General features: G+C 42.1%; 3 protein-coding genes and 3 long non-coding RNA genes across 6 annotated transcripts; 4 read left to right on the plus strand and 2 right to left on the minus strand.

Moving 5' to 3' along the window:
• Window positions 1-29,994: 29,994 nt before the first annotated feature.
• On the plus strand, window positions 29,995-212,882 carry LOC134615614 (NLR family CARD domain-containing protein 3-like). The gene is made up of 8 exons (XM_063460173.2): window positions 29,995-30,245; window positions 105,466-105,481; window positions 116,490-116,503; window positions 205,715-207,527; window positions 209,671-209,844; window positions 211,208-211,381; window positions 212,587-212,633; window positions 212,809-212,882. The coding sequence occupies exons 1-8, from the start codon at window positions 30,032-30,034 to the stop codon at window positions 212,880-212,882; spliced, it is 2,526 nt and encodes an 841-aa protein (XP_063316243.2). The 5' UTR covers window positions 29,995-30,031.
• On the plus strand, window positions 40,616-54,833 carry LOC135932460 (protein NLRC3-like). The gene is made up of 10 exons (XM_065469945.1): window positions 40,616-40,704; window positions 47,828-47,935; window positions 49,088-49,234; window positions 50,118-50,178; window positions 50,330-50,531; window positions 50,781-52,584; window positions 52,672-52,845; window positions 53,601-53,774; window positions 53,917-53,963; window positions 54,292-54,833. Exons 1-10 carry the CDS (start codon window positions 40,616-40,618, stop codon window positions 54,831-54,833), a joined length of 3,348 nt encoding a protein of 1,115 aa, XP_065326017.1.
• Window positions 186,400-187,278, minus strand: LOC134624152 (uncharacterized). Its single transcript, XR_010093459.1, has 3 exons — window positions 187,222-187,278; window positions 186,940-187,014; window positions 186,400-186,544 (listed from the first exon to the last, which is right to left on the minus strand). It is a non-coding gene; the product is annotated as an uncharacterized LOC134624152 (long non-coding RNA).
• Window positions 212,883-216,841: 3,959 nt separating the features above from the next.
• On the minus strand, window positions 216,842-225,443 carry LOC134624148 (interferon-induced protein 44-like). The gene is made up of 8 exons (XM_063469127.1): window positions 225,378-225,443; window positions 225,259-225,300; window positions 225,128-225,161; window positions 224,795-224,990; window positions 222,094-222,246; window positions 221,783-221,954; window positions 217,253-217,353; window positions 216,842-217,105 (listed from the first exon to the last, which is right to left on the minus strand). The coding sequence occupies exons 2-8, from the start codon at window positions 225,296-225,298 to the stop codon at window positions 216,929-216,931; spliced, it is 873 nt and encodes a 290-aa protein (XP_063325197.1). The 5' UTR covers window positions 225,299-225,300; window positions 225,378-225,443; the 3' UTR covers window positions 216,842-216,928.
• Window positions 225,444-264,673: 39,230 nt separating this feature from the next.
• LOC134615631 (uncharacterized) lies at window positions 264,674-265,413 on the plus strand. Its single transcript, XR_010573577.1, has 3 exons — window positions 264,674-264,758; window positions 264,935-265,070; window positions 265,345-265,413. It is a non-coding gene; the product is annotated as an uncharacterized LOC134615631 (long non-coding RNA).
• Window positions 265,414-265,585: 172 nt separating this feature from the next.
• LOC134624153 (uncharacterized) lies at window positions 265,586-266,174 on the plus strand. The gene is made up of 3 exons (XR_010093460.1): window positions 265,586-265,654; window positions 265,860-265,915; window positions 266,022-266,174. It is a non-coding gene; the product is annotated as an uncharacterized LOC134624153 (long non-coding RNA).
• Window positions 266,175-288,358: the final 22,184 nt, after the last annotated feature.

The following is a 288,358-nucleotide window of genomic DNA, read 5'->3' on the forward strand; positions in this document are numbered from 1 at the left end:
TTTTCACATACTGCTGTTTAGTATTTGGTTTGATCTGAATAAATAGCCATCTATTTTCTTCACAGTGAACCGAGGATGTTTACACCAGCTGTCAGTGACCAAAAAAAACAGGGTACATCAAGGACAGGTTGACAGCCCATAACAGAGACATCATTGCATACAATTTATGACTGCCAGTTAGTTTAACAAGACTCAAACTCTTGACCTTCGTGGTGTTTGGTGATGATGCCAAATCTCCACCACCATGCCAACTGACAGAAAACGATGCTGCAATATTTTGATATTCAATATTCATTTTAGGTCTTAGAGTGTGTATTAGTTAGTGCTGTATGAGTCAGGGTGCTGGAAAGGAGAGTCCGTCCACTAGTCGAGCCCATTGCTATGGATTATTAGATCCTCATAAAACCATTACAAGACCTTGGTCCGCATAGCTGGTAATAATTGGAACTCGTTCCCAGTGGGTGTTGGACTCTGCCAGGGCTGCCCTTTGTCACAGATTCTGTTCATTGGTTTGGGCATCTGACAAGGATGCCTCCAGAGCATCTCCTGGGTGAGGTGTGCCTGGCATGTCCAAATCTCACCCACTTTACTACTGTTTTCATTGTATCTCCTGCCACTTGGTGTGATTTTCTGAAATCATATGCTGATGATTGCCAGCTTTATCTACTTTTCAATCACTCTGATAGCTCATCGATTGGACTCCTGCTTGATTGTCTTAGCAAAGTTAAATCATGGATGGCTCAAAATGTTTTACATTTTTATGAACAAAAAGTGGAAGCAATTTTATTCAGTCCCAATCGTTCTTCTGGTATCCCAAATGTTCACGTTGCTGCTCTGACCCCTCTCTTGAAGAGCTCTGTTACTAATCTTGGGGTAAAAATCGACACTGCACTTAGTTTTGATGGCACCCTGATCTCAGATATCTGTCGAAGCTAAAGCCTTTGCTGTCCAGGCATGAACTTGGAAAACTGTCATCCATGCTTTGTGACCTCACGCTTCGAATACTGCAACTCCCTTTTAATGGGGGTTGGCCACGCCACTCTCTCATGCCTTCAACTGGTACAGCAGGTTTTTTACCTCATTTAGTTCAGAATATATTGAGAAATGTACCAACACACATACAATATGGCTCAGTTAACCAGAGATGGAACTAAAGTGTGTCAATAAAAATAACCTCTGTGGCTATAAATGTTTCGACAGTTAGTATTAAAGACCATAAAAACATAAAATCTTTAAATCATCAGTTATAACTGTCAAAAATGTGTATGTGTCATCAGCATAGGAGTGGAAGAGCTTTGTTTAAGAACTTTTTCTAATAATACTTTTAAAGACCATTAAAAATGTAAAATCAGTACAATCAGTACATAGTTTTGAGGCACAGGCAGATTTTAAAGGACCACACATGCCTCTGACACATCGTCAGATATTCATATTCTGAGTTTGAGTCAATGCTTAATGTAAATGAAATAACTATTTTTTTTATTTGGACTGTCTTTTGCAATTATTGTGCAAATGTATTCTAAATCAGCAAAGAATCAGTCTGCAGGAAATTTTGTTTGTGGAGCACAACTTATCTGTGACATTAACTCTTAGTCCTGTTAGCTAACTAGCATTCATGCCAAAAAGAAAAGTTATTTTTTCAGTAACTGAAATTTAAACTTGAAGTTTAAATGTCTAATAGCTTAATTATTTTTTAAAAATAAATATAAAACTTAAAAAGGCCAAACAAAAACAGATTTGATGAAGCCGCACTTCCATCTACTCACCTGCAGAAACAGTCGGTGTAGACAGCAGCAGCACACACACACCTGCAACAGGAGGTCAGAGGTCACTGAGGGTTAGAGGTCACAGAGCATCAGAGGTCAGTGACTGACACAGCCTGAGTGTATCATGGTGAAGAACAGTTCCTGTTCCATCAGTCAAATACAGTAAAGAGAGACGACTGAGCTGATTGTAACAGCTGTCTGCTGTTATTCTGTGTTCCTGAGAAGCATCACAGCAGAAGCTGTTCTGTGGACACAAACATCTACAGACAGCTCAAAGTAAGACGATGGTCCCGGTTCCTGTGTGCAAACACACACAAACAGGACTACTACCTTCAGCTCTCACTAGAACTATGAAAAAGAGTTGGTGCAGTCCAAAAGCACCAATCACAGATGTTCTACCTTTACGAAGTGACAGGACGTAAGTGATGGTCACTGAGTGTGACACAGTGTCCTCGTCCTGTCATGATGAAATACTCCCACACGGACTGAAACCATCAGCTGGCTCATGTTATCCACATAAACTCTGACATTACATCCTTTATGATGACTGACTCGCTCTGAATCACATATTTGGATCAAGCAGCTGCTATAAACAGGACGATGTGACAGTCAAAGGTCAAAGGTCAGACTCTGCTGCAGTGAGAGTGAAAGAATGAAGGTGGGACTCACCGAGCAGGAGGAGAGAGGCAGCTGCAGCCTTCATGATGTCTGGATGCTGACTGACTGTGTCAGACGCTTTCAGCTTCCCTTTCATCACATCGGGTATCCCTGTGTGCTGTTGGTGGAGCCTCACAGTACTGCATGTATCAGAGAGTTTGTCAAAGGCTGGATCATTGCAGAGGTTTGTTTTCAGCCTGACAGGAACACAAACCTGACTCTGTGACTCTTTGTGTGTTTGCTCAGTGTCAATCTTTCTTTTTTTTAATTTATTTTAATCACTTTATATTTTTATATTCTTGGTTTTCCCCATTTTATGATGATTTTCATGAATAAATGCTTGTCACAGAGTTCCTCGGGGTTCTGTGCTGGGACCAGTACCTTTTCACATTGTACATACTTCCTTCAGAGGCAGCATTATTAGAAAACACTGCATTTGTTCATTGCTATGCAGATGATACCCAGCTTTACTGATCCAAAAGCCAGATGACACAAATCCACTAGTTCATATAAAGACCTGGTTTGTGATTCATTTCTTTCTTAATAAATTCATGAAATATTAAAAAGTCATCATTATCTGAAACTGTTCAAAGGTTCCTGATCAACAGTTCCTGCAGCAGTTTCAGATCCTCTCTCTGCTCACAGGAGAATCAAACCACTGAAGGAGATGGCTGAAATTTGACCTCTGACTCCTCTCAGCATGTTTGCTCTGCACCTTATAAATGATGATATAATAAAATATGTTATTATAATAATGTCAGATGTTTGTGTTGTTGACGTTAAAGCTCCAGTTATAGAACATGAGAGCAGAAGTGGTGTGTTCAGGTATGACGGAGCTGTTTTCCTAAGATTTAAATAGAAGTGAGCGTCCAGCCAATGAGATTAGTTCTGCTCTGTGTGCTCTCTCCTGGTTGGTCTGTGGATGTTTCAATGCTGTTGCTATTTTAGTGTGTCATGAGTGCAGTTTCCTGATGATGTTCCCCTTTAGTTCTGTGCAGCTCGTCTCAATCACACGTTTTTGATGTTTGAATCTTTTATTGTGGTTGGATCCAGTTAAAGCACAAAAACATCACAGAAACAAACAGTGTGAATATAAATTAGTCGATTCATGTTTTTACACTTTGATTCAATACTTCAGAAATCAATTTGACAGCTTATTGATTGATCAGTGAACAGAGTTTACAGCTTTGGACACTTTCAGATTCCTCAGAGGATCTATCAGCTTAGAAGACGTGCTCAGTGGTGACATCAGCAACAATGTCATCATACTCCAGGTCACGCAGGGGCGTCTCCATGGAGACAGCATGTTTGTTACCTGTGGGCAGAGCGGAGAAATCAGGACGGTGTTGATGTGATCAAAGTGTTTATGTGAGAATCTGCTTGAGTTTGTACCTGAGCTCCTGCTGCAGCAGATGGACAGGAGCAGGATGGTGCAGATGCAGTACGGGCAGAAGGCCAACAGGTGGCAGATGACTCTGATCCAAGACACAGAGGGTGAAGAAGGGGAGGAGGAGTTGTTTGGAAGAAGCAAAGTGGAAAGGGAAGAATTGGACTCAGAAGAGACGGATGTTTTAAGAGACGTTATAGGAGACCCTGCAGGAGAAATGATGAAACAGGTAAATGAGTTAGCTGAGCAGCCCAGGTCTTTAAACAGGAAGTGATGTCATTGTACTGACCTCTGACCCTCAGAAAGCTCTGAGGAGATTCTCCAAACGTATCAGTAGCACACCAGTAGAGACCTTCGTCAGAGTACTGGGCTCTTCTGATGTTGTACTCCGATGTAGATCCAGGTCCAACCAGACGTCCATTCATGAAGAAATAAGATGGAACTGTTTCACCGTTCTTCTTCTTGCATTGCAGAATGACACCAGTTCCTGGTCTCACAGGAAGTACAGGGATCTCCATGATCACACCTTTTTCTGAATAACAATAAAACAGAGTAATGTTTGAGACACAGTTCAGAGCAGAGTCACACAGAGACAGAAACACAGCTGGAACATCTCACTTTCTGTACTGGACACGCTGATGGTAACTTCATCACTTTTCTCTCCAGATAAGCTTTCACACCAGAAGTTTCCACTGTAGGACGAGTTACGATCCAGAAGACACAAACTGTCAATCATCACAAAGTCTTCAGCTGCTCCACAGTCCTCAGTGAGTCCTCCTCTGGTCCTCCTCACTGTCCATCCGTCAACTTCCTGTCCATCGTCATCATCAACGCAGCCCAAAGACACAGACGTGGGTCCACTGAAGAACTGCTGAAAGTTTGGACTGGCAGACAGATAAACTGGAGGACAGAAAGAGGAAATTGTTAGAACAAAGGTCGCCAGCAACACATGGAGTTACAACTGTAAAGGAGGAGAAAGCAGATTCAGGGTGGGCATTAATCATGAGACCTTCAGGACCAGAAACCAGGACTAGAATCCTGATGGGGCCCAAGCTAACCTCTGCTAATAAAATACAAAAATATGAAAAGTCTGCTTAAGAGTCCAATTTCAGATCCTTGGGCAATAGGGCTCATGTGGACATAGTGCTTTGATTGGGAGAAACATTTTAAGAGAATCAATGTCTTTACCTGAATAATTTAACAAGCATTAAAACATTCATCAAAAGTGGTTTCCTTCTTGACAACCTCACTCTTTCTAAAACCCACCGTCAAAATAAAAATAACATTGCTTCAGATTTTATTCATTATTTTTTTAAGCAAAACTGAGTTTCTGTTACTTGTTTTAAAAGTAAAATGTAAAGCAGCGCCTTTAGCTTTCAGGCCTCCAAGTGGTCTGGGAAACACGAAGGTGCTCCCAGACCAGCCGAGATATAGAATCTCTGCAGCATGTCCTTGGTCTTCCCTGAGACCTCTTTCAGTGGGACATGCCCAAAACACCTAGCTCCAGTAGGCTTCTTTAACAGACATCCTCAACTGGTTAATTTGACATGGAGGAATAGCAGCTCTACCAGATGGATGAATAGCAGATTGCAGATAGCAGACTCCTCATCCTATGGCTAACTCTGACAGCCACACCTTGGAGAAAACTCACTTCCGTCGTTTGCATCCACAATCTTATTCTTTCGGTCAAAGCCAGAGTTTGTGAGAATGGGTGAGGGTAGGGATGCAGATCGACTGATAAATCAACGGCTCTCTCTTCACCATGACGGACCGGCATCCGTCAGCATCTGCATCACTGCAGTCGCACTAATTCATACAGGAAAGTTGAATGAAAAAAGGATTTTCTTTATTTTTGTGTCTGAGAATTTTATGTTTATGTTTCATGTACAGTACAATTCAGGAACTGTCACTATGTGTCTTTGCAATGTGATATTTTTATAAAGTATCTTGAAAAGTATTTTATATATATGAAGTTAAAAATCATTATATAAGGTCCGTGTTATGTGACATGGAATGACTGACCGTCCTTTTCACAATTATTACTGTTTATGTCATAATAAAAGACCCGTGCCTGCGTAAAATTATTAACAAAATGTTTGCTTATTTTAATCATCTCTGTCTTAACACTGTTGATATTTATAAATTTGGACTTTTTCCTTCGAACCATTTATTATACGTACATCATAATACAAAAAGTAAAAGCGAGGATGTTTTATGCTTAACCCTTATTACCAAAAATATCAGATTATATTGTGAATAAGGGTGGATGTGTTGTTCTTTAATGCATCTGTGAACCATCCTGATATGTGGAAACAAGGGTGATGACAGACGGATATTTGCTCCGGTAAATTATACTCTCTACAAAATCTACAACTTACTGCAAGTCTGTGACTAGAGGGTCAATGAAGGACCTCTTTAAAGGGCTTTCCTTAAGATTAAGACCGGCGAACAGCAATTCGATTATTGTAAAGACTGTAAGGCAGTAAAAATGTATTAATGGAAAAAGTACAGCTGGTGGAGAACATTGTCCATTCACAACCAATTAAAAAGGCCATATTTAAAAAGATTTATAACTTATATGAAGAACCAGAATTTTAGGACACTTCCAAAAGAATGAATAACTCCGTGAAAATAAGTAAACATGTAACTGTATTGTCCAGTAGAGTGGGATTACTACTGTCAGACAAACATTTAGAAGTAAGTATTGGCTCAGTGTATATAAAACGCACTCTGTTCTGTCACAGAGACCCGGAATGACTGCAGACTGTCTCTGCACCTGAAATCATAAATATAAACTTAGAAAAGACTCACCTGCAGAAACAGTCAGTGCAGACAGCAGCAGCACACACACGCCTGCAACAGGAGGACAGAGGTCACTAAAGGTCAGAGGTCACTGAGGGTCAGAGGTCAATGAAAGGTCAGTTAGGGTTCAGAAATGATGCTGTTTTAGGATTTTTATGTTCCTCGACTGAAGGAAAACCAGAACCAAGAACCTCATCCCGACTCTGAGCAGAACGGGTACATGATCTGAGCTCATGTACCTGCAGGCTGCAGATACTCAGGTGATACATCAGTGGAAGCATCACTGATGCACTCATGCAGACGTGCTGTCTGAGCGCGTGTTGGATGAAGCTGTAAGGAATACATGTTCACTCACCCCAGAGCAGACAGACGGACGCAGTCTTCATGTCTGAGTGACGACTGAGAGTCTGAAGCCTGAGCAGCAGAGACGCTTTCAGCTTCATCACTTCCCTGTTACACGTTCAACACGTCCCTCTGCTCCAACACTTTCACTACCCGTCTGACTGAGCTCAGTCAAAATGCGCCTGTTACTGCAGAAATCAGTCATCAAGTGAAGAATCCCTCTGTTACACCAACATCACAAGTTCATTATTAAATGATCTTTTTTCCATGTAATCCTGCATCTTAATCATAACAAGTGACCTCCTCCTGGTGTGTGGGTGCAGATCCTGTTCTGCCAAACAGAGACATTATTTCACTCTTAGCTCAGAAATCAATTCAATTCAGCTTTATTTACACAGCACCGAATTACAACAACAGTCACCTCAAGGTGCTTTATATTGTAAGGTAGCTCCTACAATAATACATACAGAGAAAAACTCCCATGAGCAAGCACGTTGGTGACAGTGGGAAGAAAAAACTTCCTTTTAACAGGAAGAAACTTCCAGCAGAACCAGGCTCAGGGAGGGGCGGCCACGACCGGTTGGGGTGAGATCACATTTTAAAGTGTCCATCATAAAACTTGCTGACAGTGTTTTAAGTCACAGATCTGAAGAGAAACCTACAAAACAGCAGCATATCCATGTGGCCTCACCTGTGCTTCATTATAGTCACAGAGAGAACGACAGGATCACTGAATCAGCAGAAATGTCTGGAAACTCACCTTAATCACTCCAGAACCTTTCCACCTTTAACTTCACCATCGCCCTGAACTGGGCTGGAACAATAAAGGAGATAAAATAAAAACCTACAATAACCTGGTTGCATTCAGGTGAAGACCCCTAAAGGTGCTTCTCAAACTCTGTAGAAGTACCTTTAGATTTTAGGCCATGTTGTTTGCAGGAACATTGCAGCTCTATGAGCGCCCTCATCAGGTCACCCCACAGATTTCAGATGGATCCATCTAAAACTTTCACCTGCTTTTGTTGATCTGGATGTCTGCTCTGGGTCACAGTTGGACTGACAGGTTAGCTGAAGGTTTGTAGTATTTGGACATGTTCAGATAGTCGGTGTGGATTTAAATATATGTCCATTTGCTCTGCAGCGTCAGATTTTGGTCCTGCACAGCGCTGCGACTCTCAGTTTGCATTTGTATCCTGCACGTCTCTACATGATGCTCCTGAAACTGTTTCCGTTTCTTTTCCTACTTCGTCTTTTTCCTTAAAAGGTGTCGGGATGGCGAGCCGTGACTTATGATGGGAACTGATGAACTTTCAGTCTGTGTTGGTCGGGTCTGATTTAGAGGCGGGTGGGTTGATCCAGATATAGATCGAGGTCGATCAATGCTTTGTTTCTGTGTTCAGTATGTTTGGTTGGGGGGAACATGAAGTATGTAAAATGTGAATGTTTGTGTGCTGAGTATCACGTCTCTTTTGTTCATAGCCTGTTACACATTTAAGCAGAAAGCTTACTGGTGTGTTTGACTGTGTTATTCATTACTGTGGAAAGTCACAGTCACAGTGGGTCAGTGGCCATTAAAGGTTTCACACAGAGCCTCAGGCTGTGAACAGTAAATGACTCTGACATCTTCATTTTTATTCTTCAAGCACAGACACATTTTCTTTGGTTTCTCTCATAGAAAAAAAAAAAAAAAATCAAAGCATAAATGAACATAAAACATCAAAACGCTCATTTTTATCAAAGGTAGTTCTTGTAAAATGCTCCTTGTGAGCTGTGTGACAAACAACAGCAATTGTGTCTCAGTTAGGGAGGCCTGTGCCCACAGGGAGCTGTGAATCTGTGGTGTGTGATGGGTATGTGGGCTCCAGACCCCTTAAAGGGGGGCTGTCATACAATCAGTGCTGGGAGGTGTTGTGTAAATGCAGACTGTGCTGGATGTTATTTTTAACATGATGAAGATGAGGTTCATTGTTTTGGCTGTGTTTTGCCAGCAGCTCACAGCTGGTGCTTCTGTAAAAGTCTGAGGATGAGGGTGGATGTGGGTGTGGACATATGCCGACAGGACTCTCGGATATGAAATCAAAAAGAAGAAAAAATGTTACTTTTTCCTGCGGCAGCTGTTTTTAAATAATCAGTGGTGTTTGACGGGTCTAAATATATTTAGTTAGAAAACCTTGGGAATCATCTTTGTAATCATGTGACCTGGTTACAGATGTAAACAGCACTGCAGTAGTGTGTGTCAGTGATTCAGCAATGAATGTGGGCACACCCAGAAAACTGGAATTACTTCAGTTTGGTTCACTTCATACCAGCCGGTCCTGAATGAATAAATGAGTTAGTGCTTCATGTGTGCTGAAGATGAAGATTTATTTGTGGAGGTGTTTTCCAACACTGAGCCGATGCAGAGGATTACACCGCTAACATGTATGTGCTCCAAACAGGCAAAAGCTCCTTGGGACGGTTGTGTAGGTTGACTGGTTGAGCACAGGCCACCATGCAGAGGGAGAGGTGTTAAAAACATCGCCCCCTGGTGACTGTGAGCAGCTACAACATGTATGTGAGTGTCTGCACATCAGTCCACAGGCTGTATGTAGAATCCCTGTGAACCATCTTACACTCAGTCAGTCATTTCAACAGAATGGGCTTAAAAGCAAACTCATGTCTTCTTCCTGCACCTGTACAGGTGTGCAGTTGTCCAGTAACACACACACACACTCAAAGCAGAAAGGCTCAGCATTGGCTGATAACCTCAGTGATAATATGAATTATCTCTGCCTGATGTTTTAAGTTCTGTCACAGCAGCTAATCTAAAAACAGTGTGAGTCAGCAGGTTGAAGAGGACTGAGCACATATCCCATAATCTCTGAAGCAGGATGAGCGTGGCCTCTTTTTACAAGTTAGCTTTAAGGATGTGTGCCGTTTGTCAGTGGGCAGGGTCAAAAACAGCTTTATTAAGGACAACACTGAGTTTTTGTAGCTGACCTCACGGCTGGAGGACAGCATCTCACCACCTGTGTGTGCAGTCCCACCCCCAACAACAAAGCTCATTCATTACATCACTGTGTGTTTTCTCAGTGTGATTGGAGGACACACAAAGACTGTGCACGTTTCCAAACTGTGAGATGAGACTGACCCACAGCTTGGTCTGAGTGACAGTGGGAGCTCTGTGGATGTTAATGCAGTTGTCACACATTAATGAGAATCATTAATGAGCACCGATAAGTGGGTGAGCTGCAGTTTAAAGTAAAGCGCTATACAAATACAGGCCATTTACCATTTAAAGTGGTTTCTCAAACCAGTCTGAATGTTTCAGACAGATTCATGCTGGCATGATGAAATACAGTCAGCAAACGATGGTTTGAACTTTGAACCCTGCAGATCAGCGTTACAGTGTCTAACATCACAGCTCCATCACATTTCTTCAAGGTTTGATCCACATGTGGATCCTGTCAAGTTACAGCGTCATTCAAGGTAACCATGGTCACTGACTCAATCCAGTTGCCATGGTAAACCCTGGTGTCCACTGATGATAGCTTACGTTCGTCAGCTCAGGGTGCTGCACAGAGTGCTGTGGGTGGTTGTGCAGGTGTGAGCGACATTCACCATGAAATGTGTCCACTGCTGTGTGCAACAAAAATAAAGTGTATTAGTGTTTTATTTCATTGACTGCCTTTAGCATTAGCTGTAGCATCGTTTCGGTAAGCTGTGCATCAAGTCTTCTTCCAAATGTTCTCTGTGGGGTTCGGGTCTGTAGTGGTGAATCTCCCTGACCCACACTTTCACAGTTCGAGTGAGATGAAGCCTGGTGATGGCATCTTGGAATAGCCTGGATCACCAGAAAAGCAGAAATCCTCACATGGAACAAAACATTCATGTATTCAGGTGATCAGCTGACCTGCTTAAGAAATGAAAAGCCACTCACTGCATCAGTTGGGGTTTTATATATATATATAAGAAAAAAAAAAAAAACCACCCATCTCGCCCCTGCGGGCGGTTTATCCTTCAAGCTCGGGTCCTCTACCAGAGGCCTGGGAGCTTGAGGGTCCTGCGCAGTATCTTAGCTGTTCCCAGGACTGCGCTCTTCTGGACAGAGATGTCCGATGTTGTTCCTGGGATCTGCTGGAGCCACTCGCCTAGCTTGGGAGTCACCGCACCTAGTGCTCCGATTACCATGGGGACCACCGTTACCTTCACCCTCCACATCCTCTTGAGCTCTTCTCTGAGCCCTTGGTATTTCTCCAGCTTCTCGTGTTCCTTCTTCCTGATATTGCTGTCATTCGGGACGGCTACATCGATCACTACGGCCGTCTTCTTCTGTTTGTCTACCACCACTATGTCCGGTTGGTTAACGACCACCATTTTGTCCGTCTGTATCTGGAAGTCCCACAGGATCTTAGCTCGGTCATTCTCCATCACCCTTGGGGGCATCTCCCATTTTGACCTCGGGACTTCCAGGTTATACTCGGCACAGATGTTCCTGTACACTATGCCGGCCACTTGGTTATGGCGTTCCATGTATGCCTTGCCTGCTAGCATCTTGCACCCTGCTGTTATGTGCTGGATTGTCTCAGGGGCATCTTTACACAGCCTGCACCTGGGGTCTTGCCTGGTGTGATAGACCCCAGCCTCTATGGATCTTGTACTCAGAGCTTGTTCTTGTGCTGCCATGATTAGTGCCTCCGTGCTGTCTTTCAGTCCAGCTTTGTCCAGCCACTGGTAGGATTTCTGGATATCAGCCACCTCCTCTATCTGCCGGTGGTACATACCGTGCAGGGGCCTGTCCTTCCATGATGGTTCCTCGCCTTCCTTCCCTTTCTTGGGTTTCTGCTACCTGAGGTATTTACTGAGCACGCTGTCAGTTGGAGCCATCTTCGTGATGTATTCGTGGATGTTTCTTGTCTCATCCTGGACTGTGGTGCTGACACTCACCAGTCCCCGGCCCCCTTCCTTCCGCTTAGCGTGCAGCCTCAGGGTGCTGGACTTGGGGTGAAACCCTCCATGCATGGTCAGGAGCTTTCTTGTCTTTATGTCAGTGGCTTCTATCTCCTCCTTTGGCCAGCCTATTACCCCAGCAGGGTACTTGATCACGGGCAGGGCGTAGGTGTTGATGGCCTGGATCTTGTTCTTACCATTCAGCCGACTCCTTGGGACTTGCCTGACCCTCTGCAGGTACTTGGTAGTTGCAGCTTTCCTAGCGGCCTCTTCATGGTTCCCATTCGCCTGTGGGATCCCCAGGTACTTGTAACTGTCCTCTATGTCTGCAATGTTGCCTTCTGGTAGTTCAATCCCCTCAGTTCTGACTACCTTACCTCTCTTTGTTACCATCCGACTACACTTCTCCAGTCCGAATGACATTCCAATGTCATTGCTGTATAGCCTGGTAGTGTGGATCAGTGAATCGATGTCTCGTTCACTCTTGGCATACAGCTTGATGTCATCCATGTACAGGAGGTGGCTGACAACCGCTCCGTTTCGTAGTCGGTATCCGTAGCTAGTCTTGTTAATGATAAGGGGGTTCAGGCCTATGCAGAACAGAACAGCAGAGAACATGCAGAACAGCAGTGGGGACAGAGCATCTCCTTGGTAGATCCCGCACTTGATGGTGACTTGTGCTATGGGCTTGGAGTTGGCCTTTAGTGTTGTACGCCACATCCCCATTGAGTTCCCGATGAAGGCTCTTAGGGTCCTGTTGATCTTGTACAATTCTAGGCATTCCAGTATCCAGCTGTGCGGCATTGAGTCATAGGCCTTCTTGTAATCAATCCAGGCTGTTCACAGGTTGGTCAGTCTGGTCTTGCAGTCTTGGTTGACTGTTCTGTCTACCAGCAGCTGGTGTTTTGCGCCTCTGGTATTCTTGCCAATCCCTTTCTGTGCCCCGCTCATGTATTGACCTGTTCATCTTAGCCGATATGATGTAGTACTGAGGCAGGTTATTGGTCGGTAGTTGGATGGGACCGGTCCCTTCTTGGGGTCCTTGGGGATCAGGACTGTCCGACCTTCGGTTATCCATTCCAGGTGTCTCTCGTTAACTAGCAGCTGGTTCATTTGTGCTGCCAGATGCTCGTGGAGTGCAGTCAGCTTCTTCAGCCAGTAGGCGTGAACCATGTCGGGCCTTGGTGCTGTCCAACTCTTCATACTGGAGACCCTTTCTTGGATGTCTGCCACTGTGATGGTTACTGGACCCTGTTCAGGGAGGTCGCTGTGGTCTGCCTGGACCTGGAGTTCAGGATTTAGCTGTCATGACTTAAGAGTGCTTCAGGTGTCCTTGGGAGAGGATTGGCTTCCAGCTGGTGACGCTGCCATAAAGGTCTGGTTGGAGGGGTTGGAGGGGTGTGTGGTCGCAAATTTTGAAGCCATCCTGATAACCTTCTCCCACCAACGATGTGGAGATCCAACCCTTTTAGATCCAATTAAAACCAAGACACTCAAAAAGATGCTCTGTAAAAGAGTAGAATTCTTGGAACAGAGTTTAATACACTGAATCATATGAACAGCAGGAAAAATACATACAGACATTTAGCAATAGAATTACATAGCAGAAAGCAAGCAAAGCAAAACCCCGGGGTGTACAGCCTTAAGCACAGACAGCAGAGCAACACAGAGACGGACAGGTAGCAGCAGCAGGAGGAAAAGAGCTCTGGGGCTGTCCTCTGGTCCCCTAATATAGGGACCAGTATCCCCGCCCCCTGCTGCTGGGTAACTTTCCCATGCACCCAGGAACAGCAGGTGCAGGGTCAAATACCGGCCAGAGTTCACACCTGGCGCTGGCTGAGGGCCCGGTCCAAAGTGACACCAATAGGTTAACCCTTTGCTTTACCCTCTGACAATAGGTCACAACATGGTCAAAGGTCACACATTAGTACAGCAAATAGCATAGTTTTTGTGATAATCTTATGATATTAATGTGAATAATACTTGGCCTAACTACATAAAAATAAACACTCCAGTGTAGGTTTATAGTGATCTCATTATGTTGTTTTCAGTATCTCTGCTACCATGTAACATTTATTGTGTGTGCGTGTGTGTGTGTGTGTGTGTGTGTGTGTGTGTGTGTGTGTGTGTGTGTGTGTGTGTGTCTATATCGTATGATATTTTATTGTGATGTGTTCAGGATCTCTGTTACGATGTTACTGTTTTGGTTGTGCTGCATGAAAGACGTTGAGTGTGTATTGGAGGAGGTTAGTTACCAGAGCTGGAGAGTGAGTTATTCAGGCGAACTCTCAACAGCATTAACTGCCCTGTTAGTGTACCAACTTAATAAACCTCGATGAAGCAAAAATGTCTTGTGCTCAAGACTCTACATGAAAGTTAAAATATATATGTTCAGTGCACATAGATATATAGAGTATATAATTACATAGTTATACATATCATACAAAAATCCACTACAGGTGCTGCACTGATAGTGATGTTCTCCCAGGGTTCACAGGCTGATGACTTGGAGAGTCAAGCCTGATCCTAGTGTGCCTGCTTGTGATCTTTTTTTTAAATGGAGCCATCTAAGAGGTTGAGGTTGGGGGTGATTTTAGCCCATTTTTGGGGGTGCTTCAGCGCCCTTTCTGCCAGATCAATGGTGGCTGAGACGCAGCGGAGCAGAGGTGTAAGTGCCTGGCTTAAAACAGGACATATTACCTGCATATAACCTTCAGTTACTCTTTATAAATTTAGGTAGGAGTCAGACCATGTTTCTTTTTAGCTGAAAAACATTACACCCAGGTAACCTGCAGTGTTGGAAATGTGTTTTCCGACGATGTTTGCTACCCTACAATCCGTCCTACTCTGTAGTAAAATCAGCTACATTTCATTTTCCTGTGAAATGTATATAGCATATTTAAAATCTAAAACTTAAAATTGTCCGTAGCCTACTGTTGTTACCACTGTCCTGTTTGAAATGGAATGAGAGAAGCTGCTTATTTTGTCATATGTACATGTGCCAATATCAAACCCAGGAGCCACATTCAGGTAAAAGTGTAAAATCAAATGATCCGTCAATAAAGTATAATGTTGGATCAGTGTTTCAATATTTATATCTTTTATTAGATGTATTAGATGTGGTTTGGTTATGTGCCTTTTGGTTGAAAGTACACTGAGAGAGGACTTTTTTTCATTAGTGATCTTAATAGTATTTTTTCTTTTCATATTAATGTAATTTTTCATCCAATTGAATACAATCTATTTGTGTATGATTGTCAGTCCAAAGAGGGAGAGAGGAAAGAGGGGAACGTGATGAGAAAGTACAAGGTCAGGAAGAACCAGGTAAGAAAACAGAGAGGGAAACGTGACAGGCAAAACAGAAACTGGTAAACTGCTTGAGAGACTTGACCACCAAAAAGTGATAGACAGATTTTCCAACTTCAAGGTGAGGCGACATAGGTTAAAATAAAATAAAAAATCTGCAGAGCCATAGTAGTATCTGCAGTAAAGCTCTTTTGATACATTGTACCATAGGCAAAGTTGCCTCCATTTTTATAATGTTTTTATTAATATTTTGTACATTTGTACATTTCAAGGACTCTATTTTTGGAGTGTATTTTTATATATCTGTATTATATTATACATACACATTAAAGGTGAATCTCTGTCCAAAAAATTCACTAAGTTTACTACTCACTATGATCATCATTCATCATTTCCCCCCAGTAATTAAGGTTAGGATATGTATTTTTTAAGTCCAATCCATTCTTCGTTTGCAGCATCTAAATAAGCTTTATCAGATTTGATGGTTTTGTTACAGACTTTAGTGTTTTGCTTTTCTTTCACAACTGTGGGGATTAAATTGTGTTAAAATGTACGAAAGTCATGTGTTAGGTTTATATTATTGATTGTCATTTATGCTTAGAAATATATAATCATTTATGCTTAGAAATATATAATCATTTATGCTTAGAAATATATAATCATTTGTACAGTGAAAGAATGTCTCATCACCTTATGTAAGACATCATATGTTAATGGATCTATGCATATTCATGTAACCTCAATAAAAGAGCAGTGTTACGAGGGAGCAGATGAGAGCGACTGGGGTCAAGCGAAGGAACGGCGCTGTCACGGTTCTCTCCCTCCTGCACGAGTAACACAAAGAGCTCTGGGGACTTGCGTCTTGCTTTTGCTGTTGTAGTAAAATTGTCTCATTCCAGCAGTGGGCCTGTGCTAGACAGACCCATCATCATGTTTTGTGACGAGGACCCAGGCACAGAGAGATTTGATGAATTCAAGAATCTTATGATTTAATAAAGAAATCTGCAGACCTTCACAGAGATGGTAAAATTATGATGACTGCTAATGGAGACAGGCTGTAGGCACAGAAGAAGGGAGTGTCTGAGCTGTGACCTCACGCCTGAAATCCACATAAATTATCTATAAAACCAGAATAAAAGTGTCACAGGACACAGAAAAAAACATGAGCCACGATTCCCGCCCCCTGTTTTATTTCTGATTGATTATATGGAAATGCCCCAGCTGTGGAATGGAAAGTGAAAGTAAAGTGACACCTATGCAGCAGTCTGTGGGAGTATCTGCAGAGTCACGGGCTGCTCACAGAGCTGCAGGTTCAGTGTGGGTGAGGATCAGCTCCAGCAGGACTTGTAACCGAAGATGATGGTTATTCTGCTGCTCCTCATACCTGGTAAGAAAGTTGTTCTGATCCTGTTTGAATGCATCCTCATGTTTAAAGCTAGGCTGATGTGATGTGTGCAGTCTGCTGAGTGAACCTACCTCTCTGCAGCTCTCATGCAGGGCAAACACTACAAATAATGAAGCATCATTTTAGTTTCAGTCCATCCATCTGTTTAAAGCATCAGTATTTCAGGGTGAAGCAGGAAACTGACACTTAGACGCAGGCTCAAAGGGAAAAAAACACAATTTGTGCTTGAGACGGAGAAGGAATCAAGAATTTCTAATAACGTTTGATAACAATGTGAGCTACAGAAATCTAAAAATCTAAATAGAACCTTTGTTATCCCACGAATGAGAAATTTGGGTGTTACCACACAAAGTAGTCCTATATACATGAACAATAAACAACCAATTCAAACAAAATTCAAAAGAAGAAAAAGTGATGGAGTCGGCAACAGCTTTGGCTAGCTTTTCAAAGAACGCAAAGGTTTTCAGCTGAAAATAGAAGGCAGTAACCTCGAAGTATAATTGGCATGCTAGCGTTCAATCAAAGAATCAGACTTGGGATAAGTATACGGAAATACTCGAGCAGTTTGTCACAGCTAACGGGATCGACGATGCAGAAAAATATAGAGCGATATTAATAAGTGTCGTCGGAGCAGCGACGTACAGCTTGATGCGAAACCTTCTCAGCCCGGGAAAGCCCAAAGACAAAGCCTTCCAAGAGCTGGTGCTTCTGATGAAAAATCACTTTGATCCGAAGCCCAGTGAAATTTTGCAAAGGTATAAATTCGAATAAAGCTGAATGAAACCATCATGGAATATGTTGCGCAGCTGCATCATCTCGCAAAGGATTGTAACTATGGCAACACGTTACAACAGATGTTGAGAGATAGGATCGTCTTCGGAATTAGGGATGACTGCACTCAGAGGCATCTCTTGTCAGAAATAGACCTTACTTTTGACAAGGCCCTGCCAATTGCAGTAGCCATGGAGACTACAAATAAAAGTGCACAGGATCTGCAGACCTCAGGGGCGACAACAAAATTTTTCAGCCTCACCAAAGGACAACCGGAGAGTCGTACCTTTAATGGAGAAAGCAAAGACTGTTATTGTTGCAAAGGAACCAAGCACACAGCGGCAGACTGTACGTACAATCAAGGAAAATGTCATGCTTGTGGTGAAGTGGGACACATAGCCAGAGCTTGTGGAAGCAAGACTAAACTGGACCAGAAATAGTACGGATCAACATATGTAAAGAAAGACAAAAAGCAGAGTTCACACTACAGCACTCACAATGTGGGTGAGAAAGCAGATAACAGCAAAACTGATAGCTCTGAAGATGACTCTTTCACTTTGAACTGTGTCAAGGGCACAAAAGAAAACTCTTCAAGTTAGGGCGTGGCAGCGTGGTACACTTGAGAAAAGTAGATCCCTACGCTGTGGATATGCAAACTGATGGGAAAAAGGTGAACTTTGAAATAGACACTGGATGTTGCCTAACAGTCATGAACGAAGCGACATTCAGAGAAACAAGCAAAGACACCAAGCCCTCCAGCCTACAGCCCATCAAAATCAAACTTGGAACTTATACAGGGGATCCTGTTAAGGTGATAAGGTCAAATATAAGCAGCAGGAAAAATATCTGCCCCCGGTGGTCGAAGGGGATGACCCCAGCTTGCTAGGTCGAGCTTGGCTCGAGGAAATTAAATTGGACTGGAGTGAAGTGAAAAACCATCGTAACAATAGAAAGCTGCACCAGGTCAAAGCAACTGAAAAAACACTACAGCAAGTGTTAAGTAAACATGAGGATGTATTCAAAAAGGAGTTGGGCACCCTGAAAGGTATGAAAGCTGCTATTCATGTGAAAAGTGTTGCCACCGCACGCTTCTTGCGTCCATGTTCTGTCCCCTTTGCTATGCGAGCAAAAGTCAATGAGGAAATAAAAGAAGGCATCATCTCGCCAGTGAAATATGCTGAATGGGCAGCACCAGTAATGCCACTTCTGAAGCCCACAGGGACCATAAGACTGTGTGCGGATTACAAGCTTACTGTAAATACAGTGGCTTCACTGGAGCGGTATCCAATACCCAGAATGGAGGACCTGTTTGCCACACTATCTGGGGGTAAGCAGTTCTCAAAAGTAGACATGAGCCACGCTTACCAGCAAATCCTCTTGGATGACGAATCGAAAAAGTATATCACAGTAAACACATCCAGGGGGCTGTTCACGTATAACAGACTGCCTTTTGGAGTGGCCTCTGCTCCAGCAATATTCCAGAGGACCACGGAAAGCCTTTTGAAGGGGATACCTCAGGTAGCCGTGTATTTAGATGACATCTTGGTGACTGGGGTGGATGAGGTAAGCCATCTACAGAACCTGGATGAGGTGCTGACCCGGTTGGAGGAGGCCGGGTTGAGGTTAAAGAGGTGCAAGTGTGCCTTCATGCAAGAGAAAGGGGCACATAGTGGATGCCCAGGGGCTCCACCCAGTGGAAAAGAAAGTTAAAGCAATCATGGACGCACCTACCCCCACAAATGTCACTGAATCAAAAGGATACTTAGGGTTGCTAAATGACTACAACAAGTTCCTTCCAAACCTGGCAACCCTGTTGGCACCCCTACATGAACGTTTGAGACATGAGGTACGCTGGACATGGCAAAAGAGACAAGAGGAAGCATTCCAGAAATCCAAGAACCTGTTGAACTCAGCAGAGGTGTTAGTTCATTATTCTGCTGACCGTGAGTTGGTTCTCTCATGTGATGCATCCCCATACGGCGTAGGCACCGTATTGTCACATAAGATGGAGGATGGTAGCGAGAGACCTTTGGGGTTCATGTCACGCACACTCTCTCCTGCTGAGAAAAAGTATTCTCAGTTTGACAAAGAAGGCTTAGCTGTGATATTTGGCATCGAGAAATCTCACAAATACTTGTATGGCCGAGTTTTCACGATTTACACAGATCATAAACCTCCGATCTCACTGTTCAATGAAAAGAAGCCTATACCTCAGATGGGCTCACCAAGAGTACAAAGATGGGCCGTGACATTGAGTGCTTACGAGTACAACATCAGGTACAAGCCAGGAAAACACCATGAAAACGCGGATGCACTCAGCCGTTTGCCGGCACCAGACTCATACAGGCAGATCGAAGATGAAAGGCTTGGCAAGGTCTTATGTAGGGTGGCCAGGGATGGATGAGACCATTGAAAGAGAAGTGCAGGCATGTGAGGAATGTCATAAACACCACAAGTCACCACCCACAGCACCATTACACCCGTGGGAGTGGCCGAAGTCACCATGGTCCAGGATCCATGTGGACTATGCGGGGCCTTTCCTTGGGAAGATGTTTCTAATCATTGTGGATGCTCATTCCAAGTGGATGGACGTTTACCCTGTGAAATTCTCTACATCACAGGTGACTATAGAGAAACTGCGACAGAGTTTCAGTGTGTTTGGACTACCTAAAATGCTAGTTTCAGACAATGGAACATGTTTCACAAGTGCTGAATTTGAGTCATTCATGAAGCAGAATGGAATTGACCATGTGAGGTCAGCACCTTTCCACCCTTCTTCAAATGGGCTGGCTGAGAGGGCGGTCCAGACCTTTAAGGAGGGGATGAAGAAAGTCAAAGGTGATACCTTGCAAACCAGACTGTCCAGATTCCTGTTCAGTTATCACATCACACTGCATGCCACTACTGGTTTATAACCTGCAGACTTGATGATGTCACGGAAGCTCAGATCAGTTTTGGACTTGCTCATGCCTGATGTGAAAACAAAGCACAAACAACTGAAACAGAAAGAAAATCATGACACCAAGAAAAGACTAAGAAGTTTCACACTTGGAGACAAGGTGTTCATCAGAAACTAGTCCTTTGGCCCAAAGTGGATTCCCGCAGTCATTGTGAGAGCATCGGGTCCAGTGTCTTACATTGTTACCATTGGATCAGGTCAAACTGTGAAGCGGCACGTGGATCAGGTGAGAGCAAGAGTGGCTGACACTGTTCCCAGTACACTGGACAGGGAGGTGGAGCCATTTCATGACACAGAAGCAGTTCCTGAGCGCTGCTTGCCATCAGAGTTAGACACATCGCCGCAACCGCCATCATCGCAGTTGCCTCATGCTCCGGAGACTCCCGCTCCAGGAAACTCCTCAGTGGCACTAGTGTTGTGACGTTCTCAGAGAGAGAGATGTCCACCAGAGACTTTAAAGGACTTTGTTAGATAGAGTGAGATCTTCCAGAAATAGACCAACAATGCGCTTTGATCTCACAGGAAGGACATTCCTTCCTAGTTAGCAAAAACCAAAAACAAACCCAAAACCCATTAAAACATATGTAGAGTTGTATGGCTACCCTAGTTATATGTTGATTGCTTGTTAAGCATTCTTTAGATAAGCAGTTATTTATTAGTCAAGGGAGTTGTTGACTTAAGGGGGGAGGAGATGTGGTATCGCTAGAAATTAGTTGTTTATATAAATATTATTGGCATGCATAATAGTTATTATATATAGAGATACATACATCCTAAGTTCCTGTTATTCATATCAAGAAACAGATAGAATGAGTGTGTTGTTACAATGGTAATGCCAGGAGAGGCAGTATATTATTACATTACATTAATGTTGTAAGAAAGTGGAAGAAGTGAGTGTCCTGTAGGAGGCAGTGAAACGGACACTGATGCTCTGAACATGTGCTGAAAAGAAGGTTCAGTAAACAAGTTGCAACGATACTCCTGTGTAAGGTTCACTTATTTCATTGTTATTTTTTGAAGAGGCAACAAGTACTTAGCGGCAAAACTTGTGCTGGCAAGTTTGGCTCAGATGTGTCTTGTAGCTGACAACAAGTTTTGCACACATCCATGGGGGGATTTTTTCCCACTTCTCTTTGCAGATCCTCTCCAAGTCAATAATGTTTCATGGCTGATGTTTGACCACTTGAGCCTTCAGCTCCCTCCACAGATTTTCTGTGGGATTAAGGTCTGGAGACTGACTCTGCCACTCCAAGACCTTAATATGCTTCTTTTTGAGCCAATCCTTCGTTGCCTTGGCAGTGTGTTTTGGATCACTGTAATGCAGCAATGCGCACCCATCACTCACTTTTACTTTGTGGACCAGAGAAGCAGATGATTAACTTCTGAGAGAGGAACTGTGGTACTGCATGAGGAAGTCTGTGTGGGTGGTGCAGGACATCTACGAGGACAGAGAGAGGTGTGTGGGAGGAGCGACAGGTGGTTTTAAGGTGGGGTGGGATCATATCAGTTATCTGCTCTGAGCTCCTTCTTCTCTGCAGAGGTGATGGACAGAATGACAGATGAGGTCGGGCAGGAGTCTGTGTGGACTCTGATGTTTGCAGACGACACTGTGATCTGTAGAGAGAGTAGGGAGCAGGTGGAGGAGAGCATGGAGAGGTGGAGGTATGCTGTGGAGAGAATAGGAATGAAAGTTAGTAGAAGCAAGACAAAATACATGTGTGTGGATGAGAGAGAGAGACGGGTGGGGAGGTGGTCATGAAGGAGCAGAAATACCTGAGGTTAACCATCAGAACAGAGATAAAGAAGACAGCACAGGCAGGGTGGAGTAGGTGGAGTCCATCAGAGGGACAGCTTAGACTCAGACAGGCTGACACATTTGCACATGTGCCGAGGACGTCTGCTTCTACTGAGTCGGTCACTTCTGTTGACTCAGTCGGCTCCTCTTTACCTGTTTAGTTCATCTGTGAACCATCAGGAAACACTTTGAAACTTTACCTGGTGGTGTGAAGCATTTGGGTCCCGAGTCTCTCAGCTAGTTGCAAAATCACAGCACCCACCTGCTTTATATTTTTCTCCTCAGTTTCCCAGCATGCCTCAGGTATGGAGGTGAAGGTGTATGATGGGGTGGAGTCTGTCCTGCTGCCCTGTCAGTTACCAGCTGATGTTTCCAGTGACTTCTTAGCAGCAGTGTGGGACCGTGAGGAGCTCAAGGACCCAACAGTCCACGTGCGTCTGCAGAGTGGTGATGATTTTAAAGATCAGAACGTTCGTTACACCAACCGAACATCAATGAGAGCTGACGCTCTGCAGACTGGAGACCTCAGCCTCACTCTGAGGAACCCCACAGTCTCTGACAGTGGAAACTATACCTGCAACACCCGAGTATTTAGAGGAAATCAGAGCCAGATTGATATCCAACTGAAAGTCACAGGTCAGTGTTGCAGACAGAGATCACCGTCCTCATGAATACTGTTATAATTTCAGTAAAATTTGTGTTTGTGCTACAGAACCTCCTGCAGTCTGGCCCATAGTTCTCTCAGCTGTCCAGGTTCCTGTGGTTCTCCTGGCTGCTGGCTTTGGTGTCTTCATGTATCATAGATATAAAATGATGAAGAGCAGAAAAGGTATATAAGTGTATATGACTGTGTGTGTGTTCCTCAATAAATAAAAGCAACAGCAATCGTCTCCCCATCACAACATGAACATGACACCCACAGTCACAGTGATATAGACAGAGACTTGGTTATAATAGAAACAAGTGTTGGTACCCTGGAGACTGATGCTGCTCTCTCAAGGAAACAGCACAAAGAGGAGGACCCAATACTTAAACTACTCACAGGATAGCTGTTACCCCCCATTCTAGTGCATCTACTGGTGACCATCTGTAGGTCAATATGATTGAACTATAATTTCATATAAAATACAATAAAGTTCCCTTTAGTTCCAGGCCAGTCAAGCCCTTAATCACAGGCTGCAGAAGACCTCAAAATGTATTCCTCCAGCTCAGATGGAGTTATAGAGCTAACAATGTTTGAATGCACTCCCACATGCCTTACCCACCTGATCAGTGCTATACGTTTTATACACACCAGGTCATATTAACTCATTATACAAATGAACTAACATGATGATTTGACTCCACAGCAGCTGGTAAATAAAAGAAGCTGCTCATGTAGAATCACAGATCCTCATCAAAACCAGCTCCCACTCCCATTCAGGGGAAACATGAGTCTGTCCAGCTGTTTCCAGCTGTGTCAGAGTGAATGCTGCACACACGCAGTTCAGCTCCAAGTCAGAGACACACTGAAAACTGATGGTTACACAGCAGAGGAGATGATGGAGGATCTCACTCACTGATGTCATGTTCTGCTCTGTTCTTCTCTCAGTCTATCCAGTGGAGATGGTTGAGGTGAAACAGGGGGAGGAGTCTGTCCAGCTGTCCTTTCAGATCACAGAAGAAAAAAATGTTCCTCTGGACGTCAAAGTGGAGTGGAGACATCAAAACACGATGGTCCATGTGTATAAGAATGGTGGTAATCAGTCTCTATTAAAGGACCAGAATCACAGAGACCGCACAGAGATGAATGAAGACCCTCTGAGAATTAAAGACTTCAGTCTGAAACTGAAAGACCCCCAACTTAGTGATCGTGGAGTCTACACCTGCACTGTCTATGACAGAAATGCAGACATCCTGCTACAGAAAGTAGTGACTCTTAGTGTCAGAGGTGAGTGTAACAGCTGTTTGTCCACAGTGTTAATCCCAGATGTGTAAACCTTTGAGTGTGTCCAGCTGTTTCCAGCCATGTGAGAATAAAAGCTGTACATCTGTTTGTGCAGCCTCACACATCAGCACACAAGCAGTTCAGCTCCAAGTCAGAGAAACACTGAAAACAGGAGCTGCTGGTTACACAGCAGAGGAGATGATGGAGGATCAACCTCACTGATGTCTGTTTGTCTGTAAACCTCTGTTCTCCTCTTAGTTCCCGAGGTGGTGGAAGTAGTTAAAGGGATGCAGTCTGTCATTCTGCCATTTACAACTGAAGTCCTGAAGCTTCAGGATGTCACCGTGGAGTGGAAACACGAAGACAAGAAAGTCCATGTGCGTCAGAATGGCCAAAACCAGTCTCACGATCAGGAGGTGAATCAAGAGCCACTGACAAATGGAAACCTGCAACACACTGATGATGGTACCTACACCTGCACTGTCTACAGTGAGGGTGAAGAAATCCTGCTACAGAAAGTCGTGTCGATCACAGTCAGAGGTGAGAATAAATGTGTCAGAGTGCAGAAAGTAGCAAAAAGTAAAGCAGCTGTTTGTGCAGCATCACGGATCAGACTCAGAATACTAATATCTAATATTTGGAGTCTTCCTACACCCCCGTTCTCTGCGGCCTGCTGGAGCAGGGGGGCTAGGAGGAGGAGTTGGCCGTCCGACTGGGGTCTGGTGTATGGGGCCTCCCTGCTGCTGCGGAGTCAGGGCGGTCTGCTTCTCCCCACCGCAGGGAAAAGGGTTACACCACCTGAGTCTGGGTGCAGTTTCCCCCTCCAGGGGCAAGGGTACCTAGACTCGGGGCTTAGAGTACGCTTGGGGAGTGTGATTGTGTGTACAGCGTCTCTCTATGTCTGTCTCCACGTTGGGTGAGTGTTGAGCAATTGTATATGAGAGCATGAGGGTGGGAATAGATGTTTGTATCTGTGTGTGCCTGTTTGTCTGTGTCTATATGTCAGGTTGGGTATCAGACGCCACCTCTCTGGGGACATCTCAGGACCTCCAAGGTTTGGAGGCCCATCTCCCCCCACCACTTCCCCTGCCGGTGGCGGACGCCCTCAGACATCGGTGCGTTGGTGGTTCTCTGTCTCCGGGGGTGGGCGCCCAGGTACCCACCGGCTCACTCCTTGGCGGCTGCTTATTGGGGCCTGGAGCCTGGGGCTCGCTCGGGCCACTTTGGGGATGGGGTGCCCTCGGCCTCACGGCCCGGGGCTCGGCCACTCAGGCACAGCTGGCTGCCGGCGGAGCTCACGGGCACGTCACTGCAACCCCCCCTGGCTTCTGCTCCGCGGCTGCTGAGTGACCCCTCATCTGGGACTCTCCTCAGCTCTTTCTGGGATAGTGGCGCAGCTGCCCCTCTGTTGGTCTTCCTTGGTCTCTTGTGTTCTGGGGGCCTCTGGATGTCTGGAGTCTTGATCTCCTCCATACCTGCTTCATGCCCTGGAGGTCGGGGCAGTGGCCCCCCACACCCTCTAGCAGATCATTACATGAAGGAACCTTTTAAAACAAGCGCGTTCATGCTCACAGGTGTACACACGGGTGATCACACACACAAATTACACCCTTTTTGGCTCCTACCTCAAAGCACACTGTGCGCTGTCGATCTCACGTGCTGCACAATAATGTTTAATATTTAGTATTTACTGTCATATTCCCATATATCATTGTGATCTTGTTTATTACTCTCGTTTTCTTCTGCTTGCTTTCTTTTTTCTTTCTCAACAGGTGATCCAGGTGATCGATATATGTATTTTTTGTCTGCTTATTCTGTTGGTTTTTGTTTTTTGCCCTTTTTCCCCGTCCCTCTTCTCAGGTTTTTTTTCTTTCCCTCTTTCTTTCTCCACATTCTCTCCTCCAGTCAAGTCTGTCCCGTATTCAGCAAGTGAAAATAAAATAAACAATAAAAAGTTGAATCAAATGGACCATTACGGCAAGGCTGGGATGGTCCATTTGGTAAAGTAAATCCGTTGGGCATCTTTCTTCGCCTTTAGACAATAATTCTGATGGCAAAAGAACCAAACGGGACAGGTTAAAAAAAAAAAAAAAAAAAAAAAAAAAAAAGAATACTAATATCCCCGTTGAAGTTACCGTATTTTGCAGATCATAAGGTGCATTAAGCAATACAAAACAGTCACTGTCAAACTTAATTCAACTCAGTCAGAGTATCTCTCAACATTGTTAACATTGCATAAAATACTGAACAATACACTAACTTTTTCAGTTCATTCCGCTTCCACAAATCCTTCAAATTCTTCATCTTCAGTGTCGGAGTTTAACAGTTGGGCGATTTTGGCATCAAGCATGCCCAGCTCACACTCATCTTTATCTGAGTTGGTCGGTTGGTGCTAAGCCCTGTGACAGACTGGTGACCTGTCCAGGGTGTACCCCGCCTCTCGCCCTCTGACAGCTGGGATAGGCTCCAGCACCCCAACGCCACTTGAGACTGATGTCTTAGCCCAAGCATCCGTGATCCATTGGTGTAACTCGCCCGTCCATCCAGCCCTTTGGGTTAGTCTTGAAGAATGCGGGGAACTTTTCTTTTGGCAAAGATTTCCTCTTGAAAATGACCATGGGTGGTAATTTTGGCCATTAGAATGGCAACCGCGAACTACAGTGAAGGATGACTTCTCCTATCTTGTGGTGAGTATAGACACCGTACTGGTCCCTGTTTTCTTGACAGTACAGTAAATGGGGATTTCAAAGGTGAGGCGACCTCATCCATGTTGGTGATGTGTTCTGGCCAGATCGTCTTTTTAGTGATCTTATTCTTGCAGTAGGTGCGAAAAATGGCCAGCTTTTCTTTGTAATCCGTAAGCAATTGTTTCGAGATGGTAGTTCTTGTGCAGATTGAGAGATTTTGCCTTTTCATAAAACAGAAGCACCAAGAAGGTCTTCCTTGAAAGACGTTGATCTATGTCACGCACTACTGTTGTTGCCTTGAGTCGAATAGAGACCGTAGAGATGCTTCTACCTGCTGTTCTTTGTTCAATAACCCACTGTTCAATTATGTCCTCTAACTGTGGCTGTCGCAACTTCTTCCCTCTAAGACTTAATTTGGTCTTCTTTATTGGAGCACGCCATCTTCTTGCTTCCTCCACTTCCGTACCATTGATTCATTGATACTGAATTCTCTCACAGCTGCTCTATTCCCATGTTCTAGAGCGTAACTTATTGTCTTGATGTTGAAATCTGCTTTGTAAGCATATCTCTTAGCAGGTGATTTTGGGCTCCTTATACACACACAATATGGTAATATTATGTTGAAGTACAGTTAATATTACTCTGCGAGGCTCCTCACTAAGGAAGCCACAATTCTACAAGAATCCATCAAGTGGTGAAGTTTTGTAGCTTATCCGTCGGAACACCAAGGCGATCCCAGGCCAGCCGAGAGATATGATCTCTCCCGCGTGTCTTGGGTCTGCCTAGGGGCCTCCTCCTGCTGGGATATGCTCAGACACCTCACCCAGGAGGCATCCTCGTCAGATGTCCAAACCACATCAACTGGTTCCTTTCGATATTGAAGAGTCCCTCTCAAATGACCGAGCTCCTCATCCTAATTCTAAAGGAGAACCCAAAGACCCTTCAAAGAAAACAAATTTCTGCCACTTGTATCCGTGACCTCATTCTTTTGGTCACCACCCAGAGGAGGGTAGGAATATCGATTAACCAGTAAATCCACAGCTTCAAGTTTACGGTCAGCTTGCTTTTCAGCACGTGTCTGTTTCACTCCAGACTTCACCCCAATCTAGCTAACAAGCTTGCCCTCCACCTTCCTCTCACTCATGATAAAGATTCTGACATATTTGAATTGCTCCACTTGGGATAGTAACTCTTCTCTGACTCAGAGTGGGCACTCAACCCTTTTCCAGCTGAGAGCCATGGTTTTGGACTTGGAAGTGTTAAATGTCATTGTTTGCCAGAACCACTAATCCTGCCAGTTTCTGTCAGCTGCATCTGAATTCTCACAAGCTAACCAAGCCCAATAAGTTTCCTTCTTAAGCCTGAAGATGGTGATCCAGCTAACCACCAGGTGATGATCAGCTTACTCAGCACCTCTCTTTAACCAAGTGTCTAAGACGCACAGCCACAGATCTGTTGATAAAATTACAAAATCAATCCTTGACGTGTGATCTAGAGTGACCTGATGCCATGTCTACTTATGAACACACTTATGCTTGAATACGGACAAGCTGTGGTTAGCAAGTCCAATAACAGAACTTCACTTGCATTCAGATCTGTTAGGCCGTTTGTCTCAATCACACACCTCCAGGTAATGTGGGTGTTGAGATGCCCCAGCAGCAGAAAAATGGAGTCCCTGGATGAGACACTTTCCAGCACCCCACTACACCCCAAGTGTGGGTACTCTGAACCGTCATTTGGGACATAGGCACAAATGACAGTCATGACCCATTTCCCAACCTAAAGGCACAGTGAGGCAATCCTCTCATTTGCCTGGGTAAACCCTCCAAAAAAGGCAGTTAACTGGGTGGGTACAATTATACCCACTCCTGCCCATCGCCTCTTATTGGAGGACAACTCCAGAGTGGAACAGAGTGCAGCCCCTCTCCAGGGGACTGGTTCCATAGCCTGAGTTATGCTGAGGTATTGGAACACCAGGACCACAGCCTCTGACTACCACCCTAGTGCAGTCAGCTTCTTTCATCTCATGGTCTGGGGTTGTCCAACTCTTTTTATTTGAGACTCTTTCATTGATGCCTGCCATTATAGACATTTAAAAACAATTCAGACTGCAGTACTTACAGTGAGCTTGCAGGGTGTGTGCTTGCCCAGCCTGACAGTTAATAAACTATGACAGTAAGAACTATGAATGGCTTTCATTGATGTCTCATTGTGTTTCTCTGTGCACCTCATGTTCTACTCTGTTCTGATCTCAGTGTACCCGGTGGAAATGGTGAATGCGACACAAGGAGAGAAGTCTATCCTGCTGCCTTTTAAAGTCACAGATCACCTTCCTCAGGATGTCAAAGTTGAGTGGAGACTCATTAACCCTGAAGACCGAATGGTCTACGTGTATCAAAGGAGTAAAAATGAGTCTCCCTCATGGGACCATGTATACAGAGGTCGTGCAGAGATAACTGAAGATCCACTGACAACTAAAGACCTCAGTCTGACCCTGAAAGACCTCCGCCTCACTGACAGTGGAGTCTACACCTGCACCGTGTATAACAAGGATGGACACATGCTGCTACAGAAAGTAGTGACTCTCAGTGTCAGAGGTGAGAGTAACAGCTGTTTGCCCACATTAACTAAAAACAGGAGTAAAGGGTTAGGGTTAGAGATGATGGAGGATCACGCTCACTCACTGATGTCTGCACACCTAATTTTGACCTCTGTTTTCATCTCAGACTATCCACTGGAGATGGTGGAAGTGACACAGGGAGAGGCGTCTGTCCTGCTGCCCTTTAAAATCACAGAAGACCTCCTTGAGGACATCAAAGTAGAGTGGAAACATCAAAATATCATCGTCCATGTGTATCAGAATAGCCAAAACCAGTCTCTCTTAATGGACGAGGATTATAAAGGCCGCACAGAGATGAATGAAGAGCCTCTGAAAAATAAAGACCTCAGCTTGACCCTGAAAGGCCTCCAACTTAGTGACCGTGGTGGCTACACCTGCACCGTCTACAACAAAGATGGCAGCATCCTGCTACAGAAAGTAGTGGCACTCAGTGTCAGAGGTGAGTGTAACAGCTGTTTGTCCACAATAACTTAAAACAGGAGTAAATAGCTGCTGGTTACACAGCAGAGGAGATGATGGATGATGATGGTCTGTCTGTCTGTTCTCCTCTCAGGATACCAGACAGAGATGGTGGAGGTGATGGAGGGAGAGAGGTCTGTCCTGCTGCCTTTTAAAATCACAGGTGACCTTCCACGTGACATCAAAGCAGAGTGGAGACTCACTCACCCTGAAGAAAAGATGGTCCATGTGTATGAGAGTGGAAACAACCTCTCAGATGAAGACGACCAGGAGCAGGTTTACAGTAGCCGCACAGAGATGAATGAAGATCCAGTGACTACTAAAGACCTCAGTCTGACCCTGAAAGACCTCCACCTCACTGACAGTGGAGTCTACACCTGCACCGTCTACAACAAGTATGGATACAAGCTGCTACAGAAATCAGTGACTCTCAGTGTCAGAGGTAAGAGTAACATCTGCTTGTCCAAAATAAGTGAGAATGAAATCACTGTTATCTGTCTTTCAGTGTGATCCTGATGTGCTCTGTTCTTTCCTCAGATAGAAAGTCTGACATTAAGGTTGAAGATGGGGGACACATCTGATACAGGTCAGTAAACACATCATAAACCCACTCAGAGTCCTGTGCAGTTTGCAGGAGTTGGGCTCCTATGACTTCCATATGTAAAAAGATCAGCAGCCCCGTGTCTGGTTATTGGCCACGCCCTGACCCCACAAATACATCATCTCTGACCACCTTATTTAGACGATAACTTGCCAGGACAGTGGACCTTCATTCTCCACCATTAGATTTTACATGATGTTACTGTGAACCAGCAAAGCCAGTAGCAATGCTGTTTCATAAGTGTCAAAGCTGCATCACACAGATTCTTCTCCTGGTTCCTTCAGACAAAGTTATATAAACTGGCTCCTGTTGTTAATCCAATGATCTGCTTTACAAACACAACTGGATCAAATTCTGATTCCTAAAGTTTTTCACATCTTTCTTTAAAAACTGTTTCCTGTTGTTTGTTTGGGGAAAATGCAGTTTGTCTCAGTGATGTCATGTAATGAGCTCCGAGTCGCAGTAACACACTTTTACCACTAGGACAGAATCACTCCATGTTCATGAAGCCTGGCAGCTCTGATCACTGTCACTGATTGGTTCTTACAGTCCTGATGATCAATATTTACAATCTTTTAGAAAAAAAACATGTTCAGAGTCACATGATATGTTCAAGTGTCTGATGTAGAAATAAGTTGATCAGGACTCTGAGCTGAGACTCAATCTGTTTGTCTGCTCCTCAGGAGAAAAAACAAGCAACCAGAGGAATCCACCATTGATCGAGCTTCCTCTGAGTCATGCCCTCTTCCTGCCTCCTTCCTCTGAGTCATGTCCTCTTCCTGCCTCCTTCCTCTGAGTCATGTCCTCTTCCTGCCTCCTTCCTCTGAGTCATGCCCTCTTCCTCCCTCCTCCTCTCTGTTCCTCTTGTTTTTCATCTGTTGTTAAAGTTGGTGTGAATTGTTCAGTGTGGAGGTGACGGACATGATGTGAATGTTACAGTATTACACTACAAATCCTTCCTAAAAGTATGATGTAAATAAACAAACTCGAGTGCATGTTTAACACAATAAGATGGAGCATAAGTAGAAGACACTATGGGTCACCACGTGCTGTTTGTATGTGTGTGTTGTTGTTACAAAACACATTTAAAAATGTCTGCAGCCCCCGTAGACTACTAAAGACACATCTCCATGACAACAGCGTGTCCACCGCAGCAGCTCTCCTCTGATAAACCCTGAGCTCCACCTGAGTCTCCATCATGAGGACCTCCTTCAGCCTCCTCATGTCGATCCGAACTAAAACAAACACATCAGTGAACCCTGAGCTGGATTCATTTATTAGAAGCAGCTGACCCAACATAATACTAACATAAATGATCCTCAAGTAATCCTGTAACAGACATTACTGCTGCAGGCTGATTATACAGAACCTCAAACACACTCTGAGCTGATCTATTTAAAATTATGAAAACTTCTTGTGGGTCAAAGGTCAAAGCTGCTGACTGTCAGGAACCATCAGAGTTTCAGAGAAGATCAGCTTTTAATAAACAGCAGAGACGAATATTATGCTCATGCATGTACTTGTTTATATCTGTGTGCTGAAGCCTGTGGTCTGAGTGTGTTGTTCCTATCAGTGTGACATGAACTGTAATCTGAATGTGTTGCAACGGTTCAGTCGAACAAACTTACTGCACATATTTATATATTTATATATTTTAGTATCAAAGTGTTGAACTGTGAGGTGAAATGAAAACTTTAACATTCCGTCCTCCTCTGTGTAAAGCTGACCTGGAAGGATGACATGTTTCTATAAATGACACTGTGATTGTTGCTGTTGTGATGTTTGGTTGTTTGACCCTCTGCAAACACAAAACCTGTTTGTGTAGATCAGTGTATCAGATTTCCACAACAATGCATTATTAGAAATAAGATGATTAGAGTTACCTCACTGTGAGGATTTATTCAAAGACATGATCACTGTGTGTGCTGCTCCACTTTACTGTCTGCTTCAACTTCACATTAAACAATAAAACTGTAGCTTCCGTGTTTTAATCTCTTCCACTGGAGTTCTTTGTGGACATAACATGAACCTGATGTCAAGAATGTAGTTTGGATCATTCAGCACCATTAATGCTGAGGCAGCCAGGAAGTGTGAAGAATGAGTTGGATCAATAAAAACATTGTTTACATTCAGAAACGTTCACCTTCTGAAACTCTGTTCATTTACACTCTCAGTACTTGGGCTCCAGTACCATGAGTTACTGCATCAGTGCAGCGTAGCATGGAGGAGATCAGCTCCTGCTGAGGAGTCACTGAGGCTCAGGTTGGTTTGACTGTGACCTTCAGCTCATTCAGTGTTTCTCATCTTCATCTTAATAATAACAGATTTTCTGAGGGGTTCAGGGTAAGGAGAGCTGGCCGACCAATTAAACACAGTAATAAGCTTTTGGTTTAGTGTGTCTATGAGCAGCTCCTGAGTCCTGTTGGGAAACGAAATGGTAAAATGGTGAATGTCCTGTATTTATATAGCGCTTTACACATCCAGTCATCCACCCATTCACACACTGGCGATGGCACGCTACATTGTAGCCACAGCCACCCTGGGGTGTACTGACAGAGGCGAGGCTGCCGGACACTGGCTCCATCAGGACCTCTGTCCACCACCAGTAGGCAACGGCCTTGGCCAAGGACACAACGACCAAGACTGTCCAAGCCGGGGCTCGAACTGGCAACCTTCCGATTACAAGGCGAACTCCCAATTCTTGAGCCACGATCGCCCATGCATCTCCATGAAGTGTGACCAGCTTCACAGCAGTGATGATGCTCACAGTATTCAGGAAACAGAGAAACATGAATGATAATTACTGAGACAAAAGCTTGATAATAGTTGTGTATAACACAGCATAACACAGCAGCTCAGAGCTCTGGGCTTTTTGTCAGCACCCAGAGCTCGTGGCCGTGGTCGAGGCCTCAGATTTGGACGTGCTAATTATTGATAGAGCTCAAGAATCGTTGCCCCAGTGTTAACTGCAGGTCATCACTCGATGATCTGCAAAGATCAGAGAGACCTCCATCCTTTCTAGTTCTCTGCTGGTGGTCGGGGTACATGCACAGGTACGAGTGGTGCTAAAGGATGGTGTCAGAGCTGAACACATGATGTGTGCTGTGATGAGCAGCAGCAGCAGCTTTTATGGATTCACATGATCAGTGTTTCTTTCTTCTTTCAGCTCAATGCTGTCATATTTTTATGTGTGTATGTCAAGCATCCATTTCATGAAGGGATGATTTTGGGTTTTATATGTTATCGGTGCTCAAATCATAAACTGGACCCATAATCTGATCCACTTATTATTCTCATACATTCTCAGTTTCGTCACTGACGAAGCTTTAGTCAGCTGTGATTGGTCAGTGAGCCCGATTGATGACCTCTGGGCTGACGCATGCACTGTTTCCCTCCTGCAGTTAGTGCAGCTGAAATGTCCGCTGTGTTGTTTTGTGTTGCAAACGCAACTCTGAATTTTCTGTGCATGACTCATTTTATTTATGATGACGGGTCCTAAATCTGAGGTATTCTCACAAAGCAAATCATTATGATGAAGGGACCAGCTCTTCACCATCACATCTGGATTTTGTGGTTGATCTGTTTTTAACGTCACTCATAAAGATGTCACGCTGCAGCAGCTGAGATTTGTGAGTGATGCTGTCTCACAGCTGTTTCTGGGTTTGAGATTCATTTAAAAACTCCACACAGACACATGTGAACACTTCAGAGAACAAAGAGTCTCTCAGACCTCAGAGTGGGTTTGAGCTCAGGACCAGGACTTGTTTACTCAGCAGCTCAACACACCTGCAGGTTGGATCAACAGGTGCGCTGATGGAGCTCAGGTCTGTAAATGTTTTACAATAAAGAGCTTAGAGATAAAGATCAGACTGTGATGCTGATTCTTTCAATAAAACAGGATGTGTATCTCTGAGGACCTTCGGTCCACAGCAGTCCACCACACTGAGGGTCTGCCCTAAAACATTACTAAACACACAGGTTCTGTTCCATGAAGAAGGTCTGTGAAAACTCTGAGTTTATACATCCTCAGATGAAGGAAATTCTGGCTTTTCTGTTATAGACATATCTGATGCTCAGTCAGTTACCATGGCAACAGATGATGGACATATCCAAACATTTAAAGTTATAATTTTTAATCTATGTTTAATTTTATTTCAAACAATATAAAGAAAGTCATTCAGGAAAAAACAGAATATGGAAGAATACGAAACAAAACCCAGAACATGTGACATCACTCTTAAACACTGACAGTCTGCAGCCTCCATCAGTGTGTGAGTGTTTTAGAGTTCAGCACAGCGTCTGTGTCCAAGTCTGAAACCTACACAGGTTTTAGACTTGGTGACAACAGGAAACTCAGAGTTACTGAACCTGCTTCCTGACCAGATGTTACTGTGTGCACAGGTGAGAGCTAACAGCTGTATTTTAAACAGATTAAAGCACAGACAGCATGAAGAAGAGGAGCAGAGGGAAGGCTGAAGGTCCATCAGGCCCAGTGTGTCCTCAGCTTCCTGTTCAGAGACAAACATGATGTCAGCTCCTCACAAACAGTCAGCCCATTTTATCTTAATGATCTTGTAGTACCATATCCAGTGTTGGGAAGGTTACTTTTAAAAATGTATTCCACTACAGATTACAGAATACATGCGCCAAAATGCATTTTGTAACGTATTCCGTTACTTTACTCCGTGAGAGTAACGTATTCTGAATACTTTGGATTACTTAATTATTAATTATTAAAAAATATTATCATGCTTTTTACAACTGCATGAATGTACTATTGCTGTGTGATTACTGAAGGCTACTCGCCATACCAATACCAACTAGATATTTAAATCTTAATATAAATGAGTAACAGTAGGTGGACATTAGGTAAGACTGCACTTTTTTGCTGTGATCTCGTATAGAAAACTATTCCGCGCGAATATAAAACAGGTTCGCGGCGCCGAACAGTAGTAAAGGGACCTCTGGCTAAAACGTCGGTTCAGTGTCGGGCTCGTAGCTGAAAACTAGCTTTACTTTGTTGTCTGGGTCAACTTTGCTAGCGAGAGACAGAGAGAGGCGTTGAAAGGCTGCTCCAACCGAACTTATTGTTTCGCTTACTTGTAACTTGTTTCGCCTCTGTCAGTGCGCCCCAGGGTGGCTGTGGCTACAATGTAGCTTGCCATCACTAGTGTGTGAATGTGTGTGTGAATGGGTGGATGACTGGATGTGTAAAGCTTAGTCCTTAGGGACTAGTAAAGCGCTATACAAATACAGGCCATTTACCATTTATTTACCATTGTTTGGGTACCTGGGTCGTTGACCCAGTGGTTTCAGTTTTGTACCTTTTATTTGTGTTTTCATCTTAGTTTATTATTGTGAAGGTTTTGATTTCTGTTTTGCATTTCTATTTTCCCCAATTCTTCTTGGTTTGGTTCCATACTCCCTCTATTCTGTGTCCAGTCAGTGTCTGTATCTGCCCTGGTACCACATCTGTTCCCTCTGTTGCAGTGCCTGCTTGTGAGTCTGTGTCTTTAAGTTCAGTCGGTGTTTCCTGTTTTACTTTGAAAGTCAGTGTCTCATGTTAATGGTTCTGGTTTTGCTTCCTTTATCTCGTCAGCCCTGATTTGCCCCAGCTGTGTTTCCCTCCTGTTTCCAATTCCCTGATTGCTCCTCTGTGTATTTAAGTCCTGTGTTTTCCTTTGTTTGTGTCACGATCACCATCATATATGCTGTGTGTTCTGGCTGCCTGTGTAAATTTATTTACACATTTAATTTATTATTTTTTTTTTTTTGCAATTCATGTAGTTACTATGTACTTAATGCATACATATTATTAGAATTTGGGCTATAACAGTTGTAAAAATATAAAGTAAGCTCCGGCGGACTTGGTTCTATGGTAGGTCTTAAAGAGTTAAATACGTAACGCTGGTACATGTATTCTGTTACTCCCCAACACTGACCATATCACCCTATTAGAGCACTTCGCTCTCGCTTTGCAGGCTTACTTGTTGTTCCTAGAGTATTTAAAAGTAGAATGGGAGGGAGAGCCTTCAGTTTTCAGGCCCCTCTTCTGTGGAACCAGCTTCCAGTTTGGATTCAGGAGACAGACACTATCTCTACTTTCAAGATTAGGCTTCAAACTTTCCTTTTTGCTAAAGCATATAGTTAGGGCTGGACCAGGTGACCCTGAATCCTCCCTTAGTTATGCTGCAATAGACGTAGGCTGCTGGGGATTCCCATGATGCATTGAGTTTTTCCTTTCCAGTCACCTTTCTCACTCACTGTGTGTTCATAGACCTCTCTGCATCGAATCATATCTGTTATTAATCTCTGTCTCTCTTCCACAGCATGTCTTTATCCTGTTTTCCTTCTCTCACCCCAACGCTGCAGATGGCCCCGCCCCTCCCTGAGCCTGGTTCTGCCGGAGGTTTCTTCCTGTTAAAAGGAAGTTTTTCCTTCCCACTGTCGCCACAGTGTTCGCTCATAGGGGGTCATATGATTGTTAGGTTTTCCTCTGTATCTATTATTGTAGGGTCTACTGTACAATATAAAGCACCTCGAGGCAAATGTTGTTGTGATTTGGAGCTATAAATAAAATTGAATTGAATTTATTTAATTGTAGTATTCATAATATTATTTGTGTGGTTATTATGTTAGAGCTGATGGGGAGTGTGAGTTTTTATAAACAGAGCTAAACATGTGCTGCACATTACCAGTGCAAACAAAAGACTACTTAATATTTTTAGTGACTTCCTTCTGTAAATAAAAAAAAGACAAAATATTAAAATACGAATGCTCTAGTGAACACAGTGGTTACAGTGGTTAACTCTTAAGTTAACCACGTGCCTTCAGCAGGATGACCAGTGGGATAAAGGAGAACAGCTGGTACACTGGAGTGACCCAATGAGGCTGGATTTGTGTTTCCTCCTAGAATCAAAGTGAGTCTCTTTTACTGGAAAGGAAATGTGTGCTGACTCTCAGAGCACAAGCTCTGGTCAGAGTTATAATCTGACACATAAAGACTTTTAGAGTTGATGTTTAATGACTTTAATGAGTTCAAGGGTCATCATGTGACTGTTAGTGCAGCTCAGTTATCACACTTCCTTGAGACAGCGCCTGGAATTGAAGAGCATAAGAGCTAACACACTTAAAAACTTTGAAGTGTGTGAGTTACATGCTTATCCTCTCTGGTCAGTCTCATAGTTGGATGAATAATTTCACTTTCTCTTATTTCCACCATCCAAAGGTAAACCTAATCTTAAGTCATTTTGGTGTGAATGGGTGTTGCTATTAAACAGCTCTCATAATAGTTGAGCTAGTAGAAATATATTGTGTTATTTTGTTGAGTCTTATTGTTATGTTCAGGTGGAATCTCTAAAATTGTTTTTGAACATTACAAAAACCAAACGAGGAGTTGTCAAATAATTAAACCATTACAGATTTTCTCTTTTTGGTGTCTTTAGTGGTTTAGTTTGTGAATGAATTCTTTTTTGTCTTATTGCTCATCTAATTCTGCAGCACTTCCTCAGATGTTTCTTTGGGGTTCAGATTTCTTGGATTTAAAAATTCTACTTTGCTTCCACTGCAGTTAGACTCCTGTTTATGTCACATTTTAGTAACGTTTTTACAAGATGTAAACCTCTGTACCTGTGGAGGTACCTGAGACCTTTTATGATCCAGCCTGCTGAGTACTTTGACGTGGAGGTGGTGACCCTACAACTGTTTTACACGTGCGTAAGTTTAGGGTGTCAATATTTTCATCAAAACATAAGTATGGGCTGATACTGGCTTTGTAAAAAGATGACAAATAGCGATACTGGCCTGTGTTTAGCTCGGTTTTGTGTCTGTGTGAATTTGCATGATTGCATTTGTGCTTTCAAGATTAACTATTTAAAACGCCTCATAAAATGAAAACTGTTTTGTTTCCCCAGAACATGAGGATGAATAACTAACAGCAAAAACAGAATTAAATAGCCACCAAAATATCAATATCAGCATCATTTAACAGCAAAAACTGTTAACTGAAACAGCCCAGGTTTTCAGTCCATCTTCAACAGGTAAATTCAGTGTGATTTGATCACATGACTCTTGTGACAATGGATTCTTTCTTGTTCCTGCTTTAAGTGGTTGTTTAAAAACAACAAAAAAAATCCACCTGATTCAATTTCAACACATCTTCACTGGCAGTGAACTTTTTGTTTTTAGTGAAGCATGTTTTGAATCAGTTTCCTGAGGAGCATCCAGGAACAGATTCATTATTTTGGGATTTACAGCTTATAAAAGATCATAAACATGTTACAGTAAGAGGTCTTTGCACAGTCTTTCAGTGTGGCAAACATCATCATTCATGTGATACTGAATAAGGATGTTTGCTGAAGAAAGTCTAATATTAATTGAAATATTTAATCTGCAAAGAAACTTCAAAATTCTACTTAGTCTCCAATCACGTTTCTCATTCTTTCAGTCCTTCAGTCTCAGCGTTCAATGTTCAGAGATCAATAATCTTTTTACTAAACCATAAAATAATTCAACTTTGTGCTAATAACATAATCAAAAAGCACAGAGTGCAATTACTTTAAACATAACACAATAAGAGCACCATGATCATGACCTTTGTGCTGCAGGAGGTCAGCTGATTTTCATTATTCATTACGAGGAAGGAAACAAGCCCCATTATGCTGTGTTTTGGTTTACAGTACTGTCCTGTAGTTTAACCTGCTTGTCTTTGTGTTAGTTTAATGTGGTTACATTTTCTATTATTTAGCCATAAAAGAAAATTCATTAATTCAGGTATTTATAATCGATTAACTTTACATGACATGACAACGTCACCTTTGTGTCCCATGGGTGGGGTAGTTCAACTTTGTTTCTCATGTTTCACTGTGAAGATTCCTCAGAAGGGGAATGAGCAGCGTATCGTGCAGGTGAAGGTAAAACGACGGTGTGACTGAATGTGGAGCTGAATTCACCTGGTGAGTCATTTCTCTTCATCAGTCTCTAAACTGTTAAAAACATATTTGGTGTTATTTCATTTGATGAGATTCAAGAAAACATTTGTTTATTGAGGGAAATGCAAAAAAACATTAAGGGTGCGATGAGATTAAAATTGTCTTTCTCGTACAAAGAGAATTTTCTTTATCTATTCCAATAAAGATGGCATTAGTAACACTCTTGGAGTTTAAAATAATCTGTCCATAAGTGTTGTGTTGACTGAGTGTGTTGCTGTGTCTGTGTGAAGGTGTGGGCTCTGCTATGGATCAGTGTTGGGGAGTAACGGAATACATGTACCGCCGTTACGTATTCAGAATACAAAATATGAGTAACTGTATTCCGTTACAGTTACCGTTTAAAAAGGTGGTATTCAGAATACAGTTACTTTGTTGAAATAAATGGATTACACGGCGGTACTTTCCTGTTTCATATTGTCGCGGGTCAGGACTGTTTGGGTTTGTTTGACAGCTGTGTTCTGTTGTTCCAGGCGGCAGCGTTACGGTTGCCATGGTTACAGGGTGACGTGCTCTCTCTCTGCGTGTTTCCTGGGTGAGAGAGCGCTTTTTTGTTGTTGTTGTTGTGCTAAGCTAAAAGGCAGAATGCTACAGGCATAGCTCTAAAGAATGTAGCATCATGGGCAGTGTAGTCCGTGCTGCAGGGAGAATGGACTGCCATACACGTTATGTGTCTGTGAGCGAGGGAGGGAGAGAAAGGAAAAGTCCGAGCTGTCATCGAGCAGAAACGGGAGCTGGAAGCATGTAAATATAATAATAACCACTGCAGCCAAGAAGAGTGCCTGACGAGCCCATTTGTAAGTAAGCTATTAAGACTCGACTGTACACTGTGTTCGTGTTTTCCTCCGGAAAAAATAAGTTCCGTTGGAGAAGCCTTTCAACGCCTCTCTCTGTCTCTGGCAAGCAAAGTTGACCCAGACAACAAAGTAAAGCTATTTTTCGGCTACCAGCCCGACACGGGGCCCACTGTATTAGCCAGAGGTCCCTTTACTAAGGTTCGGAGCCGCGGACCTTCAGTAACAGTAATAAATCACAGCAATAGTACATTCACGTAGTTGTAAACAGCATGATAATATATTAAGTAATCCAAAGTATTCAGAATACGTTACTCTCATTGAGTAACGTAACGGAATACGTTACAGAATACATTTTGGGGCATGTATTCAGTATTCTGTAGTGGAATACATTTTAAAAGTAACCTTCCCAACACTGGCTATGGATCAGTGTGAGGACAGAGAGGAGGGAGTCCCTCCCTCTAAAAGCACTCTGTGTGGGGAACATGAGAGCCAGACCAAAGCTCAGAGGTGAGATGACCATCTCTAACTGTCCATGACTCTTCTCCATGTCACAGCTCAGCACTCACTAAGCAGCCTAATTACAGCAGCACCATATTTGACAGGTGGTCTTCACAGTGGAATGCCGTGTTAACTTCAGGCCAGATTAAAAATAAAATGTTGCAGAAATATTTTCCTTCTTTTTTGTGGAGTGTCTTTTGACTGATGTTGTGTTTCTGATAACTTTTATAATCTTAATTCACATTGGCTGCAAAGGTTATGTTTTAGTTCTGTTGTGAGTCAGCTGCAATACTACCAAATTATATTTCGTACATAGACTTCCGATCTTTCCATTTTCTATATACGGACACGAATTCTTCAGAAAACTAATAATCAGCTTCTTATCTGTTCCCAAATGCTGTATGTAAACTATTAAACACATAGAAAAGAAACACCAAGAAGATTCTTTAAGCAAGCTCTGGCTTCTTCCTTCACGTATTTAACAGTTCAAGTTGTTATGGTGACATCTTTGGTAATCTTTGTATTAACCTCCTAAGACCCGAACTCTTCCACAGCATGCATTTTTAATTTCTCTTTGATATTTGGGCATAATACCCTTAAAGAGCTGCTTCTTCGGCGCTATGCCCTCTCCGACGCTGAACGAGCCGAAAAGCTCCTCAACCTGTCAGGCTTGGGTGGCGGTACCGCGCTCGAGCTCATGGAGGACATGCTATCGTTGCTCGGGCCGGATGACGGGGGATTCCTCTTCGCCCACCTCTTCCTCCGCCAGCTACCGGCCGCCGTGAGAGCTGTCCTCGCAAACTCCCCGCTTCTGCCTGCGAAGGATTATCGCTCCCTGGCTGAAGAAGCGGATCGCATTCTCCTGGCTAGCCGCACTTTCAACATTCACGCCCTGTCTACGGACTCGCCGGCGGCGCCTTCCACGCCTCCACCTGCCTCCCCCGGGGCATCCGCCCCCTTGCTGACGGCAGGGATTGCTACACGCCGGCACCGCGGAAAGAGCATCTGTTTCTACCATCAGCGTTTTGGCGACAGAGCGCGTCGCTGCCTGCCGCCTTGCGCTTTCACGGCCCAGGGAAACGGACCCGCCAGCACGCCGTAGCAGCCGCGACCGCTGGCAATACAGAAAGGCTGCTCTTCATAGAGGACTCGCGCTCCGGGAGACGTTTTCTCGTGGACTCCGGCTCCCAGAAGAGCCTCCTTCCCCCTACCGCTGCCGACAGACTAGCAGCGAACTGTGGGCCGCAGCTCCTGGCAGCTAATGGCTCTCCCATCAAAACGTTTGGGGAAAGGTTGGTGACTGTTTGTTTTCATGGCCGGGATTTCCAGTGGAACTTTGTTGTTGCCGCTAGCTCTGTACCTATTTTAGGTGCTGATTTTCTGTGCGCTCATGGACTGCTTGTCGATGTTGCTAACAGATGTTTAATTGATGCTCTCTCGTTTTCTTCGCTACCCTGTTTTACTCGAGTTGCCGAGCCCCTGATTCGGGCTAATGTAGTGACCTCCGGGGATGCTTTTCAGCGTTTGCTTTCAGAGTTTCCATCACTGTCTGTCCCTGATTTCTCTGGCACGGTAACGAAGCATGGGGTTGAGCATTATATTCCCACGGTCGGGCCCCCGGTGTTCGCGCGCGCGCGCCGCCTCGACCCCGCGAAACTGTCCGTCGCTCGGGAAGAGTTTGCAGCCATGGAGCGCCTTGGCATTGTACAGCGTTCGAACAGTGCATGGGCCTCTCCGCTTCACATGGTGCCCAAATCGGACGGTCGGTGGCGGCCATGCGGAGATTTCCGCCGTTTAAATAATGCCACGGAGAATGACCGTTACCCCATCCCCCACATTCAGGATTTTTCTGCCAATCTCGCCGGAACGTCGATTTTTTCTAAAATTGACTTGGTGCGGGGGTATCACCAAGTTCCCGTGCGCACCGAAGACATTCCTAAGACCGCTGTCATTACCCCCTTCGGCTTGTTCGAGTTTTTGCGCATGCCGTTTGGCCTGAAAGGTGCCGCCCAGACCTTTCAGCGGCTGATGGACTCAGTTTTGCGTGGGCTGCCGTTCGTTTTTGTTTATCTGGACGATATATTGGTGGCCAGCTGCTCAGCGAGCCAGCACGAGTCCCATCTGCGCTAGCTTTTCCAGCGTTTGGCAGCGCACGGCCTGATCATCAACCCTTCCAAGTGCCAGTTTGGGTTGCCTGTTCTGGATTTCCTCGGGCACCGCATTTCCGCTGGAGGTGTGGTTCCGTTGCCCGACAGAGTCCAGGCCGTTTCAGCTTTTCCGCGCCCCACGTCGGTTAAAGCATTGCAGGAGTTCTTGGGGATGATAAATTTTTACAACCGCTTTCTCCCCAGAGCTGCCCACCTGCTACAGCCACTCTATGCTGCCTTAAAAGGTAAAACAGCCAAAGATCCGGTTGACTGGCTGCCGGAATGCATCCATGCGTTTTCCGCAGCCAAGTCTGCGCTGGCTGACGCCGCCGTGCTGGCACACCCGCTTCCGTCGGCGGAGATCACGTTGACCACCGACGCGTCCAACGTGGCAGTGGGTGGGGTGTTGGAACAGCGGGTTTCAGGTCTCTGGCAACCGCTCGCCTTTTTCAGTCGTACACTCCGGGATGCCGAACGCAAGTACAGTGTTTTTGACAGGGAGTTGCTGGCCCTGCACCTCGCCACACGACATTTTCGTTTTTTCCTCGAGGGTCGCAACTTTACTGCATACGTTGACCACAAACCTTTGACGTTTGCGATGTCCAAGGTCTCTGACCCATGGAGCACACGCCAGCAGCGCCAGTTGGCGGCCATTTCAGAGTTTAGCACAGACATTCAGCACGTGGCTGGTAAGTCCAATCACGTCGCTGACTGTCTGTCACGTGTGTTGGTTTCTCCGGTGTATGTCGGCATCGACTATGCTGCCATGGCCGCCGAGCAACGTGCTGACCCAGACATCCTGGCCCTTCAGTCAACGAAAACAGGCCTCGTGCTGGAGGACACCCCGGTGTGGGACGGCGGTCCGCACCTTCTTTGCGACGTTTCCACCGGTCGTGTTTTTGACTCGGTGCATGCCCTCTCTCATCCCGGCGTCCGGGCCTCGGTCAAGCTGGTCAGCGCCAGGTTCGTTTGGCCGGGCCTTCGCAAGACGGTGAAAGAATGGGCGGCGGTTTGTATCCCATGCCAACGCTCGAAAATCCACCGGCACACACAGGCACCCCTCGAACCTTTCCGTATCCCCGGTAGGCGTTTCGATCACGTTCATGTGGACCTGGTTGGTCCCTTGCCGCAGTCACAGGGTTTCACGCACCTTTTGACTGTGGTGGACCGCACGACCAGGTGGCCGGAGGTGGTACCCCTGGCGTCCACGACAGCGGCGACGGTGGCCAGAGCATTTTTGTCGACGTGGGTTTCACGTTTCGGTCCCCCTGCTGACATTACCTCGGACAGGGGCCCCCAGTTTGTTTCTGAGCTTTGGTCTGCCATGGCTGACGGCCTGGGGGTCAAGGTCCACCGCACCACAGCATACCACCCGCAAGCTAACAGGATGTGCGAACGGTTTCACTGGTCTCTTAAGGCTGCGCTCCGGGCTTCCTTGACAGGTGGCGACTGGGTCGACCGTCTTCCGTGGGTTTTGCTGGGATTGCGTAGCGCGGTTAAAGAAGACCTCGGGGTTTCCCCGGCTGAACTGGTTCTCGGCCAGCCCCTCCAGATCCCCGGGGAATTCTTGCCTGAGAGCCCTCCCCCATGTTTTGATGCCTCTTTGTTGCCTTTTCGCCCCCCACGAGACTCATTTCCTGTTCCTGGTCCTGTGCACCACTGCCTGCCTGACACTTTTGTTCCGAGTTCGTTGGACTCTGCTCGTTTTGTTTTCGTCAGGCGCGATGCCCATAGGACTCAGCTGCGTCCCCCATATGACGGGCCATACAGGGTTCTTAAACCAGGCAACAAACATTTCATTTTGGACTTTGGCGGTCGGCAGGAGGTTGTCTCGGTTGACAGACTTAAGCCTGCACATGTTATGCATGAGGATCAGGTGGTTCCGGCCCAGGCCCCTCGCCGCGGCCGCCCACCTGCCACCGGGCTGATGGATTCTGTTTTTTCCCCCAGGAGCGACCCACAATCAACGGAGTCCGAGTCGCCTGCAGCTTTTTCTGACCGCCAGTGCCAGCCTCACTTCCGGGCTGGGTTGCCCTCTGTCAGTTCCCCACCCCCCCGGTTCAGCCGTTCCGGCCGTTTGCTTAAGCCCCGGGTCCTGGACTAGTTCTGCTTGGTGTTCGGGGGGGGGCATGTGTGGTGGACCACTAGAGGGCTCCACTCACACCCAGTGTTGAGGAAGTGTGTTCCTCTGTTTTGTGGCGGATATGAGCAGTTAATAGAGAGACGAATAAAGAAGGAGTGAGAACTGAGAGCTCTGTGTCGTTGATGCTTACCTCCACAGTGCAGTTTATATTTAAGCTACATTAATGCAGCATTTCCAAAACTAAAAAAAAAAAAAATGTCTCTTTGAAGGCTTTCAGTCATCCAGGTAATCGTAGTCTAAGTAGCTTGGAAAGAAAAAAAGTGTCCAGACTTCTTTAAGGGCTTAAATCTGGGACTCGGACACCGTTTGAGCCTAGAACTGGAGAAGCTTCTCGGATGAGAACGTCTTCAAGCAACTTAAAACAGTCCAAACGCTTTTTTCTTTCCAACCTTCTTAGACCGGGGTGATCGTGGCTCAAGAGTTGGTAGTTCGTCTTGTAATCAGAAAGTCGCTGGTTCGAGCCCCGGCTCGGACAGTTGTAACAGAGCGAAGGTGATTTTTAGCACAAATGTTATTAAAGAGAGGGAAACCCTCCTCAAAACGGACGGAGCAGTGGAGCAGCCAAGGGGAAGCACACGAATTAAAAACTGTAAGGCTAACATATAATTTAACAGTTAAAAATATAAAATGAATTGAAACAGCCCTGGCCAGGGGGCAACACAATAAAAATCAATAAAACACAACAGTAAAAGTCCAGTGGCGTCCGCCACGGTATAGAGGTCACTAAGAATTAAAAAATCCAGTGAAGCGGTGCAGAAGGGAAACCCGGCGGCGTCCTCGCCTTCCTCTCCACGTTCTGCGTCCCGGTGCGCTAAAGAAAGAAAGGCGGCGGCAGTCACTACTCTTTTAGGCAGCAATCATTCATTAAAGGGGACAAGTCAAAAGACTTACCCCGGGTGGGCAGAGCTCTTAACTCTGCCCGCCGCTTCTTTGTAACAGCCAATCGGCACCAGCCCGCCTTGCCGCCTCTAATTCCCCGCAGACACGTAATCTGGCCTCTTGTTGCTGCAGCAGTCGGACCGCTCGCTCCGCATCCCTGGTCGCTGGCGCTGTATCTTCCTGCCTCGGTCTCTCAAGCCTCCCCGAGCCTCTTATGTGTCACTGAGCACTCTGTAAATCACCGCCCGCCAACCTACACCAACACCAACAGAGGCGGTGGTTTACGACACCAACTGTCTGCCATCTATAATCCAGTTTTGAGTTCCCTCCCCAGACGCCTTAACGCCCACTCACATCCTGGGCCATCTGACCTCAGGAATTCACATGACAAGGTGGGGCCAGGTTTCACAATGAGCTCACCCGAAACCCTGGCTGATTAGGTCCCACACCTGTTTTCACACCTTGGCTCATGTGATTAGAGGATCACCAGGGGGTCCTTTGTCCCTCTTTGGGGGGATACTCCCACTGGGTTTAAATCTGGGACTCTCGGCCATTTGACCTTAGAACTGAAGAAGCTTCTCGGATGAGAGTTGAAACGTCTTCAAGCAACTTAAAGAAGTCCAGACGCTTTTCTTTGCAAACTCCTTTGACTACGATGACCTGGATGACTGAGAACCTTCACAGACACTTCACAAAAATATAACCAAAACATGCAATACAAAAAAATAAAAACACTCCACATTGGAACAGAGTAAAACTTCAAAATAAAGTCGATCCTTCCCTGGATGACACAGTCTCGGTCGTTGTGTCCTTGGGCAAGACACTTCACCTACAGCCTACTGGTGTTGGCCAGAGGGGCTGATGGCGCGATATGGCAGCCTCGCTTCTGTCAGTCTGCCTCAGGGCAGCTGTGGCTACAACTGTAGCTTGCCTCCACCAGTGTGTGAATGTGAGAGTGAATGAATAGTGGAATTGTAAAGCGCTTTGAAGGTCTCGAAAAGTGCTATATAAATGCAATCCATTATTAAAAAAAACGTACATTATTTCGTGAATGATGTTATTTTCTTTATTATATTAACAGCTCTGTGTCCGTTAAGAAGCTACAAATGATGTCTGAACAAAAGTATGCAGAGCAGTCAAAGTCTGTGAAGAGGTAAGGTTTTCAAATAGTTACAGCTTTAGTGTCATTATGACTTTATTTAGAGAACACAACGCTGGGAAAAACATTCTTGAGGTTTATTAACCTCAGTGTCAATATAGTAGGTATGTCTGTTGTTTTTATTAACATTAAGAACATTTTAATTATTACATTGAAGTGAATAATTTAATTACCCAACAAAAAGCAAAAATTACGACTAAAAAAATAAACAAGAATTTGAAATTCTAGCCAACAGAAGGACAGATTCACGACATAGGCAAAATATTTATTTCAATATAAAAGAAAAGATTTTTGATAAAACAAAATAAAGCTCAGAAAGTTATTTTTTGCCTTCCAACATTTATATTAGAAATAGTTTTGATCCGGAACTTTAATACATTTATTATGACTCTATTTAGTTTAGTCTTGTAGAGAGTATCCATTGATTATACTAAAATATCCTAAAGAAGTCTCACTATATGGTTTTTGTCCTTTTCATATGTCAAAAACTTTGAATTCAACAGTGTTAATTATTCAATTATTGGGCAGTTCTATCAGGAATCATCAGAGACCAGGATCGTCTGACACAAACTGTTTTTCCATCAAGAGTGACCGATCCATAAATGAACCCATTTATTTTGATGTTGAACATTTAAAGGCAGATCAAAGGTAAGATAAAAAGTACTCAATGAAATCCATTTCTTGAAAATGGCACTGTTGTGCATGTGGATGTTACCCTTACTAAAAAACTGATAAAATAAGCAAAGTTGAGTTTAAATGAGGTGAGATGATGCTGTTAGCAATGATCATGTTCCATGCTGTTAGGATCCAGCAGCAGAGACCAGACTCTGCTGAACTGAGCTCTGTTCCCATGGAGAGTGATGAGTCAATGTATGAACCTACTTACGCTGGACACCATTTAAAAGCAGATTGGTAAGATTATAAGACTCAGGCAAATGCATTCATTTACCAAATGAATACACCAATACAATTGCATTACAACAGTCTCACTGACAATACACCTCACAACAATCCCTAGGATTACAGCTTCATGTTTTTAATTTAAAGTGTAACTTCAAGAGAATGAATATTGTGAGTCCAATGGTGATGTTTTCTTCTAGGTCTGTTAATTATTCTCACTTATTTACATCAGACCATTTTGCTAAGGCAGACTGTAGCACCTTTTTTTGTATCTACTCTTTGGTCTAAAATCCTAATATCAAAGTTTGGCTACATCAAAATGAATAATTTTAATACTGGAAAGTAAAATTCTACTAAGATTTTGAGCTTTGTTTAACTCATAATTTTGGTTTTATCTTGTCACAGAAAATGTTATGGAGATAAGTTTCAAATGAAACACTATTTTATTTCTACAAGGATTTATCCACAGGCAGAGAACTCTCCCGAAGCCAGCTTTACAACTTTGAAGAGTGACCACTCTGTGCATCAACCTACTTATTGTGGACACGACCCAGCTTATCACAGGTAAACATTTAAAGGGGTTATAATATTGTACTATTGAGAAATCATATGGCAAGATGCCGGAAATGGCTCTGAACCCTCGTCGATAATATAATGACAATTAAGCTTTGAAACAACTCCTACTACTATACCACTCAACCCTGGTGAGGATTCTAACCAAACTGGAAAGATTTAAAATAAATCTGGGACAAAAAATGGCACCCAGTCAAAAAGAACGAAGTGTGCAGTTGCTCCTGTCAACTGTTGCTTTCGGAGAAGCTAACCCTTGATAGCCAAGAAGGTTGGAAAATAGATAAAAAAATGGCCTGTTTGCTGAGATTGCGAAGATCAGGGTGACACTGTACAGTGTTGCAGCTGATGTCACGCTGATTAAATCCAACACAACAGAACTCCAGAACTCTGAAGCTGCAATCCAAACGAGTCTGACAGAGGCTGAAAGTCGTATCTTCGACTTGGCTAAAGATAACGGCAAGCTATTTAAAAAAGTAGAGCAACTTTGGACCTGGATTGATAATCACGTAAACAATATCATGGCGCCAACTACCCCTGGCAGAGGGTTGTTGGCACTATGCCCCTCCCCTGTTTTAAATGGACCTTAAACAGCATGCATCAACACCACATATCAGTGGGTGGAGTAAGGTTTGGGGTCTTCACAACCATGTTCTCTGTTCACTGTCTGGGGCGAGGGCTGGGAGGAGGAGCTGGCCGTCTGGGACTGTCCGGGGGCAGTCTGCTCATCTCCACCCAAGAGTAAAGTGAACCATCTCCTGGGTCTGGGGGAAGATTGCCCCTTCAAGAGTGCTGGTGCCTGGACCCAGTGTTGTGAGAAACCATCCTACTCTCACAATATTCCGTATTATAATTTGCTGGTGACTTGTGACTAAACCTAACCCTACCCTCTAACTATAACCCTAACCATAACTGTAAGAACCATAACCTGGGTGAGAGAAAAATAAGTTAATTTGGGTTTGGTGTTGTGTGCATGCGCTGCGTCTGCGCCGAAACATTGGGTAGGATCTTTTTTTAGGTAAGATGGATTCCCAGAACACCGGGAGTATAGAGTTCATTGGGGAGTGTGAGCATGTGTACTCCCACCCTCATGCACACATATTCAAATAATCATGCATCATCAAACATGGAAACACATAGAAATGTACATGTTTGTGTCTGTGTGTGTGCCTGTTTGTCTATATCTATGTGTCAGCTCTTAAACTCCTCCTCTCTCAAAATTACCATTCAATGCTAAGATTTTAGAAAAGGTTGTGGCTAAGCAGCTTAAGCTGTTCAAGATAAATTCCAATCTGGCTTTCGTAGAGCTCACTCTACTGAAACTTCAGCTGAGACTGAAGAAGTCACCTGGATGAGTGACAAAAGGTTTCTCCCACTGAAAACGCTACGTCCAGATGAACAGAATCAACCTTTTGGGATTTACTTAACTGGACGATTGATGATTTTTTTTAATGCCTCACTGAGTTTTGTTTTTTGTTGAAATGTGTATTTCTTTAAATGTTTAAAAATAGTTTTAAAAAACTAACAAAAAAAACTTACTATTGAACTAATGATTTATAAAGAAATGATCATTACGAGAATTCATGACAACAGAATTACTTCTCTGTACATCTTTCATTTGCAGAATTAACCAGGACACATCAGATCAATCTGAGCACAAAAATCACCTGGACTCCGTGTTTATGGTGTGTAAAAAGAAACACACAACTGCTACACTAAATCAAGAATCATATAGTAAACAGTCATAGCACTAAAAGTGTGGCACAGTGGTAGATTCATAGTTCAGTGGTAGTGGTAGTTCATGTTCAACATAAAGTTTATATCTCTCTATTCCAGCTCCTTGAGAAAAAAATTGTCACATTTATGAAAAATGAGCTAAAGGAGTTCCAGAGGTTTCTGAGTCAGAGGCTGGATGATGATGAGACAGTGATGTATGAGGATAAAGAGAAGAGAAGCAGCAGGGAGGCATTTCTGAAGATCACACTACACTTTCTGAGGAGAATGAATGAGGAGGAGCTGGCTCACTGTCTTCAAAGCAGTAAGACTTTTTGTTTTATTGTGTAGCTTAAAGTTTGTCTATATTTACAATAGGATTTTATAAATGAAAGAAAAAAAAACTCAAATTCTTTCACTCACAAATATTTGGATATCAAGATTGCTATCACATGGGAATGAAGCAGACAGGTGTATCTCAAACAGCTATGTCTGTTTGGGTTTATTAAATTAAATATTTACATTGTAAATATACACATATAAATATATGCATACATCATTGCTCTTCATGCAGGAACTCATGCTGAAGTTGGCAAACGTAAACTAAAATCCAAGTTGAAGAAGAAGTTCCAGTGTGTGTTTGAGGGGATCGCTAAAGCAGGAAACCCAACCCTTCTGAATCAGATCTACACAGAGCTCTACATCACAGAGGGAGGGACTGCAGAGGTCAATGATGAACATGAGGTCAGACAGATTGAAACAGCAAATAGGAAACCACACAGACCAGAAACACCAATCAGACAAGAAGACATCTTTAAAGCCTCACCTGGAAGAGATGAACCAATCAGAACAGTGCTGACAAAGGGAGTGGCTGGCATTGGGAAAACAGTCTTAACACAGAAATACAGCCTGGACTGGGCTGAAGACAAAGCCAACCAGGACATCCAGTTCATATTTCCATTCACTTTCAGAGAGCTGAATGTGCTGAAAGAGGAAAAGTTCAGCTTGGTGGAACTTGTTCATCACTTCTTTACTGAAACCAAAGAAGCAGGAATCTGCAGCTTTGAAGACTTCCAGGTTGTGTTCATCTTTGATGGTCTGGATGAGTGTCGACTTCCTCTGGACTTCCACAAAACTACAATCCTAACTGACCCTAGAAAGTCCACCTCAGTGGATGTGCTGCTGATAAACCTCATCAGGGGGAAACTGCTTCCCTCTGCTCGCCTCTGGATAACCACACGACCTGCAGCAGCCAATCAGATCCCTCCTGACTGTGCTGGCATGGTGACAGAGGCCAGAGGGTTCACTGACCCACAAAAGGAGGAGTACTTCAGGAAGAGATTCACAGATAAGAAACAGGCCAGCAGGATCATCTCCCACATCAAGACATCACGAAACCTCCACATCATGTGCCACATCCCAGTCTTCTGCTGGATCACTGCTACAGTTCTGGAGGATGTGCTGAAAACCAGAGAGGGAGGACGGCTGCCCAAGACCCTGACTGAGATGTACATCCACTTCCTGGTGGTTCAAACTAAAATGGCAATTGTCAAATATGATGGAAAACGTGAAAGAGATCCAATTTGGATTAAGAAGAGCAGGGTGATGATTGAGTCTCTGGGAAAATTGGCTTTTGATCAGTTGCAGAAAGGAAACCTGATCTTCTATGAATCAGACCTGACAGAGTGTGGCATCGATATCAGAGCAGCCTCAGTGTACTCAGGAGTGTTCACACAGATTTTTAGAGAGGAGAGAGGACTGTACCAGGACAAGGTGTTCTGCTTCATCCATCTGAGTGTTCAGGAGTTTCTGGCTGCTCTTCATGTCCATCTGACCTTCATCAACTCTGGAGTCAACCTGCTGGAAGATCAACAAGCAAATTTCAACAATATCAATGTATTTAAAGACATACCTAAGCTGAAACATCTTTACCAGAGTGCTGTGGATAAGGCCTTGGAGAGTCCAAATGGACACCTGGACTTGTTTCTCCGCTTTCTCCTGGGTCTTTCACTGCAGACCAATCAGACTCTCCTACAAGGCCTTCTGACACAGACAGGAAGTAACCCATCAACCAGACATAAAACTGTTGAATTTATCACCAAGAAGATCGGAGGAAATCTGTCTACAGAGAAAAGCATCAATCTGTTCCACTGTCTGATTGAACTGAATGATCGTTCTTTAATGAAGGACATCCAAAACTCTCTGGTTTTAGGACGTCTGTCCACAGATAAACTGTCTTCTGCTCAGTGGTCAGCTCTGGTCTTCATCTTACTGTCATCAGAAAAAGATCTGGATGTGTTTGACCTGAAGAAATACTCTGCATCAGAGGAGGCTCTTCTGAGGCTGCTGCCAATGGTCAAAGCCACAAACAAAGCTCTGTGAGTCAATTAATAATGTTATTTTTAGGAAAAAAATTCCTTAATTTACTAGTAAATGGATATTGAAAGTAATGGATTGTCTTGCAGGCTGTGTGACTGTAATTTGACAGAGAACAGTTGTGAAGCTCTGTCCTCAGTTCTCAGCTCTCAGTCATGTAGGCTGAGAGAACTGGACCTGAGTAACAACAACCTAAAGGATTCTGGGGTGAAGCTGTTGGCTGCTGGAGTAAAGAGTCCACACTGCAGGCTGGAATCTCTCAGGTCAGATTAAAAAAAAAAGAAAGAAAAAAAAAAAAAAAAAAGAAGGAACTATTAGTGCAGCTTAACTTTGAGTTTTTTGACACCAGAGCCTCTTTTGAGGTCACTAGCGCAAGTTTGACGTGACAATCTTTTCTTCACCAAGACGCTGCATTATGTTTGCTGCATATTTGTAGTGTACATATTAATGCTGTATGAATTTCCAGAATTTCAAAGGTTTTCTACTCTCGACTGGAGTCTTCTGACTGGAGCCCACTGAAGTCATTTTTCATTGTTATTGCAAAATAAGATTAGATGGTGTGCTTTGTTACATAGGGTGTTGTTATTCTACTATAAATACCAGTTAGAAGATGGACAGTAGCCATAAATTGCTATAGAAGGCCAATTGCATGCCCGTTGTAGCCTCAGTTTGAAGTCTCTTTTTGCTGATACTTTTTTTTGTTTGAGTGGAATAGTTTCTGAAATCAGGGCCTAGTTAAAGCCCCTTATTAAAAATTGCTGTCTTTTCATGTTGTAATTAATGGTTATTTGAATGTCTGTTGTTGTTGCCAGCTTAAATGACTGGTTACTAGCCTGTTGTGACCTCTCTGTGCTCAGTTGTCTGTCAAACTATGCTTGTCTGAACAACAGCCAAAACCCTTTACTGTATCGAACAACTGTGTGTGTGTGTGTGTGTGTGTGTGTGTGTGTGTGTGTGTGTGTGTATGTGTGTGCGTGTGTGTGTGTGTGTGTGTGTGTGTGTGTACGCGCGCGCGCAGGCTATCAGGTTGTCTAATCACAGAGGAAGGTTGTGCTTCTCTAGCTTCAGCACTGAGCTCAAACCCCTCCTATTTGAGAGAGCTGGATCTGCGTAATAACAGCCTGCAGGACTCAGGAGTGAATTTGCTGCTTGCAGGATTGGAGGATCCATATTGGAGGCTTGATATTCTCAGGTACCCCCCTCTATTTTACCTTTAACCAGAAAATCCCTTGAAATTATAATCATGGACATAAAATTACAATTGCATAAAAACAACAAGGCCAGATAAGTCTGTTTCATTCATGATAAATAAACATTTGTGTTTCATCCTGTAGGGTGGACAGTGGTGGAGAGTGGAAGGTAACTCTTGGTCTAAGGAAATGTAAGTGGCACATGCTATATCTCCAGTATTTTCTCAAAGTTTTTGGATGAGATCTTCTGGGTGTTCTGGAAAATAAATGGTAGTCAGAATATTTGACTTGTGCAACTGATTTTATTTACTGTCAAGAAAACAGAAGTTTAATAGAATAAGGTTTAATTAATAGGTTTGACAGTGGATCTGATCTATAACTAAGGTATCAATTAACATCTTCAAATGTTTTCTGGAAACCTTTAATTAGCTACTCTGCTCATAGATCAATGTATGCTAAAGTCACCAGTTACACAAAACAATAAACAGTTTCTTCATTTTCTTCTCTTTCCTCCACCAGTTGCTTGTGAGCTAACATTGGACCTGAACACCACACACAAAAACCTAAAACTGTTTAACAACAACAGGAGGATGAAAGTACTGAAGCAGCAGCAGCAGCCTTATCCTGATCACCCAGAGAGATTTGATATGTTTTGCCAAGTGCTGTGTAAAAATGGCCTGGCTGGTCGTTGTTACTGGGAAGTTGAGTGGGAAGGAAATGTTAACATAGCAGTGACTCACAGAGGGATCCCAAGGAAAGGCAACAGCAGGGCTTCCAGGTTTGGAGGGAATGATCAGTCCTGGAGTTTGACCTGCTCTGATGACGGTTACTCTGTCTGGCACAATGATAAAGAAACATCCATCTCCTCCTCCTCTATCTCTAACAGAGTAGCAGTTTATGTGGACTGTCCTGCTGGGACTCTGTCCTTCTACAGAGTCTCTTCCGACACTCTGATCCTCCTCCACACCTTCTCCATCACATTTACTCAACTTCTCTATCCTGGGTTTACAGTCTGGGATGGTTCAGTCACTCTTTGTTCAGTGACAGAATCAGACTGCTGACTGAAAATCAAAGTTTTTAAAATCAGGCTCACCAATAAACATCCCAGTTTGACACCAAGATTAATCAGTGTTAGTTTCAAAATATGACTCCAGGGGGCCCAGGGTCAAGGGAGGGACAGCACATATACCAGTGGGCCTGAACACAATGACCTCGCCTTCAGTCTTACTTTTATTGAAATTTAAAAATTTAAGGGCATTTTTCATCAAAGACCATTTTGCTGGCTAATTTACTATCACTTGATGATGCTGTTCTGTGAAACGATGCATACGAGCCATGTGCAATTCCAAACAAAACTACTTATCATACCAGACTGTTAATAATGGTGATGAACAGATGTTTTGAGAAATCCACAGACAGGAAAGAAAAATATTGAGACTGTTAAAGACAGCAAGCTGTGATCAGTAATAAGTGTGCTTCAACAAATTTCTCCCTCTAGTAACATTTCTGTTGTTCACAACAAATCAATGTGTAAAGTAAAACATGTGTTTAATGTAATATCTACATAGGTTTACAGCATTATTTTGTTCACAGCCCTGAAACTTTTTAAGCTTTCTAGGGGTTCATATGATTAGGTTTGTTCTACACATTGTCAAGGAAAGCTAGAAGCTCATTTACCTCACAGTAGTCCACACGGAACTGTATAGACCCATCTTTCTTCACCACAAGAACTATGGGGCTAGGGATAGGGTTAGGTGTGACCATTCCACCCAAATCCCCTGGGTGAGCAGGGTAATGAGAGCTCAGTGGTTCCTGTAGAAAAACTCAATGATTTCAAACAAACTGTGCTGTTGTATCTGATAAGGATGATTGATTTTGCAGCAAAAGAATAACTCTTCTTTATACTTCTGCAATGCAGTCCTCAGGAAATGGAAGGTTGTAGTTTTAATGTTTGCTGTTTCCTGCGATTTACACAGATGTGGAGATGGAGGAGGGGTCTGTAATAAAAATGCTGAAGGGGGAGAATCAGGGGCTCCCACAATGCAATGGGTCGTGTGTTTGCAAAAAGAAGTCCATACATCCTCACTTTAATAAAAAAAATGCTTTTATCTCTCTTTGTTATCTAAGTTCAGCTACCAATCACAACCACATTCACATCCTCATGCAAAAGCTCTTCACAATAAAACAGGAAACTTGTAAAAATGATCCATACAAAATGTAAATGCTGTTTTAAACTTATGAAACACATTTTTTTCACAAGTTTAAAAAAGCAAAAGGAAAATACTTTAACAATTATTACTTTACATTCTAACATATATTTCAACATTTTTAAAGTTTAAACCCATTTGAATAAATTATATTTTTAACCTATTTGCAAATAAATATATTCATTAACTAAAATGTAAAATTTCCAAAAAAGTTACCCACATGGATTGAATAAATCAACAGGCTAACATATAATAAAGTGTGTTTCGTTATTCCGTTATGTGTCTGTGTGTGCCTGTTTGTCTGTGTCTATATGTCAGGTCGGGTCTTAGACTCCACCTCCCTGGGAACTCCCAGGCCCTCCAAAGTGTGGAGGCCTATCTCCCCTCACCACACTCCCTGCTGGTAACTGATGCCCTCAGGGGTTGGTGCATTGGTGGTTCTTGGTGTCTGGGGCTGGGTGCTCAGGTATGCACCAGCTCACTCCCGGTGGCTACTTGGCGGGGCTTGGTGCCTGTCGCTCGGTCAGGCCTCTTCCGGGGCAAAGGGGGCCCTCGGGCCTCCGGCCTCGGGGCCTGCAACTCGGTTCGCTCTGGCACAGCTGGCTGCCAGCAGAGCCGGCGGGCACGCCGGTGCAGCCCCCTCTGGCTTCTGCTCCGTGGCTACTGGGTGACCCCTCGTCTGGGGATCTCCTCAGCCCTTCCCAAGAGGGTGGCACGGATGCCCCTCCGGTGGTACTCCTTGGGCTCTCGCACTCTGGGGCCTCTGGATGTCTGGAGCCTGGATCTCCTCCATGCCTGCTTCATGCCCTGGGGGACGGGGCTATGGGCCTCCACACCCTCTAGCAGACCGTTACATGGGAAAACCTTTTGTATACAAGCGCGTTGATCAACACAGGTGTGCACACGGGTGTTCACTGTTCGTAGACATAAACTACACCTTTCTTAGCTGCTACTTCAAAGCACATTGTGCGCTGTCTGTCCGGCATGCTGCACAACAACATTCAATATTTAGTATTTACTGCTGTTCACACTTAGCTAGATTAACGTGATGGTGTTGTGTTTAGTATGTTGCTTTGTTTTTTTGTTTTTTTTGCTTGTTTTCTCTTCTTTTTCTCTCAACAGGTGATCCAGGAGATTTTATTTTTCTCTTTGTCTTTGTAAGTGCCCTTTCTCACTGTCCCTTTTCCCTTCTGTTTTTCTTTTCCTTCCTCTCTCTCTTTCTCCCTTTCCTATCCCCCAGTCATATCTGTCCCATCTGTAACAACTGAAAATAAAATAAATAATAACAACAAAGTTTGATCAAATGGACCAATACGGCAATGCCATGATGATCCATTTGGCAAAATAAATCCATTTGTTATCCTTGTTGGTCTTCAGACAACAATTCTGACGGCTAAAGAACCAAATGGGAGAGGCAAAAAAAAAAAAAAAAGTTGAAATGTGAAGAATTGGTTTTTGTATTATATGATTTATTTATTACAATTTATGTGGAGTGAATAAATAAATGTCTATTTATGGTGGCCCCTAGAGACAAAGCACGCACAAACTCCAAAACACGTAAAAACTCCAAAACAGGAAAAAACACGTAAAAACTCCCAAACACCCTCGGGCCTCCGGCCTCTGGGCCTGCGGCTCGGGTCACTCTGGCACAGCTGGCTGCTGGCAGAGCCGGCGGGCACGCCACTGCAGCCCCCTCTGGCTTCTGCTTCTACTGGGTGACCCCTCATCTGGGGGTCTCCTCAGCTCTTCCCAGGAGGGTGGCACGGATGCCCCTCCGGTGGTCCTCCTTGGGCTCTCGCACTCTGGGGCCTCTGGATGTCTGGGGCCTGGATCTCCTCCATGTGCTGCTTCATGCCCTGGGGGACGGGGCTATGGCTCTCTACATCCTCTAGTAGACCATTACATGGGGAAACCTTTTGAATACAAGCGCGCTGATCCACACAGGTGTGCACACGGGTGTTCACTGTTCATAGACATAAACTACACCTCTATTGGCTACTACTTCAAACCACATTGTGCGCTGTCGGTCCTGCTTGCTACACAACAACATTCAATATTTAGTATTTACTGCTGTTTACACTTAGCTAGATTAACGCGATGGTGTTGTGTTTAGTATGTTGCTCAGTTTTTTTTTTTTTGCTTGTTTTCTCTTCTTTTTCTCTCAACAGGTGATCCAGGAGATTTTTTTTTCTTCTTTCTCTTTGTAAGTGCCCTTTCTCACTGTCCCTCTTCCCTTCTGTTTTTCTTTTCCTTCATCTTTCTTTTCCCTTTCCTATCCCTCAGTCATGTCTGTCTGGTCTGTAACAACTGAAAATAAAATAAAATAAATAATAATAAAGGTCGATCAAATGGACCAATACGGCAAGGCCGTGATGATCCATTTGGCAAAGTAAATCCATTGGGTATCCTTGTTGGTCTTCAGACAACAATTCTGACGGCTAAAGAACCAAATGGGACAGACAAAAAAAAAAACAAGAAAACTCTCAAACATGTAAAAACACCGAAGCACGTAAAAACTCTGAAGCATGTACAAACCCAGAAGTACGTAAAAACTCCAAAACATGTAACAACTCCAAAGCACGTAAAAACTCCAAAACACATACAAAACCAAACAGAAGTGCTCCAGGATGCTAGGTGCAGTGTTGAGCTTTTGTTACCTAGAGGCTACACAAGCCAGCAAGTACCAACGACCGGTGTGTGGTAGTAACAGGTAAATGAACTTTTTTAATATAGATGAGTGCTTGTGTATAAATACACAAACAATACATATATGCTTTCAATTGTGTAATTTAAGTGATCTAGGTAGCTCTGTTTTGGAAGTTCAGTTAACGCTAGAAATGGGTTTTGGAGTTTGTATGTGTTTTGTCTCAAGGGGCCACCGCATATATTTATATATGCAGTGGAGAGTAGACTTTATCAAAGTAGATGTCTTTCTGAAAGTGCTGTAACTAAGTTTAAGAATATAATCCACCCACTGTTATCATCTTCAATGCCCTGTACCAACATAGAGCAGAGCAGCTATCTGAACGCTACTCCAACAGAGGTCGATTATCTTGTTAATAATTTGACCTCCTCACTACGTACGACTCTGGATACTGTAGCTCCTGTGAAAACTAAGGCCTCAAATCAGAAGTACCTGACTCCGTGGTATAATTCTCAAACACGTAGCCTAAAGCAGATAACTCGTAAGCTGGAGAGGAAATGGCGTGTCACAAATTTAGAGGATCATCATTTAGCCTGGAGAAATAGTTTGCTGCTTTATAAGAAAGCCCTCCGCAAAGCCAGAACATCTTACTATTTGTCACCGATTGAAGAAAATAAGAACAACCCAAGGTTTCTCTTCAGCACTGTAGCCAGGCTGACAAAAAGTCAGAGCTCTACTGAGCCAACAATCCCTTTAACGTTAACTAGTAATGACTTCATGAACTTCTTCACAAATAAAATTTTTATCATTAGAGAAAAAATTACCAATAATCATCCCACAGATGTAATATCATCTACAGCTACTTTTAGTACCATCGGTGTTAAGTTAGACTCTTTTTCTCCAATTGATCTTTCTGAGTTAACTTCAATAATTAATTCCTCCAAACCATCAACGTGTCTTTTAGACCCCGTTCCTACAAAACTGCTCAAAGAAGTCCTGCCATTAATTAATGCTTCAATCTTAAATATGATCAACCTATCTCTAATAATCGGCTATGTACCACAGGCCTTCAAGGTGGCTGTAGTTAAACCTTTACTCAAAAAGCATCTCTAGACCCAGCTGTCTTAGCTAATTATAGGCCAATCTCCAACCTTCCTTTCATATCAAAAATCCTTGAAAGAGTAATTGTCAAACAGCTAATAGATCATCTGCAGAGGAATGGCTTATTTGAAGAGTTTCGGTCAGGTTTCAGAGCTCATCACAGCACAGAAACAGCTTTAGTGAAGGTTACAAATGATCTTCTTATGGCCTCTGACAGTGGACTCATCTCTGTGCTTGTCCTGCTAGACCTTAGTGCTGCGTTTGATACTGTTGACCATAATATCCTATTAGAGCGGTTAGAACATGCTGTAGGTATTACAGGTACTGCACTGCAGTGGTTTGTATCATATCTATCTAACAGACTCCAATTTGTACATGTAAATGAAGAGTCCTCTTCAGACACTAAGGTCAATTATGGTGTTCCACAGGGTTCAGTGCTAGGACCAATTCTATTTACATTATACATGCTTCCCCTAGGCAGCATCATTAGAAGACATAGCATAAATTTTCACTGCTATGCAGATGACACGCAGCTCTATCTATCCATGAAGCCAGGTAACACACACCAATTAGTTAAACTGCAGGAATGTCTTAAAGACATAAAGACCTGGATGGCCGCTAACTTTCTGCTTCTTAATTCAGATAAAACTGAGGTTATTGTACTCGGCCCTGAAAATCTTAGAAATATGGTATCTAACCAGATTCTTACTCTGGATGGCATTACCTTGGCCTCCAGTAATGCTGTGAGGAACCTTGAAGTCATTTTTGACCAGGACATGTCCTTCAACGCACATATTAAACAAATATGTAAGACTGCTTTCTTCCATTTGCGCAACATCTCTAAAATTAGAAATATCCTGTCTCAGAGTGATGCTGAAAAACTAGTTCATGCATTCATTACTTCCAGGCTGGACTACTGTAATTCTTTATTATCAGGATGTCCTAAAAACTTGCTGAAAAGTCTTCAGCTAATCCAAAATGCTGCAGCAAGAGTACTGACAGGGACGAGAAAGAGAGAGCAGATTTCTCCTGTTTTGGCTTCCCTTCATTGGCTTCCTGTTAAATCCAGAATTGAATTCCTCACATACAAGGTCTTAAATAATCAGGCCCCATCTTATCTTAATGACCTTGTAGTACCATATCACCCTATTAGAGCACTTCGCTCTCGCTCTGCAGGCTTACTTGCTGTCCCTAGAGTATTTAAAAGTAGAATGGGAGGCAGAGCCTTCAGTTTTCAGGCCCCTCTTCTGTGGAACCAGCTTCCAGTTTGGATTCAGGAGACAGACACTATCTCTACTTTCAAGATTAGGCTTCAAACTTTCCTTTTTGCTAAAGCATATAGTTAGGGCTGGACCAGGTGACCCTGAATCCTCCCTTAGTTATGCTGCAATAGACGTAGGCTGCCGGGGATTCCCATGATGCACTGAGTTTTTCCTTTCCAGTCACCTTTCTCACTCACTATGTGTTAATAGACCTCTCTGCATCGAATCATATCTGTTATTAATCTCTGTCTCTTTTCCACAGCATGTCTTTCATCCTGTTTTCCTTCTTTCACCCCAACCGGTCGCAGCAGATGGCCCCGCCCCTCCCTGAGCCTGGTTCTGCCGGAGGTTTCTTCCTGTTAAAAGGGAGTTTTTCCTTCCCACTGTCGCCAAAGTGCTTGCTCATAGGGGGTCATATGATTGTTGGGTTTTTCTCTGTATTTATTATTGTGCTATCTACTGTACAATATAAAGCGCCTTGAGGCAACTTTTGTTGTGATTTGGCGCTATATAAATAAAATTGAATTGAATTGAATATATAAACATATATAAATAAAACCACTTTTTTTTTTACATTAGTAATTCCTTTTGTGCTTAATTTTATATTCTTGTTAATAATGAATTAATTAAAGCAACAAAACAACCTGAAGAGCCAGTTGAGCCGAAAGAGCCGGATCTTTTTAGTGATCCGAGCCGAAAGAGCAGGTTCTCTAAAAAGAGCCGGAAATCCCATCACTACTGCACTTCTTGTCCTTGCCAGCACTGAGCGATTTCTGGAAAAAGATAAAACGTACAGCTCTGCTATCACTACCAACATAAATGAAAACATAAACCTGCACAGCAGTGACATTTGTAGTGTTATTGAAGTTGGGCTAGCTGGTATATAATGCTATGTGATTGCTAGTGACACAGCTATGTTAGCGTGACATAAAGACATAAATACGAGGTTAGTCATTAATATAATATAAGATAGCCTTTATTGGTCCCACAAGTGGGAAATTTGTTTTGTTGCAGCAGAAATTGGACAGTGCAAAGTTACATAGCCAAAATTATAAGGCGTTTAATGTGCCTTATAATCCGGTGCGCCTTATGGGCCGAAAAATACGGTACTCTTATTAGCTCTCTCGCTTTATATGTCTTTTTTAGACCAGTTAGATTCTAACATTGAAACCGCAAGTTTACACATGACTTCAGGCCGGCTCAGAACACTTTACAGACACGTTATACAAAATATTTGTCAAGTTTATCAGGAACGGTAAACCCAACCAGATTGGCGCTTCTTATTATTATATGGAGACAGGCGCAGTTGCAACAGCTTGCTAGCATTACCCAGGCATACAGCCTAGCTATTACATTCCACAGAGCTAAAGTAGCTCACATTGCGACAGTGTAATAAATCACATATCACAGACCTGTCTTATGTAATGAAAGACTAAGTATCAGAGTGCCCAGCTGTGCATTTATTTATGTCTTTGACCACATTACTGACCTGTAAAACAAGAGAGAAAGTGAACACAGGAGACACGCTGCTGTTCGCCTGGTCAGTCTTGCCAGAATGGCAAGCTTACGGCAGCTATCCACCCGACTCCCCACATAGCAAAATTGGTATGGCCCAGATCTGGCCTACACTCTGCTGGCCCAGAACAGTTTCAGCTCTGGCCCCAGACGTCAGCCTAATGTGTAATCAAGCCATGTAATAATAACAATATGTGCTGGAACATAATAGTGCAAAAGTAACATGACGAGAATCTGTTCAGACAGTGAATGTTATACAGCACTTTACTACTCTCCCAGATAACTCAAAGTGCTCTATACAACATGCCACATTCACACACTTCCTCTAAGCTGAGTGCTTCCTATCTACATTCATACACATTCACACTCTTGACATGCAGACTGGAGGAGCCAGGGATTGAACCACTAACCTTCCAAACAGTAAGTGACCTGTTCTACCTTCTGAGCTACAGCCATGCAGTGGTAAACATGAGTAAACCCTCACTAGGTTTTGGATAAAGTGTAAACTCACAAACCTGTCAAACCTGCATTTGAAACGTTGGCTACCATAGCAACGTAGTATTACAACATGGCATTTGGGTCTTCTAACTAAAATAGGGAAATAGGAACATGAACAATGCCATCATTGCCAGACCTGGCCCACATCTGGTTGACATACACCCTGCCATGATACCAGTCAGTCAGAAGTGCCAGCTTGATGCCGGATCCGTGCCAGACCTGTTTTCTATGAGCCTGGGCCACATAAACCAAACCACAATCAAGCCAGATGTGGCGTGCCATCACATAAACAGTGCTATCATTGTCAGACTTGGCCAATATCTGGATGACATACCACTTACCATGCCAGAAGTCAGCCAGCAGTGCCGGCTTGACACCAGATCTTGGCCAGACCTGTCTGCTATGTGGGTCAGTTCCCAAAGCACTCTGCTTCCCCCTACTGTCCAAAGTGTTATGCACTGTCTTGGCAACAGAGAACTTACATGACTTTGTGGACTTAAATCACACCAATAAACAAGCAAAATAAAACATGCATAATAATCTCCATATATCACACCACTTAACTCGCCTCTGTCAGTGCGCCCCAGGGCAGCTGTGGCTACAATGTAGCTTGCCATCACCAGTGTGTCAATGTGTGTTTGGATGAGTGAATGACTGAATGTAGTGTAAAGCGTTTGGGGTCCTTAGGGACTAGTGTAGGCCAAACAAAGCGCTAACGATTAAGAGGAGCGAAAGAACACGAATAACATCAGCTATTGTTCGTACTTGCTGTGTGGTCGGTTGTAATGTTAGATCGCACAACCAGCAAGGGACTAAGCTTGAAAATGGGCTCTCTTTTCATTATTTCCACACCTGAAAGCAACGTGAGGGAGCTCTTATATCGGATGTTACCAAAGAAGGCGTCTAGCCTGGATAGCAGCTGTGAGACGAGCTGAAATGCCTTTAAATAGGCCATGATATAATGCTCTTGTTAAATACTCTTAAAGTCTTGTGCTGTATATGTAGTGATAAGTTTTCAAAAGAGACAGTAAATTACAGAATGCTAGTGGGTGATATTATTTAAATGCTCTCATGATTTTATGTGAACATTTTGTCATTTGTAAACTATAAATGACATTGATTCTACATTGTAACTGATGTGATGTTCTATAAAGTGGTTTTATTTTTTTTTTTAAAAAGCAAACATTGATTTGTTTCTTTATTCAACTTTTGAACAATGTCACTTAGTAAGTACATATTCAGTAAATGCAAATTATTTACATGGCAATGCACTTCAGGCATTAATCTAGACCCCCTAGAATAAAAAGTTATGGGTCATTCCCACGACCCACAGCTTTACTGTGTTCCAGCAAAGTATCCAATAGCGATGACAACTCCTCCACAGTAACAGGTGGAATTTTTCTTTTTTGAGGACGGCTTCTTTTACCTTTCACTACAGATGGTCTGTTTATGGTTTGATCAAGAGCCTTTTTTTGGGCAGCTGAAGATGAGAAGTCTATCTTATGGCCAACCTCTGACTGTATCTTGGTCATATTACCCAACAAAACCCAGCATGCAGGTTCATCTGTAACAGTCCTTGTGCCACGGATCCGCACTGTTGCGTCTACTTGAAACAGAAGAATAGTGACATGGGTGCAGGTCTCTGCGACTCCATCCATACAGGTGCAGTGGGCGGCTTCAACCGTCCCTGTGATGCTCACAGTGACCCATGGCTGCAATGCTGGTTCATTCAGTCTTTGAGAGTGCAGCACCTGAAACACACAAAGACAAAGTTATTTTAAACACAAGAACTATGAGCCAAGGCTGACACAAATGTGTTTAATCTCCTTTCAAATCCATTTATCATAAATGTAGCCATGAACATGTTTAGAAAGTTAGCACATACATGTAATTCTTCATGTTTTTATGTATCCATCTATAGAACGCTGCATGTTATATTCTAAATCTGTCTGTTCTCTTTCAGAAACCTGCCTGCAAAAAATGAACCTAAAGCATGTAATGCAAGGATGTAATCACTTTCAAGATGAAATAAGCATAAAGTTTGACTTTAAGTGTCAATTAGGGACACCTAATATGATAAGGAGATTCTGCAGGTCATTAATCAATGTATAAAACTAAAATAGAATGGATTTTAGTTACACAGGACACAAACCAGGAAGCAAGATATATAATTAGGATTATTTATAATAAATATGAATAAATCATTGCAATTTATTTAACTATAGAGAACAACTAAATTGTTATGCCTTTTGGTCAAAAGTCAGTAGTTAGTGCATAATCTGATTAAGTTACGTAACTAAGGTGATAAAAAAGTTCAAAGTTAAGAAATATTATAAGTAATTCATGCTAAAAACAGTCAAGATGTGTGTGTTTGAAATTTGCTCAAAGTGAGACATCGTTATCACAAGCGATCTTTGTATTGTATGTGCGGAAATGGAAGCGAGGGAGCGCTCTGATCATTCACCTATCCTATCTTTGACGTATTTTCTCCGTTAATGTTGTGAAAAGTGCTTCGGCAGTATTAAAACAGTGAATAAGCTCATGTACATGCTAAAAGTGCTCTACACGCTTGTACCTTGGGAAACGTTCGTCTTTGTGAGTATTAATGTGTTCAGAAATAACTTTTATATGTGTTTACCTGGAGTTAACTGTGATGCTAATGTAACGCACGTGTTAAGCTAGGCTAATCATTAAGTTTGTCATTAAGATGTGTATTAGCTAGCAATTTATTTTCATATTCTGTATGTTTCAGTTACAAATAAGAAATAGAAAGGAGAAGCCTTGAGAGAGGATAAGGCTTTAAAGGATCTTCATTAAAAGCAAGAAAAGTAAGCCTTGTGTGGAAGATCTCGTCTATTTTGTTCGCTGGCTGTCTAGCTTCACATGGTCACGTGTCGTGAGGGCAGCACATAAATCCTTCAGGACAATATCACATCAGTGCACTGAACTCACTGTTATCCACCTAACAGAGCCTCCACATGTTCTCACTGTAATTTCTCCCTCATGAATGAATTTATGCTTCCACTAATCAAGCTGAATGTTTGGTTGGAGGCGGGAAATCAAACGCATTTTACTCGCAGTGCTCAAGCTGGCTTACCTTTGTTTGAATGACGATGAACTCACAACATGGAGGCTTAAAAATAGCCAAATCTTGTACCCAACCATTGGTGAATTGGATGTGTGCCGTGATGTTCAGGACTGCAAACCGAGCAGCATCACTGACTTTCAGCTTGTTGTGTTTGTGGATATATGACTGACTTTAATTATCCATAAAATCATCACATTCTCTGTAGGATTAAGGTCAACTATTGGATGGTGTATATTTTAAAGTAAAGGCTTCAAAACCAAGCTGATGCTGAAAGTACAAACATCACTAATGTCACATAACTTTGCCAACATGTGACCAACAGTAATGTTTTAATGTTCTTCGTTATTAAACATTTGCACATAAATAAGTGACATAATATTCAGTACTTACTTTTCCAAGTTTACTCTTTGGCCGCCACCGTTTTTTTTCGGCAAAATTATCCACACCCACCGCCGCGCAATTGTGGGATATGTTGGGCCACGAAGTCTACACCACCACATCCTTAAAATTCAGGGAAATGAAGGACGCATTTGAGGGCTGCATTTCGAGCAGCCTTTGAATTGGGACAGCCTTCGTCGCGTCGCGGTGACGTAATCGGCCTTAAAATGCGGCCTTTAAGGCTGCAGACCCTGAATTGGGATACAGCCCATATGTGCAAAGCTGGTAGAGACATACCCTAAAAGACTGGCAGCTGTAATTGCAGCAAAAGGTGGTTCTACAAAGTATCGACTCAGGGGGCTGAATAATTACGCACACCCCACTTTGCAGTTATTTACTTGTGAAAAATGTTTTGATTCATGTATGATTTTTGTTCCACTTCTCACGTGTACACCACTTTGTGTTGGTCTTTCATGTGGAATTCCAATAAAATTGATTCATGTTTGTGGCTGTAATGTGACAAAATGTGGAAAAGTTCAAGGGGCCCGAAAAATTTTGCAATCCACCGTATATATAATATACATATATATGTATATATATATATATATATATATATATATATATATATATATATATATACATATATGTGTGTGTGTGTGTGTGTGTGTGTTTATCTGCTTAAATTCAGTGTGGTTCCGACTAGAGCTGGGCGATATATCGAGTTTTTTAAAAATATCGATATATTTTTATACGAGATATAAGATGTGACAATATCCTTTATATCGATATAGTCTATGTTACGTTATAATTATAGTTGCGGAGCCGCAAGTTTGCCTCTCTTTCGTCCACTTTTGTCTTTACGCAACGTTACTCGACCTCGCCTCTCCTTCACTGAACACAACTCCCCCTCCTCCCCCATCGCTTCACCTGCAGGCAGCGACAAGATGGACACGGCAAATCTCCGTTAATGAGTTACTGCGCATCGCCCCGTGCGTGGGGCTGGACGCTGTCAACGTGTTAACGAGCTAACCACGCTAACGAGCTAGCCACGCTAACGCCATGCACGGCCTGAAATCCTTTCATTTTCTCAAAAGTTGACTGCGCGCCTTTTGTATGAATTCTGGTTGTGCTTTATGACCGCAAACCGATTTTATGTGATACACGGCGCTCAGCAATCTGTCAAAAAATGTTTTAGTTCGACTTTGGTAAGCTACGGAGCTGCACCGCTTGATGGATTGTCGGAGCATTACGGCTACCGAGGAGCCTCGCGGAGTAATACGTACTGTGCTTCAACGTAATATTACCGTATTGTGTGTGTATAAAGACCATAAATGGCACCTGTTCAGAGACATGGTTACGAAGCGGATTTCAAACTCCAGGCTGTCAGTCACGCAGTAGAAGTTGGGAACAGAGCAGCTGTGAAATCTGTCTTTGTTATTATGCTCAGCGTCTGTTAGTTTATATTTTGACTGCACAATTGTGAGCTCTTTGTTATGCACAAAACAACATAGTTTTCTTTTATTTATAGAGCATCATTATTTAATAAATGCTCTTAATTTATTTTTGAGTAGTTTTTTTCATGTACATCTATGCTGTATGTTAATAAAAGTGCCTGTGTGACATCTGGGACACAGCTTTGACTAAGAACTCTCTTTTTGTTCTTACTTTATGGCTTTAAAAAAAATATTGAGATATATATCTTATATCGCCATCCAGCTAAAAAATATCGAGATATGAATTTTGGGTCATATCGCCCAGCTCTAGTTCCGACAACAGTTTTTACAATAAAATATGTTTACGTATAATCCTTAATATGTTTTATGTGTGAGTGTGGGGGGGTCCCGGGGGGGGGGGGGGGGGGGTGCCAGAGGGAGTGTTCACCCAGGGCACCAAACAGGCCAGGACTGCCCCTGAGTGTTGGAACACATCCAGAGACTCAGAGAAGAATTATCTTTGTTCTTAGTGCAGGTGTTTGGACAATAAAGACCAAACCAGAACTTCAATAAGAGAAATATGTCTTTAGCTTGAACTAAACTCAGTGTGAGCTTCACCTCAGACCTGTTGCACTGTCTGTTGGTTTATAGGAAGACTCATAGGCAGAGGTGGGTTTAGTGTTACAGACTTTAATGAGCACAGCAGCAGAAGTCTGGACCAGGCAGGAATTCATGCCTGGCACACTGGAGGGCGAACATGACAAATACTCTATATAATGAGTACTGAGCTTTGTGAGCGCCGCCCTCTTCACTGCACCAACGCTGAGGTCACACTCCACCAGCCCAGCGTCCTCCCGTCTGCGGTGAGGCTGCAGAGACATGACCGCACACAGCTCAGACTCACTGCATAACTTATCTCTGAAGGTCCAAACAGGCCAAACATCAGCTACAAACGTGTCTGGTATCCAGTGATTTTCACACTAGAAGCAGCTCTGCAAGTGGAAGCCAAAGGGTCCAAAATTTGTGTAGTGCTGGCCTACAACCCAATATCACAGTAAAGCATGATACTGGATGCAGAAGCTGCAGTATATTCAGCATCAGCAGAGGGAGATATTATATTTCAAGCCAATAGGAAAAAATTAAAAAAGACATTTACATGTAAATACACATTAGCCACCAAGCTTAATCATTTCTGGCATTGAAGGACACTGGAATGTGCTTCATACCTTCCTTGCTCACTCGCAACTTCTTGGCTTCAAATATATTATGTCCCCCTGCTGGTAATAAAACTTCTGCATGAGTGTCTATTTCACTCTTATCTGTGATATCAGGTTCCAGAGAAGAGTAGCTTACAGGAACGTAATGTGACAAACACTGTTGTACAGCAACACGTTTAACACTCGCCAACAGAAAGTCAGACATGAAATAAAAGTGAAGTAAAAATGCTGTACAGAGACAGAACATACTCCATAGTGCTTCTGGCTAATGTGGACATGCCCTGGCTTTGGAGCCTTTGGGCGAAACAGTGATAGACGGACTATTGCTGCTTCTGCTTTCGGAAAAATCCTACAGGAACAGAAGCTGGAGCTCCCTGAAGATGCTCCTTTCCTGGGTGCTGAACATCTGGGGCCTGTGCCACATGCCTTTGTGTAGGATGGCAGAAAGTTTGGGTTTTATGTGAGACTGGCAAGAGCCACAGGTGGCAGCAGACAAGACATGGAGAGAGTTCCAGCCTCTGTTGGTAAGACCAACAGTGACCACTGTTAGAAAACAGTGGTGGAAAGTGGCCAGGACCTCCTTTTGGGTGATTGGTCCAAACAACACTGTTTGCTTCAAATGAAAGAAAAGTCATTTTCATGTGACAGAGCGACGATGCAGTGGAGTCTGTTTCTGCTTCTTCTGATGGGTGAGTGATCATTTTACCAGGGCTCCTGATTGTTTCCACCTAAAATCCTTTAGTTTGATCAGGACTCATTAAACAAATGAACTCTGACTGAGAAAATCAAGGATTCACCTGTAAACTGGACAGTTTGATGGGAACATGAGTTTCCTGCTTGTATCAGCAGATATTCAGTTCAGTTCATTTTTATTTCAAACATATACATTCACCAACATTTCATAATATCATTCCATGCAATTGTTGGAAAGAGAGTAGGCAGAAGTATATACTTATTTAGCCCTACCCCGAAGTGTGCAGCCTCCCAGCCCTCCAGAGAAACATTTCTTCCTCTAACAGAGCTTGAGACTAAAGAGCAAAGCCACTCACCATGTGGGTCATCTGATATTGATTCCACCCTCGTCTTTTTCATTAGCAAAGTGAGATTCTGCATATAATCGGAGTAATGGTGGATCTCATCATCTACTGCTTCTGCTTACCTGAGACTGTGACAGACAGCAGGTGGCTCTCAGAGGACAACTTGTGAGATGAAACATGGACTTGATAAACACAGCTGTAGTTTCCTTGCTGGGCAGGCTCTGCAGCAGGAAATGGGAAGTTGGCAGAGTGATTGACAGCTGGCTGCGTGTAGTTGTTCTTGGTGTCAGAGGAGGTGAAGGTGAGGTGGAAGGAGCCTCCTGGGTACTGTGGCTGGATGGAGCAGCTGACAGTGAAGCTGGAGCCCCTGGATACCTGAAAGCCCTGCTGCTGGGCCTCGGAGACCCCGTCCATGGAGGTCAAAATAATGATTGGTTGAGCCAGTGGATCTGTAAACACACACAGATGATGAAAGGACGATGCTGTTACAGCATCAATAGTGTTGGGATGGCTGAACAAAATTCAGTTTTTTATATAGCACCAAATCACAACAACAGTTGCCTCACTTTATATTGTAAGGTAAAGACCCTTTGTGTGATCAGAAGCTCAGGTGTGTTGCAGCAGGGACACATGTAAAGGTTTCAGGACATCAGCCCTCAAGGACTGGAGTTTGACACCCCTGATAAAGACTCTTCGTGGGATCAGAAGCTCTCACTCAGTATCGTGAGGTCAGCAGGTGCCATTAAAACCCTAAAATCTCTCATTCCTCAGCACTGGGCTGTTTGATTCAGTTCCACACAATCATCTTTGAAAATCAACTAGACTACAACAATCACGGGTTTAAACTTCATCTAACATCTTTACTGTGTTCATATAGTTATTGTCCTAATAGTGTCTCCTCTGTCTGATGTGTAGTCTGTCCTGGGAAGGACCGCAGCAGGAAGCTAAGCATGCTTACAAAGTTTTGATTTTAAACTCCTAGTCTCACAGTCATTTGAGCACTTTTAACTCTCCACTCTCTGTTAGTCTGGTGATGTCAGCAATCACTGTCAGATACATGGAGCTGCAACATCTTGGAAAAAGAAGAAAGCTGATGTTTTCTGGAAACATCTCCCAGATGTTGCAGCTCCAGGGTACCTGCATAGTAACTGTCTCCTACCAACAGCCTGACATCATCAGGCTGTAACAGACAGCAGAGAGTCATCATTAAAAGAATAATCAAACAAACCAAATCAAAGCTGAAGCTCTTCTTCTACCTAAACAGGTGAGTCCAACAGCTTTGCCAGGTGAGCAGCTGCTTCTAGCTGAACCTGAGCTTCTACAGTTCAGGAGAGCCGACTCATGGCCTCCACACTGGAACTCTTTGTTCCACACTGGAGCCTCCACTTCTCTGTAGAGCGCCCCCTGGAGGACTGAAGGGGGTCCACAGCCAAGCTCCCTACAGACCACCTCTGCATCCTGCTGGTCAAAGTCAGCTTCACACACTGAGGACCAGCTCTGGTTAGACTTCACCTGCAGTCTGCCTGAACATAGACTGGAACCGTTCAGCAGCCTGACAGAGTCTGCAGAGATCAGATAGGATCGAACAGAGAGATCAGAGACACATGCATGAGTTGTGGCCTGTTACATTACACAACATATGGTGTAATAGCTGATATCACACATAGTTTTACCTGAGCAGGTTACATGCAGTACTGAGGTGGAAATCCATTTTCTTATGCAATGCCTCAGAGCAGATCCAGAGAAGCAGTCACCACTGATCCTCCACACAGATGGTAGAGGTGTTATAGATGTTACAGAGCGTTTTCTACTTCCTACAGAAACAGCAGAGCCACAGTCCAGATGTTTACAGACAGCAGCTGCTGCCTCCCGGTCCCATCGATAGTCGTTCACTGGTCTCCACTCAGAAAGATAATTAAGCTCCAAAGTCCCCTCACAGCGACTAGCTCCTCCCACCAACCTGACAAATTCTAACCACAGAAGGAATTTACTCACGACAAGGTTCAAGGCAGACTTTAGTCTGTGTTTCTCTGGTATTTGTCATTTTACCTGTTGAACGATGGGGAGCTCCTGAGGTGGACATGAGAGAAAGATCATTAGTATGAAGAAGGATTTGGACTGGAGATCAGGTGAGGAGGGAACAAACCTCTTTGGGCTAAACTTCCTGTCAGCTCAGAAACATTGTAGGAGTTTGAGATAAACACAGAGTACGAGTCCTCCGAGACTTTAGAATAGACAGTGTGACATCACTTAAGGAATGTCGGCATGTTTCACACAGGAACAGAATCACAGGCAGTAAAGTGTTAACATTAACGGAGCAACAACAGGAAGTGAAAACAGTGAAAGAAATACTTATGCATAGAACTCTGGATATTTGTGTACAACAAACAAACTTCATTTTGGTGTTGTAAGCTGCACCAAAGAGGAATAGCAAAAATGGCCTGTATTTGTATAGCGCTTTACACATCCAGTCATCCACACATTCACACACTGGTGATGGCAGCTACATTGTAGCCACAGCCACCCTGGGGCGCACTGACAGATAGTATCTGCAGATAGTATTCCTCTGATCCAAATGCATATTTCTGTCTGACACTTCTTCTTTATTATTATTATTATTATTAGTAGTAGTAGTATTATTATAATTGTTGGTGTTGTACTGGTAGTATTTAGTTTGACGATGTGTATTTTCTGGCACAGCCAGGTCTTCATCATTTGTTTGCATTCATGGCACTTCTAAATTTGCCCACAGAATATAAAATATTGAGGAATCGTACATTTGTGCATGAATTCTTCATGTGCACTTGTTACACATGTGTGACAGTGAGGCCTGATGGTTTTCTAAGAACAGAACAAAACTGTGGTAGCTGAGGCTCAGGAGCCAGAGCAGGTCATGCACTACTTGAAGGTGAGCTCTGAAAGAAAGAAACTGCTGCTGGAAACCAGCAAGCTAGAGAGCTGTGGTGCTTGTAGGCACCAGGGAAACTCTGCTCTGTCATGACTGCTGGATAGTCTGCTGCACACTTTTAGCAGGTTACATTATTATCACATATTACATCATAGATGATCTCATAAACTGTTTTACCTGAGCAGGTTATGTCCAGGGTGGTGGTAGAGCGAACATAAGGAACGGCACAGAAAGAATTCAAACGATTTAGACCCTGAACACAGGCGCCACCGATGAACAGCGTTGATGAGTTTGTGCCTCTGTGTCTTGTAGAAACAGCAGAGCCACAGTCCAGATGCTCGCAGATGATATCTGATGTCTTCGGGTTTGATGGAAAGACCCACGCTGGTTTCCACTGTCCCTCGTACAGGATCTCTAGCGCTCCTGCACAGCGACTGGCTCCTCCCACCAACCTGGCGATCACTGAACACAGAGGGAAATTATCTCTGAAAAAACAGTTACATTTAAAGTCATATGTTTCTTTATTTCCCTTTGATTTCCCAGCTTACCTGCGGAATCTGGATGATCTTCATCAGCCTGCACTCCTGAGAAGGACATGAGAGAAAGATCATGAGTATGAGGAAGGATTTGGACTAGAGATCAGGTAAGGAGGGAACAAACCTCTCCCAATGCTTTGGACTAAACTTCTTCTTGTCAGCTCAGAAACAGTCGCCTCAAGGTGCTTTATATTGTAAGGTAGACCCTACAATAATACATACAGAGGAAAAAAAACAAAACAACAATCATATGACCCCCCTATGAGCAAGCACTTTGGCGACAGTGGGAAGGAAAACTCTCATGTAACAGGAAGAAACCTCCAGCAGAACCAGGCTCAGGGAGGGGCGGGGCCATCTGCTGCAACCTGTTGAGGTGAGAGAAGGAAGACAGTGATGATATCAGAACAGGTTGTTGATGGTGAATTACATCAGCCCCGATATCAGAGCACCACTGATCTGAAACAAGAGATAGACTTAAGGGTGAAACAGTTATAAGCTACATGAGATGCCATGTTTGACTGGAGAAAGCAGCAGAGAAACACAACCTCCTACAGACAGTGGTGCATTATGGGTTGTCTGGAGACTCAGTGTGAACTACCATCATCAGGTACCATCATAAACTTCATTAACTGGCTCATAACCATTCCTGATTTAAATTTCAGCTGCTCTTCTCTCTGAGATTTATTCTTTTTCACCTTTTAAATGTTTTCTGCTCTTCTGTCTCTGGAATTGATCTCCACTTGCACTTGATTTCAGTGCAAACACTGTAACCAAACCCAGTCACACCCACTTACACCTATGCCTTAGTTAGTGATTTGTTCCTAGAAGCTGTTAGATGTTGACTGAGCTGATATGAACCATTCTTTACACTCAGGGTAAAGCTCTGTACTTAACTCATCAAATAACTTCTGGTGGTTTGAGGTCTGAAGGGTTTCTCAGGTGTCTTTACTCTTTACCTGGACTGTTTGGTTAGCAGACAATCAAATTCTAAAATTCAGGATCGAGGCATGAAACCCTACATGGAGCGCCACTCAAGAACTAATAGCGAATATAGTGCAGGTATAAGTATTACCTGCACCAGTGACTTTCAGAAGACACATAATACTGTGTGTGAAGCTTACCTGCAGGGAACAGTTAGTGCAGATAGCAGCAGCTCAGACACACATGTAACAGGAGGTCATTAAAGGTCAGAGGTCATCATGAGGACAGGCAGGTGTAGAAACATTGACTGACCTGCAGCGCTCAGCAGAAGAAGAATCAGTTTGAAGAAAACCATTCAGACTGCAGTGATTGGAATCTGTTTCTACAGTAAAAGAAACAAGAAAAGAAAAACTCCTGAACTTCTTTAAGTTTCTTGAAGATGTTTCATCTTTAAAAAAAATGTCTTCAGTTCTAAGACCAAATGATGGAGAGTCTCAGATTTCAAGCCAAGAAGGTGTTGACCCCCTATTGATCCTCTAGCTAATCACAGCCAAGGTGTGAAAGCGGGTGTGGATCACAATCAGCAAAGTTTCGGGTGAACCCATTGTGAAACCTGGCCCCACCTTAGGTGCACTAAAGAAAAGAAGACAAACTGTGAATGCACTCTACTCATCACCCCACGGTTTCCTCTGTAAAATACTGTGACAGCTTTTAAACTGTGTTTATATACGTCAGTTTCTGAGAATGGCCACTGCCAGAGCCTTCTCAGGATTTGTATATTTGATTGGCCTTTTCCATTATGTCATGCCATGGAAACAGTAAAGACTGAAGTGTAATCTCTCCAATAACTGAAAATCAGGAAGTGTCATTTTAAAATAGAAATACTTCCTGTCTATTTATACGACTTCATGAAGTCATCTTTCAGCTGAAACAAACTCTTTGGTATACTTCAGTTCACCGTCTCACCGTATGAATCAGTGACACTGTTCACACTCAGTGTCAGAGTCAGTCTTGCTGTTTACACTGTAAAAAGTTTCCATTTTATGTGAACAAAGCTCATGTAACACTAATAAAGACTTGCCCTTTGCAAGTATGTCATGAATGGAAGGCGAGCGTGAGAAGTCCGTGAGTCGTGCATTTGTTTGTTGATGCAAAATAGATTGAACCAATCGCATATCTGTGCTGTTTTGAGGAAACAAACGATTAGTTTCTTTAATTGAATTTCTGCACTGTTATTAACATATTAAGTTATTAACACATAGCTGATATTTCATAGATTACACGTCCTTCATATAAGTGTGCTTCCTAACATGTATATGTTTGAAACCTGGGCTGTTCCACCGGTGCTGATAGAACTGTTTTTTCTGAGACTTGGCTATCCAAATCTATACTGGATAAAGACATGGCAATTGATGGATTTAACATTTGGCGCTGAGACCATCCCAGAAAAGGTGGTGGTGGCGTCTTGCTGCTCAAGTCTTATTCTCTAGATCTGAATCTAAGCAATTTGAAATATTGGCCTTAATTAATAATCTGTTTGGAAATCAGCCTCCGTCTGCTTCTCCCAGTGCATTTTCGTTTGTGGATCAACTTTTATCTGAACTGCATTTTAATGAAATCATTCTGGTAAGTGATTTTAACTGGGACTGGCTTTCTTCTGTGTCTGGTGATCTTAAGGCACAGTTTTCCACACTGGCAGTTTTTGCCAACAACCAGAGTGATCACTGCATAGTTGCTTTGAGAAACACTAAAATCTCATGCTCCAAGCCCCACATCGTCACAAAAATAAATGTAAAGCTTTTCAGTGAGCAAGCTTTTGTCTATAATTTATTCAGTTTTAATTGGGGTCGTATTAAACTGATTGACAATCAATTTACCATGGGAATATTTCCAGGGGAGTTTTATCTACCTTGTGGACAAACATGGCCATTTTTGCCAGGTCAGAGTGAAAGGTCGAGACAGCCACTGGTTCAGTTCTGAACTGGCCGGTCTCCTACATGAGAGAAACCAGGCCAAATGTGACTATTTTTTTTTTTTTACTTTAACCACTGACAGTCTAAATGAATCTAGGAGTTTTTGGCAAACTTTGTCAGAAGTCTCCCTCTGCCAGCTCAGAGATATCTCCTAATTATAGACTCCACTCCTGTGTCAGACAAAACTGAAATGCTTTGTTGTTTTAACAAACCCTTTGTTGTTTCTTGTTCTTTGTTTCTCACAGAATCGGATGGTAAACTTCTTGCATAGAAATCTGCTATTAGTTCCCTGGTTACTAATACCTTTTCTTTTACAGCTGTGCAATGATGGGAATTGCGGCTCTTTTTAGAGAACCAGCTCCCTAAAAACCCTAAAACTCCCTGAAAAGCCTTCAGTTAATCCAAAATGCTGCAGCAAGAGTACTGACAGGGACTAGAAAGAGAGAGCAGATTTCCCCTGTTTTGGCTTCCCTTCACTGGCTTCCTGTTAAATCCAGAATTGAATTCAAAATCCTGCTCCTCACATGCAAGGTCTTAAATAATCAGTTCTTCATGTGGTAGAAATGTGAGGAAGCATGCTAAAATCATATATTACTATGATTGAAAGTCAAGGTAAGATGATTTTGATTAGAATTAAATAAAAAAATATGTTCTATTGTGTGTGTGGAAAATATTATAATATATACACACTCGGCAGGTAAGGATAATAATAAACGTCACCAACTGGCTAAGTAAATATTTCTAAAGGTGCTGTTGTCATTAAACTCTCACCAGATGTTGGGAACAAACGATCTAACCCACACAGAAAAAGACATGAAAGCACAGATGTCCATAACTTGAGTGTAATAGTGAGAAATAACACAGGGAAGAAGTATTGAAGATGCTCAATAAAATGTTTTATTAATACTTCTCACATAAGTGTTTGTTGGTGATGACAGCTGGTCATCCCGTCCATTTAGTGATCTGAATGTGACCCAAAGTAAAGAGTATAAAATGAGTTCTGAGCTGTTTGTACTCTGGTTGTTGTATTTTATGCAGCAGAGGCTTGAAAGAGGTGATTAGTCCAATCTGTCAAACAGGGCATTACAATAATCTAAACACAGCGCGCTGGATTTCACTGAGAAGCCAGAAATTAACATTCAACCAAAAAACTACAACTAATGTTTCTGTACATGCAAGCCCAAAATTCAATTTGTCGTATTAATTTTATAAAAGCTAATAATGTGGCTTTAATATTTTTGTTTGATTGTTTTTGTAGGTATCAAATAATTCAAAATTGATAACAACAGTACTTTTATTTTAGCCTTTAAATGATCATTAACATCATAAAGTGCTTTCACTTATACTGTTGCAGATGTAATTAGCAGAACAGTTCCTTTAGTCCAGCTGTGACATTAACCTTACATGTGTGATGGTCTAATAAATGTGACCAGCACTGATGATGTCTGTGACATCTGATAATCTGAAGTTAGAGCCCAAATGAAAGAACGAATGTTTGACTCACCGAAGAGCAGAGCGACACATGCAGTTTTCATGGTGTCTGGATGGAGACTGAACATCAGTCTGAGCAGCACAGACGCCTTTAGCTTCAACACTTTCCTGTTTTTTTTTTCACTTTCACGGCATCACTACGTACAGTACGTTACCACCCATTAACTCATTAACATTAGCTAAGAATACCTTTGGACTTTTAAAAGCAGCTCTTAAAATGTATTTAACAGTATTTGTGTAGGCAGAGTAAGTGTGACAGCGTCTTTTATGAGAAACTATGTTCTGTTTGCAATTATGACACTTTCACATAGGATGCAGCATGTGCAGAGCTGCACTCTGAAACTCCATTTTGGGTGCAGCTACACCTAGGGGTGGAAACCTCCCTCTCTCCCAACTTTTCTCTCTCACACACACACCAAACACACACCTGTGTCAGCTGTCTATCCCTTTCCTGTTACCTACTTTCATACTATTGTGACAGCATCTATCTGTGAGAGCTATTGTTTCTTTCACCTTACTCTGGTTCACAGTCTTCCATTAACAGCGCACAAACAACTCTACAGTCATGTGAATCTATCTATCTAGTGCAGCTAACTATTACAGTGATCTAAAATTAATTACAGTCCCCATTTACCAACACAGGTTTTGTAAACCCAACTTTTCTAGTCCTCACACAGGTCATCTACAAACCCAAAAAACAAAATCACATCGATTATCAGCAACTCTCTGTAGCCCTTTTTCTATTAGTGGGTAATTGGATCGACTCGGCACGGTTTGCCACTGTTTTCAGGGTGTTCGATTAGGTCATTGTACCTGGCACAAGGTAGTACAATAGCATGCTGCCAGTTGGCTGAAAACAAAAATCAAAACAGCCACTTTTCAAACCCAGCAATGTGGAAAATGGATACAAAAACAATAGCGTGATCTTCCTCTGTTGTAGAGTTCGTGTTGCATATTAATTACATCACAGGATGCTTGGACGCGTTGCTTTGACAACGACCACACACGTTAGGAGGTACTAAATTGTAATGGAAAACCAGTCGGTCCAAGTCATGGTGAGTTGATCTGAGCAGGTCCTAAATGGAAAAGATGCTTAAATCCATGCAGCGAGTTACAGTAACCTGTAAAAACCTTTGAGTAATGTTATAATAACACAGAAGACTTTACCTTTACTATTTCACACAGAGTTAAAAGGGAATGTCCACAATTTAGACTTTTTGAACATATTTCATTATAACAGTTTAGCAGATGCTAACCAAATAATAATCACATAATCAAACCACTGGGATTATACTTAAATGAATCTACTCTGGATAATGCTGATCCTGAGAGGAGTGAGAGAGAAAGGAGAGAACCGGCTCGCCACAGCCAACAACACACTCATCTCCAATCCATGCTGATATGATCCAATAAGAAGGGAGTCAAAGCGTTGGAAGTAATAATCCAAAAGAGCAAAAATGAGCAGAAAAAATACAAAAATTATGAGTCCAGTTTTTGGCATTGACAGTAGAAGAAGTAGAACATATTCTCTCTGGTTTTTATACGTGTTCCTCCTCTTTGATAGCCACGTTGTACACTATGAAATCTACATGACACTGTTTTAAGTCACACACTGTTTCTTCTCTCTGTGACATTTGACATGATTTGAAGCAAAGTTCAGCAACACTGAATTACTCATAATGACAGCGTGTGCAGGGGGAGGGGTCCTTATGTGTCCTTATGCAAAGCACTGATCACTGTCAGTCATCAGTAACTGCTGCCTCAGCCTGAACACACACTTTACTTCGGATTGTACCCGTAGTATCCCATCTGAGATTGTGGCCATGTCCACATTAATACATTGTCATTTGAAAACACATCGTTTTCTCTCTGTTTTGACCTGCATGGGCTGCTGTCGGAAACAGCAGGCAATGCAGAGAGCACAGGGAGAGGAAACAATAGCTGGCTATGACATCCAGCTGTGACAATAACACCACAAGCCCTCTTCCATCCATCTTACTCACCAACACAAACAAAACAGAAGAGCGACAATTTGTTGTGTCACAGCAGCAAGGGGACAGTGCAAAGTTACAATAGCACAAAGTTAAGAAAAACACTGGAATAGAATAAGATACAATACAAAATAGAATAAAATACAATATACAACTGAGTAAAATACAACATTGACAGAAAAAAAGAATTGCACTTGTGTGGATGTGTGTGTTTGGTCAGCTGCAAAGTCTGACAGCAGTAGGAAGGACAGCAGGATTATAAACAGTTACAGAGTCACAGTTCACTCAACGAGCAAAAATAAATAAATAAACTCAGTACCTTGTAAAACTGCAACTCCCACCAGATTAATCCAGGCAACAGGTTGTCTTCAGCTCCTTCAGAAGCACTCCACTCTGAATGCAGTAGCCAAAGATGAGGAAGGTCTGTGATCTCCACGTGCTCCACAAGCTACTTGTTTTAGCTTCCCACGTTGCCAGAAGTACTCTGACTGACGCGGGCACTCAGTGTGACTATCTGGGGTCTGTCGCTATCCAGTTTGGTAACGATCCTCTGCAGCTTTTTACGTTCCACAGCTTTAGCGAAACGCCAGTCTACAGTAGTCCTTATTAGCCAGGGGTGTCCAAACTCCGGCCCGCGGGCCAACTGTGGCCTGCGGTCCATGTTTAACTGGCCCACAAGTAATTTTATAAAGAGAATAGAATATGGCCCGCACTTCAACTTTTGCTTGAGTGTATTGCAGTTCTTAGTTTTAACACCAGGGGGTGCTGCTGTTGATCAAGGCAGTTGCTCCACCAAAAAGGGAGAAATTTACCCCCAAGTTACTAAATATGGCAGAACCAAAGAAGCGAAAGGTAGAAAGTGAGTGCAGAAAATTTCAGACACGGTGGGAGAATGAATATTTCTTCAAAGAATTCAAGGGGAAGTGTGTCTGTTTGATCTGCACTGAAACTGTGGCGGTTATGAAAGAGTATAATGTACAACGTCATTATGAAACCAAACATCAGGCCTATGCATCCTACATTGGTGCTGAATGAGAGCAGAAATTAAAGCAAAGGGTAGCTCTCCTGCAGGGCAGTATTTGTTTCGTGCTCAAATTGTCCAGGAAAAGGCTCCAACAGCAGCTATGAGGTCGCCCAACTCATCGCAAAACATGGCAAGCCTTTTTCAGATGGAGACCTCATAAAACACGGCCTCGTTAAAGTCACCGAAATAATGTGCCCGGAAAAAGTGCAGGACTTCAACAACGTCAGCATGTCCAGAAATCCAGTTGTGCGACGCACTGAACACTTGTCAGCCAACATTAAACTGCAACTGTCTGATAAAGCTGTGCTTTTGATTTTTACTCCATCGCATGCGATGAGAGCACCGATGCCACAGACACCGCACAGCTGCTAATTGTTTTTGCGGGAAGTGGACGAGAGCACGAGCACTTTAGGTGAGTAAAAAATATATTCCACAGTACCCGTGTGTTAATAAGCATGCATGTGTACCTGCACATGCTTCAAATATCAATAATGCGCATCGATTCTGTCACTACCCTGCTTTTGCGCACCACTTTCTTATATGCGTTTTTCTTGTTAACACACAGAGTACACACCGCTGTGCACAGCGCACGCACACGCAAAGTCAGCTGATCTCATCTGATGCAGATCTGCTCCTTGATCAAGTGACATTTGTCCGGCTTTTTCCCACGAGTGGCGATCAGCACCACAGCTGGATGGCCCGATTTACATACCCAGCGCAGCTGATACTCACCAGAATAATTTACTAAAATTATGCACTCCTGTTATTAAGTCCAGTTCAGTCTGTTAATGTTGATAACGGTTTCAAACAAACGTTAGTAGGTGTGTTGCTAAGCCCAATAACTTAAATAACAAGCTTGAAATGTACTCGTCCCATTTTCTCTTTTATTGTTTTTTCTCTGTGCTGTAAATCTTCTGTCTAAGAAGAAATCTGAGGCTGCTGTTCTGAGAGTGAGCTACCAAAGCTTTTTCTGAATAAATCAATAAAGATCCATTTATGTGATGAAGGCAGTTTTGTCTTTAGTTATATTCAACAATATAACACATGTGACCACTTTTAAGTGATTTTTCTCACTTTAATACACTAAAGTTAAAGTTATATACCTAATTTCTAGTAAGTGGCCCCTCCTATATTTTTATGTATGTGGCCCTCAGTGAAAAAAGTTTGGACACCCCTGTTATTAGCGAATGGCTGGGTTAGCCTCACTTTTTCTCAATGCGTGCGTAGCAGCTGGAAACAAAACACACAGTCCAGCAGACTCACGCTGAAACTTTACATGTTATGTCACTAGCTTACCGACAATGTGACTTATCTTTCCGAAAAGTCAAAACACACTTACTAGCACATAAAAACAAGCTAACTCCTCCGGATACTCCGTGTAACTCACGCACCACCGCCCTCTCTCCTCTCTTTTTCTCTTTTTTCTTCTTCACCCTGTGTTACCTTCACAGACCATATCGGAAATGACACTTTTCACAGGTAATTCACAATAAAAGAAACATAACTTACAATGCAAACATGTTTTTAATCATTTTACATGAACTTTGATCTTTTTAATATACAACAAAATGAACAAATGAATTCTACTCTTTGGTATTTATATTCTTAGACTTTACTTATCTTTTACTATTTCTGCATCTTTTTAACCCGGGTTACATATGTTTAATTTTTATTTCAAACAATATAAAGAAAGTCATTCAGGAAAAAACAGAATATGGAAGAATACGAAACAAAACGCAGAACATGTGACATCACTCTTAAACACTGACAGTCTGCAGCCTCCATCAGTGTGTGAGTGTTTTAGAGTTCAGCACAGCGTATGTGTCCAAGTCTGAAACCTACACAGGTTTTAGACTTGGTGACAACAGGAAACTCAGAGTTACTGAACCTGCTTCCTGACCAGATGTTACTGTATGCACAGGTGAGAGCTTACAGTTGTATTTTAAACAGATTAAAGCACAGACACCATGAAGAAGAGGAGCAGAGGGAAGGATGAAGGTCCATCAGGCCCAGGGTGTCCTCAGCTTCCTGTTCAGAGACAAACATGATGTCAGCTCCTCACAAACAGTCAGCCCATCTTATCTTAATGATCTTATAGTACCATATCCAGTGTTGGGAAGGTTACTTTTAAAAATGTATTCCACTACAGATTACAGAATACATGCCCCAAAATGTATTTTGTAACATATTCCGTTACGTATTCTGAATACTTTGGATTACTTAATATATCATCATGCTTTTTACAACTACATGAATGTACTGTTGTGGTGTGATTTATTACTATTACTGAAGGTTACTCACCATACCAATACCAACTAGATGTTTAAATCTTAAAATAATTGAGTAACAGTAGGGTGGGCATTAGGTAAGGCTGCACTTTTTGCAGCGATCTTGTATAGAAAAGTATTCCGCGCGTATATAAAACAGGTCCGCAGCTCCGAACCGTAGTAAAGGGACCTCTGGCTAAAACGTCGGTTCCGTGTCGGGCTCGTAGCCGAAAACTAGCTTTAGTTGCTTAGGTCAACTTTGCTAGCGAGAGACAGAGAGAGGTGTTGAAAGGCTGCTCCAACCGAACTTATTGTTCCGGAGGAAACACGAACACAGTGTACAGTCGAGTCTTAATAGCTTACTTACAACTTGTTTGGGTACCTGGGTCGTTGACCCAGTGGTTTTAGTTTTGTACCTTTTATTTTTGTTTTCATCTTAGTTTATTATTGTGAAGGTTTCGATTTCTGTTTTGCATTTCTATTTTCCCCAATTCTTCTTGGTTTGGTTCCATACTCCCTCTATTCTGTGTCCAGTCAGTGTCTGTGTCTGCCCTGGTACCCCATCTGTTCCCTCTGTTGCAGTGCCTGCTTGTGAGTCTATGTCTGTAAGTTCAGTCTGTGTTTCCTGTTTTACTTTGAAAGTCAGTCTCTCATGTTAATGTGTGTGGTTTTGCTTCCTTTGTCTCGTCAGCCCTGATTTGTCCCAGCTGTGTTTCCCTCCTGTTTCCCATTCCCTGATTGCTCCCTCTGTGTATTTAAGTCTTGTGTTTTCCTTTGTTTGCGTCACGATCACCATCATATATGCTGTGTGTTCGGGCTGCTTGTGTAAGTTTATTTTGGATTCTGAGTTTTGTTACTTTTTGAGTTTAGCATTAAAGCTGTTTTGAGTTCACGTTTTGCCTCAGAGTGTCTGCACTGCCTGCACACAGCCCTCACATGACACAACTACAGCTACACTGCCAATGAGGCTACTTTCTTTAGGGCTATGCCTGTAACACTCTGCCTATTGCCTTCATATTAAATTTTTTTTTAATACTTCATCACGTCATTATGCGAGCACCAAGTAGGGGTTTGTGGAGATCAGAAATTATTTTACTGTTACTATTCATAATCATTATCATTACTATTACATTAATCATCATTTTATCATTTTATGGATATTACATTAACCCTTTAGAGCCGAGCGTAGCGCCCCCGCTACGATTTGCGTATCTATTTTTAAATCCCTGTATCACTGCAACCACGTAAGCTAGCGCAATAATTTTTTTTGCATATGAAACCGGAGAAGTTGTACTTACATCTTATGCCATCAGCTTGTCCTAGGTCACAGTTTCCTTCCACATATAGCTTTGCAAAAACTGCATAAAAAGCGCTTGCAGCAAAAAAAACATAATATTCCAGAAACACGCTTTGCCGATCCGATCACCTGTTCATAACCCTTCCTACATTGGAATAGACGTCAGCGCGATCTTTCGCATGTCCGCCATTACCTGCCCGAAACCGGAAGTGACGTCATTTTCGCAGAAATGTAGGTTTTTTTTACTGTCAGGGCCTCAGAGCCTATACTGGTGTTTTTAAAAGTTATCTTTGACTTTATGACTTTCTGTGTCGTTTCTGGGATGCTTAGAACTCAAATTGCACTGCTGGAAATAGTTTATTTTGATGCATATGCTGCTTTTTTGCAAATTTGCACTGTAATATTTATTTTCGTTTTTCCTGCTGTATATAAAAATTGGTGTATTTCAAAAGTAAAACTATGAAGACACTTCAAATAAATTTCCTGTGGTGGGAAACTAGTTTGTGCAACTTTTTTGTATTTACAGTTTTGAGGGATAAGCCTCTTAAATTTCTCTAACTAGAAATATATGTTAAAAAAACAAAAACGATTTTGAATTTTTTTGTAGTTTATTGCACTTTTTTGCAATTTATGTAATTACTATGCACTTAATGCATACATATTATTAAAATTTGGGCTGTAATGGTTGTATTGATGTATATCAACTTGAAATGCTCCCAAAATTGGCACTACAGCATGTAAAAATATAATATAAGCTCTGGCGGACTTGGTTCTATGGTAGGTCTTAAAGGGTTAAAGTCTGTATTTCAGGTGTTGTCATAATCACATGATAATCTTTCATTGCAGGTGCAACTGTAATCATGTTATACACATTGCATTTTTGTGCTTATTAAAGAGTTGAAGCTCGGTCAGCTAATTGATGGTCTGAAGCTTCGGGCAACGCGACGTCTGGCCGATCTATTGAGTAAAGTGGCCTAGAGTTATGGAAGAATTGCATACATGCTTACAATACAATACACCACATATAATCTAGAAACTGAATAGAGGCCTGTGTGTGTTCAGCAACCTGCTGCATTGGAGTTTGCTTGGTAACAGATGACTCAGAGTAAGTCGGGAAGTATGCCTCTAAAAGGTCTTTGTTTGTCGAGTGAGGTCATGCACTGAGGTCAAGACACACATAGTTTGCCTGCATACACACGCACACACAGTATGTAAACTTGTTTTGTTGTTTAATTCCAGAGATAAGTGAAGTAAAACAACAGGAAGCATCTGGCAGAGGAGCAGAGGAAGGAGCTGTTCTTTTTTAGGGTGTCCAAGGTTGGGATGACTGGAACTGTTAATTTGGATTGAACCCAGGACTGTATAGACGTTGGCTGAATAGTAGTGGTGTTCACCTTGGGGTGTCGATCAGAACACACAGGACGCCCAGATAAAGGTTATACGTCTTTACTTTGATTCAGTGGAGGCAGTCATGTTAACACTGATGTTTTGCTATAGGCTTAGGTTTAGTGGAGCTAGTGTTGATGTGCTGTCTTGTGTCAACTTTGGAGCGTATGAGCTGTATTGATCATTGAGTATGCATAAGTTAAAACCAGTGTTTTCCCTGTTAGGTTGAAGGAGTGTTTCTCTCTTGAGAATCATTCATGGAATTTCTGTTGCGGTGAACACGGTTAGACCAGTTGTCTCGGGAGCACGTCCCCAGAATTGAGGGGGTCGCTGTTTGTGCAGTTGCCTTTCTCTTTCTGGCGGTTTTCAGTGCATAAGTACCCACCGTAAGTAACTGCATGAAGTCTAGGCTTTAGTTAAGTAGATTTTGGTTAGGCAGTTAGTGGGAAAGTGCTGTTTTCAATTGCATGTCGAGAATCAATACTGAATCAATACAATAATTGTTATGGCTACAGTTGATGCTTTTGTTCAGTCTCCATCGGAGGTATTCTTGAATAGTTGTACTAAAGAACAACTCTTGAAACTTGCTGAACATTATGATGTCGATGTTGGGGATAAACGGTTAAAAGATGAGATTAAAGGAGTGTTAATGGCTGCATTAGTAAAGAAAGGCGTGTTGCCAGGTAAAATGCAGACTTTAGGGGCGGAGGTTGATCAGTCTGTGGTCTCAACTGCCGTTGCTTTGTCTTTTGAGCAGCAAAAGGAGTTGTTACTGTTACAAATGGAAAGAGACAAGCTGTGCATTGAGAAAGAACGTGTGAGGCATTCTTTAGAAAAGGAAAAGATGGAGCTGGAGCAGTATCGGCTAGACCTAATCAAGGCGGGCAAGTTATCAGGTGGTGTTGAGGCTAAAGAGTCTTCTCCACAAGGACTTGAAACTTTTGATGTTGTGCGTAATTTGCGTTTGGTGCCGAAATTTGATGAGAAAGAGCCAGATGCCTTTTTCTCCCTTTTTGAACGCATTGCCGAATTGAGAGGATGGCCAGAAGCTGACTGTGTGATTATGTTACAGTCTGTTTTGACTGGAAAGGCTCAGGAAGCTTATTCAGCACTCAGTGCGGTTGATTGTCAGAGTTTTGCTACTGTTAAAGATGCAGTTCTGAAAGCGTATGAGTTGGTACCGGAAGCTTACCGTCAACGTTTCAGATCATGGAGAAAGTCTGATAAGCAGTCGCATGTAGAGTTTGCGAGGGATTTAACTAAACACCTCGACAGATGGTGTTCTGCACTGGGAGTGACTACTTTTCAGGATTTATGTGAGTTAATGGTATTGGAGCAGTTTAAAGATTGTGTTCCTCCTGAGATTGCCACTTACATTGCCGAACGGGAAGTGACAACGGTTTCTGACGCTGCTAAATTGGCAGATGAATATATCTTGGCACATAAGGGGGAGGTTGGTAGAAACCATTTTTCAGTTGGTGCTCCTGCTAGAGCTTTTGGTCAAACTAAGTTTATGTCATCGGATTCTGCGAAGGCAAATGGTGGTGTGAAGCCCAGTAAGTTTGGTCGAGCTTGCAACTACTGCCATGGCGATGGTCACTGGAAAGCAGAAAGTCCCTTGTTGAAAAGCAAGTTGGCGCGTTCAGGCAAACAGGTTAAGCCTGCGGCTCTTACCATTCCTGCACGGGAAATTTCAGTAGTCTCTCGGGAAACGCCGGTTTCGACTAAGTCTGACTCAGAGAGCTATTCGGGGTTTGAGGATTTTGTGTCAGATGGGTTTGTATCACTCCCAGGTGATGTTCATAAAGTTCCTGTGAAGATTTTGCGTGACACAGGAGCGAAGGATTCTTCTATCTTAGCCTCCGTGTTGCCATTTTCACAGGTTACTGATACTGGTGAGTGTGTACTTGTTCAAGGCACGGGTTTAACCACTATCTGTGCCCCATTGCATAAGGTCAGGCTGTCATGCAGTTTTGTGGATGGTGATATCTGCCTTGGTGTCCCTCCTGCTTTGCCACTTGAGGGCGTACATGTGATTTTGGGGAATGATTTGGCTGGAAATCAAGTCTGGGCTGACAGTTCTTTGCCTGTTAAATCTAGAGTTCTGAATGAGTCCCATGAGTGTGAACAGGGTTTTTCTGACTTTGCAGCTTGTGCTGTTACAAGGGCTGCAGCTAAAAGTGATGCAGAGCCTGTAACTCAAGCAGAAGAGTGTTGATTGTTCCTGAACATTTGTCAGTTTCCCAGCAAGAGTTAATTCACGCACAGCGTGCTGATGCTTCACTGACTGAGCTGTTTCGCAAAGTGCAACCTAGTGATGATGCTAGAAGTGTGGCGTCAGGTTATTTTCTGCAGAAGGATGTACTGGTCCGTAAGTGGAGTCCGCAAGGGTTGGACTGTGTTGGAAGTCCAGTTGTCCAGATTGTGGTTCCGACTAAATACCGTGACGAGGTGTTGAAGTGTTCTCATGACAAATCTGGGCATTTGGGAGTGACGAAGACTTATAATTACATCTTGCGCTACTTCTTTTGGCCACGTCTTAAGCGTGATGTTTCAGCTTACATTAAGACCTGCCATACTTGCCAAATTGTAGGTAAGCCAAAGAAGTCTATAAAACCTGCTCCACTTTGTCCCATCCCTGCTGCGAGTAACCCATTCGAACATTTGATCATTGACTGCGTGGGCACTCTTCCTAGATCAAAATCTGGTTCAGAGTATCTGTTAACTGTAATGTGCCAGGTTACGCGTTATCCTGCTGCATATCCGCTGCGTACCATCACAACCAAGTCTGTGGTGAAGGCTTTGACACAGTTTATTTCTATATTTGCCATACCGAAGATTATTCAGAGTGATCAAACTTTTCGTCAAATCTATTTGCACAAGTTCTGAAGCTGTTGAACATCACACATAATAAAGCCTCTCCTTTTCATCCACAGAGCCAAGGTGCTTTGGAGCGCTTCCATCAAACACTAAAGTCCTTGTTACGTGCCTATTGCACCGCAATGAGGAGTGACTGGGAGGAAGGTTTACCGTGGCTTCTGTTGGCAGCGCGAGAAGTGTGCCAGGAGAGTACTGGGTTTAGCCCAAATGACTTGGTCTTTGGCCACAAAGTTCGGGGTCCCTTGAAAGTGCTGTGTGATAAGTGGTTGTCAGGTGGACCACCAGTGAACTTGATAGATTATGTTAATGGTTTTCGGCACAGACTGTATGTGGCAGGTCAGTTGGCAAAACGGAACCTTGAAAAGGCTCAGTTCAAGATGAAATATTTTTATGACCGGCGTTCTGAAGAGCAGCAGTTTAGTGCGGGTGACCAGGTTTTGGCTTTACTGCCGATTGCAGGGTCACCGTTCCAGGCACGGTTTGCTGGGCCTTACACCGTGGTACAGAAACTGTCTGAACAGAATTATCTGATTGCTACCCCGGATCGCCGGAAAAGAAATCAACTTTGCCATGTTAATTTGTTGAAACCATATCATGTTCGTCCTTTATCCGTCGGTCTGTCAGGCTCTCTCATTTCTCCTTCCGCATCGAGTCCAGGGTTGACTGCTTGTACAATAGCACAGTCAGTTTGTGGGGGGGAGGATGTGGCAGCACCTGATGATCCTTTATTGCTTGGTCGTCTGAAGAATTCCGAAACTCTTCAGAATTTGGATGTGCTGTTGGGCCATTTGCCTGCTGACAAATGTGCAGAACTGTCTGCATTAATTAAAAAGTATCCAACCTTGTTTAGAGACACACCTTCTAAAACAACTTTGATAGAGCATGATATTGATGTGGGTGATGCAAAACCAATCTGGCAGAGGTTCTACAGGGTCTCTGAGGAAAAGAGGAAAATAATTGAGAAGGAAGTTCAGTACATGTTGGAAAACAACATTGCAGTGCCGTTGTCATCAAGCTGGGCTTCCCCATGTTTGTTGGTTGAAAAAGCTGATAAATCACCACGTTGTTGCACAGACTTTCGTAAAGTAAATGCAGTGACCAAACCCGATTCCTATCCCTTGCCTCATATTGACGACTGTATTGACCAAGTTGGTGCAGCAAAATATGTGAGCAAGTTTGATCTGTTGAACGGATATTGGCAGGTGCCACTGACTCCCAGAGCTCAGGAAATATCTGCTTTCATCATACCATCTGGTCTTTATTCATATACAGTCATGGGTTTTGGTTTACGCAATGCTCCAGCTACATTTCAGCGACTCATGAATATGGTTGTTAATGGGCTGAAAGGCTGTGCTGTTTACCTAGATGACGTGGTGGTATATAGTAGCACCTGGGAGGATCATCTGGATCGTATTCACACTCTGTTTGAACGACTAGTTTGGGGAAATCTGACTATCAACCTGGCGAAATGTGAATTTGCAAAAGCAACTGTGACCTATCTAGGTAAGGTTGTGGGTCAAGGTTATGTGAGGCCGGTTGATGCAAAGGTGTTGGCCATCAAAGAGTTCCCTGTTCCAGTAACCAAAAAAGAACTCATGAGATTTTTGGGTCTGGTCGGTTATTATTGTTGTTTTTGTCGAAACTTTTCAACAGTGGCTGCTCCTCTGACTGATTTGTTGAAGGCCAAAGTAAAGTTTATTTGGTCTGCAGCATGCCAGCAAGCTTTTCGGGATGTAAAAGCTTTACTGTGCTCTGTACCTGTGCTTTTAGCACCTCGTCCGCATCAGCCCTTCAAGCTGTATGTGGATGCAAGCCACATTGGGGCAGGTGCTGTTCTAGTCCAAGCTGATAAGCAAGATACTGAACATCCAGTTAGTTTCTATTCCAAGAAGTTCAACTCCCATCAGCTGAATTATTCAGTCATTGAAAAGGAAGCTTTGGCATTAATTTTGGCCTTGCAGCATTTCAGAGTATATTTGGATTCTGCTCGGCCAATTGAGGTATTTTCTGACCATAACCCTCTCACTTTCTTGAACTCAATACAGAACCCAAATCAGGGGCTCATGCGGTGGGCTCTCTTTTTGCAGCCTTACACTTTGGACATTCAGCACATTAAGGGCAAAGATAATGTCTTGGCAGATGCTTTGTCCCATGCTCCTTTGTAACCAGCAGCTTCACTCATCATATGCTTTGAAGTATGTCCTCTCCAGTATCGTATTCCTTCCTCTTAAATTGCTCCTAGGTACCAAGGTTGCTGAGGTTGGAGATGTGCTGAAGATGAAAGGATTTTGAGCATGCTAAAAAGGTGTTGCATGGGTGTACATATGTTCGACAGTAATCTCTACATGTCCTTCTAGCTGCAAATTCATAATATAAATGATTGTGTTTGTCAACTCAGGGTAAGACACTGTTCTATGGGGGGGAGTGTGACAGCCAGTGGGCTGGCCTTGTGTTTTGTTTTTCTTTTACCTGTTTCTTGCAGGTAGGTGGAGCTGACCCAATTATTGATGCAGCACACCTGAGTAGGCCAGTCCCAGGGTATATAAAGGCACCTTGACTGAACCAGCGGTGGCTTGCTCTGTCTCTGTCTCTCTGGCACCCATCTTGTTCATTTTGAAGTTTCAGTTATGGCTGTTATGTCCTTTAAATTGTGTTTAAGTTACTTTACCTTATTTTCATTAAATATGTCTTACAGCCTTTAAAAACCTGTGTGTGGTCTCCCATTTGTTTGTCACTTCCTATGAGCCGGGTTGTGACACTTAGCTTAACAGCTCAGTACAGCAACACAGTAATGCAACCGCAGGCTTACAGAGTGGTGAGGGGTGTGGGTGTGGTCTGTGAACAGAACATATACAGAATACTGAATGTAATAAACATCTGAGTCATGAATTATGATCCATCAGCTCTCTTCAAATCTCACCAGAACTACAAATGGGAATTCCTATATGAACATCTACATGCACAAGTTTCATACACTACTCCCAAACCCTTACTGTACATGACACTGACTGCCAATACACCAATAGCGAACAGGTCAATACACATTGCACTTCTACATCTACTAAATGTCTAATTGGCATGAAAGACTAAAACTGTCCTTTCCAGGCAGGGCTCCACGTCTACTCACAGTTCTTTAGCGACGCACACAACTCACACCGTGTGTAGACATCCCCTGCTGAGTCAGTCTGCCAGGTGCCTCTAGCTATGTGTTAGACAGCCTAACATATGAAACAGGAAAGTTTGAAGCCTAAAGACTTAAAGAATTTGAAGAAAAGTTAGGGCTGGACCAGGTGACCCCGAATCCTCCCTTAGTTAACCCTTTAAGACCTACCATAGAACCAGAGGTGGGTAGTAACGAGTTACATTTACTCCGTTACATTTACTTGAGTAAGTTTTTGAAAAAAATGTACTTTTAAAGTACCTTTTTTGGACGATACTTTTTACTTTTACTTGAGTAAATTTGTGAAGAAGAAACTGTACTTTTACTCCGCTACATTTACAAAATTCGACTCGTTACTTTTTAAAAAATAATTAGTTTAACACATTAGATAACATGCCGCCAGTGGAGTTTCCGGTAACTTTGGCCATGCAGTCACATGACCAGTTTGAAACTGTGGGGGGCAGAGCGGCCCAAGCGTTTCAAAGTAGCGGAAACACGGAAAGAAGCCAACCCATGAAAACATGGCAGAGCCAGCTGTCTACGCTAGAGCTGAAGAGGATGAACACCCTTGGCGTCACATACAAAGGATGTTTCGCTTAAAAGCGAAACAGCTATGTGTGGGACTCATGTAATGGGTGGACACAGATGGAAGTATTGTAATAGATATTGCCCCCCTCCTCTCCATAATTTCATGCATTCTTATCATTGTTACGTTATGCATTCAGTTCTTTATTACTATTTCTGACACATACTGTGCTCACTGGCAATCCAGCTAGGATATTCTGGTCAATGATGATTCCCATGGGTGGTGCTCACGCAGGCACTGAATCGGGCAGCTTTGGGGTCCTGTGTGTTTTACTGCACAGATAGCCTGCAGAGTGCAGCTACGCTAACTGAAGTGCTTGTGTTTTGTATTTGCAGGTGAGCACAAGTGATGTGATTTATAAACAGAATGATGTTGATGTATGAGAAATGTATTAGAGTAAGGTACTGTCATTAATGGAACACAACGCTAATGTCGGAGTTTGTGATTTACATGATGTACCTGAACTGGTGTTAAACGGCATATCACATCGCAAATGATTAAAAAGGGGATCGAGAGGGTAGTCTCCAGGTGCTACAATACTAGTTGGATGAGCATGCGAGTGTGCAGAATATTGTAATATGAACATTGGTAGGAAAATACTGAGTGAATGAGTACTTTGTTAATACAGGTTCAGTAGTTATGTGAAAAGTTGTCCTGTGTGTGTTTTACTTCACAGATAGCCTGCAGAGTGCAGCTACGCTAACTGAAGTGCTTGTGTTTTGTATTTGCAGTTGCAAATGAGCAAGTAAAGAGAACGATTCTTAACTCATGCACGCCTGGAAGTGTCAAGTGTGCAACATATGTCTTCAGTGTCGGTGTCTTCAGTGACAACTTTTCAGCGTGAAAAAACTCAGCTCATGTAACCTGAGGAAACGGTAAGTTTTCTCTAAATATATTTAAGCTGTGGTTAGCTGGATGTCAGTTTTATGTTACAGCAGCTGTGTCGAGCTCGAGCTGCGAGTCATATTTTCGGCGCTATGTTGTAGTGAGATAAGTTTGTGGGTGTTTTGTGCAGCTTCAGCTGTCCTTTTAACTGCTCGCTGGTTAGCTAGCGTAAGCTATAAGCTAACAGCTAGCCTGGTTAATGACGCTAGAGTTCCACGCACATGCAAACAGCTCGTCTCTACAGCTTTAACTGTTAAAACAGAAGGCAATACTGCGGCTGACAGGGTTTATTATGTGAAACAGCAGCTTGTTTAGTTTAAACAGTCTGCATTATGCTGGGGAAACACTGCGATTTATTTCAGTCGCGTTATTCAGCTCCTGCTCAAACTGTACAATTAAATCGCAGAGGTTAGAAGTTCATAGGCCACGATGCAGGGTCTCACACTATACGGCCTGATGCTCTGATGCGACCTGAGTGCTCAAACTGTGCGTCCATAACGTGAAGCTTATCATACAAAATCTGTCTCTCGCTCTCCCTCTCTCTGTCTTTCACTCACTCACACAGGCACACACACCACCACTGTCAACTTTGCTAAATTACTTATGAAAAACATTGACCAGGCAGCTGTGATTGAGCAGCAATGTCCATCCAACTCTTTTCATGGTTGTTGTAGTCATGATAATTTTGTGAGGCCACATTGAAAAGCCTTGGATACGGAAGCGTAGTACGGAAGCGTAGAGCTGCCACCCAGGCAAAAGAAAAATAGAAAAGTGAAAAGTATATTGTTCTAACAATATACCTTTCACGTTTGAACAATATAATATCACGTTATTACAATATACAGAATTATCACGTTCGTACAATATAAATATTATATAGGCTACATTGCAGCTCCAGTCACACTTCCGCTTCTTCGTCTTTTCCCAGAGTAACAGCCAAACAGGAGGATCTATTGGCTAGCACTGCTTAGCCTTGCACGCATTCTTATTTTAAACTTAATCTGGAATTCATTGCAAACTGTTTATTGAATGACAAGATTTTGTTTTTCTACAAGAGTTAGTAAAAACATCTCCAGTGTGATCAAATCTTCTTGCCAAACATCCGCAGCTTTGCAGTGTATACAGCACTATAATGACCAGACCTAATTCTTTTGAAAACCATATATCTTTCCACAGGTCTTAACTTCATCAGACATCACCTAGACACAGAACTGGATGATGCCAGCGCAAACAGCAGCCTAACCGACTAAGATGATGGATCCATGGGGTCAGGAAAGCCAGAAGCACGGCTGGAGAGGTACCTTTCATGTCCATTCACTGGAGGTGTGGATCTATTGCATGGCGTTCCTCACATCAAGAAGCTGTTGATCAAAATCAATACAGCTCTTCCTGCATCTGGAGCTTGTGAAGGACTTCTCAGTCATGCAGGACTCCTGTTCTCTGCTAAGCAGTTACAGCTTCACAGAAAGAACCTTGAGAGCAAACTGCTGCTGAAGCTTAACCACCACCTCACTGAGTGAAGAAATGGCACATTTTTGCTAAATATGCAGAAATAGATGCACACCCATACAATTTATGGTAAACTGAGCTCCCTTGTATGTACATACATTGAGGATGCCTCGTTCTGTTTTCTCTGAGGCTGGTGTGCCATTTGGAGCAAAAATGAATATAAAGTTTACAGCATATCTTGTCACTGGAAATTGTTTGCACTGTTTATATATTTATATTAATTACTGTAGGTATTGGTGAAAAAAGCTTGTTTGAAAAATGTTGTGAAAATCTGAAATCTTGAAATTAGAATTGTTGTGCCTTATTTTGTTGTTTTTTTTTTTTTACATATATTCCTTTTGAAAATACTAAAATTTGTATATTTATTTATTTTTGTTTGTCTGATAGCATTTATTTATAAAATAAATTGGACATTTCAAACAGTTACTTGCTACTTGAGTAGTCTTTTCACCAAGTACTTTTTTACTTTTACTCGAGTAACTTTTTTGAAGACTACTTTTCACTTTTACTTGAGTAATAATATTTTAAAGTAATGCTACTCTTACCTGAGTACAATTTTTGAATACTCGACCCACCTCTGCATAGAACCAAGAACGCCAATTTCAGCCCACATAAATATATCAACAGCAGTGATCACAAAACGGTGTATAACTGAAAACAGTAGTGAGATCTTTAACCAGGTCTTCCCCTTAACACCTGACCTGTCCAGAGGTTCAGTCAATGAGCTCGTCAATAGCTTCAATGCTAAAATGTTAAATGTAATGGACATTATTGCTCCCATTAAGGTGAAGGTTATCTCTGGAAGGAAAAAGTCTCCATGGAGAAACTCCACACTGGTGAAAAATGAAAAAAGAGAGTGTAGGAAAGCTGAGCACAGATGGAGAAAAACAAACCTCCTGGTTCATTATGACATATAAAGAGAAACTTCAGAGTTATAATTTACAACTGAGGAGTGCAAGGAGGTCCTACTTCTCTGACATCATCACCAAAAGCAGTCATAATGCTCGGGTCTTATTTTCTACAGTTGACAGGCTAACAAACCCTCCTGTGTCAGTGGCAGCTGAACTTCATTCGACCATGGCCTGCAATGACTTTGCCAAATTCTTCACAGAAAAAATCCAAAAGATTAGACAAGCAATTGGTACATCAACAGCAGATCCAGGATATGTACTGTGTCCACCAAAAAACTGTTTAAACACCATCAAACAGTTTCACCCTATTAACAGCAAAGACCTGGAGGACATCTAAGTCAACTAAACTCCTCCTCTTGCTGTTTAGATGTCCTGCCAACAAGTTTTTTCAAAAAGGTCTCAAAGACTTTGGAGTCAGACCTGTTACAGATCGTCAACTTTTCTTTAATGTCAGGTGTGTTTCCAGAACCACTAAAAACTGCTGTAATTAAACCTATACCGGAAAAGGACAATTATGACAAGACACAAATAAACAACTACCGGCCGATCTCAAATCTCCCATTTTTAAGTAAAATCATTGAAAAAGCAGTTTCTCAACAGCTCAAACACAGAATAACTGCTATGACGCCTTCCAGTCAGGTTTTAGACAGAACCACAGCACTGAAACCGCTCTGACCAAAGTGTTTAATGACATATGTCTGAATACAGACAGTGGAAAAATGTCAGTCTTAGTTCTACTGGATCTCAGTGCAGCATTTGATACAGTTGACCACAACATATTACTCAAACGACTGGAGAACTGGGCAGGTCTTTCAGGAACTGTACTAAACTGGTTCAAAACATACTTTGAAAACAGGAAATACTTTGTATCAATAGGTAACTTCACATCTGAGCAGACAAGTATCACATGTGGAGTTCCCCAAGGTTCCATCTTGGGACCCCTTCTGTTCAACATTTACATGCTCCCACTGGCACAGATTATAAAGAACAACAAAATAAACTATCACAGCTATGCAGATGACGCACAAATATATATCACAATGTCACCAGGAGACCGAGGCCCTGTACAGGCTCTTGGTAAATACATTGAGGAAATTAATGACTGGTTGTGCCACAATTTTCTCCAGCTAAACAAAGACAAAACTGAAGTAATAGTCTTTGGTGCCAAAGAAAAACGATTACAGGTCACCAGAGAACTTCAATCTATACACCTAAAAACCACAAACCAGGCCAGAAATTTGGGTGTAGTGATGGATGCAGACCTAAACTTAGAAAAACACATTAAGACAATAACAAAATCAGCCTACTATCACCTCAAGAATATATCAAGGATAAAAGATCTGATGTCTCAACAGGACCTGGAAAAACTAGTCCATGCATTCATCTTTAGCAGGCTTGATTACTGTAACAGCATCTTTACAGGTCTACCTAAAAAATCAGTCAGACAACTACAGCTCATTCAGAACTCTGCTGCTCGAGTCCTCACTAAGACCAAAAAAGTGGACCACATCAGTCCAGCTCTGAGGTCTTTACACTGGCTGCCTGTCCGTCAGAGGATAGACTTTAAAGTTTTGATGCTGGTCTATAAAGCTCTGAATGGTTTAGGACCAAAATACATTTAGTGACCTCCTGACCCAGTATGAACCTTCCAGATCCCTCAGGTCATCTGGATCCGTTTTTTTTATCAGTTCCCAGAGTCAGAACCATACATGGAGAAGCTGCATTCAGCTTTTATGCTCCATATATCTGGAACAAACTCCCAGAAAGCCTCAGATCAGCTGAAACACTCAGTTTATTTAAATCCAGGTTGAAGACTCACCTGTTCTCGGCTGCATTTGAATAAAACACCAAATCCACACTTTTAAACTTAAATTTCAAAACTTAAATTTTAACTACTGATTTTATCTACTGTTCTGATTTTATCTACTGTTTTTTTAATCAATTTTAAATCATGCTTTTTATTTGTTTTTGTTTTTAATATCTCTGTAAAGCACTTTGAATCACCTTGTTGTTGAATTGTGCTATATAAATAAACTTGCCTTGCCTTGCCTTGCCAGAGCTTACTTTATATTTTTACATGCTGTGGAGCCCTTTTTGGGAGCATTTCAAGTTGCTATACATTAATATAACTGTTATAGCCCACATTTTAATAATATGTATGCATTAAGTCCATAGTAACTACATAAATTGAAAAAAAGTGCAATAAACTACAAAAAAATCTGAAAATCTTTTTTTTTTTTTTTTTTTTTTTTTTTTACATATATTTCTACTTAGAGAAATTGAAGAGGTTTATCCCTCAAAACCTTAAATACAACAAAGTTGCAATAGTTTACAACAACAGGAAAGTTAGTTTGAGTGTCTTCTTAGTTTTATTTTTGAGATACACCCAATTTTTATATACTGCAGAAAAAACGAAACACAATCCTATAATGCAAATTTGCAGAGAAAACATGTGCATAAAAAATAAACTATTTAAAGCAGTGCAATTTGAGTTCTAAGCATCCCAGAAACTATTCAGAAAAGCATAAAGTCAAACATGACTTATAAAAACACCAGTAAAGGCTTATATGGCCTACAAGTAAAAAAAACTACATTTTCCGCGAAAATGATGTCACTTCCGGTTTCGGGGAGGTAATGGCGGACATGCGATAGTTCGCACTGATGTCTATTTCAATGTAGGAAGTGTTACGAACAGCTGATCGGATCGGCAAAGCGTGTTTCTGGAATATTATGTTTTTGTTTCTGCAAGCGCTTTTATGCAATTTTTGCAAAGCTTTATGTGGAAGGAAACTATGACCTAGGAAAAGCTGATGGCATAAGATGTAAGTACAACTCGTCTGGTTTCATATGCAAAAAAAAATTATTGCGCTAGCTTACGTGGTTCCGGTTCTACAGGGATTTTAAAATAGTTACGCAAAACGGAGCGTGCCCGCTCCGACCGGCTTTAAAGGGTTAAGCTGCCAGGGGATTCCCATGATGCACTGGGTGTTTCTTCTTCACTCACTATGTGTTAATATACCTCTCTGCACTGAATCATATCTGTTATTAATCTCTGTCTCTCTTCCACAGCATGTCTTTATCCTGTCTTCCTTCTCTCACCCCAACCAATCACAGCAGATGGCCCCGCCCCTCCCTGAGCCTGGCTCTGCCGGAGGTTTCTTCCTGTTAAAAGGGAGTTTTTTCTTGCTCATAGAGGGTCATATGATTGTTGGGTTTTTCTCTGTATGCATTTCTTTATCTTACTATGTAAAGCTTTTTGAGGTGACCGTTGTGATTTGTGCTGTACAAATAGTGCTGAATTAAACTGAACTTTTACATTTGTGTGGAAATGTTACCTGCTCTCAGTGATGGCTTCACAGCACCTGAATCAGCTGCCTGCACTGTAACACACAGAGACAGAACTATGAGAGTGTCACACGTGTCATCTGTCTTCAACACTGTTTCACATACTCGCCTGTAGCGTGCTGGTGTGTTTCTGACAGTAGTGAGGTAGACTCAGTTAGCAGGTGTTACTGACCCACAGTCACTGTGAAGACTTCAAATCAAATCAAATCACTTTTATTGTCACGTCACATGTGCAGGTACACTGGTACAGTACATGTGAGTGAAATTCTTGTGTGCGAGCTTCGCAAGCAACAGAGTTGTGCAAAATACAATAGCGTAAAACAAGCAAAAATATAAAATGGCTAATCTGAAGTAATAAATATATGTACAATATATAAGGTGTATACATTACTGAGTGTGTGTACTAAATATGTTTTTCTACATGTATGTGTGTGTGAGTGTGTATATAGTGTGTATATACATGTATGTGTGTGTGGGTGTGTATATAGTGTGTATATACATGTTTTACAAATGAAATAAAGTAGACAATAAAATAAGATATATAAAATATACAGAGGTTGGTATGTGCAAAACAGTGGCATTGATGTACAGTATGGAGTGCATAATGTTGAAGTTCCAGTAGTGAAGGTGAGGTGTCTATGAAGTGTTCAGCAGTCTGATGGCCTGATGGAAAAAGCTGTCTCTCAGTCTGCTGGTACGGGACCGGATGCTGCAGAACCTCCTTCCTGATGGAAGTAGTCTGAACAGTTTGTGGCTGGGGTGACTGGAGTCCTTGATGATCCTCCCCGCTTTCCTCAGGCACCGCTTCCTGTAGATGTCTTGGAGGGAGGGAAGCTCACCTCCAATTATCCGTTCAGCACACCGCACTACTCTCTGGAGAGCTTTGCGGTTGTAAGCGGTGCTGTTGCCATACCAGGTGGTGATGCATCCTGTGAGGATGCTCTCAATGGCACAGCGATAGAAGGTCCTGAGGATGCGGGGGCTCATGCCGAATCTTTTCAGTCTCCTGAGAAAGAAGAGGCGCTGCTGCGCCTTCTTCACTGTTTTGTTTATGTGTACTGACCACGTAAGATCCTCAGCCAGATGTACTCCAAGGAAGCGGAAGCTGCTCACTCTCTCCACAGCGGCGCCGTTGATGGTGATGGGGGTGTGTACTCCTCTGCACCTCCGGAAGTCCACTATCAACTCCTTTGTCTTTGCGACGTTGAGGGTGAGATGGTTGTCTTGACACCAGTGGGTCAGGGCGCTGACCTCCTCCCTGTAGGCCGTCTCATCACCGTTGGTGATAAGACCCACCACTGTAGTGTCGTCCGCAAACTTCACAATGATGTTGGAGTTGTTAGTGGCCGTGCAGTCGTAGGTGTAGAGTGAGTACAGGAGAGGGCTCAGTACACACCCCTGTGGAGCACCAGTGTTCAGTGTGACGGGGGATGAGGTGATGCTGCCCAGTCTGACCACTTGGCGTCTGTCAGACAGGAAGTTGAGGATCCAGCTGCAGAGGGAGCTGCTCAGTCCTAGATCCTGCAGTTTCCTGTCCAGCTTCGAGGGAACGATGGTGTTGAATGCTGAGCTGTAGTCTACAAACAGCATTCTCACATACGTGTCTCTCTTCTCCAGGTGTGACAGGGCAGTATGGAGTGTCAGGGCTATGGCATCATCAGTGGACCTGTTGTGGCGGTATGCGAACTGTAGAGGGTCCAGTGAGTCGGGTAGTGCAGAGCAGATGAAGTCCCTGACCAGCTTCTCGAAGCATTTGCTCACGATGGGGGTCAGGGCTACAGGTCGCCAGTCGTTCAATGAGGAGATGGTGGAGGATTTGGGTACAGGGACGATGGTGGCCATTTTGAAGCAGGCTGGGACTACAGACAGAGAGAGGGAAAGGTTGAAGATGTTTGTAAACACTCCAGCCAGCTGGGCCGCGCATGACTTGAGGACGCGGCCGGGAATCCCGTCCGGACCAGTAGCTTTGCGTGCGTTCACTCTTCTGAAGCACTTCCGCACATCCTCCTCAGACACAGTGTGCGCACTGACGTCATCCGCGGTGCGCACACTGTCCGGTCTCATGGTGTTCGCTGTGTCGAATCTGGCGTAGAATACGTTTAGATCCTCACACAGAGAGGCCGTGGTCTGCGGTGTGCTGGTTTTGCCTCTAAAGTCTGTGATCGTGTTTAGTCCCTGCCACATACTCCGAGGGTTGTCAAACTGTTGCTCCACCCTGTCCCTGTACTCACGTTTGGCTGCTTTGATCGTCTTCCGGAGTTGGTAATGTGCGTGTTTGTAGTCCGATGTGTTCGCGGAGGCAAAAGCGGTGCTCCGTGCCGCCAGCGCCGTGCGAACATCTCCGTTAATCCAGGGTTTTTGATTTGGGAAGGATTTAACTGTTCTGGATGGGACGACATCTTCCACGCATTTCCTGATAAATCCGCAGACTGTGTCTGTGTACTCATCAATGTCTTTAGCAGCCACGTGAAACATTTCCCAGTCCGCGTGATCAAAACAGTCCCGCAGCGTGGACTCCGATTGGTCCGACCAACGATGCACCGCCCTCAGGGTTGGAGCTTCCTGTTTCAGCCTCTGCCTGTAGGCGGGTAGAAGCAGGATGGAGCGGTGGTCTGATTGGCCGAATGGAGCGCGGGGGAGGGCTTTGTATGCATCCCGGAAAGAGGTGTAGCAGTGGTCAAGAAGCCGGTCTCCACGAGTGTTGAAATGGATGTGTTGGTGTAGTTTTGGTGAGACTTTCTTCAGGTTACCCTTATTAAAGTCCCCGGTCGTGATAAACGCCGCCTCTGGGTGTGCGGTTTCCTCACTGCTGATCGCGCTGTACAGTTCCCTGAGTGCTCGGTCAGTGTCGGCTTGTGGGGGAATGTAAACAGCCGTAATAATCACTGCTGTGAATTCCCTCGGTAGCCAGAATGGCCGGCACTTAACCATCAGGTACTCCAGGTCCGGTGAGCAGAAGGATTTGACCGGGTGCACGTTCGCATAATCACACCAGCTGTTGTTGATCATGAAACACACACCACCGCCTCTGCTTTTCCCAGTAAGCTCCTGTGACCTGTCCGCGCGGTGCACGGAGAACCCCGGTAGTTGTACTGCGGAGTCCGGTACCTGTCGGTCGTACACAAGGAGACATGTGGTACTCGTGAAAAAATAAAGAAAAAGTAAAATTAAACACAAAAAACAGCTGTTGCTTGGGGGAGCTCGCGACGAGGCTGCCATACTCGGCGCCATCTTGAGATGACTTTACCTGCTGACAGAGCTCCCACTGATCTGCTCTATGTGCCGAGTCTCCTATTCAACATGCCAGAGGCAGCTCACACCCACAGAGCCAGGATAAATTTAAAACAGCGTTTTCGTGTGAAAACGCTCCGCTTCCGCACTGAAATGGCCGAAAACACTTACGTTCCAGTACTGCGCATGCGTGGAACTCAAGACAATTCGACCTGCCTCATTTCTGTCTGCTGTTTATTTACTTTCCAGCTCTTTGAAACATCTCTTTGAAAAGCACCGAGTTTTTTAAATGGACTAACAATGAGGTGGAGTTGTTGCTGCGAGTAACACAAAAGTACAAAGTTGCAAAAGCGAGTGAGACTTAAAGAATTTGAAGAAAAGCTATGTGGAGCATGTACAGACTGATATTAATCTTTAATAGGGCTGTCAAAATTGAGAGCAAACAAAACAAATGCTGTATAATGCCCTCCAATAGCTTAGTTTAATTGGCCACATGACTGCATCACATGACTAAAATGTGTCATCGTTTTCAAAAAGTCTTTGGGTTCGCTGTCCACACTGCGATGCGAAAACACCATTTTAAAATGTATCCGTTTTTGAGAGCTTTTTTCAAAACGCTGTGTTTTCCTTGTCCGAAAACGCTGTGGACGGAGGGTCAAAATGGAGAAAAAAAGATGCGCTTTCAAACGAAAACATATTAGTGCGGACATGACCTTCATGAGTCACTGCACATGATATCAGCTCAGGGTGAGACATTTCAACACCTAACGGTGTTTAATCAGGAAGCATTACGCACAACATGTCTTTCATCTGCTCTAAACATATGAACAGCTGCCTATCTTTCACACCGATATAAGCCTTAAAAATGTACCCAGAATGTGCTTTGTTTTCTCCAGTGAATGATCAAACATCAGGGCACTAGCGGTTGTGTCTGCTTCTCTATGGCATGGACATTAAAAGCTCTGATACTGAGATAATGATCTACCTCGTGGTGTGGATGCTGTTTGTAACAGACTTTATTATTTTCATCCATGAAAACTTTAATGTGTTTTGGGAAGTTATGTCAGATAAAAGATGATTGAACTAAAGGAGCCCGAGTGGTTATATTGTTATTTTAATGACTCTTCAGGCACTGTGTAGGTATTAGACTGACCCGTACAGTTCACTGTGAAGACACTAACGAGGTCAGACATTTATGAAGACGATGATTTACAGGTGCACTGTCAGCATGTGGAAATCCATATAAATATAGCTTTTAATATTTTCATAATAACATCATTTTCTGTTGTACCTGAGTGCGTGGTTTTCATGGTTACCTGTCCTCCTGCCAGGCTTCCCCTGATTTCTGATGACCACCTGATCATAAGTGACGTCAGCAGCACCTGAACAGAGACATGGATGAGGTGATGCTGGTGGATTAGAAACAGGAAACATGACCGTCCTTTTCTGAACATGTCCACTCTCAGCCTCTATGAATGTCTACAACTGAACCACCTTCTCTGTAGGGACTTTTAGTCCTCTGGGCCATGATGCATCGATGTGTTAGTGTTACAGTAAGTACAAAGACATGAGTGTCCACCTAAAGAGCATTAACCAGAGTAGTAGCCCACACAACACTGACTCTCAATACCATGGATATGACTTTCCTTCCCTTTCATCATTCTTCACTACTTTGTGTTTGGCTGTCACATACAATCCCAGTAACACACTTAAGATTGTGTGACATGACACAAAGTTTAAGGAGTATTAAACTTCTAGGCAACGTCTTATATAACACTGTATATTTTCTGTTATGATCTGCTGTTTTATCTGCACATTTGTTGTAAGAAACAAAACTTGATTTAATTAAATTCATTTTTAATGGTTCATCTGTACCTGCAGTGAGAATCCTCACATCAGAGTAGACAACGTATGGATCAGCATGATGTGTATCTGGAACACACACACAGAATCACACACAGAGGTCATATAGCTCAATTAAAAAAATGAGTCACACTCATAACATATCAGCATGTGTTTGTAAAGGTCCTCAGTCGTTCAGGTCATGGTAGTCTAAGGTGAAATAAGAGCATCAGCACTTTAAGTTTCCTGAAGAATTTTCAGCTTCTTCAAGTCTAAGACTAAATGTTGGACAGTCCCACATCTTAAGCCCCAGTGGGACTTGAACCTTAAAAGGGTCGTTGACCCACTATTGATCATGTCCCTCATGACATGAGTCAAGGTGTGAAGTGTGGGTCATTATCAGCACAGGTTTTGATAAGGTCTCTTAATGTTTTCACCCGAAATACTCACTACTCACAAATAAGGTGAAGGTTGTTGTAGTTCTTATTACAGTTACATAAATAATGAAGTACACAGAGTTTAAGTTCTAAAGCTTTACATGGCAGGCCATAATAAAAAAAGTATGTGGCCAATAGAAGGTCACAGCATTAGATAAACATGGACTAAAATCCAAATAACGCACATTCACCATGTAACGCTCGGAGAAAGAGCAAACAACCCAAGAGCAAAATCTCAGACTTCAGAGTCATCAGGCAGCACATTAAATATTTTACTGTTTTAGGCATATAATGTCAAACCTCACTGTGATTGCACTCCAGCAGCATGGTTCCATGGGAAATATGTCTGGATGCTAAATTAGCTGACCTGCAGTCCAGATGTTTTACCCACTGAAACATCTGAAGCATTATAAAACCAAAAGTACTCTTAAAGGAGCAGCTGAGATCAACCAAAATGGAAACATCTGGCCTCAGACTGCAGCAGCGGGGTTCCTTGTTGTGATGAAAAATAAAACATATAAAGTCAATGTGACAGAGTTCATACCATTTGCTACATTTTGCTTTTTGCAGTGGAAAATAAGTCGAACTAGAGCCAAGAGCAGAACCAGAAGAACCACAGGAACCAGGCCTGCTATGAGTGCAGTGAGAAAGGAGGTGAGACCCTGAGGAGGTGATGAAGCAGTGTCAACAGAAGAGTCTGAGCTCTTGTGCTGTGGAGGACCTGCAGGAGAAGTGATGAAGAGAGTTCAGTCATTTTACAGCAAGTCATGTTAGTAAACAGGAGGTGATGTCACTTTTCTGACCTCTGACCCTCAGAAAGCTCTGAGGAGACGATCCAAATGCTTCAGTAGCACAAGAGTAGAGACCTTCATCAGACTGTTTAACCCATTTGATGACGAGCTCTGCTGCTGTTCCAGATCCAACAGGACGTCCATTAAAGGAGAAATAAGCAGCAGCTGTGTCACCGCTCCTCTCTCTGCAACGCAGAGTGACATTACTTCCTGTCCTCACAGGAAGTGCAGGAATCTCCAGAATCGCACCTTTATCTGACAACAGAAACACAGACAGAGCAGAGTCAAGAGCTCCTCTGAGACGAGCTGCTTCCTGTTTGAACGAGCACCTTGCTGACTTCCTGTCACAGCGACAGTCTAAGCAGGTCAGACCTCGCAAAATCCACTGATCTCACGCTCTCAGCTCACTGACAGACATGTATCCAACAGCTGCAAAGACACAGAGACACAGCTGGAAAATCTGACTGTCTTTACCTAAAACACTGATGGACACTTCATCGCTCTGCTGTCCAGATGAGTTCTCACAGAAGTAACTTCCATCAGAGGAGACGGAGCGATCCAGAACACAGGAGGAACCAGGAACCCTCCCAAAGCCTGCAGCTGCTCCACAGTCCTCAGTGAGTCCTCCTCTGGTCCTCTTCACTGTCCATCCATCAGCTGTCTGTCCATCATCAACACAACTCAGATACACTGAAGAAGATCCTCTGAAGACCTGCTGAAGGTTTGGACTGACAGACAGAGACACTGGAGGACACACACACACACACACACACACACACACACACAGAGTAAATGTATTTGTGTTCTTGTTGGAGTCTCACTGATTGTTTTCACGTCATCAACTCACCTGCAGAAACAGTCAGTGCAGACAGCAGCAGCACACACACACCTGCAACAGGAGGTCAGAGGTGGTTAAGAATTTATTAGTTGCAAGGGATAAGTTACCACCTGGCAGGGTCTCCCAAGGCCAATTAGTGTTGAATGAAGGGGCATGGGACAAATTCAAAATACTCCTGTGAAATATGTATATTCTGAATTTTTGGAACCACAGTTGCCAAAGATGTGGTTGATGTGTGAAACATCACCTTGCTGATGTGGAAGCATAGGATGGGTCCTGAAACCAATCTCCTGGAAACGGCTGATACTGAGACAAGCCAAAACCAAGCTATAGTAAAAGTTAAAGGTGGCTTGGGTAACACAAAGCTCCATGTGCATGCAAACACAGGAAGGTATGTCCTGAAACTGTGACCTACATCAAAATCCCGAAGAACACCCCAGTTTCTGAGTGTTACCAAGTCCTACAGGTGTTCAAAATAAAGTTGTAAAGTGTAAAAGTAATGTTGGAACACACTTAGGCACCATGTGCTTTTATTTAGTTTGTTTGAAGAGTACTGTACTGCTTAAAGAAGTGTTGCTTTACAAATGGTGATAAAAAGAGACTATCATAAACTATCACCTTCTGTGAGTACAGTGAGTACAGCATGTCTAAATAATGCCCATGTCAAGGCCCCTTATCATTCTTTAGAATATCCAAAGACCAAAGAAAATAAAAGGCCTGTTTCTTTGAAATGATGGCACAGCCTCGTCATGTGATTTGAGGAATTAGTTTTTGGCATGCGGTGATTGTGAGGATCATCACGAGCATGCACAGAGACCATAAGCACATTATGGAGCCACCAAAAAAAGCTAAAACCACCATCAGTTAGGAGCGTTGTGACATGTTATTGCCCAATAATACCAATATTGTTAAAATCAGTCTCAGGATAATAGGATAGTTAGTTAGAGGTGTGTGGGTGTTTATATTTGTATCATACAGGACCTCATCATTACATTTACATATCCACAGGTGTTACGGCCCTCTACAGCCCCAAATCTCTTTGCAGTGGCAGTGCAAGAGTTTTCAGCTGTTGCTAATTGACCACGCCTAGTCAGGTGTGGATAAAGACGTACCTGAGGCAGGCTTTCTTTGAGGCTCACTAGTCTTTGCCTGGGTGGTACAAGCTATTTTAGCTATTTATTAGGTAATTTAAGATAAAACCTCTTTTCATTGAAATTCTGGTGTTTGTCCCCATATTTATGTTGCAGCTTTTGAGCCAAGGCTACAACAGATATGTAGCCCACATGTATTATCACAGCCGAACTGCTGTAAATCGAATGACCAGCAGATGTAAGTACTTCTAAATGAGTTGTTAAACAGGGCTTCGTCTGCCTTTTGGTTAAATAATTGGCTGTAAAGATTCGCCACAGTCACTCCATCAGTACCCCTGACGATGGCGCATGGTTTTACCTCTTACATCTCTTTTTCTGCGACATCATCTGGTGATTAATAAACAAACAGGACTTCCTCTCATGTGTTTCTGATAAGGCTCAAATCAGTTTGAACCCTCTACTGCATGACTATTTAATTTTTGGGGAAAAAAATATTTCTCCCTATTTTGGGGGAGCTTTAGGGTCCCTAATAATATGTCAAATTGTATAGCTTGTACTGTATTTATTCAAATTTTACTTTTTAATTATTTTACTTGCATTTTTAATCACTCTCTTATATTTAAATGTTCATTGTTACTTCATCTAGGGTTTGAGAGTAACGAAATTTCTATTCTCTGTATGTCCTGTACATATGGCAGAATTGACAAATAAAGTTGACTTTGATTGTATGATTGATATATTATTAGGCCACCAGAGGGCCGTTATTCATTGCGGTATGTGGGCCATCTGTAGGTGGTATGCAGCCACGGGCAAGTTGTAGACACACTGCTGGCCCAGAACGGTTTCAGCTCTGGCCCCAGATGTCAGCATAATGTGTACCTTAATCAAGCCATGCAATAACAACATGTGCAAACATGCAAAACAGTGCAAAAGTAACATGCCGAAACTGTTCAGACAGTGAATGGACTGATTTTTATATAGCGCTTTTTCTACTCTCCCAGATTACTCAAAGTGCCGACTTGATACCAGATCCTGGCCAGACCTGCTTACTATGTGGGCTCTAACGCACACACAGACACAGTTACTTTACCAACTGACCCCTGACCCCTGAGCTCCTAAGTGTCCCTCAAACCTCATTCAGGCATCCACTCCTCTACTTCACTGTCACTCCCTGAGGACAGAAAGTGCACATTCCCTTGGTTTCCTTGCATAAAAGGTATTTACATCCATGTCCTGTAATTATGAGTAGATTGTAAAGTAAAAAACATATACTATGATCATATAAATGCACACAAACACATCTGTACACACATATGCAAATGCACTATATTGCCTGAAAAAACATTGGGCTAACTGCGCAGTGATGCCTTGAGGCAACAAATGAAAATTAACAGTTTTACTATATAAATAAATTTAAAAAAGTAGCAAAAACAATCAAATATGCTTCTTAACATATTCATGCACATACAAGTATTTTTTAATATAAATTTATTTCACTATAAACATGTAAAATAGTGATCTTTATCTTGCCTCCGAATGGAGATGTCTCTCATGTACTGCAGCTTGCAGAAAGGGGTCCTGCCCCCCCCCCCCCCCCCCCCCCCCCTCAATATAAGTCACACCACCTTTAACTCAACATTTTATTGAAAAGAGATGTGCCTGGTAGCATTATTTGAAAAAAAAAAAGTTTTTTTTTTTTTTGAAGGGCCAGTGTAAGGCATGAAAGTGTGGTTTGTTGCCTCAGGGCAACGCTATGCAGTAGAGGATTAAAGCTCGCAGTGATGTGAAATAATAACTCCTCTCAAGTCTTAAACCAAAAGTAACAAGCCAGTTTTTAAAATGTAAGAAGGAAATACAGATCTTTGTTTAAACATGTAGGGAGTAAAAGTAAAAAATAGTCATAGAAATAATTATGCAGTGCAGAAACCTGAAAACCCCTAAGTAAAGTAAAAACTGTTACTTCCTACCTCTGTTTGTGGCTGTGGTGACTAAATGTTTCCACTTTAGTTACAGAACCAGGCTCAGCTTCAGTGAGCTCTTTAGATTCTGTTGCTGACGTTTCTAAAAGCAGACTGCATGGTCCCCCGAGACCTTGAACTTTGACCTGCCATTTTGTTGTGTTTAAGTTTGTGTGTTCATTATCATGCACATTATCAGGACCTGAGGACTATTCTGTCTTTAGACTCACACACCTGGCAGTCTCACATCTGCAGCTTCATAACGAAGCAGCAGTGGATCAGTCATCAGTGGATGGTTGAATGAAAGCAGTTAGTGATGCTCTACTCCTGCTCTTGTTGTTGCTTGGATTTATAGTTATCAGTCTGTCTCTTTGGGCAGGATTGTGAGACATTGAGTGGACAGATTGACTCTAGTGTGATTTGGACAGAAAACTGACATTTTCTGGGTCTCGCGGAGACTGGACCTTCCAGTTAGGGCTGGGTTTCAATGATCAATTTTCCAATTCAAATCGATTTTAGCTTGAATAATGACATATTGATTCATAAAATCCTGACGGATTTTTAAATATAAATATACTTTGCCTGATACACCAGAATCAAAGGTAAGAGAGCAGGTAAATGGATTCCACACAAAGATGTAAACACAAAGTGCCAATCGTTCACCCGACAGCCCGTACACAGATACACTGTTGGGGCTAAAAGTCGACATCTCACAGATTCTGAAGCTGCAGGTTTCAGTACTCTCTGACCAAAATTCACTGAACCAGCAGCAAAAGAAGATCAAAACTACACTTCGCGTTTGGTAAACATCATCATGAATTCCCTCTGACTTTTGTTGTTTTGATTCCACCATGGTAAAAATCACACTTCCTGCACATCTCTCTCTCTCTCTCTCTCTCTCTCTCTCTCTCTCTCTCTCTCACTCTCCCTCTCTCTCTCTCTCTCTCCCTCTCTCTCTCTCAGTGTACTTCAAATCTCTGTTTTCTGCATTATTAGCTTGCTTATTACAAATCAGCCTACCATTGTTATGGTCAGCCATGGGCTTTTTTTTTGTTTGTTTGTTTTTTTAAATTAACTTCAACAAGAAAGCCTCATCCCTGCTGTTCAATACTGAAGAAATGTAAATGTAACTACTAATAAGATGGCACCTGTTCAAGATGGCGGCCAACCAAACCGGTTTGAGAACCGGTTTGACCGGTTTCGTGCATGTGTATGCGCGTTCAGGTGTGCTGGGGGGGTCATGCGAGTTCATGTGTGGAAACACACAGGGGTTAGAGAGGTTATATGAGTTTATAGGTTTATATGAGTTCATGTGTTTTTGACTGGTTTTTAATTTAAACAAACCATAGGGTTTTTAATTAAACTATTTTTATAACTTTGGTATGTCTCAACATTCAGTTATGCAGACATATGTGTCCTTAAGAGCACTTCTTTGTTTTGCTGGCGGTGTGGAAGGCGTTTTGCTTCGCAGTGCACATTAACAAAGCGGGGATGCTTTTTATTTACATCTAGTCAAAAGTGGTACTAATTGTGTTTTAACCACACTAATTTTATCATTCTGACAATGTCCCAGCAGCACACAGCAATGCAACCATTTTATTTTAAAAACGGCACAAATGCGAATTTCTTCTGAATGGGTAATGTCAGCCGTTCACAAGCGTTTCATTTAATAAAACCACTAGTTTTAATTTAACTAATTTTACACATCTACTGGGGTTTCTTTCAAAGGTTGATGCGATCATTTTATTTAAAAATCGGGATTTCGGAATGTTGAACTAAGCGGGAGACAGAGCCAGCTAGTTTTTAACACAGTAAATGGTCACAAATAACATTCAGTCCCTTTAGAAAATAAATGCTATAAGCAGGCAGTATCGCTCTTTTCAAACTAATTGTGTTTTAATCACACTCATTTTGTGATTCTGATGTCACAGCATACAGCGATGCATGCCTTTTATTTTAAAAACGGCACAAGTGGGAATTTCTTCTGTATGGGTAATTTCAACCTGTTCACAAGCGTTTCATTTAATCAAACCACTAGTTTTTAATCTAATTAGTTTTACGCATGTACTGGGTTTCTTTCACGGATTGATGCGATCATTTTATTTAAAAATCGGGATTTCGGAATATTGATCCAAGAGGGAGAGAGGGCCAGCTAGTTTTTCAACACAGTAAATGGTCACAAATAACATTCAGCCCTTTAGAAAATAAATGCTATAAGCCTAATTCTAAAACACGCTGCACATGATGTCACCTTTTCACCCAAAGCAACCAGTATCGCTCTTTTCAAACTAATCCTGTTTTAATCACACTCATTTTGTGATTCTGATGTCACAGCATGCAGCGATGCATGCCTTTTATTTTAAAAACGGATCAAACGGGCATTTCTTCTGTAAGGGGTTTCATGGTTTCAGAGTAGTTTTTAACACAACAGATGGTCGCAAATAACATTCAGCCCTTTAGAAAATAAATGTTATAAGCAGGCAGTATCGGTCTTTTCAACAGCCGGTTAATTGTTTGAAATTTTTCAGGATTGCAAAAGCCCACTGCGGGTATCATTTAATTGTTGTGATTCCTTAGGAAAAGGTAAAAGCCGACAGGTGTACCGGTCGGGTGGGGACCCCGCCTATTGTCTGAAGTATCGGTTCATTTGTAATTCCTTAGGAAAAGGTAAAAGTCCCGCAGATGTACCAGTCATGCAAGTTCTCGCCTATTTTCTGAAGTAGCCAGCAACAGCGGACCCTTAGGCCTATCTTGGTCAGTTACACGGGAGCTCCCCAACTGCGTGCCCCACCCTCATTGTTTTAAACTTGTACAGCAAGGTGATGCCCTGCAGGTGTATCGCCCCCCAGACTTATCGGCAACCCAGCTACATGTTTTGGAAGCACCCGGTCCTATATGAAGAGTTCCTCAGAGCCTGAGACCCTCGCCATTTCGCGTCAGGACCAGCGCCAGTGCAGACCATTTTCTACCCACACAGAGCGTTTCTGACCAGCCGGCGTTGCTTATGCATAAGAGAAAAGCGACAATACAACGCGGTTCTCTGCTCCAAGACATCCGCGGTCCTTTCACACGGTAAGGATGTGTGTTATAGCCAGCGCTTCATAAATGTCTGTCTGGCAGCGTAGATTATTTAAACTGTTTTTAAAACGTGACTCATTTGTTGTCCAAAAAACATTTCCTCTAAATTTGCAAAGTTACTGATTTAAAAATATATATTTTCGAATTTTTAGTTGGATGTCAAACATATGATAGACTCTTGAGCATATTTGTATAGCAAAATTCACAGTGGTATAACCATAAAAGATTGTGCACCAATGCACTCTAATGCAAGCCTTTAAACTGTAAGCTGATAAGTGCATGAAGTATACCTCAATAGCTGAAAAGAGTCTGCATCCATAATTTGTGGATCTATTGATTTGTTTTTAATGTGGCACTTTTTTCAGGAACTGCAGATGATGAAATCCTCTTTATTTGAGAAAGTGTCCCTAAGCTACTGCGGCTCATACTTACTGAGTTCCCTAGCTACTTCTTTACTATGTCAGTAAACTTTTTGAACAAGGCAGGTATCATAGATTTAAAGACACATCTTAATTGAAGCAAAGGCAAAAGTTGGAATGAATTATATGTGGTTGTTCATATTAAAGCCATCAAAGAGTGAAAATCCAAAAAGCTGCTGCAATCCTTTGTATTAATGATCTCTCTTTCTCCCTCTCTCTCTGCGTTGTTGTTCTTGTGTGCGTGTGTGTGTGCGTGTGTGTGTGTGTGTGTGTGTGTGTGTGTGAGAGTGCGTGTGTGTGCGTGTGAGTGCGTGCGTGCTCGCAGAAGCAGACAGGAGCTTTTTTTTTTTTGAATGCATCTCCAATCAGCTTTTTTTTTTTTTTTTTTTTTTTGTAACAAGAAGTGTAACTCATACATTGCAATAAATGCATTCTGCTACATCTGCTAACGAGAGAACATGTTTTTTCATCATAAAGACTGTGATATGAAGCATTGTTAAGGTGTCACCTCAGTAATGCTGCTGAGGGAAACAAGTATTGACTCATTTCTTTTTAAATACATGACTTAAAAAAACTAAAATCTAATTTCAGGGGTTTATTGTAAGTTTACAGAATATAACAGCTGGAAAGACGATGAGTTTTACTTCTCACTGTCCGTGTTATGTTTTAGTATCCATTATCATGTATGCTACTTTGCTCTGTGGACTGTAAAATGTTTCATTGTATTCATGAAATAAACCAGACTTTCAATGCCTGAATCTTTTACCGTTTTTCTGCTTTTGTTCACCCCAAGTTGACAAAACCCGCAGACATCCTGAGTTTACTCACTAAAATGTGGAGCAATCTCAGTGTATTTAGCTGCTTTTACCCTAAACACAATCAGCTGACTGAGAGAAATGTCTGTAGTCCTCACTTTGGTCATTATGAATGTTGAAGGAGATTTGTTCCATAGACACCTTATTTCCTACACTTAATCCAACACTACTATGTTATATTTAAACCCAGATTCCTTTTATAGATTGCAGTGAAATTTGTTAAGCCATTGCTTAATGGGACAGATGTACAAGTTGCTCTTTACTAGCACTTTGTAGATAAGTTTGTTGCTGGACAATAAAGCTAGCAGTCTCACATTCTCTTTAGATTTTTGAAGTTTTGTGTGTAATGGTTTAGTCTCGCACACCTTACCCTTTTCTTCCCAGTATCACAACAGTATGACTCTCAAAGTGCGGCTCAGTAAACAAACAAGGACTCTGAATTCAGAACAGAAAGATACAGTTGGAAGATTAATGATTGCGTTTTTTTTTTTTGTTTGTTTGTTTGTTTGTTTTTTTATGATGCGTAGTAAACTACCCCCTCTTCTTCTTCTCTGTGTTGATGTTGTTCTTGTGTGTGCGTGAATGCCTTAGAAGTCAAAGTATACATTAGCCATACTTACAAAAAACATTTTTTAATTTCATTTAGAAGTGAGATTCTAAGTTGTAAGAAGAAATCTTATGCTCAGCCAGGAGTATGTTTCCCCACTTTTACAATGCCAAATCCGTGATCCAACAGATGGTTTGTCGCATGCGGGCAAGAAGGGCAAGCCATCCCTTACTCACACAACCTCACACACTATAGATTTTTAAAGTTCTTTTGTACAACAGTTATAACTTCTACTTTTGATAAAGATCACTCCCTCGGCATATTTCACAACAAATACCCCTGTTGATTAATTTCTGATTACCTTTTCTGTGGTTCTTCAAGTTTGCAACATCGAACATATTAAAGGATAATTTAAGGCTGTTTTGGAGCTTAAGGTTCACAGAAAAGGTAATCAGAAATTAATCTAATCAGTTTTCAGCCTTCGATCATATTGAAATGTTGAAATCTTTCCTGCTAGACCAAATTGCAGCATCTAATACCGCTGACCATAACATTTTATTACAGCTATCATTAAATGGAGAGTCCTCTTCACACACACTGAGGTTAATTATGAAGCTCCAAGGACTTCTGTGCTAATACCAGTTCTGTTTACATTATACATGCTTTAGAAGGCATAGCATACATTTTCACAGCTATGCAGATGATACCCACTTTTATTGGTTAAACAGTTGGGATGTTTTAGATAGATAATGAGCTTTAATTTTCTGCTACTAAGTTCAGATAAAACTGAGGTTATTGTAATGGGACTTGAAAATCTTGGAAACACTGTCTAACAAGATCCTTACTCTGGACGGCATCGTCTTGAGCCATCCATTGTAGTGATTTGGCACATTATATGTAAAATTGAAGCACACAATCCCGTCGCATAACATCAACATTTTATTTATATACAAAATAAAAATGCTTTTTTACAGAAAAGAACTGTAGCTTCACAATTCATCACCGTTTACGTGGGTACAGAGGGTAAGTCCCCATCCTTACCCCATAGTGATTTGGGTAATTTCTCAGGGCCTTGGAAGGGTGACCATATATCAGGATACATGTTTTAAATTTATGTTTAAAAAAGGATACATGCTTTTAAAAATGTGGTAAAATGCAGGTTACACATTTTAAAAAGAAAAATCTGGATGCTTGTTTGAAAAAAATAAGCAGGGTAGCTGTTTGAAAGATACGGTTCAATACGTTTTTTGGTTTTTTTTGGAAAGAATCAGTGTTTCAGAGAAAACATTAGCAGCCTCCTTTGTAACACTCTGTGACCAACCGTAGCTGTCCGATTTTCACCACGTCCAACCCCACCAGATTGTCGTATGCCTCGGCGATGGCGTCAAAGACTTTCTTTACCGTTTTTAGTTCGTGCAAGAGAGTCTCCGCCACCGTGCGGACTTTGACATCGTCCATTTTGATGTTGCGGGCAATCAGCAGACGTTGAATGGAAGGAATGAAACGAGGAGTGAGGAGTCTTTTTCGGATGCTATAATAATTTTCAGCGTAAAAGTCATCCTCCAACACTTGCAGACACTCATGCTGTCTCTGGCTGGGGTGATCGAACTTACAGCCACTGCATTCGTCAGTGAGGTACTTGTTGATTACTAGGTTGACTAGGTGATACACAGCTGTTTTCACGGTATCGATGAATAAAGAAGAAGCCCGACCATCAAGCTCGATGGCTTGCTGCTGCTGCTGCTTCTCCAAGGGGCGATAGTAACCGGGCGTGTCAGGTACTAAAGAGCCCTCGTCCGAGGAACTGTCCTCTTCCTCAGTGTGACGCAGGGGTGCACAGTCCATCCTTCTCGCTGTTTTGAGATAAAAAAAGTTTTGGAGGAATGAGACGGCGGTATTGTTTTAAAATAACAGAAGGTGGGGCTTGATCTGGAAGTGGGATGATCTTAAAGGGCGGGTAGGATATGAAGTGTTTGAAATGCAATACGTCTCCTTATCAGCTGGAAATATTAAAGCCAGAACTTACAACACGATACTTTTTACTTCATGTACAGGGTTTCCAAAATAAGTTTTATTTCAAGTAAACAAACAAATACATTTGATTCAGGTAAAACACATCATCACATTTATTCTTGTAAAGGGTTTTCTAAAAAGTTTTATTTCATGTAAAGCGTTTCCAAGGCTGTTAGCCACGTTGCCCTGTATTGAACTTATTTACAGTGTGTCAGTAAAGGGTGACATGCACTTCTGGCCCCTGTGTTGAATGAGCCCATGTTGGGTTTGTGAATTTGACACTTTAAGGTTTTGAAGTTGGGGATACTTGCTCCTGGTGAGCATAAGATGTCTGAAAAACAGCTTGACATCTCAGTTATAAATGGAATTCAAAATGTTTTTGGAAGTATGACTAATGTATAATCTGACTTCTAAGGTACGCACGCCAAGGCCTAGAAGACAAGGGGACAATTTACTTTATGCTATAAAAACACAAACCTTAATATTTGATCTTCCAACTTTATCTTTCTGTTCTGGTTTTAGAGTCTCTGTTTATTGAGTCGTACTTTGGGAATCACCCTGTTGTGAGACAAGGGTACGCTGGGAGAGAATATAGCATTATGCAAGCAGAGTGTTTTGGCTGTATCACTAGATCTAAGAAATACACATGTTATTGGTTATTAAGAAGAGTTAGCTGTGGTGCAGGTTTAATGTATAATTTTTGCATGAATTGTTCAAGAATTACAGACAGCTTTATATACCGATAGTACGGGCATTTTTTTACTTAAGCAGAAGTATAGCTGCTAGTGTCAGAAATACTGATGGGCTCAGAAATGTGCTCAAAGTAAGAAAGTCAAAGTAGTAAGTTAACCAAGCTGAATATTGTGCTATAATAAAATAATATTAGTAGGTGAGACTACAAACTTAGTCCGGTGGTGAAAAGGCCCAAGAGGGTCAGAGCCACATTTGGCAGCCAGGGTTAGAGGTCAGAAACCCTGAGCCTGGTGGTTGGGCTAGCAACATGGTCTGGTAAAAGAGTCTAACAGCCATGCGTTACATGGTGTTGCGCCTGATAAAAAACAAAAACAAACAAACAAACAAACAAAAAGAAAACCTATAAACTAACCCCCCCTTGTTTAGAGGTGATTGTCAGTTTGCTGGGTTTTTAGAGACACTGAGAGTGAGAGAGATCATGTTCTACATTACTTTAAAAGTGATTTTCAGAGCTGTTGATGTATGAAACAGTGTCCACAGAGACATGGATTCTCTCTGTTTATGGCGTTGAGTGTTAAATTGTGACAGTTTCAATAAAGCTTGCAAAATTCTTGCATTTATACTGGGGAGCAAAGAAAAGTTAGACGTTGGTTGTACAAATGAAAACCAGTTTCATAAAAACCATGTAAACAGACATGAAGAAGAATGTGTTTGTAAAACTAGTGGTAAAGTATGGGAACTATAAGCCAGACTGTTTCTGCTATCAAAACAGTTTGTGTTGTTAATCCTGAATGATTCTTGGTCACAACATTTTACTCCACACACATTTGGAAAATTGCATAGTTTGACAATAAATATCCCAGTAAAGACACTTTATTTGTTGTGAAATATGCCGAGGGAGTGATCTTTATCAAAAGTAGAAGTTATAACTGTTGTACAAAAGAACTTTAAAAATCTATAGTGTGTGAGGTTGTGTGAGTAAGGGATGGCTTGCCCTTCTTGCCCGCATGCGACAAACCATCTGTTGGATCACGGATTTGACATCTTAGCATTGTAAAAGTGGGGAAACATACTCCTGGCTGAGCATAAGATTTCTTCTTACAACTTAGAATCTCACTTCTAAATGAAATTAAAAAATGTTTTTTGTAAGTATGGCTAATGTATACTTTGACTTCTAAGGCATTCACGCACACACAAGAACAACATCAACACAGAGAAGAAGAAGAGGGGGTAGTTTACTACGCATCATAAAAAAACAAACAAACAAACAAACAAAAAAAAAAAACGCAATCATTAATCTTCCAACTGTATCTTTCTGTTCTGAATTCAGAGTCCTTGTTTGTTTACTGAGCCGCACTTTGAGAGTCATACTGTTGTGATACTGGGAAGAAAAGGGTAAGGTGTGCGAGACTAAACCATTACACACAAAACTTCAAAAATCTAAAGAGAATGTGAGACTGCTAGCTTTATTGTCCAGCAACAAACTTATCTACAAAGTGCTAGTAAAGAGCAACTTGTACATCTGTCCCATTAAGCAATGGCTTAACAAATTTCACTGCAATCTATAAAAGGAATCTGGGTTTAAATATAACATAGTAGTGTTGGATTAAGTGTAGGAAATAAGGTGTCTATGGAACAAATCTCCTTCAACATTCATAATGACCAAAGTGAGGACTACAGACATTTCTCTCAGTCAGCTGATTGTGTTTAGGGTAAAAGCAGCTAAATACACTGAGATTGCTCCACATTTTAGTGAGTAAACTCAGGATGTCTGCGGGTTTTGTCAACTTGGGGTGAACAAAAGCAGAAAAACGGTAAAAGATTCAGGCATTGAAAGTCTGGTTTATTTCATGAATACAATGAAACATTTTACAGTCCACAGAGCAAAGTAGCATACATGATAATGGATACTAAAACATAACACGGACAGTGAGAAGTAAAACTCATCGTCTTTCCAGCTGTTATATTCTGTAAACTTACAATAAACCCCTGAAATTAGATTTTAGTTTTTTTAAGTCATGTATTTAAAAAGAAATGAGTCAATACTTGTTTCCCTCAGCAGCATTACTGAGGTGACACCTTAACAATGCTTCATATCACAGTCTTTATGATGAAAAAACATGTTCTCTCGTTAGCAGATGTAGCAGAATGCATTTATTGCAATGTATGAGTTACACTTCTTGTTACAAAAAAAAAAAAAAAAAAAAAAAAAGCTGATTGGAGATGCATTCAAAAAAAAAAAAGCTCCTGTCTGCTTCTGCGAGCACGCACGCACTCACACGCACACACACGCACTCTCACACACACACACACACACACGCACACACACACGCACACAAGAACAACAACGCAGAGAGAGAGGGAGAAAGAGAGATCATTAATACAAAGGATTGCAGCAGCTTTTTGGATTTTCACTCTTTGATGGCTTTAATATGAACAACCACATATAATTCATTCCAACTTTTGCCTTTGCTTCAATTAAGATGTGTCTTTAAATCTATGATACCTGCCTTGTTCAAAAAGTTTACTGACATAGTAAAGAAGTAGCTAGGGAACTCAGTAAGTATGAGCCGCAGTAGCTTAGGGACACTTTCTCAAATAAAGAGGATTTCATCATCTGCAGTTCCTGAAAAAAGTGCCACATTAAAAACAAATCAATAGATCCACAAATTATGGATGCAGACTCTTTTCAGCTATTGAGGTATACTTCATGCACTTATCAGCTTACAGTTTAAAGGCTTGCATTAGAGTGCATTGGTGCACAATCTTTTATGGTTATACCACTGTGAATTTTGCTATACAAATATGCTCAAGAGTCTATCATATGTTTGACATCCAACTAAAAATTCGAAAATATATATTTTTAAATCAGTAACTTTGCAAATTTAGAGGAAATGTTTTTTGGACAACAAATGAGTCACGTTTTAAAAACAGTTTAAATAATCTACGCTGCCAGACAGACATTTATGAAGCGCTGGCTATAACACACATCCTTACCGTGTGAAAGGACCGCGGATGTCTTGGAGCAGAGAACCGCGTTGTATTGTCGCTTTTCTCTTATGCATAAGCAACGCCGGCTGGTCAGAAACGCTCTGTGTGGGTAGAAAATGGTCTGCACTGGCGCTGGTCCTGACGCGAAATGGCGAGGGTCTCAGGCTCTGAGGAACTCTTCATATAGGACCGGGTGCTTCCAAAACATGTAGCTGGGTTGCCGATAAGTCTGGGGGGCGATACACCTGCAGGGCATCACCTTGCTGTACAAGTTTAAAACAATGAGGGTGGGGCACGCAGTTGGGGAGCTCCCGTGTAACTGACCAAGATAGGCCTAAGGGTCCGCTGTTGCTGGCTACTTCAGAAAATAGGCGAGAACTTGCATGACTGGTACATCTGCGGGACTTTTACCTTTTCCTAAGGAATTACAAATGAACCGATACTTCAGACAATAGGCGGGGTCCCCACCCGACCGGTACACCTGTCGGCTTTTACCTTTTCCTAAGGAATCACAACAATTAAATGATACCCGCAGTGGGCTTTTGCAATCCTGAAAAATTTCAAACAATTAACCGGCTGTTGAAAAGACCGATACTGCCTGCTTATAACATTTATTTTCTAAAGGGCTGAATGTTATTTGCGACCATCTGTTGTGTTAAAAACTACTCTGAAACCATGAAACCCCTTACAGAAGAAATGCCCGTTTGATCCGTTTTTAAAATAAAAGGCATGCATCGCTGCATGCTGTGACATCAGAATCACAAAATGAGTGTGATTAAAACAGGATTAGTTTGAAAAGAGCGATACTGGTTGCTTTGGGTGAAAAGGTGACATCATGTGCAGCGTGTTTTAGAATTAGGCTTATAGCATTTATTTTCTAAAGGGCTGAATGTTATTTGTGACCATTTACTGTGTTGAAAAACTAGCTGGCCCTCTCTCCCTCTTGGATCAATATTCCGAAATCCCGATTTTTAAATAAAATGATTGCATCAATCCGTGAAAGAAACCCAGTACATGCGTAAAACTAATTAGATTAAAAACTAGTGGTTTGATTAAATGAAACGCTTGTGAACAGGTTGAAATTACCCATACAGAAGAAATTCCCACTTGTGCCGTTTTTAAAATAAAAGGCATGCATCACTGTATGCTGTGACATCAGAATCACAAAATGAGTGTGATTAAAACACAATTAGTTTGAAAAGAGCGATACTGCCTGCTTATAGCATTTATTTTCTAAAGGGACTGAATGTTATTTGTGACCATTTACTGTGTTAAAAACTAGCTGGCTCTGTCTCCCGCTTAGTTCAACATTCCGAAATCCCGATTTTTAAATAAAATGATCGCATCAACCTTTGAAAGAAACCCCAGTAGATGTGTAAAATTAGTTAAATTAAAACTAGTGGTTTTATTAAATGAAACGCTTGTGAACGGCTGACATTACCCATTCAGAAGAAATTCGCATTTGTGCCGTTTTTAAAATAAAATGGTTGCATTGCTGTGTGCTGCTGGGACATTGTCAGAATGATAAAATTAGTGTGGTTAAAACACAATTAGTACCACTTTTGACTAGATGTAAATAAAAAGCATCCCCGCTTTGTTAATGTGCACTGCGAAGCAAAACGCCTTCCACACCGCCAGCAAAACAAAGAAGTGCTCTTAAGGACACATATGTCTGCATAACTGAATGTTGAGACATACCAAAGTGATAAAAATAGTTTAATTAAAAACCCTATGGTTTGTTTAAATTAAAAACCAGTCAAAAACACATGAACTCATATAAACCTATAAACTCATATAACCTCTCTAACCCCTGTGTGTTTCCACACATGAACTCGCATGACCCCCCCAGCACACCTGAACGCGCATACACATGCACGAAACCGGTCAAACCGGTTCTCAAACCGGTTTGGTTGGCCGCCATCTTGAACAGGTGCCATCTTATTAGTAGTAATGTAAAATGACACCAAATTACAAAATTCTTGGTTGTGTCTGTAATTAAACACTTCAGCATCAAGAAATGTTCATATGATGATTCATGGTTTTCTTCATTTCTTCAGTTTCTAAACTACTGTAGAAATTTTAAGGTTATCTGCTATAAAAAGCCAGGCCAGGAAAATCTCCTTCATATGTTGCTTCATATATTCTCAGTTACTTCCACATAAAGGCATCTGCTGTGATGTTTACACATCCTATGACATCTTACAAGTGTCAGCTTTCTTTTCATAGATATAAAATATGGATATTGTTAAATTCTCACAATCTCACAATATGCACTGATAAGTGATCAGAATTATAATATTTCTGAGTGTCTGAGGCAAAATTTCAGTGACAATACCCAGCCCTACCTCCAACTGCTCTGATCTTATGAAATGATGTTTTGCTATTCACTGTGAATAAATGCGCTGCATTCATCTGGAGCCAAGGGTGTGAGTCCTTGGTAGTAACCTTTCGCTAGTGTCACCAGATATTTTTTTTAAACATCTGTAACTCCCATAACTCCTTGCCTACTTATTCCATTGAAAGAATTCCAATGCCTTCTGAAAGCAATGACTTTGCTTTGCATTGATATTAGGGTCATTACATGGCCGCATGGTGTCACAGCAGCCATGCAAAGGTGAAGGTTGATGTCTCTCATTTCTCCGTCAGGTAATCTGAAACTCATTGTGTCATAATAAGCAGTTAGCATTATAAACTGAGGTTACAGCTCCAGACAGCAGCACCAATCTCTATCCTAATGAGGACGCACATATGATCTTTATCTTAGCTTTCAGGTATTCAATTCAATTCAGTTCAGTTTTCTTTTTATAACGTCAAATCACAACAACAACTGCCTCAAGGTGCTTAATCACAAAGTCGACCTCACAAAGCAAAGATGAAAAGCACCCACAGAGACTTCAAACTACTAGGATTCCCATTTCTCCCGCTGTCCTGTCATGAATGAATCCTGCTTGTGTATCTACTGGAAGTGTGTGTTTTCCTCTGTGAGTGTGTGTTGGAGCTCAAATAATAGCAATTCTAAAGGATTACATGACAGTTTGACTCACCGAAGAGAAGAGCGGTAGATGGGGTCTTCATGGTGACTGAATATTTGAAGTCTGAGAGGGAGAGACAATGTAAGCTTCACCACTTCCCTGTTAACACTTTCACAGCATCACTGTCTGAGCAAACCAGTGGCATGTGCAAGTGGAAGGGTGAATACATGCACCAGGCCACTAGACTAACTTTTTGACATGGGCGCACCAGCACAACCGCATCGTTTAACACCGCAGTTTTACATATGCACTTTTTTGGGGGGGAAGTTGCAGTCCATACAGACAATATTCATTTCTAAATTATTAACTAACAATCTTGTGCTTAAAGTTCTTTGTCAATATTGTAGAAAATGTTAAACTTAATCATCATCTTGGCTCCTCTGACGACCTGTTTGCTGCTGAGAGGCAGTGGGGAGAGTGGACACTTGGGCAGTGCATTTATTGCAGCATATAATGTGTTTTCTGGATACACTGTGCTTTTTCAGCATTCAAAGATTGATGGCACCGTGTCAGAGCACTGGCTGTGAATTTCAGACAGATCAGGCCTTAACGAAAAAGTTATCAATCGTTCTTTTCATCTTTTCTTATTACCCACAGCTACATCCATATCTGTCGGGCCTAGGCTGCTCACTAGGGCTGGGTATCATCACTGATTTCTATAATCCATTCGATTCCGGTTCTCAAAGTCCTGATTCAATTCAATTTTGCCTCAGGCAGTCAGAAATATTATAATTCTGATCATTTATCAGTACTGATACATGTGAGACTTCATCAGAATTGTGAACATCACAGCAGACGCCTTTGTGTCAAAGTAACTGAGAATAAAACAGAGAAACATGAAGGAGATTTTTCTGGCCTGACTTTTTATAGCAGTTAACCTTAAAAATATTCTGCAATTTTGCATAATTTTAAGAAGTTTAACTTTCTTCAGTATTGAACAGCAGAAATCAGGCTTTCTTGTCCGAGGTCATTTAAGTGAAAAAAAGAAAAAGAAAAGAAAAAGACAGCGGCCAACAGCGCTGTAAACAACGGTAGACTGCTGGGTAATAAGCAGAGATGGGCAGTAACGCGTTACTGTAATCCAATTAACTTTTTTCAGTGACGTAAGCCAGTGCTACGTTCATGACAACAGCTGTGTGCAGATCAACAATGGATAATATATCGCGTGGGGAGAGAGTATGAACGTGCAGCGTTTACTGGAAGTACTGACCTTACTTTGAGTTTGACTCCATAAAAAGTGACAAAAACATTAGTGTCCGTTGTGCGTGGGAAGAAAACTTCTCTTTACAGCGAAAAAAGCCCCTAAACTTCCAAGCAAGCACCGAGTGCGCTACGACTGTAATGTGAAATTTACAGAGAAACTCACGGATTCTTCAACTGACCGCTGCGGCACACCTGCACCAGGGTAAACCTCCGCCTACCCCACTCCTGCTTTACAGGTGAAAATAGAGCAACAGGACCGCTAGTGTTTGATTTTATCTATTTTCTGCTGTGTTTTACTTGCATCTATTTGAAAGAGTGAGTGTAAACACAAAAAAATATTTTATTTTATGTGCTGGAATGTGCAGAAAATAGGTTTAAATGTTAAACAAATTTCTTCAGAAAAAGTAGAATTGGGCTGAAAGATCCATCGCTTCATCACCTATTCAGGTTGTAAATCGTGTTTTTAAAAAGTAACTAAGTAACTAAGTAATTAATTACTTTTGAAAATAAGTAATCAGTAAAGTAACAGGATTACTTTTTTCGGGAAGTGATCAGTAATTAGTTACTGATTACTTTTTTCAAGTATCTTGACCAACACTGGTAATAAGTGAATGAATAATGCAGAAAACAGAGATTTGAGACGGGAAACTGCTCTTGAAGTACAGAGAGAGAGCTGTGCATGAAGATTGATTTTTATCGTGGTGGAAGAAAAACAGCAAAAGTCAGAGGGAATTCATGACGACATTTATCAAATGTGAAGCGTAGTTTGCTGCTTCTTTTGCTGCTGGCTCAGTGAATTTTGGTTGGAGTGACAAAACCTGCAGCTCAGAATCAGTGCAAAAAGACGTAAACACAGCGGACCCGACGCATCAGAATCGGTGAGCCCCGACAGTGTGTCCATCTACGGGCCATCGGGTGAGAAAGCAGAGAGAGAGAAAGTTGATTCTGATGCGTCGGGTCCGCTCTGTGTTTACGTCTTTGTGTGGAATCCGTGTACCTGCTATCATTTACTGTTTGGTGGTTGTTGAAATAGTTTTGTGAGCTTTAATCTGAGAATCTGGCGTGAAAAATCTGGCGTGAGAATCTGGCGTGCAGTTGGCGTCTTCCAACTGCACTTTCAAATGGACCACGGCCCATCAAAGAGGTCTCGCCCCTGACTATCTCTAATTGGCTTAGTCCATGATAGGGGCATAATAGGAGCATAATGGCATAATGTGTGTCTGTTGTTGATCACACGGAGAGTTGCAGAAGAGTTTTTTTTTTTTTTTTTGTTACCCGAACAGTTGCGACCAAATATTTTTTTTAGTCGCACCTACGGATGGGTATTGATAAGATTTTAACGATTCCGATTCTATTTTCGATTCTGTTTAACGATTTGATTCTTTATCGATTCTCTTATCGATTCTTTTTTTAAAAAAAAGGAGAACACTAAGGTTGATTAGCTTAGAACTTTGTTTTATATCTTCTCTTTGAACAAGATAAAAATTTAGGAGTAGCATGGCCTTACAAACCCAACAGTGAGATCTTAAGAGATCCAGCCAATGGCTCTTCAATGGGGTGTCACAGGGCCCCCGGGGAAAAAAAATTGTAAAATAATAAAATAAATATTCTTCTGCAGCAATAACAAAGTATAACATTAATTATTCTGTAGCAATTACACAAGAATATCCAGTAATGTCCCTGCCTACAATTAAACACATTCACTTACCGAAAATCTGCAAGTCTTTTACCACAAACTAGTCACTGCTCGGTGACATTCATCTATCCCGGCCTGAAAGGAGACGCTACCGGTAGACTGCAGTGACAACTGCCAGCGAGCGCCAGCCAGACTCTGTCTGTCTCTCTCATCATGGTCACCTAAATGCACAGTAATGGCAGGTTTTGTAATAAGGCAGATCGCGCTAACATAATATGCACTGTTAGTTGATTATTTACCTGCCGCATTAACGGGAGAGGACGTGCAAACGTTATCGCTGCTGCTGGGTTGAGATTCACGAGTCCGGAGCGGAATTAAAAACACGACATTCATTTAAGGTTATCGCGTGTTTTGTGAGCAAATGCTTCTGCATATTCGTAGTGTTTCCTCCCTTAAATGAAATATCTACTTTGCAAGTATTGCAAGTTGCCCTGTTGTCATCCGTTCTCGTAAAGTATGACCAAACTTTTGAGCATTTGAGCCGCCATGTTTCCTTCCAGGTAAATGACGCTCCGCAACGTGGTGACGTCATTCGGGGCGACTGGAATCGATAAGGGAATCGATTGCAAAAATGGCAAACGATTCCAAGGAATTGAAACAGTGGGAACCGGTTCTCAACAAGAACCGGTTTTCGATACCCATCCCTAGTCGCACCATTGAAAACTTTGGTCACATTTGCGACCAAATTGGTCGAACTCTAGAGCCCTGTACACTGATCTGGGCTGAGCATTCAAATGGCAGTCTTGGGCTCAAAGAAGCACATTTTGTCATACTAGCCTTTGGTTAACAGAACCTGAACACTCAGACAACCCCCCTAATAAGCAAGGCCTTGGTGACAGCGGGAAGGAAAAACCTGTTTTTTACAGGAAGAAACCAGAGTCTCAGGGAGGGACAGCTGTCAGCTGTAACTGGTCAGAGGAAAGAGGAGAATATTTAAAGCAGAACTAATTCCACAAACCTCAGAACTCGCATTATCATGCTTTTGGATGAGCAGGTGTAATACTCTGCACTTTGTCCCAGAAGTATTGACTTTTTCCACATTAATCTCTCTCTCTGTCATATATATATATATATATATATATATATATATATATATATATATATATATATATATATATATACACACACACACAGACATGTGATATATCTATCTATCTATCTATCTATCTATCTATCTATCTATATACATATATATATATATATATATATATATATATATATATATATATATACACACATATATATCACACAATAGCAAATAAAGAAGGGGGGGGGGGATTTATTTGCTATGATTCACTATTGTCAGAGTAACATTGCTGCACTTACTACTATCCTCAATTTGTATTAAGTTGCCGGAAAAACAAACATTGAGCAAATTAAAGCATTTGTGCATACTTACATTGTTTCTTTGTTTTCTGTCTTCATGTAGGTCAGCATTTTCTGATTTCTAAAGTGCTGCTGATGTCATGTTGGACATCAGCAGGATAAATCAAAAGGAGGCATTTTTCCCAGAGCCATTGAGTTGTGTAAATGTGTTAATATGAAGAGTGGGGAGCTTTATGTAATTCTCAGTCATTTGTGTCGAGTTTTAGATTCCTCAGCTCAAACTAGTGGTACTGACTAAACTAGCAAAAGGTAAATTGATAGCCCTGTATGTAGTCAGTCTCTGCTTGATTCAGAGGAGGGGGGAGAGCTGTGTTACTGAATCCATGTGCTTTTTGAGTTTTGTTAAAATTTCAAATATGATGGAGGTCGCTGTAAATAATTTGCTCATTTCTGGGAACAACATGTCTGTTGAGTGTGCTTACCTATCACCTTGCTTGAAGCTCGTATCTTACAGCGTTCCAGAGAAAGAAGGAAAAGTATGGTTTGTTTTGCTGTACAGTGCAGCGAGGAATGCCCAGACCTCCATCTGCATCTTAAGGATAAAGGTCACTCTTTCGAGGATGCCAATGTTCACATTTTGGACAGAGAGGACAGATGGTTTGAAAGAGGAGTGAAAAAGCCATTTACGTCCACTGTGAGCGACCATCTTTTGGTTTACGACACCAACTGTCGGCCATCTACAATCCAGTTTTGAGTTCACTCCCCAGACGCCTTAACGCCCACTCACATCCTGGGCCATCTGACCTCAGGAAATCACATGATAGGGTGGGGCCAGGTTTCACAATGAGCTCACCCGAAACCTTGGCTGATTGGGACCCACACCCGCTTTCACACCTTGGCTCATGTGATTAGAGGATCATCAGGGGGTCCTTTGTCCCTCTTTGGGGAGATACTCCCACTGGGTTTAAATCTGGGACTCTCCACCATTTGACCCTTAGAACTGAAGAAGCTTCTCGGATGAGAGGTGAAACGTCTTCAAGCAACTCAAAGAAGTCCAGACCCAAAGTCTGTTTAAGTTTAAATTAGTTTGACCACAGAGTGTCATTTGATCCTTTTTAAGGCCCAGAACTGTTCTTTGACTTTTTTTCTGAAATTATTTTAGCACAAATTGTGATTAGAAAATGTTTCAGGTTAGTTTGTGTATTCATCCAAAGAACTGCTGTGTGAACTTTAATAGCTGTTTGAAAGTCAAACACAACAACAGGTGGTGATGACATTACAACTACAACATAAGTCCAAAAACACAGAAGTTACAAAGCTACACAAACAGAAATAGTGTAATAGTCAGAGAGCCGATCGCTTAATGTGGGCGTTTCATTAAAGACAAAGAAAACAGCAGATCATCTGAGGACAAAAACAGCAGAGCTGAGCTGATCTTATCACGACTCCCACGTACAGCTCAGTCCTACCAAGGTGTGAAAATGCTTTCATGTTTTCTGTTTGACTGCGCACACAAAGTTATTTTTAATCCTGCTTCAGCCTCAGCAGCTCTGAGAGGTGACCGCAGAGACAAACAGACACATCTCTCACTTTGTGTTTGTCTGTGAGTGTCTCTGCACAGCGTAACTTCTTTATTAAAGCTGAATACAAAAAGAGCAAACACATTTAGATAATAAAATGTACTCTTAAGCATAAACATAATGAAATCCCTTGACATTCCCCCCTGTTGTTTGATCTTTTCTTCTATATATGTACATAGCAGCTCACTAACACTGTATCAGTCTATGGCCACTTGTAAAACATTTTTAGCCAAGACATCATTAAATAGTGAGCATTTTGTGAGTATGTTATATCCAAATGTACATCTCATTACAATCTTCTTCATTGTGTGGTAGGGTGGTGTAAGCATTAATTGAAGCAGTTACCATTTTTGACACCATGTTCTCCAAACAAGGCATGACGCATTGTATAGGAATTTCTTTCACCTATGTATTAATCACGTTTATTGTAATGCCTTGGTGATTTTAACATGTCTGACACCCATACTGTAAGAAGGAAGTTGGGGGGGAGCAGACCACTCCACAGGAAGAGTCTTTTGTCTCTTCCAGGACTATGGGAGGTAGCAAGGGAGTGTAAACCTTAAGGTGTGAAACAACTGTGTACTGCCTTTTGTTCATGGAGAAAGTATTTAAACTGAGAGCCACACTACTCTCAGAGAGACTCTGCTGACCCTGCCCCGTGGTCATGCAGGCTCTCCATCAAGCTTGGTTGTATGTTGTCTTTGTGTGTTTGATTAAAGAATGTTAGCTACCACTCACCACTCATCTGCAGGCTTTATTTAAGTGGAAAAACTTCCACAACAGAATGGCGCTGTGAGCAGGGCGGTCCGTGTGGTCGCTGAACAACGGTTCCGTGGATGGGCTGATCACCCCTGAGGGAAAAGGTACCTTTGTCCTACCAGCTGTTGAAGCGCAGGAAATGGAGGAGTCATGGAGCTGTGTGTTTCAGTCACCACAGAGACCGTCGATTTTGAGGGGACTCCTGCAGATGGGTGAGTTGTAGCTAACTTTGTATACAGTCATGGAGAGTTTTTTGTCTGGCAGAGGGGAGAACGCTGGCCGACTCCGGAGTTCAAGTCTCCGGAGGGAAAATCCTGGTGGTTTGAGGCCCCAGGCTTGTGTTGGGAACGGCCCATCACAAGGACAGTGGCTCGAACATGTTGTTGGAGAGAAGCCGGCCCAGACCTGTGGTCAGTCCAAGTACGTCACAGGGACAGCGGCTCGGGTACACTGTCGGGGAAAATCCTGGGGTTCGAGTCCCCAGGCTTGTGTTCGGTTCCGGTGTTGTGCAAAAGAAAAGCAGTCGTCTGCCAGAGTAATTGCAGAAACACCGGTCCATCACAGGGAACGGTGGTTTGAGTCCACCGTTGATAATCACGTCTGCACAATACAGTGTGTGGAGTGACGGTATTTTAGCACTTTTCTGCCGGTAAGGGAAGAAGGCCATTGCAGAGGACGCTCTGAATGTAAAGGGAAACTGGATCCAGTAAAGCGGCAGGCCTTCCACCGGGCGGCCAGAGACAAAACTCAGTGTGTGACTGTATGGTAAGAACTGAGTACTTGTGTGGTGTGTAAGATCGCAGAGAATGGTTGTGTGGGAAACGTTGATGTGTGTGTAAAAAACAATGAGAAATGGGGTTAAAAGATGTAGAAAAAAAAAGGAAAAAAAAAAGAGAGGAGTGTAGAAATGTGTGTAAAAGTTGTTTCCAACTAGCGGAAGGTGGTGGTACTGCAGGCCACCAGCTCAAAAATGTCTTTTTTAGCAGACTTGTTGATGAAAATAAGCAAAAATAGGAAGAGGGTTTGGTGGGGTTTTTTTTTTTTCAATGTAGAACAACTACAATCTCTCTGGGCTTTTAAGAAAGGGGACTTCAGAACCAGAGAGGGGAGACGTGTTTTTTTAAACAGTGAGAACAATGATCAAAATGTCTCAGTGTGTCACTTGCAGGTGAAGAGCAGACCCGGATCAATTTTCCACGTGCAGCAGTCGGAAGAAATTATAGGTTAACATCATTAGAAACACTCAAGCCAAGTTTTGGCTGAATTGTTTTACAGCTTAACTTCCATGTGTTTGTCACCCTGAGAACACAAGCTCCAAGAATATCTCCCTGAAGACAAGAAATGCAGTTCCAGAACAACGATGGATATCAAGAGCTCACAGCAGTGTCCTGAGCAGTGAAGAAAAGGTCCAGCAGCAGCAGCAGCTGTGCAAGACAGCGGCAGCAAGGAGAAAAATGGCATCATCATGACTGGATGGATGGATGTGCATTTCCAATGAGCTGCAACTTCACTGTGTGTGAATGGACCATTGAAAAGACTTGACTGAGTTGGACATTTGCCACTTTAGGAGCAAAATGGCAAAATGAGACCGTGGAAAACAGGACAAAGCTGAAAGACAACTGACTCACTGGACTGCTGCAAGGGGGGAGAGATGAGCTGAGACCACACTGGAAGGAGCAGAGAGAACATGGCTGTTTTAGTGTGGGAATGAAATTTGGGTTTAGGAAACTGGGAAGAAAACCGACTGCCTTGCGTGGAGAATTGAAAAGTGTCTGGAGCACCGCGAAGAGGAGAGGTACACAAAAATTACACAAACAGAAAAATGCATTAATCCTACTAACACAAACACACATGCAATGAAGCTCATAAAGATCAAATAGCATTTTAAGCATGCATTGCTGTTACCATCATCTTGTCCGGTTCACTTAGTGGGTTAAGAAGTGATACATAGTGAACTAGTATTATTTTGGGGAAGGATGATTGAATCATTGCAGGGGTGAACAGAATGCTGCAGGAGGGTCAGATGAGTGGGGACTAATAAGATTATTGAGTTTCTTGTTTCTGATGTGTGGAGGAGGTCTTATTATAACACACATCTGGGTACATGGGGGAAAACAAAACTCATTATCTAATAGAATATTGTTGTGTGAGGTGTGTGACTGATGGATGAAAGTTTTGGGGATTTTGCATTTTCCTTTGGTACCACTTTGAAACTGCCAATTAGTTGTGTTTTGATCTATCATTCTAAGAGAGTATGCTTAGACCACTCCTAAAACAAGGCCTTCATATTTTTTGATTTTTAACAGTGCACTGAGATTTTTTGTTTGGCAATTTTCTCTTTTTCAAGCAGGCCTGCAATATCGGGATCGAAAGCGCTACACAACATGTTGAACAATCGCAAGTGAGTTTCTCCAAAAAATTAAAATGGGCTCGGGAGAAAGCCACTTATTTGGGACAATCAGAAAACAAGTCCCTGCCAAAAAGGATTCAGCGAGGTAATCCAGTCTAAATTCTTTTTTTCCTTTTTTGAAATGACGTCATTGCTGGCAGTAGAAACTTATTGCGTCACGAGAGGTTCTACTGTCAGCATATAAAAAATGGGGACTGACTGGACTGACAAAGCTTTGACTGACTTGACACCAGTATGCAAGATTGCACCTCCACCTTGACCTGACAAAAGGGTGGATGTATGTATGTATGTTTCTTTTTACAGGAGCAGAAAGGTGACAGCAACAGGTTGCATGAGCTTTGGGCCGTGCTGACTTAACCTTTTAATTGCCACTCTGCGTCTTTGTGAATTTACCAGCGGTGTGTTATTCATGACCTTGTATTGTTTACAGTGCAGAGGTCACTGTGAGAAAGTGTGCATACAGATGTGCTGCGGTAACATCTATTTTTCCACAGCAGAGGGCTAATCATATGATCCAATCACATGATTTACAGCAGGACACACCACTGGCTAATGTTTTTTCTTACAACAGGGCCTGGAGTGGAGCCACTCCAGGGTAGAAGCCCTGGGAATTTTTAAGAGACAATGCACATCTTCATTGTGCATGTCTAATTGTGCTAAGCTGACATAGGGCAAAAGAGGGTTTTCCGTGGAAGCTTTCATTTTAAATTGCAGAGACCGTGACATGAGGGATATGGAAGGATTGACGCAGATACAGACTACGACTGGGAGAGAACGCTTCAACAGTGAGAAGCACGGACGATGTGCAGGACAGCAGACAAAACGACAGTGGGCTGCACCACTGGACTTCCAAAGGATTGTCACGAGAAGATTTTGAACAGCAAAATCTTAAATAAAATGAAAGAGATTTCTACGTTGACGTTGAGGAAGACAACTAAGGTGTACGACGTGCTCTGCCTTAAATCTACAGCCGCGTTGGAACGGAAATCGAGGGATGGAGAGAGCATGCCAAGCTCCAAAGGTGACAGCACAGAGGGAGATCAGCGTTGGAATTATGACTCTGTAAATGGCACAGCCCCAAAGAGCCATGACCGGGACAGGGAATGACCACCTAATGACTGAGAACCTTTACAGACACCACCTAATGCTGTTTCACTTTGCCATGCAAAGTACTTTGACACTCTGGAGAAGACCTTTCCTCTGTATCATTGTTGTTGCCATTTGCATGTGAAAGCTTAGATTGTGGGGAAGATTAAAGATGAACAAAGGGTGGTGGGAGAACAGAACAGTGAGGATACACAGTGTGAAACTCCTTTAAGTGAACAATAATGTTGATTGTAATATACAGAATGTCAGGAAAGAAATTCCGGTTTTAATGTGATTCTTGATTTGAGAATCAAAGGGTGGGATTGTATAGGAATTTCTTTCACCTATGTATTAATCACGTTTATTGTAATGCCTTGGTGATTTTAACATGTCTGACACCCATACTGTAAGAAGGAAGTTGGGGGGGAGCAGACCACTCCACAGGAAGAGTCTTTTGTCTCTTCCAGGACTATGGGAGGTAGCAAGGCCCCGTGGTCATGCAGGCTCTCCATCAAGCTTGGTTGTATGTTGTCTTTGTGTGTTTGATTAAAGAATGTTAGCTACCGCTCACCACTCATCTGCAGGCTTTATTTAAGTGGAAAAACTTCCACAACAGCATGAAGTGAAAAGACACAATAATAGTAATAGAACACCAACAAAACAAGTCCTTTAATCAACAGGGACTTCCAAGAGCCGCTTAAAAGCCTCGTGAGCCAGTCTTCTGTGTTTGCAACATAGTCTTGTTGTTGTACATCTCTGAGTTGCCTGAGTGTTTTCAGAACATCAGTCATGTTGGATGAGTGTACATTATCTGGAATGTATGTGCAGCATGTGCTTCGCCTTTTCCTTGTTGTTGACGTGGCGTCCACGGTTATCTTGAAAGTGTGGTCAGATATGAAAATGGGAGCGCACTGACCTGTCCAATTCCTAGGAAGGATAGAATAGGCATGTTGGCCACAGAGCCAGGCCATTCCTTGCACCCAATAGGTGCCATTCAAGATGTTGTCGTTCTTCACTGGTCCTCCAGGAGCATGTATCTGTGTTGCTTTGCAGTTGGTGGTTTTCCCATTGGCGTGGATCCAATCCGTTGGCGGAAGCATAGGGTGTAGCTCAAATTCCCATTGCTTTCGAGAAAGACTGGGAATGATCATGCATTGTTCATCCATGGGTGAATGTGGTCTTGTGTCATTTCACGAAGATGTGAAAAATCATGTATCCATCTTGTCTGCAGGTGGTGCTGTTCATCTTCTTTCTTTTGGGTGAGTGTTAATAAACTCACCAGGAGTGCAATACTAGCCACTAGGAGGATGAGCGTCTTCATGATGACCTAGCGCACCTGAATCCTCTGATAAGTAGACCAAAGGCAAGAAGGTCAAGGGCGGGAATTTTTCCCAATCAGCCCTCCCTCCACTTTCGGATCACCAGAGGGCAGGGGCGTCGGCGTCTGTTAATTTATGCTCTCACTCACTTTCTTACAGTGGCTCTGATGAATCCAGGATGGTCTCTCAGCTATCTTGCAGTCAGTTGGTGTGGTGAGTAGCACTTGATAAGGACCTTCCCACCTTGGTGAACTCCAATTTTTCCTTTGGAATACTTTGATCAGGATCCAATCACCTGGTTTCAACCTGCAAAATACTGGAGAAGAATCACTCGGCTGTTAGTTGTTTAGAACAATCTCTTTATTTTCAAGTAATTTAGTCATCCATTCAGCTAGTGTAGTTTCTCTTATTGACTTATCTATGGGCTCACTTGTGATTGGTAGTGGAAATGGTCTACCGTGAATGATTTCAAAAGGTGTGAGTTTCTGAGAACTTTGTGTCAGTCTCTTTGTGTCAGGTGGTAAGCACAGTGGTGTTTGATGCTGAATCCTAGTGCTTCAGAGACCTTGCTGATTACTTCATTAACAAAATGTGACCCGTTGTCTGACATTATCAGAATCGGGATGCCATATGTTGGAATGAAATGATTCCACAAACATTTTGCTACTGAGATGGCGTCTGCTATTTTTACTGGATAGATTTCTGGCCATTCTGAGAATACGTCTATAATCACTAGAACGTATTTTGAGCCTTGACTTTCACTTAATTTGATAAGGTCCATATGAATGGTGTGAAATAGATTAGGTGGTGTGGGGAAATGTCCTCTTTTAGGCCTTAAATTTCCCTGTGAGTTGTTTTTCTGGCATATCATGCATGGTCTCACAAATTCTTTTGCTGAAGTTTCAAAATTTGGAGTATAAAAGTGTGTATCAGCTGTATCATCCGTAAATCATCTGTATCTTCCCTGCCGATGACACATGGGTAACCCCATGGGTCACTAATGCTGCTGTTCTGTCAAGGGATTTGGAAAGCATTGGTTTAACTTCACAAGGCATCAGATCATATTCTAATCGTGCTCCACACTTTAACCATTTCTTTTGTTCTGTGGTTGGTGCAGCTTTTGTTCATCTTTAAGTACATCAAGTGGTATTTGCATAGAGGATGCAGACATTAATGTATCTACAGTTTGTTGTGCGGCTAACTTTGCTGCTTGATCTGCAAAGTTACTGCCTTTAATTATTTCTGATTCATCTTTCTGATGTGCAGCACATTCACATAATGCTAACTGTTTTGACAATATAGTTACTTCTAATAGTGTCTTTAGAAGATCTCAAAGTGTTGCACAGCTGAAAAAACATACTGTCTGTCAGTGTATGTATTTATATCTTGGCCTGCGTGTGTGAGGATGTCAACGGTTTCGCTTCTACAACTCTGTCTGCTATAGTTACTGCACAGCCTACACAGTTTCTTCCTAGGCTAATTTTAGACGCTGAGCCGTCTACAAAAACGTCACTGAAACCAGCTTGTGGTGTACTGTTGTGAATGTCAACACGTGGCTTTGTCTCCTCATCTAATTTTTGCATACAGCAGTGTGGATGACCTTCTTCGGGTCAGGCCAAAAGTGTGCTCGGGTTCAACTGACCACACTTCTTGATTGTAATGTGTGATTGGGACTGTAAGATTCCAACATATGAGAGCTGTCTCGTGTGCATCAGGTAAGACAAATTGGCTTAGATTAAAATTGAAGTCACTGCATTGGGTACTCTGATGATCAAAGTGTGCTTCTTCTGTATTATTCCTTTATAGAAGCAACACTACGTTATTACTTAAGGCATTTTAGACAGATTCTATTTTCCAAAGAATTCATACATCTCACACATCTCACACAGTTCAAACTTTTAAGTTAGAAAAGAAAACTTGGCATTGCTTACAGCTCATAGCTCACAGCTCTAAAACTAGGCATTAGCAAATCATATGCCTAATCATTATGTGTCACTGTGATCCAGAGGCATGATCACAAATTTGTTTCCAAGACAACAAAATAATCAAACAGAAACAAAAACATACATGAGTCAGGACACATAAAGAAAAAGAAAAAGCTGCTGTCAGAAACAAAGCAGAAGTGTAAGGAAAAAAACTGAGCTCACAGACAGCTGCATGTATGAGCTTTAATATCATGCAGCTTCTGCTCTTACAAAAAACAATTAAATAAAAACAAACAAAAAAAAATGTGTAACTTCCTCATTAGCTTAGTAGTGTCCACATATTTAATTCAGCTTCTCAAACCTGTAGCTTTAGCTGTTGTCTACAGGGTTTAGCTTATTAGTTGTTAGTATAGGTTTGCTCTATATTTCAGCAAAGTCTCATTTAGGATGACAGGTTTTCAATCAGGTCAAGTGTTTCTATCCACCTGATTAGTTTAGGTATTTTCCTTATTTTCTTCATCTCATATATCATTGTACTGAGTTTGAGCAAACCTGAAGCCTGAATCAGGCTACTTTTAACAATTATCCACCTCACATCATAACTGACTGAGGTGCCTCTTCTTATTAATAGTATGTCATTATTAATGTTATTGTTGTTTTGTTTTTCCTTTCTTTTTTATAACAATGATAGTATATTACAATATACTACTATACTACTAATATACATTAGTTGATTATTTTATGTTTTATAATGTATCCATCACGGGCTCCGGGTGATCTGCAGCTTCACCCCTTCCCAAGCTGGAGACATTTAGCTTTTCACACACTTTCCTTGGCTGAACAATGACACAGCCTTAATATACCTTATGCATCTCTCTATTTTATTTAATATGTGTTTGTGTGAATTATCTGCTTTCATTCATTCTATTCATTCTAGGCACGGTCGTCATGCCAACTATGTTTCATTGTTAATATCAGTTTACAGGTTGTTATCCATGTTATTATTAGTTTGAATATATCAGAGATAAGCTCTAATTTAATTTGGCCTTTTGTTTATTCCACTTTATTCCTCTTGTATTTATATGTATTCAGTCGGGTCTGCATCCAGCCTTTTTAAACTTCTACCTGGTCTCTAATTTTTCACTGTATTAGGAATTATTATGTTCTTCCTGATAAGGGTGAGTGTATAATGTGTGGTGCTGCAGCTGCGGCTGCAGGGACACTTTGCCGATTAATAGAAGGATTGCCAGGACTACACAGTGTCTCGTCTTCTGGTTATACTTAAACTGGCAGTTAAGTTCTGTTTTTCTGTTTATCTTCTTTCTTTTGTTTTTTGTTTCTCCTATTTCTTTCAAAAGAGCTTCCTTCAGCTGTGTTAATGCATTAGGGGCTGCATTTTCCTTCCCAATTGGGACATTTAGGTTTTCTATTGATTTCTCCATCTAAAAGCACTGATTTGTCCGGCGCCTGGACATTTTTTCTCTAAACACTGCTCGTCAGCAGTGAGTTTTGAAGCTTCATTACCCATATTAATCCTTTATAACTACACAACTGCGGCACCTTTGCTGGCACGAGAATCGAGAGAGGTAGTTGACACGGCCTTCTACTTTCAAGCTATTCTTGAAAGCGGTGTCACCTTTATGTGATGAAACACGACCTTTTTCTCTCTTCACCAGCACTTGGGTGACCAAAAGTAAACAAATTAGTGGAATAGTTCAGCCTCCTTATTGTGCTGTAAAATCAACTTATTCCACCAACTAAAATAAAACAATAAATACCTTTATGCGCGCGCTAACTTTACCCACTACAGGGGAGCTACCAGTCCTATTTCAGACGAGCTCTGTTTTATTTTAAAATGCTACCAGCCTTCTTCAGGTGAGCCAACAGGGGAGCTACCAGTCCTATTTCAGACGAGCTCTTACCAATGCTACTAGCCTTCTTCAGGCGAGCTTTTACATGCTACCAGTCCCTTTCTGGGCGAGCCTATACGATTTCACGCAACGTGTTGCAGAGTGTCAATATTCACCTGTTTGCTGACTCAATTCCGGTTATCAGGTCCGCTCATCGAACCCCAGCGTCGTGGACCACTTTTAAGAACGCTGGCCAGAACTCGAATTTACGCCTCTGGTCTTTTATCCTGTACCTAGACAGGAGCTGTCGACAGACTTCAGCGCGGGCTTCTCACGACGCCAGGACTCGATGAGGTTTTCCTGTGTGATCACGCAAAGTGGTGTCCATCCGGTTCGAAGGACCAAGAAATGTCAGGAGTTTTCCTGTAAAGCAACACAGGGAAGAATAAGTGACACTCAAACAAGTTTGCAGATTCTCGTGTACACGGGTGAGAGCTCCGAGAGACTCACACCCCTGCAACGGTTGTCATCTTTTATTTATACTCAAGCATAACACGTTTCTCAGAACTGTACAGGAAAGGAAAAGCAGAACTGTGCTGCGTCTCAGAAATAAAGATAGGCCTGTACTGCGTACAGCCTTCTCGTTGAACTCTGCACAACGTAACTTCTTTATTAAAGCTGAATACAAAAAGAACAAACACATCTAGATAATAAAATGTACTCTTAAGCATAAACATAATAAAATCCCTTGACAGTGAGATTGCCAGTCCGTCAACACTTACTGACACACTGAGATGGTTCAGCTGAGGCTTTGTATTCTGCTGATGTCCTTTATCAAACCACACTGAAGTGATCAACTTTATTATCAGGCCTTCTTATTAAGCTCCAAGTTAAGTTCATATAGAAGTGCCTTTTCTCGATCCCTTCTGTGTTTTGTGTGAACTCATTATCTTTCCTTTACATTAATAAGATGACTTTAGCTTAGCTCAGTTTAGTCTTGACTTTAGTTCTTTCCAGTGTCTCTTGAGTTTATCTGTGTTTCTAGTACTTGGTGTCTTGTTGATGTTAGGTCTCTCTCTGAGTCTCTGTCATGTCTGTGACACTTTTATTTAACTGTGTTCATTGTAGACTGAATTTTTTTATGCTGCTGTAACACAAACATTTCCCCTGTGTTATCAATAAAGTATCTGTCTCTGATAACCTTTCAAATTAAGGAGATCAAGTATAAAAATATGACCTACCCACCTGTCAGGTACCTGCCACATGTTAATCAGCCATGATGGTTCTGTTTAAACAGGTGTAGGTGCTGCCTGGGTAACGTGTCACACACTGAGCCAGCACACAGGAACAAAGGAGGCTTTGATGGTCCTTTTAAGTTCATCTGTCTTTATAATTCTGTGACGCAGACACAATCTCACTCAGGTCCCTGAGATCTGATCATGTGTTCATGAGTCAGTCACAGCTCCACCTGTCACTGCACCATCACCTCCATCACTGATGTCTGTGCTCACACTCTGCTGCCACCTAGTGTCTGTGTGTGGGTGTTACAGCACACGCTGTGCAACAGGTGGGTGTGTTGGTGGGTGGATGTTATAGCTTCAGCCTCATCGTGGTGTTATTTCTGTACACCAGCTGATTCTGGTCATTTTTAAAAGGGTTCAACAAACTGTTTCCAGCTTTGTTACATCTGAAACAGACTGAAGCAGGTCAGTCCACTCTGACCTCACTTAGTCAGCTGACGTCTGCAGGATGAAGAAGCTGATGTTTAAATGAGGTTTTCCCTGAATATGTCCTGATAGCATTGATGTGACTCACCTCTCATCACCTCTCTGCACCTGACCAAGGCCTGAAGTTCAAGCTGTTTTACAGTTTTCACATTCATACTGATCATAAACAGGCGTGTTCATCACAGCAGTTGGTAAACAGCAGAATAATCTCTGTGATTCTGGATTAGACATCAGGGATTATTTGTCTTTGGTCACTTTGTTTATCAGGCCTCTCGACATTAATATGCTCATTACTTACACCTTCATTCTTGCTGCACTGGTACCATCCAGTGGAGGCTCTGCTCTTTATTCACCCGTTGCCATGGTGACCCCTAGGTGAGTCTCCATGTGTGTCACAGTATCAGACCCTCACTGTGAAACTCTTTATAATACGCCTCACAGCTGATTCCCTGTAATTAACAGGATTATGTGATATTTATCTGCAGACACTTACAGGTAGCACACCTGTGGAGTCAGTCAGGTGTTACAGGTAACAGAGAAATACTGATATTTTCAATAGTGTGTGTTTTTATGGTAACTGTAGAACAGAGTAAACGTCTCCGTGTTACATGTAAGTATGCTGTACTTGTCAGGGCTGTAAACAGGGTCTCCTTTCCTGCAACATACTTTCTGTTTGATCAGGAAATATTCAGTATTATTATAATATATTATATATCATATTTAGTACTCTATAATATAATTGTCATGTCTCGGCTGTGTGCAGGCAGGCAGAGAGGAAGGACCCAAGATGCAGGACTCACGGAAGCGAAAGTGAATTCCGAACAAACAGCTTTATTGCAGGGGTTACCGAACAGAAAACTAACTATACTGAAAAACAACTAGACTGGCATGACGGTAAACAGAACACACAGGGAGTGAGGGCAGAAGACGTTAACGACGCGACACCGAGTAGGGGAAGACACAGACACTAAATACAAGAGGTGAACGGAGCGAAGAGGAAACAGCTGGGAGACACGGCTGACGCTGATTACACTGACGAGACAGGGAGAGCACAAAGCTGAACGCACTGACATAGGACACAGACCTACAAAATAAAACAGGAAGCACACGACAGACAGAGACACAGACGCAGACTCATAAGCAGGCATCATGGACAGACAGAGGGACAGGCAGAGAAGACTAAGCACAGGCAACCTAAACTAAACATGAGGGCACGATAACGAAACCTAAACCAGAAATAATAATCATCATCATCATCATATAGCTAAAGAAACAGAATATATTTATAATCAAAACAGTATCACCAGAGAAGAACTAATGCAAAACTAAACCAAAACATAAGAAACACAAAATGCTGGGTCGAACCGACCCAGGACCGTGACAGTACCCCCCCCCCCCCCCCCCCCCCCCCCCCCCCTCAAGGGCTGGCCCCAGACAGCCCAACAGAAACACAAAACCGTCCAAAAAACAAAACAACCCAACCAGGGCGGGCGGCGGGGGTCCAGGAAGGAGGGACGGAGCCCAGAAAGACCCAGATGGTCAAGTTCAGGAGGCCAAAACAGTGCAGTCCCGGAGGCCGACCGTGTGAAAGGCAGCGGCAGCGGGGCAGGTCCGGAGGCCGGCCACGCAGTAGACAGTGGCGCCGAAACAGTTCTGGAGGCCGACCGTGTGGATGGCAACGGCGGCGGCAAGAAAGCAGTTCTGGGGGCCGACCGTGCGCATGGCGGCGACAGAGCAAGTCCGGAGGCCGGCCACGCGGAAGGCAGTGGCGGCGTTCAGGTGGTCGTCCACGCGGGAGGAGGGGGCGGCAACAGAAGTCCAGAGGCCGGCCACTTTGGTGATGATGCCCAACAAGCAGCCTGACAAATGACCGATGATGTTGAGGCGGCAGTTTGGGACCTGAAGGTGGCGTGGCCCCCGCAGCACCAGGCGAGGCGGAGGCTGGACAAGACGAGGCAGAAGCTGGGCCAGACGAAGTCAAAGCGGATGATGAGGCTGGACCAGGCGACGCTGAAGCGGATGCAGAGGCTGGACCAGGCGACGCTGAGGCAGAGGCTGGACCAGGCGAGGGTGGAACCGAAGCGGAGGCTGGACCAGGCGAGGTTGGAGCCGGAGCTGGACCAGGCGAGGGTGGAGCCGGAGCTGGACCAGGCGAAGGCGGAGCCGATGCAGAGGCTGGGCCAAATGAAGCTGATGAAGCCGAAGAGGAGGCCACTGCAGGCGACGCCGAAGCCGATGCGGAGGCGGGACCAGGTGAGGATGAGGCCGAAGCAGAGACTGGACCAGACGATGGCGAAGCAATCGATGAGGCTGGAACAGAGGCGGAGCCAGACATTTGAAACACCCGGGGCTTAGCCCTAAAGGGTAGTATGCATGTGGGATTTTTTTATTTTTTTTTTTTTTGGGGGGGGGGGGGTTAGAAATGACTGAAAGATTAATTGGCTCTGTTTTGTTCAAAAAAGAATGACTTCATATAGGGAAAAATATATATCAAATATGCAGGACACCTTAAACTAGTTTTTTAATTAAGCAGCAAGGCAGAGCAAAATCAGGGCTGTATCAAGACACGAGGACTAAACCCCAATTCAACCAGACCCAGAACTGATCCGGAATTAAACCAGGACTACAACAGTTCAAAAAAAGGACTACTTAGGACTTAACCAAGACAGAACCAGAATCAAAACTAGATGATAGTAGCACTAAAAATCATCATAGACCTGCACTACACTTGTTTTTTAATTCTACCAGAGTACACTATCTAGATTCAGAAAAGTTTATATAATTATTTAGCCTTATTGTGCAAACAAGCCTGCATAACTTAATAAATATAGAATTTGAAAAATAACAAACCTAAAACGAAACACTAGGTACGAGATACATGAGTACCTATGATATGGTGATACTTTTGGTAAACAACCATTTGACTAACATGTCTGTCTCACCTGCTCTTGTTCCATCTCTGTTCTGTCCTCATTCTCCTCTCTCTCTGCTCCTCTCTCCCCCCTCTGCTCCTCTCTCTCCCTCTCTGTTCCTCTCTCTCCCTCTCTGTTCCTCTCTCTCCCTCTCTGTGCTGACAATCAAGCCAAACACCAACATCATCAAATATACAGTTGAAACCAGATATTTACAAACTCTTCAGATAAAAACACAAACACTTTTAATTGTAACATCAAATCAGACTAAATGTTTATTTTTTTAGATTGATAAATATATAAAACATATTTGTTAACTTTAAGAATAAAGAGAGAAACTATCTGTATTTCTTAATTGCAAACGGCACCAAATTGTATTCAAACTGAGCCACACTTATGGAGCTCCACAATTCTTTTCCTGGTGTTTTGGTTGACATCTCTTGATTTTCCCATATCAAAGAAACAGGCTCTGTGTTTTGCCTTATATGCATCCACAGCTGTGCCACCAATTTACTCACATGGACTCTACTAACCAATCAGAAGCTTCCATTCTTATATTTCAGTACATAACTGACACCGATTTAGTCGGGGAGGGTAAGAACTGAAAATATGACATAAACACACGTAAGCTAAGACTCTAAAAAAATAGCATTTGTTCGGCTTTTCATTTCGCCATTTGTTGATTCACTTGAAGAGCAAGTAACGTAATAATGGGTCAAGTGATCAGTTTGATATCAATCTTTCATGATACACCGTCATATTTACATTATTTGTACAGTACGAATGATTTGCTTTGGTACCTGGTCAAACTTAAGCTCTCCTTAGTATGGCTGGCTCCGTTTCTCCAACAGCGCACTCACAGGCAGCAGCTGCCCCGCCCCCTCGCTCAGTCGCTTAGTGCCTGAGCTCGGATCATACCAATATCAGTGGGGATTCACGCACAGTCGTAAATTCCCACAGTGTGCACTATGTGCTTCGAATATTGTGTGTAGTTTTTGTTTTATACAGTTGTCAGCCAGGCATCTAACTATGAAAAAATTACACTCCAAAAGACCCCGGGCTTCTGACAAAACAACCCGGGCTTAAGCCCAGTAAGCCACCCCCCCGCTCCGCCCCTGGGCTGGACTAGGTGAGGCGGAAGAGGCTGCCGCTGGACCAAGCGACGCTGGAGCTGATGCTGAATCTGATGCTGAATCTGGACCAGGCGAAGCTGAAGGCTTGGAGGCTGGACCAGACGAGAATGGCGCTGCAGGCGACGGCATGGAAGCCGGAGATGGTGGCGCTGCAGGCGACAGTGTGGGTGAAACAGCTGCTGCTGCAGGCGACGCTGATGCAGCTGATGAGGAGGCTGCTGCAGGCGGCGCCGTGGGTGAGGCTGCTGCTGCAGGCGGCACCGTGGGTGAGGCTGCAGCTGGCGAGGATGGTGAGGCTGCAGCTGGCGAGGATGGTGAGGCTGCAGCTGGCGAGGATGATGAGGCTGCAGCTGGCGGCTGGACGGGCTCCTCGGGCCCTCCAGCTGACGAGGCAGAAGGCTGGACGGGCTCCTCGGGCCCCCCAGCGAAAACAGTCTCAGAACCAGTGGGCACCGGGGCCCCTGGCACACACAGGACAGAACCAGCAGGTGCGGAGACCCCTGGCAGAGACAGAACAGAACCAGCATCTGTACACAGATTATGTTTGAATTCACTTTTTATATTTAATATTTATTACAGCAGCAAGTCTGCAGCCAAGAGAATAAAAGCCTTTAAACATGTAATGAGTGATCTAATTATAACCCCTCAAACTATTCTAATCATGGATCAGTCTGACCTCTGTGCTGTCATTCAAACACATGAAACTTTATTAACACAGCAGCTGTTTTCATTACAGCTGTTTTCCTCTCACACTCACTCTGCTGCTTTATCTGCACATTCACTCTGCACTCTGTAATACTACTGCTATATGAGTTTAATTATATGTTGTATTGTGTTGATGCTCTCATTTTGTGTTGTAATTTAATTCTATTTGTTTTATATTTATTTGTATTATTTTATTTACATTTTATTTTGTTGCTATTTCCAGCATGTCAGGTTGGCTAACAGTACTATATTAGTATTAATGTAGGTGTGATTAGATGACGCTCACCAGCTGTGATGACCAGCCTCCTCTGACACCACACCATTGAGCTGCTTCTCCACCCCTCCCCTTCCGCTGAGCCACAAACCACACACCATCACAAACAGATGACCATAAAGTGTGACGTTGTTAAGGAGTGTTGCCATGGTCACCAGTGGACTGCCGCCTCCTTTTGGATATTTGCTAACCAAGTTTAAAGCCCCGAGGTCCTCGGGCTGAGTGGGGGGATGGCAGCAGTTTGAGGTTAACTGTGTGTCATGTGTGCCTCATTTACTCCTGGTCTACTTCATGATTCCTCTAATCCTGCTGCCACTAGTGCAACATTAATGGTGCCACTGATAACTGAGATCTCAGTTGGTCTATCTTTAAACTCCCCCTGTGTGTCTGATTTAATGTTTCCTCTGTGACACATTTCTACTGCCAGTGTTACAGTAGGGTCTTTAATGCACACTCAGCAGCTATCATTATGTTTATTAGCACTTCTAAACAGGCCGTAGTTCTGACAGAGTATACTCCACCTATGATGGCCGGGTCCAGTCTCATCCATCTGTTTGTATTTAAAAGTACATTTTAGTTTGCCACAGTCTTAATGTCTTAGTTTTCCTCTTTGACTGTCTGTTGGAGCTGGAATGAATGAACAGCTGACTCACCGAGGAGCAGAGATACAGATGCAGACTTCTGATCAGCAGAGACACCCTCAGAGTCACGCTAACATCCCTGTTACCATATGCAGCCCATCAAAAAGACTGTACAATGAGGTCTTAGTGGTCCTGTGAAGGCCACACCTCCCTTTAGTCTTCTTTCTATTTGTTGGTGTTTGGGGGGATTTGTACTCACTGGTCACAGGTCTGTGATTGTTTCCACCAGGTCCTCAGCTGGTCTCATTAGCAGTGAGTTCATATTAATCAGTTTTCTTGGAGATTGTTACTGATGAGGAGCATGTTCTCTGTTGTACAGTAGTTTGTTTCTTCAGGATTAAGCCTGTGTCGGGTTAATCCCGTCTGTTCTGGGATAAAATGTGCTCTTTGTTCATTATGAGCTGAATCCAAATATGGCAGTTAAGTTAAGTGTAAACTTCTAAGTATTCGCTCTTCCTTCTTTTTCTTTGGTTTGGTCACAGAGCTCTGTTAGTGTCCATCTTGGGGTTTCTTGTTCTGGACTTTGGATCTCGGTGTTGTTTTTTAAGTAGGTCTGGTTTGGAGCTTGTTAGAGGTGTTTCTGGGCTGTGTCTACACACTGAATGTTATGTTGTTGTTTCTGGGCTGTGTCTACACACTGAATGTTATTTTGTTGTTTTTGGGCTGTGTCTACGTGCTGGATTAAAGTTTTTTTTTTGTTGCTTCGCTGCAGTCTTGTGTCTACTTGTTGCTACTCTGCTACAGTCCACGTCCACAGTTTTCAACATATAATGTTCAATTTTTCTGTCATGGTACATACCAATAACAGATCAACGGTCATAGCAAATGACAGTAGAAACTTTGTATATTTATGGATCATCTTCAAACTTCACAACAATACACCAGGGCTTTGTCAAACGCTAGCTTGGCTAAGTGTTTGACCTTGTAAAATGTGTTAATAAACCATATTGTATCATGAAGGCCATGGACAGAACTGAATCACAGATTTCGGGGAATCACAGTCCATGAGCTCCAGACTGAGTGACTGACTGCATGTGATTTTCATTAGCATTAAAAATAATCCTCATATTTTAAATGATCTTAGTTGTCCCGTGACCTTTGACCCTCTGCCTGTGTAAACCAAGTGTTTCTCCAACAAACAGGGAGCTGAGTGCACGCAGGCTAACATGCTGATCCCAACACACGTTTTTCCATAAATCTGAAGCTTCAAATCAAAGAAAAACAGTGTGTAGTTGGAGCTGAACACACTGATGTGTAAATGTGTTTAGAAGCTTCAGAGCTTCGATGTTCAGTCGTGATGAACACTGATGGATTTAGATGATCAGCATCTGCAGTTTTGCTCGTTTGATGATTATCTGATATTTATAGTATTTTACAGCCGAATCTGTGAATTCAAACAGTCTTTGAATCCACTTCATAAGGAGATGATGTTGTGTTCTGCTGTCAGTGCTGACATCAGCTAAATCATAAAACTGTGGACTCCTTTATGATCATCTGATTGACCCATGATCCTCACGTTCTCCTCCTGCAGGAGTTAAAGTTTATTATTAACTCCTCACTGAGGTTGTGTGAGGCAGGAGTCCAGCATCAGCACTGTAAAATGATCATCATGATTATTATAATCAGAATGTAAATCAGGACTGATTTCAGTATTGATCACGATTATTGTGTGATTTAAGAGACTGAAATGTTTTTATTGCAGTCTTATTATTATTTTATTCAGTCTGATGATCATTTGTAAAAACTCTCAGTGTGACTACACACAGAGATATTTGAACAGTTCAGAGAACACAGAGTCTCTCAGACCTCAGACTGGACTTTGGCTCAGGACCAGGACTTGTTCCCTCAGCAGGGCTGTGCTCAGCACACCAGCAGGTGGGACCCACATGTACACTGATGGAGCTCAGATCTGTAAATGCTTTACAATAAAGAGCTCAGAGGGAAAAAGGTATAGACAGGTATACAGATTCTTCCACTGACACAGGACAGATCTGATAGTGATGACACAAACGTTCACAAAACAAAAAAAGAGTTTTATTCGTTTTATCCGATCAAACGTTTAGAAAACATTAAAAAAAATTTCATTGAGAAACAAATCGAAAAAGATTATATACAAACACACACACACACACACACACACACACAGAGTAAATGTATTTGTATTGTTGTTGGAGTCTCACTGATTGTTTTCACTTCATCAACTCACCCGCAGAAACAGTCGGTGCAGACAGCAGCAGCACACACACACCTGCAACAGGAGGTCAGAGGTCACTGAGGGTCAGAGGTCACTAAAGGTCAGAGGTCATTGGTTACTAACGACAAGTTACCCCTGGGAGGGTCTTCCATGGGAATTTGGTATTTGCATGAGCCATTCTTCTTTCAAGCTCAGAAATGTTGGATGTGAGCTTTTTGTGCAGTTTCTATTTTTATATCAAGAAAATAATTTATTTTATTAATTTATTTTAATAATTTATTTTCAAACTACAGCAGTTTGTCTTCTCATTTCCCAAAGAAAAAAAAACTTATTCTGATGACACTTCCGGTGAACAGTGTCTGTGCTGATGTTAAGAGGATGTTTGGGGCTCCGCCTTTCACCTGACTTTTCACACCATGTGCCTTGGGACTTGATGGCTATCTTCTGTAACCATAGATACCGGTCTGATACTTCCTGGCTGAGCTGCTATAATTACTAAATGTTTAAACTGTGAAATAATTTCACTTCCCACATAGCACGCAGGTCTGGGCCGGATCTGGTGTCAAGCCGGCACTGCTGGCTGATGTCTGGTAAGTCATCCAGATATGGGCCAGGCCTGACATAGATGGCACTGTTTATGACACTGCCAGAGGCATGCCGCATCTGGTTCGATTATGGTTTGGTTTATGTGGCCCAGGCTCATAGAAAACAGGTCTGGCCCAGATCCGGCATCAAGCTGGCACAGCACTTACACATGTGAGCGAGGGGGGAGAAGCTGCTGCCTGCGAGTTTGCTGCAGACAGAGGAGAGCTTAAGTTTGACCAGGTACCAAAGCAAATCATTCGTACTGTACATATAATGTAAATATGACGGTGTACTTGCTCTTTGAGTGAATCAACAAATGACGAAATAAAAACCCGAACAACAACAACGCTGTTTCTTTAGAGAGTCTTAGCTTACATGTGTTTATTTCATATTTTCAGTTGTTACCCTCTGATGAACACAAGAATGGACATAAGGAGCTTCTTTCAAAGACAAAACTCAGGTAGATGTTATTTTATATATTATGCTTTGTATGTTATTCAGTATATTTCTATGCAAAACAAGAGGGATTTCAATACACAGCAGTATATTCACAGTTGAAACCAGATATTTACATACACTTTAGGGAGAAAACATAAAAAACTTTTTTTTACTGTTAAATATCAATTTAGAGTAAACTTGTTTTGTTTTGGATAAATAAATATTGAAATATCTTTTGAATTAGTTAAATGTCAGAATAAAAAGAGGGAGCTGTCTATTTTAATCACTTTCATCAAATTTAGGAGTACATATACACTAAGTTTATTGTTAATTAATAAGAAAACTCCAGACAATTCCATTCTGAGCTGAAGAAGCTTCTGATTGGTTAGTAGAGTCCATGTGAGTAAATTGGTGGCACACCTGTGGATGCATATAAGGTAAAACACAGAGCCTGTTTCTGTGACATGGGAACATCAAGACATGTCAACCAAAACACCAGGAAAAGAACTGTGGAGCTCCATAAGTGTGGCTCAATTTTGAATACAATTTGGGTCCATTTGCAATTAAGAAATATAAACAATTTCTCTCTTATATTCAACAAATATGTTTTTTATATTTATCTATAAAAAATCAACATTTAGTCTGATTTGATGTTACAATTAAAAAGGTGTTTGTGTTTTTATCTGAAGAGTATGTAAATATCTGGTTTCAACTGTATATTTGATGATGTTGGTGTTTGGCTTGATTGTCAGCACACTTGGCCACCAGTGTGTCTGCAACTGGCCTTTGCTGGCCCATGTGTGGGCCACCTCTGGCAAACCTGATCTGGGCCACCAAATTCGTTGTGGTATGTTGGCCATACGTAAACTGACCTCAGGAAATCACATGATAGGGTGGGGCTAGGTTTCACAATGAGCTCACCTGAAACCTTGGCTGACTGTGACCCACACCTATTTTCACACCTTGGCTCATGTGATTAGGAAGAGGATCGTTAGGGGGTCCATGTCCCTCTTGGGGGATACAGTACCTTAAAGGAACTTAAAAAAGTCCAGATGCTCTTTCCAAGCTCCTTAGATAACATTTAGAATTAAAACATATTCACAAACCAAAGTTTTTTAATGGTATGACCCTGTTACAGTACTAGCCTCGTGTTCACTGAGCTCTTTAGAAAGATATAAATGAAATTCTCATTTTAAAAATTGCATTGGTTATTTACTCAGGTTTTATTTGTCTAATATGATATTTGTGCCTTGGTTATAGGAAACAGGACGTCTCTTAGAGAACTGTGTGGTTAGCATGTAGCTGTGCTATATAGAAGAAGCATGAGTCTTTGCAGATCGAAGGAGAGCCATTAGTTTTTATTATTTAACTTTTGATGCCACAGGTAGTCCTGCTGAGACTCAGTGTCTCATTTTTAAAACAGACCTGGTTCAGCTGAACGCTGGTGCTGTAGTTTGAGTGCAGCTGTTTAGCATCTCTCATTGGCTCGTGACCACAGGTGGAGGTGGAGATACAGACTGACTGGCAGATTGATAACTTTGCTTTCACACTCTCTCATTACTTAAGTTTAATACGACAATTTTAAAGAAGCTCATTATCTGCTGTTTCCAAAAGTTATCTACATTTTACACCTAAAAACATGGCTTAGATGATCTTTAATCATAAATTCTAATCTTATGCCTTCTCACCCACCTCTAGTCACTTCATACCCCTAGAGCCCACATTTGACCTTTTATGGGCCCAGAATAATTGTTTGACTTTTATGAAATATTTCTAGTAGGAATTGTGATTTATGGGATTCAGGTTGGTTGATGTATTCAACCGCAGCACCAGTGTCAGATGTTTAATAGCGTTTCTTTGAAGGTCAAAAAGACAGGTGAAACTGTCCAAACTACAAATTAATGAAGAAGTTCCAGATACAGATGCAGTATGATCCTCTCTCATCAGGCCGTGTAACAATGCGTTTGCAGGCTGTGATCGATGGTTCAGTTCAGCTTAACGTGGGCGTTTCATTAAAGACCAAAACAACAGAAGATGATCTAAAGTGCAAACAGAGAAGAACAAAGACAGCAGCACAGAGCTGAACTGATCTTATCACAACTGTCACGTACTGTGTGACAACAGCTCATCCCACCAAGGCGTGTTTCATAACGTGCGCTTAAACGTGCATGTTAATGATGCTTTAGCCTCAGCAGAAGTGACCGCAGAGACAAACAGAGACTCAGACTTCTGACTCTGTGTAGTGGAAACATGAACCACAGCTTTGACACCGTCAGACTGTCACGAATACTGACAGACTGAAAGATTTAACTCAGAGCGCTCTGCTAACATTATCACAGCACACTGAGATAATCAATCACTGTTAGCTCTTCTTATTAAAGTCTGTAAAGAAACAAGTTCATCAGGTCTGAACTTCAAACACTTGAATAATCATTATCTTCAACCATGCACATGTCTTTGAGGATGTGCTCCATGTCTGAGTCACTGATGAGCTCCTTTATTTTCTTTGCTTTAAAGTCACAGCCCTGTTATGTTGGGTTATGTATGGGTCATGAGTTATGTATGCCAAAATCATCAATATTAAAACAATGAAAGGCTTGAACTACTTCAGTTGTGTGTAATGAATCTAAAATATATGAAGGTCTAATGTTTATCAGTACATTACAGGAAATGAACTTTATCACAATATGCTAATTTTTTTTTAGAAGAAACTGTATTTAAAGAACCAAGATTCATACGAACTTTTATTTGCAACGTTTAAAAAACTGAGTGTTACATTCAAACCAGGGCAGATTCAAAAACCAAAAAGCTGTGAAGAGTTGTTATTTCTCCCTCTGTTGTGGTCTCTCATTTCTTAATGTAGATGTATTAATGACATCATCGTTTATTGTGTTTGTTAATAAAGAGAATAAAACAGCAGCTTGGTGCTGAGAAATGCCCCCTGTCAGTGTTTCCTGTCCAACAGGGAGGAGACTTTCTGCGTCTCCTTCAGCAGAGTAACGGATCTGTGTGGGAGCTGTCGGTGGTTCGGTGAGGATCAGGGGTAACGGGACGGTTTAAAGATGTTGTTGATGTTTCTGCTCCTCGTTTTCGGTAAGAAGGCCTCTCTGATCCTCTGAGCGTCCACTATAGACCTGAATGTGACTGTGTGTGTTTTTACAAAAACAGGAACATGGGGCAACATGTTGTTGGTTAGAAATGCCTCAGCAGCCTGTGTATGAGCGTGTATGCTGTAAAACATCAGAACTGTCTGGTGGAATTTGAGGATTAAACAGAGTTCTGATAGAGAACTGTTAGAAGCTACATTATTGTTGTGATTTTTGTTCTGAGTTATATTAAACCTTCATCAAAATGATTTTCAAGCGTATCTGGCCAAAGTGTTTTTATTTTGGTTAAATAAGTCTGTGACAAAGTGGGTGAGAACACCACTTGTCCATATTCTTAGTTAACATTCTTGTTTTGATTTAACCATATTTCATATGTAGTCTGCAATAGGCAAACATCTACTATCCCGGGTTTGTTTATGTTTTGCACTTTGTTAGGGTCCAGAAATTGAGGAGGAAGACCAAAAATAATAACCACAGATCCAGCTGGGTGCAATTAGACGACCTTTAATTTGAATACACATGCGGAGTTCAAACCCTGTGCAGACTCAGTGATTGAACTAAACTTACAATAATCAGACAAAGGTTTTATAGGGGAAAAGAGTACAGCCCCCTCCTCTCAGACATGTGTCAATCTAAACCACAAATGTTCAGCTACTTTAACATAGTTTAAGAAGAACATCACGTCTCCGGCTCGACCCAGGTGCTTCCCCCAGCTTCAGTGTCGCTTATCTCCGTGACATCTGGTGCACTTCCTGGAACAGACTGACACGTACGCACCCAAACTTTGCAAACTTAAGCAAAACACATCTCAACCTCTTACCCACTAAAATGAGTCTACTACTGTGTGTGTGTGTGTGTGTGTGTGTGTGTGTGTGTGTGTGTGTGTGTGTGTCATGACCTCTTCTGCACTCAGGCTCACCTCACACCTTCAGTCCTCTTGAGACATAAGGCCCGCACGTACACAGCTGAAACTATATGTGTCTGTATGTCTAACCTCAACTTAGGCAACCAGGCTAAGGCCATCCTGTGTGTACCGATCTTAACTTATATATAAAATGTATAAAACAAATGTTTCAATGTAATACAACCCCTTAAAGCTTAATCAAAGATATAGATGCATAATAAAACAGCCTGCTCAAAACCCCTTACAATCTGACTCTGCTTTCAGTTTCCCTTCTGCAAAGCATGCAACTCCAAAAACATGTAACTTCCTGTCTCATTTTGGCACAGAGTTACTCTGCGTTAGGCCTTCTCTTTCACCCTGCAATCTACATTAAACATTTAGGATTATAAATCCAACTCAACAGGTTAAAGTGGTTATAACTGCATCTGTAATAAAAGCTTAATTGGGTGCCCATATGTTCAAACATCTAAATGCACTCCCCTACTTGGAGATTATGTGATTAATGCCATGGTAATATGAACAATAGCAGTGAAATAATTTCTCTACTCCCAACACCTTTTACAGATTATATAATATCTTGTTTTAAATTAATTCCTACAAGTTTGTTAAGTTAACATGTTATTTATTTCAACTGTTAATTTGTATTGTTTAGAACTTACCTACCTGTCTTCCAGAAACAAAAGGAGGAAATGTAGTTTTACTTCCTGCTTTATAGCTTCTGGGTTCATCTGAGGTCACAGGAAGAGACCAAGTGCAGAAAGGGAAGAATTCTTGTAATTTAATAAAGTAGATTTTAGAGTGTTTATGGAGAAATAGATTTATTGTTGTAATATGTATTGATTACACCATAGACTTTATGTTGCTAGTAAACAGTAGCAGTAGAGGTTTGAATATAATTATGTTCATCTTACTTACTGAATTGAATAGTCCAGAGGAGAAATTGTTTGGTTAAGTGGACTATTTAAGCAGAAGAACTCAGGTGTTTGAGAAGAGAGGTTCAGGTCAGTGTAGCTGTGTGCAGTTTGACCTTAATTTCTGTTGATTTGAGTTCAGTTATGTTTATTTGAACTGAGTTAATTTGGAGTTCAGTTTCTTATTTATTTTTTTGTAAATATTCTTTGGGTCACAAAATGGTGAATAAATCACTTGCTACACTCGACAGCATCAGTCTCCTGCACTTCTTTGGCCGCTTAAGTCAAGTCCTACCACAAAGTCTTCATTGAAAGTACAGAAGTAACTTTTCACCTGTAATTTTACACACATAAAAACTGTACAATGACTTTTCAGAACACAAAAGTAAGAACCATGATTTTTCAAACTTATACAATTAATGAATGGTTTAAAAATCTAACATACTAGTGATATATGTTTTTCTGTCAGATACATCAGACAAAGAGGTTTCTGTGACATTTGTGATGTGCAGTTATTTCATTAATCATCCATCATACATGTTGAAATATCAGCCAGTACATCAGTCACACACCTTTAATGTTGTAGCAGCAGTCTCTCTCTCTCAGCAGGTAAAACAAAGTGACAGCACAGGCATGTGTCATGGTTTAAACAGAAAATAACAAAGAAATGCATTTTAAAGCGGAAGTATTCACATGTTTGTCAGCAGGCAGCAGTTCATCCTATACATCTGTTTCACTCTCACCTGTTAATCTGAGGCAGCTTTTCCAGATTCACATCAGAAGGTTCATCTGTTTGTGTTTCATATATAACTTGTGTGTGTAACCCAGGTCCCACGTAGCTATGGTAAAGCTAGAGTATATAGTACAATGAGACTGGGCCTGGGTTCGTAGTGCTACTAATCATGATACTTGATACCCACTAATTGAATTAATAAGGACCACCACAACTGTATTTTACACAAATTAAATCCCTCACCGGGTATTTATTTAGACAGCAAAGAAATGAATAAAATAAACAGTTACTTTTATAAAATGAATTGAATTCAAATAAACAAACAAAAATACTGTAAACTGTGACTACATGGGTTTTCAATAAAAGATTATCAAAACAAAATAGCTATTTCTTAGGTGCCTACTGTTATTTCAGTTACAACAGCTCACACCTTTAAAAGGGATGAATTTCAACCTTTGAAAATACCTTTGGTTACAAATACACACTTACTCAATTTAAACCAAATTTGTAACAGTGGGCCCACACACACACTTTAACCTGTCCACACTGCACCTGTAGCACAGTGCTTGTTGCAGGCCTGATTCGAAGTTCGGGTGCGGTGAGGCCTAAAACTGATGGCCGCTTCACTCAAACTGACCAATAAACAAAATACGTGAACTTTAGTCCCAGTTATTACTCACGAGTCCAATGAGTTTGTTAGTGGGGCAATCAGAAACGGGCAGTTAGTTCATCAGTAGTGAAGACAGTCAGGGGCAAGAAATACAGCAGGGTCCATCCGGGCAGAAACCTCTCTCTCCCATGCCTTCCAGAGCGTCCTTCGGCTTCTAAACATATTAAAACACTTGAGCTACAATACCAAATGCTATCACATAACGATTTAGTATTAGCATGCTTTGACCAAAAATCACAGGGCTAAACATACAGCATGGTATCACAGCACATAACGCGGTAAGCTGCGCTAATTAGCAAGCCGCTAGTTAGCATCACATATCACGCCATTTTACCACTATAACGAATAGTTACAGTACAAATGTCAAAGCACACAGTCTCATTTACCTTTTGCAGATCACAAATAAGTAATATCAGGACCACGGGTAGTCGACCTCAATGATACACTTAGATGCAAAATCCACACCACGTTTGCCTTACGACATCTCTCTCTTCGGACTTAGCTTCTGTGTCCGCTCCCACAGATTCACACAAACCTGACCACTCGTCCCGCCCCCATAACAGAGAAGAGTGACATTGACTGGCTCGTCAGCACAACAACCAATGACAATACAACATTAAGATAACTGACATTAGATGGGTAAACAAACTTAGGTTACACTCCAACATATTGATTCTGCACAGAAAATGAACTCTAAATCATGAAACCCTTTTATTTATTGGACTCTTAACTGTAAATGAAATATATTGGTACCCAAGCATATGATTTTTAAACCTTTTATCAACTATTTATATTTTAACCATTTTTTATAACAGTAGACTTTTTTTTAATTTACCCTGTAAGCCTGAATAATTTCAGACCGGGCTACACCCTCCCCCTTCTAACCGTGTAGATGTCCTCATCACACCTCTGACTTCTCTTTAGCTTTACAGGGTGATGGTTTTCCTCATTTCCTAAGAACTTCTTCGATGTCTTAGAACGTCCCTTTGGTTCGCTGATGTCTGGAGGGTTTAATTTTAGTTGAATGACCATACCATGGTGCATAATGGTAACAGGCTCACAAGATGGGTGACCTGGCTTTTCATAGGTCAATCTCATGGGTGGTTTTGGTTTTCTCAGGGATTTTCGGGATGTGGAAAACTGTTCACTCTCATTTCTTGTACTTCTATGAGAACTGTCACTTTGGGTTCTGTTTGAAAAAGGTGAACTTGTTTCCTGTTCCTCTTCTTGCTCTCCCATAGACTCATTTGTCTCTTGAGCATCATATTCCAGCATAGTAGGTGTATCATCTCCAGATGAGTTTTCACTTTCACTTTCTCCTACTGGTCGGCTTTCTGCTGCTTCAAAATGTTCCTCCTCAGAAGTGTCATCCTCTTCCGAAGTCTGATGTGGCGTTGCCAGTTGTCTCCTGACCTCTTGCACGCCAAAACTTTGAGGATTATGGACAGCTTCAAACATTTCATCTGATGATGCTGTGTCACTTTCTTCAACTGGATCAGGCAGTTTAACTGCTTGACTTTTCTGGGCACGATGTGCTCTGGTTACGGGTCTCCTAATGTGTCCTGTGTCATCCGATGGATTAGGCATCCTGACCATATAACCAATGGGCAACAGGTGGTCTCGATGAAGAGTTTTGACTATACCTGGACCATGTTCTGGTTTTACCCTGTAAACAGGCAGGTTAGGCAACTTCTCCACTACAACATATGGTGTAGGTTTCCAACGATCCTGCAGTTTATGCTTTCCTTTTATTCCAACATTCTGAATGAGAACCCTGTCTCCCTTCTCCAAAGGCAAATCTCTCACGCGTTGGTCATAGTGTGCTTTGTTCTTCAGATGATTTTTTGTAGCTGCATCTGATGCGAGTTTGTATGCGTCCTGCAACTCTTTTCTCATCTGTGAAACATACTGTTGGTAGGAGGACTCACTTTCACCATTTGGCGAGATTCCAAAGCACACGTCGATGGGCAGTCTAGCTTCTCTCCCGAACATGAGATAATAAGGTGAGTACCCTGTGGCATCACTCCGTGTACAATTGTACGCGTGTACCAGGTGGGTGATATGCTGGCTCCAGCACTGTTTCTTTGCAGTGTCCATGGTACCGAGCATTGCTAGAAGGGTTCTGTTGAATCTTTCCGGTTGCGCATCACCTTGCGGGTGGTAGGGAGATGTTCGTGACTTCCGAATCCCCAACATGGACAACAGCTCCTTGATCAGTCGACTCTCAAAGTCTCTGCCCTGATCAGAGTGTATTCGTGCAGGTAGACCGTAGTGCACGAAGTACTTCTCCCACAGGACTCTTACAACGGTAATGGCTCTTTGATCTTTGGTAGGAAATGCCTGTGCATAACGTGTATAGTGATCTGTCACAACTAACACATTTGCAACACCCTTACGATCAGGCTCTATCTGTAAGAAATCAATGCAGACCAAGTCTAGAGGGCCATTGCTTGTTATCTGCTTCAAGGGCGAGGCACGCTGAGGGAGCGTCTTCCTGGAGATGCACCTCCCACAAGTGTGAATGTACTGCTCAATCTCAGCTGCCATACGAGGCCAGTAAAACCTCTCTTTAATCAGTTCTGTTGTTCGCTCTGCTCCCATGTGCCCACACTCATCATGCAGAGACCTTAACACCATAGACCTGTATCTTGCTGGCAAGACAAGCTGCCGGCTTTGTTTTCCACACATTTTTTCTTTTACTCTGTAGAGTAATCCATCACTCAACTCCAATTTGCGACTTTCACGGAGGAGCATCACAGTCTCTGGCGAGTCAGTTTTAGAGCGAGCAAACCCTTTATTGCTCTTGATTGCTTTCTTCAATGGCCCAATTGTAGGGTCCATATCTTGTGATGTTTGAATGTCTTTTGGACTCAGCTGATCGAGAATGTTTACGCTGAGATTCACAGGAAATGCATAGGCTTCTGGTACTGCAGAGGCAGGAGCACCAAGTTGATCCACACATCTGTCAGGTACAAGTGCTCCTTCCCTGATGCAGGCCCGTTTACAGAGAGCTTTAATGCCAGCAGGCGGGATGGAAGTCCATTCTCCAACTTCCTCTTGGGCATACTGTCGGGACAGCAAGTCAGTATCAATGTTGTGGCGCCCAGGGCGGTATTGTATGGTGAAATCATACGTGGCGAGGGCAGCGAGCCAGCGATGCCCTACAGCACTGAGCTTAGCCAAGGTCAATACATACGTTAAGGGGTTATTGTCAGTCCTGACAATGAATTTGGCACCATACAGGTAGTCGTGAAATTTATCCACGACGGCCCACTTTAATGCCAAGAATTCCAGTTGATGAACTGGATAGTTACGTTCTGAGTCTTTGAGCTTTCGACTTGCAAAAGCTACCGGCCTTAGGCCCTCAGGGTGTTCTTGGTTCAAGACAGCACCTAAACCATTCATGCTGGCGTCCACATGCAACATGTAGGTCTTGGTGGTGTCAGCGAATGCCAATACTGGAGCATTGATCAGACATTCACGGATCTGTTCAAAAGCAGACTGGCAGGCTGGAGTCCATCGTTCAGCAAACGGTTCGGATGTTTTAAAATAGGTTTGGTTTGGGTCTACACTCTTCTTGGCTTTGGGGTCTTTCCAAGTGGGTGCATAACCCTTGGTGAGTTCTGACAAAGGACTGATAATGGCGGAGTAGTTAGCTATGAACCTCCGATAGTAACTACAAAATCCGAGGAAAGACTTGAGAGGTTTCAAGTGAGTGGGCACTTTCCAGTGTTTCACCTCCTCAACCTTCTCTGGATCAGTGGCTATTCCATTCGTGGATACAATGTGGCCCAAATACTTAACTTGAGGACGACAGAATTGGCATTTGTCAATGGAGATCTTCAAACCAAACTCCTCTAGTCTGTCCAACACCTTAAAGAGGCGTTGCTCATGCTCTTCAAGCGTTCTGCCAAAGACAATAATGTCGTCCAAGTACACAAGGGCTTCCAGAAGATGCATGTCCCCAACAGCCTTTTCCATTAAGCGTTGGAACGTTGCAGGTGCTCCCGTGATCCCTTGTGGCATGTGCTCAAATTGATAGAAGCCCAGGGGGCAAATAAATGCCGTCTTTTCCTTGTCCTCCTCAGCCATTTCTATCTGATAGTAGCCACTACGCAGATCTAGGACTGAGAACCATCGGCTGCCTGACAAGGAGTCCAAGGCATCATCAATGCGTGGCATTGTATACTGATCAGGTGTAGTGCGGTTGTTCAGTGTTCTGTAATCAATACAGATTCTTATAGCCCCATTCTTTTTCCGCACAACAACAATTGGGGAGGCATATGGGCTACGGGACTCTGTTATAATTCCAGCAGCCAACAGCTGCTGTATGTGTCGCCTCACATCATCTATGTCGGCTGGGGCTAGTCTCCTTGACCTCTCCCGGAATGGTCTAGGGTCATGTAGACGAATATGGTGTTCAACCCCTTTAGCCAAGCCAACGTCCCACTCATGTACTGAGAAGACATTTCTCCTCTCAGCTAACTTCTGCTGAAGTCTACTTTTCCACTTCTCAGAGATAGGGGAGTCTCCAAAAACGAAGAGGTTTGGATCTATTTTCTCAGTGGCAAGGTCAGAGGGTTGGACTGGGGTGACTGTATCCACCGCAAACACTTCAGCAATGACAGATCCCACTGGTATGGAGACTGTCTTGGTGGACTCATTTTGGAGGAGTACATTCAAGCTATTGCTGTCTACAGGGAGTGCAGAATTATTAGGCAAGTTGTATTTTTGAGGAATAATTTTATTATTGAACAATAACCATGTTCTCAATGAACCCAAAAAAACTCATTAATATCAAAGCTGAATGTTTTTGGAAGTAGTTTTTAGTTTGTTTTTAGTTTTAGCTATTTTAGGGGGATATCTGTGTGTGCAGGTGACTATCACTGTGCATAATTATTAGGCAACTTAACAAAAACCAAATATATACCCATTCCAATTATTTATTTTTACCAGTGAAACCAATATAACATCTCCACATTCACAAATATACATTTCTGACATTCAAAAACAAAACAAAAACAAATCAGCGACCAATATAGCCACCTTTCTTTGCAAGGACACTCAAAAGCCTGCCATCCATGGATTCTGTCAGTGTTTTGATCTGTTCACCATCAACATTGCGTGCAGCAGCAACCACAGCCTCCCAGACACTGTTCAGAGAGGTGTACTGTTTTCCCTCCTTGTAAATCTCACATTTGATCATGGACCACAGGTTCTCAATGGGGTTCAGATCAGGTGAACAAGGAGGCCATGTCATTAGTTTTTCTTCTTTTATACCCTTTCTTGCCAGCCACGCTGTGGAGTACTTGGACGCGTGTGATGGAGCATTGTCCTGCATGAAAATCATGTTTTTCTTGAAGGATGCAGACTTCTTCCTGTACCACTGCTTGAAGAAGGTGTCTTCCAGAAACTGGCAGTAGGACTGGGAGTTGAGCTTGACTCCATCCTCAACCCGAAAAGGCCCCACAAGCTCATCTTTGATGATACCAGCCCAAACCAGTACTCCACCTCCACCTTGCTGGCGTCTGAATCGGACTGGAGCTCTCTGCCCTTTACCAATCCAGCCACGGGCCCATCCATCTGGCCCATCACGACTCACTCTCATTTCATCAGTCCATAAAACCTTAGAAAAATCAGTCTTGAGATATTTCTTGGCCCAGTCTTGACGTTTCAGCTTGTGTGTCTTGTTCAGTGGTGGTCGTTTTCAGCCTTTCTTACCTTGGCCATGTCTCTGAGTATTGCACACCTTGTGCTTTTGGGCACTCCAGTGATGTTGCAGCTCTGAAATATGGCCAAACTGGTGGCAAGTGGCATCTTGGCAGCTGCACGCTTGACTTTTCTCAGTTCATGGGCAGTTATTTTGCGCCTTGGTTTTTCCACACGCATCTTGCGACCCTGTTGACTATTTTGAATGAAACACTTGATTGTTCGATGATCACGCTTCAGAAGCTTTGCAATTTTAAGACTGCTGCATCCCTCTGCAAGATATCTCACTATTTGTGACTTTTCTGAGCCTGTCAAGTCCTTCTTTTGACCCATTTTGCCAAAGGAAAGGAAGTTGCCTAATAATTATGCACACCTGATATAGGGTGTTGATGTCATTAGACCACACCCCTTCTCATTACAGAGATGCACATCACCTAATATGCTTAATTGGTAGTAGGCTTTCGAGCCTATACAGCTTGGAGTAAGACAACATGCATGAAGAGGATGATGTGGACAAAATACTCATTTGCCTAATAATTCTGCACTCCCTGTAACAATGGAAAAATGCACAACATGAGGAAAGATAAGGAGAAAAAATAACTCCCCCCCCGACTGAGCTCCAACAGGGAGATCAGTTTGAGAACAGAAAAAAACACCTCTGCACATAGCACATGAAAAAAAAACTCTTAATACACCAAAGAAACACATGACAAGCAACAGGGTAAGGGGTGAGAGACAGCCAATGTAGACAGTACATCCGGGCCTGCAGCATAAGCACTGGTCTCCTTGATCCACCGTCAGCATCGGAGGGGAATAAGCATCGAAGGCGTTTGGAGGGGGGATGAGTGTACATCTGCATGTGTATGTCTGTGTGTGTGTGTGTGTGTGTGTGTGTGTGTGTGTGTGTGTGTGTGTGTGTGTGTGTGTGTGTGTGTCCAGAGTTCAGCTGAGACCGTGTCCTTCGCCCTGCCAGGCTAAGTAAACAGTCTTCCAGCCAAACCAGGTGGCCTTGCATAGAATGGGAAGAACAGTCTAAACACAGTCGTTATCAGGGTGTTTTTGTTCAGCTGCAGCCTTGAGACCGCAGCTGGCGACGAAGGGGTATCCGCAAGAAGTGATGGTGGATTTTTACTTTAGTGCGAACAAACTCATATGAATTTCAAAGCTGTTCTAACACTCCAACACTGTTCTCTCAATCTCCCGTTGGAGAGCCGTGAGCTTCTCCATGATGTTATCAAACTTAACAAGCTGAACGCATTCTGTACTGTACAGGAGACACGGCACAAAACTGACAATGGTCTACAGCCAATCAGGACACTGCACTGTTTTTTAAAAAAAAAACGCAGCATGCAAAATTGCACACAAAAAAATCCACGAACAGCGAGGCTGAGAAAGGTAAACTGGCATTTTTTGATGGGTTGGGTCTTACAGGGTTAAGCAACAGTACTGGAAATTTAAATAAGCTACAAAATATACAGTGATGCTAGGGAAGGCTGGTTTTCACAGCCAACGAGCATCATCTAGTCATGCCTTCCCTATTTCAGTAGCAGCTAGGCTGGAGAGGAGGAGGAGAGAGCTGCAGGAGCAGTGAGCACTGCAAAATGCTGAAGGGTGCAGGGAAAAGCCACTGTAGCAAAATAAAAACCAAACTGTGAGCTTCTGAGTCGTGTCAGGTCCTTTGGGTTACAATTATGTACTGGTTTTGATCGTCTTTCAATGCTATTTCAATATCATCAGTGGTGGATTTGGATGCTGAAGTGTAGTACACCTTTTCAAAAAGTTAGAATGGAGATAGGTCTATCCTCGTTTGTGACATTTATACACCTAAGAAGTGGAGCGTGTGTGTCTCCTACTAGCTGATAATCAACAATGTTGCTGTATATGAACATGTAGTATCTTCCACCCTAAATATCCACGGGCTGGGGGGGAATTTTCCCCTAGTATAAATTTCTTGCCTGGGTTACTGGGCTTAAGCCTGGGTTGTTTTTGTCTTTTGGAGTGTAATTTTTTTCTTAGTTAGATGCCTGACTGACAACTGTATAAAACAAAACTACACACACTACAAGCACAAAGAGCAGACTGTGGGAATTTACGACTGTGTGTAAATCTCCTCTAATTTCAAGAGCACCTGGCTGCAGCCAGACCCTTCTCCTCACTTCTGCACTTGTCGTACTTCCTAGTACGTGCCGTGCGTAGTACGCGAACTGCGCGTACTCTGAAGCGTGCGGTCGCTGGATTGGGACACAGCCTCAGATTACTTACTTTTTCCAGCGGCATCATGATCATTTGTGTCAGCTGTGTCTCCCCAGGTGTTTCCACTTCCCTCAGTAGCCTTCTGTGTATTTAAGTCCTCTGTTGGGTCGTCTGTCTTCTTGTCAGCTCACAGAGATTTTGCTTCCCACTGTTCGTTTGCATGTTTGGATTGTTTCACACTTATGTTTTTGCATGTTCCTGTGCAGTTTCATAGTTAGTGTTACTTTTTTCCAGTTTAGGTTTTATTTTAGTGTCAACTTTGTTTCGCCTTTTCTTATTTTCTATTTTGTCATCAGGCCCAAAATAAAGATTCAGTTCTGTCTCTCCTTTGTATGTTTTTGTGTTTGCCCCTCTGTGACACATACACTACTAAAACCACCATCCACTACTCTGTCTGAATGTGTGCTGTTGCTACTGGCAGTTTACGCTTAAAGAGATACTTGTTTAAAAAACAGACCACCTAAATTAATCTTTGGTCTCTGAGATGAGTTTTGTGAGGGGTGTAGCTACCTTACCAACCCAGTGTCACAGCAGAGTGTGAAATGAACACGCATTCACAAGTTACAGCAGACCTTCCCAAAGTGTGGGGCCCGCCCCCTAGGGGGGGCGCAGAGCCATTGCAGGGGGGGGCGCCATGAAAAGGGGAAAAAACCCCAAAACAATGCTTGGACACTGCTAGCACGGGCGACTACACAAACACAAAGCAGGAGATGAAGCATCGCTGAATGTGTTTCCAAACCAACTTCATTCTAAGCCAAAGACTAGAAAATATGGTGAAGCATATCTTCCCTTTGGCTTCACCTGCACAAGTGCCAAGGTAGGTCTTGGTTTTCCCTTCGTCGGGAGCAGCGCTGGTCTCGTCAAATCACGGACAAACAGTATCCCACATTCTTGACTTTTAGTTCACAAACACTTGTTGTAATGACTAACCACTCCTGACATTTTGGAGATATACATACTATACTATACTTTATACAGTAAAGTTACAGCGGGATACAAATAACATCAGGCTGATCCTGCCACAATTTGTTCCCCCGGTTCAAATCACGGACACACAGCATCCAACAGTTGTTTATGTTTTTGAACACATTTTGCAGAGAGATTTTCTGAAAAATGTATTGATAGCAATGTTGAACATTATTACACAGGAAAAAAAACAACCACATGTAAAATAATCACACCGTGATGCTTCTGCCTTTCTAAATGGAGGGACAGTAACCGCATGTGTGTATGTAAGCGTGTAAAACCTGCAGATAGTCAGATTAACAGTAATTTGTCTCTATCTGCTTTGACGTTGTGGGACATAAACGCAAAAAAGGAGTTTTAAAAAATCTCCGTTTTCGGTGATTCGAAACGTCGTTTCCGTGTGGACGAAACAGCTGCGTTTTCAAAAATACCCGTGTAGGTGCGGACATAGCGTAAAAGAGTTAGTAGTTTATTTTCTTACTACCTGTAATTTATTGCAGATTACTTATATTTGCTTAATTGTTTACTAAATGTTTGAGGTGTGAAATAAACCGCAATGGAGCAAAATATGGGTGTGTGTGGTTGGAGGATGTGTTCGTGCGTGCGTGTGCGCGAACATTTTTCTTGTAAAACAAGGGGGGCCCAGCAAAAAAAGTTTGGGAACCACTGTTCTATGATATCAGTAGGTTTACATAAAGACAAGCACTCCAAATGATTAGACACTGAAAGGTAAGTGTTCAGGTTGCAGCTGAGCAGTGGCCGTCAGGAGAGTCATTGTGGAAATGTATCAAAGCAAGATAAAAACAAAAAAAACAAAAAACAAAACCTAAACTGGAAAGACTGGGAAAATGACCCGATTGGCATTTGTAATTACTTGCATTACACATTTGGGCATAGCAAAAGAAAGCTCTAGCAGCTTTTCTAATCTTGGTTAACCTTTAGAGTTTGAGCTGTTTCCAAAGGCCTATTAGTTTTAAGAAGACTGAAGAACCTTTGTATGCAAGTAACAATGTAACTATAATCTAAATTACTGGATTAAGTACAGTAATTTGTTCCTTATCCAGCAGTCCGTAGGGACACCTTTCTCAATTTACTGTACTCTACTGACTCTAACCTTGACCTTGAACTCTGACCTGGACGTCAAGGTCAAAGGGCAGGGTGATGGCAATATTCCACCAGCATTTTACGGGGTAAAGGGTAGAAAATGACTGTGTGTGGACTTGAAAGAGTTGAGAGTTTTCAGTGGAACACTGGCAGTCAAGAAGCCATTCTTGAGGAATAAAAACAACAGAGTGAGAAGACTGAGGTTTGTGAATATACACTGGAAGTGGGCTCAAATCAGTGGTAACAAGTCCCATGGAGTGAAAATGCTTTCATGTATTTGCACAATAGCTCTAAAATTAAAAATGTCAATATAAAAAACACTAAAAATATCTTGTCTGTCCAGAGTGATGCTAAAAAGCTTGTTCATGGATCTATTACCTATAAACTGGATTACTTTAATTCATTATTATCAGGATGTCCTACATGCACATGCAATGCTCATAGATAACTGTAGGCGGCAGAAGTTAACCACAATTAAGGCACAGGTGTAAGTGATGTTCGGCTATGTTTGATGGACCAAGAATGCATCGTACTTGGTTTGCAGCTCTGTTACACCAGTGCTGTACTTTGACAGTGTGTGAGTATAGTGAGGGCCTGCTGGGGTCCGAGAAATATTCATTTATGGTAAGATTTTATGAATGGCCTGCGACTAAAGGTGTAATTCCCATGTGTTGTGATGCTAGATGGGAAAATTGTTGTTTGATTTTCCAAATAATATCCATGAAATAACATACTACTTTAAATGATAAATTATTTAAATATACTTATTGTACAAGTAAAAACTTTAATGCCAGGGGAATTACACCCTTAGGTGCAGCTGTATTGTAAAGTATTGCCTAATATTTTCACCACACTACAGGACACCAACAGGGTCCTCCAAGCAACCTAGAAGATTATATAATAGGGTTGCCCTGCCAAATTAGCTCTGTAGCTGCAGTGGAGTTTTGCTGCAAACAAAAGTTCTTGCATGTGTAGGAATGTTTAGTTTTTTTTAGAGTTTAGAAATGTGTTAGAATGTAGAATTATTGTAGAGACACTGACACTGCCCTGGATGGAATAAAGGCCTGAGTGTGTCAGGAATTTAGGAGTACATGCCTAGGAGACCCTCCCCAGTTGGACTGTGAAACTAAGACAAAGAGGAGTTAATGTGGAGTGGAAATTCTCCAGAGGATGCCTGAGTGGGAGTCTCAACATTTGTAACTGGATAACTGTGGTCTCGTGCACTCACATAGGCATATGGGTACGCGCACACACAGGCACTCACGTGCTCGTGCACATAGACACAGACACAGAGTTTGCAGCATACCATGGGGGGATTTATGATGCGGCCGATTCTATAAAGCTGGCTGTGACTAACAAAGGGGTGAAGATTGTTTCAGAGGGACACCGGCCTCGTCTTCCCTTCTAGAAGTGCATGCTTAAATGAAGATGAATAAAGTTTTTGTAAAAATGACTACTGAGTTCCGGTGCCATCTCTGAAATCCTCGACGAATAAAAGACCTGGGGTAAAACTGATTTTGTAACACATGATTCACCTGTGAGCTTTCCCTTCCGACAAGGAAGTAGCACACAAATTCTGGTCTGCTGGCAGTTACCATCTCTGAGATCAGTAAGTTTAAACAAGGACAAGCATTGATTCAAATTTGCCGGAAGATAATTGCTTTGGCTGTGTTTAAGGGGCAGGTGTCAGCAGAGTCTTTGTGAGAACATGCACATGAATAACAGTGAAACAAAACAAAACAAAACAGGAAAGACCAGGAAAATGACAGGGTTGGCATTTGTACCATAGTTACTGATGTTATAACATATGGGCGCAGCAAATGTTCTAGCTATGTTCCTAATTTTGACATTGACAGTTTGAACTGAACCTTTGGGGAAACACTGTTTTTCCAGAAGACCTTTTAGATATTAAGCCAAAGTTTCCGTTCAAAGTCCAGGAATAGAAACAACAGAGTGAGAAGACTGAGGTTTGTGAATATACACAGGAAGTGGGCTCAAATCAGTGGTAACAAGTCCCATGGAGTGAGAATTCCTTCATGTATTTGCACAATAGCTCTAAAATTAAAAATATCAATATTAAAAACACTAAAAATATCCTGTCTGTCCAGATTGATGCTAAAAAACTTCTTCATGGATCTATTACTTATAGACTGGAGTAAACCTCCAGATTTATTATGACATCTATAAAGAGAAACTTCACAATTATAATGTACAACTGAGGAGTCAAGGAGGTCCTACTTCTCTGACATCATCACCAAAAACAGTCATAATTTTCGGGTCTTATTTTCTACAGTTGACAAGCTGACAAACCCTCCTGTGTCAGTGGCAGCTGAACTTCATTCAACCATGGCCTGCAATGACTTTGTCAAATTCTTCACAGTAAAAATCCAAGCTGAGTCTTCGTGAGAACATGCACATGAATAACAGTGAAAACAAAACAAAACAAAACAGGAAAGACCAGGAAAATGACAGGGTTGGCATTTATACCTTAGTTACTGATGTTATAACATTTGGGCGCAGCAAATGTTCTAGCTATGTTCCTAATTTTGACATTGACAGTTTGAACTGAACCTTTGGGGAAACACTGTTTTTCCAGAAGACCTTTAAGATATTAAGCCAAAGGTTCTGTTCAAAGTCCAGTGGCAAGGGCAAAGGCCACTCTGGTACAGAGAATACACCTTTCTATTCTAGAATTAGAGCCTAATATCAGAAGATTAGCAAGAAATCAAAAATTAATTAAAAGAATATCAAACATATGGAAAATCAGTAGTTATATCAAAGGACTGTATTTTCAATACATTGGAGTGGTTATTTGGTGAATTTTTTTTTCTTCAGCATGTACTCTTTTAATCATTATCAAACTTATGATAGACTACAGGATAGACAAGTGCACACAAAACTGCACTCATAAAGTAATTTGCAAAAGTCTCAAGTCATCTCATTTAAAACAATATTTTCTTGTGACTTTCTTGTAATTTTTCAAACTGTCATTTTTGGTTGCAAGCATTCTTAGCTGTGTTATATACTCATACAAGACAGTATCACATATTATATGGATATTCTGTGGTGTCAGTAGTTCCAAATAAGTACTGACTCTCAATGCTAGTGATGAGAATTCCTGCTCTTTTTAGAGAACCTGCGCTTTTGGCTCGGCTCACTAAAAAGAGACGGCTCTTTCGGCTCCCAAGCGTCTCTTTGGGTTGTTTTGTTGCTTTAATTGACTAGCAACAATAATATAAAATTATGCACAAAATGAATTACTAATGTAAAAAATGTGTTTTTATTTATATATGTTTATTATATAAATATGCTTTTATTTATTCACTCCGCATAAAATCTAAAAAATAAATTATAAAACACAAAACCCAACTATTTACAATTTAACTTTTAACTATTTCAATTTTCAGCTTTTTCCTTTATAACAAATTTAAAGTGACACAACACAAAACACTGCAAACCACAACACAATAAAATATAGATTAAAATATGGAAAACAAAAAGAAAAAAAAATGACCACCCAGATCTTAAATTAAGGTAAAGGTTGGCATTTAGAAATACCAAGTGTCTCAGCTTTGAGGAGCTGATAAGGTTTTTTCTGTCAGTAACTATCTGCCCTGTTTTGGAGAAGATTCTCTCAGAGGGGATTGATGTTGCCACAATGCACAGTCTCCGTGTCATCACCTGGGTAAGTTTAATTCAATTCAATTCAATTTTATTTATATACCTCCAAATCACAACAAAAGTTGCCTCAAGGCGCTTTATATTGTACAGTAGATCGCACAATAATAGATACAGAGAAAAACCCAACAATCATATGACCCCCTATGAGCAAGCACTTTGGCGTCGGTGGGAAGGAAAAACTCCCTTTTAACAGGAAGAAACCTCCGGCAGAACCAGGCTCAGGGAGGGGCGGGGCCATCTGCTGTGATTGGTTGGGGTGAGAGAAGGAAAACAGGATAAAGACATGCTGTGGAAGAGAGACAGAAATTAATAACAGATATGATTCGATGCAGAGAGGTCTATTAACACATAGTGAGTGAGAAAGGTGACTGGAAAGGAAAAATTCAATGCATCATGGGAATCCCCGGCAGCCTACGTCTATTGCAGCATAACTAAGGGAGGATTCAGGGTCACCTGGTCCAGCCCTAACTATATGCTTTAGCAATAAGGAAAGTTTTAAGCATAATTTTAAAAGTAGAGATAGTGTCTGTCTCCTGAATCCAAACTGGAAGCTGGTTCCACAGAAGAGGGGCCTGAAAACTGAAGGCTCTCCCTCCCATTCTACTTTTAAATACTTTAGGAACAACAAGTAGGCCTGCAGAGCGAGAGCGAAGTGCTCTAATAGGGTGATATGGTACTACAAGGTCATTAAGATAAGATGGGGCCTGATTATTTAAGACCTTGTATGTGAGGAGCAGGATTTTCAATTCTGGATTTAACAGGAAGCCAGTGAAGGGAAGCCAATGCAGGAGAAATCTGCTCTCTTTCTAGTCCCTGTCAGTACCCTTGCTGCAGCATTTTGGATTAGCAGAAGACTTTTCAGCGAGTTTAAAAGGACATCCTGATAATAATGAATTACAGCAGTCCAGCCTGGAAGTAATTAATGCATGAACTAGTTTTTCAGCATCACTCTGAGACAGGATATTTCTAATTTTAGAAACCCACCGGCTCAGTGGGTCTACACCTCCAGCAAAGGGGCTCATCAATGTAGGATCTCACTTCCAGTATTGCATCTGCTGAGGGATTCCTTCTGGTAGTGTCTCTACTTGCTCGTTCTTCAAAGAACCTCGAAGCAGCAGATGCTTTTTGCTGATCTGAAAGTCCAACAGGATCTTAGCTCGGCCATTCTCCACCACCCGAGGGTGTGTCTCCCATTTTGACCTCGGGACTTCCAGGCCATATTTGGTGGTCTGTGAATGGTCTGAGATAGTTGGGTATACAAATTATCTCTGATTATAGAGATAATTAGACTATATATCAGCTGTATCAAGATGATGACTGCACCATGACAATTGGCTGTATGTAGGCTTAAAAGGACCCAAATGCAGACTCTCGGGAACAAGCACAGGAAGACACAGACACTAATACAAAAGGGATAACGAGGGAAGTGAGGACACACGGGGAACACAGCTAACACAAATTACCTAGAAGCCACAGGAGAAGCACAATAAGACACGCCAAACATGGGAACACGACCTTCACAATAAAACTGGAAACTAGAATGAAGGCGTGGCAGACTAGATGGAACGAGGGAACATAAGGGAGAGATTAAAGTATAAGGACACTGTCCTGACATAGGCACTGCCTGTGATTGGTCCCAGTTAACATGGTACCCTGAGAGTGATGTAAAATGTTCTCTATATTGTAATGGAATAGACTCCCCAGGCTGCGTCAGAAGTACTAGCATATCATCTGCACATACAAGAAGTTTATGCTGATTATTGCACACAATAATCCCATAAACATTCATGTCATTTCTCAGCTTTTGTGCTAAAGGAGGAGACACACACAATGATATTTGAGAAGTGAAATGAAGTTTATTGGATTTACAGAAAGTGTGCAATAATCGTTTAAACAAAATCAAACAGGCGCATAAAGTTAGGCACCACAAAAAAAGAAATTAAATAAATATTTATTGTATGTCAGTGTGTGTGTCTCATATATGATATATGTAACTGACATTTTTTATTGTAACAACCAACGATGTATACAGGAAATTAATGACTATTAACAAGGTTGCCCAAACTTTTGCATCCCACTGTATATAGGAACATAGTGAAGAGCAATTATTTAAGAGCATAAAGAGAGGTTTGTTTGTTTTGGAGGGAAGCTCCATTTATTAAGAAAAATTTAAAAAGGCAGGAACGCTCTTTAGAGATTTGTGGGTGGCTCTTAAAAGAGCCGTTTTGGGGAAGTCACTCGGACTTCAAACAGGCTATTCTTTTGGCTGCCAAGACACAGCTCCCTCCACATAGAAGTGGGCCATGAACTTCTCCCTCACCAGGACAGCATCTCTGGAGGAGCTGGTTGCTGCTACACGACCCAGGCCTTGCAACGGCTCCACCACAGCAGGTGCCACACCCCTCACAGTAGGTGCCAGGGACAGGGGACATTATTTGCACATTAAAGACTTCCACATCCTGCACCAGGAAATAAAAAATATAGCCGAGCACCTCCATTTCTGGAAAGCCATCAGTGACAGAGCAGCCTGGTGTTCTCTGTCCTCATCCAGCTTGTTAAACCAGTGGAAAGAAAACTACAACAGTGTCCTGTGACGTCTCACCAACACATGTCAGTCACTATTCTTGCAATTCATGGTTATATCACCAGAAACTTTCCTGCCTCAGGACCTCTCGATCTTATCATTTGATCAGGATGAATTGAAAGATGACAATTAACTAACTAAAACCTCTGATCATGCCAGTTTGGCTGCTTCCTGATTATTACTGAATATTCTTAGCATGTTTATATGTCAGTTATTACTAACTGGGACAGTTAACTTTCTGTTTGTTTTAATCTTTACTTCCCACACTATAATTGACTCTGTAACTGGAATTGAGGACACTTGCTTAGAAAATGTTGACTCAGTGACTCCCAGAAGTAATTTCCTGATTTATTTTGTAATATGTGATTGTTCTGTATTCCACTCAGTTTACTTGCTTGCCTTTGTCAGTTTTCTCTTCTTTGTAAGTAAGTGTAATTTAGTGTCAGTTCTTACGTGCTTTCCTTTGTTCCCTGCCACATCACTTAGATATGTTTTTTCCCAATAATATACAGGGAGTGCAGAATTATTAGGCAAGTTGTATTTTTGAGGAATAATTTTATTATTGAACAACAACCATGTTCTCAATGAACCCAAAAAACTCATTAATATCAAAGCTGAATGTTTTTGGAAGTAGTTTTTAGTTTGTTTGTTGACCCATTTTGCCAAAGGAAAGGAAGTTGCCTAATAATTATGCACACCTGATATAGGGTGTTGATGTCATTAGACCACACCCCTTCTCATTACAGAGATGCACATCACCTAATATGCTTAATTGGTAGTAGGCTTTCGAGCCTATACAGCTTGGAGTAAGACAACATGCATGAAGAGGATGATGTGGACAAAATACTCATTTGCCTAATAATTCTGCACTCCCTGTAATCCTTCGCAGGTAGAAGCGGGGAGATTGCGAGGACAGCTCTCACGGCGGCCGGTAGTTGGCAGAGGAAGAGGTGGATGAAGAGGAATACCCCGTCATCCGGCCCGAGCAACGATAGCATGTTCTCCATGAGCTCGAGCACGGTACCGCCACCCAAGCCTGAAAAGTTGAGGAGCTGTTGGGCTCGTTCAGCGTCGGAGAGGGCAAAGCGCCAAAGAGGCAGCTCTTTAAGTGCGGCGTATTTCCCTTGGGCGGGTGGGTCCTGAGGAGCGTCATCGCGCGACGGGTGGCCAGCGGGTCGAGCGAGGCCACCACATCGTGATACCTCGCGTCGTCAGCCGAGATGCCGCGAAGGGCGAACTGAGCCTCCATGTGTACGAACCATGACGGGGGGGTCATGGAGCCAAAAGTCCAGCAGTTTCAGCGCCACAGCGAACGTAGCTGCAACAGGAGGAGGAGGTCCGGCGGCCGGTGATGCATCCATAGCGGAGTTATCTGCAGCCCGTTGTATGCTCGAATCAGGGGTCACCAATGTGGAGGTAAGCATTAACGACACAGAGCTCTCAGTTCTCAATGTGAAGGTAAGCATTAACGACACAGAGCTCTCAGTTCTCACTCCTTCTTTATTCCTCTCCAACATCAACTGCACATATCGCGCCACAAAACACAGGAACACACTTCCTTAACACTGGGTGTGAGTGGAGCCCTCTAGTGGTCCACCACAGTGTTAACATTAGTGAATAATGCTAATTCAAGTCAATTAGCATTAGTTAATAACGGCAGCATATTTAGCATTAGCAGATAATGTTGACCTTGGCCCACTGGAAAAGTTCAGAACTAAAGATTTAGGAGTGTTTCTCGATAGCTCTTTCTCATTTGAGAAACTAATAAATTCTGTTATTAAAACCAGCTGTAAGGTTTTGTTAAAATCTCCCAATTCTTTTAATCTTTGGGCTAAAGGAAGGACAATACTCGGTGTATAAATGCTCAATCAACCATTATTTATTTCCATACAATTCAACACTTATGAGCACAAAACCATCATGATGGGGAGACCTGCCTGCAGAGGGTCACAGCAAGTCTCAAAATGGTGACGGATTTCACAGCCTCTTATACTCTCTAGTGGCCCCCATCTAGGTTGTAAAACCTACATCCTCACATGTTTTTCTAATTCTTAGCAAGACTGGCTCCTGACCTTGGCTCCCTGTTTCCTCTGCTCTGAAGATAGGTGGGGGCCTGGAATGTGGTCTATCTCCCCTGTCCCAGACACAGAGTCTCCTGCATATAACCTTACTTTTTATGATTCAGCAATCAAGCATGTCAAGAACACAGTGTACGACATTCACAGCATATCAAATATACAGGGTGATGAGCACTTATCTAATAACTACAAAATGATTATATTCTTTTACCCCAAAAGTATAATGAGGCCTAAACTACATACACAGCACACCGTTTAAACTAAAGAATAATACATGGCCTACAGCTGTTACCATAATTCAACTACCTTGATTACATATATAAGGTAACATATGATAACAGAATAATCTCACAGTTTATATTGCTGATTGTCATTTATGCTTAGAAATATTTACTCATATATGCTTAGAGTTTTATAATCGATTGCATAATGATAGAGGTTTGATCCTTAGTAGTCTGTAAAGACTCTGTATCCCTTCCAGAGTGCTCTGGCATGCACACACAACTTGGGGTCATGAGAGAGGTTGTACCTTCTCTTACTCATTTATGGTATAGGAGGACACCTACTCTGTATCTGGTTAAGTAAGAGCCCTTTGTTAGGGGGACCGCTGGACTCCTAGCATCAGCTTTGGGGTCACAGGGTCACATCTGTCACACACACACACACCTACACTATGCACAGACTGGTACTCTTTGTTCATACCTGTGTAAGACGTCATATGTTAATGAACTTATGCATATTCATGTAACCTCAATAAAGAGCAGTGTTACGAGGGAGCAGACGAGAGCGACTGAGGTCAAGTGAAGGAACGGCGCTGTCACAGTTCTCTCCCTCATGAATTGTCTGGTTCCAGCGGTGGCTCTGTGCTAGACGACCCATCACCAGCTTTTTCCAGCTTTTTCCACTGGTTACCAGTACGTCGTAGAATCCACTTCCAGATCTTGTTGTTTGTCTTTAAATCTCTGAATGGATTAGCTCCATCTTATCTCTCTTTAACAAAAATAATCCAAGCAGAGCCCTCAGGTCTGCAGATAAGTAGCTTCTGACCAGAACTAGACATAAAAACAGAGGTGAGCTTTATCGATCGCTGTAGCTTTCAATTCTGACGAGTCTTTATAGTAATTACTGTGTATGTTTCCTATTTTATCTCTACTCTGTGCAGCACTTTGGCTCAACCTGTTTTTAAATGTGCTGATAAATAAATGTAGATTTCTTTGAATAAAACAGTGGAGCCGAGCTTTGAGCCATCCTCAGTGTGTAACAGTGTGTGTGAGAGCCATGTAATGTCCATGTGTGCATGCTGACTGCTCTGACCCCTCCTCCTTTCAGGGTGGAGCCTGCTGGAGTCCGATGGTTGAGACCAGGTCTGAGGAAGTGTAAGTGTGTTTTTAATGGGATTCATGAAAACAAAGCAGCACACATTCAACCATCTTCATCATGTAAGGAGTCATCATCAAAGTGTCAATCAATGAACAGATGATGGATCAATAACTGCAGCTGGATTGTGTTTGTTCTCTCCATCAGATTCCTGTCAACTTACAATCGACACAAACACAGTGAACACAAAGCTCCAACTTTCTGACAACAACAGGAAGGTGACACATGTGGAGGAGGTTCAGTCATATCCTGATCATCCAGACAGATTTGATGTTTGTCCTCAGCTGCTGTGTAGAAATGGTCTGACTGGTCGCTGTTACTGGGAGGTCGAGTGGAGAGGAGACATTTATATATCAGTGAGTTACAGAAGCATCAGAAGGAAAGGAGGCAGTGCTGACTGTTTGTTTGGACACAATTATCAGTCCTGGAGTCTGAGCTGCTCTGATGATGGTCCTCGTTCTGTCCTTCACAATAACAGACAAACATCCTCCTCCTCCTCCTCCTCCTCTGTCTCTAACAGAGTAGCAGTGTATGTGGACTGTCCTGCTGGCACTCTGTCCTTCTACAGAGTCTCCTCTGACACTCTGATCCACCTCCACACCTTCAACACCACATTCACTCAAACTCTTTATCCTGGATTTATGTTCAGTCCCTGGTCTCGTGGTTCCTCAGTGTCCCTGTGCTGAGTGGAGTGTAAAGAGTGTCTCCTGTTAGAGAAACACTCTGACTGTTGAACAGATAGTTCAGTCTGTACATGTCTGTCTCTTTCACTCACAAACACGTTTTCAGATTCATGGATTCAATCAGTTGATGTTTGAAACTCTTCTAAATGATTCCTTGTAAACTTCTTCCTCTTCAGTCACAAACAAACAGGAAGTGATGTCACATGTGTTCCTGTCCACAGCAGAATGAGTCTATTGCTGACAGTGATGTACAAACAGAGTGAGCATTTCTGAGGCCCAAAATAAACTGAGTAGTTCACTGAATGAACACTGTGAGCTCTGCTCCTTCATCATTAGTATGGATTATACATGTATATTTATTATATTAGTATCATATATATCAGGTGCTGCTGGTTTCAGTCATTGTGCAAATGTGCTGTTTGTAAGGTTGTAAAGCTGCAGTCAGCTGAGACTGAAGAAGTCACCTGATCAGTGAGCAAACGTGAAAATGTCCAGATAAACAGAATCAAGCTTTTGGGATCAGCCAGCAATGCAGCATCATTGTTGTTCAGGTTCAGAGGTTTGCAGGAATGAACTGATGACCAGAAACAGCTGCAGAGTCCAAGAAAATACCAGCTGGAGTTAAGCTGCATTTGAAGAAGTCAAAGAAAAGTAAGGATGGCAAAGGGCGATGTTTTCTTCCAAAGAACTGAAAACATGGTCGACGCCTCATTAGAAGAATAATCTGGACATTTGTGAGGAACTCGAACCAAGAAAGCAACACAAGAAAGCAACGTCACACAGATCCAACAGACAGTTTCCATGACTGCAAGTGTTCAGTGTAAAAATGCTACATCGCATTATTGCATCCTCTCACCACAGGAGGCGCTGTTGGCACCACTGATTGCTGATCAGCTGTTCTCTGATGATCTGATTGATCCTGTGAATAACGGGACTCACTGAACTCTGTGACACAGTGAAGATTACAGAGTTTAACATCTGACTGACGTCACACAGACAGAAGGATGAACCAGTGAGGCACAGAACACAGTTACTGGAGATACTGGATCAGCTCCATGTGAACCTCTGATGGAGAAGCTGCTGACGCAGAGAAATATCAGGACATGACAGGCAGCTGCACTGATCTAACAACATGTAGCAGAGCTGATCTATGTTAAAGGATCTATGACAGCAGCTGAAAGTCCAACACTGGATACCAGCTGAGCCTGTGCTGAGTGTTACAGGAAAAGAAACACTGACACTGGTAGACACAGTGATGCTGACTGGGGCACAGAGCTGAATGATGCAGCATCAGGACACTGTTTCAGTCTGACTGACAGAGAAACCTGTAGCTGCATCTACATGTGAGGCAGAGGCCACACAAGCAGCTTTCTATGTTTCACAGTGACTGAGATCTTCAGTGGGGGTGGACATGCTCCTGTACAGACCTCTGAGGAGAACCAAGGTGCAGTCAAAGAGTCCAGTCTGTCCTCACAGATGTGAACATGTGGTTTCATCAGGTCTGCTGTCAGCTAGCAGGCTCACATCAGAATCACTGTTCCTGAAAAACACAGTCTGTGTGACATCATCAGTCAGCTGATCGTCCCAGATCTGAATGGTTTCTGTCTCTACTGAGGAAGTCAGAGAATCTCACTGAGGTGTGGATCAGGTCTGAGTGACCTGTGGAGGGACAGCTTTAAACAGTCCACAGGTCTCACGTCCTGCTCAGTCTGGTAGCAGATACCTCGTATTGTTCCAGATGTGCTGACATCACCAGCAGCAGCAGCAGCACAGCTGTGTGATACGATGAATCTCAGTTATTGATGCAACACACAGGAAATACAAAGATCAGGATTTATGAGAGTAATCATTACGAGTCTGAACACATGATCACTGAATGTTTCAGCTCTTATTTTGAAACTTCTTTAGAGAGCTGTGATGTGAGCGTGCCTGGCTCTGAGACACTTGGGTCAGCCTCTGTTGTTTAGAAGTGTTACAGACTGTGAATGACACAGACCTGTCAGTTTCATGTTTGTCTGTAACACAGCTCAGGGGCTCCATGCTGAACGCATCCATCCAGTGTTATTGATCCAGTACTAATACCAGCATTGGGATCAATACTACACAATCACATGTGTCCACGTGATGGATTTGACCAGCTTTATTCATTAATGATCAATCAACTTATTTACTGCATCTGAGTCCAGCTTCATTTAAATGATCCAACCCATGAAAATGACATCAGTCCTACAGAAGCACTTAATGCTAACAGGAAGTCATTTATTAAGGTGGAATATCACAGAGACACACAACCACTCACAGTTAACCTGACCCCACTAACTGCATGTGTTTGGACTGTGGGAGGAAGCTGGAGTATCGGAGAGGACGCACACAAACACGGGAGGGAAAACATGAAACTCATCACTGAACCAAAGATGGTGGATTTAACCCCCCTCCTTCCCTGAATACTTGGTATTACCCAACCGGCTTTCTCTACCAAACCTTCACTATTTGCTGTATGTTTGTTAGCACAGTTTCTGGTGCTAACTAAATGCTTGCAAACTGAACTGTGGAGACATCAGACATGAAAAGAGGCGGACAGGCGACACTATTTAATTGTTGGTCCAGACCAATCGCTTGTAATAAAGAAAAAAAGTCCGACCCAAAGGAGTTAAATACCTGTGTTGTTAAGTTAGCTGATGGTTTGTTGACTGGAGTTGGTTAGTTAGTTGTTTCATTGCCAGCTGAGCCTCCTGTGAGGAAAAGCCAGAGGCTGCCAGTGATGTAGCAGGCTGTCTAGGATCAACGTCAGTTTCACTGAATTCACCCAGAGGAGGTGCAGAGGAGAGTGAAGGTGGTGACAGAGGAGGTGTAGAGGAGAGTGAAGGAGGTGACAGAGGAGAGTGAAGGAGGTGACAGGGGAGGTGTAGAGAAGAGTGAAGGAGGTGGCAGGGGAGGTGCAGAGGAGAATGAAGGTGGTGACAGAGGAGGTGCAGAGGAGAGTGAAGGTGGTGACAGAGGAGGTGTAATAATAATAATAATAATGGATTGCATTTATATAGCGCTTTACAATACAACTATTCATTCACTCTCACATTCATACATCCATTCAGCTTGGGCAGGAGAAAGGAGGAGGTGACAGTGGGTCAGATGAGCAAAGAGAGAAAGGCTGCACATGGATGAGCAGGTAAAAACAACACAATAATTGTGCGTGCAAACACACACTGTCAGAACACTGAACTGATCTGTGTTTGGTTCACAACAGTCAGACAAATGAGCAGGTGAGAATGCACCCACTGCACACCACAGACTGATCACTAAAACTACCTGATCTCCGTCCCGATGTCCAGATAGGACTGACTGTACTGAGATTCATGGATTCATATCAAATTGATTGATCAAACATTGATCAAACTGGGTCAAACTGGAGCTCTTGTTGGGGGTAGAGGAAGCAGAATGAATAAACCCAGTGTAAGGTCTCCGTATGAGGAGGTCACAGGAGGTTCATGCTGTGAAGCAATGCTTCAGCTTCTAACTGGAGATGCTGAAGAGGAGCAAGCATGAAGGGAATAATGTTTTTAAGTGGCAGGTCATTTTAAATGCAGTGTTTCTATCAACTATTCTATCGACAAACATCAGCAAACATACAAACTATTTGTTTGCAGTTTGTCTCAAAGTGTGTTGCAACTAAAGTTCCATCTGCTGTATTTCACAAGGAGAGAAAGGACAGAGTGTTAACTTCACAAGAGATAGGAGAGGAAGAAGAGAGCTTAAATTTAAACATGAGGACTGCTCATTTAAAATGTACATGCCATATTTAATTGATGGCACTTTATAACAAAGCTCTAAAAGACATTTGTAAACATACGGCAGCAGACCCGATGGTATTTTCATGCTCATGCTTTTCAGCATCGTTTATTAGCACTCATGGTTACTATCACAACAACAGCAGAGAGAGCACAGACTTTGAGCAGGCGAGGTTTAAGGCGGCTGGGTAGGCATCGAGCGCAGCAGGCCTGGTCGTGAGCCAGAGCTCACAGGCAGCTGGCGCGCAGGACCACACAGCACGCTGTCCTCTGGTGGAAGCACAGCCTGTCCATACAGCACACTGACTTCGGACTGGGTATATCCCTCAACTTCATCCAGCTCAGGCTGGCAAGTCCCTCGTGCACCCTGTTGATCTCCACCTCTGGCTGGGGAGGTGCCTCGACCTCCAGTGCTGTGTGGCGGTGTGACATCGCCACCTGCTCCTGCTGTGTGGCTGCCAGCTCGGCCACCATTTGGGCAGGCTCGTCCCCTTGCTCGCCCAGTTATGAGTCCCTTTTGAGAAGCACTTGATGAGTTATACTGAACAGACCTAAACTTGCAAGCACACAGCACATATCAGAGTAGCTAAAGGCTGCTTTCGCGACATTTCAGTGAGTCTCTTTCAAGAGTAAGATTTTCTGTATGTACATTTTTGCCCATAAAGGTGTCGAAAGCATGCAAAATGCATCAACAGAGTATGGATGACATGTAAGAGTAAAAAACATTACATTTAAAAAAAAAAAAAAAAAGACTGAAAAGAAGATTTTCTGCAAAATTCCATGCCACAAGCTATAACACAGTCAAAGTGATCACCAAATTAAAAAAGAAAAATTGAAATAAGTGTACAAAAATGAGGGCATAAGCATTAACTGGATCCAGTTTATCTTGTTAAATTGCTCAGTAGTGGTAGATTTTTGTTTGGTGTGTGTTGGGGGTGGGGTTGGTATCTTCACTGCTTGCCTTTGTGTAGAAGTCACCACACACCACTGCTGTGATGTTGGTCTGTGGACGCCTCTCGTGTTCTTTCCGTCCTGCTCAAAGTTTGCTTTCACCTTCCTTTACTTTGTTCGTGACTGATGATGATCATTTCTGTGTGAAGCTCCATATGAAGGTAATGTTTTTCAGTGTGTAATGTTTTCTTGGCTAACATCAGCTGTGTGCAGCTTAGCTCCAGCACAAACAGCACAAATCTGCTGCTCCATAGTTCATGGTAATGGACTCACAGCTGGACCAATGACCAGAGCATTGGACCAACCATTAACCACTCTTCCTCCTTTAAGTGATTGTGAGAATGTGTGTTTTAACACTAAATCTCTCTAAGCAGGTGTAAATGATCATTTCCACTCTAGACTATCTTCAGCCTGTGTATAAAAGATGGCTACAAACAGTAGGTTCATAGTTAATCTCATTGTTGAAGCATCGAGCTGTTTTGTCTTTAGTTTCTGGAAGTTTCAGCTGCTGTTTATAGAAATGTTTATTGTCCTGGTGTTTGTAGTTTGAAGCAAAAAAATGTAAATAATTTCCTGATGATCTGTAGAAAAATAACTGTTTAGTTAATAATAATTATGGATTGCATTTATATAGCGCTTTTCTAGGCACCCAAAGCGCTTTACAATTCCACTATTCATTCACTCTCACATTCACACACTGGTGTTTTCAATACATTATGGAGTTTGTGGTTCAGAATGTGGGACATTTTCCAGATGTTTGAATGTTTGAAGGTAACAATTTTTTTAACCTGTGCTATTCAGCAGTATTAGCAATAACAATTATGGTCAGGATGTTTTGTAGTGCCAGATATATTTACTCTCCCAAGAGAAGCACCATGGACACTCTATAGGATCCTCTTGCTAATGTTTCTGTTCGATTAAAAATGTTCATGTCATTATGTAGTGGAGACTATGCCGGAGCATAGTCTGAAGTGTGGATGGACAGGTGCCCTCCCGTAATTAGGAGTGATCCAGAAGGAAGCGGACAACCTGCCCCAGACCCAGCCAACCCCAGTGCCAGTTTTAAAAACGATGCAATGTAAAAATTCTTTTCAATGGTTTTCAGTTGTCTAAAAGTTGATTTTGCAGCTAAACTACATGTAGACTGAAATCCAGTTATACAATGATTGTTTCTCTGATGTGATGAATGTGCAGCTGGAAACTATGATCAGCAGCTGAGCTGGAACAGCAGATTTGCTCTCAGCATTTCAGGGTTCAAAGACTTTTGAAGACTTCTGATCACTTCCTGTTTGAAATGTTTGACTGTTAACCTCTTGCTGAAATGATGCTGCTTATTTCAGAGAGGGTTTAGCCTTCACAGTGAAATAAAAGAGGAAAGATGTAAATGTTCCTATGCAGTGAGCTCCCTCAGACATTTGATTACACTCAGCAAACAGCAGCTTCACTGTATTTAGTTCATGTGTGTCTTTTTAGACACAATCACTGCTGTGTTTTAGTGTCTCTGCTGGAACTGCACAAAACTCCTTCATTCACCATCCCAACATTGAGAGGATGTTAGAGACATGGGGGCACCTTCACCCCTCCCCCTAGGTGAGCCCCTGGAGTTGAGAAAGTACCAGAACACAAACAGAAGACAAGATGTAATTTCAGGAGCTCAGAAGGAACCACTTCAGTTTTCTTCCACTCGAGCAAAAAAAGCTAATCTTTGAAAGATCAGAAGTGAAAACATCAAATCTATTGGGTGTTACATGAACAAGAAGATAAACTTTGACCTGAGCAGGAAGAAGAGAACAGTCTGAGGTTTCTCTGTTTTATTCTCCACCTCATCCTGGTCTGTGTGACATCAGCACAACTAGCAACAGCTTAGCAACCACATTTTCTGTTGTTTAACACCTGTATGGGCCCGTAAGTTGGACAAACATTTGCAGGACTATGATCACAGGAAGTGTACATATTCGGTGAAACCACATCCTCTTCTAACACAGGCAGAAATGCAGAGAAAGGTTTGCTCTTGGCTCTGTGGGTTTGTAGGTTTAGATCTGATTGGCCTGATTCTGACTTCCTGTGCAACTTGTTAGGACCCAAATAAAAAGTTCAGCTGTTACATTCTACAACACACAATACGGAAAAAGCTTCTATGTAACTGATTCTTCCAAAATATTCCTTAAATTCAACAAGTACATATAAGGTAGCAGTAACAATAACAAAGATATGTTTTCAAACAGTTTCAGTAAAACATCCTGTTAAAACTGTAACTGTATTTAACAGGAACATGGTCATTCAAAGCATCCCTTGATGCTCCTGTCTCTTGTGTCTCTACAGAGTTTGAAGAAGAGAGCTGAACTCTTCTTCAGTCAAATGATGTTTCTCTGTCTCTGCATCTGTTTCTCTGAGTACAGCTGTGTTTGAAAGAACTGGAAAGCCCAATTCTCCAACATGTTAACTCTGCTGATCGTCTTTGAATCCTGGATCAGGAGGTACAGCCGGTGAATATTTGGTGTTTAAGTAAGGTTTCTGTCTTTGACTTAGTGTACTTTAAGTCTACTATTCACCTATACTGTCCTGCTGGAGGACAGTATAGGTGACCGTGTTGATGCCTCTTCCTTATTTCACCAAAGTTTATAAACTGTTGGCTAAATTTTCTTGTTGTCAGAGGTAAAGTGAAGTGAGAGGAGCAGATAATAAGGATTAAATGTAATGCTGAGTAACTAAGGCTACGTTCACACTGCAGACGAAAGTGGATCAAATCTGACTTTTTTGACCCTTTGCAACTCATATCCGATCATGGTATGACAGTGTGAACGGCACAAATCCGATATTTTCAAATCTGATGTTTCAGAAAGCAACTGCTGTTTGAATGGTCAAGTCACATCAAATCCATCTTTTACGTCACTGACACAAGTCAGACGCCAATTATCAGCGCCGGAGAAGCGCCCAATTAGACATCGCAAAGGCTTCCTTGCCATCCGGTGTAGATGTTAGTGAAACTGTTGGGAAGACAACATTGGACAAACGTGAACATTCTATTTATACTGTATATGAAGCACTGCTCCTCTCTAAAACAGCAATAAGGATCATTATTAGGCCATATGTAAAAAACAAAATAACTTTATAACTTAAAGCAAAATTGGGAAACAAAGTCCGAAACAAGTCTTTATATTAATTAATATTAATCAGTCAAACAGTACTGTTTGCTCTGGGTCTAAACAGAGCGCGCTGTGTGTGACATCTTCTTTTGCGCATGCGGGCCGCTTTGAGGGTTCACACTAGAGCGCATTTGCTGTCACATTTTATTTGTACTGTGAACAAGCAGACAAAAGAATAGGATTTGATAAAAAAAATCGGAATTGAGCATTAAGACCTGCAGTGTGAACGTACAAATATATATATATATATATATATATGTATATATATATATATATATATATATATATATATATGTGTGTGTGTGTGTGTGTGTGTGTGTATAAAATACTCCAAATCACCTCCATCCCACCAGAGGAACCTGAGATAGTCTTGATGTTCCCTTGCAACGTGGAACTGGTGAAACATTTTTTTATGTCACACATTAAGGCCATTGGACTGTTTCTAAATTGACAAAACACGTAAGCTACTGTGTTAGTCAGGTCTGGACCTGTCAAAAGATGGTCATTTAGAGAGGTTTCTTGGTAGCGTGCAGAACAGTCAAATACCACACGGATCTTGCCGGGTTTGTATGGATGGTAGACACTGTGTAGCATAGCATGCAGCATGCCAGTCGGTTATCTGGTTCAAACTGTGGCACCTTTTAATAACATTGCTTCGTTGTCATCACTTGCTGAATGTGAGAAACCAACAATGGTCCAGCCGAGATTAGTTCGCTATGCATATGGATGATTCTCATCACCAGACAGGATCTCTCTTGGGTGAAGGGCTCGTTGACAAGCCTACTTGAAAGGCCTACTTCGCAATCCAATTGTGGTGGAATCTTTTCTGACAGTTGCTCTAGATGTTGCCATTTCAGAGGTTGGAATGTGTAATCCAGTGGTTCCCAAACTTTTTTTGCTAGGGCCTCCTTTGTTTTACAAGAAAAATGTTTGCATAAATGTTCTCACGCACACGCACAAACACATCCTCCAACCACACAATTGAGCAAACAATTAAGCAAATAAAAGTAATCTGCAATAAATTACAGGTAGTAGTAAAAATAAAGTCAAAGTCAAAGTCAAAGTCAACTTTATTTGTCAATTCTGCCATATGTACAGGACATACAGAGAATAGAAATTCCGTTACTCTCAAACCCTAGAAGAAGTAGCAATGAACATTTAAATATAAGAGAGAGATTAAAAATGCAAGTAAAATAATTAAAAAGTAAAAATTTGAATAAATACAGTACAAGCTATACAATATACAATATACAATATTCAGGTAACGGTAACGGTAGATGACATTCAGTGTAGACCAGGCAGGGTAGTGCAAATAGGCAAATAGTGCAAATGGAGATTTGGTAATGTACGGTAGGAGGTAGTGTAACAGAACAAAGTCTTATGAGGTAATGGCAGTCCAATGCTCCACAGGTGGCTAATAACTGGTGCAGGCCAGTGAGTGAGTCAGAGAGTGTGTGTGTGTGTGTGTGTGTGTGTGTGTGTGACAGAGTTCAGTGAGACCGTGGAGGAGAGAAGGGAGAGGGGGCAGAATCGGGAGGGAGTTAAGCTTCCTGACAGCCTGATGGATGAAGCTGTCCTTCAGTCTGCTGGTCCTGGCTTGGAGACTCCTCAGTCGCCTCCCTGACGGCAGCAGCTTGAAGAAGCTTTGCATTGGGTGGGTGGGATCAGCCGCTATGCAAAGGGCTTTTTTAGTGAGACGGGTGCTGTAAATGTCCTGGAGGGAGGGGAGAGAGACACCAATGATCCTCTCTGCAGCTCTCACTATGCGTTGGAGGGTTCTGTGACAGGACGCATTGCAGGCTCCAAACCACACAGTGATGCAGCTCGACAGGATGCTCTCTATGGTGCCTCTGTAGAAAGTGTACATGATGGGGGCTGGTGCTCCTGCTCTTCTTAGTTTGCGGAGAAAGAAGAGACGCTGCTGTGATTTCTTGGCCAGTGCTGTGGTGTTGTACGTCCAGGAGAGATCCTCTGTGATGTGCACACCCAAGAACTTAGTGCTGCTCACTCTCTCCACAGACGCTCCGTCAATGGTCAGAGGAGCATGTTGGGTGTGCATTCTCCTGAAGTCCACAACAATCTCCTTCGTCTTCTCCACATTCAGAGAGAGATTGTTGTCAACACACCACGTGGCCAGGCGTCTCACCTCACTTCTGTAGTTGGTCTCATCCCTGTTGCTAATGAGACCCACCACCGTTGTGTCGTCTGCAAACTTGATGAAGAGGTTGGAGCTGTATGATGGAGTGCAGTCATGGGTCAGCAGAGTGAAGAGGAGGGGGCTCAGCACACATCCCTGAGGGGCCCCCGTGTTTAAAATGATGGTGCTGGATGTATTACTGCCGACCCGTACTGCTTGAGGTCTTCCCATACGGTAAAAAAATATATTTTAAAATACATTTTGAAACATATTTCAAAATATACAAAAAATGGCCAAAAAATATATGTGCTAAAATATATTTTAAAATATATTTATATATTTTGAAATATATTTTAGCACATATATTTTTTGGCCATTTTTTGTATATTTTGAAATATATTTCAAAATGTATTTTAAAATATATTTAAAAAATATATTTATAATATATTTTGAAATGTGTTTTAACACATATATTTTTTGGCTGTTTTTTTATATTTTGAAATATATTTATAAAATATATTTCAAAATACAATTTAAACTTATTTAAAATCATTCAAAAATATATAAAATTAACCCTTCATATATTTCTAAGAAACCACATTCACATGTAACAGCTGAAAGAAATCTTTATTTGATGTTTAAAACATGCATATAAATCAAGCAAGGAATATTCATTTTATAATTTTATTCTCATTACATACTTAAACATTCTAAAAGAAACACACACATACACATATATGTGTGTGTGTGTATATATATATATATACATATATATACACACACATACACATATATGTGTGTGTGTGTATATATATATATATACATATATATACACATATACACACACATATGTGTGTGTATATGTGTGTGTGATTGTATGAACATAAGTCAACATACTTAAAATGTAATTTCTTTTCCTTTTCCAGCAGTCTCAGTTCCCCCAGCTTTCACTGCAATCCTCAAAGCCCTTCTGCACAAATTGGGAAACCTCTTCCTTACCGCCACTGTAACAAACAAAAGTCACAGTTCTATTACTTTTATCAGAGTTAAAATAAAAATATGATTTATGTTAGCTAGCTTCATTTAGCAAACAGATATTTCTGTTTATATAGATACAGATATTAATACAGATATATTTTACGCATAATTTTACCTCTTTTTTTTCCTAGATGGAAAGTCTATCCAGTTCACATTACAGTAATGCTAACACCCCTTTTGGTCGTCTCTCCTTACCCTCCAGCATTCATAAATCTGTTGACCTTCTTTGTCTGAGACCAACCACTACAATGCATCATCACCTATTTGTATTGGTAACTTACTTTGCAACCTATTGTAATGGTTGCAAAGTAAGTTACTTGTGCTGTATGCAATTTTAGATACACAGAAAGTCTTAACTTACTATATATGGCTGTCATAGTGTCCTTATGAAGGGCAGTTCTTCACTCTGCGCCGATGTCCGTTTTGCTTTGTCCTCCTATAAAAAGCATGAACATTTGAGTGTTTGACTAGTTTTAGATTTCCAAAAATCTGATATTTGTACAACTAAACATTTGAGCTACAATGATATGCTATTGAGAGATACTTTTATGGGTACTTTTTGGTAAAGAAACTGGTGACAGAGTTGTAGGCTTTTTAGAATACTATTAGCTAACCATTTGAACTGACTTTCAAAGCTGTTTACCTTTTAAATTGCTGTGGATCAAAACCTCCAGTGGGAAGGCGGCCATTAGAAGAACACGCACCATTGAACCTGAAAATAACAAAAACAAACAAAAAACAGAAGAATATATAAGAGTCAGGTAATAAATCTCTTCTGAAACAATATACAGTAGTTCATTTAAGGTGAAAAACAAAACATTCCTCTAAAACATATATACTGACATCAGCAATCAACATCATGATTGTAATTATTTCCTTTTTAGTACATCTACTGGTGTGTGCATGTGTCAAGCACTACGACTGTATCTATGCATATAAGTTCACCATATATATCCTGCAAAAATGTTTTGTTATAGTCAAAAAAGGCAAACAAACAAAGGCATTCAATCAGAGGTGAGAAATTAATTGGGAATATCAATTATAGGTGAACTATTCTTTACCTACTAGCAATCATATTTGAATGTAAAATAAAATAAATAAATAAATAATAATAAAAATAACATGATGTAATTAAAATGCACAACCTACATTAAGGAAATCTGCATTTGTATCCACAGGCTAAAAGTAAAACAGTAAATGTGTTAGTAATAGTACAGGTATTTGTAAGAAAAAAAAAAGAAAAAAAAAAAGAGGCAGTTACTGTGACTCTTCTAGTGGGATGCTAAATGTAGAGATTTATATTTACAGTATAATACAGCATGTACAGGTATCTGTGTTGTGAACTGTAACTGAATATTAGAGAATCTCGGAGAAATTACATGTATTTATTTTTTGAATTTATCAATCATAAAACCGTCTGTTTTGAAGGCCTGTTACGATAACAACTTTTTGTTGGTTTGTATATTGCCCCATAAACAATTGGGACAAGTTATGTCATTGTCATTTTAAGACCATTTTATGTCTTTGAATGTATAATCATAATATAACACCATAATAATGCAAGATCTACACACTTTCAATTGACAAACCAACATCTAATTCTAAAAATATTTAGATCATGGAAATTAGGTATCAAAATATTAGATACCATAAAAACTTGAATAAATAGTAATTTTTCTAACAAATAGAAAACAATGTTATTTAATGTTATTGTGTTGTTATTATTATATTTTATTTTTGTAAATATAAATGACAGATAATTTGCATCATCAACAATTATTGAGGTCATGTACATGTATTGTGTGTTAAGTCGATATATTGATTATTGTGATAGGCGTACTGTTTTGGTATCATAACAAGCTTGTCAAACATGCATGACCACTAAGCAATGTCTAAGCAGTAGTATTAGTCTGAATGACAACAAACATAACTAGTGTTTTGGAAAATCTGTTAGAAAACAGTTATTTCAATAATTATGATTAGCATGTGACACAGACACTGCATAAAAACTACAACAACAAATACTTACTTTAGGAGGATGGAGGAGGGCAGCATGAGGTTGAGACTTTGACATCTGTAAGAAACAAATTCATGTATTACAAACAAGTCACTTAAAAATACAATAATGTGGCAGACTGTTCCCTGTTCAGATGCAGTGTATAAGTACAATCAGGGCTGTCACAACAATGGGGTGGGGCCAAGTGGCTGCACAATGTGCAGGTATATATAATTACATATAATATATGTGAATAAAGCAAGAATCTGTTTAGGTTAGTCACTGTGCTGACTGATGCTTGCTAGGTTTATATGATTGCAAACTGCACAAAAACAACAACAGCAACAACATTAATGACAATGACAAACAAAATTACTTACATTTATGTAAATCTCACATCAGGAAGATCTGCGTTCGATTTCATGGGCTGAAATAAATAGGCAGAAACATTACTACTAAAAAAACAAAAACTCTAAAAAGCCTAAAAATGACTTAAAAAGCAAGGAAATGTGGAACACTGTAATTAGCGAACATTAATAAAGCATAACTGTGCTTTGTTTCTAACTTTGGTAAGTACTCTGTAGCCAGAAGGAGAGGTGGGATTTCTGTGAAAGCCAAATTAAATGTGAATAGGTTTTGATAGTTATTGTATATAACAAGTGTAAACAGTTTTATTTGTAATGTTTCTCTTTCTGAGAAGGTAGAATAATAAGAAAAGGCAAAAGTACATCACAATAAAATTAATTAAGTTACATATTTTGATTACCAAATTATGGAAGCGTGGAGCTGCCACCCAGGCAAAAGAAAAATAGAGCTATATCACGTTATAACTTGAATGTTTATTGTTATAACATTATGCTTTTCATGTTTGTATAATATAATATCACGTTATTACAATATACATAATTGTCACTTTCGCACAATATTGTACGAACGTGATAATTATGCACATTGTTCGTACAATGTTGTTCAAACATGTTGTTCAAACATGAAAAGTATATTGTACTAACATGATAGTATATTGTTAGAACGATAAACCTTTCACGTTATAACGTGATATACTTATATTTCTCTTTTGCCTGGGTGGCAGCTCTACGCTTCCGTGCCAAATAAGCCAGAATAAAGTAATATTATATGAGAAAAGGCACCTGCTAGCTTGATGATGATGGAGGCTTCATAGACCGGCCACCCGCCTTTTGGCTCCTTGTCGCCACTCCACCAAATAAAGGTCCGTTTCCTCCACTAATTATTCATCCTCATTAAAATCTCGTATATGTTCAGTTGGCAGAATTGAGAATTTTACATCTTCCAACCACCTAATTAACGCGAACATAATCGGCTTGTTTCTTCCCGTCTCCTGTATCCGGCCGTTCCTCTCACTGTCGGAATTCGCGCCTCAGAGACGTCGTTATTTTTCAAAAAAAAAAAGAAAGAAAGAAAGAAAGAAACAGCAACAACTAATAAAGAGAGTTTTTGCACGTTCATTGCACATTTGTGGGAATGTTTAAATATTTAATTTTTATTAATTACTTTTCATTATATCTTTATTTTTTAAACCACCATGGCAATGCGCATGCGTATACTCTCGTGCACGCAAAGGGCTTTGGCGTTGACGTAATGTCACAATGCATTGTGGGAGCGCAGCACCATCTTGGCTGGTCGCGAATCAAAACAAGATTGCTACGAACCATTCTGAAACGTAGCTGAAAAGAAAAAGGACAGTATAGAGACAGATTGTGTCCAGATGCAAAGAGACGGTACTTGATTGGTGAAATGTGGACCTGTATGGAATATAGCCGTGGAGTAGAAACCCTGAAGACCAAACCGCTATTGACTTAGCATGATCTACTCTCATACCTTGTCTGTGGAGTCAGCGCATACACGGCGGACCAGTTTTGCAATTATAAATCTCTGGAGGCACATCCAATTCACCAAGGACTGGGTACAAGATTTGGCTATTTTTAAGCCTCCACGTTGTGAGTACTTCGTCATTAGGTAAGTCAGCTTGAGTACTGCGAGTAAAATGTGTTTGATTCCCCCTGAACATTCAGATTAGTGCTAGCATAAATTCATTCATGAGTGGGAAATTACAGTGAGAACATGTGGAGGCTCTGTTAGAGGGATAACATAGTGAGTTCAGTGCATTGATGTGACATTGTCCTGAAGGATTTAGTTATTCTTTATGGTTAAAGAAATTGCCCTAATTAATTCATATTTATTATAAATAATCCTAATTACACATCTTGCTTCCTTGTTTGTGTCCTGTGTCACTAAAATACATTCTGTTTTAGTTTTATACATTGATTAATGACCTGCAGAACCTCCTTATCATATTAGGTGTCCATAATTGTCATTTAAAGTCGAACATTATGTTTTCTCCCTCTTGAAAGTGATTACATCCTTGCATTACATACTTTAGGTTCATTTTTTGCTGATAGGTTTCTAAAAAGAAACAGGCAGATTTAGAATATAACATGCAGCGTTCTATAGATGGATACATAAAAACACTTTATTTGTTACATTTATGATGAATGGATTTGAAAGTAGATAAAGCACATTTGTGTCGGCCTTGGCTTATTAAAGCTCTTGTCTTTAAATGAACTTTGTCTGTGTGTGTTTCAGGTACTGCACTCTTAAAGACTGAATTGCAGCATTGCAGCCACAGGTCATTGTGAGCATCACAGGGAAGGTTGAAGCCGCCCACTGCACCTGTATGGCCGGAGTCGTGGAGACCTGCACCCATGTTGCTGCTCTTCTCTTTAATGTAGAAGCAACAGTGTTGATCTGTGGCACAAGGACTTTTACAGATGAACCTGCATACTGGGTTTTGCCTGGTAATATGACCAAGATACAGCCAGAGGTTGGCCATAAGATAGACTTCTCCTCTTCAGCTGCCCAAAAAAAGGTTCTTGATCAAAACATAAACAGACCATTCGTTGTGACAGGTAAAAGAAGCCGTCCTCAAAAAAGAAAAGTTCATCCTGCTACTGTGGAGGAGTTGGATCAACTGATGGGACAATATTTTTCCAAGCATAGTTCTGTTCTGAATAACCCATAATGTTTAATTTAGGGGGCCATGTAAATACTTTGCATTTACTGAATATGTACTTACTAAGTACCACTGTTCAAAAGTTGAATAAAGAAACAAAGAAATGTTTGCCTATTTTTAATTAAAAGCACTTTGTAGAACATCAAATCAGTTAAAATGTAGAATCAATGTTATGTATAGTTTACAAATGACAAAATGTTCACATACAAAAAATGACAGCATGTAAATAATATCACCCACTACTAGCATTCTGTAATTTACTGTCTCTTTTGAAAACGTATCAATACATAAACAGCACAAGACTTAAAAGTATTTAACAAGAGCATTTTTCCCTGGTTTTACTACCACACTGGGGCACATGTTCACCAAAACGCAGCAAACCTTTGCCATCTTATCCAGGAGGTTCACCTTTTCACCCTCACATGGAAAAAGTAATCTCATTGGCATGGTGGTATGTAGCATGTAGTTTGAAGCAGGGATTTCGTAGTGCCCCATGTGTAGTGTTGGAACCCAGTCAGGATGTGTTTCATTCATTTCATAGGCTGGTTTGCTGCAATAATGCCAAATAATTAGCAACTCTATAAATAGAAGGTAGTTCTGCATGTTTGATCTAAGTTTGTGCTATGATCTCAGAGTGCATTGAAAATGAAACTAACAGGATATAAAGAATAATATGAACTTATTTAGAACTTACCTGAATGAAAATACTGGAGCACACCAACAGATATCTGGGGATGGTAGAGAACTGAATATCAGCTCGTCTCACAGCTGCTATCCAGGCTAGACGCCTTCTTTTGGTAACATCCAACACATAAGCTCCCTCATGATGCTTCCAGGTGAGGAAACAATGAAAAGAGAGCCTGTTTTCAAGCTTATTCCTTTGCCGGTAGTGCAATCTAACATTACAACCGGCCACACAGCAAGCATTTGTTTGGCCTGCTAATATGGCGCCTCGACCAAAAATCCTGGCTACGCCCCATCCCATAAGATCACGCTCCAGAGTCCTATTAACGTGCTGCATTTTTAACTCTGACGGAGATGGAGAATGAGCCTATTTCCAAAAAAAGTAGAGTGTGTTCCTTTAAGTACTATATTGTAAATATCGTCAACAACTAAAGTGTACATAGCAGTTGTTGTATCTTGTTTACTGTATCACTGACAGATAATTTCAAAGTCAATGAACGCTACATTATAGTGGGATATTGTGTAATGTGAAATACTGTAAGCAAATGAATAAACAACCTAATTCGTGATAGACCTTTGACTCTGTTTCGTTTGAATCCAACTGTTTTTTGCAGCTGTGCATAAAACATGTTACTTTTAGTATTATTATCATTATCATCATTATTGCACTAAATACATTTTAAATAAAGGTTGGAAATGTATTTTATTCACCCTAAAATATGTTTTGAAATGTATTTTGGTTTGAAAGAAATATATTTTCAATTTCAAAAATATATTTTTTTGGAGCATCACAAATACAAAATATATTTACCATATATTTTAAATATATTTTGGCCAGGAAAAATGTATTTTTTTACCGTATGGGTTCCGGTGAGGAAATCCAACAGCCAGTTGCACAGAGAGGTGTTAAGCCCCAACTGGACCAGTTTTTGAGTGAGCTGTTGGGGGATTATAGTGTTGAATGCTGAACTGAAATCAATGAACAGCATTCAAACATATGAGTCTTTTTTGTCCAGGTGTGTGAGTGCTGAGTGGAGAGCAGTGGAGATAGCATCATCGGTTGAGCGGTTGGGCCGATACGCAAACTGGAAGGGATCCAGGGAGGGGGGCAGGACAGTCTTGATGTGTTGCATGACTAGTCGTTCGAAGCACTTCATCAGGATGGGAGTGAGTGCAACCGGACGGTAGTCATTAAAGCAGGAGGGAGATGACTTTTTTGGAACCGGAATGATTGTGGTGGCTTTAAAACATGTGGGGACGACAGCCTGGATAAGTGATATATTGAAGATGTCTGTGAAGACATCAGTGAGTTCCACCGCACAGTCTCTCAGTACACGACCAGGAATGTTGTCAGGACCCGGAGCTTTACGTGTATTGATCCTGCTGAGGGATCTCCTCACGCTGTCCGGGGACAGAGTCAACACCTGGTCGCCAGGAGGGGGTGGGGTCTTCTGTGCAGTGGTGCTGTTTTGGACTTCAAAGCGAGCAAAGAAACTACTAACTCTTTCACGCTACGTCCGCACCTACACTGAAAAAAGGGGATTGGCCAGCTCTTGGATTTATGTAAGCATCTTGCGTGTATTTAACACAATTGCCTCATGGTTTAAAGTTAAGTGTAACTATATAGTGTAGAAAATACATAATATGCAGAGCGGGTAGATTAAATTGTACATATGTTCGAGTGAAGTAAGTCAATGATATAGCAATGTTAAATCTCGCGACACTACACGGGATTTCAGTCTCGCACGCTTTACATCGTGGTTTGAGTCAAGTCATACAGCCACCTCTACTTTTTTGGTATACCGAAAGAAGTAAATTGGGTGGTTGTTACCCAGTCTAACTTGTAAATTGAACACTAAATTTTCTTCTTTCTATCTTGAACGTAATTAAATCATGTAAGATCTGTATGGAATTCAACAACTTAATTTGTTCTTGTTGAGATGACATGATACAATCTAGTAGGAGTGGTTAATTGCTGGACTCGTGAAATTTACAAGATCACTTGAGATTTCAAACTGCAGGAAAATCACTAGAGTTATAAGAGGCAGATCACTACACACACAACGTGTATGCTATTGCTTTTTATTGTGGTTTAACCTGTCAAGGACAAAAGCGTACAGAAACTTCTGCATCAAGCCTTGAAATCATAGCTTTCCTACTTTTGTCAACCCTGGATTGGTGACATGGTGGTTAGCGCTGTTGTCTCACAGTAAAAAGGGTCTGAGTTCAAATCCACAATATGGCTAGTTTGCACTGGTTTCTCCCTGGGTATTCTGGTGTCCTCCCACAGTTAAAAGTCATACAGTTATTAGATTTAGCTTAGGTTGATTGGTGATTTGGAATTCACTGTGAATGCAAATGGTTGTTTGTCTCTATGTGATTGACTGGTGAGCTGTCCAGTGTGTACCCTGCCTATAGTAGCCCAGCGCCCCTGCAACCAGGATAAAGATAGGAGGATGTTAGTTGTTGTAGATCCATTCAACTTTTATGTTAACCAGACTCTAGACTTTGTTGAAAATTATGTAATATGAAGACAACATGTAGTATTTAACTGATCAAGTAGTGCTGGGGTAAAAGCTATTGAATAGTGTTGAAATAAAATGACAAAATTGTGAAGGATTAAAATATTCCAAGAGCTCAATTTACTTAATCTAAACATATTTCAATCACGTTTTATGAACACAAAATGCACATGTTTATTGACTATGAATAAGTTGTGTTGCTTTAACTCAGTTGTTTAAGTTTCTGCCAAAGCAAAACATTTGTGTGCAACCAGTGTCCACTATTGAATCAATTAAATCCAACATGGCCTTTTTTTCAGTGTACACGGGTATTTTTGAAAACGCAGCTGTTTTGTCCACACCTAAACGGCGTTTAGGTGATTTTTAAAAAGGAGATTTTTTTAAAAGTCCTTTTTTTCCCCGCTTACGTGTGGACGAGGATTACAGAGTTCGTCACGCAACGTCAAAGGTATGTGCCTTTTTTCACGACACGCTGTGCGCCACGTTATTGTTTACGTGAGATGAATTTGCAGAATGGCAGATAGAGACAAAATACTGTTACTGTTAATCTGACTATCTTCAGGTTTTACACGCTTACATACACACACGCAGCTACTGTCCCTACATTTAGAAAGGCAGAGGCGTTGGGGTGTGATTATTTTACTGTAGTTATTTTTTTCATCTGTAATAATATTCAACATTGCTATCAATGCATTTTTCAAAAAATGTGCAAAATTGGTTTAAAAACATAAACACCTGTGGGATACTGTTTGTCCGTGATTTGAACAGCCCAGCGCTGCTCCCGACACAGGTAAAAACCAATTCTGCAGGGGAGACCTACCTCAGCACTTGTGCAGGTGAAACCAAAGGGAACATATGCTTCACCATATTTTCTAGTCTCTGGCTTAGAATGAAGTTGGTTTGGAAACATATTAGGCTATGCTTCATCTCCTGCTTTGCGTTTCTGTGGGTGCCCCGTGCTAGCAGTGTCCAAGCGTTTTGTCCCCCCCCTTTTTTTCATACCGCGTCCCCTCTGCAATGACTCTGCGCCCCCCCTAGGGGGCGGGCCCCACACTTTGGGAAGGTCTGGTGGACCCTGTTTACTGGGATAAACTGTTGTGTGAAAACTGCCACAGGCTGGGTCTGTGAACTAGCATTTTGCGTTTATTTTCTGTATTGTTGACTTATGTTTTTACTGAAGATATGTTTAGTTCTTGTGGCTTCTATTATTTGGATAGGATTGAGGTTCTTTGTAGCATGACATTATTTTGTTAGATTCATCTAGTTATCTTAAGCTCCTAATTTGCTTAGTCTTTAGTTCTGTTTATTTGGTCACTTTGTGACCAACTAAACTAAACACCTTCTGTGTTTAGTTTATCTTGTTAGTTCATGTCTTAAGCTGTCATGTTTCATGTCTGTGTGGTTAATGTTTGCCTAGCTCATATCATGTCTGCGTCCTCTCCTGTTTCCTGTTTAACACAGGGAGAGAGAAAGCACGGGGAGAGCACAGACATAGCGGGCTGGGGAAAACATGCAATAAAACACAAGGAGGGGAAACGAGGACTCATAGATACACAGAGGGGCACACAGGGGGTAAAGTCACGAGGGGAAATCAAAGAAGCAACATCTTAACAGAACAATCTAGGAACCATGGCATAAATAAAGAACAAAATACAAAAACACACGAAAACTAAGAATGCTGGGTCAACATGACCCATGATCATGTCACATAGTCTTTCATGTACCAGTCCAGAATTCCGTTCTTTGCCTTTTCATGTTGTGTTCATAGCTCATAGTTATAGTTCAAAGTCACAGTCTTAGTAATTCTTAGTCTTTAGTTGTTTCCCAGTTTAGGATCTTTGTTTAGGTCATTGCCATAGTTTATGTTTGGTTATTTTTGCTTTAATTTTTACCGGCCCTAATAAAGGCTTACTTTGAGTTCAGTAAAAGTTTTGCCTCCTTCGTCTGTGTCCGCACCTAGGTCATCCAAACACCCTCCATGCGGTCTGCACCCGCAGATCGTGACAAAAACAGGTGGTAGTGGAATCCTTTTCTTTGAGTTTGATCCCATCAATTGTAGACCTGACAGTTTCTGACATGGTACAACCTTTGACTAGGCAGACATTGTGGATATCCGCAGACTGATATTCTTTTTGGGTGTTTTTTTGAAGTCTTGGGCTACTTCGTCTAGTATGAAGGTTGTATCGCTCTGCATGTCTGAGAGTGCATAAACTAGCGGTTCTTGATCTGACTGCTTAGTAGATGATACTCAGATTGGCAAGAAAGAGGATGTTTGTGTGTTTACACCCTCTTGGATGACTCTGTTGGAAGTTGCTGTTGCAGCCCTTTCTGTGGTGTCTGCCTTGTCCTTTGAGATGTTACCTCCATTTTGGTGCATTGGCTTTTGACAGTCTTTGAACTTGTTAACATGCAAACATGTCAGATGTCTCCTTTGGCATTTCTCACATGTTCTTTTGTTATCACATTTTCTTGAGTGATGACCAGTCTTCAAACATCCAAAGCAAAGCTTCTGTGTGTGTTCAAAAGTAACACGATCCTGAACAGTTTGGCATTTGTCTAGGATGTATCCAATCCTTTTGCAGAAACACATGATGGAATACTGCTTTGCGTTGTGCTTGTGGTCAGAGTCTTTGCTTGAACTATTTGGATTCATGGATGCCTTGGTTTCTCACTTTCAACACTCTTCAGTGCTTGTATTGAGGAAATGGGATTACAAACAAGATTTGCTTCCTTTCATAGGAAGTCAACAAAACACCTTGAATGGTGGTTACTCAGCCTTCACTTGTTTGACTTCCATCACTTTACAATTCTAGCTGGAAACCAACCAAAATGGAAAGTTAAACAGAATCCTTTGACTCTCGGTGCAGTCATTCAAGACCTCCAGAATCTTAACGTGGGGGATCGCAGCCTCACAGCTCTTGAGAAAGTCTGCACATTCTCATAGCTCGCGAGCATCTTTAGAATATATCTTTGGCCATGCATGCAGCTTGTCCCAATTAACAATGGGTCTCCGAAATGTTCTATAAAAGCTTCCAGGCTAAGTCATATGTTGTTTCTCTGCCCAGTAGAAGAAATACTTCCATGGCTTTCTTTGCTGTGCTATCTAAGTACTTTCTTAGGTAATATCGTTTTTCAGTCTCTGGAATGTTTTTTCTTTATGTTAATATTTCAAAGTATAATTGCCAGTCTATAAATTTCAAGAGTTCTCCTGTAAACACTGCAGGCCCTGATGTTGGGAGCCGTGTTGCACTCATAGCTTCTACTAGCATATTAACCAGATCTGAGCTATTCTTCTAAAACTGAGGTAACTGTTGTGAACAAGGAGCTTGACTTGTAACCACTAGGGATTAAGGAATGAATAGGGGATTTGATGCATTGAGAGAATGGGTTGTGACTTGAAGCTCTGGTGGTATTTCAATACCATACAACAAATCAGTTGCTTCTATGTTTTCTTTAGCTTCATCATAGACCCTCACTCGAGCTCTAGCAGGATTGAGCTTCTTTACTTCTTCTGACGTGCAAGTTTTCTATGTGTGTGTTCGATTTCTTGCTGTCTGGCTAGGTTCTCAGCCTCGAACATTTGAAGTTCTGTTTCTTCCCTTTCTTGCTCCTCCAACACTGCCAAGACCTTCTGAGTTGCAGCAGCTTCAGCTACAGCCTCTATTCTTTTGACTGAGTAGCTGCTAGAGATAGTAGACCTATATCCTGATTGATGAGACAGTGGTCTGGAAAAAGAACCTGTTGAGCCTAGCACAAAAAATTAGGCCAAGGTTCTTCGTCTTCTCTTTATCTGCTTTTTGACCTTTAACCCTTTAGAGCCGAGCGTAGCGCCCCCGCTACGATTTGCGTATCTATTTTTAAATCCCTGTATCACTGCAACCACGTAAGCTAGCGCAATAATTTTTTTTGCATATGAAACCGGAGAAGTTGTACTTACATCTTATGCCATCAGCTTGTCCTAGGTCACGGTTTTCTTCCACATATAGCTTTGCAAAAACTGCATAAAAAGCGCTTGCAGCAACAAAAACATAATATTCCAGAAATACGCTTTGCCGATCCGATCAGCTGTTCATAACACTTCCTACGTTGGAATAGACGTCAGCGTGAACTTTCGCATGTTCGCCATTACCTGCCCGAAACCGGAAGTGATGTCATTTTCGCGGAAATGTATTTTTTTTTTTACTGTCAGGGCCTCAGAGCCTATACTGGTGTTTTTAAAAGTAATCTTTGACTTTATGACTTTCTGTGTCGTTTCTGGGATGCTTAGAACTCAAATTGCACTGCTGGAAATAGTTTATTTTGATGCATATGCTGCTTTTTTGCAAATTTGCACTATAATATTTATTTTCGTTTTTCCTGCAGTATATAAAAATTGGTGTATTTCAAAAGTAAAACTATGAAGACACTTCAAATAAATTTCCTGTGGTGGGAAACTAGTTTGTGCTACTTTTTTGTATTTACAGTTTTGAGGAATAAGCCTCTTAAATTTCTCTAACTAGAAATATATGTTAAAAAAACAAAAACGATTTTGAATTTTTTTGTAGTTTATTGCACTTTTTTGCAATTTATGTAATTACTATGCACTTAATGCATACATATTATTAAAATTTGGGCTGTAATGGTTGTATTGATGTATATCAACTTGAAATGCTCCCAAAATTGGCACTACAGCATGTAAAAATATAATATAAGCTCTGGCGGACTTGGTTCTATGGTAGGTCTTAAAGGGTTAAGCTGTCTCTCTGTTCTTTGAAAAATGAATCCTGAGAATAACATGCATGTATCAACCCTGCACCTCAGGTCTAGTTCAGGGGTTTGCACTTGACGCAACTCCTCATAAACTGTCCTTATGTCTTCATCTGTGTTCCTGATTCTTTGTCCATCTCTTGTTGCTTGAGACTGAATCAATTATTTCACCAGATCTGTCAGTTCATCCAGTCTATCACCATGGTTAACTTCTGCTGTAGCACCTTCACCATCCTCTGCCACTTCATTAACCCACTGGGGTCGCATCCCTTGACCCCAGTGGGTTAATTAAGTGGCAGAGTCAAAGTCCCATGACCAATTTAAGACAAAGCAACAAGATGCAGCAACCCAGAGTCTCCATTCGAAAGTGAGGACTTCAAACTACCAGTTTTTAAATTGTGTTAATAGGCCAGAATTATGATTAAAAAAATACACGCAATGTTTTTTTCTGAATAAAACAGTGGCATTTACTATGGGTAGAAACGGTAAAGGTGTTCTCGTGAGACATTAGCCCTTACACATTACACATGTACAAGTAATCCATTATAGATCAATCATCCAGATCATGAGCTTTACACAGAACATTGTTTAGCATCATTTGCAACTGCTTCATCAACATGGAGCTCTGAGTGTTTATTAAAGAATCATTGTGTGAAAGACGCTCTAACACAGCTCATCGCAGCCTTTAGCTGTGAGCACACAATGTCTCACATTTACATTCACTTTACTGTTAAATTCACTCAATAACTTTAAACAGCTGTTAGCAAGTGAAAATAGCAAAGATTTCAGGGCTGGGCTGAGCCCCAGTGTTTCAACATCATAGTAACACCTCACACAGTCACAACTCATCAAAACTCATCAAAGCTCATTATCATTAGGACACATTTAAGTCAATATCATTTCTCATTTCTGTGTCATCATCCATCAAATGTTGATACATAGTGGGTTTGTCATTCTTTCAGCTGACACTGAGATGAAGCAGGAAAGAAGCAGCTGATATTTGGACAGCACACATGATGGAAAGGAGGATTTCAGTTGATGTGCACATGAATGATTTGTGTTTCCTCTGCAGGTGAAGGTAGAAAGTGTGTGTGAGCTGAATTGAGCAGCATGGATCAGTGTGAGGACAGAGAGGAGGGAGTCCCTCCCTCTAAAAGCACTCTGTGTGGGGAACATGAGAGCCAGACCAAAGCTCAGAGGTGAGATGACCATCTCTAACTGTCCATGACTCTTCTCCATGTCACAGCTCTGCACTCACATCACTGCTCCATCATTATTCACAGAAACCAACCTGGACCTCCACCCACTGTTTCATCTAAGAGCAAACGGATGAAGAATTTCTTTCGTGATTTGGGGCGAAAAAATACATTGGATAAAAAGTAAGTTCATGTCATTGTTAAAGTATCTATCTATCACTTTATGTGTGATGAGGTTTTTACTGAAGAGCTGAACTTTTTTAGGATCCATCAGAGACTCAAACCTGGACCTGAACCCAGGACTGTGTCCTTAAAGAGTGACTGGTCAGAAGAATGTTTAAATAATTTTAAAGGAAAACAGTTTTCTGCTACAGAAAGATGAGCTCTTAGTAACTATTTTAACTATATATATATAGTTTTAACTATTTGTTGTTCTATATGAGCTGCAGACATGTCATTCCCTTGATCCTATCTAAACTGTCTCTTTAAAGAACTTAAAATACACTTTGTTGTTTAGAAACATGAAATTAAATTACGTTTTTAAAAAGCAATCTGTAAAGCTAGCTGACGAGAAAACCCTGGAGTTTAACCTGCTGTGGGGTTGTTGGTTTTGAGGTGGTACTTAGAGTCTTTGACCTTGAGTCCCATGACCTTATTATTCGGGTCACATGAGTGAAGGCATGGGTGGGGGTTGAAATGTGTGGCCATGGGTCTGTGGACTCTGTTATAAGTGTCTGTGGTAACATGTATTTGCTGGACAAATAAACAGTTTTTGTAGTTTTGCATCTGTACATCACCACTGTAGCTTAAAATCAAATAATCAATATATGATTCAAGTGCAGATTTTCATCGTTATCATAAGAGGGTTTAGAAAATCAGTTTTAACTAAATGTCCCTGGATAAACTAGCATTAACATCACCTAACTAATACAAGGGATGTCCCTTTTCCGTGTCTGTATTGACTTAATGAAGGTGCAGTTTATATAACTACATATTTTCTGTGCTCTCTTGTTTCATTTCTTTTCTTTTCTTTATGCCAGTGCATGGTGAGTCAAAGAGTAGTTACTAGTCTGTGTGTGTTGTTTTCTTTGGCATTTAGGCTTTAATGAGCATGGTGCAGTCCAGGAATAATAACTTATTTTCTTTTATGTCCATCTGGTGAGCTTGATGGTTCGATCCAGTTTGTTGCTGTGTTTGGTTAAAGCATCTAATTCTTCAGGTGCTTATTGTTTTATTTCTTTTCCTGTACTGTCTGGCAGTGTAGTAATCAGAAATCTTGTCTGAAGGTTAAAAAAAAGATAAGTGCGATTTATTTTCCCAAGTAGACCATTATGGCTTTTGCTTGGATTGTTTTATTTTGAGTTATTAAAATCACAATGGACAACAAAGTGGGACGGAAAAGAAAAAAAGAGAGACAAGTTGGGAAGATATTTAACAGAAGGGCACAGAAAAATATCAAAGAAGCGGGGAAGAGGAAGAAAAGAAAATGTTCTTCAACACCTGCTGAAAAAAACAACAACAGAAAAAAAACCCAATAACATCAAAACAGGGAAACCACAGCAACAACACGAATAAGCATGAGTGACATTAAATAATAACTATTAAATGTTACTGAGCCACACACAGTATTAATGATACTTGACATTTTTAGAGGTAGCAGCTGACCAAGATAGTGTGCGTCTGTGAGTACCTGTTTATACGCCTGTGTGTGTGAGTGCAGGTATATTCATAAAGTTTATCCACACAACTGTCTAAAAGATGCAAGATGGCGCTGGAGTGATGGCAGCCTTTCCAAGTAGCTCTAAAACACCATCCTTGTTTCTTAACTTTTAACTATCTTTAGACTAGTCTTTCAAACTTTTTTCACGGCAATGTGTCACGGTGTCACATAGGCTGTGTTCACTGTTTCTTCTGGTGAAATCATCTTCTCATGTTTTTATAGAAAGATGATGAAAGAACCTGTAGAAGAACCACTAATCAAAGCAGCTTCATCAGCAGGTAGGAGACCAGTGGTTTGTGTGATGACATCTCTAGATATTAGGTAGATTTCTTTCCCTTTTTGTAATGTCTTTTGGAAAAATTGCCAAAGCATTTACACATCGTTATGTATATACAGTGGTCCTTTGCTAAATGCGGTTCAACCTTTCATGGCCTCACTGTTGTGCAGATTTTTTTCTTTGTGCAATTTTGCATGCTTTGTTTTGTTTTGTTTTGTTTACTGCACTGTTAGCAAAACAAAACAAAACAATCAGGTGTTCTGCGTCCTGATTCGCTGTAGACCATTGTCAATCAATCTCGTGCCGTGTCTCCTGTACAGTACAGAATGCGTTCAGCTTGTCAAATTTACATAAATCTTTGATCCCTAGCAATATGACTATGAAGTGCTGTTCTGTATCTTTGTTTGTTTTCTCCCTAACAAACACAACAATGTCAATAAAATGTTTTGCACCGTTAAAGGCACTTGCGGTAGCACCAAAAAGGCAGAGAAAGATGCGAACCATAAGCGAAAAAAAACAGTCAGATAAATCAAACTTTACTCAACTCATTCTTCTTGCTTCCTCTACTTCTGTACCATTGATTCATTAACGTTGAATTCTCTGGTTTGAACTTTATGTTTAAACAAGAGAGGAAAGTGTGAAAATGTTCATGCCTGTCTGAGAAAAGTGGATAAAGTATGTAGTGAGGGGTTTTACAGCCTTAAAGCATTTATAATAATTGTAAAAAATAAAGCTGGCTACTTCATGGATTTCACCTATCGCAGGTTATTTTTAGAACGCAACTTCCGTGATAAGCGAGGGACCACTGTACTTGTCTTTAAAAAACAAACAAAAGCAAACAGTTTTTATGGTCATGTTGAAATGTGTTGTAAAATGTCTTAATCCTTCTTTGGCACATTTCCATTGCATGATAACTGCCAGTCTAAGAAACCTGGAAAAGAAAGCAACTGGCATTTTTAAAAATTTTGAACCAACAGACCTCAAAATTCAGTATTTAAATATGAGATGATGGAAGATTTTTAAGATTCAGAGTTTCTACTTTTAAAACAGCAAAGTTTGAGTGGGATACATGTTCATGTCTCTTTCTTCTTCTTATAGAGGAGGAGCTTGTCAGGGTGCGAACAGCCTTTGTTTGGAGAGTTTCAACAGAAATCCTTAAACAGCTCCTTGAGGCCCTGGTAACTGATGGTGTCTTAAATGAATTAGAGAAAGATTCGATACTGGAAGGGAACCCTGTCAGAGCAGATAAGGCCCGCAGCTTCATCGATACAGTAAGGAAGAAAGGGGACAAAGCCTCCAGGATAATGATCCGACATCTTCAGATCAAAGATCAATCTCTTTTCTCTCAACTGCATTTATACTCTGATCCATCTGCTCAGCAAGGTAAGGTCGCTTTTTTCTGTAAGAATGGTCTCTTTTCAGTGCTTGTTGAGATGTGACAGTGTAAAACCTTAGAGATCAATATAACAAAAAACAGAAGGCAAGAACTTCATTCTACAACATGCATTTGGATTTGTTATACAGTGCTGCTCACAAATAAAAAAAAATCCAAAAGGTCATGCAGGACTATGAAGAAATTATTTCACATATGTGTTTGACTTAAAACAGACTACACAGATTAGTTTTAAACAGCTGTTCATCAAACTGGAACTTCTTAGCTGTATTGACTTGAGAAGTCTTATTTAGTTGTTAAAATTGATTGCCTTAAAAATGTAAGCATCATTTGTGTGACTTCTTGAGTGCTTTAGAATCCCTCGAAGAAAAATTGTTCCATTCTTCTGAGAGTCACAAGGTGTATATTCCCCTTTTCTAATTTAGAGTTGGAATTTAATGTGAATTATTGAATTCTCCTCATATGCTCTTTTGAAAACGTGGTTGTAGCAGTAGGGGACATCTTGACAATTCAATTTGATAATAGTTAGTGCCAAAATTTGGAGAAGAGGCTGTTGAGAGACAACGCCGGTCTCTCCGATTCTTTTGTCTTGGTAGAGATCATGCAGAGATGTTTCCAAGTTTTACACAATCGTTTTATTACCCATTTTCCTTACAGATGCATCTGGAGATCAGTACCCTGCATCCTATGCATTCCTATGCTAAAGGCTGATCTGAGGAGCATACCTCACACACACGTTTATAGAGTAAGGGAGGCTGCCCTTTGGCACTCCCCTCAGTAGTCTTCCACTACTCTCTCTATTGCTTACCCTGGGGTTTCCCTCCCTCAGGCTTGTACCTGTGGCTTCCTTTCCTGGCCTCTGCAGTGGGGGTTGGGTGTTCTCCTGCCCTGCACCCCAGTTTTTTGTTCCAATTCCAAAGGATTTGAAAAACAGGAACCTCATTAGTGATCTTTAGCACACATAGTGATATTTGTGCCCATCTTTCATCAATGTCAGAAGCCTATATGAAACCAAACACAAACATTGTGAGGGAGATGATGTTACTAGATATCAGTCATCATCATGCCTCCTGCCCTGTGTGCAATCACTAAAACACACAGAGATGATAACATGAAAATATAAAAGAATATTTAAAAAACATTAATCTGGTACCATAACCAGCTAATCTCATAGCATATCTTGGCAGAGATTTAAGTAGTAGAGTCAGAATAAAAATTTAAAAAAAAATCAAATCCAAGATAGAAAATGTGCAAAGAACCACCGACCAAAATGTAAAGAGTAAGAAACCAAGAGTTCACAGTGAATGATAACAAAAGTACCTTTTGTCCTTTTCCTCCGGGCAGATACCCTAAAATTGAAGCTTTTCAGTTTAGTCATAATGTGACTGAAAGCATTTTCTCTTTACCTTAATAGCAGAATGGTGCTGTTATAATCCATGACATTTTGTCTTTGTTGTAATTTTAGATCTACATCAGTCCGAGGAAAACTCAGAGAAAAAAGCGAGAAGAAACAAGTGTGTTTACTATTATTGTATATATTTTTATTTATTCAGAGGCTCTTCAAAATTGTCAGCCTAGACTTAAATCTGCTCTAAGGAAGAAGTTCCAGTGTGTGTTTGAGGGCATCGCTAAAGCAGGAAACCCAACCCTTCTGAATCAGATCTACACAGAGCTCTACATCACAGAGGGAGGGACTGCAGAGGTCAATGATGAACATGAGGTCAGACAAAGTGAAACAGCATCCAGGAAACCGGACAGACCAGAAACAACAATCAGACAAGAAGACATCTTTAAAGACTTACCTGGAAGGGATGAACCAATCAGAACAGTGCTGACAAAGGGAGTGGCTGGCATTGGGAAAACAGTCTTAACACAGAAATACACCCTGGACTGGGCTGAAGACAAAGCCAACCAGGACATCCAGTTCATCTTTCCATTCACTTTCAGAGAGCTGAATGTGCTGAAAGAGGAAAAGTTCAGCTTGGTGGAACTTGTTCATTACTTCTTTACTGAAACCAAAGAAGCAGGAATCTGCAGCTTTGAAGACTTCCAGGTTGTGTTCATCTTTGATGGTCTGGATGAGTGTCGACTTCCTCTGGACTTCCACAAAACTACAATCTTAACTGACCCTAGAAAGTCCACCTCAGTGGATGTGCTGCTGATAAACCTCATCAGGGGGAAACTGCTTCCCTCTGCTCACCTCTGGATAACCACACGACCTGCAGCAGCCAATCAAATTCCCCCTAACTGTGTTGACATGGTGACAGAGATCAGAGGATTCACTGACCCTCAGAAGGAGGAGTACATCAAGAAGAGATTTAGAGATGAGGAGCAGGCCAGCAGGATCATCTCCCACATCAAGACATCACGAAGCCTCCACATCATGTGCCACATCCCAGTCTTCTGCTGGATCACTGCTACAGTTCTGGAGGATGAGCTAAAAACCAGAGAGGAAGGACAGCTGCCCAAGACCCTGACTGAGATGTACATCCACTTCCTGGTGGTTCAGGCCAAAGTGAAGAAGGTCAAGTATGATGGAGGAGCTGAGACAGATCCACACTGGAGTCCAGAGAGCAGGAAGATGATGGAGTCTCTGGGAAAACTGGCTTTTGATCAGCTGCAGAAAGGAAACCTGATCTTCTATGAATCAGACCTGACAGAGTGTGGCATCGATATTAGAGCAGCCTCTGTGTACTCAGGAGTGTTCACACAGATCTTTAAAGAGGAGAGAGGACTGTACCAGGACAAGGTGTTCTGCTTCATCCATCTGAGTGTTCAGGAGTTTCTGGCTGCTCTTCATGTCCATCTGACCTTCATCAACTCTGGAGTCAATCTGCTGGAAGAACAACAAACGACCTCCCAGAAGTCTGAAACAGCAGAATCTTCAGTGACAAAAGAATTTGCAGAGAAAGACTTCTACCAGAGTGCTGTGGACAAGGCCTTACAGAGTCCAAATGGACACCTGGACTTGTTCCTCCGCTTCCTCCTGGGTCTTTCACTGCAGACCAATCAGATTTTCCTGCGAGGTCTGCTGACACAGACAGGAAGTAGCACACAGACCAATCAGGAAACAGTCCAGTACATCAAGAAAAAGCTCAGTGAGACTATGTCTTCAGAGAAAAACATCAATCTGTTCCACTGTCTGAATGAACTGAATGATCGTTCTCTAGTGGAGGAGATCCAAGAGTACCTGAGATCAGGACGTCTCTCTAGATATAAACTGTCTCCTGCTCAGTGGTCAGCTCTGGTCTTCATCTTACTGTCATCAGAAAAAGATCTGGACGTGTTTGACCTGAAGAAATACTCTGCTTCAGAAGAGGCTCTTCTGAGGCTGCTGCCAGTGGTCAAAGCCTCCAATAAAGCTCTGTAAGTATATCTGCACATTTAAAATTTTTATTCTGACCTTTAACTCGTTGCTTCTAAATGTAAATAGAGGTTATTGTGGTTGGTTCTTAAATATCTTTGGACTCTGGAAGGAAGCCGAAGTACCGGGAGAGAACCCATGCAAACACAGGGAGAACATGGAAACCAACCAGGGTCTTTGCCCCCAGGGATTCCACCATTTGTCAGATGTTGGTGGAAACAAACTAAGGACTTTGTTGTTGTGAAGCAACAGTGTAAATCACAGCACCACCATGCTGCTAAAATGTGCTGCTGAAAGGTGCACACAAAGGTGCTGTTTTATTGTTTTTAAGACTTTAAGTCTTTAAACAATAAAACAGCATAGTCATATAAATTATGTTGATTACAAAATGTTAATATTTGTAAATTAAAACATATTACATTTATTAATCATTTAAATTCCCTTTCCTAGACATCCTTAGGACATCTAAAAACATTACTCAGTACAAAGTTCAAATGTTGAACATCACATTGACCTCCAAGTTAGGTCACATTTGGCTGGCCAATTCATGGACCTAGTTTGGACGTCATGTAGATGTCCAGAATTAGTCACGGACCAGTGTATCCAGTGTATCCACATGACATAATCAATGTTCACGGGATAATAGCAGACGCTTAAAAGTTGATGTCTACCATAAACCAATGTATATGGATCGGAATTTAAGGTCTGACTCACCATCCACACATCCTGGACAGAGAGGAACGCTGGTTTGAGCGGGGAGTCAGAGAGGCAATTTACATGAAAAGGGAAAGACCATCTCTGTATCGAGGAGCTGGCCTATCTGTCACCATCCTACAATGCTGTGATTGCAGCCATTCTCTAACTCTCTGTGAATGGTACTCATGGCCATTGATCAATGGTCATAATCAGTGATCAGTGGTCTTTGATCAGTGGTTGTTGATCAATGGTCATGACAAATTGCATATTAAGGATCAAGGAACAGACCTCACAAACCCATTGTTCATTAATGGTGCTAATTTCAGTCATTATGCAAATGTACTGTTTATAAGAGTGGGGAAACCTGCAGTCAGCTGATACTGAAGAAGTCACTTGGATGAGTGATTAAACGTTTCTCCCACTGCCAATGCTACATCCACATGAACAGAATCAGCGCTTGGGGATTTACTTACCTGGATAACTGAACGTGCATCAAGACATTTTTGCTATAATAATATCCCTTTCCCACTAGTATCTACGAGGTTTGACTTGAAGCAATTTGACTCGACACATTTTTGGTTGTTACCCATTGCAATTGAGTACCACCTATTGAGTTTAGGGTATTTATAGCAATGTGGCTTAAGGTCCCATGGTGGTATTTGTATATGATACATTTGCCACAACAAAGAACATCTAGTCAGTGGTATATCTGCTGCTCAGTATATGAATTTGTCTCGAACAGAGGCAAGTTAGCAAACTATTGGAGTTGCAGAAAGGTGCAACTAATAAGGTCTCTAAAAGTACAGCAAGCTGTTCATACCTGAGGCCTTGGGAAACTACCAGACGAACACTCACAGCCTGTACCACTTGAAGAAGTACGCAAGAAAGGCCATACAAGAACCATCCAAGGTGCACTCTCAGTGGCAGGTGAACAATATGAGAGCAGTCGCACCATGACCGGAGACAGAGCAGTACTGAAAGATTATATGAGAGAAAGCTGCAATCTATAACAGCCATGCTCAGTGCTAATGGATCTAAGAAGAGACCACAAAATGTTCCTCTCACTGAAAACCTTACACCTACATGAACAGAATCAGATTCTTTAGATCATAGCAAAAATTAATTTCACTAAATACTTGCTTTTATGTCATTAGTTTTTGAGAGATAGTTTTTGAGAGTTCAAACATTGCCTCAGATAAAGTATCTCTGACCAAATCTCTCAGCCCCAAACAGGTTTCCATTTAAATATATAAAATGCAATTGTGGTTTTACTGAACAAATACCAAATGCACTAAAGTTGTCATCTGGGGAAGCAAATATACAAGATTTGATTATTGTGTTAATTATGAATTTTATTGCGTACATAAATATGTATTTTTCTTGTATATATTCAGTGCATAAAGGTATAAAGAGATTTCTTTTCATTACAAACTGCATTTGTTGTTTCAGGCTTAGTGTTCCTAACCTCTCAGAGACAGGATGTGAAGGCGTGTCCTCAGTTCTGAGATCCCAGTACTCCAGTCTGAGAGAGCTGAACCTGAGTATTAACAGCCTGGAGGATTCAGGATTTAAGATTTTTTCTGCTGCATTGGAGAGTCCACATTGTAGACTGGAAACGCTCAGGTCAGATCTTGTCTTAATTTCTTTTCATTCATTTAGAAAATCAACCAATTAAAGGATTTGGCTAATAAAGTTCATTTGTATGTAATTGTTGTTGTTTCATAATATGCATGTCCATAATAAAGTAAACAGCCTTTTTTTTCTAACTTTAACACAAAATAATAGGGATTCTTAAAAACAAACATAAAAAATAAATCAAAATTGAATATTGCTATTAGTAGTAGATCTTCACTATAACTTGATTATAGTTTGACACCAATATTTGTTTTGATGTTTGTGTTTTGTTTTGTTTTTTCAGATTGAATATTTGCAACCTCTCAGAGAGAAGCTATGAAACTCTGTCTTCAATTCTGAGTTCCCAGTCTTCTAGTTTAAAAGAATTGGATCTGGGTAACAATAAACTGCATGATTCAGCAGTGAGGCTTTTGTCTATTGGACTGAAGAGTCTCAACTGTAAACTGAATACTCTGAGGTCAGATAAAGTAATATTTTGCTTTGCAGTAATTCGTCTGTTGTGTTCACATCTTACTAGGAAATTTCTGAAGAAAAAAAAAATCAGGACTGAATGTTACTGAATTTTGTAACTCCTCACCGCACCTTAACAAAAGTTGAGTTAGTTTAATTGTTTATCTTTTATTTCTCAGACTGGACCACTGTAACTCCTTAGAGAGAAGCTGTGAAGCTCTATTCTCAGTCCTCAACTCCCAATTCTCTAATTTGAGAGGGCTGGACCTAAGTAACAATGATCTGCATGATTCAAAAGTGAATCTTCTCTCAGTTTCAGTGAAAGGTCGACATTGTAAACTGGAAACTCTAAGGTCAGGATTCAGACTTTTCTGTGATCACCTGTATAGATTTGTCAAATAATCTTTTATTTAATTTTGGGTTGAATTCGGTAGAAATATAAACAAAAGATTTTTCATATTCACATTTTTGTTTATCTGTTAAAAGAATTATTTCATGTAGTGGTCAGTTTAGAGATCTAGGACTTTTTTTTAATTTATATTGCATGTTTAAGAAGAAAATGATAACTTTTATAGCAGCTTTATTCATAAAAGAAATGGCCAACTATTGTGGCTATTTATGTCTGGGGGAAAAAAAAATAGAAAGTCAGGGCTTTGCTGAGCTTCCTGGAGCCTATTTTCATTGGCAGTATTTTTCTGTAAAATTAATTTCTTTCTTCCCACCATCACCAAAACCTGCTCACATTGGATTGTCTGATTGTGGGTTAGTCTCTAACATTTTAAGGTGTTACCTATGAATAAAGTTAAATTAATTTGATTGGACTGAAGTAGTTAGCTGTTGTTATATCTGACAAACAGAAAATGATTGTTGACAGATGGATGGTTGTTTTGTGTGTCTGCAGTCTGTCAGGCTGTATGATCACAGGGAAAGGGTGTACTTCTCTGGCTTCAGCTCTGAGCTCCAATCCTTCCCATCTGAGAGAGCTGGACCTGAGCTACAATCATTCAGGAAACTCAGGAATGAAGCTGCTGTCGGCTGGACTGAAGGATCCAGGCTGGAGACTGGACACTCTCAGGTATGGAGAGAATGTCTGACAGAGGAGGAAGAGCTAGAAATATTTCCTGTATCCTTCACTCCCATCCTTACTCTTTCATGCAAATGTAACAATAACAAAAATAAGTTTTTACTGGGCCATGTTAAAATAAATGTTTAGTTATTATTCTCTTGTTTGATATCAATAAGAGAGAAAATATGTACGAGAGATAATTTATCGTCGATTAGGCATTAAATGTAGATTTTGTCAGACTATGGGTCGTGGTGTGTGAAAGGAGCGGACTCGAACGCAGATCTCCTTTTGCAATGAGACAGTGAATTTATTTACAGTGTGAAATAATAACAGTCCAGTGTGAAATCCTTCGGCCATGGCTTCCCTTGGTCAATTCACCCAGCTCCCCAAAGTGGAGTGTGGCGATGGCAAAACAGGCGACACTCCGTGCGTTAATTTCCCGCTCATGAATCAGCTCCTGTGTTCTCCTCTCCACCTCCTGGTGCGAAAGACAAAAAGAGTGAGAAGCAATCCGAAAGGGAGTATGAAAGAGCACACTATCAAAACACTACTAACGAGCTTAGTCTAATGATCCAGTGCTGACTGAAGCCTGGTCACAGTGTTAAATACATCGGGGTTTGATGGCGGATACTTCATGGCAGCTGGTGAGTGTTAATTAATCGGCGGTGTGCAGAAACTACTTCCGTGTTGGTGGACGTGCCTCCAGGGAAGTGCGGCTCCATCAAAATAAACACAAACATAAACGATCAGGTGGCCCAGCAGAGCTGGTCAGACCCTGACACTATGTCATGGTTACCAAAATTTTAGACAGAAGCAAAGCGGCTTTCCTAGCATTTACTACTCACTCAGCTAAAAAAGGAAGAGAATAAGTGTTGCTGAACTGTACAAGGTTTGTTAGACACTTTGATGTGTGGTATGCATGTCATGACATTAGTAAACAAATATTAAAGGTCATGAATGAGAACAAAGACAAGGAAAATAAAGATAATGAAGGTCACAGTTTAAATTGGTCCTATTTAATTCAATATAGTGGCGTACTGGCAGATCCAGGACCAGTCCAAATCATCAGCAGTTTCACCATTTTCAAATCCACGTATAGACTGAAGTGTATTTGGGAAACTGCTGTTCCTTTATCAGTGTCTAATAGTATGTGTATGAGAACCATGTGTCGATGCTGAGAGAGACTGTGCTGCTCTGACCCCTCCTCCTTTCAGGGTGGAGCCTGCTGGAGTCCGATGGTTGAGACCAGGTCTGAGGAAGTGTAAGTGTGTTTTTAATGTGATTCATGAAAACAAAGCAGCACACATTCAACCATCTTCAAACTTTCACATCACTCATTCACATCTCTGATGTCAGGAGTCATCATCAAAGTGTCAATCAATGAACAGATGATGGATCAATAACTGCACCTGGATTGTGTTTGTTCTCTCCATCAGATTCCTGTCAACTCACAATCGACACCCGGATTTTATGTCTCTCCTGGTGCCTCAGTGTCCCTGTGTTGAGTTGAATGTAAAGAGTGTCTCCTGTTAGAGAAACACTCTGACTGTTGAACAGATAGTTCAGTCTGTACATGTCTGTCTCTTTCACCCAGAAACACATTTTCAGATTCATGGATTCAATCAGTTGATGTTTTAAACTGTTCTAAATGATTCCTTGTAAACTTCTTTCTCTTCAGTCCTTTAAAGATGGAAGCTCCCATTATTCCAGGATCCACATGTTGTTTTTCAGTCTTTTTCCACTCAAAGCTTCACAGTGAATATCTGTATGTTGTGTTATCTGAAGTTGCGTTCACAACCAGTTCCTCTGCATTTTCAACAAGTCTGAGCTCATTAAAATGAATCCAAATGTTTGATTTCTCTTTCTTAATGGGATGTTTCCATCATGGCTGAATAAGTGGACATCCAATAGTAATAGTACATTCAGCATCTCTCATGTTTCTCTCATTGTATAAAAACAGCTGCTTTTAAAAACGGATCCAATCACAGAAACATGAACTTCCATATTGATCAGATCAATACGTACAGCTCTGATGTCACTGACATCTCCTTGAACTCTTCATTGATGGTAATTTGTGGCCATCTGCTGGTGAGAAGATGAACTCCATGATTTCAGTTTAATGGGCACAGATGACATGAAGTGTTTTAAAACCAGCTTTTTCTAATTGTTCAGGGTCCTGCTCCAGGAAACGGCTTTCAAAATAAGTCCTCAGTCTGAGTTAACAGTCCATCAATGGGCGTTATTAGCAGTTATCAGCCCCATAACTGTGGCTCAGATTGGCCCTCCTGCACCTGCTAGCAGCCTCAGTAGGTCGTTATCACCAATTGGTGATCGCTGTGTCGCTGTTGGAGGGACGACGATGAATCCAGATCCAGTACAGACAGACTCCAGTTCACTTCACACTGAGACGGGTGCAGAGCAGCTAACTACTGATAAATGTCTATTTAATCAGTTTGAATATGATTTCCTCATGAATAGAAACAGATTTAATAATGAAAAGGCTTCTGAACGTTATTCTTTTGCCACAAGCATCATCTGTGTGATGGAAGTTGAGTCTGGAAATAGTTTTTTGCTAGTATATTACTTTAGCTGAGGCTAACTCCAAAGCACGCAATGAGAGTGTTAATAACGTTACTAATGTTCAGTTACACTTTACTAGGTCACATCTGTGACACACGTCATTTAAATAAAGAAGGAAATATTGGCTCTGTTTTGTCTGCTGTGCCCAAAAGTGACTCCCCGTATTTAAACTGCTATGAATAACTTGTTGGTCTATAATATGTGAAACACGTGTCAAATGTATCCATCATGAAAGATATCAGGTCATCTTGAGCCACAAAAACATTCCTATCATGAGGTAGAAGCTGGAATCAGTTTGTTGCAGACGTTTATATATCCGATATTTCTCCAGTTAAAAGTCACGTTGAAATTTAAAAATGTCTAATAAAAAATGTAAAATGTAATACACCAAAGAAACACATGACAAGCAACAGGGGTGGGTAAAGGGTGAGAGACAGCCAATGTAGACAGTACATCCGGGCCTGCAGCCTATGCGCTGGTCTCCATGATCCACCGTCAGCATCGGAAGGGAATAAGCGTCGAAGGCGTTTGGAAAGGGAGGGGGGAGGAGTGTGTGCATATCAGTGTATATGTATGTGTGTGTGTATCCAGAGTTCAGCTGAGACAGTGTCCTTCGCCCTGCTAGGCTAAGTAAACAGTCTTCCAGCCAACCCAGGTGGCCTTGCATGGAATGGGAAGGAACAGACTAAACACAGTCATTATCAGGGTGTTTTTGTTCAGCTTCAGCCCTGCGACCGCAGCTGGCGCCAAAGGGGTATCCGCAAGAAGTGATGGTGGTTTTACTTTACTGCGAACAACTCATATGAATTTCAAAGCTGTTCCAACAGTCCGACACTGGTCTCTCAATCTCCCATTGGAGAGCCGTGAGCTTCTCCATGATGTTATCAAACTTGTGCTCAAAGAGCCGATTCTGAGAACTCACAACCGCAGTGAGCTTCTCCAAGATGTGATCCAATTTGCATTCAGAGGTGTTATTCTGAGCGAGCCCCTCCAGATGTGATCCAGTTTGCACTCAGAGGTCTTGTTCTGAGTATTCACGGCAGCCGTGCGGTTCTCCAAGATCTTATCCGTGCTGCACTCAATGAGCCCATTTTGAGAAACTCACGCCTCGTCCCATCGTTTCAGTCCCAGCAGGCAGCCTTGTGGGGGTTTGAACAGCTGCTTCCGCTTCCTTAATTCTTCGATAAGCCAGGGCCAGGCCAGCTCCGATCAGCAAAAACCCTGTTACCATGGTTCCGAATAGGTAGATATCTTCAGCACTCAGGCTCACCCGAGCCCAGACTTCTCGTTGAGAAAGGGGTGTCAATTGCATTCAGAGACCAGTTGATCCAATCCATAATTCTCTTTTAGGTTTTAGAGAACAGACTGTGAGAGAGTGTTCCAGGGAAAAGTAATAAAAAAAAAACACGAGACTAGACAAGGACACAAGAGGCTAAGCAGGGAAGCTAAGGGAGAGGAGAGGAGAAAAGTGCGACCGCCTTCGCCGAGAGCCAAACGAACAAGTATAACTGGGATGGCCTTTGGTGACAAGACCAAACATGGGGTTAATTAAAGTTGGCCCGGCTGAAGATGCACCTGACACTCTCTGACAGCCTAAACTACCCAAAGTTTTCAAAAACCCCTCATTTCCAAAATTTATAGATTACTTTTGACAGCAGAACTGACCAAACTGTCGGGAGCATTCATTGTTTTTACTGTGCAGCTGGCTTTGCACCTGTTGATCTTTGAACTCACTTTGTCCATAAAACTGTCAAAGGTGACCCATTAAAATGATGGATGATGTAGTCTGTTAACCTTCTACACAGGCTGGGTCACATTTGCCTTCTTGCATTGAGTTGGATCCAGAATCAAAAATGCTTTGATGCTAATTTAACTGACTCCAATGTTTGGAATCATGTCTGATTTTCGTTCCACTTCTCACGTATGCACCACTTTTTATTGGTCTTTCACGTGTAATTCCAATAAAATTGATTCATGTTTGTGGCTGTAATGTGACAAAATGTGGAAAAGTTCAAGGGGGCCGAATACTTTTGCAAGCCACTGTAAGTCCCATTCCCTGTAGGCCAGAACTCCTGCCAGAGTAAGATTGCTTCCCTTTTTATGGAAGCTTTGTGTGTTTTCCAGACTTATGGAGATCTCACTTATTTACGTTTTTTTTTGTTGTTGTTGTTGCCATTTTTGTCTCCCCCCATGTGTTTTAGTTGATCTAATCAGCCAGTATTTAAGATTCTGTTTGTGTTTCGGTTGTTTGGTAGTTTTTTTTTGTTCATTTAAGTTTGATTTTGGTTCAGCAGTTTGCTGTGGAGCTTTATAAAAAAGTTTAGTTTAGTTCTGTTAAGTTTGACTCCTTTTAGGACAAAAAACTCTTATTTGAATTTTTGTAATGTTTTGTATTACTTAAGCAGAATTTTACTGTAATAAAAACAGTGTGATGATGAAATGATGTATTATACCTCTGGCCTTTAGCTATATTGGTATATTGTTAAAAAATATATATTGTTTGAGGATTTTTGTTCTACGATTTTTGAAGTTTTAGTTCTTTTAATTTTTTTCATGTTGATTCCCATTTTGATGGCACCAAGGAGATTAGACTCATATCTTATAAGTCCCCCCTTCTGTTTCAGAGGTTTCAATGTTTAGTTGCTTCTTGATTTGTTTTCTTGATTACATTCAGAGGAATTTTTGTTCACCCAGGGGTTCATATCTCCCTAATTTCCTCATGTGTGTATTATGGTAATACAGGAAACTACAACAATTTTAATAATAAACATTTAAAAAACAAATTTGGAGGATTATTATTTTTCTACTAGTCTTAAAACACATCTTGTAAATTTTCAGAGAAATATAGACATTAAATTTCTTGATTTCAGACTTTTAATCAAACCATGCTTTTCACTCACACACAATTTACCAAATACAATGATTGTAATGGTTTTAACACTTGAACCAAAACTACACTTTCAGTGCAGTGGATGTCTAGCTCTGGGATTGTAACTTTTCGTTGAGAGAGTCATTTCCAATTTCAATGATGTTTCTCAGGGCGTTCATTATTATGGCATCAATGGCAGGATTCAGTTCTGTTTCTGAATGGTAGTTCTTCACTGGAAAAATAGAGTGAATAGGGGTGCCCACACGTTTGCTGAACTGCTGAATCTAAATAAAAATTAAAAAAAATAAAAAAGTTCAGAAATTACTGATCAAAGATCAGGGTTGTTAACAGAATTACAAAAAAATATGATAATTATTTTGACAGTTTAATTATATTGCATTTCTGTATAAAACTGTATTAAAATAATATACCTTTTGCTGCAGAGATTTGCTCTTGTAGACATCTGTCACATAATCGTTTATCTCAGGAAAAGCCTCGTCAATTTTGGTAAAAATTGCCACTTGTGGAATCCCTGACCAAATACAACACAAATGTTGGGTGAATGGATTGTGATGTGAGATAAGTGCTTCCTAACACTTCTGGTTGTACATAAAAGACTGTGGTCTATGAGGAAGACTCGTGAAAAATTTGATAACTTCTAAATGACTGTGATTACGACTGTGACTGTGATTTGTGAACTGTGATTATAACTGTGAATCCAAAGACCAGGTACTTGGAGCTGCTACGTTAGCACATATAAGTCTGATGTTGGCGGAATAGAACTGACAGTTGAGATAATGTACAGGATATACAAGGGGAAACTGTGGGTGTTTTAGCAAAGAAACTGATACACTGTGGCTCCAATTGCTCAGTGTAGCCCTCTCTTACAAACTCTGGTTTAGACTCTGAGCTTACCTACATTCTGCAAATCTCAGGTGGGTTATGTTTGCTTCCTGTTTGTATGTTCTGTATGTCTTTGTGCCATTTGCTGTTGTGAAGATAGCTCACACTTGTTCAATTCTTTCATTTTCACTTACAAATGCTGTATAATACGGTGGCCCTGAAGTGCAAACCACAAAAACAAATCACAAAACGCACAACAAATTGAAAAGCGCAAAAACAAATCTCTTAACGCAAAAACAAATTGAAAAGCGCAAAAACAAATCTCTTAACGCAAAAACAAATTGAAAAGCGCAAAAACAAATCACTTAACGCAAAAACAAATCACTTAACGCAAAAACAAATTGAAAAGCGCAAAAACAAATTCACTTAACGCAAAAACAAATTGAAAAGCGCAAAAACAAATCACAAAACGCACAACAAATTGAAAAGCGCAAAAACAAATTGAAAAGCGCAAAAACAAATTGAAAAGCGCAACAACAAATTGAAAAGCGCAACAACAAATTGAAAAGCGCAACAACAAATTGAAAAGCGCAACAACAAATTCACTAAGCGCAAAAACAAATCACAGAACACACAACAAATTGAAAAGCGCAAAAACAAAAACCAAACCGGAAGAGGTAGGTACCAATGCTGCAACAACAGGCATCACTGATTGGATGATGGATCCGGTAGCCTTTTGAACCGGAAGTTGTTCTGTTCGGAAGTTTGGTGACTGCTCTAACAACTTTTTTCCACAACTTGGACAAAACATGTTGGCTGTATCCCAATTCAGGGTCTGCAGCCTTAAAGGATGCATTTTAAGGCCGATTACGTCACAGCGGCGCGCCGAAGGCTGTTCCAATTCAAAGGCTGCTCGAAATGCGGTCCTCAAATTCGGCCTTCATTTCCCTGAATTTTAAGGCTGTGGCGGGGTAGACTTCGTGGCCCAACATATTCCACAATTCATAGCGCGGCAGTCACTGTGGATAATTTTGCCGCTGACGGCAGAAGCGTAGCGGCCGAAGAGTAAACTGTTAAACGTAAGTACTGAATATGATGTCACTTTTTTATGTGCAAATGTTTAATAATGAGGAACATTAAAACATTACTGTTGGCCAGATGTCGTTATTTGCCATTAGCGATGTTTGTACTTTCAACGTTTACTTTGTTTTAAAGCATTTAAAATATAATAATACAATAGTTGACCTTAATCCTACAGAGAATGTGATGATTTTATGGATAATTAAAGTCAGTCATATATCCACAAACACAACAAGCTGAAAGTCAGTGATGCTGCTCGGTTTGCAGTCCTGAATATCACGGCACAAGCAGGATTCACTGCACTGTTAATGTTAGCTATGTTATATTGCTGCCTCTGTTCGGTGGTGTCGAGCCAAATGGACTTTAACGTGTGCTTGAACGAGCTGACGGTTCACTCGTTAAGCTGAAAGAAAGATGCTTTAATCACAGGAGTCACACATGCGTCCACTGGACCATCTGGGACTCTTCTTGTTTAGCACTCATAATAACACAAACACTAAATCCTCCTTCTCTGTGCTGTTTTGTAGCAGTGTATACACCTGAGACTGTCACCTGTCTGTCTGTCCTGCACTCTCTCTCTGTTTCTTTCTCTCTGATTGTGGAATAAAAGTATGAACATGTGCTTATAAGTTACACTTGTGTTTGAATCCTGCAGCTTATCACACATTTGATTTCCATGTGTGACAACTGCAAGTGTCCAGAGTGAGGACAGACTGAGGGACCCACTGCTGCACATCATCTGTGAGGCTTTGCACCCCTGATGATCCACCAGGACAAACTCAGCAGTGTGTGAGGAAGAGGAGGAGGAAGAGCCAGCAGCAGCTGACAGATGGAGAGAATAGACAGACTGTTCCCTGTTTGTGAAGGACTGCTAGGAAAGTTTAACATAACTAATTATCTGTCCTGAATCATTATTAGGTAATGTTCACATAATTTGATCATCCCAGTGTTTTCAGTGTGGGAGAAAGTACTCAGGGCCTTCAAGTTACACACTATGAAAGGCAGCAACAAGTTTAATATTCAGAAACCTAAAGTATGTATCAGCAGCAGAATGGAGCTAAAAATAAATGTTTGTTTCAGTTCTATGAAGCTTTGAGTATTTTGGATTAGTAGCACTACTGTGTTTGTTGCATCATATTGCTGTAATTGTTTATATGCTTTATATATTCTGAGGTAAGTTGATCTATAGTGTTACATCATATTCTATAAGGATGTTATGTGTTTGTAGACTTTCTGCCCAGTTTGACCCATTTAGCAGAAGTCAGTCTGTTTAAGGCTCTGATATCTATTCTGTATGACTTAAAGCAGTTATGACATGGTCTGATTTTCTCACCCAATAAAGGAATATTTAATATATCAGTCTACTCTTTATTTTATCAGCAACAGTTATCACAGCTCGTACATTTTCTTTTTACACATATATGTAAGCATTGAGCCAAATTTAGTAATGCCAACATATTACACGGACAATATTTGTCTCTTATATATAATACATCTACATATACACTGTCAAAGATACTTGTCTTTGAGTGAAGATTTAATGTGATAGGACATATAAATAACTGCAACTTGAATCTTTACTGAAGCTCAGTAAACATGAATTTCACTCACATGTGCTGTACCAGTGTACCTGCACATGTGATGTGACAATAGAAGTTATTTGATTTGAGAGTTCAAACTCACTGCTGTAATAACTTATGATTAATAACTATAATATTGGCCATATCATATTTACACTGACTTTAGTCTCATGAACAACATTAGCTAATTGTTATTTACTAGCTAATCTTAAATGACTGTTCAGTACAGATATGAAGGGCAGCAATCATATTTTACAGTCCTGTGGTCTCAGCCTCAGATACTTATTAAATCACACAAAGCTCGTGTAGAAACAAACACACGAACAAAATATGTTCTCCTTCATTTCCGTCAAAGCTGTATGAAACGTTTCCAGCGGTTGGTGTTATGGTTGCTAGGCAACCTGGGCAGCGCGACGGAGGCTAGACCGTCCCATTTCACAAGCCTCGCACTTCCGGCCTTAGTGGTCTTTGAGTACGCGGCCCTTGAGGATCGTTGAGGCTGCGTACTTTAGGGCTGCAGACCCTGAATTGGGATCCGTCGACTGCTCTTTCTCATAACCACGTTCGGCAGAACAACTTCCGGTTCAAAAGGCTACCGGATCCATCACCCAATCAGTGATGCCTGTTGTTGCAGCATTGGTACCTACCTCTTCCGGTTTGGTTTTTGTTTTTGCGCTTTTCAATTTGTTGTGTGTTCTGTGATTTGTTTTTGCGCTTAGTGAATTTGTTGTTGCGCTTTTCAATTTGTTGTTGCGCTTTTCAATTTGTTGTTGCGCTTTTCAATTTGTTGTTGCGCTTTTCAATTTGTTTTTGCGCTTTTCAATTTGTTTTTGCGCTTTTCAATTTGTTGTGCGTTTTGTGATTTGTTTTTGCGCTTTTCAATTTGTTTTTGCGTTAAGTGAATTTGTTTTTGCGCTTTTCAATTTGTTGTTGCGCTTTTCAATTTGTTGTTGCGCTTTTCAATTTGTTTTTGCGTTAAGTGAATTTGTTGTTGCGCTTTTCAATTTGTTTTTGCGTTAAGAGATTTGTTGTGCGTTTTGTGATTTGTTTTTGTGGTTTGCACTTCAGGGCCACCGTAGTATAAGGCAAAAACAATCTTCTGTTTTGATGAGCTCAAGCAAGATACTTAACTATAAAATAAGTATTTCTTAAACCTCTATTAACACACTCACATACAATGAGCTCATAGCTTAGTCATTATATATGTAAATTTGTATCTAATTACTTTGTCAATCACATTTTGCATTTATAAATTATATACTAAGAAAGAATAATGCTTTAAAAATAAGGAATTAAGAACTGACTAATAGCTTAACAGTGTGAATAAGTGTTATTCTTTATTGATGGGTGTTTGCACGGAAATGACAATAAACAAAAACAAGTAATGATGGCTTATATTAGATTTTTTAAGGCAGTTAGTTCCCATTGTAAAAAGAAGAAACAGTGATTTTTGCTCACCCAGATCACTGGCTTCATCTCTGACATCCTGCATTACCTCCACAGTGGCATCATTCATCAGAGATACAGTGTTGGCATCAACAACACAAACCAAAACGTGCACTTTGTCGTTCTCAGTTGGAGCTCTGTTGTAGTATCTATCATCTTTTGACAGTTTATTTTCAGGGTTGAACTAAAAGATAAAGTGTAAATATAAAACAAATAATGTAAAATGATGAATTACTGAAAAATTACCAAAATAATATAAAGATCTTTTTCTTTTAACTGAATGTCAGAATTTTAAAACTGCCGAATTTAAAAAATAACTCTACCTTGTAACCATCATTTATGCGACCCTTCAGTGCCTGTTTGACATCTTTCACATGAATTCTTCTCTGTCTTCTGCTGGTGATTTTGAACCCCGCCATGTCATTTAGGACAAAAGGGTAAAAGGTGTTTCCATTCCGGATCCTGTAGGTTCTATACTGTGGATCACATATGAAGAATAATACATTTATTTATTTTCACATTCAAACGCTTTGAGAAACAGGTCCTATAATGATAATAAATTCAGAAGAATTTTGTTATTTTCATAAGTTGTTGCCAAAACAGCATCACCCCTGGGTTAGTGGAATTCCATACCGAAACTTCAAGGTGAAAATTTTGTAAGTTCCTATTTTGGCCTTTTGAAACCAGAAGTGGTGAGCAAGGGGCGAATCTGATAGAGAATCTGGCACTGATAGAGTGCCACTACTACGAGAAAGCGGCATTTGTAACACAAGCTGGTGATGGGGGAGAGGCTAACGAAATTAGACAATAATAGCTATTGTATCTAGTAATATAACTAATAATAATAATGTAACTGATAGGATCTGAACATGGTGCATTCATTTGGCAGAACATAAGACTATACAATGCCAGGTCTCCACCACATGTTAACTAGGGGTGGGTTTTGATAATCTATTTATCGATCGTGATAGCGATTCATTAAAATCCTGAATCGATTTTTAATATAAATTTATTTTCCCCGAAACGCCAGAATCTCAGGTTAAACCTCACAAAATTTCAACAACTACCAAACAGCTAAAACAGTAAATGAGAGCAGGTACACGGATTCTGCACTATGGCGTAAACACAAAGCGCGGACCTGCCGACAGATCAGAATCAGTGAGATGTTGCCTTTCTCACCTGACGGCAAGGACAGGGTCGGGGCTGAAAGCCGACAGCTCGCTGACTCTGGTGTTTTCGGCGGGTCACGCCTTTTTTGCGCTGATTCTAAAGCTATTAGTTTGATCTCTCTCCAAACAATATTGACTGAACCAGCTGCAAAAGAAGATCCAAACTACGGTTCACATTTGGCTTCACATAAACATTGTCATGAATTCCCTTTTACTTTTGCTGTTTTGCTTCCACCACGATAAAATCACACTTCATGCACAGCTCTCTCTCTCTATCTGTCTGTGTCTCTCTCTCTCTCTCTGTCTGTGTCTCTCTCTCTCTCTCTTGCTCTCTCTGTATACTTCAAGAACAGTTTCCTGTCTAAATATAATACCCACAAGTCTACTGTTGTTTACAGCGCTGTTGGCCGCTGTTTTTTTCCCTTTTACATTCTTCCAAAAAGAAAACCTAATTTCTGCTGTTCAATACTGAACAAATTTAAACTTTTTAAAATTATGCAAAATGCAAAACACTTAGCCGTGTCTCTAATAAAACCACTGTAACGTCAGAGGTAACGTTCATATGTTGATTAATGGTTTTCTTTCGTTTTTGATGTACTGCAGAATATTTTTATAAAATCCCAGGCCAGGAAAATCACCTTCATGTTTTTCTGTGTTTTATCTTCAGCTACTTTGACACAAAAGCATCTGCTGTGACGCTCACACCTTTGATAAAGTCTTGCGAGTGTCAGCTTCCTTTTTATAGATACAAAAATATGTAAATGCACTGATCTGAATTATAATCTGTCTGGTACGGGAACTGCTCTGCCTCGGACCGGAAGGCGTTGCAGAGGGTCGTGAAAACTGCCCAGCGCATCGCCGGAGCACCACTTCCTGCCATAAAGGACATCTACAGGAAGCGGTGTCTGAAAAGGGCTGGGAAAATCATCAGAGACCCCAGTCACCCATCACATGGACTCTTCACCCTCCTGCCCTCTGGGAGGCGCTACAGGAGCCTCCGGACTAAGACCACCAGGTACCGGAACAGCTTCTTCCCCACAGCTGTCAGACTCCTGAACTCTGCCTCCTGACATCTGACCCACGTTAAACTCATGGACTGAACATACACACACCCACAACCACTAGCACTTTATCACTATCACAATTATCCACATACCTCACTTATCTTAACTGCACTACTGTATAGTTCTGTGTGAATATCATTCTGTACATATGATAATTTTTAATCCTACAACTGTTTATAACTTGCATAGTTCACATTTCTGTATAACTGTATATCTCAGATTTCTGTATAGTTTTTATTTCACATTTATATCCTGTTCATAGCCTGTACATAGCTTGTACTCACTACAGCCTGTACATACTTATAGTTATAGAATATTCATAACATACTTCACACCGTGTACATTATAACATACCATAATAGACCCATTTCTGTAATATACTTACACATCTATATTATTGCTAATATATATTGTAATATATCTATATCACTAAAGCACTTCTGGATGGATGCAAACTGCATTTCGTTGCCCTGTACCTGTGACATGTGCAATGACAATAAAGTTGAATTCTATTCTATTCTAATTCTATTCTATTCTAATATTTCTGACTGTCTGAGGCAAAATTTCCCAGATTTAAATTGAATCAAATCGAATCGTGGATCGAATCGATTCTAGAAATCAGTGGCGATACCCAGCCCTAATGTTAACTTGGCATACATGACAGTAAAACATAGATAAAAGCCTTCACCAACTTGCACATTCATGGATACAGCCAGATCACTGCTCTGGCTACAAGTTATTTAGTGAGTCACATATTCACTGTTATTGGCATAGTTGTACTCTGTCCATACCTCTTTGGTGCAGCTGGTACCAGATATGTTCTCCACCAAAACCTCACGATGTACTCTCTTTTGTAAGACAGTGTTTACAGAATTGATGAAACTAGATTTTCCAGCTCCAAATGGACCATAAAGGAGGATCCTAAGCTTTTGTTCTTCAACCTGAGGTTTGTAGTTCTCCACAAAATGCTGGTCAGTTGGGTTCTTTCTGCTCAAAGGAAATATTATATTATCTCACACCTTAGATGGAAAAAATGAATTAACATGCAACAACTGGATAGTTCACTGACTAAATAGAAGGAATACGGTAAATAAAATGTATTTTTTTCCATGAGCTTCACTCACCCAAAGTTAATTTGCCTCCATGGGTTTTCAAGAACTGACAAGAAACAATTTAAAGAGAAAATAATGTCAATGTATAGTACATTTTTTATTGGATGACAACTCGTATGATTATAGCTTTTGAATAAACGTACGTGGAGATGGAGGAGCTGTTTTTGAAGACGAAGAACCCATAACTGAAACATGAAGTATTTACTTAATTCAAAGTTTAAATAAATGATTTCATTTTTGCTTTGGATTAAAATGAACCTACCTTTGCTGGACAAAGCCAGAATGTGAACCTATCCACAGTCTTAAAGTCTTCCAAATCTGTTTTTACTTTCATTTTTACAGAACACGTGACTTCTAAGAATCCCCCCGGTTCACAGGTTACTTTCATTTTCATCTTGTTTATAGATAACATAAAAACAGCAACATATTGATGTTTCCACTCTCACGTTTACTGAAAATGTTTAATCTTACAGACTGACCAGGTGCTGTGGTCAGACTGATTACAGATGTGCTGTGTCACTATCTTAGTGACTTATGGAAAATGATAAAATTTTAACTGTGGTTTTTCATTTGGTTGAGTTTGATATACTTCCATCATATAAAGTCATGTATCCACACAATAGGTTCTGAATTATTACAAGCTGCACGTCTCTCTGGAAGCTCTTAAGACACGCCGGAAAGTTTATCAGAGGGCAGTAAAGACTGCCCAAAACTCCTATTTTTCTCAACTAATTGCTATTAATTGACATAACCCTCGTGTTTTGTATAACACCATAAATTCTGTGTTAAATGCAGAAGATCATTGTGAGTGTAAAAATTTGAGATTGTCATTTGTGATATGATATATAAAACCATTGCTTGTATGTGTTTTGATAAAATGTTTCTCCTTATTAGGGTTTATAATCAATCAATCAATCTTTATTTATAAAGCACTTTTCATACAAAAAATGTAGCACAAAGTGCTTTACATGGTTAAAAGCAGCCCACCCCACCCACCCTCCCACACACACGCACACTTAAAGAGTAAATATTATAAGCTTCGGTGTGCACTCTGTCCATACATAAGATGGAGGAAGCTGTCTTGTTGCTATACACATTTAGAAACCACAAGGGTCTGTTCTTCTAAGATGTAAGTTCCTGTTTTTATAGTTTAGCGAGACGTTCGCTTCTGCTTTTCGGCACGTACACATGTTAAGTTCGTTGAAAGGTCACATCCTGTATGGGGGCGACTGATAAGCCTTGTATGGTATGGCGGAACACACACACACACACAGACACAGACAGATGTATACTTTGCTCACACACGTGCCTGCTTAAGACTGTCACGTGTTAATGGAACAATGTGTAACTGCTTACTCGTGTAATCACTGTTGTCAATAAAGGAGGCAGAAATGGGGAATTCAGCTAAGTTCAAGCGGAGGGTGAACAGCTCTTGACCTTGGCCGGCTTCAATGTTCCCTCTAATTTTTCATGTGTCAGAGCGAACACACAAACTCCCTGAGCGATCCCGTGGACCACTGTGAGCGACATTAGACGTGTGCACCAAGGGCGTAGATTTGGCATGGACGGAAGGGACATGTCCCCACCAATATCCAGCGATTACTGAATTGTCCCCACCAATAATTTGATCTCTTCAAGTAAAGAAAAACAAACCCGATAGAAAAAAAACAAACGATCTGTCAACGTCTCATCCACCCAGCGGTGCAGAAAGAGTTAAATTACGTTCTCTACTGGAGTCCTATGTCATGTGACAAATATGGCCAATGTGATTGGCTGTGCCTGTCAGGGAGCTCTGTTTAGTTTCAAGGTTCAAGGTTCTTTATTTGTCACATGCATAGTTATACGAGTATAACACACAGTGAAATGTATCCTGACACGCTCCTCGACATGTGCAAAAATGGGGGGGGGGGGTAGAAAGAAGAACATTATATATGAAGTATATACATTGGGTGAATGTGCAGTAGTAGCAGCAAGCGGGTGAAAAAATAGTAATGTCAAAGTATTTTACTGTAATTTTTTACAGTTTTGTACTGTCTTCCTAGGATATCATTCAATTTACATAAGCAGACTGTGATCTTACATGTCAAAGGTAAAACAACATAACATCACTGTAAATATAGTAAAACACAATTTACTTGTTTTTTAAATATATTTTTTTGTACATAAGCATATTTAGATCGTAAAAATATATCCAGAAACAGCTAGTTCTCTCCCATCATGCCTTGGGACATGTGCTGCTGTTTAGATGTTCTTGTTTAATTGTTTATGGTTAGTTACTTTTAACTGTTATCTTGAATGTTGTGTTTGTGCCGTGGTGCAGAGTCACTGACAGTTGTTGTTTTGTAGCGGGATGTCACTCATGTACCATGAGTGACTTCTGTTCTACTGTTGTTGAACCTTGAGGCACATGGAAGCACTGGAAAGTGTTTAAATAAAGAGCTTCCCCTAACAGCTTGGGGTTGAATAACAAGCTCAATCTCTCTCTTTGAGCTTCTTAGTTAAGATTCCTTTGCATGCCACAATCTAAATCAGTTCACGGCCACGCTGTGCTAATTATATTTAAAAAAAATAAAATAAATGTAGAGGTAGGAATTGCAATTACTATAAATCTCAAAGTATTCACAACATTCCTGAACAGAAATAGGCCTCTGCACCTGGGGTGAGGGTGTGGCCATGAAAACAATGTGATATGCTATTGGATGTTGGGACACATAATAAAATGACGCTAAGCATCGGCCAATGAATGTGAACTAACAACAACAAGGTCGCGGGTATGGCTGCGACCGTAGAAAAGATTTTTGTTCTGTTCTTCTAGAATATCATTAAAGTTACGTAAATAGACCTTGACTTCACATTTCAAATGTAAATTAACGTCAAATCACTGTAATGTAATGAAACATAATTGTCATGATTATTAAATGTAGCTGTCTGTACATATGCATATTTAGATTGTTAAAATACATTCACAAATGTATCATGATTCCACAAATATCTGTCCGTTATTTGAAAGATTGAACTGTTGAATTCAAATGTAATGCTATGGTAAAGTATATAACATGATCCCTATAAGCTTGTGTTACATCACATAAGTATTGTTATCATTGCTAGTTAGGGCGATCGTGGCTCAAGAGTTGGCCGTTCGCCTTGTGATCAGAAGGTTGCCGGTTCGAGCACTGGCTCGGACACTCTCGGTCGTTGTGTCCGTGGTCAAGACACTTCACCTACTGGCGATGGCCAGAGGGGCCGATGGTGCGATACGGCAGCCTCGCCTCTGTCAGTCTGTCCCAAAGCATGCAATCCATTATTAGTTAAACCAACTGTTAACTGTATATTTCTGGACATTTACGTATTATGATTCATATTGCCACATTCATTGACCTTGTTTATAGGTAATTTCATTGTTTGATCACGTTACAATGTTCCTAATTGAATGTCTAGTCTTTTTGGTCTGGACCTGAATGTGGGCAGACCATGTCAGGTCTGAGGAGATGTGGACACCGAGATACTTGAAGGACTGCACCCTCTCCACTGGAGCTCCATTGATGATAATGGGCTTGTAGTCTCTGTGCTGACTCATTCTGAAGTCCACTACCAGCTCCTTGGTCTTGCCGACGTTCAGCTGGAGGTGGTTGTCCTGGCACCATGATGCCAGATTCTTCACTTCGTCCATGTAGGCCGCCTCATCGTTGTTGGAGATGGCACCCAACACCACTGTGTCATCAGCAATCTTCACAATGGTGTTGGAGCTGTGGGTGGCCACACAGTCTGAAGTGTAGAGGGAGTAGAGCAGTGGCGAGAGGACACATCCCTGTGGTGCTCCTGTGTTGATGGTGATGCTGTTAGAGACGCATCTACCCACCCTCACCACCTGAGTTCCGCCAGTGAGGAAGTCCAACACCCACGCACACAGACGGCTGTTGCGTCCCAGATCCCTCAGCTTTGTGAACAGTCTGCTGGGCACTATTGTGTTAAACGCTGAACTGTAATCAACAAACAGCATTCTCACATAGTTACCCTGTTTCTTGTCCACGTGGCTGAGGGTGGTGTGCAGGACGTGGGCGATGGCGTCCTCAGTGGATCTGTTGGGTCGGTAGGCGAACTGGAGCGGATCTGTGGTGACTGGGATGGAGGAAGAGATGATGTTCTTCAGCAGCCTCTCAAACACCTTCATGACTACCGAGGTCAGCGCAACTGGCCCGTAATCGTTCAGGGATGAGGGTTTGCTGTTCTTGGGCACAGGGATGATAGTGGATGTGGGGACCACGGACTTCGCCAGGGACTCATTGAAGATGGAAGTGAACACACCTGCTAGCTAGTCAGCACAGCAGCGCAGTGAGTTTTAGTAGCAGGAAGCCTGCGCTGCGAGGTCCTGCAAGGAGGAGAGGAGGACGGCAGCAAAAAGGAAGAACCTGGATATAAGACCGTATTTTTCAAACAAACCTGTAAGTCACTTAAAGCCAAGTTCACTCATGAAATCCCATACGGTAAAAAAATATATTTTAAAATACATTTTGAAATATATTTCAAAATATACAAAAAATGGCCAAAAAATATATGTGCTAAAATACATTTTAAAATATATTTATATATTTTGAAATATATTTTAGCACATATATTTTTGAACTGACTTTCAAAGCTGTTTACCTTTTAAATTGCTGTGGATCAAAACCTCCAGTGGGAAGGCAGCCATTAGAAGAACACGCACCATTGAACCTGAAAATAACAAAATCAAACAAACAAACAAAAAACAGAACAATATATAAGAGTCAGGTAGGGTAATAAATCTCTTCCCAAGCAATATAGTTCATTTTGGGTGAAAAACAAAACATTCCTCTAAAATATATTGTAACGATGGTTAAGTGTTATGTTACAGTCAGGTTGGTTCTCTGCACGCTGTTGTTTCTTTAAGTTACATGTTTGGATGTGCAGGAAGGGGCGGGGGGTCCTTGTGGTTGTTGTGTGTGACTGTGCGGGGGCTGAAGTGAGGTGTTGTATGAGAGCACTCTCCCCGGAGTTAACGGCCTGTTGCCTGTCACGGAATAAACGGACAAACTGCGACCAAAACGTCTGGTTCTTGAGAACGTTACACTGGTGTCAGAAGTGAAGAACGTCCGCCTGAAACGCCCGGCAACCTGTTGCTGGCGACGCTGACCGTCACGAGACCGGAGGATGTTGCCGGACAAGATTAAGAGGGAGACGGAGGAGAGGGAGGTTCGTCCGCGCTCGCCTGCCCATAGAGTGAGGGAAACGGCGCTGCGGCTGTCTGCTGAGGCTGGATTTTCTCCAGGTTTGACTAGGCTCGGGACATTTTCGCACCGTGGCCGCGATTCCGGTGGGGGGGAGTCGACCTCGCTTGGCGCGCCGTCACGTGATGTAAACAAACATGGCGGCGCCCAGCAAGCTGCCGCGAACATAAAGACGCCTAAGTTCAGCGGCAAGATGCCATGGGAAGTGTTTATTCCACAGTTTGAGCTGTTAGCTGTTGCAGCTGGCTGGTCTGAGGAACATAAAGCTCTCCAATTGGCTTTGTGCCTGTGTGAGGATGCAGCTGCATGCCTGCTGCTGCTGACCGAGGAGCAAAGGGGAGATTATAATGCTCTGGTTGGGGCACTTCAGAGACGTTTCGGGCAGTATAACCAACCGGTGCTGCTGAGGTCGGAGTTCCACAACAGACGCAGATTGCCAGGAGAGCCCCTTCGCATTTTGGCCCATGAAGTCGAGTGTCTCTGCCGGAGGGCGTATGACAGCATGCCACCATCAGTGCAGGCGGAGTTAGCTCGGGACCAGTTCCTGCAGGCCCTGAGCCCTAAAGAGCTCCGTATGCAGACTCAGCTTGCTCGACCGGCCACGCTCAGTGCAGCCCTGGAGCTAGCGTTGGAGAGGGAGATGCTTGCAGGATCCTCTGGGGGCGCTGATGACACGCATGTGGTGAGGGCTATGTCAGCACCTGCAGGGCGGATGGAGATGCCGGCGGGCCCGTGCAGTTTGGTTCAGACGGCTTCTCTGCAGTCGCCTTCCCCTCGGGCTGGCCCACGCCGCCGACCACAGAGCTGCTGGGGATGTGGACAAGTCGGACACCTCATCAGGCAGTGCCCCAAGCTTGCAGCGGTTCAGGGAAACGCCCACGGGCCCGTGTAGGTGGGAGTACACGGGCCAGGGAGAGCGACATCCCCACACCACCGCCATTTCCACCCAGTGCGGTCATCGCTGTGGGCTGGACCCAGGTTGGCGACTTTTGCCATGTTCCAGTGATGATTGCGGGGGTGCCCTGTACGGCCCTTCTGGACACAGGGTCCAATGCAACACTGGTCCGACCCGATGTCGTCCCAACCGGAGCTGCTGTGCAACCGACTAATGTGCGACTTAAGACTGTGACCGGGGATCTGGCACCAATTAGAGGGAGGGGAGTGTTCCAGTTTAAGGTGGGGGACTTCGGTGTGCCTTATGCTGCCTGGGTGGCTAACGTGCAGGACGCCTGCATCCTTGGGCTGGATTTTTTGCGAGCCATTGGTGGTGTACTGGACTTGGGCAAAGGCTTCCTCATACTCCCTGATGGGAAGAAGGTGCAGCTTATTCCTCCCCCGGTCTGCCCAGCATCTGCCGCAGCATCCACCTCCACCTCGGAGACCCCCGCGGACCCGCCAGCAGAACAGCAAGCGGGGGAGGAGGAGGGGCTCTCAGCAGTGAGGAGCATTTGGTCAAAGAACTGCGAGGGGCTGACTCCACAGCAGCAAGAGAGTCTATGGCAGGTACTGAGAGAGTTTAGTGACATTTTTGCCCTGAAAGAAAGTGATGTTGGCTTGACACACTTGGTAGAGCACGTCATTGAGACCGGGGATGCCCAGCCTATTAAAGTGCGCCCCCGCCGCCTGCCCCTGGCTCATCAGGAGGCTGCTGACAGAGAGTTGTGTGAAATGATGAAGGCGGGCATCATAGAGCCATCTGATAGCCCGTGGGCCTCCGCTGTGGTGATGGTGCCTAAGAAAAACAGCCCAAGGACGCGTTTCTGTGTGGACTACAGACCACTCAACAAAGTGACAAAAAAGGACTCTTACCCCCTTCCCAGGATTGACGAGTCTCTCGATTTAGTAGCCGGATCCTCCTGGTTCTCCACCCTGGACCTGCGGAGTGGCTACTGGCAGGTGCCACTGTCCCCTGAATCCAGACCGAAGACAGCCTTCTGCACCAACAGGGGACTATGGCAGTTCAAAGTCCTGAGCTTTGGTCTTTGTAACGCTCCTGCTACCTTTGAGAGGCTGATGGACAGTGTGCTGGCTGGTGTCCCACGGCAAAGGTGTCTGGTCTACCTGGATGACCTTCTAGTACACGGGAGCTCCCTTGATGCTGCCCTGGATGCCCTGAGACAAGTGTTGGGGAGGGTGGCGGCTGCAGGCCTGAAACTGCACCCCGACAAGTGCCACTTCATGAGGAGGGAGGTGGAGTTTCTGGGCCACAAGCTGGGTCAGGAGGGCATTGGCACTTTGGAGGAGAAAATTCACACCATTACTGAGTGGCCCACACCAGCGGACCAGAAACAGCTCAAAAGCTTCCTAGGACTGGCGTCTTATTACAGGAGGTTTGTGAAGGGCTTTTCCTCTATAGCTGCACCACTCTTCCACCTGCTGCAGAAGGACCGTGACTTCATCTGGACCCAGGACTGTCAGCAGGCATTCAACACCCTCCGCAGATCACTGACAGAGTCCCCAGTCCTCGCCCCCCCTGACCCCACCCTGCCTTTTGTCCTGGACACTGACGCAAGCAATGTGGGGCTGGGAGCTGTGTTGTCGCAGGTTGGGCCGGAAGGTGAGAAGGTGGTGGCGTACTTCAGCCGGGTCCTGAACAGGAGTGAGCGGCGCTACTGTGTCACACGACGAGAGCTGCTGGCCGTGGTGAGACACTTTAAGTACTACCTGTGTGGCACATCATTTGTTATCAGAACTGATCATGCCGCCCTCCAGTGGCTGATGTCTTTCAGGGAGCCAGAGGGACAGGTGGCTCGCTGGCTGGAAGAGCTCCAAGCCTTCAATTTCACTGTGGAGCACAGAGCAGGGACGCACCATTCTAACGCAGACGCCCTCTCTCGCCGCCCATGTGCTGCAGCTGGCTGCCGTTACTGTGAGAAGCGAGAGGAGACAGAGCGGGAACTCACAACAATGGATGGAGCAGCACAGCTCACCTGCAGGGCTCTTCTGGTGGTGGATGCAGTGGAGTGGAGGGCACGGCAGGAACAAGACACTGACCTGCTGCCAGTCCTGCAGTGGCTGGAGAAGGAGGAGCGACCCCTTTGGGATGAGGTCACTGGGTTTTCCATCTGTACCAGGGGGCTGTGGGCCAAGTTTACAGCTCTCAGGCTGAAGGAGGGGGTGTTGGAACGTGCCTGGAAGGATCCTGCCACAGGGGAGGAGAGGTGGCAGGTTGTGGTGCCAAGGTCGCTGAGGTCAGCTGTGCTGGAAGCTTGCCATGGGAGCACTGGCTCCGGCCACTTTGGGGTCTCCAAGACCCTCCGCCGCCTCCGCCAGGGCTACTACTGGGGCCAGCAGCGGAGGGATGTGGAAGACTTTTGCCGCAGCTGTGATGCATGTTCCTCGCACAAAGGGCCACAGGACCAATCCCGGACTCAGCTTCAGCAGCAACCAGCAGGAGCTCCAATGGAGCGAGTAGCTGTGGACGTCATGGGCCCATTTCCTCGTACAGACAGAGGAAACCGCTATGTCCTTGTGGCCATGGACTATTTCACCAAGTGGCCGGAAGCAGATGCCATCCCAGATCAGGAGGCTGAGACTGTCGCTGACGTGTTAGTGGAGGGGATGTTCAGCCGCTTTGGAACAGCAGAGACCCTCCACAGTGACCAGGGGCGTAACTTTGAGTCCAAGGTATTTGCTGCCATGTGTGAACGCCTTGGGATTAAGAAGACCCGCACCACCCCACTTCACCCCCAAAGCGATGGACTGGTGGAAAGGTTTAACAGGACGCTGGCCCAGCAGCTAGCCATCCTTACTTCAGAACACCAACAGGACTGGGACTACCATCTTCCCCTTATCCTCATGGCCTACAGGTCGGCAGTGCAAGACTCCACCCAATGTACACCTGCCCTGCTCATGTTAGGGAGAGAGCTGAGAACTCCTGCAGAGTTGGCTTTTGGGAAGCCCCCGGACGCGCCAGAGGCACCACCAGGCCGGGACTACGCAAGGAGGCTGCAGGACCGGCTGGATTCTGCACATTCCTACGCCCGGGAGCAGCTGGCGAAGGCAGGCCTGCGCCAAAAGAGGAATTATGACATCACCACTAAGGGGAGGCACTTCCGTGCTGGGGAGCTGGTGTGGGTCTACAGCCCAAAGAGAAAGAAAGGACGGTGTCCTAAACTGGATAGCAGCTGGGTGGGGCCCTGCAGCGTCCTGGAGCGAGTGGGGGAAGTTGTTTACAGGGTGCAGTTGCCTCCTAGAGGGAGGAAAGTGGCGCTGCACAGAGACCGGATGGCCCCCTATAGAGGGCAGTCCCTCCCCTCCTTCCCTGAGGGACATGTACAGAGCTCCCATGACCCTGCACAGAGGGACCCCCGGCCGGAGCTGTGTTCCCCTCCCTCGGACTCTCCTCCTCAAAGCCCCGAAGCTCCGTGTACACCCCAGGGGCTCAGGAGGTCAAGGAGGGAACGTAGGCTACCACCCCGCCTCAGAGACTGTGTTGTTCCCTCGGGGACGAGGAACTTATTGCTGGGGGGGCAGTGTAACGATGGTTAAGTGTTATGTTACAGTCAGGTTGGTTCTCTGCACGCTGTTGTTTCTTTAAGTTACATGTTTGGATGTGCAGGAAGGGGCGGGGGGGTCCTTGTGGTTGTTGTGTGTGACTGTGCGGGGCTGAAGTGAGGTGTTGTATGAGAGCACTCTCCCCGGAGTTAACGGCCTGTTGCCTGTCACGGAATAAACGGACAAACTGAGACCAAAACGTCTGGTTCTTGAGAACGTTACACTATATACTGACATTAGCAATCAACATCATGATTGTAATTATTTCCTTTTTAGTACATCTACTGCTCTGTGCATGTGTCAAGCACTACGACTGTATCAATGCATATAAATTCACCATACATATCCTGCAAAAATGTTTTGTTATAGTCAAAAAAGGCAAACAAACAAAGGCATTCAATCAGAGGTGAGAAATTAATTGGGAATATCAATTATAGGTTGAACTATTCTTTACCTACTAGCAATCATATTTGAATGTAAAATAAAATAAATAAATAAATAATAATAAAAATAACATGATGTAATTAAAATGCACAACTTAAATTAAGGAAATCTGCATTTGTATCCACAGGCTAAAAGTAAAACAGTAAATGTGTTAGTAATAGTACAGGTATTTGTAAAAAAAAAAAAAAAGAGGCAGTAACTGTGACTCTTCTAGTCGGATGCTAAATGCAGAGATTTATATTTACAGTATAATACTGCATGTACAGGTAGCTGTGTTGTGAACTGTAACTGAATATCAGAGAATCTCAGAGAAATTAAATGTATTCATTTTTTGAATTTATCAATCATAAAACCGTCTGTTTTGAAGGCTTGTTACGATAACAACTTTTTGTTGGTCGGTATATTGACCAATAAACAATTGCGACAAGTTATGTCATTGTCATTTTAAGACCATTTTATGTCTTTGAATGTATAATCATAATATAACACCATAATAATGCAAGATCTACACACTTTCAATTGACAAACCAACAAAATATAAAATAAAATAAATAAATATTTAGATCATGGAAATTAGGTATCAAAATATTAGATACCATAAAAACTTGAATAAATAGTAAATTTTCTAACAAATAGAAATGTTATTGTGTTGTTATTATTATATTTTATTTTTGTAAATATAATGGCAGATAAATTGCATCATCAACAATTATTGAGGTCATGTACATGTATTGTGTGTTAAGTCGATATATCGATTATTGTGACAGGCCTACTGTTTTGGTATCATAACAAGCTTGTCAAACATGCATGACCACTAAGCAATGTCTAAGCAGTAGTATTAGTCTGAATGACAACAAACATAACTAGTGTTTTGGAAAATCTGTTAGAAAACAGTTATTTCAATAATTATGATTAGCATGTGACACAGACACTGTATAAAAACTACAACAACAAATACTTACTTTAGGAGGATGGGGGAGGGCAGCATGAGGTTGAGACTTTGACATCTGTAAGAAACAAATTCATGTATTACAAATGTTAATGTGGCAGAATGTTCCCTGTTCAGCTGCAGTATAAGTACAATCAGGGCTGTCACAACAATGGGGTGGGGCCAAGTGGCTGCAACCCTAGGTACAATGTGCAGGTATATATAATTACATATAATATATGTGAATAAAGCAAGAATCAGTTTAGGTTAGTCACTGTGCTGACTGATGCTTGCTAGGTTTATATGATTGCAAACTGCACAAAAACAACAACAGCAACAACATTAATGACAATGACAAACAAAATTACCTACATTTATGTAAATCTCACATCAGGAAGATCTGCATTCGATTTCATGGGCTGAAATAAATAGGCAGAAACATTACTGCTAAAAAAACCAAAAACTCTAAAAAGCCTAAAAATGACTTAAAAAGCAAGGAAATGTGGAACATTGTAATTAGCGAACATTAATAAAGCATAACTGTGCTTTGTTTCTAACTTTGGTAAGTACTCTGTAGCCAGACGGAGAGGTGGGATTTCTGTGAAAGCCAAATTAAATGTGAATAGGTTTTGACAGTTATTGTATATAACAAGTGTAAAACAGTTTTATTTGTATTTTTTTCCCTTTCTGAGAAGGCAGAATAATAAGAAAAGGCAAAAGTACGTCACAATATAATTAATTAAGTTACATATTTTGATTACCAAATTATGGAAGCGTGGAGCTGCCACCCAGGCAAAAGAAAAATAGAGCTATATCACGTTATAACATGAAATGTTTATTGTTCTAACATTATGCTTTTCATGTTTGTATAATATAATATCACGTTATTACAATATACATAATTATCACGTTCGCACAATATTGTACGAACGTGATAATTATGTACATTGTTCGTACAATGTTCAAACATGAAAAGTATATTGTATAAACATGATAGTATATTGTTAGAACAATAAACCTTTCACGTTATAACGTGATATACTTATATTTCTCTTTTGCCTGGGTGGCAGCTCTACGCTTCCGTGCCAAATAAGCGAGAATAAAGTAATATTATATGAGAAAAGGCACCTGCTAGCTTGATGATGGAGGCTTCATAGACCGGCCACCCGCCTTTTGGCTTCTTGTTGCCACTCCACCAAATAAAGGTCCGTTTCCTCCATGCCGGCTAATTATTCATCCTCATTAAAATCTCGTATATGTTCAGTTGGCAGAATTGAGAATTTTAAATCTTCCAACCACTTAATTAACTATGATGATCATCTGACTCTGTTGAAAGAAAGACATGCACATGAACACATCCAAAATTTTAACCTCCTTTGTGGAGGTAATGGACTGACTGCAACAGTGTTCAGTAAACAGAGCAGCACACATAGAACTAACTAAACCTATTAGTGCTGTTTCACCATTACACTCACAGGCTGTTTTAGCAAATTTGGCCTAATTTCTGTGATCATTTTAATCTGTATTTGTGCTGTAGCGCCACATGCAGACAGAAGACAACAACCTCTAATCAACTGTTGGGTTATAATGTATTTATGAACTATGCTACATAATCATGAATCAAACCCAAGCCTCTGTAGCCATTTGGCATACGGGTCACCTGATTAATGAACAGAGCTACAGCAGCATGGTTACAGCCATCATCCATCCTTTGAGGGCTGAGTAGAAAGGTGCTATATGAGTACAAGTCCCTACAGTTTATCACCTCAAATTATCATATGAGTGGTGTGGATACTTCCATCTTTTGCATACAGTCTGTGGGCACACAGCATCTGTAGCAGGTGTGGTTCTGTGGCTGTGCAGTGTGTGAGGTGGAGGATGAGGGGACGTCGAGGAGACCACCGCTCAGTGTAGCATGAACAGAATGAGAGTCACAGTCACTTTCTTACTTACAGATAAAAACATGTGAATCACTGTGTGCTGTCAGTGAGATTTCCTTTATTTTGCAATTTTTCAGAACAAGAAGCAAAGCTGCAGACTGAGACCGACCAGCTGAAAGGGCAACTACAAGGTACTGTGTGTTAAGCTGAAAGTAGAAATGTTTTAAATCTACATATCTGACATGATCACATTTATATAATTGATGTTTGACATCAAAGATTACATTTACGAGTTTAGTACTTTAAATGTCTTAATGTTAGACACTGAAACTAAAAGCTGGTCTGTTCAGCTCAACATCACGAGCTGACTGGAATGTGTTACAGTTAAAGACAAGACAAGTGTTTGAAGACATAATGCTGCTCAAACTCTCATTGCTGTGAACGTTTGAAGCTGTATTTGTGCTGTTGCGCCACCTGCAGACAGAATCCAAGAAACTGTGGTGGATCAACATATGTCAGTGATATAACTCTATCCACAAGGTGGCGCTACTGTGTTTGAATATCTTTAGTTCATTCACAGGGGCAACTTTAGTACCAACAATGTAGTTGAGGCTCGGGTGTGAAATGTATGGTTTTCAGGGTTTTTATCTGTTTATAACGCTATTTTGTTATCATTTTTATCGTTAACTCGGTTTTCCTGGGTCTTTTCACGTGTGTTATGAATAAATCTTCTTTTTTTCGGTACTGGTTTTATTTTGGTGTATTTATCCGCGACACCTTAAAGGCCAGTTCATAAAAATATTGTCTGGCATAAACCGGTCCGTGATGCAGAAAAGGGTGGGGACCGCTGCTCTACATTACAGCTAAGAGGGTAAAAGGTCTTTGATTAGAAGTGATTAGATAATGATTAAAAATGATTAGAGTGATTGATGATTTGGTTATTAGAGAGCTAAAAACAGCTTTGCCCTATTTCCTAATAATAAAGCATTTTATTCTTAATCTTTATTTAATACAAGAACTGTGGTTCAGAGTGAGGGCTCAGAGGTGAACTTACAGTCTTCTTTTACTGCCAACAGGCGGACTGAAGACACTGCTGGGACATGGACTGAATGTCTTTTAAATATCCCAGCTAAATGTAATGTCAGGGCAGCAGACTGATGTAGCCTGCTACATGCTACATAACTTTGCACTTTTGCTGTAACAAAACAAATTTCCCACCTGTGGGACTAATAAAGGCCATCTTATCTTAGCCTAGATTGCAGCACCTCTACCATTAGTTATAATAATGGATTGCATTTATATAGCGCTTTTCGGGACCCCTCAAAGCGCTTTACAATACCACTACTCATTCACTCTCGCATTCACACACTGGTGGAGGCAAGCTACAGTTGTAGCCACAGCTGCCCTGGGGCAGACTGACAGAGGCGAGGCTGCCATATCGCGCCATCGGCCCCTCTGGCCAACACCAGTAGGCGGTAGGTGAAGTGTCTTGCCCAAGGACACAACGACCGAGACTGTCCGAGCCGGGGCTCGAACCGGCAACCTTCCGATTACAAGACGAACACCCAAGTCTTGAGCCACGATCGCCCTAGTTAAAATGGTTGTTAACTCTGATTTTTGCTGCTGCTTCTAATGAGGAATGAAGGATTTCCTCATTAACCACAGTGCCAATGTACAAAACAAAGTGCTGTGCTCTGTGGATGAGAATCAATATATGAATGAATAATCAATGAGATTATCTATTTGTTCCTGTGTGCTTGATGCTGTTTGTTAATGACAATCCAGCAGAACAAATCTGATTATTGAAGCATTCACCACACAGTATAAACAAAATTTTTCTGATTTCTGTCCTGCGAGTCCACACTTGTGTTTGTGACGTGGGGAAGTAACCTCCTCATTGTGTGTGTGTGTGTGTGTGTGTGTGTGTGTGTGTGTGTGTGTGTGTGTGTGTGTGTGTGTCCGAACGAAGATGAATGAAGACCTGCTGAAAACTGGAGACCTCAGTCTGACCCTGAAAAACCCCACAGAGAGAGACAGTGCGAGATACAGCTGTGGAGTCCAAACCAAGAACATCTGGATCAGAGGAAAAACAGTGCAGCTCAAAGTCAAAGGTTTGTAGTGTGTGTGTGTCTCTGTCTGACTGTCTTGTGTCTCCTCTGCAGGGAGAGTTCAGGTCCAGGATCAAACAGGGGACATCAGCAACAGAAGCAGCTCCATTGATCCGACTCCTCTGATGGCTGATCAATCAGTTTGATCTGTGTGTTCTTTGATTATTGATTATTGATGTCAGAGTGGAGTCAGTGTGATGTTGTTGTTGTGTGTTTGAGACTTTTAGTCTCCATGAAGGTTTCTGCTGCCGTAGATCCTCTGAACTGTGAAAGAGGTCTCACTCTGGAGGAAACTCTCAGCACTACGACAACTATACGTAAAATAACTACACCATGAAGATGGTTTGTTTTTCTGTTATTTAAAAGAGTAATTAGTTTATTTTATTGCAACCTGTAATTTATTGCAGTTAATTTTTATTTGTTTAATTGTTTAGAAAAAGGGTTGAGGTGTGAAATAAACTGCAATGGAGTTTGAAAACGAAATATGGGTGTGTGGTTGGAGAATGTGTTTGTGACAAAGGGGAGCCATTACATTAAGATGTTTTCAGAAATATGCAAGCAGGAGGATGGTGGATGCTATATTACTTTGAGTATAATACTTGTAACTTTGTAGGAGACAATGGAGTGACATTTCTGGGTCCATTTTCCAAGTTTTTCCACTGTGGCGCTGGCGACCAGGAAAACATGGAAGCAAGGGCGGTAAGTAAGAGCTTAGAAGCCTGTCCAATTTTACAGCCACTCACTTCCATCCTACCCTGCCGTCAAAGGACCCATTCTCAGTGGACCGGGTAGGAAGGGTCCCCTAAATTTGGACACAGGTTTGATTTGACTTCATGGCTGTATCCCAATTCAGGGTCTGCAGCCTTAAAGGCTGCATTTTAAGGCCGATTACATCACAGCGGCGCGCCGAAGGCTGTCCCAATTCAAAGGCTGCTCGAAATGCGGCCCTGAAATGCGGCCTTCATTTCCCTGAATTTTAAGGCTGTGGCGGTGTAGACTTCGTGGCCCAACATATCCCACAATTCATAGCGCGGCAGTCACTGTGGATAATTTTGCCGCAGATGGCAGAAGCGGAGCAGCAAACTGTTAAACGTAAGTACTGAATATGATGTCACTTATTTATGTGAAAATGTTGAATAATGAGGAACATTAAAACATTACTGTTGGCCACATGTCGGCAAAGTTATGTGACATTAGTGATGTTTGTACTTTCAGCATTTACTTGGTTTTAAAGCCTTTAAAATATAATAATACAATAGTCGACCTTAAACTCTGAGGGTATCCGCATGAAGTGATGTTGCTTTTTACTTACATATGAAAGTAAAATTTTCATATGTAATTTCATATGAGCTGCGAACAGCTCATATGAATTTCAAAGCAGTTCTACAGTCCGACACTGGTCTCTCAATCTCCCGTTGGAGAGCCGCGAGCTTCGCCATACTTGCGTTCTGTGATGTTGTCATTCTTGTGCTCAAGGACCCGATTCTGAGAACTCACAGCAGTGTGCCTCCCCGAGATGTCATCCAATTTGCTCAGAGATGTTATTCCGAGCTAGCCCCTCCAAGATGTAATCAGTCTGCACTCAGAGATCTTATTCTGAATATTCACAGCAGCCGTGCGGTTCTCCAAGATCTTATCCGTGCTGCACTCAATGAGCCCATTCTGAGAACTCACGCCTCGTCCCATCGTTTCAATCCCAGCGGGCAGCCTTGTGGAGGTTTGAACAGCCGGTTCCGCTTTCTTAATTCTTCGATAAGTCAGGGCCAAGCCAGCTCTGATCAGCCAGAACCCTGTTACCATGGTTCCAAATAGGTAGATATCTTCAGCACTCTGGCTCACCCAAGCCCAAACGTCTCGTTGAGAAAAGGGTGTCAATTGCATTTAGGGACCAGTTGATCCAATCCATAATTCCTCTTTTAGGTTTAGAGAACAGACTGTGAGAGAGTGTTCCAGGGAAATTTTAAAATTTTAGAATTTTATATTTTCAAAATATAAAATTCAATTTCAATTTAGTGATGATCATTTTCAAACCGTAAATTCAATTTCAAATTAGACTAATTCAAATTCAGTTTTCAAAAGCTTTTATTCAAGTTACAATTCAGATTCAATCCGAGCAATTCAAATTCAAATTTAACTTATTTAAATTCAGTTTCTGATGGCACAGATTTCTGCCCATAGTCACTGTTGGCGGTGAACCACTCTCTGATTTGGTTTGTTCTGTGGAAGCGGACATTGTCCCAAATATTCACATAAATGTGATGTGCGGGCCCAGGATGGCGTTGTTGGCGGTCCAGGAGGATGTCTTTTAGCTCCTCTAGGAAGGTGAGGAGACGTTGGGTGTTGTAAGACCCAAGGACAGCATACCGGTGGACAAGCCCCTCGGAACCCATGGCCGCACAAAGAGTAATATTACCCCCCCATTGGCCAGAGACCTCAGTGATGGCTCTTTGGCCAATGATGTTACGGCCTCTTTGCCTTCGTTTCTGCAGGTTGAAGCCAGCCTCATCCAGGAAGAGGTACTCATGAGGTCCGGCCATCGTGTCCAACTGTAATATCCTCTGTGACAATGTGAAAGTGCACAGGTGTTCAGAACAACAGTCAATCAGGTAGCACAGTATTGTCCAGAAGTAATGTAGGCCACTGAGCAACACAGTATGTCCACTTACTGTACTGTGAACATGGATGTTTACTTGCACATACTCGTAACGTAGGTCTTTGTGTCGCGCAGAGTTGTGCTCAAAGGAAACCCTATAGACCTGTTTCATCCGTGTCTTTTGGCACCGGAGAACTCGGTCTATTGTGGCCACGCTGATATCGTCAATGCTCTCAAAGTTGACATTACCAACCAATAGACTACTTTCACAGGTTTGTAAAACTGTATTGTGACAAAGAAAGCAATAGAGTACAATACCTGTTGTGTTGTCTGAATGCCCTGATAATGGTGGCCACGATGAACCTACTCAGGTTTGGACAGACTTTTAGTGCTGCTTCGGCCATTGTCATGCCATGGACAATGACATGGTCAATGACTGTTGCTCGCATCTCGTCTGTAATGATGGTGCGAGGTTGTCTTGCTCTCCCTCCTGGACCTTCTCCTCTCCCATGTTGGCCTCCTCCTCTTCCTCGTTGACCTGCTCCTCTTCCTCCTCTCATTTGAACTCCTCTTCCTCGTTAGCCTGCTCCTCTTTTTCCAGGGCCAGCTCTTCTCCCTTCTCTGCATTGAATTCCTCTTCCCCTGACTCTGCCTTCATCCATTGTGTTTGTTTGGAATCTTCAGCAAACTGTGCGCTCTGAACTTGCTTTTATACATGTGGTCACAGCATTAGCAACAAGTGTCTTCAATTTTGAGTCGTTGTGTGTAATGAATGACACCAGGTGTGTTCATTGTGTTCAAATATTGCTGACTGTGGCAAGCATGTTGCATCACATGAGCTTTAATTTGAGAATATGAGCAGAGTTATTTTGCAACTTGTGTTTTAGCAAGGAAAGATGTGGTTAGATTTATGACAACGGAGGATTGTGTTCTGTGAATTGTGTCTTCATGTGACATGTGTTTATGATATTGGTAAATGATGGCTAGATTTAGTAAATGTGTTTAGACAACTGGTCATTTGGTTTAGAGGATTGGCTTTTGTGTTTTAGCGTTTGAGAAAAACTGTAATAGTTTGCCAGTACACCAGAGTGATTACACACTAATAATTATGGTTAAACAAGCAGGAAAAGCATTTTAAAATACTGATTTCAGTGGTCTGGGACACTGTGTACATGAAAAGGTGTAAAACACAACGCCTGGTGATTAAACCATAAACTAGTTTCATTAAAAAAAACATCCCTTTGACTACATTCAGTGTGGTAGCCTGACTATGCCACTGTTATGTATGTGATTGGTCTTTAGAACAAATGTCACTGTTTCACAGACAAGACTACAGGACTTCCTGGAGGTGATTTCCTTTAAGGGAAAATAGGACTATTAAAGTAAATACGTGAAAAAATATGTGGAAAAGTACAAACTCCTCAGGAAATAGCATCTCTGTATTGCTGCTGCCTCTTTTCACTCACCTTTCAAACAGTCTGTCTTGGGAGTGATGGGGGTAGGTACAGGTCTGTGCGTGGGTGGATTTTCAATGCTGACTCTTCCATCCACCTTAAAGAGCACAGCACAGAGAGCACCCTGTTCTGAATATGATGCTAATCCTACTAACTACATGTAACTTCCTCCTTGTTCCACTCGACTGGAAACCAGTGAGAAAACAACCAAATATGTCCAAAGAAAAAACTTGAACGCTGATCATAAACCCTGGAGAACTGCTGCTCAAGACCACTTCAACCTCCCTCCGTGATACTTTGACCTTGGCCTCTAGTCTCCTTCTCCATGGAGGCCACTGCTGCTTGTAGCATCTCACTGATCTCTCCTGCTGTGGTGTAGATGAGCTGGTTGCAGTAGGTGTGGTCCTGCATTCACATCATCTAGTAGATCTTCTGAGGGTACTTCACGTAGTCTTGGTAACCGTGTGTGTGTGTGTGTGTGTGTGTGTGTGTGTGTGTGTGTGTGTGTGTGTGTGTAATGATCATGTAAATCAGGTGTATTAAACTAAAGTTTAAAGAGGTCGTGTCAGAGACAATGTCTTGAAGCTAAAGTCCAGAGGATCAAACATAAACACACAGATACAGACATGTAGATGCAACATAGAAGTAAACATATATGTAAGACTGTTCATATGCATAATGCTCCATTTTAACATAATACAATGTGATGCATGTTCAAAGGGAGATAAATAAAAAGAGAAAGAACTTGAATTTCCTCTTTTCTGTTTCACACACTGACTGTGTCTCAGTGATACTGGTAACACATCTCAACCACAGTTGTGCTTTTGCACGTTTCTGCTCTGTGAGTAAACTGAGCTCCAGCTTGTGCTGCCAGGATTTTAACCCTGGCTGACTCAGAGCCTCACACACACGTGGAGGAGCTCACTGATGAGCTGGGAACCATATTTAGCTGTGATTATGTCGACTGTGGAGAAAACTGCTTTAGTGTGTGGAGCCAAACATGGTGACGATGCTCAGAGTCAAAGCTGAGAAACTCGTCTCAGTGGTGGAAGGTCACCTCTTACAAGCTTCAGGTCCACGTTAGTCACATCAGCTGACTGCAGGTTGGAAAATCAGATTTGGTTGTTGGTTTGGATCCATGTGTGACAGGGTCTGGGTCCAGACTGTGGTCTGCCTGTTTGTGACCTCTGACCTTTAGTGACCTCTGACCTCCTGTTACAGGTGTGTGTGTGCTGCTGCTGTCTGCACCGACTGTTTCTGCAGGTGAGTTGATGGGAGTGAAAACAATCAGTGAGACTCCAACAAGAACACAAATACATTTACTGTGTGTGTGTGTGTGTGTGTGTGTGTGTGTGTGTGTGTGTGTGTGTGTCCTCCAGTGTCTCTGTCTGTCAGTCCAAACCTTCAGCAGGTCTTCAGTGGATCTTCTTATGTGTACCTGAGTTGTGTTGATGATGGACAGACAGCTGATGGATGGACAGTGAAGAGGACCAGAGGAGGACTCACTGAGGACTGTGGAGCAGCTCCAGGCTTTGGGAGGCTTCTTGGTTCCTACTGTGTTGTGTATCTTTCTGCTCCCAGTGAAACTTTCTGGTGTGAGGACTCCTCTGGACAGCAGAGTGACAGAGTCTCCTTCAGTGTCCAATCAGACACTAAAGGTGAGATGTTCCAGCTGTGTCTCTGTCTCTGTGTGATTCATGTTCTACTGATGAGGGTGGAAAGTCTCCTCAGAGCTCTCTGAGGGTCAGAGGTCAGAACACTGACATCACTCCCTGTTTAAAAGCTGATGTAACATTGTGACCTGATAACAAGCTGACTAAACTATCTTCATCATCTCTCCTGCAGATCCTCCCAAAATCATCTATCCTCACTGTCCTCCTCCAAGAACCTCCTCAAACTTTGCTCCTCCCTTAAAAACTGCTCTTACGTGTCCTCCCTGTTCTTCTCCTCCTGCTGCTCCTCCTCCTCCTCCCTCCCTCCTGGTCCCAGTTGTAGCAGGTCTGGTCTCTGGGGTTCTCCTGGTTCTGGTTCTGGGTGGAGTTCTGTTCCTCTGCAGTAAACTAAAAGGTGATAAACCTGCACAGAAGTAAAAGTCTTGTTCCTTTATCGCTTAAAGCTGACGAGAGCAGCCGCGCTCCCATCAACTCTTTTAAAACCTGCTGCAGGAGGAGTTGGAACAATAATATTTGTGCGTTTGAACACAGAGGAGTTGTGTTTACACATCACACATTCAGCTGGTCCCAGGTTTCCTTCCACTCATGTGTCTGCAGGAACAACAAGTTCACAGCACTTCCTACTGTCTAACAAACACCATCACGCTGTCAGCACGAACCATCACATAAGTTTGATGTGCACCATTACTCCTCCTGTGCTGATGTTTCTCTGTGTGATGTAGGAGGTCGGGGAGCAGACCTGTGGAGCTGTGGAGGTGACGGCTGTCTGAGACGGAGCGTCTGCCTCTGCTGTGAGTCTCCTTCATGTTTCTCCACATGTATTATCTGTGTTTCCACCACTGGAGGGCGCTGTGGGTTATTGATGTGTGGGAACAGTAACCAATCACTGCAGTCTGAATGCTTCTCTTTGGTCATGTGACCATTTGATCTCTGATCAGTGTGTTCTTCAGTTTCAGGCCTGTTTCTGCTGACTGCTGCAGGTGAGCTGATGTTCCTACACCTGTCTGTCCTCATCATGACCTCTGACCTTTAGTGACCTTTAGTGACCTCTGTCCTGTTGCAGGTGTGTGTGTGCTGCTGCTGTCTGCTCTGGCTGTTCCTGCAGGTGAGTAGAGGATGAAGAACAAACACTAATAATTGAAGGAGGAGGGAGAAAAGTCCTCTGGAGGAAGAGCCACAGACAGAGTCCTCCTTCATTACTTCTGCACTTAAAAATATTGGATGTTACCACACTCTGCTCCTTAATCAGGAGGCTTTTCCACAACACCGTCTAAAGGAACTAGGTGTCATGATCCTGGGTTTTGGCCCAGTGCTTTGTTCTGATTGCATCGGGGTGATCGTGGCTCAAGAGTTGGGAGTTTGCCTTGTAATCAGAAGGTTGCTGGTTCGAGCCCCAGCTTGGACAGTCTCGGTCGTTGTGTCCTTGGGCAAGACACTTCACCCACTGCCTACTGGTGGTGGTCAGAGGGCCTGGTGGTGCCTGTGTCCGGCAGCCTCGCCTCTGTCAGTGCGCCCCAGGGTGGCTGTGGCTACAATGTAGCACCAGTGTGTGAATGGGTGGATGACTGGATATGTAAAGTGCTTTGGGGTCCTTAGGGACTAGTAAAGCGCTATACAAATACAGGCCATTTTAGTATCAGTTTTTGGTTATTATTATTAGTAGTAGTAGTAGTTTCATCATCGACAACGATAACCACATCCCCAGGAATGAAGTTCCGTCCGATTCTCTGCCACTTATGACGCTCTTGAAGCTGGGGCAGGTACTCCTTAACCTAGCGCTTCCAGAACAGGTCAGACATGTACTGTACTTGCCTCCATCGACGTCGTCCATATACGTCCCCCATCTGAAACACTCTGAAACACTACGTCCCCTTCTGGTGGCATCAATGGTTTGGTCTTAAGCAGCAACAGATGGTTAGGAGTCAAAGTCTCCAAATCATTAGGATCAGTAGAGGCTTTGGTTATTGGTCTACTGTTCACAATAGCCTCTGCCTCACAAAGAACTGTACAAAGGCCTTCTTCGTCCAAATTCTGCACTTTCAAAACAGAATTTAACACCTTCCTGACAGACCTCATGAGACGTTCCCAAACACCGCCATGATGGGAACCAGCACGAGGATTAAAAAATCCACTTTATGCCTTTTTGCAGCAGCATCTCATGAATCTGTGCCTGATTCCATCCTTCCACTGCCTCTTTCAACTCACGTTCACCACCCACAAAGTTCCCCGAGTACACTTCTTCCAGTGTAACCTCCAGGTCCAGTATTATGTCATACTGTTTCCTTTTCTCCTCATCTGAGAGGACCTCATAGGCTGCCCCCAAGTCTGCAAACTTGTCCTGGGCTTGGGGGTCATCTTGGTTTCTGTCGGGGTGTAGAACTGGACTGCAAAGTTAGCTTTCTGTAGGCCTTCTTGATGTCCCTGATTGATGCACTCTTTTATTCATTTGCATCAACAGCATTAACTAAAATGGCCATTTTAATCTCTGGATCATTTGAAGAGATCTTTCCAAAATCAGGGTTCACTGGCCGGTTAATTTCATGCTGCCAAGGCATTTTTTTTAAATAAACATTTCAAACTATTTACAGAACAATCAGCTGTTCTGCATCAAATTTGATGCCACACAAATTATTTGTACCACTCCAAAAATTTATTTCTGTCCAGAGGAGAACAACAGCCTGATACCTGCAGGCCTGACAACAGGTTCAACGAGAAACTTTGGCCCTGTGAACCAGGAATCATCCTTCAAAAAGGATTGCACCTTAACTCCCCTAGAAGCAGGATTGCATGATGTATTAACATGTCTCCACTGAGACGGTTTGGACACTTTAAGTATCTCGGTCACCCGGTTTTCTACAAATACATTAAACCTTGAGGTTTCATTTCTGATATACTGCAACACCGAGGTACTATCAGTCCAAAATACTGACTCCTGCAAATACATTTGCAGCTCTTTTCTCCACATCTTATCCATTCTACTCGCAACTAATGCAGCTGTCAACTCCATGCGAGGAATGGAAGTTTGTTTCAGTGGAGCCACTCTTGCTTTACCCAACATGAAATGAACCATCCCTGATAAACATCCGTTTAAGGCTCATAGTTTGCTGTTCTACAGCCTTCTTATTATTTGGCATTTTTACCTGATTGCACCTAAAAGGTAAACCAATGGTGTAATGATCATCAACCAACTTAACCGAGTCCATCACTGACTTCATAAACTGCTGATCTTCTCTAGAGAAAGCAAACTGCTCATCCTGAATACATTCTGGAAAATCAGCCTTCATTTGATGTTCCCCAGCATAGTTTTTACTGCATAGGGACCTCCATCCTGACTTCTAACAACATCCCATGGCTCTAAGGCTTTGGGTACATTGGTCCTGATCAACAGGTCTATCCCAGAATTTATCTCCAGTATCTTAATATGGCACAAATGTGGCCATCTGTCGAGATCTTCCTGTAGGGGAATATTACATTGATGAACAGGCATGCTTTTCTGTGTAAATAATTCAGGCAAGTCAAAGTGGTGATCTAAATCCAAACCAGTTACTTTCAAATCTGAAACAACATAACTACTGACCCATTGTCCGCAACAGAATGCCAGTTTTTCTTCCTGAAAGATTCAGCCTATTCATGAGCCCTTCAGTACAAAATGAAGCTGAACTCCCAGGATCTAGAAAAGCATAGGTTACCAGTGACTGATTACCTTTATTGGACTTCACTCTAACTGGTATTATGGACAGAGCACTATTTGCTCACCCGCCCCAGTAACATCACTGCTTTGCACAGCACATGAAGGACCTTGTCTGCTGATTCTCCCTCTCCTTTAGTGTGCACTGAAACACTTTCCCTCTGCTTGGAGTGGATATGTAAGAGTGTGGGGTGTTTCTGATTGCAGACTATACACGAGAGACGTTTCCTGCAGTCCTTGCTTCTGTGCCCAATGCGCAGACCACCAAAACACACACCATTCTCTTTCAAAAAAGTTAATCTTTCACAGTGCAACTTTCTTTCAAACCAAGGACACAAATCCAACATATGCCCTGCTCCACAAAACAAGCAAACCTTAGTCACAACTGAACCACTCTCTCGCCTCAACACTGGCTCAATCTTCCCTTCCACCTTGGCCACTGTAGTAGCAAAACTACTCCTCTTAGCCTTAAGGCAAAGCTGAGACTTACCATTCCTCGCCTCTTTTCTGATGGCTGTTGGAGGATCCTGTATGTCTCCAAACAATGGGTCACTTGCGATCTTCACTTGCCTTTCAACAAACTCAACAACATCGCTAAAAACCACTTTACGTTGAAACCTCTCCTGCAGATCGCACACAACATTCCTCCATTTATCCCTGAGTTTATAAGGCAACTTTTTTATAACTGCTTGCATATTAGCAGAGACATCCAACTCATGCAAGGACTCAACGTCACCCATTGCATTGCAACATTGCCTTAATAAAAACCCATATTCCTGCAAAGCCTTCACATCATCAGATTTTATAGGTGGCCATTTACTGACCCTTTCAATGTTCTTCTGACCATTTCTCTTGGATGGCCTCTCAGCAGCAATTTTTAGCGAATTGCCAAGGTTCTCCTGGAGCAGACCTTCCCAAAGTGTGGGGCCCGCCCCCTAGGGGGGGCGCAGAGCCATGGCAGGGGGGGCGCGGAATGAAAAGGGGGGAAAAAAACCAAAACGCTTGGACACTGCTAGCACGGGCACCTACAGAAACGCAAAGCAGGAGATGAAGCATCGCTGAATATTTTTCCAAACCAACTTAATTCTAAGCCAAAGACTACAAAATATGGTGAAGCATATCTACCCTTTGGTTTCACCTGCACAAGTGCCGAGGTAGGTCTCCCCTGCAGAATTGGTTTTCCCTTCATCGGGAGCAGCGCTGGGCTGTTTAAATCACGGACAAACATTATCCCACATTCGTGATTTTTAGTTCACAAACACTTCTTGTAATGACTAACTACTCCTGACATTTTGGAGGATACAAATAACATCAGGCTGATCCTGCCACGATTTGTTCCCTCGGTTCAAATCACGGACAAACAGTATCCCACAGCTGTTTATGTTTTTAAACCTATTTTGCACAGAGAGGCATTTTTTGAAAAATGTATTGATAGCAATGTTGAATATTATTACACAGGAAAAAAAAAAACAACTACACGTAAAATAATCACATCGTGACGCCTCTGCCTTTGTAAAAGGAGGGACAGTAACTGCGTGTGTATGTAAGCGTGTAAAACCTGAAGATAGTCACATTAACAGAAACAGTATTTTGTCTCTATCTGCCATTCTGCAATTCATCTCATGTAAACAATAACGTGGCGCACAGCATGACGTGAAAAAAGGCACACATCTTTGACGTTGTGTGACGAACTCTGTATTCCTCGTCCACACGTAAACGTAAAAAAGGAGTTTTAAAAAAATCTCTGTTTTCGATGATTCGAAACGCCGTTTGCGTGTGGACGAAACCGCTGCGTTTTCAAAAATACCCGTGTAGGTGCCGACGAAGCGTAAAAGAGTTAGTAGTTTATTTTATTACTACCTGTAATTTATTGCAGATTACTTGTATTTGCTTAATTGTTTACTAAATGTTTGAGGTGTGAAATAAACCGCAATGGAGCAAAATATGGGTGTGTGTGGTTGGAGGATGTGTGCGTGCGTGTGCGTGTGCGTGCGCGTGTGCGTGTGCACGCGGGGGGGCGCAACATTTTTCTTGTGAAACAAAGGGGGGCCCAGCAAAAAAGTTTGGGAACCACTGTCCTGGAGCAAAGATTTAGCTTCAGCATATCCATACTCAGCAGGCATATACTGACAGCTTCTGACCATTTCTCTTGGATGGCCTCTAGTGTAATGCTCGAGAAAATATAAACAATCCTTAGCACTGTGAGCTTGACTCTCCAACATGTGCTCAAAAGCTCTCATAAAGCTTGGGCCTCACATCCAATACATGCGCTTGATGATCACTTGCATCAACAACCTGATAGGGTCACTCTGGTAACACAGGTTTGAACATTGGAGCATTGGGATTTAAAACGCCTAGATTCCCCTGCTCTCGTTCCAAATACAAATTCATTCCATCGGATTTACCATTAACAGCACTTGAGACTCGGGACATTTCAGAAGCTTTTAAAACATTCACCTTTGCTGCTGAGGCTGCTATTTCAGTTTCTAAGTCAAACAGCTCCTTTCTTTTCTTAAGGTGTATTTCTTGTTCTTCCAAATCATGCTTTTCTTTCAACAACCTCTGTCGGACAAGGGCAGCCATGTCAGCCTCTGCTGTTATGCGTGCTGACAAGGCAGAAGAAACAACTGAGTGATGATTTACCTTTCAATCTGATTCTCCAAAGCCTTAGCAGTCGGTTTCGGCGGTCTTTTCTTTCCATCCACATCAACACATTGCACTAATTGGTGTGTCTCCATTTTTCTTCAAAGCATTACAAAATCCAGACACTGAACTGCACCTATGCCACACAGCTTCATTCCAACACATCAACTTAATGATATTCACGTCAAAAAACCTTGGAAACACACAATTAACAGGAAGAATCCTGATAATCTGCCTATTAAACCTAACTAACTCAACCTGGTCTTCCGTACATACTAGCGGTGGGTATTTATGTACCTCCATACCGTCAGCTGTGAGGAAGACAAACTGTCTTAAACACGAACTGCGGCGGTACTCCCAAGCCAATGGCTTCAGCTGCCTGATGCACAATAACTAGAAAGCAAATCAGCTGCGTGAACAAAGGCACCAGCAAACTATAAAACTCTCACCAATAAAACTCATCTATATATAAATAATCCAATAAAACCTACAAACACTTCTGATGACAAGTTATTGCGGCTCCTCCAACCTACGGCCGCGGCAGGCTAAACATGAGGACACAGATGACGCACAACAATAAATGCATAAAATACACTTTTGTACATTTGCTCCTTTTATTCCACATGCAACTGTCCAATATACAAATCAGCACATGGGATTAACTATTAAACAAATGCACAGACTGCACAAACAAATAACTGCAACTCACAAAGAACTGCACCAATTACTATGCCAAATTACAACATTGGCCTATGGCATAACTTAGTGCATAAGTATACATAAACCATCAAGTTCCAGTCAAAAATGCATCAAAATAATTCAAGCTGCGCTCAAGCTGTCGTCAACAGAAGGTTTTGCCTCATGCTCACCCTACCTTTCTGCTCGTCAACATCAGGTGCAGTGAACAGGTGAATGCAACCACATTTATTACCTAACACACCCATGAGACATGCCCCACACCCGTGCACCAATACAGTGAATCGATTTAAACCAACCCACTCAATCAAAAAAGGAACAACTTATATGGCTCCTACAGTTACTATATACAGTACTGGACTTCTATACATTTAACATCAGATTAAAACTTTGGTTGTAAGATTCAGATTCAATTATTTATTAAAAGCTAGACATTTTAAATGAGAATAAGAAAGAAAAGTATGTCTTTGTGCCCCCTTTTCCCTGTTCATGCCCTATCGGCCCCCCTGGCTAAACTTTGCTAGATCCGCCCCTGCACAGTTATCAGCCGTCAGCTACTTAGAAAAGGATCCTGGTGTAGAAAGTAATATTAAATAAATTCTAACAACAGCTTATCAAGCTTAAATGTGCTGCTGTTGTTCAGGCGCTGGTTTCCTCGTTCCAAAAACAAACAAGACAAACGGGAGTCACGACAGAAAAGCCGATCAGCTGACCATTGATCAGTTTCATTATTGAAGCAGAAGAGAGAGGGGGAGAGAGGCAGTCGCTCCATATATCGGTTGTTAAGCTTAAGGTGGGAATGCTTGACAAACATTCAGAGATGAACTTACACACTTGCTTTACTTCTCTCTGGGATAACTTTCTCGTAGATGAAATGCTGGGTTTGTAGCGAAGCTCCAAATTCTCAACCAGACCGCCGACAGGTCTCGCACGCCACAGCCGCTCTATCACGTGATGCATACTGCTCCGATGTGCTACGGTTATGAGCTGAGTTACGCCATGTCGCGAGTTTTCTGAGGTGCTTTTGTGATATTTCATGGATCGGATTACATTTTTTATTTCTCTCTGATATCCGATCCAGTAATTTAGGTCAGTATCAGACCAACACTGATACGTAATATCGGATCGGTCCATCTCTAGAACATACCAGACAGAAATCACCCAGCTGGGGCTAAAATCAACCTCCTTGCTGTGAGGGGACAGTGCTGACCACTGCACCACTGTGCTCTCTTCAGCTGATCAATACACACTGATATCTGCAGCAGTCACAGTAGTATCTACTGCACTCAGGTTCCTCTCCTGCTGAGACCTGATCCATGATGGGAGTTTCTTTTTTCTCTGATCTAAAACTCTGATGGTCCACAGTAACAGTGGAACCCCCACATCCACAAGTTTGGATCATCTGACTTGGAAACTTAGGGTCAAAGGTCAGAGCTTCACATAGATAATAGGTTATTACTGTGTAAGCATGAAACAATTCATGTGTGATTACAGTGTCTGTTAAACACAAACTACTCTGCAGCAACAATGACACACAATTCAAAGTACGTGACAAATTGTGTCCAGCTGTGTGTGCACTGAAACAAAAGCAATGTTTAGAAGCAGAAGATTTTATACTCCTGACTCCTCCTCTCTGCTTCCTCGTCCTTCAGCTCCTCCTCTCTCTGAGCTCAGACTCTTCTGCCATCTAGTGGTCTTCTGTCCGTACTGCATCTCCACCGGTCTGCTGCTGTCCATCTGCCAGAGCAGGAAGAACAAACCAGCCGTCTCCATGGAGATGACCCAGCGTGATGGAGGAGGTCAGGGATTGGACAGAGAGTATGATGATGTCACCACTGAGCATGCCTTCTGAGCTGCGGAGCCTGTTAGTGTTTAAGCTGCAGATGATGATTTTTCACTGCTGGTAAAGACTTCACTGGTCTTTAACTCCTTCTTCAAACTCTTCCACTGGACTGCTCCACATCAGTTCACAGTTGTTCATATTTGTTGTAAACTGACTTCTCCTCCCACTTTCCCATAGCCAGGAATGTATATGATGGAGCAGCTGCCGCAGCCACAATTATGGAGGGTTGGGAGTGCCAACATGAATTAAAGAAATACACCAATAATTTTTTTATTTAAATGTTTCATTAATTTCATTAAAATGTATCAATTATTTATTTCCAATTTTCATTAATTAATGGCAAATTTGAATAATTACAGATTTAATTATTTAACCCTCTGGGTTTGTTAAAATCACGACCCTTTCAGCTTTTTCGTGGCCAAAAGTGGCCACCACCAGATTAGGTCTGTAATTTTTATTATTTAATTTTTTTTTTTTGCCATTTCTTCTGCATAAAGCTTTTAACTAACTTCAGTTCTTTTCATAAATATAAAATAGTTATTTTTTTTTTTTTAATTTTAACCCTTTACACACGAGTTTGTTTGTCCACTGCACTAGCTGGAAGACAACCTCAAATCTCACAATTTTATATAATTGCATTGCTACTAAAATTTCTTATATTATTAATAGTAGAGTCTGGGGCATGTAATTGATTCACATCAACATTGATTATAATGCATTGCTATTTTTGTGCAGGGAGAGCTAAAAACTCCCTCTCAGCTTGTTCGTGGCCAAAAATGGCCCCCCCTTGTGTACGTTTACAAAATGCTATAAAATTAATTTATATTTTTAAAAGAATTCCACTTTCATTGACTTAATTTTTTAAATTGGTCTCAGTGCTATTCATGAAAATCAAAATTTCATTCAAATTCAGAGTTTTAATACTTTGAATACCAATTAGATCACATAATCCTAGGATCATGAAACCCCAATTTTTTTTTCTCCAAATAATACATGTCGTCTGATTTACTTTCTAACCATGATTGTATGGACCACAAGAGCCACGTGCATCGAAATAAAGAATTCTGTGCTTAAATAATGAATTGTAGAATAAAATCTGCATTTGTAAATTCATCTTTGAATTCCAATTTAATAAACTGATTTTTAACATGCTTTTTAAATCTTCATTTCAAAAAACATTTTCGAATTCCACTTTAATAAACTTCATTTCAAAAACCGTTTTCGAATTGCACTTTAACCCTTTAAAGCCGGTCGGAGCTGGCACGCTCCATTTTGCGTAACTATTTTTAAATCCCGGTAGCACTGCAACCACGTAAGCTAGCGCAATATTTTTTTTTCAATATGAAACCGGAGGAGTTGTACTTACATCTTATGCCATCAGCTTGGTCACAGTTTCCTTCCACATATAGCTTTGCAAAAACTGCATAAAAAGCGCTTGCAGCAACAAAAACATAATATTCCAGAAACACGCTTTGCCGATCCGATCAGCTGTTCATAACACTTCCTACGTCCATCAGCGTGAACTATCTCATGTCCGCCATGACCTGCCCGAAACCGGAAGTGCCGTCATTTTGCGGAAATGTAGTTTTTTTTTTACCATCGGGGCCTTATGAGTCTATACTGGTGTTTGTATTTTTTACAGTTTTGAGGGATAAGCCTCTTAAATTTCTCTAACTAGAAATATATGTTAAAAAATAAAAACGATTTTCAACTTTTGTGTAGTTTATTGCACTTTTTTGCAATTTATGTAAGTACTATGCACTTAATGCATACATATTATTAAAATATAGGCTATAATGGATGTATTGATGTATATCAACTTGAAATGCTCCCAAAAATGGCACTACAACATGTAAAAATATAATATAAGCTCTGGTGGACTTGGTTCTATGGTAGGTCTTAAAGGGTTAATAAACTTCATTTCAAAAACCTTTTTCAAATTGCACTTTAATAAACTGCATTTCAAAAACCTTTTTCGAATTGCACTTTAATAAACTGCATTTCAAAATCCATTTCTTAGGGATTAACATTTGGTTTAGCAGTTGGATTAACAACTTCATTTGAAAAATCCTGCGGCTAATCAAATTAGGCACACCGTGGGATGTAAGGAGCTCTCTGATTGGTTGGTCAGACACAGGCTTTCTGCCTGGATTTTTCTAGCTCATAGCTTCGCCCTGCTGAGAAGCGTGTGTGCTTGTACAAAGGCCGTTCAGCCTCGGGATTTACACTGGGCTCGACACGGATATGTGAAGAATGAAGGGACCCTGCAGCGAAACGGAGAGCCCAACCTCTGACTGAATGCCTGTTTACTCAGTCTGACCACCTGTTGAAGGTAACGTGCTAACATGGCTAATGCTAGCATCACCGCACGTAGCCCCGTCATTTTAAGGTCATCTTAGCTTATGAAAATTGTACGAGCTAGCTACGTGTTTTGTAAGCTGCTGTGCTCTTCACAAATAAATCTGGAAGCAGCTCAGACTATTAGAACCAGCACTGAGGCCTGTTACATTTATACAGTGTGTTCACACCGAACGCGATGGAGGCGGCCAGAGCATCAGGTTTACATGTAAAGTAAATGGAAAAGCATGATGACGCGCGATTGCGGGTCCCACGAAAATTCAGAAGCGTTTGACACGACGCGAAAACACGTCAAACGCGCAAATAAAAATATGCGGTGTTGCATTTTGTGCATTCGCGCATATCGCGACTACCGCTCAAGTTGGAAAAATCTGATATCCAGCGTCAAATCACGCCGCGACAACCAATCAGGAGCCTGTTGACGTGGCTCTGACCTAGGTCAAATGGGCAGGTCCAGCCAAAGCCCTTCATACTTCATTCAATATGGAGGAAAGGCTAATCAACGCCGTAGCAAACAACCCAGAGCTATACTACACCAGCTGCTTTCTGTACCGAGACAGGAATATAAAGGACCGAGCTTGGAGGAAGATATGTGAAGCTGGCAACCTGGTAAGTTCATTCATTTCTCTTTTGAAATTTTTGAAGCCGTGCAAAAGCTAGCAAGCCCGCCTACTGCCCCGCTATTTTCCCACTGATGCACAAATACCTTTCTGCTCTTATGCATGTTGTCATATAGGAATATATTTTGTTTATTAATAAACAGCACACAGTGGTCCTGCTCATCCGTCACTGCCTCGCTTTTTCGCTGATTTTTTTTATTGCACAGTACAGCATTGCATTCTGCAGCCTAATTGACAAATCTCCTCCGTGTCGTGTCTACTGCGCTTGTCAAATTGATCATGTTTGGTTTTGATAACCATCACGTCCAATAGGAAAAACAGCACAAAAACACCCATAACTATGACCGTCATTCGTAAATAGACACCTGCACCGCGAGGGAAAAGGGCGTACAAAAGTGGCAGGCAGACGAAGACAAAACGCGGCATAATAATACTTTTACATTTTGCAATCTACAAAGGTTGGCACTTTGAGTATCAACTTCTGAGAACTGTGACTAATGTTCATGTGTGTGGGGAAAAAAAGAGTATAAAGTGCGTGGCGAGGGGCTAGTTATTCTGACAACCCCTGCTGCAATAAATGAGGGACCACTGTATATACTTTCTCTATGATTATTGTTTTCAACCTGTTAACATTTAATATTGTCTTGATAGAACAAACTGATTCTGCAGCAGAGCATCACCTGTTGCAAAATGAATCAAAGCACCCCCAAAGATTTCTTACTTTTTTGACAATATTTTCTGTTTTGGGGACACACTACTAAAAATATAAAAAGCATACAGTGCGTAATTGAGATGGAACATTTTAACAACAAAAGTATAGATAACCCCTCCCCCCAAACAAATGGTTTGTTCCAGCTCGCCTCTCCCCTACTCCGGCTCTAGCGCCGTTGCTGTCAGAGCGATATTGGCTGAGACGCAGCGGAGTGGAGGTGGAAGCGCCTGCTTTAAAACAGGACATATTAGCTGCATTTAACCTTCAGTTACTCTTTATATCGTTAGGTAGCAGTCAGGCCATGTTTCTTTTTAGCTAAAAAAAACACATTACACCAGGTAACCTGCTGTGTTGAAAAACGTGTTTCTCGACTATGTTTGCTACTCTACAATCCATCCTGCTCTATAGTAAAATCAGCGATATTTGACCGTCCTGTTGCTCCCATTGAAATTCATATAGCCTATTTAAAATCTAAAATTTAAAATTGTCCATAACCTACTGTTGTTACCACTGTCCTGTTTGAAATGTAATGAGAGAAACTGCTTATTTTGTCATATGTGTATGTGCCGATATTGAACCCAAACGGAGAGCCCAACCTCTGACTGAGTGCCTGTTTATGCAGTCTGACCACCTGTGAAGGTAATGTGCTAACATGGCTAACGCTAGCATCACCGCACGTAGTCCCGTTATTTTAAGCTCATCTTAGCTTATGAAAGTTTTACGTCGCAGCTGTACGAGCTAGCTACGTGTTTTGTAAGCTGCTGTGCTCTTCACAAATAAAACTGGAAGCAGCTGAGACTATTAGAACCAGCACTGAGCCCTGTTACATTTATACGGTGTTAGAGCAATGGCTGCAACCTACAGCCTTTAAACTAGCGATTAAAATACTGGCAGTAAACTGTCAGTCCAGATGTTACCACATTACTTTGTGATACTTAGAGTTAAAACAACTGAGACAGGCTGATCACCCCAGCTGATCACCACAGCTGTCAGTTCTCTCATTCCTTATATCAAGACTGGAGATCACACTACTGATTTCAGTTCATTTAATATGTGAGCGCACAGATTCATTCCCAACTGGACATAAATGATGATCAAAGGTTGTATATATGATGAATTCATCAAATCCCAGCCTCTAACACAGTGCGCTGAATCTTAGCTTTAAATGTCCAGTAGGGGTGGGCGATATAAACGATATACGATAGAAACGATATAGATTTGGCCAACGATAGAGATTTTGACTATATCGCTCTATCGCGATAGCGCATGTTGATGATGTCATCAAGCGGCGCCTGTTTTGGTAGAAAGTATCACAGCGGCTACAACCATTATCATCAGTAAATTATGTTCTCCTGACTGAAGTTTGGCCCGTGTATAGCATCCTGCTATGCGATTGCATTTGTCTCTAACCACCAGAATCCCTCACGTTAAAAGTTGCCGTTCATCCTCCAGCTTCACTGTGGTAATGCTAACATAGCTGTGTCGCTAGCAATCACGTAGCACAACATTATATATCAGGTATTCCAACTTCGGTAACCCTGCAAACGCCACTGCTGTTTAGTTTTCTGTCTTCATTTATGTTGGAAGAGGTAGCAGAGCTGTACGTTTTAATTAGTTTCAAAAATCTCTCAGTCAGAACATGGTATGAAATGTTTAGGTATAAACTAGCGAGCTAACTTCCTGTTAACTTCTAACTCCGTTAAATTTAATAAATTCTGTTTTCATGGATGTTAAACTTAATTGTTACACCCGATAAAGCAGCAACGCTGATTATTTAATTAAAGATGAAAGAATTTAGACTGTTTCTAACTCTCAGTGTTCGTTTGACTTTGGGACCTGAATGGGACGGAGTTTTGGACCCAGATTACTCCTCACTACGGCAGCCGTAATGCTCTGACAATCCATCAAGCAGTCCATCAGCAGGCTTACCAAAGTTGTACTAAAACATTTTTTAACAGATTTCTACACGCCAAAATCGGTTCAAGGTCAGTAAGCACAACCAGAATTCATACATAAGGCACACTCTCGATTTTTGAAAATTAAAGGATTTTAAGTGTGCCTTATAGTGTGGAGAATACGTTATACAGAAGAAAAGAATATATCGTGATATATATCGTTATCGCACATGCCTCAAATTATATCGCGATATGAATTTTAGGCCATATCGCCCAGCCCTAATGTCCAGTATAATCTAATCAGTGCAGTGTAAGCATTCACTGAACCTACAGTATCTACACCTGTGTGGCAAATGTGTGGTAAAGACACAGATAATGAAATGTAATTATTAATACAATATACATCATGAGAAACAAAAGCTGAAATTGATTCAGTTTAGTACTTTTCTCTGTATGCTCTGTGATTATAAAGGTCTTAAATTCTGTGATATATACTGTAAATGGTTTTCACAGAGGTCTTAAAGTACTTAAATCACTGCTGATAGTCTGGTTGTTTTATTTTCACATTTTTTTGAGTCTGTAAGGCTGTTTGATGACGATTTGGACTCCTCTGGGAGATGAGGACACACCCACATCTGTTCCATACTGCAGCCATGGATGGTGTTACAGCTCTGAGGCAGCTTTGGGCCATCAGACGCACACACTGAAAAACCAGCACCTGGACTTCATGCAGGAGAGACGGCCTCAGTGATGATCGACTCTGCATCCTCTACTTTACCTCCTAATCTCTTTCTCCTTTAACACACAATTAAAATCCCTCCAAAAGAGTGTAAACTTACTGAGGAAGTCTGTAACTTGTACACATTTGTACTTTTACTTGTTTTCTGAGTTATATTTAAGAAGAGTAAAGTTATTCACATAAAGTTTTTATTCTTCTGTATTTATTCTTTTGTATCACGTACCACAGTCATACTGAACTTTACAGACCTGGTGAATTGGAGAAAAAAAAATCACACATATATATATATATGTGTGTGTATATATATATATATATATATATATATACACACATATATACATATACATATATATATATATATATACATACACATATATATATATATATGTATATATATACATACACATATATATATAAATATATATATATATATATATATATATATATATATATATATATATATATATATATATACATATATATATATATATATATATATGTATATACATACACACATATATGAATGAATCATTCAGCTTCAGCAGTATTTCTATTCATCTTATGGATTCCAGTTTTGTAGCGAGGCTCCAAATGCTCAACCAGACCGCTGACAGGTCTCACACGCCGCAGCCGCTCTATCACGTGACGCTCCGACATGTTAAGGTTATGAGCTGAATTTCACCGTGTCGCAGGTTTTGTGAGGGTCTTTCATGATATTTCATGGATCGGATTACATCTTTCATTTCTCAACGATATCCGATCCAGTAATTTAGCTCAGTATCGGACCGCTACGTAATATCGGATCGGTCCATCTCTAATAAGTAACTATAGCTAATAACTTTTCAAAGTAACTTGGTCAACATAATAGGGGCTGCTGAGGTGTTGGTCTGTGAGTATGTCAGTGAGTCCTGTCTGAGAATACTTGTAACTTTCTGTCTTTACTCTAAATGTTCTTTTCCTGTTTGCAGGTGTCTTGGTTGGGTTTACAGTAAAATCACAGTACTGAAGTAAAGTCACTGCTGCAATCGATCAAGGTCTGAAAAAAAACCTGGTAAACTTATGTCTTAGAACTTCCTGCTTATTGGTAACACATCAGTAACATATTCATGTTTGTACTTATTGTAGGGTCTTTACCTTACAATATAAAGCACCTTGGGGTGACTGGTGTTGGGATTTGGTGCTACATGAATAAAACTGAACCTGAGATGTCTAATCTTCTTCTAGACAGCATGAAGACTTCATCTGTACCTCTGCTCATTGGTGATTCAGCCATTCATTTACTCATTCTTCAACAAACAATCAAGGGAGAAACAGATTTACAGAAGCGATGACATAACAACTCTCATCAGCCGTCTAAGTCAAAATGACTTTCAAATACAAACAGCAGGACTGGACTCTATCCCAGCCATCAGGGCCGGATTTCCTGGACAGGTCGCGAGAGAGACATACAACCATTAAGGACTATGGAGAATTTAGAGTAGCTATACCCTCACATTCATATGTCTGGACTGTGGTAAGAAACATATACAGACACATAATCAAACAGTGGTATCACGTTGCTTGATTATAATATTACTCTCTAATTTGTCTCTTCTATGCTGATAAATATAGGATTGACTATTGGGACCGATCTGGATTTGAAAGGTTCAGATTATCAAGAGATAATAAGCAAACTAGTGCACCAATGGAAGAAATCACTCCTACATATTTACTACATATTGACTACACTACACACTAAACTACACACTAACTACACAAGATTTGCGCTAAACGTCTCAAATCTCTCACATCTCAAAACACAGCCGTCACTCCTAAAACTTCCCCCCGTTTCTTAACAACTAGATGCCACATTCCCATATCATTTTTTGATTGGTCGACATGGTACTTTTTTTGACCAATAGGAAAGGGTGGGGTTTTTTTGGTTTTGGTTTTGCTCACAGGCTTTCCAGCGTTTTCCTTATAAAACGCCGTTTTTACCGTTTCTTCCCGCAGTAAAAATAAACAACGATAGTATTCAGGAAGAAAACCAAACATTGCAGATATTTTTATCATAACTCTGGTTTTACGTGGCCTATCAACACAATTTAAAAACTGGTATAAAGTCCACACTTTTCCTGTCAGTTGTTCCGTCTGTCCTGCTCACATCTCCAATGGTTGTCCACGTTGTCATTAACGTGGCTTCACTCCACATCAGCTACGGTGCTTTGCTAGCTAAAACACCGGTGTCGGCGCATAAGGACGCTGTCATAGCCTGTCAACGATGTTGATTTGCTGCGTATATACGAATGTGAATCGCATCATTGGCTGGACTGTGGGATAAGGTGGCATCGTTCTAATCCTATACGGGAGCAGCCAGTCACTTACTGACTAACACTGCAAAACAGGATTGTTGAAGTTTTAATTTTAATTTCAATTCAGGTTAGTTTTTTTTTGTTTTTTTTTTGTGCGCAACGCAGATTTTCTGTGCGCAGAGACCGTGCCAGCAGTGCGCAATCGCGCACGTGCGCAGCTTAGAGAGAACACTGGTCCGAGGGCCCGGTGGCGCCAGTGTCCGGCAGCCTCGCATCTGTCAGTGCGCCCCAGGGCAGCTGTGGCTACAATGTAGCATCACCAGTGTGTGAATGACTGAATGTAGTGTAAAGCGCTATACAAATGCAGGACATTTACCATTTATTTAGCTGTTGTATTGTTTCTTTATTTCCTGTACAGGCCAACGCAATCTATTTGTCGTTTCAGGTTGTAGTATTACACAACATTTTCAGATCTAATAGAATTAAAATGAGTGTTTCGTAATTCATTCAATTTATTGTCTTTATTTATAACTGGCATTATTGTTTCATTCTATTATAGAATCTCACAAGAAAGAGGCAAAATTGTAAAAATCCATCATGCTTTATTAGCTGCTTCGGTAAAAAACAAATCAACAATGCAAAAAAACCAAAAAAAACATTTCAAAACAACATACTGGAAAACAGTTATTCATCACTTGATTGCTTCAATACAACCCTTGGGCACATATATGCGGGACTTTTTGTGGCTGTTTTGATATCGCTCTCTCTCATAACCGATCAAATCTGGCTGTGGTAGCAGCTTTAAACTCGGTATGACCCAGGTTGATAGAGGGTGCCCAGTCTGGATCACATTCCAGCATTTTGTAGGCTGGTTTTCCTACAAAACACAACAAACATTAGCTCGCAAAGCCACAGTGAAAAAAAACAGCATAGCGCAACGAATTCAGTTCAAATCAATATAAGACTTATTTGTAACCTACATCAACAATTATGTTATGATAAATTACGTAAAAACGACAACAGAAGACTGACCTTTGTGGAAATCCTTGGAGCAGACTAACATGTGAGCTGGAGTGATCTGGAACGTTATATTTGGTCTTCCAATGGCTGCAATCCAGGCCATCCGTCGGGTATTTGTTACTTCGGAAACATGGCTTCAACAATTTGTCTTCCACTACGTAATCCTATAAAAAACGATCTCTTTAGCCTGCTTTAAAGTCTTACTGGTGTGTGTGTGTGTGTGTTTCAGTTCAGAGCTGGTGTGTTTTCAGGGTGTGGTGTCTGAAAGGATCAGTGTGAACAACAGGACTGCCCACTCTGGACACACACACTCAGGTACAAACACACAGGTGGTTTTTGTATCAGGCTTTTGCTTTCTGCTGTGAAGTTTTAACATGGGGGTCTATGGGGGCGACTCACTGCTGCCTCTGCTGGACATCAGAGGAACTGCAGGCATCAGTGCTTCAGGGATGAGTCTCAGGTCTGACTGTTAGCTAAATGTGTGTGTGCAGGTGTGCGTCTCACTCTTTGTGACCAAGCTGGGAGGAGTCTGCAGGTGTACCTGGACTTAAGCCACACCCCCTACCCACCTGGCCTGTTGCCGGGTAACACTCTGCTGTTGTCTGGTTTCCAGAGGAGGCTGTCCAGGTGAGACACACATAGACAGGCTTATAAATGTTTGGACTCTTTATTTGGACTCATTTCCCACCAATGTAACCCCCCAATAAAGTTATGAATTATCTTGCATAAATAGGCTGTTGATTTTCTTTACTCATTTCAGGTATTACCAGCAAAATAGTTGCATGTTTAATCATCTGGGAATGTACCCAGATTTATTTATTTATTTAGACCGAGATCTTGACGCCCCCCCATTACGCTGATGGTTACGTACCTGTGTGGTTTACCTGTGTGTGTGTTTCAGGACAGGAAGTGTGTACTGCACGTACTTACCTGTCAGCTCGATAACTGTGGTCTCCCTGGGAGACACCAGGTAAGTTTACAGGGCAGGTAAAGTCTGGTTCACGTGTTTGTCGTGCTGTTGTTTATTTGTTTGTTTTGTTTCTATCAACTCGGCCCAGCCTCCTCCTCCTGCTCCCATCATGCACCTGGGTGAGTGGGTTCTGAGCAGCAAGCAGAGGTGCACTGTGGGACAGGTCAAAGGTCACGTGGTGTGTTTCCTGTTCCTGCAACTGCAGTGGAGCCGCTCGCTGTGTGGCAGCGTGTACACACAGGTACTGCATAAAATACACACAGTGTGTACAGGATGTGTTTAGTTGTAGTTTCTCGGGTGCAGTGAAAGTACTCAGAGTGCTTCATGTGTTGTTAGCGTGTTGGTGGTGTGTTAGTGTTAGTGCACGTAAGTAAAGTGTAGTTTTGGAGTAAACTGCTCACGATTTCAGGTGTGTGTGTGTTTACCTGTTGCTCTCTCTCTCTCAGGGCTGCAGCAGCTCTCAGTGTCACTCGACCTCGTCAGTGTTTCAGTCCAAAGCAAAGTAAGAGCAGCTTCCTGTTGAGCTCACCTGCTGATACATGCTAGTCACCTGGATCAGTCAGGTGACAGTCACATGATCAAACTATGTCGCTCTGCTCTTCGATCAGGCTGGTGATTGATGACGGGACAGGTGAGGCTCACGTCTGGTTCTCAGCTGCTCTGGTTCGTGCTCTGCTGGGATTGGCTGACGCTCAGTGGGAGGGGCTTCAGAGAGCACTCAGGGTCAGAGGTCACATCAGAGTCTTCCCTCGTGGGCAGAGCCAGGTCAGTACCACCTGTCAGGTGTATATATTTACCTGTCACAGGTGAATCACGTGCTCATCGTCGTCTTTAAACTTTATTGTGTTTTTAAAATGTAAGATCGGGTCATGTTTTTATTTCTGAGGCTTTAACTGTGAAAGGGCACATCCTGTTTGCATCCTGGTAACAGCTCTGTCTGCTCACACTTTACTGCTGAACTGGTTTGGGGGCGTGGCCACTTCCACCTTTAAAAGTCTGTAGGTGTGATGGACCCACGCTGGGCTCACGTGAACAGGAGGGAGGGGCCTTACAGCCGTGTGTTTCAGCGAGACTCAGGTCGTGCCCCTGACTCCACCCACTCGACCTGAAGAAGCAGCAGGTGGTGTAGCTCTGAGGGTAATCAGGGCTGACCAGCTCCATGTTCACTGCAACGCCACACCTCCCACACGGAGGGTGGAGACCACAGGGGAGGGGCAGGACAGCGAGAGGCATTTAGGACTCAGGTCACACCAGGAGAACCCACAGGGACCCTCCACCCACAGGTGGAGCTGTGTTAACTGAATATTAATGTTTTTCCTTTACTGCAGAAAATAATTATAATCATAAGAAAGTGAGATTAGTATCAAACAGTAACAGTTTATAAAAACACAAACGTGGAGTCTAAACTGAGACGTCCTGTTTAAAATAACAAGAACAAGTTTTAACTCCATAAACTGTGACGCACAGTAGGACTGCCAAAATGAAATAAATAAATAAATATATCATTAAATAATTAATTAAATGTGTCAATAATTAATTAATTACATGTGTCATAACTATTTATTTAATTAATTAATTCCAATTTTAATTAATTATTGCCACATTTAATTAATTATTTAATGGTGTATTTAAGTAATTCATTATGGCAGTCCTGGCGTTCCATACGCTCCACATAGCTTTTCTTCAAATTCTTTAATTCTCGCTCACTTTTGCAACTTTGTACTTTTGTGTTACTCGCACCAACAACTCCACCTCATTGTTAGTCCATTTAAAAAACTCGGTGCTTTTCCTCCACCTTTTGCCGTGACAAACAGCCGGAAACAGCCGGAAAGTAAATAAACATCAGACAGAAATGAGACAGGTCGAATCGTCTTGCGTTTCACGCATGCGCAGGACTGAAACGTAAGCGTTTTCGGCCGTGACAACGTGGACGCACAACTCTGTGAAAATGACTGAAAACGCTACTGTGGACGCGGAGCGCTGTTTTCAAATCTATCCGGTGTAGTGTGGACGCAGCCTAAGTCGCTCCATGGAGAAATGAGGTGGCGCTCTAGAGCCCTGATGAAGTGAACAGAGTGAAGATTTGTGTAGAAACAGGAAGTGTGATCAGCTGCACTCACCACTGTTGCTGAGAGAAACCTGATGGACTCCAGTGAATCTTCTTTTAGAGACAAACAGGACTCGACTGCAGCTCTGCTGCTGCTCTCTCACACTTTCACTTCTGCAAAATGACGTTGAACTTGTTGTTTTTCAGGTGTTGCTCCGCCTCTTCCTGCACCTGTTTGTCTGGTTTTGCTGCCTCTCCCTTTACAGCCGGTCTGTACTCAGTGACTGTGTGCAGCGGGTGGGAGGAGTGAGGAGTGGTGTGTGGGTTCACACAGTAATGACGGCCTCAGGTGATCAGGAGAAACTCACCTGGATTTCCTTTTTCCACAGCAGACTGAGAGCTTCAGGTGGACCCTGAAGGAGGTCTCAGACACAGGTGGTAAAAGTACACACAGTCTGTACTGAAGTAGAAGTACTACTGTTAAAAATACTCCAAGTACTAATTCAACTTCTTTACTCAAGTAAAAGTAAAAAAAGTCCTGGCTGTGAAATGTAAGAGAGTAAAAAGAGCTGATTGAAGAACATTTCTAACACATATGTTTATACAAAGCTAACTGAACCATGTGCTGCATCAATGTAATAATAAAATAATATTATTCACTTTATTTCAGTCTAAATTTGAATTCTAATAAATATTTTAGCTTGAAATAAGTGAAGAAAATCTGCCAATGGAACAAGTTAAAATTCTCTAGTTTTTCTCTGGTTTCAAGATTCACTGTCTTGAAAAAAGTTCATATATGTTACAAAATGTTGCTCTGTAGCTGATTGTGTCTTATTTTAAGTGTAATAAGATATTTTGACTAGAAATAAGACAAATATACTGGATAAGATTTTGAGTTTTTGCAGCACATCAGAGATCTCTGTCCAGAGGAGCTAGTTCATGCATGTATTACTTCCAGGCTGGACTCCCGTAATTCATTATTATCAGGAAGTCCTAAAAACTCCCTGAAAAGCCTTCAGTTAATCTAAAATGCTGCATGTGCACTAGAACTGTTAAACTTACTTTATTGTTGTGATTTTAGTTACATGAAATACTGCATCAAAAAGAACAACACAGCGATCACAGACATGTTTATGCCAACAAACAAACATTAACCCAGAAAAGCCTTTAAAACAACCTGCTGTGGTTTGGAGCAGAGATTCCTGAATTTACCAGGTGCACCTAAAGGCAGCACGTACCAGCGTTTCTTTGTTGCTGATTTTTGTTCCACAAACCAAAAGAAAAATAAAACCAACCTTTAATATTATCTATTATATTTTCCTGTGTGTTTCAAGCACTATGACATGTCACACACACACACACACACACACACACACTGAGTGTGTCACTGATAAAGCTGTGACACAGCAGCTCACTCAGTCCAGTCCAGGTAACAGACTCACCTGTTAGCAGCAGCTCTGCCCTCACAGAGCTCAGCTGCTTATTTTAGTCAGCAGGAAAAATGAATATTATGGACTACAGCAGTCTGTCAGGGCCGTTCAAGGACACAAAGTCACACACAGGTTTAAACTGTTACACTCATGAATATCCACAACGTTAGATTCATGCACATTTATCTTTAATGGGAGCAAACAGCTTAATCAGATAATATAATAACTCATAAAAGCTCATTTATATAAATCTCTGCTTGAATCAGTAAAACAGTCTCACACTGATTAATTAATTAATTAAATCCTGCTCCTCACATACAAGGTCTTAAACAATCAGGCCCCATCTTATCTTAATGACCTTGTAGTACCATATCACCCTATTAGAGCACTTCACTCTCGCTCTGCAGGCCTACTTGCTGTCCCTAGAGTATTTAAAAGTCGAATGGGAGGGAGAGCCTTCAGTTTTCAGGCCCCTCTTCTGTGGAACCAGCTTCCAGTTTGGATTCGGGAAACAGACACTATCTCTACTTTCAAGATTAGGCTTAAAACTTTCCTTTTTGCTAAAGCATATAGTTAGGACTGGACCAGGTGACCTGAATCCTCCCTTAGTTATGCTGCAATAGACGTAGGCTGCCGGGGATTCCCATGATGCATTGAGTTTTTCCTTTCCATTCACCTTTCTCACTCAGTATGTGTTAATAGACCTCTCTGCATCGAATCATATCTGTTATTAACCTCTGTCTCTCTTCCACAGCATGTCTTTATCCTGTTTTCCTTCTTTCACCCCAACCAGTCGCAGCAGATGGCCCCACCCCTCCCTGAGCCTGGTTCTGCTGGAGGTTTCTTCCTGTTAAAAGGGAGTTTTTCCTTCCCACTGTCGCCAAAGTGCTTGCTCATAGGGGGTCATATGATTGTTGGGGTTTTCTCTGTACCTATGAAGCGCCTTGAGGCGACTTTTGTTGTGATTTGGCGCTATATAAATAAAATTGAATTGAATTGAATTGTTGTGCAACCAGCAGCTCTTCACTCCTGTTTTCAGTGTTTTTCTGACTTGGAGCTGAACCAGATGTGTTGATGTGTGAGGCTGCAAAAACAGCTGTGCAGCTTTTATCTTCACACAGCTGGAAACAGCTGGAAACAGTCACAGGTTTCTTTCTTCTTCTTTGTTCTTTTTTCACATTAGAGAGACCACAGCAACCTGTGTGTACACCCGTATCCACACCTGTGTGTACACCCGTATCCACACCTGTGTGTACACCCGTATCCACACCTGTGTGTACACCTGTATCCACACCTGTGTGTACACCTGTATCCACACCTGTGTGTACACCTGTATCCACACCTGTGTGCGTGAGCAGATTTGTATTCAAAGGTTTCTCCATGTAACTATCTGATAGTGGGTGTCAGGAGCCATGACAGGGGGTCACCCAGCAGCCATGGAAGCCACTGAAAGCACAGGGGACTGTAGTGATGAGCCCGCGGGCCAGAGTGGACCGACTCCCAGGACCCCAGAGAAGCATGGTATCAACTGTTCAAAGACAGTAACCAGAATCATTCATATAGAATATTTTCAGGTAAAACTGTGTCAGCAACAAGCTGCTTCTTTGTATTCAAAGAAAAACACGACTTATTTTGAAACTAAAACTCAGTGTTAACTTTAGTTTTTTCATGAGATCCTCTACATGCGGTTTGAAGGTGAGCCTTGAGCCATCAGATAAACAGATATTTATACGTGTGAACCAACTCTATTTTATTAGCTTCAAGAGTGATTACTGACTCAATCGTTTGGTCCCATTTCTTTGATTTGGAAAACAACAGCTTTGTTTTGTCTGCATTGAGATCAGAGCCGGTGTTCTGGGAATCCATCCTACCTGACAAACCATCCTACCCGTTGTTTCTACGCATGCGCACAACACGAAATTCAGTGCCAAACCGTCCTACCTTTGTAAATGTGATGTACAAGCATACTTTAACAGCTATAATTAAGTGGCAAATCATCTCACCTTTGTTAATAAGAGCTAGAAACATACTCTAGCGGGTAAAATTACGTGCCAAACCATGCTACTGTGGCAGGATGAAAGTTATCCCTCAGTCCAACCCACTCTCAGCCTGGCGCATTAGGGGGCGCTAGTATAAATAGTGGCCATTTGAGTGTCCCTGGATCGCTTACCTGTGACCTCCTTTTTAGTCACCTGACTTCCTGTTGGTGTTGCTGAGCTTAGTTGCGGGTTACTTTTCTGAAGCCTCCATCGCAGCTGGTAGGTGTTTACTCATTGTAGTGTGTATATTACCTTGCTTGGTGGTAAACAGCTATTGTTTGTAGGTCGTAGCTGTAGAAGCCTCCTCTGAGCCATTCTGCTTACGTTTTATAACACGGCTTACTTGGTACGTAATCAACTTCTGTTACGCTCTCTGTCTCCTGTCGTTCTTTTATAGTAATTATTTATTATGCTTTGCAGGAAGTGTGGGCCTGAGTTTTGCGCCAAGCTACGTGAACTGAAGTGCTGCTGCTTTGCTTGCTTTGCTGTGATCCTTTGCTTTGTTTTACTTTACTTTTACTGTCTGTTCCGGCTGCGAAGTTTCTTTGCTGCTGCTGCTGCCAGCCTTTAAAGTGGACGTCGGCGTGGACAACGGCTATATGCATGCCACGCGGATCGGCCGGCGCGCATACGGATTGAATGACTGGATAATTGACTTATAGCCGTGCAGACGGCAAGTCGGAGCACTACGGCGATTCCGTTTGCTCCATATTTTAGAGTTTTACCCAGATTGTATGTTTTACTGTTGTTTGATTTGCAGTTTGGATTTTTGTTACGCCACTGGTGGGAGGCCCTTTTTCTAGCTGTAGATCACCAGTGTGGTCCTGCAGTTGGGTTATCCCCCCCAGCGCTGTATATTAGTTTTGTTGTAATGTATTAAAATTTTCTTTGTTTCTTTTATTCAGGTGCGGAGTGCTGACGTGGAGGAGACTAGGGTGCCTTGGTGGTGGGATCTTCTGAGTGTACACACCTACCTTGTTTAATTTATTAGTGTGAGTGTGCTGCACTTGTGTCTTGGTGTGTTTTCTTTTTTTTGAGTTTGTGTGTGGCATCCCTGCCCCTCCACTGGTAAGCCTCGGCTCTGGATACCTTTTTTTGCATACTTTTACACTGATATTTATCACTGTGCTTTTAAATGTTGTTTTAATTAATAAATTGTCAATTTATTTTATCATTGAACCTCGTCTCTGTATTGAGTATAACAAACCTAACTGCCTTCGTAGTGATTAGTGTTACCTCCAGTATTCTCTGGGTGAAATTCCCAGGGTGGCGTTGTCGTTTTAAAACTGTGAAGAGTAATTACTTTATTTCCACCTCGTGCTGCCACAAACTTGGCGTTTGTCGACAGGATATACTCTTTAAAAACAGAGACGTGTGTTCCTTTTTAATTTTTTTTTATTATCTGGTGTAACGTAAACTGTTTTTTAAATTTTATTTTGTACAGGATAAAAGCAAAGCAGCAGCTACTTTGGTGTGGGATTCCACAGCTGTGTTACAGAGATGGAGGAAGAGTTACAGGAACTCAGGGACGTGATCGCGCAGCTGAAAGCAGACAATGAGAGGCTGCGTCAGGAGAGGGCTGTTGAGTCAGGTACTGGTGCTACACCTTCTACTTCAACCGCATCATCTGTTAACCCCCCAACTGCTAGTGTCTCTGTAGCAGAGAGACTAGTTTTTGTGCCCCGTGACAGAAAATGCCCTATGTTTAGAGGAAAATCAGGTATAGGGTTGAATGAATGGTTGGAAGAAATAGAAGCTTGTGCTAGGGCACGTCATTTGTCTGTGGCTGATAAAGCATTTTTCCTGTTTGACCACCTGGAAAGGGAAGCACGTGAGGAGATCAAATATCGCTCTAGTGCAGAGAGGACTGATCCCGCTAAGATAATCACTATATTGCAAGAACTTTATGGCTGTTCAGACTCCTATGTAGCATTGCAGGAAGCTTTCTTCTCTAGAAAACAGCAGGAAGGTGAGACACTGCAAGAGTTTTCTCTCGCTCTTTTGGGTCTTATGGAAAAAGTTAAATCAAGTGCCCCCAATGGCATGCCCAATGCTGATGTTTTATTAAGAGATCAATTTGTTGAACAGGTCTTAGACAGTACTTTGCGGCGGGAGTTAAAGCAGCTAGTAAGGAGGCAGCCAACACTGACATTGCTGGAGATTAGAGGGGAAGCTATTAGGTGGGAACGTGAAGGGTTGCCTAGTGGTGTTAGACATAGAAGCAGTTCTTTTCCTTCTGTCTATGGCATTCAGTATGGGGTTCATAGCGGTCCTTCAGGAATAGCCCAGTCCACCCATTTGTCTGAGATGAGTGAGATGAAGGAATTGTTAAAGCGCCAGCAGGAGCAACTTAATCAGCTCACTCAGAGCATTGCTAAATTGCAGGGCCCCCATCGAATGTCTCGCTCAGGACGGAGCGATTCCATTATATGCCGACGTTGTCAGCAACCTGGACATTTTGCTCGGGAGTGTGATGGGGAACGTGTTCCTCGTTCCCGGTCTCCTTCGCAGGCTCCTCTGCATAATCGCAGGCACTCTCCTTTAAATACGGCTTCGGAAAACTAGCACCCTCCGTATTGCCGAGCCACAGTTCGGGTGGGGTGTCTATTGGCTCAAGGGTTGTTTCTAATGGTCCAGAGGCAGTCTCCAAATTGATTTCATCCTGTCCGCATATAGATGTGGACATGGGCGGTATAAAGGTACCTTGTTTGGTTGATACGGGGTCCATGGTCTCTACCATTACTGAAAGCTTTTTCCGCCAGCATTTTGAGTCCTGGGGTCAAGAGCGTCTCCAAGCTTGTCATTGGTTGCAGCTTAAAGCGGCTAATGGTTTGTCCATTCCCTACCTTGGCTATATCGAGCTAAGTGTAGAGCTCTGTGATAAGTTTCTTCCACAGTGTGGCGTGTTGATCGTTAAAGATCCTCCAGGTGCAGGACCTTCCACGGTTCCGGGTGTATTGGGGATGAATGTCATTCGGAAGTGTTACCACGAGCTTTTTGGGCAACATGGTGAAGCATTGTTTAGTTTGGGCTCTGTCACAGAGGCCCCTAAACCCCTTGTGCATGCGCTGCAAAAGTGCCATGATGTTAGTATAAGAGCCCCACTGGATTTGTCTGGCCATGTGAGAGTGAGAGGTAAGCGAGCATGTTGCATTCCGGGTGGTGTAATGAAAATAGTGGCCGCCACCTGTTCTGAGCAATATTCAGGTGCCACCGTGTTATTTGAACCTAATGATGTTAACTTGCCTGCTGGACTTTTAGCGTCCCCTGCATTGGTTCGAGTGGTTAGAGGTACTGCATACATACCAGTTGTTAATGTAGGGACCACGGCAGTCTTGCTTCATCCCAGGACCGTTATAGGGACCCTGGAAGATGTTCATGTGGTCAGTTTGCCTGCTGGTGTGACAGAAATACCCCCTAATATAGCCACAATGGCATCTCACACTGCCACTCCTACTGTGCAGGATCAGATGGAAGGAATTGATTTGTCTAAACTGTCAGCAGAGGAACAGGGACAGGTGAGGTCTCTCCTTAACAAATATAGCTCGGTCTTTTCTGCTCATGACACTGATTTGGGTTGCACTAACTTGATCTCCCATGACATTCCGCTCTTAGATGATATCCCCGTGCGGCAGCGTTATAGGCGCATCCCCCCTTCAGAGTATGAGGTTGTGAAAGAGCATATTAATCAGTTACTAGGGGCCAAGGTGATTAGAGAGAGTAGCAGCCCCTATGCTTCTCCCATCGTGCTCGTTAAGAAAAAGGATGGCAGCCCCCGCATGTGTGTTGATTATCGGCAATTGAACAACAAGACAAGGAAAGATGCATTCCCCCTGCCGCGCATTGAAGAATCCCTAGATGCGCTGACTGGTGCCCGTTGGTTTTCCACCATGGATTTAGCAAGTGGCTACAATCAGGTCCCAGTTACGGAAGAGGATAAGCCCAAGACTGCCTTCTGTACTCCTTTCGGCTTATTTGAGTGGAACCGAATGCCATTTGGGCTCTGTAATGCCCCTAGCACCTTCCAGAGACTAATGCAACGCCTTTTCGGTGATCAACAGTGCCAGTCTCTGCTTCTCTATCTTGATGACATTGTAATCTTCTCATCAACAGTACAGCAACATCTTGAGCGGCTGGATGTGGTGCTAGGTCGGCTTCAGCAGGAGGGCTTGAAAGCAAAGCTTGCCAAATGTGCCTTTTTCCAGCGGGAGGTTCGCTACTTGGGCCACGTCATCTCCGATCAGGGCGTCTCCACCGACCCTAGCAAGGTGGAAGTGGTGGCTAACTGGCAGCCTCCTAAGACTGTTTCGGAACTACGCTCCTTTCTTGGGTTTGCCAGCTATTATCGCCGTTTCGTAGAGGGTTTTGCTAAGTTGGCGGCACCTCTGCATAGACTGGTGGCAGAGTGGGGAGGCAGAAAATCAAAGAAGAGGTCAGAGCATGGTGTAGTGGAGAACTGGACTGCAGAGTGTGCTCAAAGTTTTGAGGCATTAAGGACTAAACTGACAACAGCACCAGTGCTTGCTTATGCAGATTTCTCTTTGCCTTTTATTTTAGAAGTGGATGCCAGCCATGGCGGCCTAGGGGCAGTGCTCTCCCAGGAGCAGGGAGGTAAGGTGAGGCCAATAGCCTATGCCAGTCGGGGTTTGAGGCCTACTGAGCGCAATATGCTAAATTATAGCTCAATGAAGCTGGAGTTTTTGGCACTTAAGTGGGCCATGACTGAGAAGTTTAGAGAGTACTTGTTGGGCCACAAGTGTATTGTTTACACCGACAACAATCCTCTTAGTCACTTGTCTTCTGCTAAACTTGGGGCTACTGAACAGCGCTGGGCAGCTCAGCTCGCTTCGTTTGACTTCGACTTAAAGTACAGGTCAGGAAGGAGTAATACGAATGCAGACGCTTTATCTCGCCAGCATCCACCCGATCTTCAGGAAATTAAAGCCATGGTTCCTGGTACGGCCTTGCCTGAACCTCTTCAACAAGCCTTGCGGCTGGGACCAGCTGAGGTATCCCAAGCTGCCATTACAGTTTTGCCCCATCTCACTACTCCTGATCTTCATACCCTCCAACAGGTCGACCCAGTGATAAAGGAGATCCTGGTGTTCTGGAGACGGAAGCAGCGACCCAGCTTTGAGGAGCGACAGCAGCTTTCCCCACCTGCTCTGGTGCTGCTACGACAATGGGATCGTCTGATTGAAAGGGATGGAGTTCTGTATCGTCAGGTTCATCGCCCTGATGGTGCCGAGGTGGTGCTTCAGCTTTTGCTGCCTAGTGCGCTAATTGAGCAGGTGCTGACTCATGTTCATCAGGAGCACGGCCATCAAGGTGTGGAAAGGACTCTAGCGCTTCTCCGCTCGCGGTGCTACTGGCCAGGTATGTCTGCTGAGGTAGCTCGCTGGTGTCAGAGATGTGAACGTTGCCAAGTTGCAAAAGACACCCAACCAGCAGCTCAAAGTTTCATGGGACATTTGTTGGCCTCTCGACCAAATGAAATCTTGGCCATTGATTACACTCTGCTCGAACCCTCCCGGAATGGGCTGGAGAACGTCTTGGTAATGACTGATGTTTTCAGCAAGTATACATTGGCTGTCCCCACTCGTGACCAATGTGCTGCTACAGTGGCCCAGGTTCTTGTAACTGAGTGGTTTTCGAAGTTTGGTGTACCTGCCCGTATTCATTCCGATCAGGGTCGTAACTTTGAAAGCTCCCTGATCCAGCAGCTCTGCAAGTTTTATGGTATTGAGAAGTCCCATACTACTCCTTATCATCCGGCTGGAAATGGTCAGTGCGAACGTTTTAATAGGACTTTGCACAATTTGTTGCGGACCCTGCCAGTATCCAGAAAAAGAGACTGGAATGTATGTTTGCCCCAATTACTCTACTGTTATAATACCACTCCCCATCAGGCTACTGGGGAAACTCCATTCTTATTGATGTTTGGGCAAGAACCCAGGTTGCCAGTGGACTTTCTGTTGGGCAGAGTACCGGACCCCATCAGTGGAGATGTGCACGAGTGGATTCAGGAGCATCAAGCCCGGCTACAGGTTGTACATGAAGGAGCCAAGGAACGACTGCAATTGGCTGCCGACCGCAGAAAGAGGCACCATGATAAAAATGTGAAAGAGGCGCCATTGAACGACGGGCAGTTGGTGTTCCTGCGCGATTTGAGTGGAAGAGGGAGATGTAAAATCCAAGATCGATGGAAACCAGCGGTATATAGAATCCTGAAGGCACCTAAAGGAGGTGGGGCAGTATATACCATTGCACCTGCAGATGATCCTAGCAGTGTGAAGCATGTTCATCGTACCTTGCTGAAGGCTGTGGTAATGGCACCTACACCATCAGAAGGGTCTGCTCCGTGCTGTAGCCCACATGGACCAGAAATATCATCCGCAGAGCCAGAACATGACTCATCAAGTGACAGTGACCTGTTATTCCTGAGCATAGGAGCTCCTCAAGTAAATGTTTCACCATCTTACAGCCCAGTAGTGATTCCAAGTAGCTCTGAGTTGTTGCTCTCGCCCGAAGACCGGCTTTCTGCCGTTCCAGCCACTTGTACAGCTACTCCGAGTGCAGCACCAGTTCCATCTAGCTCTCTTCCTGTTCCCACTACGAGCTCTGATACAAGAACTCTGGTTGTGCGAAAAACAACCCGGTCCACGGCTGGCCAGCATTCAAACATCCATCATCTCCCAAGACCAACAGGGGAGGTGGCACAAGGGGCTGCAAATTCTATTTCTGAGCTTAGAATACATACTGTCTCTGCATTGTTTAGGCCTTGGGATTAACCTGGGTGTCTTTGTAATCCATCGTCGGGGCGACGATGCAAAAAGGAGGGGTAGATTGTGGCAGGATGAAAGTTATCCCTCAGTCCAACCCACTCTCAGCCTGGCGCATTAGGGGGCGCTAGTATAAATAGTGGCCATTTGAGTGTCCCTGGATCGCTTACCTGTGACCTCCTTTTTAGTCACCTGACTTCCTGTTGGTGTTGCTGAGCTTAGTTGCGGGTTACTTTTCTGAAGCCTCCATCGCAGCTGGTAGGTGTTTACTCATTGTAGTGTGTATATTACCTTGCTTGGTGGTAAACAGCTATTGTTTGTAGGTCGTAGCTGTAGAAGCCTCCTCTGAGCCATTCTGCTTACGTTTTATAACACGGCTTACTTGGTACGTAATCAACTTCTGTTACGCTCTCTGTCTCCTGTCGTTCTTTTATAGTAATTATTTATTATGCTTTGCAGGAAGTGTGGGCCTGAGTTTTGCGCCAAGCTACGTGAACTGAAGTGCTGCTGCTTTGCTTGCTTTGCTGTGATCCTTTGCTTTGTTTTACTTTACTTTTACTGTCTGTTCCGGCTGCGAAGTTTCTTTGCTGCTGCTGCTGCCAGCCTTTAAAGTGGACGTCGGCGTGGACATCGGCTATATGCATGCCACGCGGATCGGCCGGCGCGCATACGGATTGAATGACTGGATAATTGACTTATAGCCGTGCAGACGGCAAGTCGGAGCACTACGGCGATTCCGTTTGCTCCATATTTTAGAGTTTTACCCAGATTGTATGTTTTACTGTTGTTTGATTTGCAGTTTGGATTTTTGTTACGCCACTGGTGGGAGGCCCTTTTTCTAGCTGTAGATCACCAGTGTGGTCCTGCAGTTGGGTTATCCCCCCCAGCGCTGTATATTAGTTTTGTTGTAATGTATTAAAATTTTCTTTGTTTCTTTTATTCAGGTGCGGAGTGCTGACGTGGAGGAGACTAGGGTGCCTTGGTGGTGGGATCTTCTGAGTGTACACACCTACCTTGTTTAATTTATTAGTGTGAGTGTGCTGCACTTGTGTCTTGGTGTGTTTTCTTTTTTTTGAGTTTGTGTGTGGCATCCCTACCCCTCCACTGGTAAGCCTCGGCTCTGGATACCTTTTTTTGCATACTTTTACACTGATATTTATCACTGTGCTTTTAAATGTTGTTTTAATTAATAAATTGTCAATTTATTTTATCATTGAACCTCGTCTCTGTATTGAGTATAACAAACCTAACTGCCTTCGTAGTGATTAGTGTTACCTCCAGTATTCTCTGGGTGAAATTCCCAGGGTGGCGTTGTCGTTTTAAAACTGTGAAGAGTAATTACTTTATTTCCACCTCGTGCTGCCACACTACCTTTGTGAATGTCACCTACAAACATACTTTAACGGGTAAAATGAAGTGGCAACCCGTCCTGGCTTTATGAATGTGAGCTACAAGCATACTCTGATGGGCACAGTTACGTGGCAAACCGTCATACCTACTTACATTTGTGCTGGAATTACTCTGTGACAGCAGAAATGTGCATAAACTACTTACGGTAGGACGCTTTGCCAAAGTAGGACGTTTTGTCAGAACACCGGCTCCTCACTGAATTTCCTTTCGCTGCTCAGCTCTCACACGGTGGCTCAGCTATGCTCCTCCATATTGTGGCCAATCACATGCAAGGATATAGGATAATATCATTATGTGAAAAACAGAGAGGGTGAGAGACATGACAGTCAAGTGGAGCATGCGTCTGTCCTCTCAGTAAGTGAGTGAGACAGTAGACAGCTGTGAGGAGGGCTGTGCGAGTGCATCGCAAAAACACATAAATATGCCTGAGACCCGTAAACAAAGCAGCATCTGGCTGCAGTTTAAAGAGTTTTTGTCTTGGTCTCGGTCTTGGTCTTGGTCTCGGTCTCGGTCTTGGTCTCGGTCTCGTCTTGGTCTTGGTCTTGGTCTCGGTCTTGGTTTGGGTGGTCTTGACTACAAGTCGACTACTCTGTAGTTCTTTATTTTGCAGCAATAAAGCTGTGGTTAACTTCAGTTCTGCATCTGTACATTGGGTCCTCACTCTGCCTGCCACACACAGCGTTAATGACAGAGCTATCGTTAACTACAACGAAAATAAATACTCACATATGAACAGAGGTAGCAAAAATGCAGTACAAGTATCTGTATCTGTACAAGTGCAATACAATATCTGTACTTGTAGAGTAGAAGTACAAATATGTGTGCTAAAAAATACTTGAGTACAAGAAATGTTGTCAGTACTTCAACTTTTACTGAAGTAAGAAAGTAAAAGTAGTTCTTTGGAAGTTTCTAGCAGCTTTTTCTGTGTGAAGCTAACTGAACCTTGTGCTATAGTAATGTAATACAATAATAGTACAAAGGAATAAACACTTTATTTCATTTTTATTTGATAGTAATGAATGTAGTCAGCTTAAATCTGTCATGTAGAACATGAAAAAGAAGGAGAATTTTAAAAATTGCTGTATTTTGTTTGCTTCAAAGTGGATTCAGCAGGTGGGGAACGCTAAAATCAGTTATAGTGACTCAGCTTAGGGCAGAAAAAAATAAATCACTGCTTACGATAATTTCATTTGTGAGCTCCAGTAGTGTTTCTGAGTGTACAGGCTGTGGTCGCCTGACCTGTGCTGATGTACTGTTGTACTTTATTACTCCCACGTCTGAAGATACTTTCCTTAATGTTTCATTCATTTTATATGTTGCTTTACTTTAACAGGATTTGTCATTAGATCACTAACAGGGTTCACATTCACATTATCACCTATGAAGGGTCAGGCATTAAACCTTTCGTTAGAGCAGTGGCTCCCAAACTTTTTTGCTAGGCCCCCCTTTGTTTTACAAGAAAAATGTTCGCGCCCCCCCCTCCCCCCGCGCGTGCACGCGCACACACACGCACGCACACATCCTCCAACCACACACGCCCATATTTTGCTCCATTGCGGTTTATTTCACACCTCAAACATTTAGTAAACAATTAAGCAAATACAAGTAATCTGCAATAAATGACAGGTAGTAATAAAATAAACTACTAACTCTTTTACGCTACGTCCACACCTACACGGGTATTTTTGAAAACGCAGCTGTTTCGTCCACGTAAACGGCGTTTCGAATCACCGAAAACTGAGATTTTTTAAAACTCCTCTTTTGCGTTTACGTGTGGACGAGGAATACAGAGTTCATCACACAACGTCAAAGGTGTGTGCCTTTTTCCACGTCACGCTGTGCGCCACGTTATTGTTTACATGAGATGAATTGCAGAATGGCAGGTAGAGACGAAATACTGTTAATCTGACTATCTGCAGGTTTTAGTGATGAGGAGACATTTTCAGACATGCACTACAGTCAGTCTTAAGTTGGTCTCACACACGACCATTTTAGCTGCTTTATTGTTTTTATATGTTTGTCTGAAACAGATCTGAAGAAGTCACTTGGATGAGTGATGAAACGTTTCTCCCACTGTGTCCACATGAACAGAATCAACCTTTTTGGATACATTTAGAAGGCAATTACATCTCCAAAAAACCGAAGCCTGGGTAAAATCTCCTTTTTAATGCTGCTGATATATTTGAGGCTTTGCTGCAGAATGACGTCAGAGTCTGTTTCAGTGAGTCACCATAAACCAGTCAGGCATAAGATTATGACTACTGACACCTAACACTGATTATCTCTACATCATGGGACCTGTTAGTGTCATGGTCGGGCGGCCCCCGCCAGCAGCGTGTCCCCCTGTTACTTCCTGTCCTTCAGCTCCACAGTCTGGGATGATCAACTCACCTGTGGGTAACTGCATGATCAGCTGCTCTGATTGTAAACAGGAAACAGTTGGTGGAAAAGCCTTTTCTCCATCTGTGTTTTGTGTGGACTCATGATCTTTCCTTTACATTAATAAGATGACTTTAGCTTTAGCTTTGTTCAGTTTAGTCTTGACTTTAGTTCTTTCCAGTGTCTCTTGAGTTTATCTGTGTTTCTAGTACTTGGTGTCTTGTTGATGTAAGCTCCCTCTCTGTGTCTCTGTCATGTCTGTGACACTTTTATTTAACTGTGTTAATGTAGACTGAACTTTTTTATGCTGCTGTAACACAAACATTTCCCCTGTGTTATCAATAAAGTATCTGTCTCTGATAACCTTTCAAATTAAGGAGATCAAGTATAAAAATATGACCTACCCACCTGTCAGGTACCACATGTTAATCAGCCATGATGGTTCTGTTTAAACAGGTGTAGGTGCTGCCTGGGTAACGTGTCACACACTGAGCCAGCACACAGGAACAAAGGAGGCTGTGATGGTGCTTTGAAGTTCATCTGTCTTTATAATTCTGTGACGCAGACACGATCTCACTCAGGTCCCTGAGATCTGATCATGTGTTCATGAGTCAGTCACAGCTCCACCTGTCACTGCACCGTCACCTCCATCACTGATGTCTGTGCTCACACTCTGCTGCCACCTAGTGTCTGTGTGGGTGTTACAGCCAGCTGTCCTCACAGCTGTCCTCACAGCCTCACAGCTGTCCTCACAGCTGGTTGTAACACCCACCTGTTGGTGGGTGGATGTTATACCTTCAGCCTCATCGTGGTGTTATTCCTGTACATCAGCTGATTCTGGTCACTTTTAAAAGGCTTCAACAAACTGTTTCCAGCTTTGTTACATCTGAAACAGACTGAAGCAGGTCAGTCCACTCTGACCTCACTTAGTCAGCTGACGTCTGCAGGATGAAGAAGCTGATGTTTAAATGAGGTTTTCCCTGAATATGTCCTGATAGCATTGATGTGACTCACCTCTCATCACCTCTCTGCAGCTGACCAAGGCCTGAAGTTGAAGCTGTTTTACAGTTTTCACATTCATACTGATCAGAAACAGGCGTGTTCATCACAGCAGCTGGTAAACAGCAGAATAATCTCTGTGATTCTGGATTAACATCAGGGATTATTTGTCTTTGGTCACTTTGTTTATCAGGCCTCTCGACATTAATATGCTCATTACTTACACCTTCATTCTTGCTGCACTGGTACCATCCAATGGAGGCTCTGCTCTTTATTCACCCGTTGCCATGGTGACCCCTAGGCGAGTCTCCATGTGTGTCACAGTATCAGACCCTCACTGTGACCTGCAGACAGGAAACTCTTTATAATACACCTCACAGCTGTAATTAACAGGATTATGTGATATTTACCTGCAGACACTTACAGGTAGCATAGCTGCAGAGTCAGTCAGGTGTTACAGGTAACAGAGAAATACTGATACTGTCAGTAATTTTCAGTAGTGTGTGTTTTTATGGTAACTGTAGAACAAAGTAAACGTCTCCGTGTTACATGTAAGTATGCTGTACTTGTCAGGGTCTCCTTTCCTGCAACATACTTCCTGTTTGATCAGGAAATATTCAGTATTATTATAATATATTATATATCATATTCAGTACTCTATAATATAATATCCAAATTTGAGTGAGTTATGTTTATTAATATTGTGTAAGTATTACATTAATATCGGTCCACCATCAGCATTAACATGATGAACTAAAACTGATTTGGCTGCAGTTTTTAATAAATCTGGTTTTCAGCCCTGAAAAATGATAAAGATGGAAAATCATTTTAGAAAGTGACCATCAGGGGCAGGGATAGCTCATTAGGTAAAGCGTTGCCCCATGATCGGAAGGTCGGGGGTTCAAATCCCCTGAACGGCTAACCTGAGGTACCCGTGAGCGAGGTACCGTCCCCACACACTGCTCCCCGGGCGCCGCACTGGTGGCTGCCCACTGCTTCACTGAGTGAATGGGTTACATGCAGAGAAGAATTTCCCCACGGGGATCAATAAAGTATACATTATTAATCAGGCCCACCTCTGTGACCTGAAGCAGTAAACATTCATGTTGGAGGTCACACTGTTATTACAGTATTAGTTATTTATGTGTTTTAATATTATTGCAGTGTTAGTGATTTAATATCTGAGTCTCTGTGCTTCAATAATGAGCATCAATCACAAAAATACAGGATCACTGGACTCATTTTTTCTGTTGGCTGTGAATAATTTTGGAAAAACTTTATTGTTCTGCAAACATTACCATCTGACCCTGAAACACCAGCAGTGTACCTGTCAGATTTGTATGTTGATTGTCATTGATGCTTAGAAATATTTAACCATATATGCTTAGAGGTGTATAATCGATTGTGTAGTGATAGGATGTGTGATCCTTAATAGTCTGCAAAGGCTTTGTGTGCATTCCAGAGTGTTCTGGCATTCACACCCACATCCTGGGAGCACGGGAGAGGTCGTACCTTCTCTTATTGTTTTGTGGTAGGATAAACGTAGCTATGTCTGTTTTAGGCTAAGTGCCTTTTGTTTAGATGAACTTCTGGACTTCCAGACCAGCAGGTTTAGGGAAGTCTTTATGGGGTCACACTCTGACCACACACACACACACACACACACACACACACACACACACACACACACACAGACACAGACAAGGTATTCTTTGTTCACATGTATACCTATGTAAGACGTTATATGTTAATGAGCCTATGCATATTCATGTAATCACAATAAAAGGAGTGCTATGGGGAACCTGGCTGAGAGTCTGACGGAGGTCAAGTGGGTGGAAGGACACTTGGCTCCAGGCAGGTCTCCCTCATGCATGAGTAGCAGTGGACAGAACTGAATCACAGATTTCGGGGAATCACAGTCCATGAGCTCCAGACTGAGTCACTGACTGCATGTGATTTTCATTAGCATTAAAAATAATCCTCATATTTTAAATGATCTTAGTTTGTCCCGTGACCTTTGACCCTCTGCCTGTGTAAACTGTGTGTTTCTCCAACAAACAGGGAGCTGAGTGCACACAGGCTAACGTGCTGATCCCAACACACATTTTTCCATAAATCCGAAGCTTCAAATCAAAGAAAAACAGTGTGTAGTTGGAGCTGAACACACTGATGTGTAAATGTGTTTAGAAGCTTCAGAGCTTCGATGTTCAGTCGTGATAAACTCTGATGGATTTAGATGATCAGCATCTGCAGTTTTGCTCGTTTGATGATTATCTGATATTTATAGTATTTTAAAGCTGTATCTGTAAATTCAAACAGTCTTTGAATCCACTTCATAAGGAGATGATGTTGTGTTCTGCTGTCAGTGCTGACATCAGCTAAATCATAAAACTGTGGACTCCTTCATGATCATCTGATCCACTCATGATCCTCACGTTCTCCTCCTGCAGGAGTTAAAGTTTATTATTAACTCCTCACTGAGGTTGTGTGAGGCAGGAGTCCAGCATCAGCACTGTAAAATGATCATCATGATTATTATAATCAGAATTTAAATCAGGACTGATTTCAGTATTGATCATGATTATTGTGTGATTTTAGAGACTGAAATGTTTTTATTGCAGTCTTATTATTATTTTATTCAGTCTGATGATCATTTGTAAAAACTCTCAGTGTGACTACACACAGAGATATTTGAACAGTTCAGAGAACACAGAGTCTCTCAGACCTCAGACTGGACTTTGGCTCAGGACCAGGACTTGTTCCCTCAGCAGGGCTGTGCTCAGCACACCAGCAGGTGGGACCCACATGTACACTGATGGAGCTCAGATCTGTAAATGCTTTACAATAAAGAGCTCAGAGGGAAAAATCAGACAGGTGTGCTGATTCTTCCACTGACACAGGACAGATCTGATAATGATGACACAAAAGTTCCCCAAAACAAACAAAGAGTTTTATTTGTTTTATCCGATCAAACATTTAGAAAACATTAAAAAGAATTTCATTGAAAAACAAAAGCAAAAAATATTACACACGCACACGCACACACACACACACACACACACACACACACAGTTTCTCTTACAGGAAGCAGGTTTGAGTGAGTTTGTTAATCCTCAGATGAAGGAAACTGCAGCCTTTTGGTCCCAGTAAGAAGGATAACTTGAACAGGGTCAGTTACCATGGCAACAGATGGCACACATCCAGAAAGCCATAACTGATGTTTAGTACAAACATGTAAAGAGTGTGAAGGAGAGCATGTAGGAGGAAAAAGGAATGAACAAATATGGTCTGTGGACGATCAGCAGCAGCTCAAACTGAGACCAGCAGAGGGCGCTGTCGGCTCATCTCAGTGCTTCTGTGTTTGACCTCACCTGCTGCACCTGCTGCTGCCTAAGTGTGTCTGTGTGGACATCAGAGGGGACAGACAGTAGTTGTGTGTGTCGCTCTCAGTGCATGTTAATGCTGCTGAGCTCACAGTGAGTGTTTCCTGCTGTGTGACTACAGAAACCTGCTGACTCAGGCTCACATCCACGCTCTGTCACACAGACTCAGCTCTCTGAGGAGGTCACAGACCCTCATTCACACCTGTGTCCTCAGCTCTCACTACTGCTTCTGTCTGTGGCTCAGGGGTACAGCGGGTCCCCACCAATCAGAGACTGTGGATTGGCAGTCAGAGGACCTCTGTGCTAAACAGTCTGCAGCCTCCATCAGTGTGAGAGTGTGTTAGAGTGCAGCACAGCGTCTGTGTGCAAGTCTGAAACCTGCACAGGTGACAACAGGAAACTCAGAGTTACTGAACCTGCTTCCTGAGCAGATGTTACTGTGTGCACAGGTGAGAGCTAACAGCTGTATTTAAAACAGATTAAAGCACAGACAGCATGAAGAAGAGGAGCAGAGGGAAGGATGAAGGTCCATCAGGCCCAGGGTGTCCTCAGCCTCCTGTTCAGAGACAAACATGATGTCAGCTCCTCACAGTCAGCCCATCTGATCTTAATGACCTTATAGTACAATAAGTAAAATGTGTTTACAGTAGATCACACACTCAAAGATAAAAATCACAAACTGCTTCACAATAAAACCAGAAGTATAAATAAAATAATGATATGAAACAATTAATTAATTAACAGCTTGTCTGTACAGAAATGCCTTCAGCTGCTTTTTAAAGACACTCAGTGGATTCAGCGTAAACACGGTGGAGGAGACGACCTTGGTGCCGCTGCCTGAAAAGCACAATCCACTCGTGTTTTGAACCGAGTATGTGGGACCAACAGTAACCTCTGACCTGAAGGCCTAAGTGCTCAGGATGAAGCGTGAGGTTGAAACAGGTCAGAGATGTACTGGGGAGCTTCACCGTGAAGAGATCTAAAATTTACTGGCAACCAATGAAGAGAAGCCAAAACTGGAGTTTGACCAGAATGCATCAGCACTCTGTGTAATCTGAAGGCAGTCCAAGGCTGACTGGTGGGAACAAGTAAAAAGACCGTTACAACAATCCAAGGGAAGGGGACATCCTCCACACTCCTCTTTGGTACACGCCACACTGCAAACTCACACTCAGGGATTCAGAGCAGAATCAGGGACAGGTCCAAGGAAGTCTGCATACAAAGAAACAGGCGATTAGAATCAGTAACAACAAAGGCCAAGAGAATACCAGAGTAGAAAAGAGCCAACGGACGCAAGTAGTAATGATCCAACAAACAGAAACACTGAGCCGATGCTCTAAGTAGTGGCTGGAGGAGTCAGGTTAATGAGCAGCAGGTAGGTTATCAAACACAGGTGTGTCAGCGTAGATATGATTGTTGGGTTTTCCTCTGTATGTATTATTCTAGGCTCTACCTTACAGCATGAAGCACCTTGAGGTGATTGTTGTGTTTTGGCGCTGTATAAATAAAATTGAATTGAATTGAAAACTTTACATTTGTGTGTAAATGTTACCTGCTCTCAGTGATGAATAACAACACCTGGATCAGCTGACTGCTCTGTAACACACACAGAAAAACAACAAAGGAGTATGAAGCATCATACGTGTCCTGCAGTCATGTGTAGGTTCAAACTGCCAGAGGCAGCTCACACACATGAAGCTCCAACTTCTCACTCACTGCATATAAAGTCAAAGAGGAGTCCTTTCATCTCCTCCACCTGCTCTGAGCAGCCACCTGTCCCACACGTCTGTGAAGTTTCCTCCAGTAAATGATCAGAAACAGATCAACCCTCCTTTCTGTTCTTCCACATCAGTTACTTAGGAAGTGATTGACTCAGAGCTCTGTGGTCTTACCCCACAGCAACCCTGACACCAGAGCAGAAATCACCTTCCACTTCAGCCTCTCAGACTCTGGAACCCCTCCCACCCCAGGTGTGAACTGTTTGTGACACCACCCTGACACGAGCTCCATCAGAACAGTTTCTTTCTCCCAGTCGTTGTAATCCTTTAGTCGCTCATCGGTGCTCATGCTGTGACATTAAACCTGTTAAACTGAGAATCGCCTCTTGCCAACAGTCCACTTTCTCATACCGACCCCCCCTTCAGGTCTTGACTCAGCTGCTGGACTCCCATCCAGATGTTTGTGTTCTATGTACAGTGTCTTGAAAAAGTATTTATACCCCTTCATGTGAGTGTGTGTCAAGTGTGGTGTGAATCTGTATTCAGCCCCCATTAATCTGACTACATATTATATTTCCTACCTTCTTCCTTAATCTGCTGTTTTTCTCGCGGGTGTGCTGCACATTTATTGTTATGAAAAAAAACCTGATCTAATAAAATTAAGAAAATTCATTTTCTTCATTTGTACCTGCAGTGAGAATCCTCACGTCAGAGTAGACAACATGTGTATCAGCTTGATGTGTATCTGGAAAATACAA

The sequence above is a fragment of the Pelmatolapia mariae genome, linkage group LG3_W, assembly GCF_036321145.2.
Source record: "Pelmatolapia mariae isolate MD_Pm_ZW linkage group LG3_W, Pm_UMD_F_2, whole genome shotgun sequence".
NCBI classification, from domain to species: Eukaryota; Metazoa; Chordata; class Actinopteri; order Cichliformes; family Cichlidae; genus Pelmatolapia; species Pelmatolapia mariae.

Excerpts from the sequence above, each read along its gene's own strand:
- LOC134615614 (XM_063460173.2), top strand. The coding sequence starts at position 30,032 with ATGGTCCATGTGTATGAGAGTGGAAACAACCTCTCAGATGAAGACGAC. Across the intron at positions 209,845-211,207 it reads TGTAGACTGGAAACGCTCAG|TCTGTCAGGCTGTATGATCA; the intron begins GTCAGATCTTGT and ends GTGTGTCTGCAG. Across the intron at positions 212,634-212,808 it reads GAGACCAGGTCTGAGGAAGT|ATTCCTGTCAACTCACAATC; the intron begins GTAAGTGTGTTT and ends TCTCTCCATCAG.
- LOC135932460 (XM_065469945.1), top strand. The coding sequence starts at position 40,616 with ATGGATCAGTGTGAGGACAGAGAGGAGGGAGTCCCTCCCTCTAAAAGC. Across the intron at positions 49,235-50,117 it reads CTGCTCATCTCCACCCAAGA|AATTAACCAGGACACATCAG; the intron begins GTAAAGTGAACC and ends TTTCATTTGCAG. Across the intron at positions 50,532-50,780 it reads GGCTCACTGTCTTCAAAGCA|GAACTCATGCTGAAGTTGGC; the intron begins GTAAGACTTTTT and ends CTCTTCATGCAG.
- LOC134624148 (XM_063469127.1), bottom strand. The coding sequence starts at position 225,298 with ATGGGTTCTTCGTCTTCAAAAACAGCTCCTCCATCTCCAC. Across the intron at positions 222,247-224,794 it reads GTACCAGCTGCACCAAAGAG|TATAGAACCTACAGGATCCG; the intron begins GTATGGACAGAG and ends TGTGATCCACAG. Across the intron at positions 217,106-217,252 it reads GCAAATCTCTGCAGCAAAAG|ATTCAGCAGTTCAGCAAACG; the intron begins GTATATTATTTT and ends ATTTTTATTTAG.